The 288358-nt window shown below is 40.5% G+C and overlaps 4 protein-coding genes, 1 non-coding gene and 1 pseudogene across 6 annotated transcripts; 2 read left to right on the top strand and 4 right to left on the bottom strand.

Annotated features, from left to right (window-relative positions):
- Positions 1-21164: 21164 nt before the first annotated feature.
- Positions 21165-139973, bottom strand: VMP1 (vacuole membrane protein 1). Its single transcript, XM_004608614.3, has 12 exons — positions 139820-139973; positions 119314-119412; positions 115254-115389; positions 110362-110452; positions 107547-107657; positions 80672-80839; positions 72409-72540; positions 46960-47040; positions 42960-43076; positions 39524-39585; positions 24642-24744; positions 21165-22927 (listed from the first exon to the last, which is right to left on the bottom strand). The coding sequence occupies exons 2-12, from the start codon at positions 119384-119386 to the stop codon at positions 22784-22786; spliced, it is 1218 nt and encodes a 405-aa protein (XP_004608671.1). The 5' UTR covers positions 119387-119412; positions 139820-139973; the 3' UTR covers positions 21165-22783.
- Positions 139974-140089: 116 nt separating this feature from the next.
- PTRH2 (peptidyl-tRNA hydrolase 2) lies at positions 140090-151474 on the top strand. Its single transcript, XM_004608616.2, has 2 exons — positions 140090-140227; positions 145581-151474. Exon 2 carries the CDS (start codon positions 145581-145583, stop codon positions 146118-146120), a length of 540 nt encoding a protein of 179 aa, XP_004608673.1. The 5' UTR covers positions 140090-140227; the 3' UTR covers positions 146121-151474.
- Positions 150439-218636, bottom strand: CLTC (clathrin heavy chain). 2 transcript variants are annotated; one of them, XM_055131934.1, is made up of 33 exons: positions 218420-218636; positions 199001-199208; positions 196034-196302; positions 195371-195532; positions 192060-192173; positions 191522-191695; positions 188240-188437; positions 187082-187282; positions 185044-185196; positions 184793-184915; positions 182553-182690; positions 182200-182364; positions 181864-182044; positions 179353-179516; positions 171883-172008; positions 171147-171289; positions 168953-169187; positions 166512-166634; positions 164936-165081; positions 164030-164213; positions 163669-163861; positions 162518-162675; positions 162169-162333; positions 161940-162047; positions 161690-161857; positions 161407-161556; positions 161186-161317; positions 160969-161079; positions 159683-159853; positions 159108-159329; positions 157691-157711; positions 153575-153650; positions 150439-151473 (listed from the first exon to the last, which is right to left on the bottom strand). In XM_055131934.1, the coding sequence occupies exons 1-33, from the start codon at positions 218459-218461 to the stop codon at positions 151349-151351; spliced, it is 5049 nt and encodes a 1682-aa protein (XP_054987909.1). In that variant the 5' UTR covers positions 218462-218636; the 3' UTR covers positions 150439-151348. The 2 variants fall into 2 exon arrangements, with proteins under 2 accessions (XP_054987909.1, XP_004608674.1); XM_004608617.3 differs by lacking the exon at positions 157691-157711 and having other exon boundaries at positions 218420-218634.
- Positions 160614-160743, top strand: LOC129403931 (small nucleolar RNA SNORA72). The gene has a single exon (XR_008629567.1). It is a non-coding gene; the product is annotated as a small nucleolar RNA SNORA72 (small nucleolar RNA).
- Positions 218637-228730: 10094 nt separating the features above from the next.
- On the bottom strand, positions 228731-267916 carry DHX40 (DEAH-box helicase 40). Its single transcript, XM_004608618.2, has 18 exons — positions 267741-267916; positions 266757-266924; positions 263965-264110; positions 261497-261616; positions 260903-261130; positions 260450-260516; positions 258640-258771; positions 257240-257339; positions 255790-255876; positions 255461-255643; positions 251467-251547; positions 250072-250229; positions 238784-238898; positions 237850-237958; positions 236506-236600; positions 232617-232686; positions 231734-231962; positions 228731-229992 (listed from the first exon to the last, which is right to left on the bottom strand). Exons 1-18 carry the CDS (start codon positions 267850-267852, stop codon positions 229853-229855), a joined length of 2340 nt encoding a protein of 779 aa, XP_004608675.1. The 5' UTR covers positions 267853-267916; the 3' UTR covers positions 228731-229852.
- A 3216-nt stretch (positions 267917-271132) lies between these two features.
- LOC101552367 (zinc finger CCHC domain-containing protein 17-like) lies at positions 271133-271977 on the bottom strand (annotated as a pseudogene).
- Between the last annotated feature and the right edge of the window lie 16381 nt (positions 271978-288358).

A 288358-nucleotide genomic window follows, 5' to 3' on the forward strand; every position in this document is an offset into this window, starting at 1 on the left:
AAATCTTTCCCTTATCCCCAGAAAATTCTATAAATATGAGTTAAATAAAAGCACAAGTTTTGCTTTGTTTTGGGGCCACAGCCCACAGTGCTTGGGGCGGGATACTCCTGCCTCTACACTAGGAATTACTTCTGGTGATGTTGGAGGTATCATATGGGACACTGGGGATCAAACATGGGTTAGCTGTGTATAGGGTAAGTACCCTATCTCTCAAGCCCAACAGCACAAATCTTTAAACAGCACAATTTATTTATTTGGGAAGGAGCGGCAGGGGACATACCTGGCAGTGCTCAGGAACTATTCCTGGCTCTTTGCTTACAAGCTGCTGGTGTTTGGGAGACCATAATGGGAACTGATCCCAGGTTGACCACATGCAAAGCAAGAATCTTACCTTGTTCTCTCTCCAGTCCCCCAAGCTTTCATTTACAAAGGTCGAAGAAGCAAATACCTGTTGGATTAAAGTAAAGTATTTAAGGATAAAAGAAAGTAAAAAGACATTCTGGCAAGCTCAGTAAGTAGAGGTTCAAAGGGGAACAACACAATGTAATTTTGTTACAATTACTCATTGCCCTGTGTGTTTAAATGTATTCATATATGTGTGATGTATATGTTATATGTACACACATAAATATGAACTGGAGCGATAGGACAGCGGGTAGGGTGTTTGCCTTGCACGCCGCTGACCCGGGTTCGATACCTCCGTCCCTCTCGGAGAGCCCAGCAAGCTACCGAGAGTATCCTGCCTGCACGGCAGAGCCTGGCAAGCTACCCGTGGCATATTCGATGTGCTAAAAACAGTAATAAGTCTCACAATGGAGATGTTACTGGTGCCTGCTCAAGCAAATCAATGAACAACGGGAAGACAGTGCAGTGATACAGTGCTACATATGTGTGTGTATGTGTATTTGATTCCCAGGATGCTGGGAATCAAACCGGGTTAGCCATGTGCAAGGCCTCCTCACCCACTATAAGTCTCACTGCAGCCCGTCAATCCAACTATGAATACACAAAAATGTATTCATAGTTGAAGTGAATACTTTGAACCACTAGAGGGGGCTGTTGTAAAATGTTGGTGTGAACTTTTCTTCTCCCACTTTTATTCTGTAAATGGGTAAGATTTTCCATTTTAATCAGTTATTTAGAAATACATGTTAGGGAACCAAGGATGTTGCTCAGTGATGGTTTGACCAATGGCATCAAAAAACAAAGTCAAGATTTTGTTAATATATTTATATCATGTTTAAAAATGAGAAAATAAATGTTTGCTGGCTTCTCTTTAATTTTCTGGACATGAAAAAACTAGGGCCTTTTCTCTCTTTTTATTTTACATTTTGGAATGCCACAGCAGAAACTAATTTTATTCAACTAGAGCTTTAAAACTATCTATAGGAATTTGGCTGATTAGATGATTAGTTTTCCAATATTAGGGTTTAGAGCTTTTACCCAAATTACATTAGCACTGTAGCACTGTCGTCCCTGTAAAGTCTCTATTGTAAGACTTGTTGTTACTGTTTTTGGCATATCGAATATGCCACGGGTAACTTGCCAGGCTCTGCTGTGTGGGCGGGAAACTCTTGGTAGCTTGCCGGGCTCTCCGAGAGGGACAGAAGAATCGAACCCGGGTCAGCCACATGCAAGGCAAATGCCCTACTTTCTGTGCTATCGCTCCAGTCCAAATTATATTATATGGAGAAAATTATTGTACTTGCTAAAACTGACAAATATATGTGGGTTTCACTCCCATGCACAATACACAGTTGGAAAATGACAACTCAAGGGGTGTAGTATGTTTTAGTAAAATGCATACATGCAATGGATGAACAGATATAAAAGGGAAACAAACAGGAAAATTTACCCTTTCTGTCAAATCTACCAGTGGTGACTTCATTTTATAGGGAGAAATGACACTTCACAGTTTCATTGGTTTCTTTCTTTCTTTGCATATGGAAATAATTACCTTTTTGCTGTTTTTCTTATCAACTGTTGCTATGATTTAAAATACTGAAACAGATCTTACTTCTAAGGAATGTAAAAAGTGGTCTCTTCAGTTCCTATAAGACACACCCCATTGCTTCATTTTGTTAACCCAACCAAGTACATTTGAAAATTAATTAGATTATAATTTTTCAAAACAAAGTTAAAATGACTTAGCATTGGAAAGATTTAAAGACTAAAACAACTTCTCAAACTAAACCACATCAATTTGAAGATATTTAATTAAATTATCTCACTTGGGGTTAAGCTCATTCTGAGGAATTCTTAAAGCCTAGAGGGGCCGGAGCGATAGCACAGCGGATAGGGCGTTTGCCTTGCACGCGGCCGACCCGGGTTCGATCTCCGGCATCCCATATGGTCCCCCAAGCACCACCAGGAGTAATTCCTGAGTGCAGAGCCAGGAGTAACCCCTGAGCATCGCTGGGTGTGACCCAAAAAGCAAAAAAAAAAAAAAAAGCTTAGAAGTGAAGCTTTAAAAAAAACTCCTAAATGGCCGGAGCGATAGTACAGCTGGTAGGGCATGCCTTGCATGTGGCCAACCTGGGTTCGATCCTCGGCATCCCATATGGTCCCCAAAAACTTCCAGGAGTAATTCCTGAGTGCAGAGCCAGAAGTAACCCCTGAGCAACACTGAGTGTGACCCAGAAAGCCCCCAAAAATAAAAATAAAAAACTCTTAAGGGCTGGGTACATGTCTCCATGGGCTGGAGCCAAGCTCTGCATGCGGGAAGCCCAGTTGATCTTTGCAACCATATGATCCCCTGAGCAATGAGACTGGAGTAGCTCCTGAGCTCTGCCCATGTGTAACCCCCAAAGAAAAAGTTAATTCATTAAAAATTTATAAAAGTTTTAAGTGTGGGTCATGAATACAGCTCATTGATAAAGTACTTGCTTTGGATGTGTCAGTTCTAGATTTTATCCCAGCAACAGCAAAAACAAAAATCCCTAAGTCAAAACTTTCATATTGAGAAAAGAATCCATAGGGTACTAATGGAGGTAAATATATTTCTAATTTGGTGGGCCAGAAAGCAGGAGGTAAGATACTAGCTTAGTATGTAGTTCCAATGAGCACCACTAGGGGTCACTCCTGTGAGTGACCTGATCCAAGAATAGCCCCTAAACATGCTGGGTGTAACCCCCAAACCTTATCTGATTTTTGACAACTGTTGGGATTAGAGGCAGGTGCAAATTAGAAATAAACAATCAATAACTCAGGAATCTTTCACTTCTGCAAGTTATGATTCACAACTGTACTATCTGCATGTGTGAATACCTCAGTATTTGCAAACCCGTTTTAAACATTTACATGGAAAAGTATTTATTTGGAATGATATAAAATTTTTTATATTGGAATTGTGATTTGTGGGATGAGGAAATAGCTCAAAGGATTAAACAAATAATTTGCTTGCAGGAGGCCCGGATTCAATCTCTGGCACCACCAGGAATAACAACACCCCAGGCACCACCAGGTGCTGCCCAAGAGACCCCCCCCAAAAAAAAGTGATTTTAAGTTTAAAAATTCAGGGCCAAAGAGGTGGTACATAAGTTAAGGCTCTTACCTTGCACTTATCCAACCCTAGTTCGATCACCAGTTTGCAGCTGATGCCTCTGAACATGGCCAGGAGGGATCCCTGAGCACTGCTGGGTGTGGGTCCTTTCCTTTCCAAAAAAACTTAAGGATTAATTTAAATTTCAGAATAGGTGCTGCCATTGGGAAATGCTTTTTTGGATTTGTTCTTTGTTTGGGAGCCACACCCAGTGATGTTCAGAATTGACTCCTGGCTCTGTAGTCGGGAATCACTCCTGGAGGGCTTGGGGGGGACCATACAGATGCCAGGGATCAAACCCAGGTTGGCTGTGTGCAAGGCAAGTGCCTTCCCTTTGTGCTGTCACTCCAGCCCTGGAAATGTACTTTGATTCTTATGGAGAAAATGAACAACGTTAGAGCCATAACTTTCTGATAGAGAAGCTCTGGGCATTTATGCATTAGGTCATTGGCATATCTAGCATATATACAATGTGGTCCTTACACATTACCCAAGGAAGCAGGTTGCAAGCTTACAGCCAGTGAGGATGTATAAACTCAGAATGCTGCTTTTGTTTTGTTTTGGGGTCACACACAGTGGTGCTCAGGAGCTGCTCCTAGGCCAGTGCATTGGGGAGGAGGGGCTATTCCTGGCAGTGCTCGGCAAAGCCTCCGTTACCAGGGGTCAAACTCAGCCATCCTATAGGCAACGCATGCACTCTAGCACCACTAGATAGCACCACTGAGCTATTCTGCCAGCCCTCAGATGACTACTTTGTTTTGCTGGGGAGCCACACTTGATAGTGTGCAGGGCTTACTCCTGGCTCTGTGCTCAGGGATCACTACCAGTGGGCTTGGGGATGATACAGGGTGCTGGGAATCAAACCTGGGTCAGTCATATGCAAGCAAGCGCCTTAGCCACTGCATTATCTCTGACTCTACTACTTTTATTTATTTATTTATTTTTTGCTTTTTAGATCACACCCAGCGATGCTCAGGGGTTACTCCTGGCTTTGCACTCAGGAATTACTCCTGGCAGTGCTTGGGGGACCATATGGGATGCCGGGGATCGAACCCGGGTTGGCCGCGTGCAAGGCAAATGCCCTACCCGCTTTGCTATCGCTCCGGCCCCACTACTTTTAAATTATGCTTTTTAAATTCTCATTTTACTTTTTGCAAGAGCTCATTAAGCTGTAAAAACATATTTTTCCCTATTCATTTCCTCTTGCTTCTAGCTTTGCTGTTTTCCCCCACAAACACACCTTCACCCCACCCCAGTACTATCTAATCTGCAACATCTCTCTCCCCTACTTAATCCATCACTCAGAACTTGGTGTTGCCATGACACTCTTCACAGTCAACTCATTCATTCCGTGCCGAGTACTGGACTAGCTGTTAAAGATCCGTGATCAAGCCCACCTTGTCCAAAGGAAGAGGCTTACAATGAAGGTTTCTTTGAATGCCCAGTGCTACAGTTTTAGCTCTTTAATGAGCATTTTTTTTTCTTTTTACCTTGGTCATGCTCATCTTCAACATCTTTACAGGAAAGAGGTGATCCAAGAGAAAGAACAATGAAGTGGGGTGCTTTAGTCAAGGGCTGAAGTTGCCTGTAATGTCTCCTTGCTGCCTTTGGGCCTCTCCGCAGTTGTACATACCAGTGATTCCTCTCTTAACCACCATGTTTATCACACTTGAATTCTTGTCCAAAGTTTTGCTTCAAAACATGCTCCATATGTGCCTGTCTGTCCCCCTCTCCTTTCTCTGTGAGCTCAGGGTTTGGTGGTCAGCTTTTTCTTCTTCTTCCACCAACCTACCAATTCCGACTTTACCCCCTAACTTGTCATTTGGCAGATCATCAGTTACTTAAGAGAAATCTGCTCGGCATCAATCAGATTGTTTCATTTGGGTTTCAGGAATGTAAGCTAAAAAAAAAACCTGACATTAAATTTATAACTTAATGACTTGATACTCCTACACGCTAGCATGTCTAAGACGAGGCAATGTCAGCCTTGTTAATAAATGAAATCCCGTTTCCACAAGAGGAATGCTTGCACAAGAAGTTCAGATAAACAATGTAAATATTTCAAGTTTCTGGGGAACACAGTGTCAGGTTCGAGGTGGAGGAAATATGGCATTTGAGCATGGAGAAGAGAGAAAACTTCAGGCAGTTAGACTCCAGGGAGCCAAGGAAGCAGAGAGACATGGATGGCAGGCTGGGAATGCATGGTGCCTCCAGAGGACTAAGAACTAAAACCAATTCACAAGAAGACTCGATGGCTTTTAATTAAACTTTGGCTAACGATGAAAAAATTATCTAATAGCTTTATTATTTGGGGGGTGATGCTCAGGAATTACTCTGGATGCTGCTGCTCAGGGGACCATATAGGATGCTGGGGATCAAACCTAGGTCGGCTATGTACAAAGCAAACACCCTACACACCCTACTGTCACTCCAGGCCCTAAGATTTGTTTTAAAAAGAAAAAGCTGGGACCAGAGAGATAGCATAGCATTTGCCTTGGGAGCAGCTGACCCAGACTCAATCCCTGGCACTGCATACTGATCCCCTGAGTCCCACCAGGGGTGACCCCTGAGCACTTTGGGTATCCACCCACCCCAACACACGGGTTTGGGGTGGGTTTTCATACTGAAAAAAAAAACCCAGCTAAATTATGTGTCACTTTGCTTTGCTAATAATTCTTGCTTGCCTGAATTAATCTCTTTTGCCAATCACGGCAGTAGCAGAAATGTCTGCCTTGGGAGCACAAGGTCAAGTTCAATCCTGAGTGCCATCCTGTTTGCAGACTGCAATTCCAGCAGATCTGCACGCAGCTTCAGACCGCATCACTACTAAAAGGGTCTGGCCCTTGGGGAGCACCAGTGGAAGGGGTCTGAGCACCCTGGACAAGAAATGTGACCCCTGATGAACATGTGTGTGAACATCACAAAGACTCTCCCCTAGTAAGAAGCACCACTAGAATCACCACCAGAATGTGTGTGCACCACAAGTCAAGGAGTGCAACCCGTGGTGAGCACCACAGCTAGGCACGTGCGGCTCCTGGTCATTGAAACAATGACCACAGGCAGTAAAAAGGGAAATAAAATTAAACGGGGCATGGGATTGGGCTCAGCAAAAGAAAAAAACATAGGCCGTGACACCCATCAGTGCTCAGGGCTTACTCCTGGCTCTGTGATCAGGGGTCACTTCTGGAGGTGCTTGGGGGGACCATATGGGGTTGGCTGCATGCAAAGCAGGTGCCCTACCTGCTGTGCCATCACTCTGGCCCCTTCTGAAAATTGTACACCACAGCCTGGGGGAATGCTCAGAGTGTTGGAGCACATGTTTTGCATGTAGGGCCCCTGGTTCCATCCCTGGCATGGCATACTGCTGTGAGTAGCCCCCAAGCACTGCTGGGCATGCTCTCCTCCGTAGTACTCAAAAATAGAACACTAAAGGAAAAATTACTATTTGCAGAAGTTTTATTATTTGCGTTTGTGACCACTCCTGGGTGTGCTCAAAGGCGAGGCCTGGCTTGCTGCGGAGGGGCTGCTCCCAGCCGTGCTAGGGGACCGTGTCCAGTCAGAGACTGAGTCCCTGGTTCCCGCATGCAAGACACGCATACAGTCCATGGAGCTGTCTCTTTGGTGCCATGGACTGTATGCGTGGCAAAATTTAATTTTGTTTTATTTTTAGATGGTGCCCGGGGATTACTCCTAATTTATTCCTTGGGGGTCACCCCCAGCAGTGCTTGGGGGAGCATGTGGTGTCATGGTTCCACAGGGAAAGCCTGTGTTCCAGCCCCTTGAACTACCTCCCTGGCTCTAATCTTATGTTTATTTTGGTCTTGGGGCCACCCCCAACAGTGCTCAAGGTTTACTCCTGACCTGCACCCCTGGTGGGCTTGAGGGGACCATATGGTCCTGGGGATCAAATCCAAGTTGGCTGTGTGCAAGTTAAGTGTCCTAACTGCTGCGCTATCGCTCTGGTCCCACTAATTTTACTTTAAAATTGGGTCACTGGACATACCTCAGTAAATGACTATCATTTGTGTTTGTTTTTCACATAAAATGCCTGGTTGCACTGGGTGTCTACAGAGCTTAAATAGTTTCCCCATACTGCATGTGGCCCACCTAACACTGTGAGGTGGGGCCAGGAATAGCCTCAAGCACCCCTGGGTATGACCCCAGAACAAATAATTATGACACCAGGGGGACACTCAGAGGGCCAGAGCACAAACCTGGCAGGCACAGGACTCTAGGTTCCGGTCCCAGCATCATCTGGCTTCCTTAGAACTGCCACGTATAATCTTGGTGGCCCTCATGGAGAGATAGTACAGTGGGTAAGGCACTTGCCTTGCACACCTCTAACCCTGTTTCAAACCATGGCACTGTATATAGCCCCTGAGCACAGCCAGGAGTGAGCCCTGAGCACATCCAGGTGTGACTACCATGCCCTCCCACCTCCCAACTATGTATATTCTGAGTACATGAACATTCAGACTGATCCTACACCCATTCTGCCCAATAGCTCCATGTGGTTAAATGCTATAAGTATAAAGTATAAAATTCAAGAGAATTTCGAATAAGAGAATGCCACTGTCACTGTCATTGTCATCCCGTTGCTCATCGATTTGCTTGAGCAGGCACCAGTAACGTCTCCATTGTGAGACTTGTTGTTACTGTTTTTGGCATATCAAATATGCTTGCCAGGCTCTGCCGTGCAGGCAAGATACTCTCAGTAGCTTGCCGAGCTCTCCGAGTGGGGCGGAGGAAGAGAATGTACAAAATGAATTTCTCAAATTAAGTTTTATGGGGCTGGTAACGTGCCCCAGAGCTAGAGTACTTATTCTGCACATGTGAGACCATGGGCTCAATCCCTGGCACCATAGAAAGTAATAAACATAAAGAAACTCTGGTAGGTAGGAGAGATAGTAAGAAACTCTGGTAGGTGGGAGAGATAGTACAATGGGTAGGGTACTTGCTTTGCACATGCTGACTCTGGTTCAATCTCTGGTGTGCATATAATTCCCAGAGCCCCAGCTAGGAGTGACCCCGAGTATAGCTGGGAATGGCCCTTGCTCCACGAAAACTGACTGTTAAAATGACCAAATTGGGGCCTGAGCGGTAGTAGAGAAGCTAAGGTGCTTGTCTTGCACGCAGCTGGCTGATTTGATTTCCCGGGATCACACAAGGTCACCTAAGCCGCCAGAAGTGACCTGTGAGTGCAGAGCCAGGAGTAAGTCCTGAGCAACACTGGTTATGATGGGAATTTAAAAAAAAAAATGATTGAACTACCTCTATGGTTTACATAGTCTTCCTATTGACCAGGACATTTCAGGATCAAAACCCTGGGAAGTGTAGAAAGGAGCAGAACAAAGCTTCTCCTTAATAGGGAGAGTCATGGGAACATGATAGTAAGAAACATGACATAAGGTGAAAGATGGGTGTTCCCTCACTGAAAACAGCCTTTGCTTAAGCTCAGCTCCCGTGAACAGTGTGAAAGAGGCAGGATGTCAGCTGAATTCAACAAACATCCCTTGCAGGTGTGCAAGAGAAGATGCTGGGTAGATCAGGGGAGAAAAAAGTGAGTTCAAGGCCAGAAACATAGCACAGCAGGGCTGGAGAGATAGTACAGCAGGTAGGGTGCTTGCTTTGTGTATATCCAAGCTGGGTTGAATCCCAGCATCCCAGATGGTCCCCTGAGCCTGCCAGAAGTGATCCCTAAGCTCAGAACCAAGAGTAAGTCCTGCATACCTCCGGGTATGGCCCCTCCAAACAAAACAAAACAAACAACAACAAAAATAAATGAAAACATCGTCATTTCTGAAGCCATGTTATTTAATTAAAAGCCACTCTAAGACACTACCGATGCAGTCCATTAAGAGGATGAAGACAGGCCTCTGTTTGCAAGTCCTCGCTTGAAAGCTCAACACTTTGTCCTGGAATTTCAAGTCTTCTAAAGTGTGGCCACTCCCTAGCTCTTCAGTTTCTTTTTCCGTTCTTGTTGTGGCCCAGGACAGCAAGGGCTGTTCTGTTCTGCACAGCAGGTGGATTGTCTATGTGACTGATTGAGTTTCATTTCACATAGGACTGTGTGGAGCAGTAGCCCAGGGGCCCGAATATCCCTGACCTTGCCTGCCCTGCTCTGCCACCACTGGCAGGTCCCCAAGATCAAGAGTGGGAGGCTCATGGGGCTGGAGCAATAGTACAGCGGGTAGGGCATTTGCCTTGCATGCGACCGATCCGGGTTCAATCCCCAGCTTCCCCTATGGTCCCTGAGCACTGCCAGGAGTAATTCCTAAGTGCATGAACCAGGAGTAACCCATGTTCATTGCCGGGTGTGACCCAAAAAGCCAAAAAATTTAAAAAGTGGGATGCTCAGAGATTTGTGGGGTGTAATTTCTCTCTTTTTTTTTTCTTTTTGGGTCACACCCGGCGATGCACAGGGGTTACTCCTGGCTCATGCACTCAGGAATTCCTCCTAGCGGTGCTGGGGGACCATATGGGATGCTGGGAATTGAACCCAGGTCGGCCGCAGGCAAGGCAAACGCCCTACCTGCTGTACTATCGCTCCAGCCCCTTCAAAGTAATTTCTTTGGGAGAATGTAGTCTTTTGGGTTTTCTTCTTCTTCTTCATTTTTTCTTTTTGGGTTACACCTGGCAATGCTCAGGGCTACTCCTGGTTCTGGCCTCAGAGCCAGTTGCGGTGCTCTGAGGGAAAGCAGGGATCGAACCCGGGTCGGCCGCGTGCGAGGCAAATGCCCTACCTGCTGTACTACTGCTCTGGCCCCTCATTTTTTAATTTTTTTCAATAAAAGAAAGAGCCGAGCTAGAGAGATAGTAAAGGAAGCCCTTGCTTTGCTTGTGACCGACTTTAGCGAGATCCCTGGTACAGCATATTATCCCCTAAGGACCGCCAGGGGTCACTCCTGAGCAGAGTCAGGAATAACCCCTGACCACTGCAGGGTGTGGCCTCCAGAGCAATAAATAAAAAGTAAGTATATAAAAGCTAGAAAGAGAGCTCAGTGGATTTGTAGGAGTAGGAGTTCCAGGTTCCATACCTGGCACCATGTTTCCCTGAGGACTACCAGGAATGATCTCTGAGCACAGAGCTGGTAGCAGGCTCTGAACTTTTAGTGTGTGTGGTGGATTTGACCCCTCCCCCTGCCCCCACCACCACCACACACACACTAAAAGTAAATACACTAAAATCCAACAAATGCTTGTCTTGCAGATATGAAACCAAGAGTTTGGTTCTTGCATTTCACTCCACATTGTTGAAAGTGTACAACCTCCCCTCCCCAAGGAAAAAGAAAACACCCGTTAGGATTAAGTAATACAGATGACGATGGAATTCAGTGGTGAGAAACAAGTATGAAGACCTGAGTTTGATTCTGGGAACCAAAAATAAATGGGTAGTGGTAAGCAGAATCAATGTTCTGTAAACACGATTAGGATAATTAGGGGGTAGGAAGTACAAAATGTTCCAGATTGTTCAGGGACAAGAAGAGAGGGAGAAATGAAAGACGAACTCTGGGGTCTTACCATCTCTGCATATTCTTCTCAGCAGTAGCATGCCTGCCTTGCCAAGTCTGAGGCAGGGGAAGCCCAGTTTGGTCCCCAGCACCACCCACACACCCGAGCACCATCCCAGTGGCACTGCTTTTTGGCATGGTAATGCCACCAGCAAGTGCAGATATAGTGCCCCACAACACAATGTGCCAGTCTTCAGGGAAGTGGCTCAGTGGCAGAGCTCAGACCGGGCATGTAGGAGGGCCTGGATTTGATCCCAACACTTACAAAACACGGAACTCTCAAGTCGGCCCCTCGTGGCGGGCACTGCTGCTGAGTGTGCATGCACCATAGGCCAGAGTGCGGCCCCCTGGCAGAAATAATGAAGGGCAAAAGCAAAAATGAGTGGGAAAGCGCGTGTGTCTGAAAGGTCATTTTACTTTCGCTTTACAGAGGCTGGAATATCTTTTATGCTCAGTTGAATCATATATTTGAAGAAGAAAACGCAGGGCATCTGAAAAGTTTTTGAGCTCTCTATTCATTTAACAAACACTTTCCAGCCTCCTGTTTTTCTTCAGACATTGGGCAAAAGCACTCCCACACAAATGCTCTTATCCGATAAGCATCTAGATAGGTCTGATCCCATCAGGCAAGGAACAATGACAAATTGACTCTCCCAGGCTTTGCAAACTGCTCCCACCAGAGAGGAAATCCTCGAGTTTTGTCCTTCCCTTCTTCACCAAAGGTCTAACACAAGGAAATCTCCTTTGGTGAACTCTGGTGCGCCTGGAGAGTGGTATAATTGTGGCCAGATGTCATTTATTCAGAACTCCGACCAGCCAACATCAATAAGTAGATCTCATTTACTGAAACATGTAAACAACCCCAGCACCAACGCTGCCAAATGGGAAGGCGCCTTGACCGCATGTTCTCAAAGGTGTCCACGAGTCAGGATTTTGCCTTTTGGTTTGGCAAAGGCAGCGGGGAGGATGTCCTCGCACTTACTGGGGAATATTTATGACAGCTGGATTCTAGGTGGCGGCCAATGACGTCCAGGCTAGCACTGCGGAGATCTTGGACTCGGGTGGAAACATACAGGAAATCACACAGCCAGACTTTTCTCCTTATAAAGACACACAATCTATGCAGGAATTACCATCCTCCCAGTGCTCACAGGGAGGAGTTATCGGTTAAGCAAGCAGGATACAACTGGAGAGAGGAATTTTAATGCAGTTTCCTGTGTGCTCCCCCACTCCCACCCCAAGATGCAGTCATAGCGTCCTCTTCAGGAGTGCTGCAAAACAAGCGATCGTCAGAGGGTCACTTAGGGGAAAGGATATGTCACTATCTTTTGTCGTTGTTCTCTACTTTTTTGTCTTTGGGCCACCCACAGCAATGCTCAGGGGTTACTCCTGGCTCCTGGCTCTGACCATATAAGATGCCGGTGTTGGCCACACGCAAGGCAAGCTCCCTACCTGCTGTAATATTGCTCCAGCCCAGGCACGCCACTCTGACAAATTTCCTGAAGAAGCCTTTTGTTCTTTGACAGGTTACAGTTCCAGAGTACCCTGATTCCTAAAACTGGGCCATGACCCCATATGGACTTATGTCATGTTGAAAAAATGTGTTTTAAAATAAATGTTTTGGGGCCAGAGAGAGCACAACAGGCTGAGCTCATGTAAAGCATGGATGCCTTGATTTGGTCCAGGGTCTGGGTCAATGGTAGGGCACGTGCATTTGCAAGTAGGGGGCCCTGGCTCAATTCCTGTCATTGCAGGGTCCTCCAAGCACCAAAAGGAGCAACCTCTAAGCACAAAGTCAGGAGTAGTTGGAGATCATCACTGGGGAGTGTCTCCACAAGAAATTCCCTTGATAATTATTAGTAAATATCTGACTGGTATACCTACTTTATATTCCTATATACATGGGATTGCCTAAAAAATTTCTTAGGGACCAGAGAGTAGAGAGGTTGCATGTGGCCAACCTAATAGATCCTTGGCACCCTGGGTACTGTCAAGAGTGATCCCTGATTATCACTGGATGTGGCCTCCACACTCCCCACCTTCCCAAATTTCTTAGGCAGGACACTGGGGAGACAGTACAGGGGTTAAGATACACGCCCTTGGTTGGAGCGATAGTACAGTGGGTAGGGCGTTTACCTTGCACGTGGCCAACCCAGATTCGATTCCCAGCATCCCATATGGTCCCCTGAGCACTGCCAGGAGTAATTCCTGAGTGCAGAGCCAGTAGTAACCCCTGAGCATCGCCAAAAAAGCAAAAAAACAAAAAAATACGTGCCCTTGGGGCGGGAGCAATAGTACAGTGGGTAGGGCACTTGCCTTGCATGCAGCCAACTAGGGTTCAATTCCCAGCACTCCATATGGTCCCCTGAGCCTCCCAGGAGTGACCATTGAGCACAGAGCCAGGAGTAAGCCGTGAATACGACTGGTGTGGCCTAAAAGCCATAATAATAATAATAATAATAATAATAATAATAATAATAAATAATGGTACATGCCCTGAATGTGACTAACTCCACCTCAGTCTCTAGCATGCACATAGCACGCACCTCAGGGTGGTCTGGATAATCTGGGCCCTGCAGCCTTGGCCCCTCGCCTTGAAGCGCTGACACAGTTGGTTGAAAATCAATAAAGCAGCTGTCCCTCTAACAAATCCTCTAGCACAAGGGGAGAAAATTTACGGAGCCCTACACTAATGGGGTGCATTAGTAGGCCTGAGAGACCCTACTGTCCTATTGGTCAGCATCTTCTGCCATAAGATAAAGACAAAATAGTGGGGTTTTTTTTGGGGGGTGGGGGATGCCAGGGATTGAACCTGGGTCTGCTGTGTGCAAAGCAGGCACCTTACCTACTGTACTATCACCCCGACCCCCAGTACAACAGTTTCTGTCTCTTAAACTTGAGTCCCACTCTGTTTCGGTTTCTGGGCCACACTCAGGGATGCTCAGAAATCACTCCTGGCAGGCTAGGGGACCACATGGGATGTTGGGGCCTGAACCTGGCTTAGCTGTGTGCAATGCAAGCCTCTATCTGTTGTACTACCACTATGGTCCTGATCCCCACTCTTGAAGACATTCTTTGTGGGGTGTGTGGTTTGGGCCACACTCAGGTGAGCTGCTCAGGGGGATCCCTCCCAGTGGTGCTGGGGGATCAGGCAGTCCCAGGGCCTCCCACCTGCAACTTTGAGTTGTCTCCTCAGCCTAGTATTACAATCTTTCACGGTTCTTGGTTCTTTCTTCACCTATCCTTCACCTCCTCTCCTGAGCCTTCCTCAGCTCGCGGCTGTTGCCTCACAGGGCAGCTTTCACCCAACGAGCCTCATTAAGAGCTTGAAGCGCACAACAGCGCCTGCCCTCGTGGGAGGAAACAGCCAACACAAGAAACCTCGCTGTGAAGTATGTAGGCATGGGGCGGAAACAAAGGCTAAGCAAGGAGTAACAGAAGAGGCGGGGAGGGGCAGGGGGCATGGGTGCGGGGGGAGAGAGAACAGATGATTCTTGGAGCCAGGAGATGGCTAAAAGGACTGGGCACATGCTTAGCACATGGGAGCCCCGGAGTCGTTCCCTGTGAGGGAGTTAAGATGATCAAATAAAATTCATGATGTGAAAGTGCTTTGAAAAAGAAATAAGCATGTCCAGATAGAAATGGCCTTGTAGTCATAATTAGAGCGAACATCGGTTTGGAACCTGCACACACAGCAAGAACCAAGCTGGCTTTTCCAAGCCTGCGCTACAAGGACACACAAAGGCAGAAGCCAAACCTTTTTAGGCTGTGGCCTTCACTTTGTATTGTCTCCCTTTCTCTGTCACCTACCTACCTGTGTATCAGCAGATTTTTCAAAAAGTGTTCAGAAGTTTGGACTTTTACACTGTACTTTTCTGCAGAATGCGGTGGCTAAGAGCCAAAATGTTAGGGCTTGAAGCCTTTCTCGGCTATTTCCTTGTTTCCTCCAGCTAATTACTGAATCCCTTTGTCTTATTTCCTGGTGCGGCTGTTGTAAGGATTTAATGATTAAATACAATACAGGTGAAGCACATTGAGAAGAGTGCCTGGTGCAAAGCAAGCAATCGTTATCAAGACTGGCGTCATCCACTGTGCTTCCTGGAACAGGGCCCGTCAGTGTTCCAGGGAACTAATCTTGCTTGCTAGTATTGTGTGGCTATGTACATAGTGTACACCATTTAGTGTATACCTACACCATAGTGTTCTTACACCATGGCGAGGTAATGGACACGGGTGGAATTTGCCAGTGTGATGGACAGAATTAAGCAGAAATAGCATTTTTCTTTTTATTTTTTTTTTGGGGGGGTGGGCGTTTGGGCCATACCTAGTGCTGTACTCCTGGCATTCAGGGGTCACTCCTGGGGCACTCAGGGAACCATATGGGGTGCCAGGCAAGTATCATAAGCACCCTGCCCATTGTATAACCTCTCTGGCTCCAACAGCGGAAGTCTTTGTGTGTGTGTGTGTGTGTGTGTGTGTGTGTGTGTGTGTGTAGGGACACACCTAGCAATGCTCAGTGCTCACTCCTGGCAGTTCAGGAACCATATAGGGTGCAGACAGGCAGTCTGGCTGCTATGTGAGATTTAGGTCTGTCACATAGGTGACAGTGACTTTAAGGAGCCCGAGACATGCTGAAAAATGAAAGAAAAGAACCCTATTATTATTTTTGACCTTGATCTTGTCAATTAATATGAAGATACTGAGAAGAACATGGTACTCGGGTGCCATGGTGGCTGACCTCCAGCATCCTGCCAGGATGAGTGACACAAGCTATTATTTGCTCCCACCTGGGGAGGCCCAAAGGAAGACAGTAATCCCGGCAGTCACTCCGCACCTGCAGAGGACTGGGCGGCCCATCTGTTTTCAAATTCCAAACTGTCCCAACACCTGCAAAAAAGCAACCCCCCCAAAACAAACAAACAACCCTTCCATATGGGACAGAGACGGACCCACAATTAGACAATGCTGAAGTGGCCTGATGCAGGGTCTGCTCATTCACTGTCCCCCAAAAGGCTGAGAGGACAACAATTTTGGGATCAGATCAAGATGCATTTGGGTAGAAGAAGAAAAAAAGGTTTTTCCAGATCTTCTTTCAACAAACAAATCTTTTCTTCAAAAGACTGTGGGTTGACGGCCATCAGAGCAAATTGTTGAGTTGTAGCTATTCTCCCCTGGAGATTCTCAAGAGGTAGCTGCCACAGTCAGTTTAGAGAAATAGCTCAGAGTGTCTCTTAGTCTGAAGAGCCAGAGTAAGCCAGAACTTTCCCTTCAATAACTCAGGAATGTGGTTCCAGTGCAAATAAAGACCTATGCTGCAAGGCCAGAGCACGGAGGGTATTTGTCTTGATCGAGGCCAATCTGGACTTGATCTCCAGCACCCTATATGGCCCCTTGAACTTGCCAGGAGTGATCCCTGAGCACAGAGCCAGGAGTAAGTCCTGAGCACTGCTGGGTGTGGCCCGTGCCTCCCCTCCCCTCCCCCAAAAAAGTACACTGCAACTGTGGAGTGAGAGCTGGAGTGTGTCCAACTCTCCCTGTGTCCTTTGAGTCATTTGGAAGTGGCTAACGAATGAGCTGAACACCTGGGCTGATTACCCCGAGGGGGATTTCCAAATGCTGTACTGTAAAACCAGCACTTCCCTTCCCAAAGGAGCTCTATGCCACCCTTTCTGAAACGGCCCCGAAGATGCCAGATTTTGTTTCTAGGCCTCCTGAGTTAGAGCAGCAATTGCAGCTGACACAAAGAAACAAGGAGCCAAGCAACTTCGAGCTTTTTTTTTTTTTTTTTAAAGTTTATTTTAAATTAAGAGAAACAGATGTCCCATTTGTGGATTTGGCTGACAAGCCCTCGAAGCTGGATTCCATTTGTTCCCATGGAGTCAGCCAGCCACTAACGACTGACTCATTCTCTCTAGGCCATACTTTTGGGCCCATCTACCAACTGCAGTAGGATCCCAAATCTCCAATAAAGCCAGGGTGTTTGGGTCATCTGAAATTATGTTTTCCCCCTTTTATTTTTGTAGTATCAACACCCACACAGCAAACAGCAAGACTAGTGGGTCAAAGAGAATGAGCAAACAGTTGGCACCTGCCTATCCAAGAACCACAGAATTCTAAAGGCAATGAACAAGCAGCTTTCCAGAACAGGTTTCTGTTTTAAGTCCTCTTAGGAGGGCTGGTTAAATATGCAAATACATGGAGGTTAGATGCTGCAATTCAAGCCTCACCCCCAAGGCAAACACGTTACCTCCGGTGAACTGTTGGCCTTGCTGGGAAGGGAGGAAGACCGGAACCCAAAGCCCTGACTACCAGACACGGATGACTCAACTACTTCTAGAATTTTCAAGTACATTATGTGCTTTCTTGTCTCTGAGAATAAAAGAACAAAAATGCTTCACATGCAAAAGTCTTTGTGTTGCATTTTACTGACCATATTTTGTAAATACCACAGAAACTTTTTTTTTTTTTTGCTTTTTGAGTCACACCTGGCGATGCACAGGGGTTACTCCTGGCTCTGCACTCAGGAATTACTCCTGGCGGTGCTCAGGGGACCATATGGGATGCTGGGAATTGAACCTGGGTCGACCGAGTGCAAGGCAAACACCCTACCTGCTGTGCTATCGCTCCAGCCCCAATACCATAGAAACTTTGATCAATATGTTGAGAGGTAGGATGTGGCCGTAGCGACAGGATAGCAGTTAAGGTGTTTGCCTGCATGTGGCTGATCTGGGTTTGATCTCTGGCATCGCAAATGGTCCCCTGAGCACTGCCGGGAATAATTTCTTAGTGCAGAGCCAGGAGTAAACCCTGAGCATCACTGGGTGGGACCCAAAGAGCTGGGGGTAAAAAAAAAAAGAGATAGAATATGACTTGGTTCTCAAAAGTGGCTATGAAACTCCTGCTTAGGTGGTTTTAACTTCCTTTGGTGAATACATTAGCTATGTTTATGAGTAAAATAAGTCATTCTTTTTATGCTTTTATAAAATAGGAATGAGACAATCAAGTCTACTGAAGACTTTTCATACTACCTATTTAAAAAATGTGTAACACCCAGAAATTAAAATGTGTGTGTATACATAAAAATCCTATTTTGGGTGGCCCTTCCAGAGACTGAGTTCAGGACTGAGTTCAACACTATCCTGAGCCGCCACATCCCTAGTCCCTCATGGAATATTTTCTTTTGAGGGGGAGGAGGGGACTGGGCCACACTTGGTGAATTCAGGGGTGACTCCTGGCTCTGCACTCAGGAACTACTCCTGCAGGTGCTGGAGGACCATATGGGATGCCGAGGATCAAACCTAGGTTGTCTGCATGCAAGCCTAATGCCCTACCTGCTGTATTACTGCTCCAGCACCTCATGGAATGTTTTCTAACAGGTATTAAGAAGCTGTTATTTTTCCCCCCTACCCTTACTTTTTTTTTTTCTTTTAGGATTAGCCATATTGTCATGTAAATAAAAAAAAAATCACTATTTTAAGGAGGGAAGTACTTTTTAATTCACAGTGAACCTTGTGAGCATGTGCTCTGTACTTTCAGTAGGCTGGTGCGGGCCTATTTTTAGACTTATAGCTTTGGTTTTAGTCTTATTAAAGAAGGCAGTAAGAAATCCTAAGCTAATTAATTTCTATTTTTCTTCTGGATTCAGACAGCTTACACACTCCAAAACGAGAGAGTGTGTGTGCTGAAAACAAGTCTTAAAATTCTGTTTTTGGAATGTGAGTAAATGCAATGTTACCACAAGTTACCAGTATTTAAATAAAAAAAAAAAAGAATATGCTACTACACTTATTGCAGTAATTTTGTTTGCGTGTTTGGAGGCGACGAAGTGCTCAGGGCTTACTCCTGGCTTTATGCCTGGTGGTCACTCCTGGTGGCACTGGGGAACCAGACACAGTCCCAGGGTTGGCTGCATGCAAGTGAAGTGTTAGCCTCTGTATCATCTCTCCAGTCTCAACACAGCACTTTTTTGGGGGGAGGGGATCAGCGGTGGGCAGGTCAGGGTTTGGTCCACACCTGTCAGTACTGGGATGACTATGCAGTGTCGAGGAGTCTCAAACAAGGCAAGCACTCTTGTATGTACTCTTTTATTTATATATTTATTTATTTATTTATTTTGGTTTTGGGTCACACCTGGCAATGCACAGGGTTACTCCTGGTTCATGCACATAGGAATTACTCCTGGTGGTGTTCAGGGGACCATATGGGACATTGGGAGTTGAACCCGGGTTGGCTGAGTGCAAGGCAAACACCCTACCCTCTGTGCCATCACTCCAGCCGCACTATTTTTTTTTTAAAAATTGTGTCTGGGATTGAACCCTGGGCCTCAACCATGTAAGGCAAATGTTTCATTGCTGAACTACATCTTTGGCCCCACTTCAGCTGTTTTAATCTGACAATATTTATCACTTTTTAAAAATTGATTTTTTAGCCAAGCCTAGTGTTATGTGGGGGGGGGGGGATCATGCAGCACTGGAGGCTGAACCTGGGGTCTGCACATGCAAAGCACCCACTCCAGTACTTTGGGCTATCTCCATGGGCCCTCATAAATCTTTTTTGGCAGGGGAGGGTACACTTGGAGGTGGTTGGGGGCTAATTCCTGCCTGTGCTTGGGGGCGCTATGTAGTTTAGGGATTAAATCCAGGCCACCCACTCAGCCTTCTTAACTGGTCTCATATATTTTTATGTAAGAATCTGAGTTCAAAACCAGAAACTTTCTCATGATTGCCATGTTAGAGGCAGAAATCTAAACTGAGCACATGGGTTTCACAGTATTAGAAAAGCTTTTTTCAGTTGTTGTTGTGTTTAGGTACTCAAGGCATATTCCTGGTTCTGCACTCAGGGATCACTCCTGGCGGGGCTCAGGGACCATATGAGGTATCAGGGACTGAGCCCGGTTTGGCAGCGTGACCATTATACTATCTCTCTGGCCCCCACTTGAAAGATTTTTCACACTGAAAGATTGGAAACCTCTAGTAGTTTTTTTCCACATGGGTCAGTAAAAATATCATCCACCTCAGGCACAGGGGGGATATATACTGATTCATTTACTTAGTGTGTTATTTGCACTTAACGCACCAAAGTTTGAGTGATTAATGGGAACAGAGAAGTCTCATGTTTTTCTTGCAAAGCTACCGAAACGTCAACCCACACTGGGAGCACAGGCCCAGTGCTGTAGGAGCACTGGACACTGAACTAATGGCTTTCAGAAGCTTGATTCCAGTCTTGTCTTTTAGAATTTTAGAGATTAGGGATAGTGACCATTATCCAAATAAAAGGTAAAAATTCTTTTCTGCCAAACTTTAGAGCCCAGATTATGTAAACAGCGAGTATAGAAAATACTACAAGTTTCCACATTACATTAAGGGAGGTCCTCCTCCTATAACTTCATGTGTAAAGTTAATGTACTGTTCGTGTACTGTATAACACCGTTCTGTTGATGATTAGACATAAAACACTGCAGATACTTGAAGGCACAAAATGAGACTTAAAGCAGAAATGGAATCACAAGAATTCCCAGGCCTTCATTTTTTTTTTTTAATTTATAAGAACAAAAAAAAAATCCGTTTACAAATGTTTTGTTCTCCCATCAACTGCAATTCTACTAGATTATGTGCTTGGAATCATGAAGTTATCTGTGTTCACTACAGTGGGTACAAGAGAGCAAAAAATCAAGCACTGAATAGAAAGATTATAGATTGCTGCCGTTGGAATCCAGCACATCACCGGAGCATGCCTGCCACACCCGAGGGTCTAAGAGAAGAGAGGAGTCTTCACTTGTTGGTAAAGCATACTCATTTGAACGAGGGGGAAAAAAAATCAACATTATAAGTCAAATGAATTAATCTCTTAGCTCTTTATCCTTTTGTGAATACTCTATGCTGCATGAAATTTTACCAAAAGTTCAAGAGTCACTACAAATAGTACAATGTGCATTTTGCTTTCCTCTCTTCAAACACCAAATAAAATGCAAGTGAAGCAACTGAAACACAATTAGAAGCTGACTTCTACAGTAAACATTTGCTACTTTTAAGTAAGGCAACAGTCATGATGCTAGAAAGCTCCTGGGCAGATAAAAAAAATTATTAAGGAAGCAATAACCTTTTCAAAACTCATGACACAATTACTTGCCCTTTATTCAGTGGTGGTCATAGAGACTATCACATATTTTCACAAAATCTACTCAGTTCAATACTGCTGCAACATCATGGCATGAAAGAGTGGCACCAAGGAGTCACTGGACATAAGAACTAGAGTTTTAAAATTGTAAACCAGGATGCTGGGTAATGTTTAAATGGGAACATTGGAAATGGATGGTCAGATGAAAGATACCAAAATGTCAGACAGCCCATCGACTGCTGTTGCCATGAGATTCAACAGTCAACATCAATCTGATAAGCTACCTGACAAGATGGTACAGCCATGGAGATGTCACGATGAGAGGCAAAATAAGCAGACATTCAAGCAGGATTTGGTAAAACAAATCAGGCATTTCTGGTTGAGATTCAAACCCAATTCTATACTCAACATACGGTCAGGACCCATTTTCCTAAAGGAAAAACATGAACCTTTATTTTCACTGTAAGCTAAAGAAAAACTCAACCAGAAACATCCCAAAGGCAAAAAAATCACACAAGAACAAAAACACTAAATAAAAGTGAAAAATCAGGTTACACAAAAAAGTAAAATTGTCAGTTAAAACCAGAGTACATACTGAGTTAAAATGAACATATATGAGAAAGTATGATTAGAAAATAGTAAGTCTTTCTACAGTGTCATTGTGCACCACCCTCTTTTCTGTTTTCACAAATCAAGAAATACCCTTGTTATCTCAATACCAAATCTTCAATCCCAAATCTTCAGCAGTGTGTAGCTAGTTGCCCAACTCCAGAATTACAATCCCCTCACCCCAAAATTCTCCTTCATCCATGTAAAGGCTTCACAAGTTATGACTGTATGTAGACTTGGCAATGCTACAAATCAGTTACTAGAAGCTGAAAGGAAGTGAAAATCAAAACGCTCAAGAAAACGGACACAATTCTGGAATGATCAAAGATGTCTTTATAAAGTTTTTCCATGACTTCATTCTAAATATACAGAATAAAAAATGGTGTCAGCTCATTCGAGAGACACCAATTAGATTTTCTTTATACTGTTTTAAAATTTAAAGACCAGTTTCCCAGGAGGGTGTGCAATGCATCTTAAAATGGCCCTTTTTTGTTGTAGGTGGGAGAGGAAAGGTTGGGCAGGGTGATATATTAAATTTTACCATGATAGACATGCAAGACTGTTAACCCAATCTAGTATAATTTATATACAATTTACTGACTTAGAAAAACAAAGCAGTCATTTGTGACAAGCCTAAAAAGCTTGACATAGTTAATATACGTAGGAACTTTTTTTTTCAGCGGGAGTGTCTGGAATTCTTTAATTGTACCATGTGGATCTTTTCAAAGTGACAAATAGAAGGCCAGTTTCTGTTAAATTTGGTGCTGAACATCACAATCCACCCTAATAAAAATAGAATTCAGGTTGAATTAAGGGTGGATCTTACCTTACTTAACACAGAGAGGAAAAACATGTGAGTGCAAAATATGGACTAAATTGCTTTTGGAACATTAAAAGAACAATTTTTATACAGGTTGGAAAAGGAAATTTTCCGTCCTGGTGTGGGGTCTTCCCAATCTCAGGCAGAACCCATCCAATCTAATTCTGTTGTGAAAACCTTTCCTGCTTATTTGGTTTTCTCCTCAGAGTTCACCTGCTGTTGAATTCGTTTGGCATAACTTTGCGCCATGGAATTAATGATGGACAAGATGAAGTAACACACCATTACGACCACCAACTTCTCAAACATCCAGGACAACCAGTTTTCTCCCTGTGGAAATAAATGCAAAAAACAAAACAAAACAAAAAAACCAAAAAAACCCCATGAGAAACACTCCATTAGTTCAGTAAAAGCTAGAGGAGCCCCACGTTGCTCTAAGGAAAGTGAACCCATAACCTAAGAACTGAATAATGGAGTCTTTGGTGCTGGGGACATGACTCAAGGGCATGTGAAGCTCTGCCTAACATGTATAAGATCCCCAGCATGCAGCTCACATCCCACCCACGCCAGATATTTTTTAAGGCTTTTATCAGGCCAGAAAGGTAGTACAGCACTTGCTTTGCACGTAACTGACTCAAGTTTGATTCCTGGCATCCCATATAATTCCCCGGGCACCACTAGGAGTGAACCCTGGGCACTTTCTGTGTAACCGCCCAACAAAAAACCACACAAAAGTAAAACAAAGTCTTTATCTCTAGGTACCCTATGTCTGCAGTAATACCTTTGTCACCTTGTTCTGTTTTTGGGATATAAAATCAATATTAATTCCTATAGTTTGGGTGGTGTGAGTTCTTTTACTAGATAATAAAGTCTTTTATTTATTTATTTATTTAGCTTTTTGGGTCACACCTGGCAATGCAGAGGGCTCACTCCTGGCTCTGCACTCAGGAATTACCCCTGGCAGTGCTCAGGAGACCATATGGGATGCTGGAAATCGAATCCGGGTCGGCCGCGTGCAAGGCAAATGCCCTACCCGCTGTGCTATCGCTCCAGCCCCAATAATAAAGTCTTTTAAATTCTACTCTCAAGTTACCACACAGAGCAGTGTTAAGAGAACTACACATGTAAGTTTTAGCACTGGGAACAACTTTTGTAATATAAATTCTGTATCTGTCTGAAATCATTAGAGTAGCGAAGGGCCATAAAAAGAGGCCATGAGAATAAAATGACTACTTCCTTCTAGTTTCTCACTGCAGTTACTGCTTCCTCATCTTCTTCTAGTCATTTTCCTTAACCATGGAACTGTTTATAGAAAAGGCAGAATTTATCAGTTCAGCTTAAGAGTCCTGATTAAAAATATTTTTGTATTTATTTTCTCACCTCTGATAAGAAACAGTTAAAAAAAAAAGAGATATTCAAATAACCATAGAAAGTCTAATTCTATATTATAACAAAGTCTGAATGTTTTAAATTCATATATAGTTTTTTTGGGGGGGCCACACCCAGCTCTGGTCAGGGACTCCTAGTGGAGCGCTTGGGGACCAGATGGGGTGCGGGAATTGAGCCCAGTGCTGAACCCATTGTTCTATCTCAGCATCCCTGAAATATATTAATAAATCATTTATTATCAAGATAATAACTCATGTAACGAAACAATCAATTACTTTCAATTAGTCCTCTTCTTTCTGGGAGAGGATGCACAAAACAGAAGTGACTTTTTGTTGTTTTTGGGTCACACCCGGCGATGCACAGGGGATACTCCTGGCTCTGCACTCAGGAATTACCCCTGGCAATGCTCGGGGGACCATACAGGATGCTGGGAATCAAACCCAGGTCGGTTGCGTGCAAGGCAAACGCCCTACCCGCTATGCCATTGCTCCAGTCCCCAGAAGTGACTTTTGATTTAGATCCACTTCCCAGTAGAGACTAAAAAGAGCTTCAACTCCTGGGACGACAAATACGCCTCACTATTTCACTATTTGCCTAAAACTGCACTGGGAACGCCTGCAGGTGGGGTGGTGCGGGGAGGGACGGGGAGTCTCACCTGTGAGGTGCCCATTTCATTTCTGTGGTGAAGCTTCTGCCGCTGCGCCTCCAGGTACTCCTGGAATGGCTTCTGCAGAGATGGGCCAATGCCCGGGACAGCACTGGAGGCAGGAAGGAGCCCAAGGAAAAAGGCACATTTGGGGAAGAAAAGCAGGAGAAACGTTAAAGAAAATCCACTTACCGCCTGAAGGCAAAAAATGCAGAGCTGGTGAAAGCCTAGGAACTCTTTACAGAGGAGAAAGTTCAAACTTTCCAAGCCCTGCAAGGCAGAGCTCTCCCCTCCTGCCAACATAACCAGGAGAAAACAGGAGCCAAGCCCCCTCCTGCAGAAGAGTCCATTGGAGTGTTAGTGTGGCCAGCAGAGCAGTGGCCGCGCACCGGCGTGGCACAAAGAGTAAAATGAATGACTTCTGAGAAGTCCCACATTTATCACCACCAGTTCCTGTAAGAACTGGTTTGAACCGATTAATAAGGAAATGACTTATGCTTGTGTCATCCAGAGTTGAAAAAGAAACCTCCCGCCCTCTCCCGGACTAGTCCCATCTTCTCACAGGGGGCGGTCCTGTCTCAATCCAAGTCCTTATTAGGACAATCTGTGCGTCATCCTTATCCAAAAAGAATGCATTAGCAAATTTGGGAGGCACCTCCCACTAGTCAGAAGTCAGTGATTAACAAAGGAACAAAGAAGGAACTATGAACCCTGAATCACTTCGTGGTTTATGGTACATGGTTTGCACAGAAACTACAGTACGTTACTAAACAACTTGTTCTGAGATGACTGGGCGAATGACCTCTGATAATTTTCTGTACCAGGAGCTCCCTCTCACCCAGAATACGTGCAGGCAAAGCAACCGAAGCTGTTCTGAGCAACTCTGGCTGCCAGGCTCTCTTAGAAATGCTTTGTTGTCTGTTTTTTATTATTCCATTTTTCCTGTTCTGGGGCCACACCCAGCAGTGCTCAGGGCTTACTCCTGGCTCTGTGCTCAGAGAGCACTCCTGCTGGGCTCAGGGGACCTTATGGAGTGCTGGGATTGAAATATCACCCCAGCTCCTGCTTCGGTTTTTAAAATAACTTAGGACATCTTAGAAATATACATCATATTTATTTTCTCATCTGTCTTAGCAGGGTTAAAAGTCTTTATGAGTTGAGCTAAAGGTATTTCAAGTATGTTTGCAACACAGCCTAATGCTCTCCCTATAAAGTATTAAATTCACTTCCCTGTCTCTTCTAGAACAATTCAGTTGTTGCTTTCTGTAATAAAAAGCAGAGGAGCAGAGTAAAAGAATTTTTTTTTTGCTACATTTACTACAAGTTAACAGATATGTAACTTCTGTCTGACACTTTCCTTTATTCCTATTAATTAGTAATATTTAGCAAAAAATAATCCTTCCTTATTTTTTATGTCCAGCAATATAACGGGTGCAATAGGTGGGAGGGCTGAACTGGTGGCTGATCCGTTTGATCGAACTACTTGGTTCCCCAGCACCAAGCAGGAGTAGCCCTGGGGCACTGCCAGGTGTGGTGCCCCCATCCCACCCTCCACAAAGTGTAAAACAAGAAAGAAATCTATGACCATAGGGAACTTCAAGTCATTATGGAATTCATATACTGCTTGCAAAGTAACTTACAAAACAATATTAATTTTGTTGTTGCTGTTGTTCAAAAACACACACAAACTCTCAAAGGAAGAACTGAGAAACAAAGAAGGGAGCAGCGTGGGGTAACTTTAATGAGGAGTTAGGGGTGGAGCTCAGTTGTAGTGTACACGCTTTGCACATCCAAGGCCCTGAGCCTGATTTCCCAGCATTGAAAAGGACTCTGGAGATGAACTGGAGCACATGTGTACATGTGGGATTTGGGTTTGATCCCCAGCCCTGAATGGTTCCCCAAAGACCACCAGGAATGACCCCTGAGCAGTGAGCTGATGACCTCAAATCGAAAGCCAAAAACTAATGAAAGTTTTCTTAATGCAGGATATGTTAAAAGGGCCTGACATGCGTAGCCAGGCCTCTGCTGCACTGGCTAGACCTGGGGCCACAGTGCCAGTCTCTCACACTCTGAGATGCCCTCCCTCGAGTGGGGCAGATGAGAAAGCTCTGAATCATGCTGCCGGGACTGTTGCTCAGTAATGACTGACTACAAAAATGCACCAAAAGTACACATTTTCTCTTGAGAGAGGTTTCCCTTCATTGTATACTGTATATGGAAATGCAAATAGTTTATCCACTAACCAACTTACAATTTGGTTAAATTGTAAATACATAACATATAAATATACACACAAATATGTATGTATCTATATCTATATCTATATCACGGTCACTGTCATCCCATTGGTCATCGATTTGCTCAAGCAGGCGCCAGTAACATCTCCATCCGTCCCTGTCGCGTGCTCGTGTAGCCTGATGGTGTACTGGGGGCTCTTTCAGGGTCAGGGGAACGAGGACCATAGTTGTTACTGTTTTTGAGTATGCCACGGGTAGCTTGCCAGGCTTTATTTTGATATATATCCATATATATACACCCATATAGCAAAATAAAATACACAGCAAGATTGGCAGAAAGATTAGTTTTGAAGACTATAACTTAAAAAAAATTTTAAAAACTCTTCCTTTAGGGGCCAGTGTAGTGTAGTGGGTAGAGTGCAGGCCTTGCATGCGGGTAACTTGGGTCCAATCCCTGGCACTGAGCACTGCCAGAGGAGAGAACCAGGAATAAGCCCTGAGTAGCGCAGCATGGAGCCCCCAAAACAAAAGCAAACAAAAATTTCGTTCAGAAACCCATTTGCGTTTTTGTTTGGGGGCCACACCCTGAGGTGCTTGGGGCTTACTCCTGGCTCAGTGTGCTCTTACTCTTGCTGGGCTCAGGCTGGGACTTGAACCCAAGTCAGCAGGGCCAGGCAAGCGCCCAGCTGTCCTCTCTCTCTAGCCTGCTGCTGGCTTCTTATTTTTTAATGACTTTTAAGTTTTTGCCTTGCTGTTGAAGCTCGTGTTCTCTCTTGTCTCACTACTTCTTTTGCCTGCCTATTTCCGAAGGTGTACTTCTCCCCCCTCTCCCCTCATCTTTATAAGCAAGTTTCAATAAAAACTCTCTTGCTTCACCAAAACAAACAGACAAACAAAAACTTTAAAAAAAATTTGGGGCCACATCTGGCTATGATGAGGGCTTACTCCTGGCTCTGTGCTCAGGGATCACTCCTGGGGGTCAGTGATGGGGGTGCCATTTGTGGTGCCAGGGATGGAACTGGGGTTGGCAGTAAAGCAACTTACCTGCTATACTATCTCTCTGGCTCATCAGGGGCTGTATCTTGCTTGGTGCTAGAGGGTTAATTCTGGGGGTATTCCGGGGATTATGTCTGCCAGGGACTGAACCTGGGACTCCTACATGCTAAGCAAATACCCCACCCTTTGAACTATCCACTAATCTCCCAGATATTTTTGTAAAACTGTATCATCAAGGCTGGAGAAATAGTAAAGGGGTTACGGTGCTTGTCTTGCATACGGCCCATCCTAGTTTAGCCCCCAGCACTGCATGGTCCCCTCAGCACTACTGGAAACAACCCCTGGGCACAGAGCTGAGAGTAGCCCCAGAGCACTGCCAGGTGCCCCCCATATATAATTTTTATTTATAATTTAATTTCTCTATCTTTATAAATAATGATTTAATCAACACTAACCAATTTTGGTAATGGACTAAATTAAAATAGAAATTAAAAGGGCTGAGGAGATAGCTCAAAAGGCTAGAGTGATTGTGTAACATATGTAGGAGTCACGTTACCGACTAGATTCCATGGGAGGTCAAAAGACCACATGGCCACCCACCAACGAGATGGTCAGACTTCTTCACCAAAACCCTTAACGAATGGTTTGAGGCACTTCCTGTACCTGGAGTGAGCAGTTATCATTGGGCTACACTAACACGAGACAGGGACAAATGGAGACATTACTGCTCAACGCTCGAGCAAATCCAAGATCAACAGGAGGACAAGTGACGTAGGAGCCACAGCTGTGAGTGGACCTGAGCACTGTATCAGGAGTAGCTCCTGAATACTGCCAAGAGTAGCCATAAATATACCACTGTACTGCACTGTCGTCCCGCTATTCATCTATTTGCTCAAGTGGGCACCAGTAACCTCTTCGTTGTGAGACTTGTTGTTACTGTTTTTGGCATATCGAATATGCCACTGGTAGCTTGCCAGGCTCTGCTGTGTGGGTGGGATACGCTCGGTAGCTTGCCGGGCTCTCCGAGAGGGATGGAGGATTCGAACCCAGGTTGGCTGCGTGTAAGGCAAATGCCCTACCCACTGTGCTATCACTTCAGTCCAGCCATAAATATAAACAACGCCCCCTGAAATTAGTGTTGCCATTCTCAAACATTTATTTATGGTAAAGAAAGTATCTCCACAAAGTCATCCTCAAATTGTTTTCAAGCAGCACACAGAAGCAAAAGACCACTGACATTTTAGGTTAACTGAAGTCATATACATAGTTTTGTGTTGGGGGACGCACACAGGGGACTAACTTGGACTCTAGTTCTGTGGCTTTTTATAGTCAGCTAAGGAAATAGCTTAAATGCCATTCTTTGGAAGCCATTAATTTAGACCTGTGCAACTCATACTGAGTTGGTGAAGTTGTCCACCTGGCATAAAAGTTTGGGGCTTGAGAGATAGTACGGGAGTTAAGGCTCCTGCCTTGCACATAGCCAGTCTGGATTCGATTCCCAATGTCCCATATGGTCTCTCAACACAATGAGGAGTAATTCCTGAGTACAGACCTAGGAGTTACACTCTGAGCATCACCAAAACCACCCACCCAACCAACCAAACAAAAGCAAAGTATCAAAAATTTTGTGATACAGAACATAACAGAAGAGAGAAAAAACATGCATTCAGAGGCTGGGGAGATTATACAAAGGGCTGAAGGAACGTTTTGCATGAAGGCCAGGGTTTGATTCCTGGCACCATATGGACCACAGGCACCAAACAAGACGGGGTCGCTAAACACTGCTAGGTACAGCCCCCCTAACTAAAAAACCCCTCCAAACTACAAATTTCCACAAAAGTTATTTTAATAATGATTTTTGCATTTTTGTACTTGATAAGGAAAAAAGGGTGAACTATGTGGCATGCAGGAAATGGGTTTGATCCTTACTCATAGCTAATAATAACAATAATAATAATGATAATAATAATGGAAAAACTTCAGCAAGTGTAAACAATAGAAGGGGAAAAAGTTAAGAAAAAAAAACTCAAAAATTTTAACCTTCTGAGCTCAAAAGTGGTTGCATGCGAACAGTATTTTACATGTTTACATACCAAGCATGCATTAAAACAGAAACAAGACAAACTTCTTCCCAAAATTCTGTAAAGGGCTGGAGAAATCAAATTGATGACTGAATACATGCGTTACATGCAGGGGCCTGGGTTCATTCACTGGCACATCGCCTGGTTCCCCACATACCACCTGGATCGTCCTTGAGCTCAAAGCCAGGATCAGTCCCTGAGCACTATTAGATGTGGTTCAAAAACAAAACAAACAAAACAGCAAAACTCCATGAAAGGCTGTGACAAATGTGCAAATAAAATTTCTTCTTTTTTTTTTTTTTGCTTTTGGGTCACACCCATCGATGCACAGGAGTTACTCCTGGCTCTGCACTCAGAAATTACTCCTGGCGGTGCTCAGGTGACCATATGGGATGCTGGGATTCAAACCTGGGTCAGCTGTGTGCAAGGCAAACACCCTACACTTTGTGGTATTGATCCAGCCCCTAAAATTTATTCTTAAAAATAGCTTTTAACATACATGTCACTCTGTTTCTGGAAAGCACTAATCTGATAATAAAATACCAGTATTTTAAACTATCTCCACATCAACTCATTATAAACAAAGGTCTACATTATTCTCTGTACCCACACAGACAGAAAACCTTCCAGAGCAACCATCGCAACCAACGGAGGTTGCACAGAGGGAGTGGACTGATTACTCACTCCAGTTTCTCATAATAATTAAGATTTCCATTTGTTGGTTCATTAGTCCTAAGCACACTCGCAATCCAAAAATTCACTGGCAATTATCTATTATTCTGAGTTTTAGGGAACTCTTTTCAAATTGTGTAAGTTTCAAACAAATCAGTTCACCAGATATAAGAAATATATCACCTGATTTCCTTTAGTAAGTCTTTCCTCTATTATGGAGATAATTATCAAATTAGGCCACTCTTCTAGAAGATTTAAAATTTTTCTGGTTAGAAAATTTAAGTTTTTTCAGTCAGGTTTGTTTGTTACTAGTACAAAACTGGGGCCTAGTACTTAATACCGTAAAGGTGGGCCAGAGAGATAGTGCTGTGGGCAGGGTGGTTGTCTTTTTTTTTTTTTTTTGCTTTTTGGGTCACACCCAGCGATGCTCAGGGGTTACTCCTGGCTTTGCACTCAGGAATTACTCCTGGAGGTGTTTGGGGGACCATATGGGATGCCGGGGATCGAACCCGGGTCGGCCGCGTGCAAGGCAAACGCCCTACCCGCTGTGCTATCGCTCCGGCTCCAGGGTGCTTGTCTTGCATGCAACCAACCTGGGTTCGATCTCTGCCATCCTGTAAGGCCCCCCGAGCCCCACAGGAATGATTCAGAGCACTGTTGGGTGTGGCCCAAAACCAAAAACCGAAAAACAAAATAAAGGGAAAAAATAACAAAAAACTATTTTTAAAAAAAAATATAGCCTCTGCTCTAGCATTAACATCATTATGTAAAGTTACACGGAATTTCCTGAAAACACACCATCTGACAAGTTTCTAGTAAAGGAAAAGGGGTAAGAAGTCTCCATCTTTCTTAGAAAAAGTGCGGGCGCAGTTTATTTTTCTTTCTTACCTGTTACTGCTTATGCAATAGTTTGAGTCTGATTTATTTTAATATCCCTCTGGTGATTGATCATACATAAAGTCTAAGTAATAGTCAAACCTTGGTTTGTGATCAGTCACAAACTTTTGGGTTTTGTGTTTGTTTTTGGGCCACACCCAGCGAGATTATCAGAGGTTACTCCTGGCTCTGCACTCAGGAATCATTCCTGGCGGTGTTGGGTATGCCAAGGATTGAATCCAGGTAGGCTGCATGCAAAGGCAAACACCTACCTGCTGTACCTACCTGCTATCACCTGGCCCTGACAATCCTTTGAAACCTTATAAAACTTTGTAAGTTTATAGATGAGAGAAAATGTTTTTATACTAATCAGGTCTCAAGGGTTGTACTAAAAGAAAAAAAAAACCCCAAAAACCAAAAAACAACAAAAAACAAAATAGAATTGGTTCAACCAATCCTATTGCTGTTGTACTGCTGAGAGTATATTGACTAATGAACACTCTGAAATAGACTACTGATGACTACTTTTCTTTTTCCTTTGGCTTCTGGGCCATACCCAGAGATGCTCAGGAGTGACCTGTGGCGGTGCTTTCACTACCATATGCATGCCTGGGATTCAACGGAGCTGGATACACTCAAGGCTCTATCTCCTGTCCTATCTCTTTGGCCCCACTGGCACTTTTATTTTCCTTTCCCTTTTTGCGGGTGATGGGGGGGGGGGTTGGTGGAGGACCACACCCAGGTGTGCTCAGGGCTTACTCCTAGCACTCCACTCAGGAATCATTCCTGGCAGTGCTGGGGGACCATCTGAGATGCCTGGAGGTAGCCACGTGCAAGGCAAACACCCACTCACTGTATTATTTCCAGTCTCCAACTGGCACTTTTTGATGGCAGTTGATGGTAAAAGTCATTTTTGAATACTGTTGTCAGGTCATACTCAGTGGTGCTCTGGGAACCATGTGGTGTTGGGACCGAAACCCAGAGTTCCAACATGCAAAGCATGTACTCCAGCCCTCGGAGCTATTTCCACAGCCCCTACTTATACAAATATTAAAATGCAGAAAATGTGGGATGGAGGGTATACTGGGGTTTTTGGTGGTGGAAAATGTGCACTGGTGAAGGGATGGTTTTGATCATTGTATGAACGAGATTCAAACACAAAGGCTTTGTAGGTGTTCTCACAGTGATTCAATAAAATAAATAGATAAATAAATAAAATGCAGAAATAAAAATTAAAAAGAATTAAAGATAAAAGCCAAAGAACAAACTCACTTTAAAAACCTTACTATGACGGTTTTCATGCTATCCTTCACAAGGTCTTTGTTTGGGGGAGGCCACACCCAGCAGTGCACTGGGCTTACTCCTGGCTCTGTACTCAGGGATCATTCTTGAATGATCGGGTTTCGGGAGCCATATAGGGTGCTGGGGATTGAACCCATGTTGGCTGTGAGCAAAATACCCTACCCACTGTACTATCTCTCTAGTCATCTTGTTAGCAAGTATTTTAAGGCACATTATATACTTATCTTTTGTTAAGATTGGCAATCTCTAAAGTTTTGGGGTTGCCTTCTATAGATTACAATAGGAACAGGTAAATGTCAACGCTTTAATTTTTGGAGGTTCTTTCTGAATGCAATATTACAACTGCCTTCTTTTTGGTTTTTCTTTTCTTTTTTTTATTTTGGTTTTTCTTTTCTTTTCTTTTCTTTTCTTTTTTAGGGGGGTTGTAAGTTGAGGAGACACTCATCAATCCTCAGGGGTTACTCCTGGCTCTGAGTTTAAGGACTGATCACTCCTGGTGGGGCTTGGGGTACTGAACCTATGTTAGTCCGGTGCAAAGCAAATCCCTACTTGCTGTGCTGTATCTCTGACTCTGCTCTTTACTGATTATTTTTATAAAAAGAATTACTATTATTATTATTTTTTGCTTTTTGGGTCACACCTGGCAATGCACAGGGATTATTCCTGGCTCATGCACTCAGGAATTACTCCTAGTGGTGCTCGGGGGACCATATGGGATGCTGGGAATTGAACCCTGGTCGGCTGCGTGCAAGGCAAACGCCCTACCCGCTGTGCTATTGCGCCAGCCCCTAAAAAGAATTTTAAAAGTCACTCATCTGTCTTGTTAGAGTTTGTTTAGCTAAAACTAATTATTAAATGTTATAGTTTTCAAATAATTGTTCTCAGAAATGTCCACATTTTAGTCAAATAAAGTTAAATTTTCATACACACACTCACACAGAGAATGATCTCAAAAGGCTTAACGGTTAGAATTTCAACAAGTTGTCATTTCCTGTCTAATAAGGATTCTCACAGTACTAAACCACTAGTTTCCCTGGGGCCCAACCAATACCAGAACTTATTCACAGTGACTCAGGATGGCTCTCAGACTTGGCCTGACTCAATAATGACAAACTGCCCTCCAAACAAAACTGACTTTCCAACTACAGTAGATAGCTATGGGAAAGAGTGGAGGAGGGAGATAAATTTATCAGGCAATCTTTCATAAGTCAAAGGCCAGTGTGCTAACTGCTGGTGGTTTTTTGTTGTTGTTGTTGTTGTTACTGTTTTTGTAAATCACCTTCCAGCCCCCAGATATTATAGAAAGATGGGGTGGGGGGAGAGAATAAAACAGATTGACACACAATTAATCCAGAAATAGGACAAGTAAATGAACGAACGCTAACCACAGAAGAAATGATCTTTAGTCTTATAAAGATGGGATGCAGTGGGCTGGAGAGACAACACAGCAGATAGAGTACTTGCCTTGCAAAAATCTGACTGGGGTTTGATCCTCGCCACCCCATATGGTTCTCCCAACACTGCAGGAATGCAAAGCCAGAACTAAACCCTGGGCACTGTCAGGTACAGTCCCCAAACAAAAACGAAGAAAAAGACATATGGGGTATATGGGGCCAGAGAGATACTATAGTGGGAAGGGTGGGTAAGGTGCTTGCCTTTCATGTGGCCAAGGTGGGCACCCCAGATAACCCCCAGAACCCATCAGGAGTGATCCCTGAGTCAGAGCCAGAAGTAAGCTCTGATCACTTCTGGTGTGGACCCAAGACAAAACAACAACAACAACAACAACAACAACAACAACAACCAAAAAACAAACAAGCAAACAAAAACCAACAAAACCCTAAAACCTCAAAGGGTTACAGATAATGGTTGCTTTGAGGACATGAATCCTCTCTCCTCTGATCTCCCATTTTCTAATAAAGCTGTTGTTTTGGGGCTACAACCAGTAGGGGCTATTTCTATTTCTGGCTCTGCTCAGGAGTGAGCCTCAGCAGTGTCAGGAGACCATATGTGGTACAGTGGACTGAACCAGGATCTCGCTGAAGCAGTTGCGTGCAAGAATGGAAGGAGGCAAGTGCAGTTACTGCCTGTGTATATATATGTATATATACATATGCATATATATACATATATACAGTAATTATACAGTAGTAATTACACAAGGGGGATGTAGTGCTCCTATGTGACTCTAGTGAAAATATTGTTAATTACTAATGCTACTTAAATAAAAATTCTGACTCTTTGAAACTGGTATTGTAAAAAAAATAACTGGTTGGGCCACAGCGATAGTATAGCGGGTAAGGCAGGTAAGGCCTTGCACACAGCCAATCTGGGTTTGATCCCAGCATCCCATATGGTCCCCAAAACACCTCCAGGAGTGATTCCTGAGCACAGAGCCAGGATTAACCCCTGAGCACTGCCAGATGGGGAAGGGGGGAGAGAGAGAGGGAAGGAATGAGGGAGGGAGGGGAGGAGGGAGGGAAGAAAGGGAGAGAAGGAGGGAGGAAGGGAGAAAGGGAGGAAGGAAGGTAGGTTAGTTAACTGGTAACTGATGTGTTCTACTTGCTTTTAAAATAGAAATATAGTAACTCACTCAAACCAAGTTCCTTTACATCTGTGGATCACAGAAAAACAATATAAATAAATTCAGGATGAAACTAGGTGTTGCATTAAAAACCTAAGGCTTTCCCATACAGACCAGTATGGGTTGACAGTTTGGCACAATTTACATTTGTGAGGAGCTGGACTGACAGTACAGTGGATAGGGCATTTGCTTCGAAAGCAGCTGACCAGGTTCAATCCCTGGCATTCCATACAGTACCCTGAGTAGAAATTACTCCAGGAGTAATTCCTAAGTGCTGAGCCAGGAGTAATCCTTGAGCATTTTGCTGAGTGTGGACCAAACCCTGCCCCTAGTACCTCCCCTCCCCAAATCATTGTGATTCAACTCAGGATTTGGGATTAAAACATCTTGAATTTCAATCTCATTTGTGATTAAAACCTTTCAAATGATTAAAACCTCTTTTGTACTCAAGTTAGTCCGTTGTGAGTGGTATTATAACTACATATGATACCATCCATTTCTTAGTGGCTGTGTAGAAGGAAGACCATTGCTTTACCCAGAAATATCAGGTGTATTGTTGCCATTACCTCACTACATATTTCTATCACAGGGGTAAAGAAATAAAGAGAGGAGAAAGAAAGAAAAAGTGAGGGAAAGGGAAAAAAATGAAATAAAATAGAAAAAGAAAAAAAATGGAGGGAGGGGAAGAAGGAAAGAAAGGAAGGAAGGAAGGAAGGAAGGAAGGAAGGAAGGAAGGAAGGAAGGAAGGAAGGAAGGAAGGAAGGAGGGAAGGAAGGAAGGAGGGAGGGAGGGAGGGAGAACAGGAAGGAAGGAAGCACAACAGCCCTTGTTTTGAACATACAGAATTATTTTCTTTTTTTTTTTTTTCGCTTTTTGGGTCACACCCAGCGATGCTCAGGGGTTACTCCTGGCTTTGCACTCAGGAACTACTCCTGGCGGTGCTTGGGGGACCATATGGGATGCCGGGGATCGAACTCGGGTTGGCCGCGTGCAAGGCAAACGCCCTACCCGCTGTGCTATGGCTCCTGCCCCCAGAATTATTTTCTAGTAAGAACCAGAGTGGAGATAATACCTCCTTATAATTAGCAGCTACTCTTTGAAATATGTGATCATTATATGGCATCTTTTTTTTTAATTTAAAAAAAAGGTTTTTTTATTTTGTTTGTTTTTGGGTCACACCCAACAGTGCTCAGGGCTTACTCTGCTCTGTGCTCAGGGATCACTCCTGGTGGGGTTCAAGGGACCATATGGGTGTTGGGTCCTACCTGCTATACTATCTCTTCATCTCTCAGGCCCCAACCTTTTTTTTTTTTTGTGAGGACACAGCTGGTAATGCACAGGGATCACCTCTGGAGGGCTCAAGGGACCACAAAGGGTCCTGGGAATTGGAGACAAAACCTGGGTCAACAGTGTACAGGGCAAGTGCCTAACCTGTTGTACTATCTGTTGGCCCCAAGAGGCAACATTTTAAAAGTAAAATATGCAGACCCAAATAGTAGAAGTTAAACAGGCATTAATAGTACTGCAAGAAGAGGCCAATCTGGAATCAATGAAGAGTGACTGGCTATAAAACAACAGCAACAACACAAACAAAACACAAAACAAAAACCTAGGTTAAAAATCAACAGATCTCAGCTATAGAAAGTGAGAGTGGCAGTAGTTTTATATACTGATAGAGCTGTGACTGACTTAAAGACCGACTGAGTATTAATAAAATAAACAGGGACCCACAGACCCAAAAGGTTGAGAATAAAGAACAGTTTATAAAATTTTAAATTTAGGGTGAAATGGCATAAAAACTCATTGGCCTTTAGAGTATTCTAAGTGACATACTGATAGTGATGAAACTTTATCTAAGAATAATATAGTTACAACAACCATGAGATTGGCAGAAAATCACTGTATTTCACTGGAGAAGTGGCATTTGGAATGAAAAAGCAAATCCCTTATAATAATGTAGAAGCACTAAAAAATCTGGCTCCTGTCTTCATTCCACTGCACATCCTGTTTCTTGCTCCCATTTGCTCAGTTACCAATCCCACTGACCTTCGCATTCCAATCTAGTGCTCCTTTAGAATCCTGTTACTTGCTTTTACCACTGATGTTTGTTATTGTTTGGGGGGCATAAACCATTTTTTATTCTATTTATTCACTTATTTATTTTGTTTTGGAACACACCTGGCTGTGTGCAGAGCTCAGATTTCACTCTGAGCTGAGGGACAACTCCTGCAGGGCTTGGGGGTGGGGATATTTGGGATGCTGGGACTCAACCCAGGTGGGCCACATGTAAGGCAAGTGCCCCTACCTGCTGCATCACTCTGGCCCCATTATTTTACATTTGTAAAAGCCCACAAGACAGATTTTCTTTCTGTAGAAGAAAAGGACAGCTCATTCTGATTATTTTTCATAGAGTGAGGAACAAGAAACATTAACATTCAAGAACTTAATTACTCACTGGTCAAAATGATCTCTTTTGCCACAGCCAATTCCAGCTCGGAGGTTAAGTATCAAGTTAACTCAGAAATACGAGAGCACAAAGAAGAGCATGGAACATTCTGTATCTAGTTAAAAAAAACCCTGGTCTAGCCAATCCCTTCCCCCCATTCAGTGATTGAGTTATGGAAACTTTCTTGTGTGGCGAAACTGGGGACTTTGTCTTCCAATAAGGCCCTGGCATTCTGACAATGAGCCAGTGTTCTGCATATGGTTTGTGGCAGTCATATGCTTAACGTTATTTTCTGGGAATTCTCATCCTCTTTGGTGAGAAGACCAGAACATGTCATTTTAATCATGACTTTTAAGTTAGGCTTGGTCATGCATTGGAGAAAGTCTAAAATTAAATAACTATTACTTTTAAACTTCAAATAAAAGAAAGAAATGGAAGGAAGGAAGGTAGGAAAGAAGGAAGAAAGGAAGGGGGGAGGGAGAGAGGAAGAAAAGAAGGAGGGAGGGAGGGAAGGAGGGAAGGAGGGAGGGAGGGAGAGAGAAAGGAAGGAAGGAGGAACCAAGTGGAGGGAGGGAGGAAGGAAGGAAGGGAGGAAGGGAGGGAGGGAGGGAGAATTATTTTTGGGTTTTGGTCCACGCCTGACTGCATTCAGGCATCATTTCTCGGCCATGCTTGGGAGACCCTATGTAAAGCTGGGGATTGAAATGGGGTTGGCAGCATGCAAGTCTCCCTACTATACTGTCTTTTGTATTGCTTGTTATGAATAGCATAAGATGTTGTAAGGCCACAAGAGCAGCCATGTGCTCCTAGAATTCTAAAATTTTAGATAATTAGGAATAGGATTATTTATTTTAATGAAATAGGATTCAAGAAGATAGATAGTGAAAGAAGGGAAGTGGTGAGGAAGTGCACAGATAAAGATGTTTCAAAGATTGCTAAACTGCAGTATGGCAAGCAGGTTGGAAGACCTGGGCAGCAACTAACTCACTGTCACAGACACACCAAAGGCTGGGGAAATTCAAAGTGGTAGTGGAGAAGACAAAGAAGTTGATGAAAATTGTCACTGAGGGAAAGAGAAAGGAAGAAAACAGGGGGTTGTATGCATGGTAACTCCACAATGTGTGCTCTTTTTCTGGAGGTGGGGCACACTCGGAGTTTTCAGGGCTTACTCCCAGCTCTGTGCTCTAGGGAGCATTTGGAGTGCTGGGGATTAAGCTCTAGTCAGCCACATAGTCAAGCTGAGTCAAGCACTGAGCACTATTGCTTTCACCACTGTGTGTGTTTGTTTGTTTGTTTTTTTGCCTTTTTTGGGTCCCACCCAGTGATGCTCAGAGTTACTCCTGGCTCTGCACTCAGGCATGACTCCTGGCGGTACTCAGAGGACCATAGAGGATGCTGGGAATTGAACCTGGGTTGGCTGCATGCAAGGCAAGCACCTTACCCGCTGGACTATCGCTCTGGCCCATGTATGGGTTTTTGTGGTAGTCCTGCGGGACCCTTTCAAAGCAGAACAGCAACCTCTAAGAACAAATGAAGGGAAGAGAATGGAGCCCTAGTCCTCCCCAACTTAAATAGTAACAGGAAAAAAGATATTTATTTGCTCTTGTCAAAAGAGAAAACAAAGGAGCTACCATGAAAATTCTGTACCAATTTATACATGTCCTCCCACTAACATTAGCTATTAAAGAGTTACTTACCCAATGAACGCCACCATCTGCTCCACGATGTGTTTGCTGAATGTTATTATGACGAAGATTTTCTGTAAAGAAAATACTATTAAAGTGAACTGATCTCCACATCACAGACAGCAATGTAAAGTCACTATCATGGTAATGGTCTAGAAAGATGAGGTCACAGCCCCTGTCTGCAATTTAAAAAAACTGAGGTTTTCCCCCTTTTGTGGTGCCAAGTGCTAACTCCTAATCCCTGGCCCTTACAGCTTTTTAATAAAAAATACAAAAACAGGACAACCCATTGTTTGATAAATGCTACAACTTCGATTTGGAAGACATTTTATCTTAAGGACAGTTCTAGTCATACTCGAATACATGACTGTATCTGAGGGAAAAATGTGAGTCATGAAACCCAAGAGTGGGTGGACATTTCGCATGTCCTGTGGATTTTAGATGGTGCAGACAACCAAGGCCCTGGGTTCCCATACAGCCTCTACCACTAAAATTCAAGCATCAGGCTGATGGCATTGGAGCTAAATGTAATCCAGAATCTTGCAAAAATTATTGATCCTTCATGGGAAGCTTTTTGCTTTGTCTTGGAGCCATATCCAACAGGACTCCTACCAGGGGACCATAAAAGCTGCCAGGGATCAAACCTGGGTCAATAGCATACAAGGCAAGTCCCGTTCCTCATTGATTTGCTCAAGCGGGCACCAGTAATGTCTCCATTATGAGACTTATTGTTACTGTTTTTGGCATACTGAATACTCCATGGGCAGCTTGCCAGGCTCTGCCATGTGGGCAAGATACTCTTGGTAGCTTGCCAGGCTCTCCAAGAGGGGCGGAGGAATTGAACACAGGTCGGCTGCATGCAAGGCAAATGCCCTACCCGCTATACTATCGCTCCAGCCCAAAGATTTAGAATACCATGCCGAAAATGCACAGAGCCAGGAGTAGCCCACAAGCACTGCTGGGTGTGGTCCCCAAACCAAAAACCAAACCAAAAACTAGAGGTAGAAGAAAGTTGGGGAATAAATGTTCTTAATTATTAAGTAATAATAACAAGGCACAGTGTTACTCACAAGTCTTTTTTTGGGGGTTTTTATTTGGGTGGTGCCAGAAACTGAATGTAGGACCTTACACATACAAGCCAAGTGATTTATCACTGAGCTACATCACATGCCCTGTCTTTCTTTGGTAAATGTCTCTTGTTACAAACCTCATTGATTCTTAGAACTATTTCTAGGGGCTGGAGAGAGAGCACGTGGGAAAGTCATTTACTTTGTATGTGGCTGACCTGGGTTCCACCTCTGGCATCCCATATGGTGCCTCAAGCCCTGCCAGGCATATTCTCTAAGTTCAGTCAGGAGTAAGCCCTGACCATCACCAGATGTGGCCCCAAAACAAACAAGCAAACAAAACACAAAAATTTTGCAAAGAGAGGCTTTGAACACTAGCATCCTCAGGTGTTCTATGGGCTGTGGGTGGCAGAGGCTGGCACCACACTGCTAAGCCTGCCCCTACACGCTGCACTCACACCTCTTTAGTCACAATCTATGGCTCTTTGTCTCTTCAGCAACACTTTTCTTCCTCATTATTGCCCACATTAACATCTGGTTGATTTTTTTTTTTGGTAGAAGCTACTGGTATCTTGGGAGGAGGCCTTAAATAGCACGTGTGAAAGAAAGTTACAATCAACAAATGGCACTATGCTCTAAGTTCATGGTCAGTAAAGAAATGACTTACTAAAAAAAAAAAAAAAAAAAAAAGCAACTTTTGGGCCACACCAGGTGATGCTCTGGGATCACTCCTTGCTCTGTACTCAGGAGTTACTGCTGCCAGTTCTCAGGGGACCATATGGGGTGCTGGGAATCAAATTCAGGTCAGCTACGTATAAGGCAAGCGCTCTACTCATTGTACTATCATCCTGGCCCCCTTGAATAAACAGTTTTATGCTTCAAGAAGTAAATACAGATTTAAAAGAAAGAACCAGAGGAAGGAAAAGATGGCAAAATAAAGAGAAAAAGAGGAGCCATCTGATCTGTGTGCTTTGTATTCAGGAGGCCAGGTGGATTTGATTCCCAAGCTTCACCAGGAACAACCCTTAAGCACAGAGCTGTGATAAAGCTGTGATTAGTCCCTTAGCACTCTTGGGGGGGGGGGGGGCGGAGGAAAGCAGGAAAGGAAAGGCATAAAAGACAAAAAAAAAGACAAAAAAGAGGGCAAATGTGAGGGCTCAGAAAAAGCACACTGATGGGGCTGGAGTGATAGCACAACAGGTAGGGCATTTGCCTTGCATGCGGCCGACCCGGGTTCGAATCCCAGCATCCCATATGGTCCCCTGAGCACCAACAGGGAAAATTCCTGAGTGCAGAGTCAGGAGTAACCCCTGTGCATCGCCGGGTGTGACCCAAAAAGCAAAAAAAAAAAAAAAAAAAAAAAAAAAAAGAAAAGAAAAAGCACACTGGCCTAGAGCTCCTGCCTTGCAGGTGTAGTCATGTTCAAATCCATAGTTTCCAACAGAGCTGAATGTGATCCAGGCAGCCCACATGCAGTTTCATGGATGCAACATGCAAGTTCTGGATGCACCACAGCCAGGTGTATGTGTGATTACCACAAAAAGGAAACTTGGGGCCAGAGCAATAGTACAGTGGGGCTTGCCTTGTAACTGGCCAACCCTGGTTCAAACCCTGGTTTCCCATATGGTCTCCTGAACACTGCCAGGAGTGATTCCTGAGTGCAGACCCAGGAGTAACCCCTGAACATTTCTACGTGTCGTCTCAACTCTGGCACAAAAAGTATATGCGAGGGGCTGGAGCAATAGTATAGCGGGTAGGGTGTTTGCCTTGCATGCAGCCGACCCGGGTTCAAATCCCAGCATCCCATATGGTCCCCCGAGCACCGCCAGGAGTAATTCCTGAGTGCATGAGCCAGGAATAACCCCTGTGCATCACCGGGTCTGACCCCAAAACCAAAAAAAAAAAAGTATATGCGAGTGCCATGTCAGAGAGTGGGACCTCCAGCAAGCATGGGGGGTGGGGTGGGGGTGGTGTGTGTGTGTGTGTGTGTGTGTGTGTGTGCGCGTGCGTGCAGCCTGAGGTCAGCCCCCTGAAAGTATGAGCACAGTAGCCAGGCAGGCATGCAATCCCTGGTTATCAAGGACAGAGACAAAGGGAAAGAGGGGGAAAGACACATTTAAAAAACTATTCAAGAAACTATTTTTTAAAAAGCCTATAATGAGAAAAACAATAAAGGAGCACAAATTTCTAGCGGGAATGGGGGAAAATAATGCCTGAATTGATTTCACAATGATGTTTATGATTGAACATTTAAACAAGTTACTAATAACAAAAATAAAAGTAACAGTCTTAATCTGCTTTGGGATAAACAAGCAAACCTTATTTTAGTGCATGCTAGTGTACTCATCATCTTTAAATAGGGAATCAAAGAATATAAATACCTGTATGTGCATTTTAATTATTGCTTTTCCAATGAGCGTTGCACCAAAGAAGGTCCAAAACGGTACAAGAAAGTGTCCACATGTTATTCCAGCCAGATCAAAGAGAGGATTTGGAATCTATAAAAAAATAAATAAAATTAGAATTGCAGTTTCATATATAGTCCCCCAAAGTTTAATTTTTCCACCAATAAGTAAGAGGAATTCTGTTTTAAGCCTTACTTAAAATGAAGAGTGTGGTACGGGTTCCCTGATCAGTGCCAGGCTGTTCAGAAGGTGAGGGAAGTATACTAAAATATCTCATACTTGAGTCTCATACTCATTTCAGGCTGTTCAATCTGCTCAAAGCAAACCCAGCTGTCCTGTTGCTCATGTTACTATAGTTAATGCCCCATAAATACACTTTTTCCATCACATTAGAACTGGAGAGAGTGAATGGAACTGCAGGAATTTAATCCCATTCAGTATATACGCAGCCATTTAGTGGCTGTTTACTAGGGTGACAGATAATTGGGTGGCAAAAGTCTTAAGATTATTTGTTATATTATGATTGAAAATCTACACAATAAAAAAAGAATAGCATAATAAATGTATTTATGTCTATAGTAATCATATAGATTCACAAATACATTTATAGGTAAACGTGCTTTTATTTCTCAAGATAACCAAGTGTGGGAGATGACAGCACAGATTCAGATGTTTTGAATACTAAGTCCCAGACAAAGAGTGATTCACATCCAATATATTCTCCCAAACATTCCCACATTTCAAGAATGCTAAAAGAAAATTTCATGTAAAAAAGACAAAGAAACCGCAGCCATTTGTGAGCACTGTATCCTTTTTTCTCCCACAGAAGTACTCTGCCCTGTGATGCTGACTAAACCATATGTAAGGCAACCAATTTATATAATTTCATTTTTGAAATTTCAAAGAAAAGCCTAGTTTAAAAACATTTGTCAAAATTGTTCTTTTAAAAACAATGTCATGGCTAAATTAGAATTCAAGTGCCCTTCTTTTGTAACAACTGGAATCAATAACTTTATTTTTCTCATTTAAATACAAATGCTAAATGCAATTTCAAATTTCATCTGTCACATCCCTGCAGTAACAGTATTTGCACAGCCTGACATCTGTCATATCTTCTATTTTCTCATGGGATTCTCACATCCACATATATTATACTTTTAATAGTTTTCTTTTATTATCTGGCTCTTCTTCATGCTAAAATGGAAAACATGTACAAGATACTTACAAGAGTAAATAAAAACGAAAATTTCATAACATTTTGTGGACTTCAGTCTAGGTTAGATACTGTCAGTAGAACATAATCAATGAATCTAATCTTAACATGTGCATGTTACTCATCTGATTATTGGGCCATACCTGGTGGAGCTCTGGGGACCATGTGCTGCTGGGAATCTTATTTACCTTAGTTTAAATGTTAACAACTGGGCCAGAGAGACTGCTCAAAGGGCTGAGCAAATACACTGCATGTAGGAGGCGTGGGTTCATTCTTTGGAACCACAAGTTCCCCTAAGTACTGCTGGGAGAAGGACCAATCACTGCCAGGTGTGGCCTCAAATTGTCCCCTCCCCCCAAACCAATGAACAACAAATAACTAATAAACTTTCTTTGACTGTAAACTGGGTACACAGGAAAAAAAAATGCACTACAAGTTTTTAATTTACTTTTGTTTTGGCACCCCCACCTGACTTGGTACGTAAGGGCTGTTCTCGGCTCTATGCTCGGGGGTTTCTCCAGGCAGTGCACAGCATCCTGCGGTGCCATGGATCAAATCTGGGACTCTCACAAGCAAGCTTGCTTTCAGTCTACTTAGTTATTTCTCCAGCCCCAATATTAAAAAAATTTAATAAAGTCCCAAGGAGGACAAACTGATTTACTGACTTGTGTTAGACACTGATTATTTCTAGTAAAATACATAGAAAACAGGCTAGTATAAAAAGGAAGTTTTTATTCATAGTAGTTAGAACACAACCATTGATAAATGGGAAAAAACATTTTAAGCCAGAGTGACAGTCTAGTGGGGAGGCTACTTGGTTTGTACGTGGTCGACCTGGGTTTGATGCCTGGCACTCCATATGATACCCCAAGAACTACCAGGAGTGACCCCTGAGTGCAGAGTCAGAGCTCTGGGTAACACTGAGTGTGAATCCAAAATAAAAAAATTTCTTTTTTGCTTTTTGGGTTACACCCGGCAATGCACAGGGGTCACTCCTGGCTCTGCACTCAGGGATTAATTACCCTTGGCGGTGCTCAGGGGACCATATGGGATGCTGGGAATCAAACCCGGGTCGGCCGCGTGCAAGGCAAACACCCTACCCGCTATGCTATCGCTCCAGCCCCAAATATAAGTTTTTGTTTAATAAATATTTTTGGTTTCTAAATTGAAGGTACTTAGTTTTGTTTTCCAGGAATAATTAAAGTTAAATGTTATCTCCTTTCACTTCCCGTTCCCCTCTACCCTCCCACACCTGGTGTTCCTCTGCTAGGAATCAAACATAGGGGTCTTGTGTGAAAAAGACCAAACTACCTCCCTGGCCATGTTAAGGCCTTTACTAAGGTTTCTACATCGTCAACTCAATTCCTAAAACAATGTTGTATAGAATATCACTATACCCATTTTACAGATGAGAAAAGTGAGATAGGTGGTTAAGCATTATTTCAGCATAAAATGCAGAAAAGAATTTGTATCCAGGCAATGAGTGGCTCTCAAATTTGCTCTTAATATAAAAACATTGACTAATTATTATTTATTAAGCATTTCTGCTTAAATTTGTTCTTCAAGGCTTCCACAGTGCCTTTTATTTATCACTGTATTTCCAGTCTCCCTCACTAGACTTCAAGATGTTTGAGAAAAAGGAATATATCGTTCACGTCTTTATTCCAAGCATGGCATGACTGATACAAAGCTGATGAGTAACAATAAAAAGTGGTTTGAGTCTTTATGTTCTAGGCAGTGTTACTTCATATACATTAACTTAACTCCTCACATTAGCCTTTACTAAAGTGTCTTTTTGTTCCATTTTATTTTAATTTTTTTCTATTGTAGGGGAGAGTGGTGCATGTGGCCTCAGCACACACTCAGCACTGGTGATTAAGGTCATGGCCTCATTTTCGATGAGTGCCTTCCAAACCACTGACCTATCTTCTGGGTCCTTCTCTGGGATCAGCAGGAATGTACTGACCACCTCAGTGGCAGCTGCTTCTTTGTTTTTCAGTTGGAGGGTGGGAGACCATTATTTGGGCCACAGCTGGCAGTGCTCTGGGCTTACTCCTAGTACTGTGGTAAGTGATCACTCCCAGCAGTGCTCAGGGGACCATATATGAGGATGGGATCAACTGGTGTTGGCCACATGCAAGACAAGCACCTTGTCTCCTGTACTACCTCTCTGGCCCCATAGTGCCTTCATAGTTCACTCAATCTAGATGTCTCCATTGGCTTTCTAGGTATCAATGTCACTTAAGTCAGGTTTTATATTGATTCGTTCTTTGTACTTACTGTCACTGTCATCCCGCTGCTCATCGATTTGTTCGAGCGGGCACCAGTAACGTCTCTCATTGAGACGTTTTACTGTTTTTGGCATATCTTTGTACTTAATGCTTTGAAATTTTGGGAAAGGTTTCCTAAACTTCATTCTTTCTCTCTAGAAAGAATGAAGTCATTGTTACTGGGTTAAATTCACTTGATCGTAAAGTCTGTGGGAGAAGGATAAATTCTGTCTCTTTATTGCTACTGAATCAAGCCATTCAGATATGAAGTCATCATTGTATGATGAAATATCTAAAAGCCAATAAGCAAGATATGAATCTTTCCAAGAGAGAACAGCTCATCTGCTGAGTAAGATGACTGATTAATAAAATTACATTTCTACTAAAATGGACAATATAGTTTGTTCATTTTGAAGAGTATCCTTAAAAATAAGTTGGATCAAAATATGATGTCTACCACTTGCTGGAATTTCTATTAATGTAATTTACTTACTGATGCACAGGCCAAAATTCCAAAAAATCCAACCTTCTGTACAAGGTTTTGAACAGCCAGTTTAGCCCGGGTGGGAAAGTCCTATACAGAAAAAAAGCACAACATTTGTAAATGTACAAGGAATAGGGAAAGGTGGCTTATTGTAGAACGAAAATATCTCACATTCTAAAAGCATTGATTCATTTACTAAATAACTAAACAAAGATCACAGCAGGTTGCACTGGAGAGCATGCAAATAAAATCTCGTGGAACGTTCTATCTTAAAATGTATTACTTCAAGAATTAAAAACATTTATTTTGGGGGTTCCCTGAAAGTAGAAATAATACACATAATAAACCAAATAGGAACACCCCTTTCTCCTTCCTTTCTACTTTCTGTTTCTGGGAGATGTTCAGAGGTTACTCCTGAAAGTGCTCAAAAGACCATATGGGGCACAGGGATCGAACCCCAGTCAGTCAAAAGTAAGGCAAGCATCCTACCCTGCTGTACTATCGCTCCTGCTCTAACTCTTTTCTTTTGGAAACACTGAGATACCACATCTTTTTATCACAAATAACTCACCAGATTCATTTTATGACAAATATCAGGGAAAGAAACCCTAAAATTCTTTCAAGACTGTCAATGAAGGCATCTCTGCTGATCACTAGGCAGAAGGCAATAACTAACAGAAATAACTAAGCACCAAGCAACCATTATCTCACAAAACAAAATAACATCTTACATTTCCACAACACTTTATTTAAGCTGTCATCTACCTTGTGGTATAAGTATAAATATATGGTGTACATTCGATAATTATTTAGCATAGCGGTAAGGGTGTTCGCCTTTCACACGGCCGACCCGTGTTCGATTCCTCCGCCCCTCTTGGATAGCCCGGCAAGCTACCGAGAGTATCTTGCCCGCACGGCAGAGCCTGGGAAACTACCCATGGTGTATCGGATGTGCCAAAAAACAGTAACAAGAAGTCTCACAATGAGAGACGTTACTGGCGCCCACTTGAACAAATCCACGAGCAATGGGATGACAATGACAGTGACACTTAGCTTTATAATTTATGATAATAATATAAATTATGTTGTATAGTCATATATTTTTTCGAGTATATTTGACATGTATTATATGTATCTGTTTATTCTGCTTTTTTGGATATTTGTATATACATATGGGCTGGAGCAATAGCACAGCGGGTAGGGCGTTTGCCTTGCATGCGGCCGAAACTGGGTTTGATTCCTCCGTCCCTCTTGGAGAGCCTGGCAAGCTACCCGTGGCATATTCGATATGCAAAAAACAGTAACAAGTCTCACAATGGAGACGTTACTGGTGCCCACTCGAGCAATTCGGTGAATAACAGGATGACAGTGCTACAGTGACAGTGCTTGTATAAATATATGCTTAAAATCCTAACCCAGGGGCTGGAGAGATAGCACAGTGAGTAGGACAGTTGTCTTGGACATGGCTGACCTGGGTTGAATCCCTGGCACCCCACATCTCCCAAGCCCTGCCAGGAATGATGACTAAAGGCAGAACCAGGAGTAAACCCTGAGCAGAGATGGGTGTGGCCCCTCCCCCAAGAAAAAAACACCTAGCATTTCTGGTCTGAGGAATAGTATAGAAGCTAAGCTGCTTGCCTTGTGTGGCCAACCCAGGTTCAATGACACCCGGGTATCACATACATGGTCTTGGCATCACATATGGTCCCCCATCCCTCACCAGGAGTAATCTCTGAGCTCAGAATCAGGCACAGAACCTGAGCACCTTTGAGTGTAGCCAAAACAAACCAACAAACCCTGAATCCAGAGGATGCTCAGGAGATCAGAGGTTACTCCTGGATCTGGGCTCAGGGGATCATATCAGATACTGGGATCAAACCCGGGTTGGGTGCCTGCAAAGCAAATGTCCTACCCACTATACTATTGCTCTGGCACTGAGATACGTTGTTTTGTTGTTGTTTTTGCTTTTTGGATCATACCCGGCGATGCACAGGGGTCAGTCCTGGCTCTGCATTCAGGAATTACCCCTGGCAGTGCTCAGGAGACCATATGGGATGTTGGGAATCGAACCTGGGTCAGCCGTGTGCAAAGCAAATGCCCTACCCGCTGTGCTATCACTCCAGCACCTGAGACATGTTTTTGATCTTCAGTACCACAACAAAACTCAATCTAAAAATAAACTAGTTTAGTGCTAGAGCAATAGTACTGTGGGCAGGGTGCTTGCCTTGCACGCAGCTGACCTGGGCTTAATTCCCAGCACCTCATATGGTCTCCCAAATACCATTAAGAATGATCTCTGAATGCAGAGCCAGGAGTAAGCCCTGAGAACCATACGGTGTGGCCCAACGCCCCCCTCCAACAAATAAAACTCAACCAATTCCCTAGTTTTGAAATGATCTGTACACTAATCAAAATTTCAGTTAGAAGGAGGCTGAGGTGGTGATTATGCCTTGCATATTCCTTTTTGGTACTGCTTTCCCCCTTCCCCAACCATGGAGGACCCTGAGAGCTGTCAGGAAAATATGAAGTTGTATTACAAGATTATAAAGTTGTATTACAAGATTATAAAGATTATAAAGTAGTTAAAAGTTTTATTTCCCACTACTGTTGTGATGACTGAAGTCACACTTTTTCATTGTGGTATAATGTGTCAGTGTGTGGAGACTGCATGTTTGGCTATGGCACCAAAGATGACAAATGCCAGTGTTGCTGGGAAGGCACTGGGAGCACTGGGGGCTGAGTTGGTGACTTCATGCCTGCCAGGAAACCATCCTGAGGCTCCCAGTCAGGAGATTTTATTAATAAACACCACGCATTAAAAATTTCATATTGGGGCAGTGTGGCCTAAAACACAAATATTTTAAAAAAGATTTCAAGACTTCTCATAGCAGGGCAGGAGAGCTAGTACAGGAGCTAGGGCGAAATCAGGAGTTAATGCACTTGCTTGCCTTGTGTGCGGCTAATACTGGTTTGATCCCTCGCACCAAGTGGTCTCCAAGCACAGCTGGAAACAACCCCTAACCACTGAGCAAAGATGTGAACCAGGTGTGGGCCCCAAACTCATTAAGTTTAAAATAGTAATAACAAAAAGGCCCTTTAGAGCAAATCTACTTCAATCAGTGGCAAAATATTGAGGGTTTTTTTTTTTTTTTGGGGGGGGGGCTGTTGTTGTTGTTGTTGTTATTTTTTAAAAGTTTTAGGGGCTATATCTAGCTGTGCTCAGGATCTATTCCTGACTCTGGCTCTAGAGGACTGAGGGAATAAATGGGATTCTGGGGATGAATAAGGTTAGCTGTATGCACTGCAAACACCCTTACCCAAGCACTATCTCTCATCCTGAGTAACACCTGCACAGCACGGCCAGTGTAATTCCTGGGACAGAGCCAGGAACTGCTCTGCTGGGCAGGGCCTCCAAATAAAAACAAACAAACAAACAAAGGGGAGAAAAGGGAGCCATTTCCTGGCCTCTCCAGTTTGGGTAGAATTTCTCTCTTTTGTCCTTTTTGGGTCATACCTGACGATACTCAGGTGTTTCTCCTGGCACTGCACTCAGAAATTACTCTCAGTGGTGTTGGGGAACCATATGGGGTGCTGAGGATTAACCTGGGTGGGTTGTAATCGAAACAACATCTGCACATGTATGTTCATCGCAGCACTGTTTACAATAGCCAGAATCTGGAAAAAACCCGAATGCCCAGAACGGATGACTGGTTGAGGAAACTTTGGTACATCTATACAATGGAATACTATACAGCTGTTAGAAAAAAGGAGGTCAAGAATTTTGTAGTCAAGTGGATGGGCATGAAAAGTTTCATGCTGAGTGAAATGAGTCAGAAAGAGAGAGACAGACATAGAAAGATTGCACTCATCTATGGTATATAGAATAACAGAGTGGGAGACTAACACCCAAGAACTGTAGAAATAAATACCAGGAGGTTGACTCCATGGCTTCGAGGCTGGCCTCACGTTCCGGGGAAAGGTCAACTCAGAGAAGCGATCACCAACTACATTGTAGTCGAAGGCCATGTGGGGGAAGGGAGTTGCGGGCTGAATGAGGGCTAGAGACTGAGCACAGCGGCCACTCAACACCTTTATTGCAAACCACAACAGCTAATTAGAGAGAGAAAACAGAAGGGAATGCCTTGCCACAGTGGCAGGGTGGGGTGGGGGGGGAGATGGGATTGGGGAGGGTGGGAGGGACACTGGGTTTACGGGTGGTGGAGAATGGGCACTGGTGAAGGGATGGGTTCCCAAACTTTGTATGAGGGAAGTATAAGCACAAAAGTGTATAAATCTGTAACTGTACCCTCACGGTGATTCTCTAATTAAAAATAAATAAATTAAAAAAAAAAACAAAAAAACAACCTGGGTGGGTCGTGTGTAAGGCAAATACCTTACCCACTGTACTAATGCTCCGGCCCCTGGATAGACTCTCTTGAGTTAATAGAAATTAGGCAATAATAATAATAATAATAATAATAATAAAAACCAAAACACAAAAACCAGATTTCATGTTTTTTAAATTGGTTTTTGTTTGTTTGTGCATTTGTGGGCCACACCTGGCGGTGCTCAGGGGTTACTCCATATTCTGCACTCAGGAATTACTTCTGTGGGTGCTATGGGGACATAGGGGATGCCTGGGATGAAATGCTCCAGCTCCCAGACTGCATATTCTTTCAAATGCCTTACTGCCCATCATCCAATGATCTTTAAGATCTGAGTGAAATGAATCACAATATCAAAATTTAAAAAGTAGAAATCTCCTTTTACCTTTGTTTTAAAAAATATATTATTTCAGGCTACAGACATGGCTCAGCAATAGAATGGTTGCCTTGCTTGTGTGAGGCTCCAAATCTGAGTACTGGCATCGAATATTTTTACAGCCAAAATAATTTTATGGTCTAAAAATTAATTTTTAGCTGGAAAGTTTTACAAGGAAGTGTCTTTTAAGTGGGGGAGTTTTAATTTTTTTTCCCAAGTTGTTTTTATTTATAGCACCAACTTTTAACTAAAGTTAACTAGACAATAAACTAGACGGGTGTTTTGTTTTTTAAAAAGGCTCAAAGCTGGACTGAAAATCGATTCAGAAAGCTTATTATGTGTTTATTAACATATACAGTGAATATGCTACTTTCAGTTCCTGTATTTTCTATGTCTTTCACAATATTCTCAGAATGAAAGTTGTATTCACTCAGAATTAAGCAATTCATTAAATTTTACTTAAACCTCACTGATTTATCTACAAGAAACAAGTATTAGAGGCTGGAATTACAGTGGTTCGGTGTTTGCCTTGCACAAGACCGACCAACTCAGGCTTGATTTCTGACATCCTATATGGTCCCTTGAGCACCTCCAAGACCCTAAAACAAAACAAAACAAAACAAAACAAATAGAAGAGGGGCTGGAGTGATAGCACAGCGGGTAGGACGTTTGCCTTGCACGTGGCCAACCTGGGTTTGATTCCCAGCATCCTATATGGTCCCCTGAGCACCACCAGGAGTAATTCCTGAGTGCAGAGCCAGGAATAACCTCTGTGCGTCGCCAGGTGTGACCCAAAAAGAAAAAAAAAATCACCAGAAGAACATGCATCTTAAGGGAGTATTTTGTTGATGTTTTTCCTTTCCAGAATAATAAAAACTCAGGGAAGCACTGGATTATTATTTGTACAAATATGGACTATTTTACAAAGGCAAGATAACTTACTCAGATTTCGTAAACGTAACTATATTTGGTTGTTTTTATTTTATTTTCAAAGTCATGTTCAAACCTTACTGATAAGGCGACAGAGCACTCAAAGGGCTGAGTGAATGCTTTGCATGCAGGAGCCCTGGATTAGTCCTTACACAGCATGGTTCCCTGAGCACTGCTAGAGGTAACTCCTAGTCAGTAATAGCACCCACTCCCTTATTCCCCAGCACCACTGAGTGTGGACCAAAAACAGAAAAAAGAAACAACTTACTGAGACTGTTTCAATTTTATTAACATAGTATCACCTAAAATTTATTTATCTTTTGCTTTTATTGTATTTTATGCAAGGGGTAGGGGGAGCGAGACACACACCTGGTGATGCCCAGGGCTTACTCCTGGCTCTGCGCTCAGGGATCCCTCCTGGCAGGATCTAGCCCCTCTCCTTTGCTGGAGGTGTTCAGGAACTACTACCGGTGGTGTTTGGTAGACCATAAGGTACTAGGGTACCATATGGTGTGGAGGACTGAACTGGGGTCGACAGCATGGAAGGCAAGCACCTTATCCGTTACTATCTCTCCAGCTCAACAACTGTCTTATGTTATTATTATTATTATGGTTTGAAACAGTGTTCAGGCTACTTCTGGCTTGGTGCTTGGGGATAGTTCGTGGCAGTGCTCAGGGGATCCTGCAGTGCATGACATTCAGCACAGAAAACCTTGAGCTCCAACCTGATGAGTTGTCTCTATAGTCTTCTTATATTTATTTTAAAGTAAAATATACTCATTTTCCATTTGTTTCTAAAATAAAGAGAATCATAGTCTAAATATTTGACAACCTAAAAAAAATGCACATGTATAAACTCAACACCTGCCCCCAAAAGCTCTTTTACTAAAGTTTAAAAGAAACATTTAAACAAAACTTGCCATCAAATGAGCTGAGAAAATGTGCACTAATAATAAATATTTTAAAGAAAAAGCAACAAATCAGTACATTAGGTAGTTAATATTTAAGTTAAATTAGAAGGAAATTAGTATTTACTTAGTGGTTCTGATATATTTGTGGGAACAGAGTAGCAAGTAAAATATGATTACTTCCTCAATTGACTTCTTTATTAAAAAAAATCTGTACAACATCAAATTCCTCTTAATAGTTTCATTTCTCTGCATTCACATTTCACAGCATTTACCTATTTCACAATTTAAGAGCCCAAGTAAAAAGTTCATACACTAGCTCTACCTAAAAAAAAAAAAAAAAAAAAAGCAGCATGCAGGGCCAGAGTGATAGTACAGTGAGTAAGGTGCTTGCCTTGCACTCAGCTGACCTGGGTTCCATCCCGGCATCCCATATGGTCTCCAGAGCACCACCAACAGTGATTTCTGAGTGCAGAGCCAGGAATTGTTGGGTGTGCTTGCCTTCCCCCAGCTCACCAGAGTAGCATGCATTTATAATTAGTAATCACAAATTGCTATTTACACTTTGATATAAAAATAGTGTTACTGCTCCCATAAATAATAATTGCATATGGAAAGAATTTATGCCTCTGAAGGTAATAATGAGACTATTAACACTCTCCCTGACACTATAAAAACAAAGATGAAATAAAGTTACAGTAAGGTCTTATTTCTGAGATTTCATTAAAGATGGAGAAATTGGGGGCTGGAGCCGTAGTACAGCGGATAGCGCATTTGCCTTGCACGAGGCCAACCCAGGTTTGATTCCCAGCATCCCATATGGTCCCCCGAGCACCGTCAGGAGTGATTCCTGAGTGCAAAGCAAGGAGTCAGCCCTGAGCATTGCCGGGTGTGACCCAAAAAGCCAAAAAAAGGGGCTGGAGTGATAGCACAGCGGGTAGGGTGTTTGCCTTGCACACGGCCGACCCGGGTTCGAATCCCAGCATCCCATATGGTCCCCTGAGCACCGCCATGGGGTAATTCCTGAGTAAAGAGCCAGGAGTAACCCCTGTGCATTGCCAGGTGTGACCCAAAAAGCAAAAAAAAAAAAAAAAAAAGCCAAAAAAATAATAAAATAAAATAAAACAACAAAAAAATAAAGATGGAGAAATTCTTTAAGGCTTGACAAATATATGAAAAAACATTTTGTCTTTATATTTTTGGTGATACCTCTAACACTGATCTTTATTTATTTTTTAATTTTTGCTTTTTGGGTCACACCTGGCGATGCACAGGGGTTACTCCTGGCTCTGCACTCAGGAATCACTCCTGGCGGTGCTCAGGGGACCATATAGGATGCTGGGAATTGAACCCGGGTCGACCGCGTGCGAGACAAACGCCCTACATGTTGTGCTATCGCTCCAGCCCCTAACACTCATCTTTAAATGGTGAAAGTTTTATTTGCCTAAATAACTACATGAAAACACCTCCTTAAAAGCAACTGAGATACTAGGCGGGGGAATTGGCCACCTGGGGTATGATGTTTGAATGGATGAACGAATGAAATTATCATTAGCATACTGTAAATCATAATACCTCACTAAAAACACAAATAAAAGCAACATAAAATCCCTAAACATGCAAAATGAATGCCATATCAGGGTCAGAGAGATAGCTCCTGTGCACAAAGGAGGCCTGGGTTTGATTCCCAGCACAGCACAATCTCCAGAGCACCACAAAACAAACAGACAAAATAAAATAAATAATTTATTCGTAAACTGAAATGTATATTTGACTAACAACTTTGATTTGCTCAATCAATATGGTCAGCGGTTTTATAGACATAAAAAGAGAGTCTTTTAACCTGTTACTGCTACACTGGCTTTCTGTCACACCTGGCAGTGTACAGGGCTTATTCCTGGCTCCAGGGGCATGTGTGGGCGAGGGATCAAAATGGGTGTGACCACCGCAAGGAAAATGTTCTATCAGCTGTACTCTCTGACTGGCCCTCATGTTACAATTTTTGATGAGCTACAGTTCTTCTTGGTTTTGGTAACGATATGGTTGTACTGCAAATATTCAAACCACAGAGCCATTGTCTCAATAACAAATCACTGTATATACAGAGAACTTATGTTAAAATATCCTCGATCTGTGCAACTCTTGAATAATCTAAAGTGATTTGCTAATTTTCATGCCCTACTTAAATATGCTGTCTGGGGCAGGGGTGCAGCTCAGTGGTAGAGCTCTTGCTTGCATGTGTGAGGCCCTGGGTTTTGATTACCAAGAACTGAAAAAAAAAATCTGCTAATCTATACCTATATAGTTAACCAGAAATGGAATCAAAGAGTAATGATCACTGAATACTTGAATTTGTTTCAGCTTACCTGAAATATCAACTTGTTAGAAATACTCTATAACTGACACCCAAGGACAGTAGACACAAGGGCCAGGAAGATTGCTCCACAGATGGAAGCCTGCCTCATGAGCTGGGGGGGAAGGCAGTTGGACCAGAGAAGGGATCACTAAGTCAATGATGGAGGGATCGTTTGGGATGGGAGATGTGTGCTGAAAGTAGATAGAGGACCAAATGTGAAAGCCTCTCAGTTATCTATGTTGCAAACCTTAATGCCCAAAAGCAGATAGAGTGTATGGGGGAAACTGTCTGCCACAGAGGCAGGGGGAGGGTTAGAAAGGGATGGGTGTTTGATCATTGTATGACTGAAACTCAAACATCAAAGTTTTAGAACTGTATCTGACTCAAAAAAAAGAAAAGAAAAGAAATACTCTAGTATCTGTGTAGAAACTACAACATAACAAATTACTTCAGTGCAAAACAGTACTGATTCACTGACTACAAAGTAAACAAAGTTTTTTTTTTAAAAAATCTTATTCTGATTTATATATGCAGTTCTGGGAATCAAACCTGAGGTTCCTGAAAGCAAAGCATGTTGTCCGGCATTGTGGACTATCCCATGGCAAGGTAAGCACTTTACCATCTACTGTACTCTTCTCCAGCCTACAAATTATTCATTTATTTTTTGGATTTCAGGATACATCCAGCAGTACTCAGGGCTCACTCCTGGCAGAGCTAAGGCATCATATGGGGTATCAGGGTTGAACCTGGGTCAGCCGCATGCAAGACAAGAGCACTACCCACTGTTTTATCACTTAAGCCTGCAAATTACTTTTAATATTGACAACTCATAATATATCTCAACTAAAGGAACTGGAAAGGTTTTCCCTCTTCAACATCCTAATAAATGCATCTGGTAATTAGCAACTTTGACATTCAAATTTGAAGACTGAATTAAGTTCAAGGAAGAAAAAGTTTCAAATATTTTAAATGCTGTTTAAAAAAACTATAAGTGTTTTTTTCCATACATAAAATTTTATTTGTTTTTGGCTTTTCTGGGTCAAACCCGGGCAATGCTTAGGCACCATATGGGATGCTGGGGATTGAACCCGGGTCAGCTGTGTACAAGGCAACTACCCTACTGCCCCTGCCTGCTGTACTATCGTTTTGGTCCCTCATACATAAAATTCTAAAGACAAAATAACAATGTTTTCCAAAAATTAAGGTTTGTGCTTACAAGAAGTTAAACTCAAGGGGCCAGGAATGTGGCTCAGGGGCAGAGCACATGTCTCAAGTGCAGTTCAGTTTTAGATCCCTGGCGCATATGTAAACACACACAATTAAACTTGACCAAAAAAAGCTGGTGACTACTAAATGGAGGCAAAAACAAACAAACAAAACAAACATGAGGGCATTGTGGTTCTTTTTTTTTCTTTTTTATTTTTTAACTGGACATATGTGGTGGTGCTCCTGGGAGTGCTCAGGGGAGCTTAGGTGGTGCTGGGGATTGAACCCAGGTCAGCCATGTGCAAGGCAAGTGTCCAACCCTCTGAGCTATCTTCCCAGTCCTTCAAAAAAAAAAAAAAAAAACACCAAGCCAACAAACAAAGAGAGCATATGACAATCTGTGGATGGAAAAAAAAAAAAAAAACAAAACCTAAGGATACTAAGAAAGTGGCTGAGATGAAGCTAACTTAAATATCCCAAATTAAGAAAACTGTATCAGTGTGGAATCCACAATATGTCAGGCACAGGAAACTAGACTGAAAACAGAGGGGCCGGAGCGATAGCATAGCGGGTAGGGCGTTTGCCTTGCACGCGGCTGACCCGGGTTCGATCCCTGGCATCCCGTATGGTCCCTCAAGCACTGCCAGAAGTAATTCCTGAGTGCAAAGTCAGAAGTAACCCCTGAGCATCGCTGGATGTGGCCCAAAAAACAAAAAAAACAAAAAAACCAGAAACAGAAGTGTGCACTTCTCTATTGTGAGAAATATAAATAATAAGATTATTTTTCTAAGATAGAATCAATAATACTTAACAAACTTATAATAGGTCTTAGAAGAAGGGGCAGAGTTTAAATTCCACATCTATGTAGAAAAAAAGTTTAAAGTAAGAAATTTATGACAATAAATGGAAAAGTAATGCATTTTAGGAAAAATTAAATACAAAATGATGTTATGAAAGTTGCATGGTATGAACAAAGAAAAGAGAATTGACAGGTTGAAAATGTGGGACCTCCTTGGGAAGGGGCAAGGCAAATCCCCCTTTTCCATTGCCCTTTCTATCCCCCCCATTTGAAGCCCAGTAGCGACACCAAAACCCCAGAGCTTCTCTCTGGCATACAACACAGCCCAGATTCACAGCTTAGGATAATCTCAAGAACCCCAAGACAAAGAATCCTATCATTTCTACAGGTCCTGGATTGAGCAACTACATATGGAGCCATGTAACACGATAGCAAATTCCACAAAACTGACAGCCACATAAGAGCACAGAGCAATAAGCAAAACCAGCAATACAGAAGGCTCAACTAGCAACAAACAGCCTGCTTGGTAAATCCTCAGACAATGACTTTTAAAAAAACACCATTGTGAGATATAACAATTTTCACATTTTTTTTTTAACTGAAACGTCCCATTTACCATTTTGTTGTAGCAAGCAATAAGAAATAGCCTGCTAAGTGGGCAGACCTCAGGGGTAGGGGGGAAACTGGTGACAATGGTGAAGGAAAGGTCACTGTAGTGGTGGTAGGATTGGTGCTGAAATCCTGAATGTCCAAAATAACTGAATTATGAACAACTTTGTAAATAATGGAATTTAAAGTTAGGGGGAAAAAACAGAAGAAAAGGGAATTGAGAGTAATCTCCCAAGCAGTTTGTTAAACATTTTATTAAAAATGTCACCACGTGGGCCAGAGAAATGAACTAGGTGGGCTAGGTATAAGGAAGATGAGGGTAAGGTGATCACATTGGTGCCCTGAGTCACACAAGAGTGATACCTAATGGCAGAGCTTGGAGTAAGCCCTAAGCATGGCTGGATGTGAATCACATACCCCTTCCCCACAACACACACACACACACACACACACACACACACACACACACACACACACATGCCAGGAAAATGCATTTCTAAACAAAATCATAGTTTTAGAACATCATAAAGCAGGAGTATAGCAATGTAGCTGTCCCTGGAAAATCATGTGCAAATGACATGTTGTTAGGAAAGATATAAAAGAATTATATAAAGACCCATCAGGGAGAAAATGAATGAGGAGGTCCAAGAGTTTTTAGGGGGTATCAGACATAAAAAAGTAAATTAGATTCTCTGGGAAGGATGAAAAGGGAATTGGCTGAAACTAAAAATGTTAAGGAAAATGTTTAACAACATCTTACAGCAGTAGAGTGGGGCTGTCCCTTTTATAGCTTGAGAGAGGCAAATCAAAACAATGAACTGCAAAAGATAACAGGCTATGAGCTAACAGAAGTAAGTCTTTATCTCAAGAAACAGTAAAAATGTAAAGTTTTGATAAATCAATCCAGACCCCTATTAGGAAGAGGGACAAGAAGTCTATATCATATATACCATATCCCTACATCTATCTCTGTGGCTCCATATCTCTTTTAAGGTGATCACCAGAATAATCATATCCATTTTTTGTTCCATGTAGAACTTAAAAATATGTCAGGCTGAGGCCAGGAGTGTAGCTTAATGCTACATGCTTCACATGTATGCAGTGCTAGGGTCTATTCTTGACACACCCCTCCACCCGTGTATCTTCCTCTTGCCTCCCCAAATCATGGCAGTCACATTTTCATATTGTACAGCCCATGGCAGAAAAAAAGGAGGAAAATGACTCTCAAAAGACATTTCCTTATTACTCATCACGAGGGCAGCAGAAGGCTCCAAGGAACAGAGCACATGCTTTGCATGCTGGAGCCCCAGAGTCGATCCTCAGCACTGCATGGTCCCCTAGCACTGCTGGGTGTGGCCTCGGCCTCCTCCCACCACCCCTTCCCAGAAGATTCACCATGAGAAAACTACTGATTTATTATGACAAAAACCACTTGGCTATGCAGAAAAAAAACCAACACCCCTTGGAATAGTACAGCATTTAATACTTATTTTCGCACTCATGTCTTGTATTAAAATCTGATCTTGGACCCCCGGGAGCATTCAATAGCTGTAACACAGGGTGGGGCTGGATTCTGAGTGCTACAGATTTGCAAACCCATGAGCAAAACCACAGCATACAGAGCTTGTTGGGCTAGGTTTCAATAAAGGGGCCTTTCCAAAGACATTTTACAAAAGGTGTTTGAAATACAAACCTGAAAAAAAATCCTAAAATTAGATTAACAAAGGTAACCTAATGCCTACCAACTGTTTATTTTTTCCATATCTATAAGCAGGTGTGCAAATAAAAAGAACAAAGCAGACATAAAAACTATAGTCTACTTCAAAGTCTAAAGCAAACAGGAAAAACCTTGGATATTTATTACTGTGCTGTTAGTTAGTACCTGAACTGTTTTTCTTATTTTCAGTATAAAACCACCAGTTTCAAATACAGTAGATGCTTCACTGAAACTTAAAAAAAAAAACCAAAACTTTAATCATGTTTGGGGTCCCCCAGAAGTGCTGGGGAGCCCAGGGGTCACCACAGCCACACCCAAGGGGAAGGGGAGGGAGGTCACGCAGCAGCACTTGGGATTGCCAAGGGTCACTGTGCGCGCCAGGCCCACTCCCCTCTGGGCTACCTCCCAACCCCTTTCTATTTTAATTTGGACACTTAGGGTGAGAGAGCACAGGTAGAATAAAAATAAATTGAAACTTTCATAATGTTGTATTGTTTCCTGTGCTAAATAATTAGCCCCAAATTTTATAGCAGTCTTCTTTTCCCTAGATTTTATTACAAAATGGCTAAGCAGGATAACAATGATTTGGAGGATGCCAGACTTAAGAGTTTTCATTAAATACACATTTTCAGTCAAAATCTAGATGACATTTCATGGTCAAAGCTTAGGACAGATGGGGCTGGATGAGGAGGGTTTAGTCCAGCGGGTAGGGCACTAGACTGGCACACAGCAACCTGGGTTCAATCCCCAGCATCTCATATGGTCCCCCAAGCTCACCAGGGTGAGTGCAGTCAGAGTTACCCTAAGTAGCAGAGGATGTGGCACAAAACAGGGTTAGTGGCAGTGGGGGGCAGCAGGAGAAAGACAATCGGGACCAGAGAAAAGAACACACTGGGTAGGCGCTTGCCTTGCATGCAGCTCAACCAGGTTCTATCTCAGGCACCACATACAGTTGCCTTGAACACCAAGAGTGATCCCTGAGTGCAGAGCAAAGAATGAGCACAGCCAAATATGGCCCCCAAATATAAACAAAAAGTCAGAAATGCATATGGAAAAAAAGCATTATTAAAATATTCACTATGAAGGGCCAACGATGTAGCTCAGATGTATGTGATGTGTGATGCCCACTGGATTCAATCCCTCCCCTTCTGCAAAATAAGCCAACCAACAAGTAAACAAACCCCCCAAAATTAACTAAGGCAGCAAGTTTCCCAGTGGCCATTCACATCATCATCTTGGCATTAAGCAACCTGGCATCAAGTTGCAACGATGTTTCCTGTTTAGTCAGTTAATATAGGAGTGATATGAAGAAACAGAGCAGAGGGGCTGGAATGATAGTACAGTGGGTAGAGTTCGCCCTGCATGTGACTTATCTGTGGTGAGCTCTGGCACACCATATAATCCCTTGAGCACTATCACAAGCAATTCCTAAGTGCAGAGCCAGCCAGGAATAACCCCTGAGCATCAAAGGGTGTGGCCAAAAAAAAAACCCAAAAAAAAAAACCAAAAAAAAGAGAGGAAGAAAGGAAGGAAGGAAGGAAGGAAGGAAGGAAGGAAGGAAGGAAGGAAGGAAGGAAGGAAGGAAGGAAGGAAGGAAGGAAGGAAGGAAGGGTGGAAGAAAGGGAGGAAGAAAGGGAGGAAGGAAGGAAAGGAGGGAGGGAGGGAAGGGAAGGGGAAGGGAGGGGAAGGGAGGGGAAGGGAGGGAAGGGGGGAGGAAAGAAGGAAAGAATGAAAGAAAGAGAAAGAGAAAGAAAGGAGAGATAAGAGTTCAAAGAAAAAGTTTTCTGAGAAAGTAATGAAAAAGTGGCATTAAAAATTCTACTATAAATGTGCTTAGAAACTACAACTACAGAACTATTTTAAATGCTATCTTATCGTGTTGAACCAGAGACAAGTTAAGTGACCTTTGGTACCAATGAGGATTGTGCAAGCAGATGCAAAATCCTGCACTAGAGTCCTTCAAGAGAGACAGACCACTTAGAATTGCTTCATGGTGATGGCACTTTGTGGTAAAATCGTGAGCCGGCTCTGAAACAAGAGCTAGCAGGCCTGCCTTTTCAAAAAATAAATGTTGGTGTGGTTGGTTGGTTCTGAAAAGAGAGAACTATAGAGTGTCTTGGTAGTTTTGACCTGGCCTTTACAAGATAAGGGCACTTAACCGTGAAACTTCACTGATGCTAACATTCATCATGGCAGGGTTTGTCAGTTTAACCCTTAGCAAAAGAGCAAGAGCACCTGGGAGCAGGAAGCTTTTCTGTGGAAGTCCTGACGCAATACAAACCAACGCAGTTACTGCGAAGTTTAATGCAAACCCTCTAGAGTCCACGCTGACACATTCTTTAACAGGCCCTGTGGTTACAGGGAAGCTGGTTTCACTCTGACTCACTCCTGCTCAAACAGTTTACTGGAAATGAAGGGGAGGGGGAATTTTCAGAGAAGTCATGTGATGGGCAGACAAACCACAGCCAGTAAAGGTTCAACAGTCAAAAACAGGTCCCAGTAACCACTGACACCCAGAGAAACGTTCCACAGTGGCATAAGTTATATGGAAATGAGACCTGCTGGGTTTCGGATCATTCACACCAAGAACTTTCCCATAAATCTCTGTATGTGAAGAAATGGATACTTCACAGGGGGAAAAACCAGCAGGCATAGGCCTGGTGTGGGAAACAGCAAATACTTTATAGGAAAGTCTAAATAGCAGAATGTTGCAACACTTGCGTGCATGCTTAAATAGTCCTTACTGACACCTTCCCATAGCCTCTAAAATGTATGTACTCAATCATTATCAAAAGAAAGCCAAGGGAAAAAAAAAAAGAAAGCCAAGGGGCTAGGGAGATGGCTCAAAGGGCTGGAGAGCATGCTTTGCCAAGGGGAGCCCAGAGATGGATCGCTAGCACGGCATGATCACTTGAGTGCCTTGTGGAACAAACCTGAGCACTGAGCCAGGAGTAGACTCTGAGCACCCCTGGGAATGATCCAAATCCCCAAAACAAGATGTCAAATGAATCTTTTAGTTTCACCTTATCTTTTGGGGGAAGTTTTCACTGGTTAGACTTTTCTCTGACACGAAAAGAAAATGCACTAGCCCTAAGAGTAAGAACCAGGTCAGAGAGATAGTAAAGGATTAACGCAGTGGCTTTGTGGCCAACCCAGATTTCATCCCCACTCCTCTGCCAGTACCGCACCACTAGGAGTGATCCCAGAGCACAAGGAGAGAGTAATCTCTGAGCACTGCTGGTGTGGCCTCAAGAAACAAATAGGACTGGGTCAAAGAGATAGTACAGTGGGTAGGGTGCTTACTTTGCACATTCCATAAAGTTCTTGCACCCCATATGGTTCCCAGAGCACCACCAGGAATGATTCCTAAGTGCAGAGCCAGGAGTAACCTCTGAGCATTGCTGTGTGTGACTCAAAAACCAAAACCAACCAAATAAGAGACTAAGAATGTTAGAAAAGATGAACTTTTTTCTTTAGCAGTGTTATCTATCTTCATTAATAAAATAATGTAAATAACTGAGGTTTTCCAAATTGGATAGAATTCTACTAAGATAAAAATAAAAGGATTTTTTGCCTTAAGTAAATTTAACTCGTGAATTTAACTTCGATACTTAACTTTAATAAATCAGATTAAATGATTAAATGATTTTTAAATTAATTTAAATTAGTATGAATACTAAAGTCCTAACAGAAGCTATAAATGTTCCCTTAAAGATTAAATCCATAAACTATATAATAGCTTCTGAGTAAATACTTAATCTATGAAGGTTCATAGATTTACAACTTACACGCAACAGAAAGACAAGCTAATCAACACAAACATGGAAGGAAACGCACACTATTTTATTTTATTTTATTCTATTTATTTTATTTTGGGGGCGTTGGCATAGCCAGCAGTGCCCTGAGGCTATTCTTGGCTCTGTATTCAGAAATGACCCTTGATAGTACTTAGAGGACCATATGCAGTGCAGGGGACTGAAACCAGGGCAGCTGCATGCAAGGCAAGTGCGCTACCTGCTGTAGTAGCTCTGGGGCCCCACTGCCAGACATATGTATTTATTATATTTAAACTTTCAATTTCTTATAGGAGTGAGAGACAGTTAAGTTTTCACATGAGCTTACACGCATGGTTCTGTGACAAAAAAAAATCCTAGGAAAACAAAATTATTCAAATCATATTTCTCCAAGAAAACATGTACAACATTCCTACTCTATTGTGTAAGCATTAAAAACAACCCCCTCTTCCCCCCACTTTACTTCAATAATACTGGCTGCTTCCATTTTGGGGGAGAAAACTAGCAAATAAATTACTTTGTTTTCGAATTCTTTTATTTCTAAAGAGGCTTTCATGTTTCCTTTTTTATGCTTTTAATGGCCATAAAATAAACAAGTTACCATAAAAAAAACTTCATTTGTTTCTAAAGCATATAATTTTATAAACCATTGTTTCCATGTCAAAAAAAAAAACACACACCCAGTTCTTTAACTTAATGGTGTCTTCTACATTATCCTTATCCCTTGCTGACAGATGACTATTAAAGATGTGAAACAGCAGGGGTGATAGCGGGTAGAATTCTTGCCTTGCAGGTGGCCGACCTGGATTCCAAGAGCCTGAGCCCCTGAGCCTTGCCAAGAATGATCACTGAGTGCAGAGCCAGGAGTAAGCCCAAAAACCAACCAAACAAAAAGGTGTGAAACAATTAAATTTTTGCTGCACAACAATTTTTTTTTTTGCTCACTGTCATTTATGTTTTATATGGTGGTGCTGAAATATTAAGTTGAAAGTGCTCCTGTCTTTTCTCAGTTGATTCTTCCTCACGAGTGGTATATGAGAAGTACGAACAGGACCAGGTAGGCCCTGTGGAAAACAGATATTTTTGCTGCCACCTCTCAAGAATTTACACATTCCCAGGAGATAGAAGTAAAGTCCATGAACAATTTTGAAAGAAGGCTAAAAAATGTGAAAAGTGACACAAGAAAGATAGCGCAAGAGACAATTTCCAGGGACTGGAGAGATAGTTAAGATGCTCGAGTTGTACCAAACATGATGGCCTCTTAGTATCTGTATTGCAAACCATAATACCAAAAGAGGAGAGAGAGGAGAGAGAGGAGAGAGAGGAGAGAGAGGAGAGAGAGAGAGAGAGAGAGAGAGAGAGAGAGAGAGAGAGAGAGAGAGAGAGAGAGAGAGAGAGAGAGAAGAAAAGTGCTTTCCAAAGAGGTAGGATGGGGGCAGGTGGGTGGCAGGTGGCAGGAGGGATACAGGGGATACTAGTGGTGAAAAATGTACACGGGTAGAGGGATGGGTGTTGGAACATTGATGACTAAAATCCAATCATGAAAGTTTTGTGATTTAATTTAAAAAAAAAAAGATGCTTTCCTTGTATATGGCCGACTCAGGCTTGATCCCCAGCAGCTCATACGGTCCTGAGTACAGACAGGAGCGTGCACAGAGCCAGAAGTAAGGCCTAAGCACCCTGGGTATGTAGTGCCCCCAGGCCTCCTCCATCTCCAGGGATTAGGAGACTGCTGTTTTGTTTTGATTGGGGCCACACCTGACTATGCTCAGGTGAGGAATCACTCCTGGTGGTGTTCAGGGGGATCAGATGGGATGCTGGGGATCAAACCCAGGTCATAAAAGCTTCAAGTCAAGTGCCTTATGGATTAGGAGATTTTTGAGCAGCCAAGTTTTAATTTTCAAAAAATAATTTTGTGGCTTTGTGTGGGAGCAGACTGGGGTGGAGCAGGGGGAGACAAGTAAAGAATAAATAGGAGAGACTATTCAGTCTTTACTTAATTCTACTCCACCCCAGGAAAAATGTGGAAGGGGGTCTGAGCCACATGCTTTGCAAAGGGAGAGGGCCAAAAGGAAGGCAGAATTAATAAGCCTTTCTGACTAGAGAGAGGAGGCAAGGAGGAAATTAGATGATTTTAGGTTTTGCCTGAAAGTGATTGTGAGGATGATGATATCATTAACAGAAATCAGGAACAAAGGAAAAAAGGAAGATCACAAACCTTGCCTGAAATAGTTCACAAAGCACAAAAACAGCTATCGCAGCTTAACTTTTATAAATGATGCTAGAAGTGCTCAAGGTCAAAGGAAGCTACATTCATTCATGTCTACCTCCCACAGATATCTAGTGAAAACATGACAGAAAGCCAAGAGCAAAAGGAAATCATTTTAGTGGAAAAATACTGCCTAATTTCAACAGTGTAATCATAAAAATAAAGTAGGTACTCATAAGGAATCAGATTTTAAATATCTATAGCAAAAATAAATCCACCACAGTCAAACTATCTTTTAAGTAAAATATTTTGCTTTAAAAATGTTACCTAGCTAACAATTTCCTAATAAAAGCATATGTTCATACCCTTTAACCTAGTTGGAAAGCATCTAATAGCGAGAGCCAAGTTTTTTTTTCCCCACTTTTCCTGTTGATAAACTTATTCGACAAAAGGGCTTAACCTTCAAGATAAAAGCACATGTTCTACCTTAGTCTCAGCAATCCGAAAACTTTAATCCCCACTCTTTTTTTTCTTCTTTTTGGGTCACATCTGGCGATGCTCTGTTCAGGAGTTATTCCTGGCTCTGCACTCAGGAATTACTCCTGGCGGTGCTCGGGGAACCATATGGGATGCAGAGAATCGAACCCGAGTTGGCCGCATGCAAGGCAAATGCCCTATCCGCTGTGCTATCACTCCAGTCCCTCAAGCCCCACTCTTAATCAATCATTTTAACTTGCTATTTTAGCCACGGTTGCTTCAACTTTGTTATAATTAAAAAGCAGTCAGGTGTTATTAGTATATGAGAGAGAGAGAGAGAGAGAGAGAGAGAGAGAGAGAGAGAGAGAGAGAGAGAGAGAGAGAGAGAGAGAGAGAGAGAAAGGTGGAGGGTGATGGGAGGTAGGTGCTGGGAAATGTATACTGGTGGAGGGATGGGTGTTGTAACACTCTATGACTGAAATCTAATCATGAACAGCTTTATAAGGGTTTATCTCACAGTGATTCAATAAAAACGTATATATAAAAAAAAAGACTGAGCCAGGAAAACAAAACAAACAAAAAGCTGTCAGTAGAATTATATGCTTACCAAAATCCAAAACCTAGCCTACTGTCTCCCCCCACCCAACTGTGATGGTGTAGTGGTGGTGGTGGGAGAGGGGATGTTGAGGGGGCCACGTGGGGACAGGTCTCCACATGCAAAGCATGTGCTCCAGCTCCTTGAGTCACCAAGTACTACTTTTATTCACCTTCCTTTCCTTTGCTGTAGCTACTACTGTTCACAGTGTGACCAGTGTCTACGTCCAGCTGTGGTGCTGGCAAATTTAGTAGCAGTGCTGGTAGAAGCCACAACTGAGGTTGTGGCACTGCAGACTCGACCAGGGTGGCGGCTGAAGTTGTGCTCTTTAAGTGCCCAAGTGCAGGCACACATGCTTGCTGGGGGTAGCACTCTTTTCATCCAGGTGTTCACCAACTCACACGTCCTGGCCATGGTGCATGCACATCTTTTGTCTGGGGGCTTATACCCCATTTAGTTGTGGTTTCCACACACCTGGCTGTGAGTGGCAGGAAATCCCTAATGGCACTGGGGATCACAGTCAGCAGAGCTGCCACACTCTAATAGCTGAGCAACCGTGACGACATCTGTACATGTGGTAACGCTGGGGACTGAATCCATGTTTTTGTGCTTGCAATACAGGCACTCAGAACACTGGGCTATGCCCTGGGATCTCAGTACTCTTTTCTTTTGCTTTTGGACTATGCTCAGAGCTTACCCCAGGCCCTACACTCAGGGATCGCTCCTGGCAGGCTGGAGGGACCCTATGGATTCTTGGGGATTGAACTCAGATTGGCGGTGCAAGGCAAGTGCCCCACTGTAGGATAACATAGTCTCAGGTAGCTTAGGTTTATTTGGGTTACTCCCATCACAGTGCTCCAATCCCTCTGTGTTTATTTGTATCTTTGTGTTCTGTTGACTTGTCACTGTCACTGTCATCCCGTTGCTCATCATTTGCACAAGCGGGCACCAGTAATGTTCCCATTTTGAGACTTATTTGTTCCTGTTTTTGGTATATCGAATATGCCAAGGATAGCTTGCCAGGCATTGTTTTCTCTTCTCCTTGAATCCTTTGCATAGTTTATTAAGAGCCATGTCCTTTTGTCTGGACACAGGAAGATAGTAGTAAATGCTATGCTTTATTGTAACCTAGGTGTCATTTGACTTTACATGATATTTTCCTCCTGGGCATCTGTTCTCAGCCTCAGCTGCCCTTACTTCCTAGCACCCCCAAAGGCAGGGTCCCGACGAGGGCCGGGATGGACTCAGGGCAAGCGGTGAGCTATGTGCTACCCTGGCATCGAGATGGGCCTGGCCAAAGTGCCTAATGCTTAACTATAAGTTAAGAGCTTGGTCGTAGACAAATGCTGTCATGATCCAAACAGTAATAACTAGATTTGGACCCTGCTAGGGTTAGGAATGATTAATCTGACCTGAGTGCTGTAGTCTGAGTCTGTGGCAAGATGTTCCCAGGAGAGCTGCCCTGCAAGCCTCAATGTATCTCTTACTGTGCCCATACAAAAATAACTAGTATTAAGATGTTGATTGAGTTTTTGGACTGAGGAAAGGAGAAAAACACCTTCAGAGGTATTTTGCCTGCAGGCAGTCAGGAAGGGCTTTGGAATACTTCTAGGTGGTGTTTCTTTTGAACCTGGTGGCCCTCAGGAAGGGCTTTCTTATGTTGATTTTGCTGGGTACTCTTTGGGTGCAAGTGAGGGTGGAGAGACTAGTGAAGGAAGCAGAATCCAGGGACTGAGGATGAGGGGCAGTGTGAGACTAGAATGGGGAGCTCAGAGAGACTGGAACAGGTGCCTGGAGAGAATGGCAACTGATCAATCAACCGTCTTGGCCCTCATTTCCTCTTCCATCTGCCCCATGGCCTGGACCGCCCTGGCTGGGCGAGGAGCCCGGGACCGACTCCTGAACCGGGGCGCCGATGGGGAGAGCTGCTGGGGCTCTCCTCCGGCCACCCCTGGTTGATGTTTTTTACACCCCACCTGCTATACTATCACTCTGGCCCCATCTCCTTTAACAAACCACTAATAATTGTCTCAAAAGCACACCTTAATTCCCAGCACTGAACGACCTAATGAGCACCACCAGGTGTGGCCCTTTAGTACCCAGTACCACCGGGAAGGTCCCTGATATCACAGTCCACTGAGCCGGCTGTGAGTAAACCCTGAGCAGAGTCAAGTGTGCCCCTCTCCGCACCCCAAGCAAACAAAAAACATCCCATTTTTTTTTTAAAGGAAAATGAGGATAAAGTCACACTACAGTTTTTGTGTTTTATTTTAGGCCATACCCCCAAGAGCTCAGGGGCTATTCCTGGCTCAGTGCTTCCTTTGGGGGGTGCTGGAACTGAATTTGGGCTTGCTGCAAGCAACCGTGAGATCCAGACAATTAAGTCAACTCTCGGGTCACCCTAAGCTTGCTTCGAAGGAGAAACGGATACGACAGAAATAACCTCACAAGATCTTATAGGAGCTGGAATCTACATTTTACAAACATTTGCACATGCCATATTTAGAATTTCCTGTGAGGAGAATGACTACTTAAGATTTTAATTATGCTAGTCACTTGTTTAGAAAAATCTCTTATTCCCTCCTACCAATAAAGATTACAGTGAACTTAAATGTCCTTTCTTTTCCCTGTGAGATTTTTTTCCCTCCAGAGTTCACCTGGCAGAAGTCAGGGCTAACCCTGGCTTGTTCCTGGAGGGCTGCTCTGGGCAGTGTTCAGGGGCTGTAAGTGCAGCTGGGGACTGAAGGCAGGCATCCTGCATGCAAAGCATACCCTCCTGTACACTGACCTATTTCTCTGGTCCTGAATTTTAATTTTTATTGGCATATAGGAGATGGATCTGGAAATGTCACCATGGTATGTCCTATCAGTGATATGTCCATTTTAATTCTCCTGGGAGAGTTTTGGAAGTTTTTTTCTCGGAACTACAAGCTCTTGCTACCAGCATGATTTTAGGTGCACGCTGAGAGGTTCCTCTTGGGAAGAAAAGTTTCTTTTTCTTGGAGACAACCCTGTTTCCTGTCTCTTCCAGATCATCAACTAGTTCTTCTTCGGGGAAAGATTTTCTTCTCCTGGGAAGTCTTGCACTGCCAGCTGTCTCTTCAACACCATTACTAACCAGGCCCTCCTTGGAAAAAGCTTTCCTTTCCCCTGGATTTGAAATGGAAAAGTCTTCCATTCCATTCTCCTCAGGATCATCCTCAAGGGTTTGCTTTTCTTCTTTTTAGGTCTTTTACTTGTCTCCTCACTCCCCCGCCTTCTGGAGGGAGCCCTGCCATTTTCTGAAGATGAGAAAGCAATCGCAGCCAGACATTTTTTTTTTCTCCTCCAAGGGTTTCTGCTCTGATTTCTCTAGCTTCCTAGTAATTTCAGCAGCTGTTTCCTCTGTCTGAACCACTGCCTCCTTTATGACATCCAGATTCTTTGCCCGGCTCTCCCCTTCCCTTAGCTGTTTACTGTTGCAGTGACTTGAGGAAATCACACACTTACTTGTGCCTTTTAAGGTTGCACATGTTTAACTGTTGTGCAGGTACATAAAATTTGTTATGGAATGAGGGGATCTGAAACAGCAGTGCCCCAGGGTCACACACAGCATGTGGATGGTGTAATGGAGTGAACGAGTGTCGGCCTCATGCTGATAAGGCAGGGACTCTTCCACTGAGTCACTCCCTGGACATGCAGATTCCTCCATGAAATCTCCCCAGACTTCCAGATTGGACAGTTACTCTTCATCCTGTTCTCAAAGTTTCTTCCCAAATGCACTAGGGGGAACCTTAAGGAAGCAATTGATATGTGAAGCAATATTGCATTTATTTGCCAAGTAGCGAAGATGAGGCCTTTATTCATGGCAACAATTTGGTCAATGAAAGTGAAATGGAAAATCAGTTGACATTTCAATGTCTTTAGAGCTCTGAAAACTTAGGCCCCTGGCTGAGCTCTGGGAATCACTGAGACATGGGAACTGGCCAAATTGTCCTTAATTAGGAGTTCCCAAATAATTTCTTCTAGACATGGTAAATTTGGTACCATTAAGAAAATACTTGGGAAGTTCTGATAATTTATACTACAGTCCAGATCACCCGTATGGTCCTATATTCATCTAATGATCTTGCAAATTATTTGTTGGTTTGGTTTTGGGTGATACCCAGTAGAACTGAGAGCTTCTTTTTTTTTCTTTCTTTTATTTCTGTGCCACACCTGGCAATTCAGGGGTTATTCTGTGCTCTGTGCTAAGGATTCACTCCTGGCAGTGCTCAGGGAACCATACGAGATGCCAGGGATCAAACCTAGGTTGCTGCATGCAAAGCAAATGCCCTAACTGCTGTACTATCGTTCTGGCCTTTCAGAAGTTCCTTCTTACTCTTCGCTCAAAAGATGCTGGGGGAAGAAAATAATTATTATAAATACAAAACAGACAAAGGATGTTTGTCTCCTTTATCTCACCAACAAGGAGAATTGACCCTGGCTTCTAGCAGAGTGCTAAAGCTTTGTCTGCACTGTCACTTTTTTTTTTGGTTATTTCTCTATTATAACATTATTAATACTTTTAGGGGCCAAAGTGGCAGGGGTTAAGGAACTTGCCTTTCATGGGGCCAGATTTGATTTGGTCCCTGGCACTGCAGATGGTCCCCTGAGCAATGTCAGGAGTGATCTCTGAGCATAAAGTCAAGAGTAAACCCTAAGCAATGCCACTTGTGACCCCTCAGAACAAATAATATAATAAAAATAAAAGATTATGATCCCTTTTATATATATTCTACTACTCTGAATGTCCTACTGTAAGCCATTGTTTTTTTATTTTTTTTTTTGTTTTTGGGTCACACTCAGTGATGTTCAGGGGTTACTCCTGGCTCTGAACTCAGGAATTACTCCTGGTGGTGCTTGGGGGACCATATGAGATGCCAGGGATTGAACCATGGTTGGCCGCGTGCAAGGCAAATGCCCTTCCCACCTCTGTACTACTGCTCCGGCCCCAACATCACACTGTTCTTATGATGGCAGTTTTTGTCTTCAGAACAGTTATCAGCCACTTCATCTTAATCGTAAGCCATTTCATCTTAATCAGAGTTCTATTGATTTATTCCCCATTGTTCTTACTTGTGCAGTCTCTGCATTTTCCAGCATCTCTTCGAATTCCTGATACTCTTCATCATCGGGTTCTGCACCCGAGAGACGAGCTGCCCGAGCCATGAAATATGGAGGCAACTCTCCAATGGCTGTGCCGACACCCTAAGTGGGAAAACAAAATGCTCGGGTGAGATTCTGTCCCAACACAGTACCACTGAACAAGTCAGATCTGTATTTTCCTATAATACCAAAAGCATACTTGGATGCAATGTATTAATGAGTAAAGTAGAGACTACAGAATCAGAAGGCGAGTCTGAATCCGGACTTCTAACACTGAATATGCAATGCTAGGCAAAATAACAGACTTAAAATTCCTTGCCAACACCCAGGAATATGTGCCAGTGCAGAGGACCTGACTGGCACAAGTCACAGGTTTGATTCTGGCACAGCTGAGCCGCGCTGATTCCCAACGCACTGTGTGTGTGTGAGCACCAGAACCAAGTGTGTAGGCCCTACATATCACAAGGAAAGGAAGGAAACGGGGAAACAATCAACTCTTTTGGACAATCCCTGGTGTACTATAGACTTGAATTAATTCACTAGCATTTCTGCACTGTTTTCATTTTGTTTTGTTTTGTGCTGGAGTTCAAATCAAGGCATCATATATGTAACGCAGATGCTCTACCACTAAGCCAGACCCTTAGTCCCAAGACTGCTAGCTTGGTGTAGTCTTTTCCCCTTCCTAATATTATGACTTGATAACAGAATTTATGAGTACAGTAATTTTTAAGAGGAGCATTTTCTAAGAAACCTGGTACTGAGGAAGGTGCTTTGGCTGAGTAAAATGTTTGAGTGTAGAGTTGAAACTTTTAATAAATTGTGGTCGGGAAGCCCCTTGGAAAATCAATATTAGGATGGGTAACTTTTCACCACAGGAAAAATGTTTATTTCCTCAGGACATTCACTGAGTGACTCATGTTTCAGTCACTTGTGGATTCTTGTTTTTGAAGACAATTTCTCCCCCCTCCACCCCATCATCATAGGACATAAGGATGAAAACAAAGGAAAAGAAGTCAGAAAATTAGTTCATATTTAAATGGCTTAAACACAATATAAGTAATAGAGCAAGAAGCACTTTCTCTAGGAAAATTCTCAACTTTGAGCCACCTTATCTGCTCCAACTTATAGTGAATAAAAGAGCACTAGCAGTTCTCAGGAGCAACTTTAGGCCTTTAGATTTGCTCTTGCCTAACGCTCTGCCAGAAAAGAATCCCAAAGGAACAATAAGATAGGCAGACATCTGGTAATCACAGTTTTGTATTCCAATATGTAGAACCAATGATCTCCAAGTAAGACTGCATTAGCCACAATGTGAAATAAGAATTCTGGAGGAAAAAAAAACATAAATGCCAAAAGAACAAGTCACATTTAAAGAATATAGAGAGAAAAGGGAGGGAGGACAGGTTATACTCCTGGAAGTAGTATACAGGAATAACACAAAAATCAAGCTTTGCTGACAAAGAGCCAGAGAGACAGTACAGAGATCAAGGCACTTGCCTGCATGCAGCCAACCCTTGTTCAATCCACCAGTACTGCTTGTAGTACCCAAACAGTATCAGGAGTGATCCCTGAACACAGACCCAGGAATAACCCTTGAGCACCTCAGGGTATGGCATAATCCTCACTCCCCTTTCAAAAGACTCTCCATATCAAACCCAACTCTACTAACAGGAAAAGTTAATTTTTCTTTGGAAGAAGACAAAGAACCACTTTATTATTAAAAAAATACTGGCAAATAAAGAAAAAATCAAGTAATTATCATGCCATCTATATTTGATTTTTTTTTTTTGGCTTTTTTGGGTCACACCTGGCAATGCACAGGGGCCACTCCTGGTTCTGCACTCAGGAATTACCCCTGGCGGTGTTTAGGGGACCATATGGGATGTTGGGAATCGAACCGGGGTCGGCCGCGTGCAAGGCAAACGCACTACCCGCTGTGCTATCGCTCCAGCCCCGTCATCTATATTTGAAGTAAATAAAATGGTGAGAAGTTTCTCTTCATAAACATTGGGGGCCAGGGAGACAGCAGAGTGGGGTAAGTACATGTGTTGCTTGCAACTGACCTGGGTTCGACCAGCACTACATATGGTCTCCTGAAAACTACTAGGAGTAATCCCTGAGCACAAAGCCAGGAGTAAACTCTGAGCACCACCGATGCAGTCCCCAACCCAAAAACCAAATAAAAACAAATTAGTCAACAAATAATGAAAAAAGTGATATTATCAGATTATCACCAATTATTAATTCCTGATAGTGGACTTAATAATGGTGTTGAAAGATAGTCACTGTAATGTGATAGAAATATCAAAACTATGATATAAAATATTAATGTAAAATACACAAGACTATAAAATACATTTGTAAAAACACATAATTAAATCAACCTCTCAAACTATTAACTTACAGGAAACCCCTGAAACAAAAAGGTTTTAATAATTAAACTAGAGAAACCAATTCAAAAAATCAGTAAGATCCCAGATGGTAGGAAACAATACTTGACAGATAATCCAATTTTTCTGTTTTTTTTTTTTTTTCCCTTTTTTGGATCACACCCGGTGATGCACAGGGGTTACTCCTGGCTCTGCACTCAAGAATTACCCCTGGAGGTGCTCAGGGGACCATATGGGATGCTGGGAATCGAACCCGGTTCAGCCGTGTGCAAGGCAAACGTCTTACCCGCTGTGCTATTGCTCCACTACCCGCTGTGCTATTGCTCCAGACCCTCTGGTTTATTTTTGGGCCACACCAGTGATGATCACGGGTTACTCCCTGCTCTGTGCTCAGGAGTTACTACTGGTGTTGTTTGGGAGACAGTGTGGGAAGTCGGGGATTGAACCCAGATTGGCTGCATAGAAGGCAAGCACCCTACCTACTGCACTATAGTGCCGACCCCAATAATCCAATTTCTTTAACAAATTTTAAAAGAAAAGCAAATATATAAATAGACTAGAGGAATTTGAATACCAACTAGACAACTGAGTTGAAGAGACTACAACTACAATACTTGAACATTCCATGGTTTTAAGTCTAAGATTCAGATAGTGAAGAAAAATGAGATAGAATATGAAACCTAGGATGTGCCAAAGATAGCTGATACCGGAATGAGAAGGGATACAGATAAAACTGTATTAGCTAGGAGTCAGTAATAGCTCAAGCAAAGTGATAATGTATGCAATTCTTGGTATTTAAAATTTGGGGGTGATTCTGAGGGCCACATCCAGCTATGCTTACATCTTACTCCTGGATCTTTGTTCAGGAATTATTCATTATGACACTGTTTAGAGGCCCATATGCTCTGCTAGTGACTGAACCAGAGCCAGAAAAGAGCAAGAGAAGAAAGCGCCTCACCCCTGGACTATCTCCCTGATGTCTTAAACACTTTTTTCTCATAGCAAAAAGCAGGAAGAAAAGTTAAGAGCAACATTTTATTAAAAACACAAACTTCTCTAAAGCCTGTTAGGTCAAATGTTCAAAAGTTCTGAAAGCAGTCATATGGTTTAAACACATGACAAGTTTCCTTAAAGTTAAAAAGGAAGTAATGATTTAAAACCTAGAATTACATATTGTCATATTTAACTGATCATGTTTATTTCCAATTTTTAATTATAATCATTTTTCCCATATTAGCAAGGAACAAGAATGGTGAGCAAAAGTCAATACTATAGTATTATACAACATGAAAAAATAGCGATTCTAAGGTAAGTTCTCAAGAACACATTATATCCTAAACATAGATTTATTTAGTCAGTAATCTCCAGATAGTAAAACCCATGTTTTCAGAATTCTTAAAAAAGAGTTCTGGGGGCTGGAGTGATAGCACAGCGGGTAGGGAGTTTGCCTTGCATGCAGCCGACCCAGCTTCGAGTCCCAGCATCCCATATGGTCCCCCGAGCACCGCCAGGAGTGATTCCTGAGTGCAAAGCCAGAGCCAGGAGTAACCCCTGAGCATTGCCGGGTGTAACCCAAAAAGAAAAAAAAAAAAGAGTTCTGTAAATCTTGCAAAGTCAGAACAAAGCTGTGAACAACTGTTCAGTGCAGGTTAATTAAAGGGATGGAATGTTTGGCTTCCTAACTGCAAAAGAGAGACAAATGGCATTTGATGAAATTATTCACAAAGCTCATTTTAAAAACCATCTATACAAATCAACTAACTTATCACCCTGAACTCCTTGCCTCTTGAATTGGCAAAGAGATAAAATGCATACTAAAATGCACAAAATAAAAGGCAAGAGAAAGTACAGAAGGCAGGCGCTTGCCTTGGATACGTTCAAACCAGATTCAATCCCTAGCACTCCATAGAGTCGCCTGAGTGACTCCTGAGTGCAGAGCTAGTCAGGAATAAGCCCAGAGCACAGACAGGTATGACCCAAGACATAATCTCTCCTTAAGTGTCAATTTTTATAAAAAAAAAAACAAACCTGAGGCAGTAGCTGTGTGTGTGTGGGGGGGGAGCTAGGCATAATGAGATACAATAATTTCCATAAATTTTCTTTTATTGAAATACTTTGTGAAATTCTACTAGGCCATTTAGTGGTAACAAATAATATAAAATAAATTATTTTGGACCTGCTACAAGGGCAGGCTTGAGAGGTGGTTGGGAAAGTGGGGACATGGTGGAGGGAAGGTCACAGCGGTGGTGGGACAGGGGGTTGGAATATTGAATGCCTGTAACAAATCATCACGAACAACTTTGTACACCAAAAGTGTTTAAACAGAGTGGAGGAAAAGAAACACTGGGGATAGAGCACCCAGAGAGATAGTGTAAGTGTTAGGGCCCTGACCTGGCATGGATCGCCCCAGAGCACTGTGGAAGTGACCCCCAAGATGTAGTGGGGGGGCTGGGAGATGGTGCAGTGGCTAAAGCACTTGTTCTGCAAACATGAGACTCCCCACCTTTCAATCCCCAGTGCCACACACATATGCTGAGTACAGTCCTGACAGCTTGTCTGTGCTCCCTGGCACACTCATAGTGAGGTGTGAGAGAGCCTCATGTGCAGAGACCACAAGCAAGCATGTGTGGGGGTTGGCCTTCTCCTGTCATCACATCAGCATCATTAACAGAGACAAGACAGGGAATACAGTCATCCAGGCATGTTTAAATATATAGGGACCTAGTGAGTAGTGTGATTAGTGAAATACAGAGAAAGAAAAAAACTGATTTCACTCACATGATCGATAGACAAAACAAACTGACAAGCCAGATGAAACAAAAATAAACCACTGGATTATAAGATCAATTAATCAGGACAATGAAGGAAATATGTATGATGACATGCAAAACCAAATTTTTAGTGCAGTATATATACATCTGTTAATTTCCAATATATACCAGAAATTGACATAATGTTATATAATAAAATATTACTTCAACTGAAAATGCTTTTTTGGTTCTGTATTTAAATTATTTTTGTTTCTGGGTCACACTTGGCTGTGCTGAGGACTTACTCCTGACTTTCTGCTGAGGGGTCAACTTCTGGTGGGACTCTGGGGACCATATAAGGTAGGTGATAGGGATCTCCTGGGTCGAATGCCCGAAAGGCAAGTGCCTTACCAGCTATGCTATGTCTCTGGCCCTACTGAAAATGTTAAACAAAAATTCTAATTTGGGGAGAAGGAAAATCCCGAGTTTTTGTACTTGAAGTTAAGCGGGTTCTGAAACAAAGTTGGAGAGTAGAAAAAATAATTTTAATTTTTGTTTGTTTTTAGGCCATATTTGACAGTACTCAGGGCACCATAAGTGGTTCTGGGATTCAAACCAGTATATTGCAGCTGCTGCAGCCACATACAAGTGCCTTACCTCCTTTACTATAGTATACTTCCTGAGCCCCTGGAGAGAAGGAAAATTTTTTTTTTCTGTTTTTGTCTTGGGTCACACCTGGAGGTGCTCAGGGGTTACTCCTGGCTCTAAATTCAGGAGTAAATCCTGGAAGTACTTGGGGGATCATATGGAACACTAGCGATCAAACTCAGACTGATTGCAGGCAAAGTAAGCACCGTATCTGCTGTACTATCCCTTTTAATTTTAATTAAAACATTTTAATTATAACACTGTGATTTACATAGTGGTTCATAATACAGTTGTTTCAGGCATACAGTGTTCCAACACCAATCCACCACCTGTGTGATCTTCCTTCCACCAACCTCCCAGTTTCCCTCCTACCAATTCTTCCCCCTTAGCAGGCATCTGCCTGCCTTCATTCTGATAAGGCCTGAGCTCTCAGCTCAGGGGTTAATCTACTTGGACATTTTGACAACTTGGCTGTTTGGTGGCTTGTTAAGAATACAGGCTTTTATATAAACTGGCTACTCAAAAGTCAAGACAGCTTCATATAATTAGTGCTAATAATTTTTAAAAACAGATTTTCTGTTATATATTCTAACTGTAAACATGAATCACAGTTAAAAGCAAGAGTTTGTAAATTTGAAAGCATCAAGAAATTCAGCACTCTTCAGGAAAATTATTATTATTTTTTTGGTTTTTGGGTTACACCTGGCGATGCTCAGGGATTACTCCTGGTTCTGCACTCAGGAATTACTCCTAGCAGTGCTCGGGGGACTGTATGGATGACGGGGATCAAACCCAGGTCAGCCACATGCAAGGCAGACGCCCTACTTGCTGTACTAAACCTCTGGCCCACCTTTAGGAAAAAATTTAAGAAACAATTATCAAATTGTTTTCAGACTGTTTAACAAATTTAAAAAAGAGGAAATTTTCTTGCAGTTTCCCTTGAAGATATTTAAAAAATGGATTTAGAGAAGGATGAAATTCTGCTATATATAAAACAATGTAGATGAAACTTGAAAATATTATGCTAAGTGAAACAAATCAGTCACAGAAAGACACATACTGTATGGCTCCATTTTTACAAGGATCTAGAAAAGAGGAAGGAATGAGTTTTTGTGCAATGCATAGTATTGTAATCTCTATTTGAGATTACAAAAAAGTTCTGGTAGAAGATATTGGTGATGTGGACACAAGGTGAAGTGCTTAATTCTAATAAATTGTGCACTTATAAATATTAAAATAAGGGTTGGACTGATAGTACAGCAGGTGGGGTGCTAGTCTTGTATGCAGATGACCCAGGTTCGATCCCAGGTCCACCAAGCACCGCCAGGAGTAATTCCTGACTGCAGAGCAAGGAGTGGTTCCCAAGCCCTAAATAAATCAATTTAAAAAAAAAGATTAAAATGGAGGCCAGAAAGATTACTCAGCGGCTGGCCAGAAAGATTACTCAGCGGCTGGAAAGCATGCCTGACAAAGAGACCCCTAGTTCAATACCTGGCACTAAATGGTTCTCCACACCCTCTCTCATGCCCTCAATAAAGCCTCTCTAGAACAAAAACCGTGTGCCTGCGTTATTTGGGGGTGGGTGGCTGGGGACATATCTGGTGATCAGGGGTAAGTCACTCTTGTCTCTGTGCTTTGGGGACCAATGTGATGCTGAGGACCATAGCCAAGTCAGTCATATGCAAGATAAGCACCCTATCTACTGTACTGTCTCTTTGGCCCTAATACAATTATAATGAACACTGTATACAACCATTATTCTTTAATACCTCTACCACACTACAGCTTCACTGGTTAAGAGATGTCTAAATGCAACATTGATATTATATAGGTTTCTTTCTTTTTCTGTTTTGTTGGGCCACACCCGGCGATGCTCAGGCTTCCTCCCAGCTCTGCACTCAGGGATCAGTCCTGGTGGTGCCTGGAGGAGCATACAGGGTGCAGGGAATCAAATCTGAGTTGGCTGAGTACAATGCAAGCACCTTAACTCCTGTGCCATCTCTCCAGCCCAAATAATAATATTACAGTAACTTAGAAAATGAAATAAGTTTTCTAAGAATAAGAACTATGTAATATTTTCATCTGGAAGTGAGACATATAATATTTACCAATCTAGGGCTGATAATATGTCCACTTGGCATGAGTAGTCAGGTATATAAAACTATTTTTATATAAAAATTTTTAAGCAGTAATAGTAATACCATCTTTTGTCCTTTTCCCAGCTGTCAGGCCACCCTTCTTAATGTTAGTTGCAAACAGAAGATACCCTGTCATAAACTACTTCATGTCACCCTTCTTAATATTATTTGCAAGCTTTTCTAAAATGATCCTTTTACTTGGAAGTAAGTAAGTACTAGGTATGCATCTGAACTAAATTTCAAGGAGGTATAATAAGTTACAAGATAGTGAGGTTAATGTTCCACAAATGGAAAAGGGGTGTCTTACCCACATGCAGGCCTCAATTCTAACTTTTGAGATGATACTCCACAAAGAAACGGCTCCTTCAGTGCCCTCTTCATCTGGACAAATAATCTGATCAGGATAGGGTGGTTCAGGAAAATTAACTGAATTGCATTCATAAGCAGCTAACGTAACTGAAGCTATATGTGGACCCTATAAAACAAAAGAGAAACTTGATTAGAAATGTCAATGATGGAAGAACTATCAATGCACAGATTATTTAGACAACATCTTAATTACCACATATTAACAGAAAAACCTGAGCTTTTAAAGAACAAGAATTTAAAAAATATTTTAAGCTGCAGTTAGTAACATGAAAAATAGCACTTCCTAGAATGTTTACCTAACTGGTTTTTAAAAAATTACTGAGGCATTTTACATCTTATATACTAATTTATGACAAATACATAGCTGTACAGCCATAACCAAGTAAGATTTCCATGATTACAAAATTTTTCTGGTTCCCTTCTGTAGACACTTTCCTTCCGTCCACATTAATCTCTGAAAACTATAAAACAATATGATTTCTAACTGGAGTCTGGTTTTCTTTTCAGAGTATTTTTCCTTTGTAAGAATGTTATCTATTGTAAAAACTTCTTATTCTTTTAGGTATAATTTAACCTTTCGGCTTCTGGGTACCACCTGGCAGGGTTTAAGGCCTACTCCTGGTTTAGTGCTTAGAAGACCATACAGTGCTGGGCTAGAACCCGGGGCTCTGGCATACAAAGCTATTCACCCTAGCCCTTAGAGTCACCTCCCTGGCCTAAGAATACCATTTCATTCCTATTAAAAAGCAGTTGGCAAATTAAACACCTCTCTGATCTTTACCACTAAGAGCCTAAACCAAAAATAAAACTTGAAACGAGCATCCATGAGCTTAGCATCTTTTTACTTAGTCGGGGGAAGGAGGCACACTTAGCAGTGCTGGGGACTATTCCTGGCTCTGTGCTCAAGGGTCACTTCTGGTGGTGCTCAGGGGACTATGTGGTACTGGGGATCAAGCTAGGGTTGGCCGAAAGCAAGGCAAGTGCCTTAACCCCTGTACTCTCTCTCTGACCCACTTTATTTTTTCTTTGAAAGAAATTTTTTCTGTGGGGCATTTGTGCTGCCACATACCTTTGTTTGGAAGTATTAAAAATTAATCCAAGTTATGCAGGTGAAAATGCTAACTATGCAGGTTAATATTTGTCTTTGTTACATAGACTAAATACAATGGTTCCTAAATGCCAAGGTGAGGTATAGGCACAGAACCAACTGAGGAGCTGGTCAAAAATAGAACTCCTGGAAATCCTAAGCCTGGACTCATTCAAAGTTATAGAAGGTCACCTGCATGTTTTAAAATAATCAGTTTTGGAGCTGGACAGATAGTACAACAGGTTAAGGTGCTTGTCTCGCATGCAGCCAACCCAGATTCTACCCCAGGACTGCATATGTTCCTTAGTCCCTGTCAGAAGTAACCCCTGAGCAGAGGGCAGGAGTAAGCCCTGAGCACTGTTGCTGGGTGTGGAAGGAAAAAAAAATAATTGAAGAATTCTAAATATAATCATCTATGTCAATAAAATGTAAGGCTAATCTCCAAAGTTCTCATGAGGTATACGATCAATGGAGAGATAGCTCTAAGTGCTGAACATGCAAGAGGCCCAGGGCTCAGTTCCCGGCACCTCATGGTTTCTTGAGTTCTGCCAGAAGTGAATCCCAAGCACAGAGCCAGGATCAGCCCCTGAATATGGCTACTTCAGGTGAACCCCTAGAATCTAAAACAAAAAGGAATTTTTCATTCACACAACAAAACTGGCATATACTTTCCATAACAACAATAAAAAGTCATCATTACTCAGTCTTAGAAGCAGATGTGGTGATTCCCAGACAAAATTAATACTTAAAATAACTCAGTTTCTTCCCCTTTGCTCATTTTCAAAAGTTCATTTAGCTTATCCCTTGATATTTTAGTTTAACTTGTTAACCGACAGGAAACCACATTTTTTTCAATGTTACTAGGTTAATGGTAATCTAGATATGATTTAACCTAAATATAAAGTGCCTGATTTAAACAAATTAGTTGGTATAAAAATGAAAACACAAAAACTGAAAAAAAGATCATTTTGATGAAAAGAATTTAAAAAGTTCCACATTCAAACTATCTTCTCAACGTAACTCCTAAAATAACCAAGTCCCATGATAATGTATAAAATGTAGGTTACATTTCAACCATACTAAATTAACAGGGAATAAAAATAGCCATGAAAAGCCTTTCTCTTAAGACCAAGAGCAAAACAAAGTTTTTCACTTTCATCACTTCTATTCCACATCAATTTAACTTAATATTAGTAATCTTAAACAGAGCAATAAGATGAAAATAAAATAAAAGAAATTCAGATTGGAAAAATGAACCCATTAGTATCTGCTGATGATATAACAGATAAAACCCTCAAGACTATACTCAAAAACTATTAGAGCCAATTAATAAGACAATTAAGTAGCAGTTAAAAAAAGACACAAAAATCTGGGCCAGAGTGATAGTACAGTGGGTAGGGTACTTGCCATGCATGTGGCTAACCTGAGTTCGATCCCTGGCTTCGTATATGGTCCCCAAAGCCTGCCAGAAGAGATCCCTCATAACAGAGCCAGGAGTAAGTCCTGAGTATTGTCAGGTGTTGCCCCAAAACTAAACCAAAACAAAACTCTGATTCCAATATGCAAACAATGCAAAGAACAACAATAACAAAATCAATCCATTTAAAATTATACTCACAGGGTTTACAAGGGGATTAAAGACCACAGTATAAGATTTGATTTTTTGGTTTGGGGCCATACCCAGCAAGCTACCCGAGAGTATCCCACCCGCACGGCAGAGCCTGGCAAGCTACCTGTGGCATACCCAATATGCCAAAAGCAGTAACAAGAACGGTTCTCATTCCCCTGATCCTAAAAGAGGCACCAATATGCCATCGGGCTACACTAACACGAGACAGGGACAAATGGAGATGTTACTGGTGCCCACTCAAGCAAATCGATGAATAACAGGATGACAGTGATACAGTGATACCCAGCAATACTCATGGCTTATTCCTGGTTCTCACTCACTGGAGAGGCTCAGGGGACCAATCATATGTGGTCCTGGGGATTAAACCCAGTCAGCTATGTTGGAGGCAAATGCCCTACCCGCTCTATGCTCTCTAGCACCCTAGACATGAATATAAGATTTGAAACTATGAACTAAATAAATGATACAATTGATATAATCTGTTATATCAACATTATATTATTGAGAATATATCTATCCCAATACCAAGGGAAATAAGAACTAAAATTAATGGCACTACATCAAATAAAATAGCTCTGGAGAGTGAATAAAAAAGCATACTAAATGGGAGACCGTATTTGCACATCCTACATCTGCTAAAAGGTCATATTCATGGTATTTTGAGAATTCACATGTCTCAACAACAACAAAACACCCTTTAAAGCTAGGCAGAAGATCTAAATGGCTACTTCTCCAAAAAGAACATACAGAGGCCAAATAACAGAAAAAAAAAGTATATAAAAAAAGCTCACTATCATTTATTAGAGAAATTTAAGTTATTCACATTTGTGAGAATGGTCTGTATTAAACAGGTTAATAAAAAGCATTAGACTGGAGTGCTAACACAGCAGGTAGGGCATTTGCCTTGCACGTAGCCGACCCAGGTTCGATTCCTCCGTCCCTTTTGGAGAGCCTGGCAAGCTACTGAGAATATCCCGCCCGCACAGCAGAGCTTGGCAAGCTCCCCATGGCGTATTCAATATGTCAAAAACAGTAACAAGTCTCACAATGGAGATGTTACTAGTGCCCGCTCGAGCAAATCAATGATCAGCACGACAGTGCAACAGTGCTACAGTACTAATAAAAAGTTTTGGTGAGGGCATGGAGAAAAAGGAAACATGTATGCTGTTGGCAGAAATGTAAATTAGTATAACTATTTTTGAAAAACAGTGTGGAGTTCCCTCAAACTATCGAAAATAGAGCTACCATATGGATTTGGCCACACCACTTCTGGATATATATCTGAAAAATATGAAAATCAGTATGAATACAGTGTAAGATGAACATAGGAATATTCCACTCCCACAATAAATACATATAATTTTCAAGCACATATGGAAACAATCACCAAGCTGGACCATCTCAGCGCCCAGGGATGTGGCTGTGTGACAGGAGAGCACTTTCCTTGCAGGCATGAGGCTGCAAGTGCCACCCCAGTTTCATCTCTCACTACTGAGTACCATCCACTGCTCTGTGGGGTATGACGCTCTGCACACCCCAACTAGTGCATAGCCCTTGGCAACAAGTGAGCACCACTACTACAAAGTGTCAGCTTCTGGGAAAGTGATAGTCCTAGAAAGATTAAAAAGACAGACTGTAATCTGTGATATAAAATGAGTCTTAGAGCATTTGCATGCACAGCTTTTGGGAGTTCCTAATTATTATCAATAGAAACACCCTTTCATGATAAGGAAGTTGAACTTTATGGCTGTGATGAAATATCAGGTTCTTATCAGAATGACAGGGTTGAGGGTCACTGTTGCGTATGCTGTGCCAGGGGCTTTGTATGTGCAAGGCAGTGTTCTACCGATGACCCACATCTTTAGTCAGGGTCACTGCAACTTAAAATCACAATCGCTGTATAAAGTTAATGCAACAAGATCCTTAGCTATTTCCAACTTATCAGGCATCTGGTTTTACTCCTCTTCAAAGCCCCATATATTTAGTTTCATGATCTTGCATTATATTTTCCAATCTTGATAATGAAATAATTTTGCCTTGCCCAGGATAATAGATGTACTACATGGCCAGGTAGTATGTCTGGGTGGGAACAAAACCATAGTCAGACCATAGGGTAAGATTTCAAGTAAGAACAGATGGTAAGCTGTCTGTGGAAAAGTATTCTAACTTTTGAAACATTCTTTTAGGGCTTTTTTGTTTTGGGGACCTGCCTGGCAGTTCTTAGGGGTCATGACTGGCTCTGCACTCAGCAATTACTTCTGGCAGTGCTCAGAACCATATGGGCTGCTGGGATCAAACCCGGGTCAGCTGTGTGCAAAGCAAATGCCCTACTTTCTGTATTACCACTTCAGCCCCTAACTTTTAAAAGATTCTTGCAGATAAATTTTAAGAGTTACTTTCCTACAATTTATGTGCTTTCATTAGCAGTGTGGAAGAAAAAGTTTTATTGATTAGATGAGAAAAGTGAAGACAATTCTGTGAGGTCAATTTTCACTGTAGCTTTAGAAGTAATACTGCACTACTTGTGATCTAATGAAGAGAAATTTAAGGGCTGGGGAGAAGGCTCAGGGTTGGAGACCCAAAGTTTAGTCCTTGACACCACATGGTGCTCTATGCACTACCATGTGTGACAAAAATGGAAAATGTAGCGTTTTCTTAATTGTAAAAAATTTTCTTGAAAAAAACTTTGAGATTTTTTCCCCCCAAATTTTATTCCAAAAGCATTCCACTATCACAATGAAGTTCTAATACTGTTTGATTATAATGTAAAGCCATAAACTCTGAGAGAGACGTTCTGATGCCACAAATTAAAACCGTATTTGAGGAAGGTATGAGAAAGTCATACCTTGATCTGTGAAAAAATTTATTTAAATAAAATGATAAACTAGTTCATACACTATGACCTCCTTAAAATGTTTTCTATGGGAGAGACAGATACTCTAAGGAATAAGGCTCTTGTCTTATGGCTGGTTCCCAGCATCATACAGTTTCCTAAGCACCACCACAAGTGATCCCTGAGCACAGTTGGATATGGCACCAAAATCAAAATAAAAAAATACAAATAAAATATGAAAAATAAAAATATTTTCTAGATTTTGAAATTCACTGTTGGATTTTAGGGCTCTTTCTTACAGAGTTATTTTTCAATCTAAAACCCCTAAGATGGTCACATTAATTATGAACTTAGCTTAGCAACACTTTCACCAACTTTACATTGAGTATAGTATGTGTACATGAGTTCTTGTAAGAAAGATGTGTAGACAGGGGCTGGAGCAATAGCACAGCGGGTAGGGCATTTGCCTTGCACGAGGCTGACCCGGGTTTGATTCCCAGCGTCCCATATGGTCCCCTGAGCAGCGCCAGGAGTGATTCCTGAGTGCAGAGCCAGAAGTAACCTCTGTGCATCGCCAGGTGTGACCTAAAAAGCAAAAAAAAAAAAAACCCCCCCCCCAAAAAAAAAAAAAACCCACGGAAAGAAAGATGTGTAGACAGACATTTTCCCACCCCAGGAGGCTCTCTCAAAACTGATAAAAAAAAAAACATTCCTAAAGACTGGAGTTGTTTGCTCAACATCTGCAATGTCAATTCATAGCCTAATCCATCACCCATACACAGAAGTTAAGTGAGATCCCAAAGGCAAAACTTCCAATTAGTTTTGTCTGGAAACTTTAGGGCAAAGGTAATAAAATCGAGGATTCTACGCTGATTCACTGGGAAAATATTTGCTTGCCACACTCCTTCATTTAGGAACAAAAGGAGTCAGTGGTTAGTCAGGAATGTTATTCATTAAGAATTATCTGGGTGATAAATAAATTGAAGATGAGAAATGGCTGTCTTTATGACTTGAAATACCTTTGTTTTCTTTAAGGGTGACTTTTAAGTGACTTAAAAAATGTTTTGCAAACAAGGATTCTATTCCTCAGTTGTTGTTCTTTTATTTTTTGGGTAACAGCCAGCAATGATAAGGGTTTTAAGGATAACTTTTAGGGGATTATGAAATGTTTTGCAAACAAGAATCCTACTTCTCAGTTCTGTTTTGGGGGTTATTTTTTGGGGTAATCCCTAGTGATGATTAGGGGTTACTTCTGGTCAGCACTCAGAAATCACTCCTGGGGTACTCAGGGGATCCTAGGGGATGTCAGGGATTGAATCCAGGTAAGCTGCATGCAGGGCAAATGCCCTACCCACCCACTGTACTATCACTCCAGTCAATACTCCTCAGTTCTTTTAATAACTGTTTTTCACATCATAGAGAGCCACTTACATCACATTCTGGTGTACAGCAAATAATTCTGGATAGCTACAGCATAAAAAAATCAGTATAATTGAGTATTTATATTTGTTTTTGTGAAGAGGGTTCTACATTTACTAATTAAGCCTTTGTCTCTCCAAAATAAACTACAGGGGGCCAGGGAGATTAGTGCGAAAGGGCAGTGTGGCTGGCTGTAGGCACGAGGGCCCCTCTTCAATCCACAGACTGGTGACAGCGTCTCTTTGCCCCAGCAACAACGGCACTGCCAGGTACAGTAGCAAACCACCCGCCCGCACTGAAGGGCTGACCATCACTGAGAGTGATCGTAGGGCACAGTAGCGGTGCCTCAGAGCCCCAAGGAAAAAATATAGTATGTCAAAATGTATGGGCTGGAGCAATAGCACAGCGGGTAGGGTGTTTGCCTTGCATGCAGCTGACCCAGGTTTGATTCCTCTGTGCCTCTCGGAGAGCCTGGCAAGCTACCAGAGTATCCCGCCTGCATGGCAGAGCCTGGTAAGCTACCCTTGGTGTATTCGATACACCAAATCTCAGGGCTGAGGCGAATGGTGCCCGCTCGAGCAAATGGATGAACAATGGGACTACAGCAGTACAGTGCAGTGCAGTCGAAAAAGCAGAAGTGTGATGGGCTGGAGCGATAGCACAGCGGGTAGGGTGTTTGCCTTGCACGCGGCCGACCCGGGTTCGAATCCTAGCATCCCATATGGTCCCCTGAGCACCGCCAGGGGTGATTCCTGAGTGCATGAGCCAGGAGTGACCCCTGTGCATCGCCGGGTGTGACCCAAAAAGAAAAAAAAAAAAGAAAAAGCAGAAGTGTGAGCTTTAGTTAACACGAGCGTTAGTTTTGTACGTTATTAAGTTACCAGATGTAAATCCAGCTTACTTTCCTCATTTGATAAACTCCATGATGATGACACCGAAAAATGATAATGCTTATACAACCCTAGGCAACAGGGCAAGAATATGTACCAGTGTACATAATATGCAGGATCTGGGTGATAGATTAAAGGGCCAGTGAGGAGACAGAGGTCTCTGGTACTGCACTGTCCCTGGGGCACTGCCCAGAGCAGCCCTGAGCAATGTGCTGGAGTAGCACCCAAGCACCAACAGGTATGGCCCCAGGTAACAGTCTCCACAACATACTATATCACTGTATCACCGTCATCCCATTATTCGTTCGATTTGCTCGAGTGGATGCCAGTAACGTCTCCATTCACCCCAGCCCTGAGTTTATAGCAACCTCTCCTTACTCGTCCTTCCCAACAGTGCCATATTGGAGGGTCAGGGGAATGAGACCCATTATTGTTACTGTTTATGGCATATTGAACACGCCATGGGGAGCTTGCCAGGATCTGCCATGTGGGAACATATTACATAATAAGGAAAATTGAAACAGAATCTATAGCTCATCATCCCAGTTATAAGGACCTTTCTTTTTCTTCTTGTAACTTTGAAATTTCATGACATTTTTTGTTTTTCTTATTATTGAGATATCATGGCTCCCAATAGCAGGGTTTTGGTTTTGGTTTTGGGGGACTACACCCACCAGTGCTCAGGGCTACTCAGTGCTAGTAGTGTTCAGAACACATGGTGCCAGGGATCAAACTGGGGTTGGTAGTATGCAAGGCGACCTGCACCTTAACCCCTGGAACAATTTTTAACCCGTGAAGTAACTTTTGTTATACTGAGGTAATCCATAGTTAAAGAATGTTTCACTTTCCCTCTCTAAATCTAAGCATTTTTCAAATCATAAATTTGATAGAGTGCTCAGGAGACATGGGCCATATACCCAGATATTTTTTAAATGGTTAGTATAAATTATGTAAAATTTATACCCAACAGAAAAGATTTCAATTCAACTAAATCCTTTTTGTTTTTGTTTGTTTTGTTTCATTTTAGGGCCACACCGATGTGCTCAGGGTTTACTCCTGACCCTGTGCTCAGGGATGACTCCTGACGGGCTCGGGGGACCACATGGGATGATGGGGATCAAACCCAGGTAGGCTATGTACAAGGTAAGCGCCCTACCTGCTGCACTATGACTCTGGCCCATTGTTTAAGTTTAAATTTTAAGGGAAAGGTTGGTTGTACCCCGCTATGCTCAGGACAGACCACCGGTTCTGTGCTCAGACATCACTCCTATTGGTATGATCAGGAAAAAGCTTGGGCCTTAACGACTGTATTATAGCTCCCGTGCCGACGTTAATAAATAGTGACTTAAAGGCAGGAAGTTATCCAGTCTCTGCACACCCCTCATTTGGCAAAAATCCAGGCCTGTGTTCTGGAGACCTTGATTTTTTTCTTCAGAGAATATGGTGATGCTCTTAAGAGTTAATATATGAGTCATTCCATGGGTAAAGACAGGGAGAAAATCTTATCATGCCCTCATCAAAATAAAAGGGCAAACAGACCGTTTTGTAGAAGGTCCTGCTGACCCTTCCCGCAAGAGCCCTGAGTCACTCACTGTGTGCTGTTACAGCCAGGGTCATTATAAGTCAGCCCTATACAGAGCAGCAGTTTACCACTGCAGAATCTTGCTTTTTGCCGTTTCCTCACTTTCTTGCCTTGTGGAGGTATAGACAAGTGAGCAATGATGCAATAATCTGAAGTCAATCAGGGAAAAGCAAAATGACTGTCTTTAAAATAAAAAAAGCATTCTACCTCCTGATATTGAACAATGTCTCCATTTCACTTACCAAAATGACATCATTATTTTATTTCTATCCACAGTTTCCCAAATAACATGAAAGTCACTCCCAGTCATGCGTGGGTGGTCACTCCCAGTCATGCGTGGGTGACACAGTGCCAGAGATTCCTGCACACAAAACATGCACTCCAACCCGTTCAAGCTATCTGTCTGGTCTCTCAAGTGCTTTGTTTTGGGGTTTGTTTTTCTTTTTTTTTTTTTTTTGGTCACATTGGATGGTGTTCTGGGCTGATTCCTGGCTGTCTTCAGGGGTCATTCCTGGCTTCTCCTCATATAGATTACCAGGGACGGAACCTGAGTCAAGCCATGTGCAAAGCAAACTACATATTCCTGGTGGGCTTGGCAGCTGATATGGGTTGCTGTGGATCAGGCCTGGGTCAAAGCATGAAAGGGAAGTGCCTTACCTGCTGTACTATCTCTCCAGTCCCTCATTCAAGTTCTTTGTCTAGGAGCAGGGCTTCCTTTGAAAGGAATACAGGGCTTGTTAAGGCTTTCTCCAGGGAAGTATGCCACCTAGTGTTTATAATGATTCACATATAACACTGAGACTTAGAAATTTCTTTTGTGGAGGAGAGGGTGGAGTGTGGAGAGGGAATTGAAAATTCTTACTGAAAGACTCATCCCTTTTGTTATTGTTAAACAGAACAGACTTAATAAATCACTAATGGCACAAATAGCTTACAAATGGCTCTTTAATCATCTGCTTGTCTGGTATGTTGATGAATAATGTTGGGTGCATATATGGGGCATGTCTGAGATACATTTTTCATTATCAAGTACCAAAGTTCCTGTTTTTGTTAATGTAATTGTTTACAGAATTATGAATCATTATCTCTAGTAATGGGAAACAGTTCTAAGGTAGATACTGAAATAACCCACCACTTCTCCCAATTGTTTATAAAAATCTAAACTAAGTCCACAATTTCTCAAAGTGTTATAAATACGGTTTGCAGTATTTTTGTTGTTGTTTGAGTCACACCCAGCTGTACTTAGGACCGTTTTGTAGAAACGATCTTGGCAGGGCTCAGGCACTATATATGGTTGAGGAGACCAAACTTAACTTGAGTTTGCTGCAAGCAAGGCAAGTGCCCTATTTTCTGTACTATCTCTCAAGGCCCTGTAGGCAACATTTAATAACTGCATGCCTCAATAGTTAAAAAATAAAATAAAACCAAATCTGGCATGATTCTGATAAAGCAGTTTATTTGAAAGAAATTATTCAGCTTTTCTCTTCATTAAATGTTTCCCACCCACCCACCCCCCGGACTGTTTTCTAGACCACTCCTGCACCCCATTTCTAGACCATTCTTTTCTTCTAAAGAATGATGTTTAGCCTAATATCACTCAGAAGATAAGTGATAATGCTACTTGAGAGATTAATTAAATATATAATATATCATGCAAAAGTCCTTAGAAGGTAGCTGACTTACTCAGGCTTCCAGCTCAATAAGCTTCTTCAAGTATACTACTGACACATCCTGAATTAGAGCCAACATTAGAAAACTATAGCTCACAGATCAAATCCAGTTTGTTACCTGTCTCTTACATAAGTAGCAGCTGATTGGAAAATAGGTGCATTCATGCCTTGGGGACAGGGCGATAGTACAGCAGGTAGGGCATTTACCTTGCACATGGGTGACGTCGTTCGGTCCCTGGCATCCTCATATAGTACCCCAAGCACCGCCAGGAGTGATTTCTGAATGCAAAGCCAGGAGTAACCCCTAGGCATCTCTGGGTGTGACCCCAAAAGTAAAACAAAAACAAAATAAAAAACAACTCCTCTACATACTGTCCTGGGATATTTTCCTCATTATAACGTCAGATCTAAAGAGCTGCAGACAGACTAAAATATTTACTATCTGACCCTTAAGCAGAAAAAATAAGCTGGCCCTTTGGCTGTTCTTGACCCTCATTATTAAGACAGAAATTCTGATTTATCGGAACATAGCACTGTAGCACTATCGCACTGTCGTCCCGTTGTTCATTGATTTGCTCGAGCAGGCACCAGTAATGTCTCCATTGTGAGACTTCTTGTTACTGTTTTTGGCATATCGAATACGCCACGGGTAGCTTGCCAGGCTCTGCCATGCAGGCAGGATACTCTTGATAGCTTGCCGGGCTCTCTGAGAAGGACCGAGGAATCAAACCCGGGTCAGCCACGTGCAAGGCAAACGCCCTACCTGCTGTGCTATGCTCCTCCTCATCTAAACGTAGAAACCCATCAAATGCCTCATATTCCTTTAACTTAGTGTTTTTACTCAAGGCATAAATTCTACTAGTACCACTGTAGTCCAGTTGTTCATCAATTTGCTCCAGTGGGCACCAGTAATGTCTCCACTGTCAGACTCATTGTTACAGTTTTGCCCATATCAAATACTCCACGGACAGCTTGCCAGGCTCTGCCATGCGGGCGGAATACTCTTGGTAGCTTGCTGGGCTCTCCGAGAGGGACAGAGAAACCAAACCTGGCTCGGTTTGTTGTTGTTTGACAAGGCAAATGCCCTACTTGTTGTGCTCAAACATTTCAGAATCTTCTCAAAAGACCCATACTGCATTTTTGATAAGACTAAAATGAATTTATTAGTGGATTTCTGGAAAATCATTATTTAAGAACACTGCTCAAAACATGTTTTCTTAACAGAGAAGTTCTATGCACCTGATCACCATAGGGGGTGGCCCCAAAACCAAAACAGGAAACCCCAAATAAATAAATAGCCCATAAAATTTATGTGAAGCTGTGAATTCATTCCTAGTACTTCACCCACAGTGGGCTGAGAAAAATCCCAGTGGTTCTGCACTTTGGAATCCCCAGTGCAACAGCAAAAGTATGAGATCTCCAGTGAATCAAAATCAAGTATGGGCAAACACTGCAAGTATGTGGTCAGCTGAGCACAGTGACCAAGTGTGTAACCCCAGGGCACACATGTGCATGCCCTTGAGTAGGTACCAAAATCACACGTGAGAGTACCATGACCAAGCATGTGACCCTGGCGAGTACCACAACCAACTACACAGAGACCAACCAGTGGGATTTCCATTTACTGCAACAACAAAGGGGAAAGAAAAAAACTGAAAATTTCTCCACCCTCTCCACAACCGGACAGTTATATACTCTTAGTGTTTACCTTAGGAATTATAATATAAATCCTGTTTATTAAAATCTTATACAAGCTATCTTTATTCTAGGGCAAAGCAGAGTCCTTAGAATAATTCCATTTCCATTACTCCATAAATGATGCTGATCATGTGTTTTGGGGGGCAGGAGGACTGGGCACACACGGTGGTGTTCAGGGGCGACTCCCAGCTCTGGGCTCAGGAGTCTCTCATAGAAGTATAGGGGGCTATGCGGTACCGGGGATCAAACTTAGGCCTCCTGTGTGCAGAACATGTACTCAGCCCTTTAAGCTCTCTCTCCGGTCCTGATCACATATTTTAACTCTCTATATGTATTTTAAGTACCTCAGGATATTGTTATTATTTTCAATGTAAACATTTTTTAAATTCATTCATCATCATTAATATACGGCTTCCATGTGGAATCAGGTCCCCCTGCTTCAAAGGGAAGATTATTTAGTATTTCCTTTAAAACATGCTTGCTGGTGACAACTATTTATGTTTTAGGTTTATTCGAGGATTGGCTGGGTTTATACCATACCCAGTGGTCCTTAGGGGTCACTACTGAGAGTGCTTAGTGACCATATGCAGTGCTAGTGATCTAACAAATATCTGTTGCAGGCTTAGGAAAACCATATACGGTGCTGGGGATAGAACCCAGGTCGGCTGCATGTAAGGCAAGCACTCTATCCACCAGACTAGCTCTTCTGCCCAGTTTTCCTTTTGCTTTTTGGGTCCTACCTGGCAGTGCCAAAGGCTGGGACAAGGATGAGGGATGATGCAGGGCTAGGCTCAAACCCAGGCCTTCCATGCAAACCATGTGCCTAGGCATGAGCTATCTCTCCTGCCGTTTCGAAAGTTTTAACATTTTTTTTTTGATTTATTTTTATTATTATTTTTTTTAGCTTTTTGGGCACCCGGCAATGTAAAGGGGTTACTCTAGGCTCTGCACTCAGAAATGATTCCTGGAGGTGCTCAAGGGACTATATGGGATACTGGGAATTGAACCTGGGTCAGCTGCATGCAAGGCAAATGCCCTATCCCCTGTGCTATCGCTCCAGCCTGTTTTTAATTTAAAAATTTTTTTTTCTTTTAATTGAATAACTGTAAGATAATTACAGATTTACATTCATGATTACATTTCAGTCATACAATGATGAGTACCCATTCCTCCACCAGTGCCCATTCTCCACCACCAACATTACTAGTATCCCTCCTGCCACCCTCCCCATTTCTTCACCGCCTCTGTGGCAGGCATATGCCCTATGTTTTTCATTTTTGTTGTCATAGTCTTTTGTTTTGGGATCAAACCAGGCGGGGCTCAGGACTTATTCCTGGCTTTCTATTCAGAGATCATTCCTGGGGAATAATATGGGATGCCAGAGACAGAACCCAGGTGAGCTGTGTGCAAGGTCTTTCCCTTAAACTATCTCTCTGCCCCGACAGTGATTTTATTTTCCTGCAGACTTCAATTTGAAGTCTGAAAAACAGTTCTGATGGGGATTAATTTATATCTAGTTTGTCCCTATGTTTGAAGGGTGGACCTAGGAGTTTCAATTCAATGCCCACAGGAGTGCCAGTCTTACTTTTCTGGGTCTTTTCTTTAATTTTGATACTGTTCTTGCAATTCTTTGCTCTCATTTTTCCTTCTATGCTATCTTTAAGTAGATTTTATAACATTCTTTTTGAGCTGCATCTGGCTGTGCCAGAGCTTATTCCTTGCTGGGACTTGAAGGACCACATGGAGTGCTGGGGATTTAACCCAGGTCAGCAGTGAACAAGGCAAGTGCCTTACCTACTGTACTATCTCTCCAACCCTTAAAATCTATCAACCTTCTTGAGATCAGAATGGCTTCAGCAGGTGAGGTGTTTGCCTTGCACACAGCTAAACCCAAATTCAATCCCTGGCACTCCATGTGATATCCTGAGCCTGTCAGGGATAATCCCTGAGCACAGAGCCCTGAACATGACTGAGTGTGACTCAACCTCCCCAACCAAATTAAGAAAAAAAAATCATCTTTTTAAAGATACTTTCAATAAGAGTTATTCTGAATTGCTTAAGATGATATTTTTAGAACAGAAATAATAAACCATTGGTTTTCGGCCATGCTATGACATAATGCCACATTATAATCCAATTGTGTGAATGCTTATAATCTCTTTAAGAATAACAGTTTAAGCCTGTAAACTAAAAATGATTACTTTAGGGCCAGAGAGAGATAGTGTAGCGAGCAATCTCCTTGCCTTCCACATGGCTGACCCATGTTGATCCCTGGCATCCCATATGGCCCCCCAAGCTCTGACAGGATTAATTCCTGAGGGCAGAGCCAGGAGTAAGCCCTAAGCATTGTCCTGGGTGGTCCCAAAAAGCAAAAACAGAACAAACAAAAAAATTTACAAAATATCTAAAATATAAAACCAGGGTAAGAATGATAGAAATAATAGATGGTATCATTCATTGAGCATCTTCTATGCTCTAGAAGTCTCTGAGCTTTACAATGTACAAATGCTATGAATTTTTTCCTCAAAAGTGACAAAACGAAACTATTATCAGATTCCCTTTAAAGTCAAATAAACTGAGGTTTAAATTTAAAAACTGGGAAATAGTTCAAAGGACCAGAGTGCATGCCTGGGCCCAAGCAGCACCGACCAAGTAACACTGGGTTGGGTCTTCGGACGAGATCCTCAGGAGGTGCAAATTAAGTCAGTAAACCAACTAAGAATAAAGTAAAAGCATTTGCCAACAATTATATTTCACCAGTCAGACTCGGATGCTTGATTCTAATATATCTAACTGATGGTCTGAGTGAAAGTCACATAACAAAACCAGTTTCAACGATATTTCGATTATTAGTGAAAAAATAAAATTATGGCATTAAATGTGAATGTGGGCATTAAATGGGAGTATCACGGCTGGGGTATGACTCAAATGATAGAATCCATGTCCTGTACATTCTCGAACCACTGTGTGTGGTCTCTGCAGCAGTATAATGACAACAAAACAACAAACAACTGAATAGGTATACACAACAATGGAAAGAAAGCTGACTGTTGTTAAAACTAATCAATATGTGAGACCATTAAGAAAATGTATTTTTACTCATGTACTGGTATTATGTGAGCACAAAAATACAAAAATGAGATAATATCTCTAATTTAAGTAGGACTATCTTGAAGATTTCAGATTTCCCCAGATTAGAACCTGCAAATAGTATATTGGTTGTATTGCAACGCCACCCAGTGGTAGCCAAAGTACAGACCTATTTAGCATTTAGTTCTAAGGGAATGGTCATTTGTTTTTTGCTTTGTTTGGAGGCTACACCAGGTGATGCTCAAGGGTTACTCGTAGCTCTGAGCTCAGGGCTCACTCCTGGCATATGAGATACTAGGGATGAAACCCAGGCTGGCCACGTGCAAGGCAAGCACACAATTCACGGTGTTATCTCTCCGGCCCTCTAAAGGAATGGGTTAACTGCTTATAGTTAAGAGTGATAAATGATGGGCCCCTTTATTTTGGGCTTGTGGGGGAAAGGCCACACCCAGTGGTGTTCAAGGGCCACATCTGGTGATACTTAGGGGACCACACACTGTGCCAAGATTTGATTCACTTCATGGCTTCAGATGCATACAAGGCAAGTATCTTAACTTGCTATGTTCTCTCTCTCTGACAGGTCTTTCTGACAGAAAAATGTACATTTGCAAAGACACAAAACAACAGATGTTTCAGGGAATCAATAAACCTCCTGGAGTCCATATTTACTGATAATTAAATAAATAACTAACTCAGAGGTCTAACTAACTCCTTGAGCCTGCACAAAGCATCCACTCACTTTTACCATCATCTCCTCTCCTGAGCAAGCTCTAGTCCTGCATAAATAGTATCTAAACTCTCCTTTGGGGCTAGATATCCCTTTTTTGGAAAAAATTAGATTTCGGGTTTTTTTTTTCTTCTTGGGTCACACCCAGCATAGGGGTTACTCCTGACTTTGCACTCAGGAATTATTCCTGGTGGTACTTGGGGGACCACATGGAATGCTGGGAATAAAACCCAGGTCGGCCGCGTGCAAGGCAAATGCCCTACCCACTGTACTAACACTCCAGCCCCGAAAAAATTAGATTTCCACTGCTTTAATATTAATTTATAAACTTTGCTGGCTGACTAAACCAGTCATTTCCCCCACCCACCATCACTATTTATCGTGGATCAAACATATGTACCTTTTCTTTTTTGGGGGAATACAAAAGATGGTTGGGGATTTTTCCCAGCTCCGTGCTCAGAAGTGACCTCTGCTGGTGCTTGGGGGGAATGCATGCATTCTAGGCAATTTACCTCCAGCCCTCAGTACTGGCAAGAACCTAATTGGGAAATTCTGCCTATCTGGGTAAAATTTTTCTACTTCCCTTTAAGTCATGAGTCCCAATAAAGAGAATCGCAATGAAGAATGAAATAATCTATTATACTCTATTCTTTCTTTCTTTCTTTCTTTCTCTCTCTCTCTCTCTCTCTCTCTCTCTCTCTCTCTCTCTCTCTCTCTCTCTCTCTCTCTCTCTTTTGCTTTTTGGGTCACACCCAGTGATGCTCAGGGGTTACTCCTGGCTCTGCACTCAGGAGTTACTCCTGGCGGTGCTCGAGGGACCATATGGATGCTGGAAATTGAACCCAGGTCAGCCGCATGCAAGGCAAATGCCCTACCCACTGTACTAACACTCCAGCCCTTCCATTTCTTTTTTTAAGACCTATTTTGCTACAAGTAACTGTGGGTGAGAATTCTTTTTTTTTCTTTTTGGGTCACACCAGCGATTCACAGGGGTTACTCCTGGCTCTGAACTCAGGAATTACCCCTGGTGGTGCTCAGGGGACTATATGGGAATATGGGATGCTGGAAATCAAACCCAGGTCAGCTGCGTGCAAGGCAAATGCCCTACCCGCTATGCTATCACTCCAGCCCCTGTGGGTGAGAATTCTGACTACACTACTCTCCTGATAGTCACTTGTGCTCCCGAACTCTGTCCTCTGTCCCCTGTCCCTCTCCCTCTCTCTACCCTCCCAATCCCCCCCTCGTTGGGGGCCATAACCATACCTGGTGATATTCAGGGCTTACTCCTGGCTTTGTTCTCTGGAATCACTCCTGATAGGTTCAAAGAACTATACAGAGTGCTGGGAACTGAGCCAAGTTTGACCATATGCAAGGTAAGCGCCTAACCCACTTACTATCTCTCTCGTCCCTAGAATTCTTTCTGAGTTTGGAATACTGTTCCCCAAGTCTTCACATGCTGGATTTGCTCTATTGGCTCATTTCTGATCTGTTTTTAAAAAAAGGGTTGCTGTTTATTTATTTTGAAAAAGGGACACAGATTCATGATTAAAAAAATTCTCAATGCAGTAGGAACAGAGATTAGTGTCCTTAGCTTGATAAGGAATTTCTGCACTGTGGACTTCTCAGAATGAGGGGCCGGAGGCAGATTCCCCCTCCCTGCCAGATGGGCTCAGCAACCTCCACACCCAACATCCTGACATAGAAATGGCCAGTTCTCAGTATATATGTGGATACATGACACCTCCATTTCACAGTATTAATGCAGCCCCATTGGAACACAGCAGAATAGATGGGAAAGTTGCACAGAAGCCCATCATGCTTCATGAGCAAAAGCAATGACACAGAAGGCTCGACTAGCATGAAGCAGCACAGCAGATCCTCAGACACAGACCTTAATAACATCATTGTGAGATGATGTTTTTTTTTTTTACTCATCTATTTTCTGATAATCCCATTTTCCATTTTGTTGTAACGCTTAATATGAAGTCAATTAGTTTGTGTCTGCTATGGGGCAAGCTTGGGGGGGTGGTTGGGAATTGGTGGAAGAGAGGTCACACTGGCGGTGGGATTTGTGTTAGAACACTAAATGCCTGAAACAACTGTATTATGAACAACTTTTTGGTTTGGGGCCACACCCGTTGGTACTCAAGGTTACTCCTGACTTCACACTCAGAAATCACTTCTGGCAGGCTTGGAGGACTGTATAGGATGCCAGGGACCAAGCCTGGGTCAGCTGCATGCAAGGCAAGCACCCTACCCACTGTAATATCACTCCAGCCCCTATTATGAACAACTTTGTAAATCACAAGTGCTTAAAACAAACAAAAACAAACCTCTGAAAAAAGCTTGTAGCTAATATAGTTCCTAATGTAAAACTAGAAGTTTTCTCACTAAGATCGAGAAAAAGACAGAATGTCCCTCTTACCACTCCTGTTCTACATCAAACTAGAAAATTAATTCAATAAGGGAATATAAAGGAAATGGAAATTACTATGCAGAAAATCTCAAAGAGCAAAAAAACCAAACCAAACCAAATCAAACCAAACCAAAACAAAAAAGCCCTCAAACTATTAACTGATTTCACAAGGCTGCAGGAAACAGCACTAATACACAAAGGTCTACTGATTTCCCACAGACCAGCATTTAACATACCCAGTCTGGTCTTGTTTTTGTTTTCTGGGCCACACCCGGCTGTGCTCAGGGCTCATTCCTGGCTCTGTGCTCAGTGATCACTCCTGACAGGGCTTGAGGGAACAGATAAATCCCACCCGGGCTGGCAAGGCAAGCCTCTTAACAGCCATCATTCTGGCCTCCTATGAATCACACAGCTAGAAACTTACTAAAATGAGCTGCAAACATTTTCTACAAAAAGCCTTACACAGGAATTTTTATAGAAGCTTTATTCATCATTGCCATAATTTAGAAACAACCTTGTCTGTCAGTGAGTCAATAACAAAACAAACTGGTGACATCAAGGCATGAAGAGACATAGAGGAATTTTAAATGCATGTTTCTAGGTGAAAAAAGAAGTCAAGAAGAAAAAGATAGATGCTGTAAATACTAGTTTCCTAAAATTCTGGAAAAAAAAACCTGTAAAAATAAGACTGTTATGGATTTTTGGCATCCTTTCCTTTCCTCGCCTTTTATTTTCTTTCCACTTTTCCTTTCCCCTTCCACTTTGCTTTCCTTTCCTGACTCATCCAAGCCATACTCTGGACTTGCTCCTGACTCTGTGCTCAGGGATCCCTGCTATATGCTTGGGCATCAGATCATAGTGTTGAGGATTCAATTAGGATCCACCACCTGCCAGAAAAGGGCCAGAATAGTACAGGGGTATCTCTCCAGTCCAACATTTACTTATTTTTCTAACTATCTATTGTCACTGTATAGTTTAGTTAATTCTCATTGATTAAAAACATAACTCTTAAAAATTTGGAAACACAGTGTTCTAAGATATTAATCAAGAAGCTAATTGTGCAGGTGTTTGTCCTGCATCTCTCATATTCATTAATTCTTACTGTTTCTCATTAAACAAATGATTGTAAATTATTGGGCCTATGAAACAGAGTTCCCTGTTTGAGAATAGAAGTGCCTTTCATAACTCTTGCAAGGCATTTTCTCAGTCACTCTGTGTATGTGTGTCTGTGTGTGTGTGGGAGGAGGGAGGGGGCACACCTAGTGGTGCTCAGGACTTACTCCTATCTATGAGCTCCGAGATTATTCCTGGTGGGGGGTTGTTTCTGATATGAGATGCTGGGGATCTAACCTATGTGCAAATCAAGCTCCTACCTGCTATATTATCTCTCTGGCTCACTACCATTTACTTTTATAAGATGTATTTTACAGACTTTCTCTACCTTTTTATAAACATAGGTGGAGTCATATGTTTTAAAAAATATTGTTTCCATTTTGGGGTCACATTCAGTGATGCTCAGGGCTTACTCCTACCTCAAGAATTACCCCTGGCAGTGCTTAGGAGACCAGGGATAGAAATTGGGCTAGCCTCATGCAAGGCTAATACCCTACCCGCTGTACTATTTATTGCTCTGACTCAAGCTTTATAAAATTATTTTTGGTCTTTCTTAATCACAGTTCTTGTAATATCACTTACTATTAAACCCTTCATTTTTTTTTTTTTTTTTTTTGCTTTTTGGGTCACACCCGGGGATGCACAGGGGTTACTCCTGGTTCTACACTCAGGAATTACTCCTGGCGGTGCTCGGGGGACCATATAGGATGCTGGGATTCGAACCCGGGTCGGCCACGTGCAAGGCAAACGCCCTACCCGCTGTGCTATCGCTCCAGCCCCATCATGTTTGTATTTTTGTGGAATTGTTAAAAATATCTGGTGTCGGGGGCTGGAGCGATAGCACAGTGGGTAGGGCGTTTGCCTTGCACTCGGCCGACCCGGGTTCAAATCCCAGCATCCCATATGGTCCCCCGAGCACCGCCAGGAGTAATTCCTGAGTGCATGAGCCAGGAAAAACCCCTGTGCATTGCCGGGTGTGACCCAAAACAAAAACAAAACAAAACAAAAAATATCTGGTGTAGAAAGCTCATGATTTTAAATAGCTGAGGCACAAGAACGATTGGGTTGGAGCAATAGCACAGCGGTTCGGGCATTTGCCTTGCTCGCAGCTGACCCGGGTTCGATTCCTCTGCCCCTCTTGGAGAGCCCGGCAAGCTACCAAGAGTATCTCGTCTGCATGGCAGAGCCTGGCAAGCTACTCAGGGCGTATTCTATATGCCAAAAAACAAGGCTTACAATGGAGACATTACTGGTGCCCACTCGAGCAAATTGATGAGCAACAGGATGACAGTGATACAGGATATGGATGTTTAGCAAGAAGTTGGGAGAAGAGGGTAGGAACAAACAGCTAAAACAGGTTATTTTTAAAGCAGTGAAACTGTTCTGTGAAATATGTAATGCAATATATTTAACATTAACCATTTGTGAAAACCAACAGAACTCTAATACACAATGAACTATAAAAAATGGGTTTTAATTAATAATGCACTGGGGCTGGAGCAATAGCACAACCAGTAGGGCGTTTGCCTTGCACTGGGCTGACCCGGGTTCGATTCCCAGCATCCCATATGGTCCCCTGAGCACCGCCAGGGGGTAATTCCTGAGTGCAGAGCCAGGAGTAACCCCTGTACATTGCCGAGTATGGCCCAAAAAGCAAAAAAATAAAATAAAATAATGCATCAATATTGGTAGCTTAATTATAACAAAAGCAACACACTATGGGTTCAGAGAGACAGCTCAAGAGGCTGAATATATGCTCTGCATGCAGGAGGCTTGTGTTTGATCCACCACACCACATGATTCTTTAAAACACCTCTAGGAGCAACACCCAGCCCCTCTGGGTGTGTTACCCATGCAACACACACAGAAGTACCACACTGAAGGAAGATGTTAATGGGAGAAGAGTGAGAGAATATGTAGGAATTCTTAATCTTTTCTTTCATATTTAATCTTCATCGTTTTTTTCTGCTGAATTCTTAGACAGAGGAGAGAGAGGAGAGAGGAGAAAGGAGAGAGGAGAGGAAGTTGGGCGGGGAGTGAAGGGGGAGAGAAAGACAGAAAGAGAGAGAGAAAGATATATATATATATATATATATATATATATATAGAGAGAGAGAGAGAGAGAGAGAGAGAGAGAGAGAGAGAGAGAGAGACTTCAACCTTTTCTTTTTAATTTTTCTTTTTCTTTTTTGGGCCACTCCCAGCTGTGCTCCTGGCTGTGCTGGGGTGGGGTGTGCAGGGGATCCAACCTGAGTTGGCTGTGTGTAAGGCAAGTACCCTACCTGTTGTATATTAACCCTAACTGTTTTAGGCTTCATCAGTGAATTGATCCCTTCCCTCCCCCCAAGAGAAGCTTACAGTGCTCTTATGAACACCCCTAATCCCCCAATTTTACCTCTTTAACCTTTCCTTTGTGCCTTACAATTCCCCAAGTCAGGTTTGGTTACTTAGGTGACTGGACTTTGCATCTGAAGTGAATTACTTGCTTTTCTCTTTCCCCAATAACTTTTCATATTTTACTATAGAGCAATGTTCTTTGCTTAAACACAGAAGATTGTTAATGCTATGCTCCTAATATTTGGGAGTTGCCTGACTCAAATATATCTACTCTTGGGCATCTGTCATAATTACTTGACTCAGGCTTCAGTTGCTGTAGTTCCTAACACCCCAAAAGTGTGTCCTACTGTAGGACTTGGATGGACCTGGGGTGAATGGTAAAGCTACCCCAGCATCGAATGGGAAAATCTAGAAAGCATAAAAGCACGGTCTGTATGCAAGCTGTTATGACTTAAGAGACAGGACCCTCCATGGGGAAGGACAAGCTGAACCTGTCTGAGGACTTAGTCTGGCATTTACGGGAAGACTTGCTTGCCATCAGAGTCCAGAGAACTAAGTTTTGGTACGTATATTTCTTACTGTGTTTATCCAAATAACTAAGAGTATCAATAAAAAGTAAACTTAGTAGTTTTAGAAAGAGAAAAGCAATACAGATGTCCTTGAGAGACAGGACGTCTCGAGTTAATTCCAAGAGAATTTCCTCCACCAAATCACACCTACTTGCAGTCAGATGTGCTATACCAGCTCTGCGTTAAACAGGTCATTTTCACCATCAGTCTTTGGTCCCCTGTCTCTTTGTTCCTCTGTTGGAAGGGCGGTTCTCGGCCACCAAACGAGTCACACACTTGAATTCACACTACCTACTGTACAGTCTCTCTGGCCCTGCTTAATTTTTCTTAAACTGAACATTGCCCTAAAAGTTAAAGGCTATTAATTAAAAATAAGGAAAGAATACTTAGCCCTCTTCAGATATCCTTTTCTTTTCACCCAACCACTGTCACAAGCAATTCCCTGGGTTAGAAGATCTTACCCTCCTTGCAATATGATCATAATGCTCCTTTACATTTCTCTTTTAAGATATTTGTAATATGTAATGAATGGACAAAGGAATATTTAACTGCTTTAAATTCATTTAACTTTATCAACCTCTACTACTTCGCTTAAACCAAAACCCCCAAATTTATCTTTGGATCCTTATTCCTCCATACTAAACTACAAAATCTATTTCACTGGACCAAAAATATCTCTAAGATTTGTTCCATTTCATGCCAATTCCATTTTCCAATATGGGGGCCTGAGTGATAGTATAGCTGGTAGGGTGTTGCCTTGAACGTGGACAACCTGGGTTCAATTCCCAGCATCCCATATGGACCCCTGAGCACTACCAGGAATAATTCCTGAGTCCAGAGCCAGGAGTAACCTCTGAGCACTGCTGGGTATGGCCCAAAACCAAAACCAAAACCATTTGCCAATATGACTTCTGAAATATGAAATATTTATGTCATTTTGTCTTCATTCTGTAAGTCTTTTTTGGGGGGGAATGATCCCTTCTATCCTCACTCCCTGGAACCTCCACAAAAGCCTGTCTTTCATAAGAGATACTCTATTTTATTTATCTCCTTTTCTAGCTTTCACCATCTCTGACACTATAGATGAATCATATATTTATAAATGCATAACTGGTAATTATACTTGCTTAATTTTATAGCTTATGAGATTTTAAGTGCTCTTCAGAAGTTAAAAAATATCAAATTTAACTTGATTTTATCACCATACTTGATTAACTAATATTACAGACAGAGCTGAGTATGTTAAGAATAATTATCTTCTTCAAAACTCTTGAAGAATTCTAAATTTGTGAAAGCTAACCACAGTCCATTAATACTGTATTTTAATCAAGAGCAGAAAAAACTACTCAACTTATTAAAGCAAAAACTCGATTGTTCAAGAAAATGAATTATATAATGCCCATCTGTACACTTCTAAATTCTTTAACTAGAAACATGGAACTCAATGGAACTAAAACTAAAGTTTCACATCAGGACATTTTATAAAGGTTTCTGATTTTCTTTTTTGGGGGGAGGGTAAAGGTGGGAGCCACTCCTGGCTGGCAGTGCAAAGGGAGTCAGTGAATGCCAGGGATCTCAAGTCACACTGACCCTCAAATTTCTTTAACATTAGTATATAATTTAGAAGGTTCACTAGAATCCCTTTCTGTTGAGAAGAATGTGCTATCTGGAATCCAAGTTAATCAAATACTACATGTGAATTCCTCAGTCCAGTTCTTACAAGGAACCTCTGAAGGCAGGCCTATGAAACAACAGAAAGGCATCCTGTAATCTCTAATTCCTGTAGGAATTCTTGTAAATGCTACTATAGTAGGATACTTCTAAGAATACAGTTATTAAAGAAGCAATGATATAGGTTACTTCTGTAGGAATTATGCCTTTATTTGGGATAAAATCAGAAAGTAAATCATGAAAAGAAATTTAAATTCCCATAAACTCTAGAGTTTTAAATTCCCTTAAACTTGGAAAAGTTATATATCAGACTAATTCCCAAATTACGCTTTAGGCTATTTATTCAACAACTTCCTGAAAAGTTAATTGTTCCTTAATACTTATATATACTTCAGAAAAGAATTTATTGAAGCATTGAGTGAAATGGTTTGAAAGGCTGAATAATGACTTCAGCATTCAACACTATTATAACATCCTTCAGTGTTTTAATTTTTTCGCATGGGACACATCCTGCAGTACACAGGGGCCATGCGTGCCAAGGATCAAACCTAGGGCCACATCAACAGCTTTTAGTCAATCATCAAACTGTTTTCAATATATTATTCAGGGACAGGAACAGGAACAGAAAGAAATAAGGGAAGTGTTCCAGGGCAAAAACTTTAATAAAGCTCACTCAGCAACAGCAAGTTTATATGATCCCATTAGAAATGTCTACTTAAACACTGAGTCCTAGATGTCTTGCTTATCACCCCAGTCCTAGCTCTGATCTTACTTCAGTCTATCTGTGAATGTTCAAAAGGAACTGGGGGCAAAGGGATTACAGTCCGCAAGGTGACTGTCCTGCATGCGGTCAGGCTTGGTTTGATTCCTGGAACCATATAGGTTCCCCTGAGCACATAGTCAGAAGTAAGCTTTGAACACGGCCAGGGATGGTCCAAAAATAAAACATAAAGAAAGAGAAACAGAAAAGGAAACTATCTCTTCTCCAATTCTAACCTAGTTTAAAAAATAAAATGGAGAAACACATTTTACACTTTGGTTTTAGTGTACTAAAACCAAGAACTCATTTAGCTCATGCATGGAATATTTCATCAACTACATTCAATATAACAATACCGAAAGAATTTTCTGAGTATGTATATGGTATTTGAAAAAGTGAGGGAAAACATTGTTTCTCATTTGTTAATCAACAAAGTAGACTGTCTAAATTCATTCTAAATCTTAGTGAAATATATTTAAAGAACTGTTTCGGGCTAGTGGCTCAGAGGTAAAGCACATGTCTCATGAGCCTAAGGCCCTGCATTTTATCCCCAGCACCACAAACAAAACAAAACAAAAAGAGCACAAGAGAGTGAACTGCTATTCCAAAATATGTAGCACTGTAACACTGTCATCCCGTTGTTCATGGATTTGCTTGAGCGGGCACCAGTAACGTCTCCATTGTGAGACTTGTTACTGTTTTTGGCATATTGAATATGCCACTGGTTGCTGGCCAGGCTCTGCCATGTGGGCGGGATACTCTCGGTAGCGAGGTGGGCTCTCCGAGAGGGAAGGAGGAATCGAACCTGGGTCAGCCGCATGCAAGGCAAACGCCCTACCCACTGTGCTATCACTCCAGTCCATCCCAAAATATGGAAGAAAAATATTCCAAAATATGGAAGAAAAAAATTTCCTGAATGAACTGATTTAAGAAAACAATCTCATTTGCTTTAGAGTTTTTCCCCCTTCTTTTTTCCTTTTACACTTCTGAACCAAGAGGCTGGAAAAAAAGTACAGAAGGTAGGGTGCTTGCCTAGCATGCATGAGGCTAACCTGGGTTCCATCCCATATGGTCCACTGAGCTTGCCAGGAATGATTTCTGGGTAAGAGACAGAAGTAATCCCTGAGCACCATCAGCAATGGGTCCCTCTACGTCCCCCTCCCCCCAAAAAATTGAAGCAAAAAACATTAAAACACCAAAACCAAATAAATAAAATTTAAGGCACTGAACTGAGGATAAGCTTAAACAACTGAGCACTTTAACTACTGAAGGAAAAGCACCAATCTTTCAATAATGCTTATTAAAAGAAAGTAATTCTTACCAGATAAAGCAGAAAGGTGTGCAGTCCTGTTCCAAGCCCAACAGAAGACAAAATTCCTAAGCCTATCCAGTAGGCATATAAAAGAAACTGTTTCTCTATACGTTTCACATACTGAAAAACAAAAGACATGAGGTGAAAATAACACAACTAGAATTCTTAGGCAGAAATGAGGTATTTATAAATTACAAAAAAACTTAAAGCAACTAAAACAGGTTTCCAATAGGAAGCAAATATTAATATTAACCCTCCCTTTGAAGATGGCTAACTGTAACCTGTGATGAAAAGATGGCAAGAAATAATCTAATTGAAATAAAACTCTCATTTATAGACCTTTAAAGTCATATTCTTCTGATAACATTTATAAAAAAATGCCAATTGTTAATAAACTATGTATAAAAATCAGAATTTTAGGGGCCAGGGAGATAGCTCAAAGGGCCAGAATGTTCACTATTCTGCATTGCATGTGTCAGGTCAAGTTTGATCCCTAATACCAGATGGCTCCCCAAGAACTAGTGACTGAAGTACCAAGCCCAAGTAGTGCTATATACTGGGCCCGGCATCATATCAGGCCTGTACAGTCACACCAAACACTTCCCAGGAGTGGCTCCTGGCCCCAGGACCACTGGAAAAGGCCCCCAAAAGAGAAAAAAATTTAAAGATATTGGAAGTTATAATAGTTTTAAGAAAATGTAATATACAGTGGTAGATAAACAATTTTTTTTTGTTTTTAGGTCACATCCGGCGATGCACAGGGGTCACTTCTTACTCTGCACTCAGGAATTACCCCTGGCGGCGCTCAGGGGACCATATGGGATGCTGGGAATCGAACCCAGGTCGGCCGCGTGCAAGGCAAACACCTTACCCGCTGTGCTATCACTCTAGCCCCTAGAGAAGCAATTTTTAATAAAATATCTGTGAATGAAATATACTCCTGCTTATCCAAGTGAAAATTGGCAAAGAAATGACTTTAGTACATTTAAAAGTAAGAAACTTTTCAAACAAGAAATAGAAGGACTAACTCATTGAGTCTGAAAGAGAGGGACATAGAATGACTGCACTCATTTGTGGTACATAATATAACATAGTATGAGATTAACACCCAAGGACAGTAGAAACAAGGGCCAGGAGGATCACTCCGTGGTTGGAAGCCTGCCTCATGAGCTAGGGGAAAGGGCAGCTGGGATAAGAAGGAATCACTAAGTCAATGATGACTGGAGGGATTGCTCAGGAGGGAGATGTGTGCTGAAAGTAGACTAAGGACCAAACATGATGGCCTCGTAGTATCTGGATTACAAACCATATTCCCAAAAGAGAAAGAGTTTTTTAAAAAAGCCTGCCATAAAGGCAGTAGGTGGGGTTGGGGTGGAAGGAAGCATACTGGGGCCATTGGTGTTGGGAAATGTACACCAGTGGAGGGACGGGTGTTCGATAACTGTATGACTGAAACTCCATCATAAAAGCTTTGTAACTATCTCATGGTGATTTAAAAAAATTATATATATAAAAAAGAAATAGAAGGACTGGAGAAACAGCTCAAAAGGCTAAGTGTTTGCTTTTCAATGCAGAAAACCTGGATCTGGGTTTGACCCCTGGCACATGGTCCCTAAAGCACTGACAGGGCAACCTCTGAGCACCACAGGGGGATGACCCCAACGGCCTGAGAAAAAAGTGAACTAAAATCTACTGGAAGATGAATTTGTTTGAAGAATCTGATTTAAGTTCCCAGCAAACCTTTAATGCTCCAGAAATATAAATATATTTAAAAACAAATGCATTTGAAAAAATTAGAGATTAGAGTAAACTGGTTTAAAATATAAAATAAGGGCCAGACAGGATAGGGGTTAAAGTGGTCGCCTTGATCTGGGCTGACCCTGGTTTGATCCTTAGCACCACACATGGTCCCCCCAAGCCCTTCCAGGAGTGATCACTGAGCACAGAGCCCTGAGAACAGCCTGATGTGGCCCAAAATAAATAAAATATAAAATGATGCCACTTCAGAATCATATCTTAAATAACTTGATGTTTATAAAATGATACCACTTCGGAATCATATTTTAAATAACTTGATGTTTTTCCATTTTAACAATTTTTATAAAATACCTTACCTTCCCTTCAGTAATATACTTCTAAACCACATGAAATAAACTTTCCTTTTAATTTTATTTTTTTTAGTGAAGGAAAATATTTTTTATTGAAAGAAATCTACATAGAAAAGTGTAAGAGGAGAAAAAGAGAAACATACATTCAAGTGAGAACAGGGGCTTCTCCTGAGTGGAAGGAGCCTGAACTTTCCTATGGGTACATAACCTTCAATCTAGAAGGCATAGATGACAGTTTAAATGGATCACAGCAATGAACTGTAAAAAATATGAAGACTTTGGTAATAAAGGATTTCGTCCCACTCTAACTGAACATCATGAGGACATGCAATTAAAACCTTAAAGGTAAAAGCAGTGATACAGGGTTGAGACAACAATAGCTTGAGTCCCAGTGCACACACATGTCCCCCGCCCCACCCCAAGAATTACCATGCATGGCCTCTGAACCATTGGTGGAGCCCAATAAACAAAACACAACAAAAAAGGGTACTGACATATATCCAAAATAAATGCTTAAAGACCAAGGACTAGACAAGAATATTTTTAATATTTGGCCTGAAAAGCAAGACATTATGAAACTGATTGAGATAAATTTAAAAAACATAATCAAGCCTAAAAATGTTGAAGGTAGGTATTTTATGAAACCCAAAATAGCCGCATCTTGGAACTATATGAGATTAGACAAGTGACAGAGAAAATGTTGCTGAACTTCTTACCTGCTGATGAGCTCCTTCAACATAATACGTAGCTATAAGTGCAGCAAGCAGCAGTAAAAAAGACACCACAATGCTTTGACGATGCCATAATCTTAAAAACAAATTAAAAAAATAAATGATTATCTCGATCTCATTTTTAGAATTAATCACTCTTAATGGCATTTAACTCAGCTATAAAATGTATTCTTTTTTGGGAATTCCCTGCCATAGTGGCAGGGTGGGGTGGGGGGAGACGGGTCTGGGGAGGGGGGGAGGGATGTTGGGTTTACGGGTGGTGGAGAATGGGCACTGGTGAAGGGATGGGTTATTGAACTCTGTATGGGGGAAGCATGAGCACAAAAATGTATGGATCTGGGGCTGGAGCGATAGCATAGCGGGTAGGGCGTTTGCCTTGCACGCGGCCGACCCCGGTTCTAATCCCAGCATCCCATATGGTCCCCTGAGCACCGCCAGGGGTAATTCCTGAGTGAAGAGCCAGGAGTAACCCCTGTGCATCGCCGGGTGTGACCCAAAAACAAAAAAAAACAAACAAACAAAAAAAAATGTATGGATCTGTAACTGTACCCTCACGATGACTCTCTAATTAAAAATAAACTAATAAAAAAAACTTAAAAAGCAATAATAAAATAAAATTAAAAATAAAGTAAAATAATAAAAATAAATTAAAATGTAAAAAAAAAATGTATTCTTTTTTTTTTTTTTTTTTTTTTTTTTTGCTTTTTTGGGTCACACCTGGTGATGCACAGGGGTCACTCCTGGCTCTGTACTCATGCACTCAGGAATTACCCCTGGCGGTGCTCAGGGGACCATATGGGATGCTGGGAATTGAACCTGGGTCAGCCACGTGCAAGGCAAACGCCCTACCCGCTATGCTATCACTCCAGCCCCTAAAATCTATTCTTGAGCTGAACCTTTTTTGCTTCCCAGGTGAGGCCGGTCTCCGCTGACATCACTGGGACTACAGTGAATACGAGGCAGACCTCGCCCTACCTGGTGGGTCCCAGTAGCCTCCACACCGACCTGCGCCATATTAAGGGCTCACACCACAGCTCTTGAAGCACACATGGCCATTTATGCAGCGGTACGACAGATCTACCCAACAAACTACATGCTGTTCAGTCATTCTTCCTATCATTTTGTGAGGACCAGAGAGAAGATGGAGAGCAATCTTCAACTTAATCTCAGTGGTGGGGGGAAGAGGGGATGTAAACTAAAGACTCATCCCCAGCAAAGCAAGAACACCAGAAAAACGGTAAACACATAGAAGCCCAATAAACTCAATGAGTGAAAGCAGTATCACCAAAATGTAAGCAACACCAGTAAATCCTCAACAGTGTCTTTAGTGACACGAAGAAGATGTTCACTGGGTTCAAAGAAATGATAGCACAGGAAGTTAGTAAAGCACAAGAAAGTGTAAGGTAAAAATGAAAAAAGTACTATAGTCAGAAACGAAGAACATGGAAGGTGATATAAAAAAGTCAACCGAAACTCTGAAGAGCAAAATGAAGAAGTTGAGCAAAAGACTAAGGAGCTCAGAGATGAGGAGGAGGAAAGACGAGGAACCAGTAGAAGGTGAAAAAGTCTGAAAAGAAATGAACAGCATACTAGAACTATGGGACAAGTTCAAGAGGAACAATATAAGAATCACTGGGGTCCCTGAAGAACAGAAATGCAATTGTGATGAAGACAAAATAGTTAAATCATCGATAAGCATTTCCAGAGTCGAGGACTATGGGCACCAATATCCAAGAGGCCCAAATGATCCCAGTGAAAATAGCCCCAATTAGGAAAACTCCAAGACACATTATACTCAAAATGACAAAATCCAAAGAGATAGATTACTGAATGCAGCAAGATCAAAAAAGGAACTAATTTACAAAGGAAAGCCCATTAAGATGTGCAGAAGATCTAGCAAATGAGACTCGATGAGGCAGAATATGGAAGGATACAGTACAAAAACTCAACAAAATGACACTTCTCCAAGAATACTCTATACAGCTAGATTCTCATTCAGATTTGAACTCTTCAGAACTTCACAGAAAAGCAACAGCTTAGGAAATTTGTTGCCTTGAAACCAGTTTTACAAGAAACATTAAACGACCTTTAAAGGACAGGAGAAACTTTCAATCATGTGGCACTGAATATAGCACTCACTCATGGTGTACATGGCTGTCTACTAGATTAAGAAAAGTTAAAAACATACAGCATTAGGGGCTGGAGCAATAGCACAGTGAGTAGGGCATTTGCCGTGCACGCAGCCGACCCAGGTTTGATTCCCAGCATCCCATATGGTCCCCTGAGCACCGCCAGGAGTAATTCCTGAGTGCAGAGCCAGGAGTAACCCCTGTGCACAGCCAGGTGTGACCCAAACAGCAAAAAACAAAACAAAACAAAACAAAACATAGAGCATTATAAATCTACTTTTCTTGATTTATTTTCTGATAATTCTATTTGTCATTACTTTAAGTTTTATTGGTTCAGGACTGGAGCAATAGCACAGCGGGTAGGGCGTTTGCCTTGCAAGCGGCCGACCCGGGTTCGATTCCCAGCATCCCATATGGTCCCCCAAGCACCACCAGGAGTAATTCCTGAGTGCATGAGCCAGGAGTAACCCCTGTGCATCGCCGGGTGTGACCCAAAAACAAACAAAAAAAAAAGTTTTATTGGTTCAAGTAATATGAAATAAATGTCAAGGGAAAAGACTGGGTAGTAGGAAATCTGGGGATATATTGGTGGCTGGAACATTTTATGCCTGAAACAAATTTATTACGTACAACTTTGTAAATCATGATGTCTCAATAAATATTCCTTAAAAAAATAAAAATCTATTCTTGGGGGCCAGACGATTATACAGCAGGAACAACGTTTGCCTCGCACATGGTCAACACGGGTTCTATCCTCAAAACACCATATGGTCCTCTGAGCCCAACAGGAGTGATCCCTGGGCTGAGAGCCAGGAGTAAGCCATGTGCACAGCTAGGAATAGCACAAAACCAAACCAAATCACACCAATCCAAGCCAAAACAAACCAAGAAAAAGTCAATTCTCTCAGGGTTTAGCTCTTATTTACTATGGTTTTGTGGGACTATTAAACGGACTCGAAGATGCAAAGGCATAAACTGCAATTTCTTTTTCTCTTTTTGGGCCACACATAGTAAGTAGTGCTCAAAACTGATGCCTGGTGGTACTCAGGGAATCATAAGCAATGCAGGGGTAGAACTGGGGTTGGATGCAAGAAGGAAAGCACTTGTCCCCTGAACTATCTCTCTGGCCTAGAATCTGATTTCTTTTAATCCAATCCAATTACCATAAACCACATCACAGCCTCTCCTTACTAAACAGAACACTGAATGGGAGAGGCATATAATGGAAAAACCACTGGCCTTCATCCCATGCTCACAGCCAGACTCCACTGCTCAGACAAGTCTCATCCATGAATAAACCTGTTGATTTTGTGACCAAAATCTCCAGGCTCTCATGGAGTTGGGGATAGGCAACCTCCTCCTACCCCCCCAGTTCTCCCGGGAGCCTGGTAGTCACGCCCATGAACTGCCTCTGGTGCCATATAAGCTCATTAACCAGCCATGATCCAGAGACTCACAAATAAATCTCGGAAGAGATCAACAAGCTGCAGAGATGCCTCCAGACCCTAGTCACTATCCAAATTTAACTTCAGCTGTATCATCCTACTTAAAATTTTAGAATTCCTAGAGCGTCATCTCATACTCTATACCACTGAAGAGTAGCACAACACATTGGATAGGATGTAAAGTAGAAGGCAATCAAAAGGCTCAACCCGTAACATGTTAGTAATCTCTTATACAAGGGCTTAATGACTCCAGGGTGAGATACAACAATCTTCACACACTTTCTTCTAAGGAAACCTTTTTTGACAATTTTTAGCAGATTATTCATAACAAGCAATACAAAATAAGTTATTTAGGGCCTGCTATTGGCGCGGGCTTGGGTGGTGATTGGGAAAATTTGAAATAATGGTGGTGGGAAGGTGTAATGGTGGTGGCATTATTGTTGGAATATTGAGTGTAATAAATTATTGTAAACAACTTCATTAAAAAAAAATTAAAACAAAAAAAAGACTACTGGCTTTCAAGTTAGAGGACCTGGGTCAGAGTCCCTTAAGTATCACACCCTGAGCATGACACTTCACCAATTTAGTTGTTTTCTGTTGACAAAATTATGATAATTATATATTTTTTTACTTTCTTTATGGAGTTTCTTTAAAGATTAATGAGCTGAAAAAGTTTCATAAACTATAAGATAACAAGTCTGACAATGGAGACATTACTGGTGCCCGCTTGAGCAAATCGATGAACAACGGGATGACAGTGATACTGTGAAACTATAAGTACCATAAAGATGTAAGCTATGACTACAGCTAATAACTTGGAAAGGCAAAACAGGAAATGATAAGGCATGTAGAAGTCCAACTTGACTATTTATGATATCTGAAACAGATTTTACAATTACTAAATTTAAAGCCAAAACACACTTCCATGGCAGAGTCCATTTTCACTGGCTCAAAGTATTATTAAAGTGCCACATATCTTGAACCTTGTCCTATTAAAGAATTAGTGTATCTTATGTATACTAAGTCTGACTTCTCCTGAGGGTAAAGAAGAAGGAAAAAAAAGTCTTATTTATAGTGCTCTCCTCTACAAAAAGGAATTCAGTGCAAAACAATGGTCAATTGTAATCATCCAATGAACAAAAAGCAACTTGTTCCCTTAATCTATTTTTCTTCCAGCAATAGAAAATAAGCATGTTTCTATAACATATTAAATGCATTTTGATTGCACAAACAGCAAGTAAATGTTGAATATTTCCAAAATTAGTGATAGAGTTTATAAAAAAGATCATGGAAGACTCTTTACTTTGAGGTCCACTCCTTCAAGACTACTAGGGTTTCCAGAGAAAAATACTGCAAGGTAATGAGTGGCTGTTTCCACAGGACAATATTCTGTCTTTCTTCTCGATCCCTCCTCTTCTTTTCATTCATAGAAGAGGAATCTGAAAAATATTAGTGCAGAAGTTAAAGGAGAATTTCTAAAAATCTATACCCTCTCTTTCTATTCATTTCTAAATTTACCTACCTTTTCAGTCTTCATTTGAAAGATTGGCACATAAATCAAAAGGATGTGATTTGGTTCCCATTGTGAACAAGTCTGGACTAAGTGCTTTCACATTATTTTAAAAAATTAATTTATCTTCATGACAAGACTTCTATTCTTTTACATTACTGGAATACCAAATTAGCATACACTGTATAAGAAGTAATCTAGCATCATAGAACAGTGCAAAGTGATTAAAGGCTTAGTATATTAAGACAAACAATTTGGTTCTAAATCCTAGGTTTGCCACTTACTAATAATGTGACCTTGGGCAAATAAGTCATAATAAGTCTTAATCTTTTGTGCCTGTTTTCTCTTTCCTAAAATCAAGAATACTTTCATGTTCATTTTAACTTTAGGGCTACATACAGTGTTCAGGGGCTACTCCCAGTTGTGAACTATGTACAAGACCAATAAATCCTTTGGGGGTGGGGAGATGGGGATTTAGGAAAATGGCTCAAAAGTACTAGAGTATATGCTTTGCATGCCAGAGCCTTGGGTTCAATCCCCAAGACCATATGGTTGCCCCAAGCAACTGTGGGAATGATGACCTAAACAGTCATCCAGAAAGCAGATTCCAGAACTACCAGGTGTGGCCCCAAATCATAAAACAAACTAAAAAGATTTACGGTCATTGTAAAGATTGAGTGTAAAACTAAGAGATCTTTTTTTGTTTTGTTTTATTTTGGGGCCACACCTGGCGGTGCTTGGGCTTACTCCTGGCTGTGTTCAGGGAAGTACTCAAGGCTTACTCTCCTGGCGGTGCATGGGGAACTATACGGGGTGCCAGGGATTGAACCCACCCACCATACTATAGCTCCAGCCAACTTGTATAATTTTGTTCAATGCACACTATATTTCCCAGAAATGTTTATAAACAATTTAAACACTGTCAAGTTACTGAAATGTAGTACAATGAAATATAAAGTGGTTTTACTAAAGAATAAGTGCCTCATGGACCATTATGGCAAAATGTCTAGGAAACATGTTTTTAAAAAATACTAAAGAAAAGGGAGAGATAGTACAGTAGCTAAGGCACCTGCCTTGCACAAGGATGACCTGAGTTTACTCCCCAGCATCCCATATGGTCTCCCGAGCAATAACAAAAAATGATCCCTGAGTGCAGAGCCAGAAGTTCTGAGCACTGCAGGATGTGGTCCCCAAAGCAACAAAAAGTACTAAAGAAGGCCTTAGTGGGGCTGGAGCAATAGTACAGAGTGTAGGGCTCTTGCCTTGCAAGCAGCCGACCTGGATTCTGTCTCTGCCACCACAGGTGGTTCCCAGCCTGCCAGGAATGATCCCTGAGCATATAATTGGGATTGCACCCTGGCAAGACCCTCCCCCCGCCCAAGAAGACTACATTATACAAATATTAATTTCAAATTCCAAGGAAGGGTGGGCGGGGGAGGGGGGAAATTATAAATATGTGTGCTTGATGAAAGGAAGGAACATTAACATGCAAAAACTTCCACAAGGTAGTCTATGACACATGCCATACCTATTTTTAAATACTGAAACTTGGTGAAATTATGTGAATTTTCTTTCCATTCTTTCTTTCTTCTCTCTCTCATTCTCTCTCTCTCTCTCTCTCTCTCTCTCTCTCTCTCTCTCTCTCTCTTTTTGTTTTTTTTGGGTGGTGGTGCTGGGAACCACTTCCAGAAGTGCTCAGTGTTTACTCCTGGGTCTTCGCTCGGGGATCATTTTCTAATGGGCTCTGGGGACCATATATGGTGCAGGGATTAAACATGGGTTGGCTGTGTGCAGGCCAAGTGCCCTACCCACTGTTTATCACTGGGCCCACAATGGAGAATTATCTGACAGAGAAATCTAAGTTATGGGGAGAATGAAAAAGTAGAAACAGAGGTAAAGTGGGGTCAGTGATGGAGGGTCTTGAGCACTTGGATGGTGGTGGAGTGCAGTAACTTTGCACATCAGTACCATAAATGTTAACACGACTGTAATCAAGTTACCTAGATGATAATGAAAAAAATATTTTATAAGAAAATCAAGAAGCCTAAGAATTAGTACATTGCAGAAAAACATTTTCTGCAAGGCAATGCAGTGATTAGGACAAACAAAAACTACTTCAGGGAGTGCACACAAAAAAATAAGGGAGGATTTCTATGATGCATTATTACTATGCATAACTGCAATGCATTTGAGATAACAAAAAAAAATGGGAGAATAAGAAGGATATCATTGACTAGGGATATATAATTCTGGTTAGCACACATACTTTGCATATATAAAGTCTTGGATTGGGTCTCAGACACCAAAATACAACAACAAACAAAAGAAAACCATTGTAATTAACAGAAAAAAAACTTTCATTTTTTTTTTTTTTTTTTTTTTTGCTTTTTGGGTCACACCTGGCGATGCACAGGGGTTACTCTTGGCTCTGCACTCAGGAATTACCTCTGGCCGTGCTCAGGGGACCATATGGGATGCTGGGATTTGAACCTGGGTCGGCCGCGTGCAAGGCAAACGCCCTACCCGCTGTGCTATCTCTCCAGCCCCCTTTCATTTTCTTTTAAACACATAAAGGAACTTTTTACTTAAATTATTTGTATAAATAAAAGCTGTAACTTTTAGCCTAGATACATAAATAAGTGCCAAATATATTAAAATTTACTACAAATTTCAATCATGGTTAAAGCATACTTACTCATCTCAAACTAAAATTTTAAATAGGGATGGGGCTAGAGCAATAGGACAGAGGGTAGGGGGCACTTTCCCTGCATCTGGCCTACCTGGGTTCAGTCACTGGACCCATTATGGTCCCCCGTGTTCCACCAGGAGTGATTCCTGAACAGAGTCAGGAGTAAGACCTGATTATCACCAATGTGGTTCAAAAATAAAACAGAATAAACTAGGGTCCGAAGAGACAGTTTTAGAGTTGTGCTTCGATCTCTGGCAACACATATAGTCTCATGAGCACTGCTAAGGCGCATTCCTGAGCACAAAGCGAAGAACAGTCCCTGAATACCTCCAGGTGTGGTACACCACTATTGCCACTCCAAAAAATAAAATATGAAGCACTAAAATAAATCCACACTAAGGGCCAAAAGAGCAGTAGAGTGTTTGCCTTCACACGAAGACCCTGGGTTTAAATCTAGCATTGAAAAGGAAAAAAAAAAAAAAGGAAGACACAGAAAAGCGGGAAAGGCACTTGGGCAACTTGGGTTTGATCCCTGGCATCCCATATAATGCCCCAAGCACTGCCAGAAGTGACTCCTGAGTGCAGAGCCAGAGTAACCCCTAAGTATCAGTAGGTGTGGTTCAGTGGCCCCAAAATAGAAACAGAAACAAAACAAAAAGCATACCTCATAGTACATTATATAACTTTACTGAGCTGGAGAGATTATAAGGGGTTAAGGTGCTTGTTGACATGTGACTGGTCCCAGTTTGATGCTCAGTACCAAATGTCCCTAGGGCAAAGAGCTGGGAGCAACCCTGAGAAATGCCAGATATGGTCTTCCCCGGCTCTCACCAGCCACACAAAAATGTACAGTAACAACATTTGGAATTTTGTGATAATGATATATTTAGGATACTTAGGATTAGTGGCATAAGAGCAAAAAATAATCGTGTCCCTGGAATACTGATGTAACTGTATCCAGGCAGTGTTTGCTATAAGCATTAAAAAAAAAAATACCCAACACTCTGACCTCAAATTTATTTTAAGAGTAAACAAAAGATTATTAATTTTATGTAAAACATATTGCATAGTATTTTATTTAAAATCATGACACCTATTAGATATAACACTTATATTTTACATTTATATTTTATAAATATGTAGATGTTCAAACCAATACTTTACCTGTGAAATTTCCATTATATTGCTCCTTGTTCATTGCTACACGTTTCAGAGAAGTTTTTCCATTCTCTGCCATTTCATAAACCAATAATGCTTGAGGAGCTAATAAGAGAAAGTAAAAATTCAGTGATTTGCATTTAAGACAAAAACAATAGAAACAATACAGCAGTGATACTCAAAATGCTATTTAAATAAAATGTTCAGAAATCCCAACAGAAATGATCACTCTGGACAAGGACTTGGTGCTGAAATATTCAAAACCACATTGCCTAAAAGGAAAAAAAGGAAAGAGATAGAGAAAGAGAGAAAGAGAGAGACAGAGAGTGGCGGAGGGAGGGGAGAGAGAGAGAAAGAGAGGGAGGGAGAGAGGGAGAGAGGGAGAGGGAGGTAGAGAGAGAGAAAGAGAGAGTTGAGACTACCAGAGGCAAACTGGGGACACTGGTGGTGGGAAATGTACACTGGTGAAGGGACTGGTGATAAACACTGTATGACTGAAACTCAATAATGAAATCATAACAACTTTGTAACTGTGTATCTGTACAAAAGGCAGGGAATTTGTCTTGCGTGCAGCCAACCCAGGTTTGATCCTTGGTATTCCATATGGTCCCCTGAATCCTGCCAGGAATAATCCTTGAGCACAGAGCCACAAGCCTGAGCACAGAGCCAGAAGCCTGAGAACAGAGCCACAAGTAAACCCTGAGTACTATCAGGTATGGCCCAACACCACCCCCTGAGACACACACACACACACACACACACACACACACACACACACACACACACACACAACTAAAGGCTTGATTTTCTTTATTTTTTGTTTTTTTTGGGTCACACCCAGCGATGCTCAGGGCTGACTCCTGGCTCTGCACTCAGGAATCACTCCTGGCTGCTCGGGAGACCATCTGAGATGCTGGGAATCGAACCTGGGTCAGCCGCGTGCAAGGCAAACACCCTACCCGCTGTACTATTGCTCCAGACCTAAGGCTTGATTTTCTGAATCTACAAAAGGAGAACAAAAACTCTTCCACAGGATTGATGAGGATGAAAATACATGGAGAGGGCATGCACATGTGTAACTATAAACAGCCATACATTCAAAGGAAGGAGGCGTAGGAAGCAGTACATCTAGAAACTCCCTGTATTAGAGGATGACTTCGTAGCACATGCCGTATTGCTATGGTATCAGGGAGGTGCCTTTTATTCAACACTCATGAAAAGAAATTCTAGGGTCTGTAACAGGCACTAAAGTATAGCACTGCAGCACTGTTGTCCCTGTTCATCGATTTGTTCCAGCAGGTACTAGTAACTTCTCCATTGTTAGACTTGTTACTGTTTTTGGCATATCAAATACACCATAGGTAGTTTGCCAGGCTCTGCTGTGCAGGTGGGGTACTCTCGGTATCTTGTCGAGAGGGACAGAGGAATTGAACCCGGGTTGGCCTCGTGCAAGGCAAATGCCCTACCCGCTGTGCTATACTAAAGTATAAAATAAATAAGACAAGGTCCTTACCCTCCAGAGGGTCAGAGACTGGAGGCCAGATGAGTGTAAGACTTAAATTATAATGTGAAGAAACAGACATCGATATATAATTGAGTCGCAAGAAAACAGCTTTTAGAATTGGGTTCAAACCCAAATTTCAAAAATATTTACTCTATGAGCAGGGAAATATTTTTTTTTTTGCTTTTTGGGTCACATCTGGTGACGCACAGTGGTTATTCCTGGCTCTGGACTCAGGAATTACCGCTGGCGGTGCTCAGGGGACCATATGAGATGCTGGGAATCGAACCTGGGTCGGCCGCGTGCAAGGCAAACGCCCTACCCGCTGTGCTATCACTCCAGCCCCAAGCAGGGAAATATTTCTAAATCTCTAAAACTAATGGGTTGGAGAGACAGCAGCCAGGAAGCCTGTCTTGTACAAGGTCAGCCTGGATTTGATCCCTGACACCCCATATGGTCCTCTGTGCCCTGTCAGGAGTAACTCCTGAACAGAGTCAGGAGTAAACCCTGAGCATTGTTGAATATGGTGCCAAAAACAAATCAATAAATCTCTGACATTTAAAACTAAGGTAGTTTCTTTAATTTAAAAAATACAGATAGGGAGCTGGAGCAATAGCACAGCGGGTAGGGCGTTTGCCTTGCATGCGGCCGACCTGGGTTCGATCCCCGGCATCCCATATGGTCCCCTGGGCACCGCCAGGGGTGGTTCCTGAGTGCAGAGCCAGGAGTGGCCCCTGTGCATCACCAGGTGTGACCCAAAATGCAAAAAAAAAAATAAATAAATACAGATAATACTACACATAACAAAGATTCACCATAAAAATTAAATAAGGTAATGTACACAAAATACTAATATATCACCTCAGCTTTCCTGTAAATATTAGTGATAATGATAAGAAGATGTTCAGGAGGAAGTACGGGACCTCAGAGAACAATACACTGAAAAAGTTCATAGAAGCTAAAAGTAAAATATGTCATACTTCTGTGAAAATGTGCACAAAAGACAACATAGTTCATATATTTACATATGCTATTTGTTAAAAACCTAAAGAGCTGAGCATCACAATATTTAAATTTATGTCTATTCCAATAATCATACTTTGGTTTTTATTAATAAAATTTTAACTGGGAATTCTTGAAGTACTCCACATAAACGAGTTAAAGATTTTCCATCTTCCAGTTATTCCACTTGAATTCATACTTAAGTTCTGTAAATACTTAACAGTGTTGGTTCATATTTAGTCAAGTCCTGTAGGTGATTTGTTTAAAATTCAAGAAATCTGTGGTAATAAGATAAGCAAGTCACAGAATGGCTTATTTTATAAAGAAAACATTCTAAAACCTTTTCTCTTGCAGAATACTGTAATAACTGAATAACTGAACACACTTTTCCAACTTTAGTCTCTCCCATAGTATGTTCTTTAGGAGATAAAAGGTTTTTTTTTTTTTTGGCAGGAGGTGAAAAGCTGGGTCATACCTAGTGGTGCTTAGGGCTCTACTTCTGGCTCTGAGCTACCAGGATCACTACAGCGGGCTTGGGGGATCAATATAGGGTACTAGGGATCAAACCTGTTTTTGACATATGCAAGGCAAGCATCCTACCTGCTGTACTACCTAGCCCCAGAAGATATAGAAGGTTTGATCCAAAACAACTTGGGTTCATTTGAGTTCTTACCTATAAGAATGGCATTACACAATTATTTTAAGATGTTCTTAAAGATAATGCAACAGAGGGGCTGGAGCGATGGCAGAGCGGGGAGGGCATTTGCCTTGCACATAGCCAACCCTGGTTCGAATCCCAGCATCCCATATGGTTCCCTGAGCACCGCCAGGGGAGACTCCTGAGTACATGAGCCAGGAGTGACCCCTGTGCATCGCTGGGTGTGACCCAAAAAGCAAAAAAAAAAAAAGATAATGCAACAGAAATTTTCAGTGGAGCATAAATGTTTTCTTACACAATATACCAAAAAGAGGAAGCAGTTAACTACCACATCCCACTCAAATTTTTTTTCTAGAAAACAAAATAGTCTGGAAGTTTATAAAAAAAATAACCCAGGAATGGAGTCATTTTCATAAAGCTGTTGCCTACAAATTAAATTCACAATTTTAAAAACAACATTTGAAAAAACTTTTGCTTTTCCTTAAATAATATACTATATAATGCAAATATGCAAAATAAAGAACCAAAAGCATCAAGGGCAGGACATAATATAGTGGTTAGGGTGCTTATCTTGTATGTAGTCAACCATGGTTTGATCCCTGACACTGCGTATGGTTCCCCAAGCCCTACCAGAAGTCCTGAACAGCACTGTGGTCCAAGCGCCCCCCACTAACAAACAAAAAAACCCTGTGTATGTATGTGTCGGGGGGTGTGGGGGTGTGAGAGCAGCAGAGGGTGGGAGTTGTGTGTGCAGCTCTCAGCACAAGGGTAGAGACACACGCCTTGCATGGGGCTGACCCTGTTCTAATCTCTGGCATCATATGGCCCCCAGCAATGCCTAGTGTGGTCCTTAAGGCCCCAAGACCTGCTCCAATATCCCCCAGCTCCAAACAGCACCTGGTCCAGCTGATGAAGTTTCACCTGGAATGGCCACCAGCTCAGCACCCTTTGGAAGTCATCTCTCCATAAAAAAATTTCCTTGGGTGTAGGATAACATAGACTCTGATAGTTTAGGTTTATTGGGTTACTCCCACCACAGTACTCCCATTCCTCTGTGTTTATTTGTAGCTTCTTTCTTAATGTTCTGTTGACTTGTATATATTGTTTTTCTCTTGTCCTTGAGTCCTCTGCATAGTTTACTCAGAGCCATGTCCTTTTGTATGGACATAGGAAGAATTAGCAAATGCCATGCTTTTGTAACCTGGGAGTCATTTGACTCTATATGATATTTTCCTCCTGGGCATCTGTTCTCTTGACCTAAGCCTCAGCTGCCCTTACTTCCTAGCACCCCCAAAAGCAGGGTCCTGCCGAGGGACAAGACGGGCCCAGGGCAAGCGGTGAGTTGTGTGCTGCCCTGGCATCAAGATGGGCCTGGCCAAAGTGCCTAATGCTTAACTGTAAGTTAAGAGCTTGGTCATGGACAAATGCTGTCATGATCCAAATAGTGATACCTAGATTTGGACCCTGCTAGGGTTAGGAATGATTAATATGGCCTGAGTGCTGAGCCCTGAACACCCAACAATCATGTGACCTCTGCTAGCTGATATCTGACCCCTCCACAGGCAGCAAAGCCAAACATGTGCAAGCACCACAGCCACTTGGAACCCACAGTCATGACATAATCACCAACAACAAAGGGAAGGGGAGAGGAAGAAACTGAAGGTGTAACACAGAGGGTAGAATTCAGTTCCAGAGCAGTGCTTGACTGCAGGTGGAGGTCTGAATACCCAGCACCCACACTTCTATCCAACTTGGCTACATTAAGGAACTCCCTCAACTCTACACTCAGGTTCCGTAATTTGCTCGTGTACAGAGAATAACTGTCACTGTCACTGTCATCCCATTGCTCATTGATTTGCTAGAGCGGGAACCAGTAAGGTTTCCATCATGAGACTTGTTGTTACTGTTTTTGGCATATTGAATACGCCACGGGGAGCTTGCCAAGCTCTGCTGTGCGGGCGAGATACTCTGGGTAGCTTGCCGGGTTCTCCGAGAGGGGTGGAGGGATTGAACCCGGGTTGGCCACATGAAAAGTGAACCCCTACCTGCTGCACTATCACTGCAGCCCACAGGGAATAATTACATACTATTATAAATTATAAAGAACAACCCAGGAACAACCAAATGGAAGAGACGTACAGGGCAAGCCATGAGTATGCAAGTACAGAGCTCTCTCTCAGGTCCTCCCTAGGCTGTGTTTCCAGCACCTTCAATTGTCTAAGAACTCAGCAGCACAAGCTTTCTTTCTCTCTCTCTTTCCCCCTCCCTCTTCCCTCCACCCCTTCTCTCTTTCAGTGAAGGGGTGGGGGAACCCAGCAACACTGAGGGATAACTCCTGGCTCTGCAGTCAAGAATTACTCCTGGCAGTGCTGGAGAATCACAGGGATGCTGGGGATCAGACCCAGGTTGGCCGCGTGCAAGGCAAACACCCTACTAGCTCTATTCTCTCTAGCCCCTCAGTAGCTCTCTGAATTCCAGCATCTCCCAATGAAATAGGAAACCCTAAAGCAGGTGGGTGCCTGCTTTGTTCAGTTAAGGAATGTAGATTTCCAAGGGGCCCTAAATTTTTCCTTTCTTTCTTTCTTTTTTTCCTGCAAAAATGGCAGTAACCACATAAGTTTGGGAACTTCCTCTACTTTAGGCAGTTTTAACTATCATTAACAGGCACAGATAAGTAAATCTTTATTCACTGGTAAGTAGCTCAAACTTTAAAAGTTGGGGAATGGAGCTAAACATCCCCAACCTCTAATCATGCCTTGTCCCTTTGGCTTTCAAGTGACCAGCTCCAGACCCACCCATGTTTGATCCCCAGCATTCCACATCCACTCCCACCCCTGGTGCCTGCCAGGAGTGATCCAGGAGTAAGCCCTGAACACCACTGTGTGTGACCCCAAAAAAGCAAACAAAACAAAACAAACAAAACAAATGGTTAAATGAAAATGTAAGTGGATTGGGGAGAAGGCTCAAAGGGCTGGAGCACACACTTAGCCCTGGATTTGATCCCCCACTACAGCCGTGAGTGGCTCCAGAGCACCACAGGGTGGTCCCAAGCCCCAAATAAATGAATGAATAAACATGTAGCTGACGCATTTAACATCAAGGGTTGGTATTAAAACCTGAAACATGACAAACATTTTCCTTCTTTCAGGCAGAAGTGCTCAGAAAACACTATCAGCTTACAAAGGTTCTTTGTTGCAGGACATTCAGCCCTAAGACAATAATACTCCATTCATGTTAAACATAAGCTATACTTATAAGACTAAAACAATGTGAAACTAAGTCATGATGAGCACCCCAGGCAAAACAAAAAGACATTTAAAAAACACACTCAACTCCCAGAAAAATAAGTGTTACTGAAAAGTTAACAAATGAAAAGAAAAATAAAAGAATATAAAACAACTGACTCTGGAGGGACAGATAAATAGCTCAATGGGCTAGAACCCGTGCTTTGTTTTTGCTGTTTTTTGGGTCACATCCAGCTGTGTTCTGGACTTACTCCTTGCTCCTTGGTGGTGCTCAAGGGACTACATATGGCACTGGGTATTGAACCTGGGCTGGCCATCTGAAAGGCAAACATCTTACTCCCAGTTCTCTCTCTCCAGCACCAGGAGCACATGCATGAAAGGCAAACATCTTACTCCTAGTTCTCTCTCTCTCTAGCCCCTGGAGCACCATGGTTAGCATGCAAGAATCTTCCCTAGAACTCGTGGTTCTTTGAACACAGATCAGAGAGTAGCCCCTGAACACTGTAGGGTGTGATCCAAAAACCAAACCGAATAAAGTTACTGATTCTAATTTTGCTGACCACTGGATTTTAAAATAAACCTTCTTCTTATTAAGAAAATCATCTAGAGCTGGAAGAGGGCTAAGTGCCATATACTTTGCGTGCAGGAGGCCACCAGCAATGCACTGTTCCCTTAGCAGTGAATGTTGAGACAGAAGTAGCCCTAAGTAATGGCAGATGTGGAAATGAATTCTTTCTTACAAAAAACATATAGTTGGGCTCTTCAATAAAACATTGCTTATCAACAAAGCAAAATATCAAGACAGGTTGAATATGAAACTCTCAGCAATTTTATTTCAGAAGTGTGGATCCTAGGCTAGGGAGATTGCCCAATGGTCAGGGACACATTCCTTACAAACACAGGGACCTAGCATTGCACACCCTCCCCAGGATGGCTGGGTGGAGCCCTGGAGGCCCCTGAGGACCACAAGGGTAGCATTAGTGACCCCTAGCACAACCAGGACTGAGAACTGAAACTCCAGGCCAACTGGCTGAACATTGATGAGAGTGGTCCTTATCCCAAGAGCACTTCTTAGAGGGGTCTGGAAAACAAAACTGTAGGATCAGGAGATGGAATAGGGGTAGGGCACCTGCTTCTTTGCCTGTATTCACCTCGGTTCAGTCCCTGGCACAACATGGTCTCCCAAGTATCTCTAGGCAGGGTCCTGGAAGTCCCTGAACACTGCCAGGTTGGCCCTGAGGTCCCCAGCACTACAGGAGCTGAGCAGCACCTTGGGCCCTAGCACCGTATCACTGGTCTGGTTGGTCAAGTATACTGGAAGTGCCCCCCAACTCCCTGAACACTGCCTGAGGTCTCCCAACCCCCCACCCCCATGCCAAAAGATGTAGATTTCCTTAAACTTTTTTCTTTTCTTTTTGAAAGCAAGCAATGCTCAGGGGTTACTCCTGGCTCCGCAATCAGGAATTACTCCTGGAGGTGCTCTGGGGATAATATGGGATGCTGGGGATGGAACCTGGATCAGCCGCATGCAAGACAATCATTCCTGTCTGGCTGTTCTTTCACTCTGCCACCTCCTTAAAACTATTAAGATGAACAAGCTACAAGTCTGGCCGCACCACAGTCAGGGGGTATACAAGTACCACAACAGATGTACTTATACCACACAAGAGATATATAAGTACTGGGCTGAAGAAATAGCCCAATGAGCCATGCATCCACTGCATGCAGAGGGCCTGAGTTCGATTCCTGGCACCACACATGGTCCACTGAGCACTGCTGAGCAACACCTGAGCACAGAGCCAGGAACAGCTCTTGAGCACTACTGGATGTGGCTCAAAAACAAACACAAAATTCATACTTCTTGGGCCAGAGACATAGGACAGAGCTCAAGTGGAAGAGTACATGCATGGGTATAAAGTCCTGGGGCCAATCTGATACTGCAAAGTTCCGACAAGCACTGCCAGGGATGGTCCTCCTGGCCTCTACAACTGATTTTTAATAGCAACAACAACAACAAAAAATACTGAAATGAAATCCACACTCTTATAAGAATACAGAAAGGTTGAAGACAAAGATAGTTTAAAAAAATTATTGTGAGAAATAGAAATACACAAAAGGCTCAAATCACCAGGAAGAAAACAATAATTTATAATTTGAATACCTAATAGAATAAAGCAACAAAATGCGACAACATAAAAAGAGGATATGACCTCTCCCCGCCCGGATGAGGCCCTGAATTGTCGCCCACGAATGGCTCCTGGCTCCTGAACGGCCATGATCCCAGAGGCACTCAAACCAATCTCAGAATCCAGTGGCTTTTGGCATAAATGCATCTGGACTGAGCATTAATCTACGGCACCATGCGACTCCGGGTGGGGAAAGGTGTTTGTCCCTTCCGCCTTTTCTCCCCAGCAGCGCAGTGGCTGCCACCTTTTCAGAATCTATTGGACAGCCAGGTATGCAGTGACGTAACACTTGGGGCTTCATGGGATGGGGGTTGGAACTGGCCCCTCTCCCCGTCCCAACGAGGCCCCGAGTTGCCACCCATAAACGGCTCCTGGCTCCTGAATGGCCATGATCCCAGAGGCACACAAAACAATCTCGGAATCCAGCGCTTTTCGCAGAAATCCCTCCAGACTTATTACTAAAATATCAGAAATCCGAAATGATCTTCATATCAGCAATAGAAAACAAATTATCTAATGATGCCTTTTCAGCATATCTGAATGTTGGGAAAAATTCCAAATAATAAAGGTGGATCTTTTGTCGAAATATTGAATGTGATCAAAGTGGAGAGAGAGTAAGGTGGAAATCATCTGCCACATAGGCGGGGGAGGGGTCAAATAGGAGGGTATACTGGGGTTCTGGAGGGTATGCACTGGTGAGGGGATGGGTGTTTGATCATTGTATGACCGACACTTATATTGGAAAGCTTTGTAACTGTTCTCAGGTGACTCAATTAAAAAAAAAAAAAAAGAGGATATGAAGAGGGCCAGAGTATAGCAGGTAAGGCAGCTTGCCCAGGACTATATTTGATCCTGGAGCCAGGCATGATCCCAGAACCTAGAGCCAGGAGAAGCCCTGAGCCCACTGGGTGTGTCTCCCAAACAAAACCAAAAACAAAGAGATAACAGGAGCCTAAGAGATAGTACACAGGTTAAGGCCTGTGCCTGGATTGTGGCCAACCCTGTCCTGATCCCCAGTGCTGCATATGGAGTGACTCCTAAGCACAGAGCCAGGAGTAGCCCCTGAGCCCCTACAGGAATGGCCCACCACCATCCCGATTAAAAATTAATAGCAATCCAGGCTTCCAATAGGAAACAAGGAAAAACTCAACTATATAACCTAACATCACATATTGAGAAAACAGAAAAAGAATAACAAATAATCCCAAAGTAAGTAGAAAATAGTAAAAATGAGAGCAGAAACAAGTAACATAGAAATTAAAAAAAAAGATAAATAAAACTAGGAATTGGTTCTCTGAAAGAATAAACAAGACTGGAAAAATCCTTAGTTTGTCTCACTTGAGAAAAAAAGTTAGATCAGATACGAAGGGGAGGGGGGAAATAAAGTAAGTTGTATCAGATATGAAGGGGAGGGGGAATGAAACAGACATCTCAGAAATACAAAAGATCATAATGAATTAATCTCAAGAACTCTGGATTCACTGTTCACTGTCACTGTCATCCCATTGCTCATCGATTTGTTTGAGCAGGCACCAGAACATCTCTCATTGAAAGACTTATTGTTTCTGTTTTTGGCATATCCAATATCCAATACGCACGGGTAGCTTGCCAGGCTCTGCCGCGGGCTTGATAATCTTGGTAGCTTGCCAGGCTCTCTGAGAGGGGCGGAGGAATCGAACTCAGGTTGGCCGCGTGAAAGGCGAACACCCACCCGCTGTGCTCCAGCCCATGACTCTGGATTAAGTTGGAGAATTTAGAAGAAATGATTAAGTCTCAGAATCATATAACTTCCCAAGATTTAATCAGCAAGTAGAAGAACCTCAACAGACCAATCATAAATAAACTGAAACAGTAATTAAAAGTCTCATAAGAACAAAAGCATGGGTCAACAAAGTTCACTAGTGAATTCTACCAAACCTTCAAAGATGACTTACTGCCTATACTTCTCAATCTCTCCAAAACATATTTTGTTTTTGATTTTAGATCATACCCAGCTGTACTCAGGGCTTACTCCTGGCTCTGTACTCAGGGATCACTCTTGGCAGGTCTCTGGAAACCATACAGAGTGCCAGGTACTGAACCTTGGCTGGCTGTGTGCAATGGTAAGCGTCCTACCCACTGTACTACTCTCAAAATATCAAATAAATAGGAACCTTCCTAACAGTTTCTATAAAGTCAGTATTACCCTAATATAAAAAGTGAGTCGGGGAATTACTAAGAAATTACAGGTAAAGATTCTCAACAAAATCTTCGTTAAATTAATCAAAAGGACTAAACACCACAGTTGAGTAGGATTCATTCCAGGAATAAAAGGAAAGCTCAAAATATAATCAAATAATGTAAAATGCTTGTATCAGTAAAAGGGGAGATAAAATAAAAAGATCATATTAACTGATGTAGAGAATACTTCTAACAAGATTCGACATTCATTAATAATAGAATACCCACAATAAAACCAGGAAACCCTGCTTCGATCCCCCACACTGCATAAGGTCTCACCAGCACTGCCAGGAACAAGCCCTGAGCATCTGAGATCAAGTACAAGACCCTTCCCATATTATTCAAAATAGTTTTGGAAGTCCCTGATACAATAAACAGGCAAGATAAAGGAAATCAGGGAATTCAAACTGAGAAGGAACTTAGACAAAAATTAAAAAAACATAGGGATGCTGGAGAGATAGTATACAGAGAGATTAAGGCAAGTGCCTTGCATGCACTCAAGCTAGTTTGATCCCTGGCACGACGTATAAGCAGAGCACAGAGCCAGGAGAAGGCCCTGAGTAGTAGTGCATGGTATGGCCCCAAAGACCTCCACACTACCATAAAAATTCGTCACAGGGCAGGATGGGCAGATCATAGATTCACTCTGCATACAGGATGCTGGGGTGCATTCCCTTGTACATACAGAGCAACCCTGGAGCACGAGCTGAGATCAGTTCTTACAAATACCTTGATGCACTCCTCCCGCAAAACAAACAAACAAACAAACTACTACTCTAAAACTACAAACATCAGGAAGACAGGGTTGTGACAATAGTATAGGTCATACATAGGGTAAGTTAAATTTCTGACAAATGTGTAAGATTATTCAATAATGATACTAACTAAATTTTCTTAGGAAAAAATGAAAACTGATTCTTATCCTTCCTTATACACAGTAACTTATTTAAATGTAAATGTAAGAATCATAACTATCAAGTTCCTGTGGGGGAAAAAAGTATTGGGAATAGGAGAAAAATCTTTGCATTTTTGGAGAAACAAGTATTTCGCAGGATCCAAAAAGCAGAAACCATAAAAGAAAACATTTTTGATAAAGAATTAAAACTTTTGTCCCGGATCCTTATTTTTGAACTTTATACAACATTCAATTTAAATGCGTATGTGGGGGGAATTTAAGGAGGCTGGCTCTAGATCACAGGACAGCATTTGACATTCTCAAAAGATTTCTGGGTAAGTAAAAACTTTCAAATGCTTACAGAAAGAAAAAAAGTGAAAAAAACCCGCTCCCAACTGTCGTCATCTACCTAGTAATCTTCCTGTAAAATACAAGTCTTCTTTTAAATTAGGTTTGTGTATTTGATTTGGGGGGTCTAATGGACAGGGGTTTGGGGACCATCTGGAGGTTTTTCAAGGGCTACTCCCTGGCTCACTTGCTCAGGTTCCTCCCAGAGGTACTCAGGGATGATGCAGTGCCAAGAAATTGACCTGGTTGGGCTGGAACAATAGTGCAGCTGGTAAGGTGCTTGCCTTGCAAGCAGTTGCCCAGGATTCAATCCCCAGCATTCCTTAACACCTTCAGGAATGATTCCTGAGTGCAGAACCAGGAGTAAGCCCTGAGCAAAGATGGGTGGTCCCAAAACAACAAAAAAAAGACACTCCTTCCCACCAAGGAAAAAAAAAAAAGAGAAAGAATTGAACTGGGGTCTACAGCTTGCAAAGGACCAAAACATGCCCATCAGAACTCTGTGCTCTCTCCCCGCCCTGATCTTTTTTGACCCCTGCAAAAACTTTTAAGTTTCCTTTACCATTTTTTTTTTAAACTCAACATGGCTATTCCTCTATCCAGACTCCCCAAATGATGAATCTAGTTTCAAAGTTTAAAATACTAACCTAAATTTGTACTTCTGAACTTTACTTCTAGATGTCTAATAGAATCTTTTTTTTTTAAATTTATTTTATTGAATCACCAAGTGGAAAGTTACAAAGTTCTCAGGCTTATATCTCAGTTACACAATGTTCAAACACCCATCCCTTCACCAGTGCCCATATTCCACCACCAATAAAAACAAAAACAAAAGCAAAAACAAAACAAACAAACAAACAAAAAAGAAAACAGTATACATCCCACCCCTCACCCTCCAACCCACCCCGTACGTGAGTGATAATTTCACTTCCTTTTCTCTTTACCTTGATTACATTCCAGATTTCAACACATAACTCACTATTGTTGTTAGAGTTTCAAAACAGACTCACTATTTTTGTTGGAATTTATCCCCTAAGAATACAGCTCTATTAACAGGGAAATATTTGATAATAAGTTTTCCACTGATGAGAATGAAGAGATAAAATGTCGCGCGGCCGCTACCGTTTACAATTTCTGTATTATAGTAATTAAGTCCTCGAAGATTTAAGTTTGAAAATGAATCATTTCCCTTCCTGGAACAGCATGTAGCCAAAGTTAGTTCACAGTCTCCATACATGGGTGCAAGCACTTGCTGGAACCCCAATTCCTAAAGCTGTCTCTGGTTCCCGCTCGTTCCACATCCACCGGCTCTGCAGAGGCATGGGCACCCGGGCCGAAAACCCGGCCGGCCGGAGCCGAGCCTCTAATAGAATCTTGCATGATTCTCAAGCACGTCAAATTTAACATGTCCTTTCTGTCACTAACTATCCCCTTTCTAGTCACAAAGAAATCTAGACCTCCCGGTTTGTCCCTCTCCAGGTATGCGGCACAGCTGTCCACCCAGTGAACTAAATATAGAGGCCTAGTCATCCTTGACTCTTCTGATTTCCTTATTCCTCACATCTAATCCAGGGCCCACTCCTGATCCAAATACACTTAGTATTCACCTACTGCGCCATTTATTTTTATTTTTACCATTATGCTAGTCCATGATGCCTTTTTTCTCTCACTTGCACTAAAGCAATGGGCAACTAACCTCTCTCTTCATTTCTATTCCTTTTTCCTTGGTTCTTGGGCTCAGGGATCACTTTTGATGGGGCTCAGAAGACCATTTGGGACGTTGGGGATCCAACCCAGGTGAGTTGCAAACAAGGCAAGCACTCTACTTGCTCTACTATCTCTCCAGCCCCTTAGACTCTATTCTTGGTCCTTTCCTCTTTCACATGTAAGCAAGAGTGAACATCTTATCATACTACTCCTCCTACTTGAAATTGTATAATGACTGTAATGACTTCCTGCTACACTCAATTAAACCCAAATTTACCTAAATATCCTGCAAAGTCTGACATAACCTCGACCATCTGTATGTACCTGACCTGATTTCAGGTACACGTGTTCTAGTCTCAAACAGGCACACATCCACATTGATTCTGCTTCGGATTTTGATTATTTTTCACTTCTATATTAATTTCTTTCCTCTGCTATTATTATTATTTTTCTTTTGGCCTGGTAATAAAGCTTGGAATGTAAGATGTTTGCTTACTGACTAGATGAAGAGGTAACTGATGGCCTTGCAACATGATCTTTTTTTGGCTTTTGATTTTTCAGACACACCTAGAGGTGCTCAGGGGCTACTCTCAGCTCTGTGCTTGAGGGTCACTTTTGGCAGTGTTTGAAGGAACTGTCACTGTATCACTGTCATCCCGTTGCTCATCGATTTGCTCAAGCAGGCACCAGTAACATCTCCATTATGAGACTTGTTGTTACTGTTTTTGGAATATTGAATATGCCATGGATAGCTTGCCAGGCTCTGCTGTGCAGGCGAGATACTCTAGGTAGCTTGCTGGGTTCTCTGAGAGGGATGGAAGAATTGAACCTGGGTGAGCTGCGTGCAAGGCAAATGCCCTACCCACTGTGCTATCGTTCCAGCTCTTTGAAGGAACATCAGGGATAAAATCAGGGTCTCCCACAGGCAAAGTGCGTGCAGTCCACTGAGCCCTTCCTCTCAGTAAACGAGCTTTTTATGTAAAGAAAGAAAACTTTGAACTTTAAATACCAAAACCTTAAATTTCAATTCGGACAATTTATGTTATGCCTTACAGAGATAATGTAAACTGTTAACAATTCAACACATTGAGAGAATGACTACAAGAATACTTTGGTTAAATATTCCATGTACGCCGCAAAATTTTCATGAAATTAAATGTATGTATTCACAAACCTTTTTTTTTTTTTTTTTTTGCTTTTTGGGTCATACTGGGCAATGCTCAGGGGTTATTCCTGACTCTGCACTCAGGAATTACTCCTAGCAATGCTCAGGGGACCACATGGGATGCTGGGAATTGAACCCAGGTCAGTCAGCCGCTTGCAAGGCAAACGCCCTACCCACTGTGCTATCACTCCAGCCCCTCACAAACCTTTTCAACAATGACAAAATAATCAAACAAACAGTTACATAAAGACATGCTTTCAGGGTCAGGAAGATAGCACAATGGATAAGGCCCTTGGCTTGCATGCAGCCGACATGGATTCAATCCCTGAGACTATAGACTGCTCCCAGAGCACTACTAGGAGTGATCCCTAATGAACTAGTAGCAAGGGCTAAGTCTCTCCACCCAGCTCCCCGCAAAAGGCATGCTTTTAAAAGAAGACTGGGAAAGAGTTCTTAGCAAAGTTTATCAAACCACAAAATGATAATGATTATGGTAAACTGTGTGTCACGCACTTTTCTAAATGCTTCACTTATATTTATTAAATGAAACCTAATAATAAAGATCTGACCTCATTACCTAAGAGGAAACAGATAGCAAGAAGTTGAACAACTAGTCAAGGGTCACAGAATCGTAGATCTGGAATTTGGACTAAGATAATCTAGCTGCATGGTCCAAACTCTTAATGCTATCTAGTCCTTTCAGGAAAAAAAAATTCTATAAATATCAAAATTATTACATATTAAAGAACCTCAAAAGAAGAAGACATCATAATAAACTACTGAAGAATGCTGACAAACTCTTTAGCAATTATAGTTAGACCAGCAGGGATAGGATTACTTAGTGAGTAATGGGTACTTGCTTCATTTAAAAATGCCTTAAGCTTTAAGTATCACTTTTTATCTGACACAAAAAGAGATCTCCGGTTCAAATTTCCTTCAAGGAGGCCAGGAGGACTGGTCAACTGTCAGGAGCTTGCCACAAATAGAGGGGGCAGTTAGGATAGAGAAGGGACCACTATGTCAGTGATAGTTGGAAGTGCCACTCTTGACAAGAATTGAGTGCTGAAAGTAGGTAAAGAAATATACATTATAACCTGCTAGTACATGAATTGCAAACCATAATGCCCAAAAAGGACGGGTGGTGGAGGTAAGAGGGAGGTAAGAGGGAAAGGTGGGGGGAGGGAGGGAGGGAGGGAGGGAGGGAGGGAGGGAGAGAGAGAGAGAGAGAGAGAGAGAGAGAGAGAGAGAGAGAGAGAGAGAGAGAGAGAGAGAGTGAGAGAGAGAGAGAGAGAGAGAGAGAGAGAGAGAGAGAGAGAAAGGGAGAAAGGGAGAAAGGGAGAAAGAGAAGTGTCTGGGGCAGGAGGATAGGGGTGGTGGCAGGAAGGAATCTGGGGACACTGGTGGTGGGAAATGTACACTGATGAAGAGATGAATACTAAAACATCCTATGACCGAAACCCAATCATGAACAACTTTGTAACTGTGTATCTCACGATGATTAAATTTAAAAAATTTTTTAAAAACCAAAAGAAATTTCCTTCAAGGGGCATAATATTTTTAAAATGAGTTTTACATGAAGCTTTTACACAAAACTGCTTTCCTTTTCTGCACCCCCAATAAGTTTCTTGATGCAATAACTTTAAAATTCATCTCCCAAAATTTTGCAAGTCTTTATAAAAGCAGATTATCAACCAACAACAATCAAGCTATCACTATTATCTATCCGGTTTGTTTCCGGGGTTAGAATTCTCTAATCTGGAATCCATTTCCAGATAAGGAGAACACAAAAACTAAAAGAACTTTAAACAAAAACCAAAATGTAAAAAGTACCTAGCACTGTAACAGCCAAGAAAGAGGAGAAGATAATCACTCTTTTTTGGGGGTTTGGTGGGGTGGGGCTTTTAGGTCACACCCAGTGATGCACAGGGGTTACTCCTGGCTCTGCACTCAGGAATCACTCCTACTGGTGCTGGGGGACCATATAGGATGCCAAGGACTGAACCTGGGCCAGCCGCGAACAAGGCAAACGCCTTACCCGCTGTTCGGGCCTTACTCCAGGCCCGAACTAATCACTCAGAAATCAACAGAATCAAAGAGTGTTCCCAAAGACAAAGAACTCTTCTACTGTCATTATTTATCCAGAAATGAATAACTATAGATTAATGAATAATATAAAGATTATAAAATTATAAAGCTGGAAAAAATTTTAGCATGAGCTAAGAAATTAATGCAGCTTCCTCCTACTCACTAGCAACATTCACTCAGTAGAGACATGTGTTACAAAGATCCTCTGTCTTTTCCACTTGCCAGAAAGGTGACACCGCCATATCTGAGAGTAATGGAGCATGAATTCACTGTGCTGAAGAAGAGAACTAAATTTTTCCTCTTCTAATGCCATTCTTCTATAATTTTTGCCAACCACAATATTTCTGTTTTCCTAATTAGCGAGACTAAATCAGCTCAACGGGAAAACACATATACAACAGAGTGATCACTCTAATACATTTACACATTTAATATATTTTCATGCAAAGCAGAAAATATCAAATCATGAAAACATCTGAACACAGCCTTAGCATAAAACAGAAAGAACAGAGGCAGGCACTGGAGAGACAGTACGTTGGGTAGGGCATTTAATGCTCTGCATAGCTGACCCAGGTTCCATCCCTGGCCCCAAACGGTCCCCCAAGCATTGCCAAGTATGTCCTCTAAGCACAGAGCCAGGAGTAAACCCTAAGGATTATTGCCAAACAAATAAAAAAGAAACAACAGAGGCCAGGGATGTAGCTCAGCAGTAAGGAGCTTGCCTTGCCTGTTAATCCCTGGGTTTCACCCCCAGCACTGCAAAAAAACCAAAACAAAACCAGAAGGAATTACTGGGGACTTTAGTTGAAGTTAATTCTGATGATATCACCTAATCCATATGAGCTAGGGAGGTAACTAATATTTCTGGGCCCGAATTTCCTCTGTTAAAATAATTTATATCATCACAGAAGTTCCTTCTAATTCTAAATATTAGAAGTGAACCCATGAAGTTTCTTCTTAACATAAGCAAGTAAGATTACTTCTAACTTTAGTCTACTATATGTAAGTACCAAAACCTACAGCTCCTCTGTATTTGGAAATTTTAGTGAGGAAAAAATAAAGTATTGTAGTTTAGGTAACGAAGTACAATAGCATTAACATTAATGGTTTGATGTATGTTACTGCACCTTCACCACCACCAACGTGTTATATTTGGAACTTAAGTGACCAAGGGGGAAAAAAATCACATTTAAGTTCACAAATGCAAATTATACTCATCTTATTTACCTACTTATTAACCAGGTGACTAATTTAATGGATCACAGTATCATACTCTTCTTGGGCAAGCTTTTATTATGTTCAAAAGTAGGACAAAGATCATCTCTGGAAAGTTTGAAAATATTTTCAGATAAACAATATCCTTAATATAAATATCAAATTTTGAAATGATGTAAAATTTGCACTAATATAGTTCCAGATGTAATTTGCACTAATATAGTTCCAGATCGCAGAGTAGAATGACAATACCACAATGGTTTAGTGATTTCATGTTTACTATCTACCTATAATTGTGACAATTCTATGAGGCAATGTAAATGAATTTTTCTTTTTTGTAAGTGTATTTTTATCAATATAATCTATACCATTTCAGAAGGTTGGGAACCCTATAAGCTTCACTCAATATGTTTTGAAGCCTAGACTTCATTCAACCAGCTTTTATAATTTTAAAGTTTAATGTTCTTTATGATTCTGAAATTCAAGGCTGAGGATATCGGTCAGTGGTAGAGCACATGCCTTCATGTTCAAGGTTCAATTCAAGTCAAAGGCAGGAGTGAGATGAAAAATTGAGAAGAATTGGGTAACCAGTCCACGGGTAACTGAAATGAACAAGTAGCAACAACAAATACATATACACATACATACATAGATGATCACATTTGAAATTATGAATTCAATAAGGATATTTACTAGTTGAAACGATAAATCCAGAAATATCATTCCACATCTCAAAAATCTTGTGATTTGGGTTCAAAGACAAGTGTGAAACTTTCATCTAACTCAGAATGGAACAATGTGTAAATTAAACCAACTGATTAAACTATAGATAGGAAACTGCTAAAAGGCATTAACCATTTATTAAGTATTTTGGAAAATGGTTACTTCATTTTGGAATGTGAGTCACAGCAATTAAATGTACTGATTGGCTATATTCAATAGAATATATCCCTGAAGAAAATAGAAAAGTACCAGTTTTCAAGTAATACATGCAATGAAGTAAAAAAGATTTCTGCTGTAGTCATTTCACACCTACACAAATTACTTGCATTTAGGTAATACCATCCCTCTGCCAAGTTCCATAAAATCTAAACTGCCTAAAAACTTAGCCGTAAGTAAGCTTCCAAGGGATAAGAAATCATTCAGGGGTTAAGGTGCATGCCTTGCACACAGCTGGCCCCAGTAATGTCAGGAGAGATCCCTGAGCACAAAGCCAGGAGCAAGTCCTGTGCACAGCTCAGTGTTGCCCAACCCACCCCTGCTCTTCAAATAGTTTCTAGTTCTCATCGTCTACAATAGAAATACACAACTAAATTTAGAGCTAAATACAATAGGTAGCAGCAGGAACACTGAATTCTCATTAAAACACTAGAAATACTTGTGCAAGCTTCTCCAAAGCATTAGTGCAAATGATAAAATTTTGCACAAGCCCCAAAGGGAACTAACAGACACTAAATACAGAGAAAATAATGAACTGAAAAATTAGTCATTTATAGACATATGTGTGTCTGTGTGTATAAATGAATTTTTGCATGAAGTTATGAAGCACCAGAAAATGAAATACAACAGTGAAAAATCTACTAGAGGTCACTTGAGTAGTGGGAAAAAGTCATACCTGGCTTCGATAATTTTAGAGAGTAAGAAAACTTTTGATTTATTGCAAATAATCCCACTATAATGAAATAACAGGCTGAAGGGGTCAGGGATTTGGAAAAGGGATTTGGAAAATCCTATTCTCCACGAGAGAAGGGAGAGCAGCGACTGTGGTCTTCAGCAAGTGGAGCAAAGGCCCCACTCCCGTGGCTACCAACGCTTTGGATGGCACTGGCACGCCAGGGTTGTTTAGGGGAAGCATACGTTTAGCATCAAGCGCAGGTGGCTGGGAAAGGCAAGCACCGAAAACAGGTGCTGAGAAACAGCTTGGTCATGAGCAGGGAAGACCTTCCCGGTTTACCCCGAGGTCCGAGACACCGAGGGAGCATGGAATGGGTAAGCTACAAAAACCCACCACCCCCTTCCTCGTCCACGACAGTGACAGTGAATGGTCGGGCGCCCAACGTGACGGGTTCAGTGCACGATGGTCCAGCCCTGAGACGTGTCCCAAATAACCGGGCTCTTGCCAAGATACAGACACATCCCGCGTCAGCGGTGCCCTAACGCTCTACCTGAAGTCAAAACCACTCCGCCCTCGAGCGGCACGTCTCCGTGGGGAAAAGCTCAGGAAGTCAGGCTCCGAGGAAAATCTCGGGATCCCCATTCCCAGTCCCCCGAGGTCGTTTACCTACCCGCTCTGACTCCGGCTTCTCTGGATCTCCAGATCCTGGAAGCGTCTCCCGACCGACTCTCACACCAGCCACTGGGCTCCGGCTCACCGGAACTCGCGCGTCACTTCCGGTCCGCGTTTTCCCCCCGCCCCCTCGGGAGACTGCCACTTAAAGAGAAACGTTCCTGCTCTTTTTTTTTCTTTTTTTTTCCGGCTGGGCTTCGCGGGATTACCGTTCACGCTCGGTTCGGATGCCGAGGGCGGAGCCACCGGAACAATGATTGATTGACTGTGCGCTGGGCGGTGCTTGATCCGGAACTTGTTGTCCCGGAACCCCGGAAGAGGTAACTCGCGCGGTAGACGCGAGTTCGCAGCTCCATCGTGAGCAACGCTCCAAGCGCGCGCGAGCCTTCAGGGAGCGGTGGTTTAGGTAGGTGCGCGCCTGCCCGGCAAAGGCGAGGGATGGTCCCCTTCGCTCTGCAGTCGCGGTGTTTCTCCTGCCCTCATTCTCTGCCCCCCACCTGCCGCCTTTCATCTTCAGCTTCCTAAACTGCCTGCACCCGGGAGCCGCGGGAGCCACGGTTCCGGTTCTGCCGGTCTCCTTTGGAAGAAGGGACCAAGCTTCTGGGCTGGGAAGGACCCGATGTTTCGAGTTCTTGGGGGAAAATCCTCCAGCCCGGCTGTGCCAACGGCTCCCGCGCCTCCTGTTGAGGAGCGCTTTGGCGCCCGCTGAGCTCCCGGGAGGGGAAGAGAGGTTTCGGTGTGTTTGATCTCGGTGGGTGTTTTCCTCCAGAGCCGGCGGCTCGAGGGGTGTTTAGTCCTCCACCCCCGGCCCCGCCGGCGATGCACCGCCGCGCCGAGTCAGTAATTAAAGATGACGAGGGCCTGGGAAAGGCTTGCCGAGGCGGCTTCTTTGAAACCACGCCTGCTCGGGTGAAGGGCATTGTGTGGGTTTGTGTGGGTCGGTGGAGAAAAAAATCGAAAATAATTTCCGGCCCCTTTTGGTCGTTGGGAGGGGCTGGGCAAGGCAGCCCTTGGCAGGAGAGGAGGTGGCTGGGGGTCTCGCGAGAAGGTGGCGGTCAGCAGCTTGTATGGGGTCTTTCCCCTCCCCCACCTCCCCACCCCCGGAGCTTTTTTGTTTGTTTTTGTTTTTTTTTTTTTGGCCACATCCGGTGATGCTCTGGGGTTACTCCTGGCTCTGCATCAGGTATTGCTCCTGGCGGTGCTGGGGGGAACCATATGGGATGCCAGGGATTGAACCCCCGGTCGGCCATGTGCAAGGCAAACGCCCTCCCATCCGTCCTATCGCTCGGACTCGAGCTCCTAGCTCCGGCGCTTTGAGCCATCAGCCTGGCCTCTAGATGTTAGTCTCATGAAGTAGGGAACTTGATCTTTTTTTTTTTTTTTTTTTTTTAGTGCTTTATTTCCAGGTTCATTGATTGAATGGAAAGTATATATACACAGACACAGTTCGTAGAGCTTTCTGGCAGTGCAGGAAATGCTGTCTGTCTCCCTTATAGAGTGGCCCAGTTGATCACTTTAGTTTGTTTAGCTGTTGAGCACCTGAAATGTGGCAAAGTGCAGTGCAAGAATTGACCTGTCAGTTGGTTTCAATTAAAATTTAAATGATTCTTTTTTGGCCAATGACTATGGTACAATGTAGATAGAAATTGAAAAGAGGGCCAACTGTAAGCTGGAGAAATACATCAGAGAGCAATGAAAATAGACTGGGACAAAAACTACCAGAGAAGTAAAATGATTGAAAGTTGGGTTAATGAAAGCAATAAACATTAACACTATTGTGAACATGAGTTAAATTATCATTAAATAAAATATAAAATATTTGTTTATTTATTTGGTTTTGAGGCCAGAGCTGGCTGTGCTCAGATCTTTTTCTGGCTCTGCATTCAGGGATGACTCCTGGCAGGGCTCCCAGGACATATGGGATGGGGGGATTGAACCCAGTCAGGTGGTGTGTAAGGCAAGCACCCTACCCACTATACTTTCACTCAGGCCCCCTAACTAAAATTTTTAATAAAGAATTGCTGGGGGACAGGGAGGTATCAATGAGCCCGAGTATATTTCCCAGCCTGTGTATCTCTGGGCCTAAGTACAACAGCATCTTCAGGTTGTTGCAGGGAGGTCAGGGAAGAAAGTTTAAAGAAGAGTCTGTGGTGCAGAAAACTCTGGAGGTTTTGGCAATTAGCAAATGTCTAATTCCAATTCCATAGCAATTTCAATTGAGTGAATAAAGGAGGTAAATAATTGAAGACCTATAGAGGTAAAGAAAAGAAAAAGGGGTGGTGGAGTATATAGTAGGTAAGGTGCTTACTTGGTGTGGCTGATCGGGTTGCCCTCAGATGCCCCCTCAGCCCCTGTAGTTGTGATCCCTGAACACTGCCAGGTGTGGGCCCAAAATGAGAAAAGATGAAACAGTGATTTTTTTTTTCTTTTTGGGTTGCACCCAGAAATGCTCAGGGGTTACTCCTGGTGGTGCTGGGGGAACCATATGGGATACCAGGGATTGATACCACTTGGATCGGCCAAGGCTCTGGCCCTGAAACAGTGATTTAAGTGTCAAAAATTTCAGAAAGTTTATGCTCAAAAGATTGATGCAGTAAGACATGATTTAGGAGGTAAAGTGATCAAGAGCACTGGTGAAACAGGGTTTTGACAGAATTAAGATGATGATCTATTTGGGCTATTTGAGATAAAACCTTTTTTTGGCTTTGTTTTGTTGTTGGGTTGGGGGGGGTCGTGTTTCACAACCATCAGTGCTTAGGATTTACTCCTGGCTGTGTGCTCAGGGGATCATATGGGGCACCTGGGATTGAACCTGGGTCTGCTGCATGCTAGGTAACTGCCTTACCTGCATTATTATTGCTCTTGCCCTGAGATTAGAATGTCTTGAAGAATAAAAATATTATGTTAATTTTAACATTTGAAACTTAGAGACTTTATGAAATATGAGGCAGGAAAACAGACTTGGTAATTTTCTTTTTTAATATTCACAGCTTGATTTTTTTTCTCCCCTCCCCCCATTTATTTTCTTAAAGCAGAATGAATTATAACGTTATTTATCATTGGGGTTTTGATATACAATGTTTTCAGGCTTGGTCATTTCTGGAACTTCTGTTTCCTGTTCTGGTGACTTGGGTTTTTGATAATGTTGAGAGGTTTTCTGTGATGACCTTTTAGATGGGTATATCATTTTTTACTGTTTACTATCACTGTGGATAAGCAGCTTCCCTTACCTTCCCTCCATCTTTAAAATGAGGCTAGTAAGAACAGACTTTTAACTTCATGCCAACAATAATGGGAGTAAAGAGTTTCATATATTATTCAGCACATAGTAGGATCTCTGCATGCTTCTTTCTCCTGACAGGCCTAGATCTGGTAAAGGTATGGTTATGTTGCAATGGAGAAATCTGTGCAGAGAATCTTTCTAATTCTTAACATAGGGGTTGGCAGACTTTTTTTTTTAACATGAATGTTCCTTCTATTTGAAGTATTATTAGATTATTAGAAGTATTATTAGATTATTACTGGTATGTAAGCACTATATAGTAAAGAGATGTGTTGTGAGGTAGATAACATGGGTTTTAATAAGAATTTAAAGATATAGGGGATAAGCTTCCTACCTACCATGCATGTGGCTGACCCTGTTCCATCCTTGCATATGGTCCTTGAGTACAACCAGGGGCCACTTTGAGCATAGAACCAGGGATACCTTTTACTGTGGCTCAAACTGCTGTGCCATCCACAAAGAATTTAATGCTTTTTTTCTGGTGATAAGCGCTTCCAGGGCCATAAAATACTGTCAGTACACCTCTCCAAGTTAAGTACTGGTGGAAAAGGACTAGTACCAGGTGCTCTGATACTTTGCAGATATGATACTTTTATTTCTGGCTTTCCATTTCACTCTCCTTTGAATCCTAGTCACTTTAGGATTCTATTATATCCCTGCCCTTACATACTATTTCTAGTTTCCTCATCTGCTTTTTGCACTTCAATAGCCTCAATTATACGTTAAAGCTTCCTGTCTGTATTTCTAGCCCACACTGCCCAAAACCAAACAAAACAAAAACCATAGCTGATTTTTTTGGGGGGCCGGGGGGTGCACATCCACCAGTGCTCAGGGCTTACTCCTGGCTCTTTGCTCAGGGATTACTCCTGGCAGGGCTTGGGGAACCCCGTGGGGTGCCACGTGTTGAACCTAGTTCAGCTGTATTCAAGGGAACTTCCCTTGCCTGCTGTACTATCTCTCTGGCCCTTTAGCTGATTTTTTTAAAAAACCAAAAATAACTTCTCTGTAGCAGTTTCCTATTGTTCTTAAACTCCATCCATTTTATGCTGTGCAAGGCCTTCTGTGAACTAGATCCTGCCCTTTATTTTTGCTTATTCTTTGCTGTTTCCCTCCATCTATCAGCTGTTGTAGACTGCTCTAAGGTCATTTGACACATCTGGGGCTTTCCCAGTTGGCCCTGCTCGGCGACCACTCCTCTGGAGACCTTTTGAGGTGCCAGGCACCAAACCTGGGTCACAGCATGAAATGCAGGCATCCTACCTGCTGTGCTCTCTCTCCGGCCCTCCTCACCTATTTTATTAAATACACCTTTGATTCAGAGAAAATACCAATATTTGTGCCTATGCATGATAGCATTATGAATCCAATGTAAACTGATAGAGGTGTTTTCAGTAGTAATTCAAATACTGTAGACAACTTTGCTGATACAAGATTTCATAAATTAGATATTTATTGCTTTGGGGCTGGAGTGATAGCACAGCGGGTAGGGCATTTGCCTTGCACGCGGCTGACCCGGGTTCGATTCCCAGCTTCCCGTATGGTCTCCTGAGCACCGCATGGGGTGATTCCTGAGTGTAGAGCCAGGAGTGACCCCTGTGCATTGCCAGGTGTGACCCAAAAAAGCAAAAAGAAAATATTCATTGCTTTAAAATTATACTTAGGGTAAATTTAGTGTATCTTTAAACTGCAAAAAAATACTTGGTACTCATACGTAAAATAAAGTTGGGTTCTAAATTCAAGTTTCCCCTACGATAATGTCCCTTAGAACAGTCTTCACTTTTAAGACGTAGCTTTCTGTGTTTAGGTCTAGTGTCAGTATTGGACTTTACCCAGGCCCATTGTGGTGGCATTCAGGAACTTGAGTACTGTCCCAGTTGGGACCCACTGCTATGATCCAGAAAAGTACTGAATAATAGTCTGTTTCTTTATAACTTTAGTAAGATAGATGATTGCCTTCTCCACCAGGCTGACATGAAGGGCAGAGTAAGGAACTTAGTTTCAGTTTTATTCAATCTAGACTTATTTTTATTGACTGTGAACCAGAGATTCTTCATATTGAGATTCAAAATGACCTAAACAGTTAGTTTTACTTGTATTCTTGCTTTTTTCAGTGAGAAGAAAAAAATAGTGAATGTGTAAGTAGGTCCAAATACTGTTTTATTTCCACACATGGCTTCTTATAGTTTTAAAATAAGACTTCTGAATTGGAGAGAACTCAGTGGGATTGATGGTTTGCAAGCAGGAGGGCAGTTCAGTTCCTCTTACTGCATGGCCCCCAGCAATGCCAGGAGTGGCCCCAAACAGGGAATAGCTCCAGGGTGCTACTGTGTAACCCAAACTCCAACCCCCCCCTCAAAAAAAAGAAAAACAACAGGAAAATGACTCTTATATACTATTTCCAAGTGTTTTTTTTTTTTAATCTAATATGCTTGTATTTTCACTGCAAAATAGTGATAACTTTGTTTTTTCCTTTAAGATGCTCTCCAAATCCTTGGTCATGGAGTACTTGGCTCAACCAAGTGCACTCAGTCTGGCTGCTGGAGTTGCGTGTGGCATGTTCCTGGGTTGGGGCCTCCGTGTACGCTTTGGAATGATCCCTAAAACTCCTGTGAATGAGACAGAGAGACAGACTGGAACTGAAGCCAGCGTCTTAGGAGAGGGTGGAGAATATAAAATGATTCTTGTGGTTCGAAATGACTTAAAGATGGGAAAAGGGAAAGTGGCTGCACAGTGCTCTCATGCTGCTGTTTCTGCCTACAAGCAAATTCAAAGGAGAAACCCTGAATTGCTCAAACAGTGGGAATACTGTGGCCAACCCAAAGTGGTAGTCAAAGCTCCCGATGAAGAAACATTGGTAGAGTTGTTAACACATGCAAAAGTGCTGGGACTGACTGTAAGTTTAATCCAAGATGCTGGACGCACTCAAATTGCACCAGGCTCGCAAACTGTCCTGGGAATTGGCCCAGGACCAGCAGACCTAATTGACAAAGTCACAGGCCACCTGAAACTTTACTAGATGAAATTTTATGTTGATGGTTTTACCACCAAATGCTGTCAATTTCTAACAATAAAAGCAGTTTCTTCCAGTTTGTGTATTTTTGTGTTGAAAATCTGTAATTATACTTCCTTGTGTACTTGCACAGATATTTTGGGATTTTAAAAAATGTTGGCTACATGATTGAAGTGAAAGGTGCTGAGAAAATTGCTTTGTATGTTAATAGCTTATTCTTTCCAAGGTTATGTTGCTATCCCACTGAGGGTCCACAATTGAACCTTAATCCCATTGCATGCAGGTAATTTCCCTATTACTTCTTACATTCTCTTGGGTTGGGCTGGAGTGACAGCCCAGTGGGTTGGGCATTTACCTTGCATGTGGCTGACCCTGTCAGAGCCCAGCAAGCTACCGAGAGTATTTTGCCCCCACAGCAGAGCCCGGCAAGCTACCTGTGGCATATTCAATATGCCAAAAACAGTAACAAGTCTTACAATGGAGACATTACTGGTGTCTGCTCGAGAAAATCGATGAGCAACGGGATGACAGTGACAGTGACTTCTTAGATGAATGATAACCTACTTTATCAACAGATCATTATGTATCTATTCACAAATAGTGTAGTGACTAAGAATCTAACCTGACTTGTCTCAAAACTGAGATTTTATAACAATTTACTCATCTGTGTAGGGTCTCATGTTCAGTTTCCCTGACTCAAACTGGCCAAAGTTTCTCAGCAGTGTTAATTCTGCTATTTGTGTGGATCTTGAAGGTGGTAATGGAGCTTATTTAAGAATTTATTATAATTGTGAAGTGAATGTATTCATCATTCCAACATCCCATTGTTTCTTTACCTAGAACTTTAGGAACTAGAAAATTCAATTTATGTCTTCTCTTTTTCCTTTAGATTTGCATATGCTTAACATGATATTGTTACAGTGATCACTTAGTAATCATTACTGTGGATTCTTATTACTGTTGTATTTTTATTTTTAGTTTGGGGGCCATATATAGAGGTGCTCTAGTTCTGTACTGAGGCATCACTCCTAGCAGTATTTGGAAGACCCTATGGGGTAGAGTGGAGACTGAATCTGTATTGGCTGTGTGCGAGATAAGTGCTACAGTAATGCTCTGGCCCCTAGTGATATTAAAAATTTCTTTAAAAATTCAAACACTGTGATTTGCCAAGTTTTTTTATAGTACAGTTGTTTCAGGCATTGTTACATCAGTCCCACCACCACAGTGATCTTCACTCCACCAATGTGTCCCCAATTTCCTACCCACCATCCCAGCCCACCCCTTTAGCAGGCATAAATTTACTTCACATTGTTTTGATATAAGGCAAAAGAAATTATCAAAACAAAATCAAGTCAATTTATGATAATAATTGTATCACACAGTGGCTTTACTGGCCGCTGACAATTTCCTGGTAGAATTTTAAATTTTAGTATTTCTGGGCTAGAGCCATAGCAATCAAAAGCAACTTTCCTTGGGGGTAGAGAGATAGTTAAGTGGCAGGGCACTTGCCTTGCATGTGGCTGACCCAGTTTTGATCCTTGGCATCCCATATGGTCCCTTAAGCCCTCCAGGAGTGATTACTGAATGCAGGCAGAGCCAGGAGTATGCCCTGAGCACCATCAGGTGTGACCCAAAAATAAAAAACTAAGAAGTGCTTGCCTTGTACACAGCCGACATGTACCACATATGGTCCCCCAAGCACTGCCTGTACCCTGAGCAGAGCCAGGAATAAGCCTTGAGCATAGCAGGGTGTGGCCTTACAACCCCAACCCAAAATAAATGAATTTAAACCCACTATTTCTCTAATATTACGATACCAGGGAAAATCATCTTAACAAGTACATGTTAAGTGGCTACAATTTCTCTAGAGTTAACATCAACAGCATTAGTTGGCAATGGAATCAAGGCAGAATGCTAAGAAATACTTGAACAACACTTAAAAGCATTAATATTTGGTCAATATCACATTGACATGTGCCAGCAGAAGCTAACTGAATGAGGCCACAATAGCAAGTTTCTAAACAGAATGTTTATACTCAACTCAAATGTGATGCAATAGCAAGTAACGGGCTCAATCCTAAATGTACATTTCTTCCTCTGGTAAATTTGGAGGGTTACCTTAGAGACTGAAAGCTCCAAGTTCAAGTGCATTTCCAACAGGATGGTCTACTTGTGGGTGATACAAGTTACTGTAATGGCATAATTACTAGGATATGTAGCATACAAATTCTGAAAACATATCGATTTCTTTTTCTGAGGAGGGGAACACACTGGGCAGTGCTAGTCTATCACAGGGCACCAGGAATTGAACTGTGGGTTCCCCTTTGAGCAACTGCCCCGGCCCTCAGCCCTCAATTGTTTCTACTGCACCTCTACTTAACTATTACTCTATAGACATGGCTCTCTTAAGTACACTTACTCTACAGGTCTCTAAAAAGACACTTTCAGGTGGCCCAAACATTTATGTAAAACTTTTTTCATCACTTTCCCTGATGACACAAAAGTCACAGTGAAACTGCTCACCCTTGTCATAGGCACCTACCTGTGTAAATAGGCACTGAACTCTTCAATGAACTGTACTCAGATAACAGGAGTTATCTGAGCTAACTGGGAGCTAACTCAAAAGACACAAGCACATGCTGTGCATGCTAGAGACCAGAGTTTGATCCCTGGCACCATGTGGTTCCCTGAGCACTGCTGAGAGGGACCCCAGAGCTGTTTGGTGTAGCAACTTCTCCATTTTTTTTTCCACTTAATAATCTTTTTTAATCAAGGAAGCAGTAAAAAATTGATCATAAATGACCTCTAACTATAAATATTTTGTGAAATATTTAAAGACATCTGGTGCATTCCAAAGTATTTTGACTTTATTTGGGATGGGAAGAGAAGGCTTTCTTTTTATTGAATCACAGTGAGATATACTTATGAAACTTTCATGTTTGAGTTTCAGTCATATGATTGAACACCCATCCCTCCACCAGTGTACATTTTCCACCACCAGTGTCCCCCGCCTCTATCCTCTATGGCAGACATTTCCCTTTCTCAGGAAAAGAAGCCTTTCATTGTTAGAGAGTGAACTCTAGGGGACCAGTAATTCCTTTTCTCCTTCAATTTGTTTTGAAGTAAAATAGTTTTAGAGAAATATGGAAAGAGATGGGGGTTTGAGAGTTATGTGTCTAAGATAGTTCACAGGCTTCTGCGGGGGGGGGGGGGGGGGGGCGGGGGGGATCTGAGGACTCACCTTGGATTGAGATTTCAGGGTCCCTAAGATGGAGAACGCACAATGACCTATTTTCACAAAGTTGCGGTTATAGTAGGGCTTTTCCCAAACTACCCCTACCTGGGCCTTTGTTCTGTAGCATGTTTTCCCTCAATTTTGATAAAGTCGAAGAAGGGGGTCAGAGGTGCCACAGAAACAAAGTAAAAACATGGTTTTAACAGCAAAAATGTTCTATGGGAAACAAAAAGGAACTTTCCAAGAAATACTGAACTCTGTTTAAAGAAGATGGACAGAGAAACAAGAATTCTAAGTTTTAAAAATTCTTCGGTGGATGTTATAATCATTTGCCTGGACAGGATGACTCCCACTATTGAGTATATGTGACAGTCAAGTGAACTGAAGAAGTGATTCAGGGGCTAGGGAGTTAATGCAAAAGGCTAAAAATGCATGGCAGGCAGGCATGAGGCCCTGAATTCAATCACTGCACAATCTTGGGGCACTGCTGATTGTAGTCCTGGTGACCACCTCTGGTCCACATAACTGGTCTGAGTATTGCTGAAGTGACACCTAGACAAATAGCACTGCACGGGAACACAGCTCACTCTCCCACCCCTGTACTCCCCTAATAGTTGGATTCAAATACCTGTGTGGTTTTTTTTAAAATCACATTAACCTACCCATATTTTGGGGCTTCCACAATTCGTGTGGAGGAACATCATATTAACTACGTGCCTTTACACTTTTCAATTAAATCAATAGACCATGGGTGCTAAATTAAGTGAAATGCTTAGATAAAAACCTGATGTGCCACTTGGTTAAAATGATAGATGTAGTCAAAATTAGGATGTACCACACCAATCAGTTTTTTATAGACTAATGCTTCTACTTACAGGAAGGTACTACAGCTTATAAAACTGCCTTGTTTCCACATGTCCCAATCATCACTTCCATTTCTGTTCTTGTGCCATCTGCAACTCTACTACCAATTTGAAACTACTAAAAGCCTGGTTCCAAAGAGAATAAAAGAGGAGGGAAAAAAGAGGGAGAGCTGGTTTCTCTGGCTTAAGTTTGAGAGGTAGCTCATTAAAACTGCCATTCTACATATTATTTCCACAGTCCAGTAATTTATTTTAAATTTGAGTAATTTCAAATTCCACAAACAAAACTGAAGAACAGCCATATTTTGTTTGAATTCTCTTTTCTGTACACTCAGTGATCTAAAACACCACAATATCCAACATACACAAACCTCAGGGAAGGGTTAGTAAATACACACAGATTGGAATCATGGTGCTCTTTGTTCCTGAATGGAATGGTCCCACAGAAAAAGCACAGGATACAGCACAACATAAGGGCACCTGTTACAGATGAAGTGAGCAAAAACACACTAGCATTTTCTATATGCGTAATGAGAAAACCTGCATAGGTTAGAGGGCCTTTATGCTCGTTTATAAGTCAGGCAAGTTGTCTGTAATGCATTCTTCAAATAATTTGGAGAGCACTGCAATCCAGTGTAGGAGATGCTGATTAGTGTTGTCTTTGCTGGCATTGACAGTCTTGCATGGTCACATTCCAATATTTTCACTTTAGCTTTTCTTTGAATAAAAGATTTAAATGCATTTAGACAATACATACTGTAAGCTGTTTACATACACTAAATTTAAGAGATTCAATAGTAGAGAGTTTTTCTTTAAACACTACAGAGTGCAAATCAGGTTCTTCACGACAGATTGAATATTAAGCAGTTCTTCAAAGAATGAAGGGGGAAAGAAACAAAGCCTGTGAATAAAACATTGAAACTAATTCCCCTTTGAAAATAAATTCTAAAATGACGCGGAATGTGAAATAAGCTTTTAACATATAGGTGATCCAAGTTTATAGTGAGAAACAAAAAGAAGTCCTTCATGAAATAAAGGTTACAAGAACATGTGCCTGGTTTCCCCCGTTATAAACTGAGAAGCAGGTAGAGACGATATTTCAGTACGAAAATAGGACACTCAGGATCGCTTCCATCTCACATGCTGTACCCAAAGCCAGGCTGTGGCTGCCCATAGGGCGGTGCAGTATAACCATAGCCAAAAGGTGCCTGGGGAGGGACTGCAACACTGGGTCCTGCTGTCAGCATCAATTGGGGCTGACCTAAAGAAGACAATGAAAAGGAGGTGGAATAAACTGTTAATATTGTAAGACTACAATTCTTAATATCTCTAGCAACATAATCACATCTTAAAATGAGTTTGGGAGGAGAGTACTTAACAATTTTGACATGAAAGTCAACATACGCACTTCCCTACCTTAGACATTCAAAAATATTAAATCTTCCCATGCCAAGTGCATGTGAAAAAGAAGGTCCCTATCTAAAATATCCAATAAACAGTATAGGGCCAAATGATCACATTAACTATGTTGCTTCACAGTATTTAAAACAATAAGCAGGGGCAGGAGCAACAGTACAATGGGTTGGGCATTGCGTTGCACATGGATGACCCAAATTCAATCACTGGTATCCCATTATGGTTCCCTGAGCACCATCAGAAGAAATTTTCTGAGTGCACTGAAATAAGAATAACCCTGAACATCACTAGATATACCCCCAGCCTCCCAAAGAATAATAAGCTGATGCATGCTTAACACAATTGGGCAAGGCACCTGATATCAAGCCTGTCACCACATCATTGCACATTTTTATGACATTATTATTAGAACAGGGAAACAACTTTAATAAACAGCTTTAAACCCAACAGCTTTAAATGTTAAGATTTCAAGAAAGCAATAAAAAAAAATAGAAATACACAAATATACATTAGGAATGAAATACATTAGGACATACTTCTTCCAAAGTATGTTCACAATCTTTTGAAGTTTAAATAGTCACTGACCATCCACAGAGACTATGAGTTTAAAATAGAAATACCCTGAGCTTGCTTTTCAAGCCCATGTTCTCCCTCAAACATTATCTTCCTTGATGTTTCTTTGCTTCCTTGTTTCCACACTGAAGAAGCCTGTGTTCTTTCTCTAACATGAACTTCTCTTTCCCCTTACACATCTCTAATAAGTGTCAATTAAAAAAAAAAATACCATGAAGATTGAGACCAGTGACAGTATGGCGGGTAGGGTGTTTGCTTTGCACATAACTGGCCCAGGTTTGATCCCTAGCACCACATATGGTGCCCCAAGCCCAGCCAGGAATAAGCTTCCTGAGCACTGCTGGGTGAAGCCCAAAAGTTACACAGATACATAAAAGATACTCTGAAGGTATCCTAAAATATGCAGATGCTTTAAAATTATTGTATCTACCTTATTTTTCTTCCCACTGTTTCCTATTATACATGTCAAACATCTTACCTTCATCTTTAAGAGTATACATATCTTCTCCAGCATTGCCTACCTACCCTGTCACCTAAATTCCTAAAATCCATTTTATCTAAAAGGATTATCTAACGGATTTGTACGTTATTTAGGCTGAGCTACAAAGGTCATAATCTTATTTATACCCACCATCAAAGAATACATGGTTACAGTGGTATAATCTATACCCTTCAAATGGTTTAAATGAAGCTGTTTATCAAGAGTGAAAATAATTCAGCAAAAATAATTCAGACATGGGGCCGGAGCGATAGCACAGCGGGTAGGGCGTTTGCCTTGCACGCAGCCAACCCGGGTTCGATCCCCGGCATCCCATATGGTCCCCTGAGCACCGCCAAGAGTAATTCCTGAGTGCAAAGCCAGGAGTAACCCCTGAGCATTGCTGGGTGTGACCCAAAAAAGCAAAAAAAAAAAAAAAAAAAAAAAATCAGACATGTATGTGTAAGAAAAATTTAATTGTCTTAAGTATTTGCATAAGCCTCTAGCTCTGGAAAGTTTTCAAATGGAAACTAACCAGTTCTCTATCCCAGAGGAAAATTTTAAAGATACATTTTTAATGAGCCTTAAGGCAATCTTGCCAAAGTTTCTGATCCTCTGTACTTCTAAAAATTAAATTCATTAATAGTTTTGTCACAGTATTTTATGAATAAGTACTCAGTGACCAGTCTATAAAAAAAAAAAATCAGATTATACTTTCCAGTAACATTCAAATTGTTTTTATATTAAGGTTAGCTTAGTGAATTACATTTATGTCTCCTCTAAAACTTAAAGTAGTTAAGAAATATTTCTTAAATAAGCAAGTACTTTATATTTTTATTCTGGAGTAGTCTATAAAAATGAAACATATTTCTGAGAGATCGGAAAGAGACATTACCATAAACAATAGGTTGCGTCTCTGTAGCCTGTTCTTCTTCTTTTCTCAGTGATTCTGAAGCATCTAATTTATCCACCTAGAGAAAAATAAGTAATGTTAATTAGCACCTCAAAAATATTAAAAACCTAGGTTTATGGCAGAAAGTGGAAAAGCCTTAGTATGTTAAATTTTGTTGAAATAAAACAGACTAGAAAGAACATTCTCAGGCCCCTTCAAATGGCAATGTCCATACTTCAGTCAGGTGGCTTTCAGCATTGTCATTATAAACCCTCAGGAAGGAGGGATTTATAAATGCCATAGAAGCTCACGCCAGGCTAAAACTGGGCATGCTAGGATGCAGTCAGCCTGAGGGAGGGGGTTACAAGAAAGAAACCACTTATTTAAAATGAAATTTAAACTCTAAGATAATAATGAACTCATGACCTGGCAAGACTTCCCTCCCAAAAGTATTCAAAAAAGTGAAATGAGTCTAATGACCAGACAAGCATTCTAAATAAGCCATGTTTTGCCAACTGATAGCAAGTGCACAGCTTCTATAGAGACTGGTTCCATGCGTGGACTTGAAATTAATTCAAGACTCAAATGTCTCAATAGTTGGTATTTTTAAGCACTGTTTCCCTGAATGGGTAGTACCACTATTAAGAAGGGGAAGGGGCTACTTTGTTCACTAGAAGAAAGATTTCCAAGGCGGTGCTGAATGGTTTTTCCCCTTTGAAAAGAGGGCAAATAAGTTTGGGATCCTCTATTTTAAAGTAACGATAGGATGCATGTTCTAATGTCTCATTTTCTTAGAAGTTCTAATTTTAATTTTTTTAGGAATTTGTTATCTCCAATTTCTTTGAAGAATTTTTTTGTTGTATTTAGATAAATCACAGAAGTGGCTACTATATGTTAGCTATTCTAAGTAAAAGTTGATAGCATCAGACAGAAATAATACTATAAACGTATTTGTGGAAAATATTTATATACATATCCATATCTTCCCTTCCACTCATTAGTTTATGACCCTAGCATCCCATTTTACTTGCCCTTAAAGTTCCTTGACTTTAATATGACTGAGATATTCATCAAGAATATTTTTCAACATCACTTCTAGGACTTAGGATTTGATTCTGAGAGGTATTTCTGTGTAGTGTTGGGAAGAAGTAACCCTAGGATAATCAAGTTAGGGAATCTCCACAATATAGTTCCCACTTGCCTTTTTAACTGTGTCTTTCCATAACTATATTAAAAAGCCCATCTTTCAAGGAAAGCTGTAAGTAGAAGTAAAACTAAAACTTCAAATCTCAAAGTTATCCACAACTGGTAGTTTTCATACTGTGCTGAGTGAAATGCTGGTGGGGCAAAAAGAAACTTTATAAATGTTTACCACAGCTTTAAGAGGACAAAAATGCTAGGGGGTGGGGAGGAACCCTACAAAAAAAAAGGATATGGTGATTTCAGTGAAAAATATATAAAGATCTGCACTACACATCCAGCCCCATAAAGATTTTTCTAAAAAGATTTTTAATAGCCCCTTGTCAAAGCTACTTATGATACTGTGATCTTCACACTGACCATTAAGGTTAGGACAACACTTAATACTTATCTTATTTCATATTAAATATAATAAATCTGGATCTGATCCATCCAAATTTGTCAGGGAACAAAATTGGAGAGAATTAAGCTGAGGTAAACAATAGACACCTTCAGAAAAAAGTTGCTAGTTTGGGGCCAGAGGGATAGTACAACGAATAGGGCATTTTTGCCTTGCAAGTGGCCAACTCGGGTCGATCCTGGCATCCCATATGGTCTCCGAGCACCATCAGGAATAATTCCTGAGTGCACAGCCAGGAGTAACCCCTGAATAACCCCGATCCGAAAAAGAAAAAAGTGGTTAGTCTGCTTTATAATTTTTTTCTTTTCACTCTGTTTTTTTTAGGCCACACTGGCCGAGCTTAGCGGCTCTTTGCTGGGGGACCATGCAGTGGCAGGAACAGAATAAGACCTCCTTACTCAATCCACTGAACTATTTTAATCCAGCCCTATTTTCTAATTTTACAGCTTCAATTTGTGTTTACAAATTTACCTCATTATCAAATTAAAAACTACTATGGAATAAAAAGCACCATGAGAAATAGCCATAATTCAGCACCCAAACTGAAAGCAAAAGTTATAGCTATAGACCTTAGATGACACAAACTATGCCATCGAAGATCAGGTGGGATTTCCTACCCTACAACAGTCTCCAGAGAGTAAGCTTAAAGGAGGTAATTAAAAACAAAAATTCATGGAAGGGTGTATATTTAGAACTTGGAGGGAACTTAAAAAAAAAAAACCCATTATACATTTACTGACTTTCAAGGAAAATAAAGTGGACACTTATTTTAAAGTTAATGTCTGAGTCAGGTGTTAAACATATAAGTCCTATTAGAGAGCACAATGAAGACTTAAAGAACAGTATCACAATGCCTCGGCATAGATAAAGGTAGCTCTGGGAATGGGGACGGGGAAAGCACAAAAACATAAGGAACTCTGAATAAGTGGCATCAAGCTAAGCAAAAATGTTAAAAAAATTTTTCTATATAATGGGACAGCCTCTGGCACAGCAACATCCAATTTTTATTTCCACAGACCCAAATTTGATTGCAAAAAAAGGCAGAGAAGGCTTTTATGAACACAAGCTTTTGTTAAGAGCTGTAACAAAAGTTTCTGATCCTTGGATTTAAAAAGAAAAACAAGTAATCATGTCACTGAGTTCAGTTCCATCTATACTACTGAAAGTCACTAAAATGTAAAAGGCTTTTCCACAAAGACTGCAATATGCTGCAGAGGAAAAGTTAACATGCAGTCAGTTATTTTGGTGTATGTGTGCATGAAAAAAAGGCAAAAGTACTGAAGCAAGAAGTGAGATCTGAAGATGACTGTTGCTATACAGGCTCTCAAGAAACACACACAGCCCACAGCAATGCTTTCAGAGTTTCAAAAGTAGTATGATGTAATTGCAATGACTGTTGTACATGCTTGATTTAAAACAACGCATAACACTGCAGTTCAATTACCTGTTTTTCACACACACGCTAACTGCCTAGCTTACTAGCTGCTGAAGGGCCTCACACACAATGCATTTTACTCAGGTTTGCCTTAAGTTCCAATGGTGACTCCAATTTGGTTCAACATAATTCCAAGGCACTGTCCCCCATACAAATTCTTTTAAATTTGTTTCAACTATTCTTTACTTTCCCACTCTTTTTCCTTACAGCAATTCAATACCAGGCATATTTGTTTCATTTACATTAAGATGGAGACAAGCCAATGGAGGAAGTAGCAACCAAAAGGTGCCTAAATTCGACCTTGGACAAGTCAACAAATGACTAAGAGGGCGAATTTTCAGTAGCTTCAAAGATGTGTCTTATTACAGAAAGAGGTTAATAGCGGGTTGTATACGGAAATAATCCATGTTGCATAGCAACAGCTGTAACAAGCTACTATCACGATTGAAAAAGTTTTGATTCCTCTTGCAAATGGACTAGCACCATAAGAACTGGACACCTGGAGAAACATGAGGAAAGTCTCTTCGGAAGCAGCTAGTATCTCTTGTATCTACTTTCAGCAAAAAATTAGTAAGAATCAAGAGATCAGAAACTGGATCACAGTCCTTCAATACCAAAAATCCCCCCAACGCCTTTTAAGGTATAATTTATATATATATTATACATATTACAACTGTTAGGCAAGCTCACAAAACAAGACCAGAGGCTGTTTTAGTTTACTCAGAGTATTAAGAAAATCCTATGATGGTCTAGATACTCTGACAGGGAAGAGAAATTTCCTGAAACTTTGGAATTAATATGAAACTCACCATGCTCAGTTTATAATATATTTAAGAGACTGTGAACCAACTACTGATTAGCCTCCTGCCCTTCCTAAAGCCTATTAGCCGATTAGTAGCAAACATCTACTAATGTCCTACAGCTCTAATATAGTTATGTTTCAAGGGACTTGCAGAGGCTTTAGTGAAAATTTATTTGGGGAAAAAGCAGCAGCAGCAGTGTAGAAAAGGAAGGGGAAAAAAATCATGCAAATTCCTTAGACTTAGTCCTCCAGACTTAAAGATGGAAAAGAATCAACTTTCACCTTTTCCTTTATTGCATCAACCTGCAAAGGAATTCAGAAGGTGCAGCTTAGAAAAAAAATCAAATTCCATATTGAGCATAAAAAGGTAGAATCAGCAACAAAGGTTTAGGGAAGAAACATCTAACCACTAAAAAAGGTATGAGAAAAGTGAAAATAAAGGGCATACTGAAAGCAAAATTTAGAATTTTGTTTTTTATTTCAGAGCTTATTGCAGAAGAATTTATGCTAGTCAGTGTGAAAGAAAGCAGTTTTATCGCTAGTAAAATTTACAGCACTTTGGTTAACAGAAGCTTAGAGCCAGGTTTTACAAATTGGCATTATGCATTAAGAAAAGCTATTCTCTTTTCTCACTTATGGCTAAAATCAAGCAATCTTTTTTTCTCTTACACTGTGCTTTAAAGCTGTTGGTATACACAAAATGCTAATTCCTAAAAAAAAAATTATCAAACGCAATGTAGATATCTAATTAGATGTAAACTATGGAAACATTTAATATGCTGGGGGTTGTTAGTAAAGTCCCCCCCTTTATTTAGGCATGCTAGAGATCAGATATGAAACTCTGATTTTTATAAGCATGTTTTGCTTCGATACAATAAATTTTCATTCAAAAATGTTCCACAGCAAAAAAAGCTAGTAACTGTTAGGAATAGGGTGAGTAAATAAATAATCTAGTATCAAAAAGGGACAGACACTGAGATGAATAGGTAATTTTATAAGATGATTATAACCTAGTTTATATGCTTTTAAGAAATGTGGTTATTAATCATACATACACACACATATACATATATATGTATATATATAAATTTTTAAAGGGATCATGCCTGGCAATGCTGAGGGCCTGGGTGCCAGGGATCAAATCTGGGCCAACACTCAAGGTTGAACCCAGGGTGCCTCACTTATGAGGCATGTGCTCTACCACACTGAGCCACATCTCTGTCCCCTCTGCTATTTTTGAATTAGGGGTTAACCTATCAAAATACTATAAAGACTTAAAAGGATGTTAAGAACAAAGATTAGCTTCCCCAAGGGAAACATACTAGGAACTAATCAAATTAAAGGGTATCGATTATTACCTATGGATTTTGAGTTATACAACCTAATTTTATCAAGATGCTATTTTGAAATTTTATTATTAAATATTTTTTTAAATTTTTTTTAAAAAACAACACTATAGAATACCATTCGCCCTCAGAAATACACTGAGGTTAGTCACTCTGATAAGTTACATCTAAGTTACCTTTCTATTTAGTGTTATCTGTTAAATATTAAAATTCCTGAAGAACATGAATTTTTATGATCAACTAAATTTACGATCTACTTAAGAAAAAAAACATTTGCAAAAGATAAGTCTGCACCTGGAATTTTACATATCCTCAAGAAAATTAACATTGAATATACACAGAGATCCCATTACCTTTGTCAAATATTCCTTCATGACCTGGATGAAATAGGGCATTGCAAAATCCATGATATTGTGCCTCCAGGCAGTTTCCAAGACGACATCTGGCCTTAAAAGATCGTAACAGGTAAAGAGACAAGCTCCGAAGCATTCTCTTTTTTCTTCCTGCAAAAACCACTGTAGTAGTTCTTCAGCCAATTCAGTGTCTTTCGATTCAGAGGCATACTGCATTGCATCCTATTCAAGGGAAAGGAATGTCAAAACATTAACTCAAATGTACTGAGAATTGATAAGCCAAGTAAAAAAATAGGGGAAAATGTTAAATCTCCCTGCTCTAAAATTTAATTAAAAATTTGAAAAGCAAAGACAGGATAAAGCACTATTTTGTAAACAGAAATTTCATGTAAGCATACAATATCCCTAGAATCAAGAAACTGACTCAACTGGAACTTAAAGGCAATTATCACAGTTAAAAAAGTAATGCATTAGGGACCACAATCCCTTCTAGTATGCCTATGTAATATATGTTTAGGGTTAACAAACATGCAAGTACTGGGTTTAATGACCCCGTCCCAACCAATTTTATCCACCTTATACAGGCTATCTTTCTTGCACAGTTCTACACTCTGTTTCCAGCGATTGTTGCCTTTGAAGAGATAAGCAGCAATTCTTCTGAATTCAATGAGCTCATGTTTTTCCAAACGCTGAGCAAGCGAGATGTTGTCAAAGTTGTCGTAAGCATCTATTGATGTTCGCAGAGCCTTTAAAAGTCATCAAAACACCAAATCAATGTTTTATTTAAAATTTACATTCCACCTTCTTGACCAATGAGCCATTATTGTAGGATCTGACAACCTAAATTGAAGCATAAATCCAGAAAGTAATTTCCTGAACAAGCATCAAAGTTCTTCTATCTAGCTGTGTACAATAATAAAATCCTCAAGATACCTATGAAAAAGTTTCTAAAGGTGTAATTTTCTTCAAAGTTCTCAGTACAAAGGATTAGCATGAATAATTTTAATTTTGGAAGAATTTAGTATTTGGAAGTTAGATTTTATGCCCTGGGAATCCCCTGATACAAATCAACATAATACTCAGTTATATTTGTTAGCAAGACTCAAGACTGAAAGAAAATATTTACAATAAGAGAAAGGAAAAAAGGCAACTAGTTTAACCTTAACTCTTAGACTGCTTTGGGGAAATCCTTCACTAGAGAAAAGTAATATTGTATTAGGCAAGAAAAGCAAGGAGTAGTTAATACCAACTAATTAAGTTTTGTAAATAAAGAGATCAAAGGCTTTCTAAGATAATCTAATGTTTATGGATGAAGGACTGTTTTTAGTAAAGAATTTTTCAAAAGACAAATTCTAAGCAAAATTTTGCAATTTGGTACTTAATCTGGGAGGTACTATCAATCCTGAAATCCTCACTAAATCAAATGCAAAGCATATAGGTACCAGTTTATAATCCTAAAGGATAATGCACCTTTTATTGTTTTTTGCTGCAAAAACATCAATTTCACTGATAATCTTCTCAGTGTTCTGATTCTGTAATAACCAGGACAGGCTAAACATTAGCCATATTGAGCATGTGTTCCCAAACCAAGTTCTTAATCTACCTAGGTCTGATCTTATAAACACTGGTGATAAAATTTTTAAAAATCAACTTTATGAGCATCAGAGTGATAGTACATTGGGGGGGCATCCGCCTTGCACGCAGCCGACCGGGGTTTGATCCCCGGCATCCCATATGTTCCCCCTAGCACCGCCAGGAGTAATTACACTCCTGGTTGCTCAGTGTGACCCCCCCAAAAAAAGAACACAATTAACTTTACAACTCAGTCACAAGCAAAGTTTTTGGAATAAGCCAGTGTTACCTGATAGTCTTCTTCTGTAATAAAGAGGTTGTTCAGTGATTCATTCACAGATTTGTTGTTGTGATTCTGAACTGAACGCAAGTATGGTTTCACCAATGGTAGCTGTTTAACCTTTAACACAGAGAGTTTGTTAATACATCCTTGAAGTTCCACGGATAAAAATTATCCAAGAAATGTCTTAGCTCCTTGGTATGAACTTTTGACTTAAAATGATTACCTTGCTGAAATAATTGACTGCACGAGTATGGTCCAACCGTGGAGACAGCACCATCAGCAAATCATTTAACAAAAGAGGCTTGAATTCTAAGTAGAACTGTATTGCCCTGTAGTATAGTTCCACATTGGCAACCTAAAACGGGAAACATCCTTGTATAAACCAGTTATTTCCTAAAGAATTTTCTCCTCTTAAGGCCTTTCCCTTCTGAAGAAGACACACACCTTGGTAATGATATCTTTGAACTGTCCTTCTTTCCATGCATCAGTTGGATGATTCATCATAGTAATGATGGCATTATCATACTCTTCATATTTGTCATACAAAAACACCAATTCTGCCCAGAGATGAGCTTGTTCTGCAGCTCTTAGCACCTGCATAAGAAAGATTTAAGAAACTGCTTTATACCCTGATCTCTAATTTTATCTGATAGCATTACAAATTTGTTTTTTTAAAAAAACATTACCTCAAGCTAGAGTTGCCTTACTAATGTTACAAATTGATTACCTTAGGAATATTCACTCTTGACCAGAACAGTTCCAGATGCTCTCTCATTTTCTGTGGCTTGAATTTAGAATATAAAATAGCTAATTCGGTAAACATTCCCATGTGTGCACGCTCAAGTCCCAATGCTGCTTCCAACATGGTAATAAGTTCTTCAAAATATCCACGATCCTAAATGAGAGAAATATGCAATTAAACAGAAGAATGTCTGGGGCAAAAGAAAACAGTTAATAAAAAAGACTCTTCATTTTACCTGATAGTAGTTGATGAGTTCTTCCAATTCATCTGCATGTACTACAATATGAAGTCCACACATCTGAGCAAGACGAAACTCTTTTCCATCTACACAAGCAAAGCAGACCTACAATATAAAACATTTCAATATGTGAACTGAAATGTAAACATGGCTAGCTAATTCTATTAACTGGATCAGAAAGCATTTTTAAGTAACACATAATTTTTCAACTTGGTATATAGATTACCTCTTTCCATGTTCGTGTACTATTAGCTTTCCTAGCTCCATCAACAGCTGCCTGATATTCACCCAGGTGAACCAGGGTAGATGCCAAGCGTCCAAAATTGGAAACATTATTGTATAATAACTTAGCAGCATCATACATTTTTTCATCATAACAACGGTCTCCAACCTGGAAAAAAGACATTCTATATTTAGTAAGGTATTAAGCTAAACTCAGTCCTCTTTCCAAACTCAGCTCAATTTAATACTAAGAAATAGTGTTTATTCTCAAAGGTTTTTCCTTGGAAATGCTCAGTTGTAAAATGCTGAATCTATTAAACCAAAGAAATTGCTCAACTAATTTTTACACTCACTTGCTGGATATGAGCATTATTTGGCCCATTGATGAATTCTTCTAACTCTGCAAGGCGGTTTGTTTTGGCCAGTGCAAATATCAATTCTGTCTCCACATAGGATTCTCGAGCCTTCTTACGGGCCATCTGCAAGTACTTCACCAGTTCTTCCCAGTTTCCTAGGTGTAGAGAAAGAAAGAAAAACTGAATCCAAATTCAAACATCCTTTTTCTTCCAAGTAATTAAGAACTACTTCCTTTCCAAGGTAACCAGAGAATAACAAATATAGATAGTAAAATGATTTAAGTATCCAAACCTCCATTATGCTTTAGTATTCTCAGACCAAATGAAAAAAATGGAGTATTTTTTGGGGGGAGTCACACCTGGTGTTGCTTAAGGCCAACTCCCCGCTTCTGTGCACGAAGGTGGTAGTAGGAAGACCATATGGTGCTAGGGGTCAGCCACATGAAAGCAACACCTTACTTAAAACCCCTGTACTATCTCTTTGCTCCTTGCTTTCATTTTTAAAATAAGCAATGCTATTGTCCTCAGAGACCATTCCTGTTGACACTTGGCAGGGCAACCAGGACTACACACAGAGGTGGGATTGAACTCAGGGTCTCATACACTCGAGGCATGTGCTCAATCTCTTTGATGTCCCTGGTCTCTCCCCCTTTTCATATAAAAAACCTTACAGGGGCCAGAGCAATAGTACAGCTGGTAGGGCGTTTGCCTTGCACGCAGCTGAACTAGGTTTGTGGCTTATCATCCTGTATGGTCTCCCTAGCCATTAACCAGGATTAATTCCTAAATGCAGAGCAAGAGTAGCCCCTGAGTACTGCTGGGTGAGAACCCCCCTGCCCCCCAAAAAGTCATAAAACTAAAGTACTATCAAAATTTTGGGAAACTTCAAACCAAAATTCATTTTCCTCCCAGAGCTTTTAAGTTCACAAAAAGTGACCTGTATCTAAACTAAGATGGAGAGTTATTCTCACAAGTAATCATGTAGTATTAAATCCTTACATAATTTAGAAAATGTCACTCTCTTTTTTCTAGCTGATGAGGATCACACTCATGAACTTAAAGTCCTTGGTCACAGACTATCTTAATGGTTAGCTTAATTTTAAGTATATATTTTGAATTTCAAACACTTGAAAATTTATAAGTCATACCACTTGTATTGGCAGCCTGAACAACTTCCATGTAGGATGAAGGATCATCTGCTTTGATATAAGAATCAATGGCTTCTTTCACCATGCCTTTCTGGAGCTGGGCTTTTGCAAGCTGACTCCAGACTGCAGGTTCATTGCATCGTTCAGCAAATTCATATGCCCGATCCAAATTCCCAATATGTTCAATCAAGACCTGGAAAACAAATTTTTCAATCAGAAAAATTGAAAAAATTATAGAAAAAAAATTACATTGAAATGATTAGAGTATTACATTCTCCTAGTGCCATAACAATCAATTATGACCACCCTCACAGGAGTATACATGTGTTCAATGCATCATTTGTGTAATCTGCAGATTTACCTGCACTGCTGAAGTATTGACATCAAATTTCCGGAAAATAGCAAATGCTTCTTCAAAGAGCTCATTGCTGATGGCAATATTAGCAATATCTGGGGCATCATAATTATCTAGGCGGTTAATATATTCCATAACGCGTGTACGGTCAGCCTTAATTGCCGTGAGGATGAGGAGGTTTTGAAGATTCCTTTAAGAAAATAATGTACGTCAATGCAGTATTTTAAAAGATGGCTAATCATTAAAATGTAAATGTCATGTACAGGGGTTAAAGCACTTGTCTTGCATGCAGCCAACCCCTGCCTGTTTAATTCCCGAAACCACATATTTTCTCCCAAGAACTGGCAGGAGTGACCCTTCAGCACAGATCTAGGAGCAATCTTGATCCCTGCCACCACCCCGTCCTCCAATTAGAAGTTGGGGGTCTGATAGCACAGCGAGTAGGGTGTTTGCCTTGCACTCGGCCAACCCGGGTTCGATTCCCAGCATCCCATATGGTCCCCTGAGCACCGTCAAGGGTGATTCCTGAGTGCAGAGCCAGAAGTAACCCCTGTGCACCACCAGATGTGACCCAAAAAGGAAAATTAAAAAAGCTGGGGGTCTGGAGAGAGCTCAGTGTACTGAAGTGAACTGCAGTGAACTGAGTGCAGAGTACTCAGTGTACTGCTTCCATGCAGGCAGCACCAAGGTCTAATCCCCGGCACTGCATAGTCTGAGATTCGGTAGCAGAGTGGGGAGTCTTCAAAAACAAAAGAATGTTCCAATTACAAAGCGATTTTTTTTTTTTTTTACTTCAGGAGGTAGTATGAGAAGTTATTTGTACAGCAAAAATCCAGACAGTATTCCCTAATGTCTCTTCATTTCATTCTAGAAAGGATAGACCATATCCTAAAGACTCTTGCCAGAACATACCTGTGTTCACTAAAAACAGAGTTATCAAGGACAATTTTCTCTAGCAGTTCAATGAGTTCATTAGGCAGATCTGCAGTCATAAAAGCTTTGACAGTCACTGATACTTCTTCAGGGTCTTGTGTCTCAGACAAGGCTGTCTGTACAACCTACAGAAAATATAAAGGAACGTTAAGTATCGAGACATAAGGTATTTGAAGATAATGGTTTCTCAGCAGAAAACTTGAAATACACAGAAAATGAAGGAAGAAAACACAACCTTAAATTTATCACCCAAAAGTGATTCTACATAACTTCACATATACCCGCATCATATATACTTCCATTGTTAAAAAAAAGTTACCTAATGATAATTTCTCTTTTCCCTGACTAAAATATTATCTACTCTGCATTATTATTTTTACAGATTCAACTTCATACATGGGTACAGAGCTCAACTACACAAATGTGGCATTATAGAGTCCTCAGTATGTTCTTAATTCTTAGCTATTTTCATGGTTCCCTGATGCTACACAGGTTTTTTTTTTTTTTTTCAGGAAGCTTTTTAAGTTCTAGGAGGGAATTTGCCATAAAAATGCTCACTATAGAAGAATAAACAATTAGTGGCCATTATCTATTCTCTTCCATATTTATACTTCTACTAGGAAAATTTAAAAGCCTTCAATTTTTAGAGTTAATTTTTTTTCTATTTTATATGGTTTAAAATACGAATCTTATTTGCAGTTCTATGCTATGGATAGTAAACATTTACCCTACTTTGGTCTTTTGTATTCTGTTATCAATTCTGACTAGATGAAACATTATCTTGCATATTACAGAATACTTTAGTCACTTCTCAGCTATTAATAAGAGCAATGCTTTCTCATTAAGTGTTTAATGTTCTATTGGTTTTTCCTTTAAACTATGATGAACTAAGAGTTTTATTATCAATGAATCATTTCTTTGGGAATGAATTTTCATGGAGGGATATGTGTTATTTTCATCATTTATATGTTGTATATTTTTAACTTTCTTCTACTTTTCTTCTTTTAGTTAAATGAGTGATTTTTTTAAAGATACATGTAATTAAACAATGATTTTATTGCTTGAATACATGAATTTATACAACCAAGGGGCAGAGGCTGTTGATTCATATTTTCAGTTGGGGGGAGGACTTGTTTGGTGTTATAACAGTGGGCCAAATGACAAATACCACTCTCAATTAAAATCAGATGTAATTTAGCATCCTTATTCCTTTTGCTTCTCTCAAGATGCTTCTAAGCAACAAGAGCTTTCCTAATTAAATGGTAGATATCGAAGATCAAGACCAAATCCTTCAGATTTAAGGATTCTATTTCCAATCACAAAGTACACTTGTGCGACACCATTGGAGTCTCTCAGGATGACACTTGGAAAAGCCAGTGTGTTATAAAGTCCTACACCAATCACATAAACTGGAACATTGGCATGGGAGAGCCCAAGGTCAAGTTACTTTCCAAGTGCCCCATTAGTAAAAAAAAAATATGAGTCATTCAGTTTATGTCAAGGATAAGGTTTTGTACTTTGAAAGATGAGCCTCAAACACATTACCCCATCTTACCTGGTCAATAAGGGGCCTCCTGTAGGGATTGCTTTCCAGTAGCACACTACCCCACAATTCTGGATCCTTTCGGCGGACCAGATAGCGAGAAAGACTTTTGAAGAGGGAATTCTCATTGCAAACCTAAATAAGACAATTAAGATTGATTTCAGCAAAAAGTAAATTTGCATTAATAGACTGGCATTAGTTTTTTTTTTTTTTTTGCTTTTTTTTTGGGTCACACACAGCGATGCACAGGAATTACTCCTGGCAGTGCTCAGGGAACCATATGGGATGCTGAGAATCAAACCTGGTGATCCGGCTGCATGAAAGGCAAATGCCCTACTCACTGTGCTATTACTCCAGCCCCAGTTTTAAGAGGTCATTTCATCATTTATACCCTGTTTAATATTTTCAAGGGGAAAAAAATCTTTTACATATAATCTGAAATAGGTAACAACCAAGTTTTTCTTCTTTAAATTCAACCAAAAGGAAAAAAGATTATTAACTGCTAGAGAAGTGCCTTTTAAGAAACTTTATATTTTGGGGGGCTGGAGAGAGAGTACAGTGGGTAGGGGGCTTGCTTTCCATATGATCGCCCCAGATTCAATCCCCACCATCTCATATAGTGCCCTGAGCACTGCCAGGAGTAATCCCTGTGCACAAAGCCAGGTATTGCCCCCAAACAAACAAAAAACCCCAAACTACCTGGTAAATAACTAATTTCCAAATTTCCATAAATTTATTTGACTTTTTGGGTCACACCCAGCGATGCTCAGGGGGTGTGCTCCTGGCTCTGCATTCAGGGACCACTCCTGGCAATGCTCGGGGACCATGTGGGATGCCAGGGATTGAACCTGGGCTGACTGCACGTAAGGCAAACACCCTCCCCGCTGAACTATCACTTGAGAATAAAGAAGTTCTCAAAAAACAATGAAGCCATGATATAGGCAGAGTAAGGTCTTTCTATCAGTCAAAACTCAACAATGTGAACATTAAATAAAAATAGAGAATTCCCCAGAGTGCAGGAATATGTGAATAATGACTGAAAAGCATGGAATAATGTGGAATAAATTTTAGAGTCAGAAAATCTTCAAATTGCAACAATACATAATGATTTAAGAAGAACCATTAGATACTGAATTTGTAATCAGAATAGGAATGTCTTCTCACATACTAAATATCTGCAAAGGGAAATTTATAATAAAAGGAAATATCTAACTTGATAAAAACTGGCTCCAAAAAGGTGGTGCATGAAATAGTATGAGAAATACAAATCATCATTTGTATTTGTTGAATTCCAATATTGAATTCCAATATTCTAAATGGAAATGCATCAATCTAAATCAAATCAGGATAAAGCATCAAAGAATCTCAAAGTGACAGTCTACTTAAAAAAAAAAAGAGAGAGAGACTGTGAGTCAAGGAGATGGCTCATAGGACCAAGTAGGAACTGCAGGGCTAGGATGGAGGTTAATGTGACACTTGCACTTATATGTGGCAGATCCCAGCACTGTATATGGTCCTCACATCACCAGGAATGACCACTGAGGAGCTGGAGCACTATCATTGTGGTCCAAAACTCCACAATGAGATTACAAGCACACAAAAGGGGAACTTTTTCTGCTCTGAAGAAGACTGTGTTAAACACATATCACCTCTCTTTCTTTTTCCTTCTCTTCCCTCACATTCCTTTAAGTACATTTCTTTAAATTTAACTATTCTATTTCACTAAAAAAGAGTATTCTTAAACACTGAAATATAAATAAATTCAGGACTTATGCAACATATTTTCATAAAGCTAAAATTCTGGTGGGGCTAAGAGATAGTTCTGTAGATTTAGTGTATGCTCAGCAGGAAGGAGGCCAGAGGTTCCATCAGTACTTCTGGGAAGAACCCTAAGCATAAAGCTGAGATAAATCCCTGAGGACAACCATGTCTGACCCAACACTCCAAACAAGACTGAAAGAGTACAGCGGGAACGGCATTTGCTTTGCATGCACCAGACCTAGTTTCAATTCCCGGCACGGTCTCATGGTATACAGTTCCGCTGAGCACCATTCAGAGTGCTCTCTGAATGCAGAGTGAGAAATAAGCTCTGAGCACTGGCAGGTGGTCACCCCAAAGTTATGTGTGTATATACAGAAACATACAGAGATATGTGTGTGTGGTATATCTATGTATGCATTTATAAAAGTGATATAATTAACAAAATTATTGAGTTTAAAATATTAATAGCAGAATAGAGACCTTATCATTCCAGCTACATTCAGTTTGTAATTAATTATTGGCAAATGGCCTTAAAAAAAATGCTACTTCTTCCAAAATTGTTCCATCTTATCAAAATCACTCTGAAACTCTCAAAAATAATCTAACATTACACAACAGATTTTATTTCTAAATGCACAATCTCTACATATCTAAAATGTTTTCTACACTTCCAACTAGTACATAGTACTCACATTGATAAGTTCCAGATCACACTGGCCACGTTCATAAGCAACACAGGCCAGATGTGGATCTCTTTTTTCACAATACTTTCCAACAACACGGCTGTCATAATAAGGATTTTCTCGAAGAAATCTCTCTGGGTTGTTATTACTATCTATGTAAATTTTGGCTAATGCATTGTGAGTAGCAGGTTCCTCACAGCCCTCATGAATTCTGGCCTCTAGCCAAGGCAGAAGCAGTTTCAGTCTAGTAGAAAAACAGAAACAAAATCACAGTATATGAATTATACACTCTTGATATACTATGTAAACACCATATGGTCTATAATGTGCGTCTTCATGCTGTAAAAAATAATTACATAAAAAATTTCCAAGATATAGATGGTTAAGTAAGTTTAGGGGCAGAGGTAGGATGAAATGTAGTATAACAAATCAGATGACCTGATCATCAACTTTAACATACAACTTTACTTATGGCCAAAGGGCCATAAATTTAGTTTTAGAACCTTGGGTTTAATAATTCTAGCACTCCTGTAAACACTACAACCAAATGTCTTGATTTCACTAAGGTATAGTTTGTTCTTTCCTGAAACACATGGACTGCAGCACTTTTGCCTTAGTTTAAATACTGAAAGCAGCCAGAGGGCAGGGGAGAAAGCTCAAAGGGCTAGTGTGCATATTTTGCATGCCTAAACCCAGTTTTAAACCTTGGCACTGTACAGTCTCCTACATGACTAGAAGCGACCCTCAGGCAGAGTTGGGGGGAGTTCCTGAGCACTGTCCAGAATGGCCCAAAACCAAAAAAGCAGCCAGAGAAACATTAATAGGGCATTATTTTAGCTACTGTATTCATGCAGTTTATGAATGCTCAAAAATATTAAAGACACTTAAAGACATTAAAGAAAAATTCTAGCTCATTATTCAAGTGCAACCTAAGGAGATGTCTGTATGCTATGTAACTGAAACACTAAAGGTAAATTAAAGCACTACTAACTTAACTGTGAACTTAATTCATCAAAATGTAATTTTTCACTTAAAGACCAAATTATCTCGCATCTGGCTATTTGGAATATATGAGGTTATTTTCAGGCACAGACTCAACTGAAACCTCTTTCTGAATTTAAAATTATTATGACATAATTACTTAAAATTCTGCTCACAGTTGAATATCAGAATAAAGCTTGTTTGTTTTTGGTCTTGGGCCATACCCAGTAATGTCCAGAGATCACTCGTGGCCAGCTTGGGGGACCATATACCCAGGAAGTTGGGGATAAAACCTGAGTTGGCTATGAGCAAGGCAAATACCTGCTGGACTGTCTCTCTAGCCTTACTCCATTTTTTTCTAAAAATGCATTTCCCCATTTTTTTGTTCAAATATAGTTCTATGAATACCATCAGTAAGATACTTATGCCAATTCAAACTGTTTTTCTTGATAATTTTTCATAACTAGAGTATCCCAATTATACCATCCATCAGCCTCATTTACTTTAGCACCTACTGAATACTACCACATCCCAGTCTCACAAGTAAAAACCAAAATAAGATTTTTCAAAAAGTTGTTATTTTTTGGGAAAATGTTTATAGATTTTATTGTTTAGTATTATAAAATATGTATTCCGCATACTCCTTCGTTGGAATTCAGTAATTCATAATAATCATATTGTTTCAAATAAACAATGAGTTTAACTCAAAACTACACAGGGAACTCAGTTTTCAGGGGCACATGTCAAGCATGTGGTGAGGGACTTAAGTTTGAACCCGTCACCACATGATCACATGATCTCCAACCAATGCTGAGTCTACTCCTGCAGGTCTCCCAGAACAGCTTGGAAAGCCCAACCCCCTGAAATAAGAGAAACACCATACATGAAAGCAGACTTAGTTACTAAATATACTGGTACCAAACCTAACTAAAAGTTGTTGACACTTTATATTGAAAATATAAGCATGTCACAAAGATATAAATATGTGACAATGTGATCAACCAGGTTAACAGACTTTCTAAATGATAGTTGTAATGCTTCAGGAAACAGATTTTCAGTGGTAAAAGTAGCTTCTCAGTTCAAAAGTAGGTGTCTCTCTAGGGAATTGTGGTCTTTATGTTATGCTAAGAAGCTGTTATGCAACTGAGAAGTTATTCATTATGATGCTAAGGAAGATTACTAATTTATCCTAGTTATGAAAACTTAAAAAGTACAAGAATACCTGTTTCTCTTTTCAACTTCTGCAACAAGCTCATCAGTAGAGAATTGACCTCTTACAACAAGAATCAAATTTTTGATGACATCTTCAGAACAATCAACATCAAGTAATCCACCAATAACCACAGGAAGTCGACTGGGATTCACCTGTGGTTTCAAATGTGACTATGTTAGTAATAAGTTAAGCAGAATAGAATAAAAAATAAAACATTTCCTTCCTTTAAACACTTTTTCAAATTCAGTAATAAAATGACAGTCTAAATTTACAATTAGATGTAACTTAATAGGAAGTCTGGCTTGGTTAGTCACCTCAGTAGATAAGTCTAATGAAACTATAGTCACAGAATGACTATGAATATTGTCTTAAGTCCCTCAGAGTAAAACTTGATTTCTGGAATAAAAAGGTAAATTTCTATATGGAAGATGGTTTTACACATGGTTTTCTAATTATCTCTATTAAAGGTGAGTTTAAAACTGCTTTAGATCCTTCAATTTCTATACAGATTGCAAAGGCTATGTCAAGTAGAATATAGGTGACAGAAATATTTTCATTAGTTATGTTGTTTATACATAACATTGCATTTTAATTTTCAATCAGAAAAAGGTTTCTGTGGGGGGAAAAACATTGGAAATAATTGTAGCTGAGCAGAATTTCAAATAGGTAAGATTTTTACCATTATACGAAGCAAAAATCTACACTGCGATTACATTTTACACTTTGTTATCTAAGTATGACTTACCTTCTGTACATATATCTCTATATACTTCTGGAGATTATTTCTATATAAATAGAGCACCAAATCATGAACGAAGTCAAATCGGTCACACACAATGATAAGTGGCAGTTGATCTGTTAGCTTTGCTTCCTAAAAAAAAAAAAAGCAAAAAAAAAGCAAACAGAAGCCTTAATTTTCTGCTTGTGTGTTAAATTTTATGTGGTATTAAATCCATATAAAATGAGAATCTATTCTACATTTACATTGTTTGGAAAGGCTCATATAAGGTTTATGTTTCACTTAAAGAAATGTCCCAATAGCTAGGTTACTCATTCCAATCTTAATTAAGTTTTATTAAGCAACACTTGAGATTTATAGTAAAATTATTAGATCCTTTCCTTGCATACTCTTTATCCAAAAAGTTAAAAATACTATTTGTAAACCAGAGGCACTTGTGGTATGGAATCATTACAAAGGAACTTTCTTAATAATAACTTTAATTGACTTTGAAGATGATCAAAAACTAAAATCACCAATGTCAAAATTTGGCAAAAACGGCTAGAATTTTAAACTAATGAATTATTTAACCCCTCCCCAATTCCCATCCATTTCAACAGCCTCTAACACACTCTACTAAATAAAGCTTTAAAAAAAAAGCATGATGGTTGTGGAGATGAATTAAATTTACCACATATTGCTCTAAGGAAAAGGCTTTAAAAAAAAAAAAAAAAAGAAAAAGCTCTTAAAGAAAGACATCTTCAAATTGCTAACTGCTTTTATCATCACAAATACCAAGCAATAATAGTCCTATTAAAACAGTGACATAGATGTTATAGACAGAGAAGACCTGTACTGGACATTACCTGATACATGTCCTGTTATATTCCACAGACACACGGTACAGCACAAAAAATAATAGTTTCCATCAGGAATCCATTTATATACAATGAAACATTCAACAAACGATTCCTCTATAAGAGTCCTTATAAGCAGACTAAGCCAAATCGACCTTTCCCTTCCAATGATAGCTACTTAGAACTATTAATTGCAAGGTTAGAATAAAATTATTCCAAGTCTAGCACATATGAAACAGCAATTATAAATAATTTTAAGCATTAATCTATTAAGTTTTTAGAGAAATTCTGAATTAAACAAAAATTAAATAAAAATTTAGCATTAACTAGATCCCAAATCTAAGTCCAGCAGATTTCTTTTTCCATGGAGGAATCATTTTAAAGTAACACTACATGGTATGGAGGCCTCCTGAATGCCAAGGACAGAGTAATGCCAAGACAGAGAATAGGACATCACAAAGACAACACCCTGCACTGTATAATGTGTGGGGCTGGCCATGCTCCATGGCGATGCTCTTCTAATGCTCTGGCAGCCTGTGATATGGGTTAAAGTGTTGTTTACCCGAATGCCCCAGAAAGGGAGCCAGTGTACACACCAAAGCAATATAAAATAATACCACAAGATCCCTATCCCCCACTTGCCACTCCCCCGTCCCCCAACCGTGGTTCCGGTTCATGGTCTGGCATCATTACCAGGGTCACACGCCTCATGGGGGGCTGCAGTGTGAGTCAATACAAACTCCAAGGCCTCCCGAAGAACCTCAAATCACTGAAAGTAGAGTCTCTTCAGCAAGAAAGATTGCTGTAATTTGAGTTCCTGCTGTGGACATGCCTCAGTTTCTTTCTTTGAAAAGTGAGGACACTAGAGGTACAACCCCACTGTCCTGCACTAGCAGGTGTGCACGACCAAACATTGCTGGAAGTGGCTCTATGGGATGCTAACAAATGTCTTGATTTCCAGAAGTCTTCTCACAAGAGAACTCATAATTTTTACTAGTCCATTTAAGGAAAGACTACTGCTAAAGCCACAACTGTATTTAATGGAAGAGTCTTTCTCTCAAGCCTTCCTTAATGTGGGGTCAAGGAGAGAATTCAATGGGCAGGAGTGGGCAGGCAGTTTCAGCCAATGATTTCAAGAGCCTGAAGGGCACTGGTTAAGTTGAACACATTGCCAGTACCTGCAGGTGAAAGCTGGGTCTTCAGGGATAAAAAAGGGAGCTACATCCCTGACTTAAAATGGGGGTTTGGGAGAAGGCAACTGGAACAGAGAAGGAATACCAAGTCAATGATGGTTGGAGGGGTTGTTCAGGATGGGAGATGTATGCTGAAAATAAAGGACCAAATGTAATATCCTCTTAGTATCTATATTGCAAACCATAATGCCCAAAAGTAAAGAGAGAGTATGGAGAAAATTGTCTGCCATAGAGGCAGGGGGAGGGTTGAGATAGAGGGGGATACTGGGGACACTGATGGTAGAAAATGTGCACTGGTGGAGGGATGGGTGTTTCGTATAACTGAAACTCAAACATGAAAGCTTTGTAACTTATCTCACGGTGATTCAAAAAATAAATAAATAAATAAATAAATAAATAAAATGGGGGCTTGGGTCTTGGAGCGGTTGAGAGTCCAACTCAGCAGGCCAAGCAACTGCATTATATGCAGGAGGTTAAGTTTGATACCTGGTACCTTATGGTCCCACAAGCACCACTAGGAGTGAGCCCCAGTAAGAGTCAGTAGGAGCCCCAGATGCAATTTTTCTCAGTAAGAAAACTTAAGCAGTCTTTTTTATTATGATGAAAATTCTGATCTAAGAAATGCTATTATAATCATTTCTAGAATTTCAGGAGGTTCTTTTGCCTACTAAACAAATATCAAAATATATATAGCACACAAATGTTATTTATTATAAACAAAATATTCTAATTTGGAACTAGAGATGTAACTCAGTGTAGCGTGCATGCCGCAATGTGAAACCCTAATAAACTACTGAATATTTATATAAATTTAACCATTAATTTTGTTTTTATCACTTATGGTAAAAAAATCACTGGCAGGTAATCTAAAAATAGGTAAACTATTCTCAAGCACCAGTGATTTAGGATTTCCACTGGAAAAGACAATTATATTGTATACCAAAGGAAAATGTAAGACTGAAAAAGCAGCCTAAAGTCATAATAGCTTCTTAACTATCTTAATTTGCACGTGATTCCATACATCAAATTATTAATACTAATATTTTAACGGTTTACTAAAAAGCTATCCATCAGTTACTACAGCAAAAGATTTTGTAATCAAAGTTGAAATTAACAGCCAGGAGATGGCTCAAAAGGCTGGAACAAGCACCCTGGGTCTGATCCCTGCTCAGTCTAATCTCTCGAGCACTGCCAAAAGTGGTTCCCTCCCACCTCACACACAAAGATGAAAATAACTAACAACAGAAAGCTAGATAAAAATGTGGTACATTTGTACAAATTAAATATTATCCTGTTTTTAAAAAGAAATTTTCCAGTCATAAAACATTGGACATTTGAGGGAAATATGGTCAGGAGGAGAAAGAAAAGTATTAAATTGTCTCACCAATGTGTACAATGTAATAATATAAAATCAGTGAACAGTAAACAGACAAAATTAAAAAAATAAAGCTGCAGGGAAAGGCCAAAGGTCTAGCACACATGCATGGCAAGCAAGAGTACTGTATGCCCATCCTGCACCCCCCACTGCAGGCAGCAATACTGTATGTAGTCCTAGCGGTGCCCTGAGAACCACAGTACTTCTGGCTCAAGCACTGAATCAACTGGTTGCATAGTTGAATGGAGTAAGATTGGGAATGGCCTCAGAGCGTGCTGAATCCCCACCTCTCCCCTCTTCCCTGACCCCCCAGCAAAAAAATTTACACATTAGTAGACAAAACAGAATTAAGGTCACCAAAAGAAAATGGTAAGAGCCAAGATGACAGAAGAGGGAATTAAAGAAAACTGAAATTAGGGGCTGGAGAGATGGTACAAGGGATAAGGCACCAACAGGAGTGATCCCTGAGAACAGAGCACTGAATAAGACCTGCATATTGCTGTGGGTGTGGCCCCAAAACAGAACAAAAAAAGAAGACAAAGTGTCTGGGGCTAGAGAGGAAAACAAGGTTCTTGAGTGCATATAGCCAAACAGGGATCAATCCCAGCACCACATACGTCCACCACCAGGAACAGACACTTTGTGTTGCTGGCCCCAAAACCAACAGGAATAAAACAGAAATTAAAGATATTCAGAGACTTAATTAAATATAAAATTATTTAACTTATATTTACTGCAGGCTAGGGCCATAGCACAGCAGTTGCACGTGGCCAACCCGGGTTCGATTCCTCCGCCCCTCTGGAGAGCCCCAGAGTGAAGACAGAATGAACTGGCAAGCTACCGAGAGTATTTCGCCTGCACAGCAGAGCCTGGCAAGCTACCCGTGGCGTATTGGATATGCCAAAAACAGTAACAATAAATCTCACAATGAGAAACGTTACTGGTGCCCACTCAAGCAAATCGATGAGCAACGGGAAGACAGTGACAGTGACGATATTTACTGGGACCCTCTTACACACTGAAATATAGCAGACAATAAAGTACAATTTCCTTAAGGAACTTACAGTCTACTGGGAAGAGCAATGTGTTATAGTATAAAAAAAATTATGTAAGAAAAGTAAAACATGGAGAGCGCACAGCACAAGCAGCCAACCCCACTTCAACTCCTACCACCGCATATGGCATCTGATAATGCTAGAATTAAAATTCTTTCAAGAATTATTAAGTAATTTTAAAAAGCAAACAAAAAATCCCAAACAAGCCTTGTCAGAAAGAAAGAAATAACATGTATGCCAACTGTCTTATTTCCAAGGTCTATTAATGTAACTTATGAAGAACTAAGCACAGCTTGTGGATGACGGATGACAATACTCAGACCAAAGCACATTATTTAACTTGCCTGGGCAACAGCTAACTATAGACAGAACGAACAAGCAATTTCCAATAACATAAGAAATGAATTTGAACCAGGTCTGACTGGCTCAGAAGCCCATAATTTCTATCTACAGCCCTAAATACTCTTCATCAGGCTTCTTCCTAATTCACAAGAAGGGAAGAGAATTCTCAATTAGATTTCATGGACTAAGCATCCAAAGACTATACTAACCTAGTATTCAAACATCTTAAGTTGTAAGATAGAGAAGAGACCAAATGACAATAACAGCTGAGATGATCATGCTGGACAAGATCTTAGGGTTAAAAGTAGGTAAAAGGACTTTATTGATAAGCTTTCAGTATCAATATTGCAAGCCATAATGCCCAAAAAGGAGTGGGAGGGAGGGAGGGAGTAGGAGAGAGAGGGGTGGAGGAGAAAGGGAGAGAGAGGCAGAGAGAGGCAGAGAGAAAGAGAGAAGTAAAGCACCTGCCATAGATGCAAGCAGGGGGTGGAGAGTGGGGGGTGATGGGAGTGAACCTGGGGACACTGGTGCTGGGAAATGTACAATGGTAGAAGGATGGGTGTTGGAACACTGTATGACTGACATTCAATCATGAACAGCTTTGTAAGGGTCTATCTCACAGTGATTCAACTAAAAAGTTAACAAAACACCCAACTTCTTAAGCTTTTGCCTCTTCCCCCTCCTGGTTGGGGCTGGTTGGGGCCACACCCAGCAGTGTTCAAGGATGATTCCTGGTAGTGTTCAGGGAATGCTAGGAATTGAACTAGGTTTGGCCATATACAATGACAGTGCCTTATCCCCTGTACTATATTTCTCCAGCTCCCAAGTATTCTTTTGAAACATAAGAACATAGTAAAGTGAAATTCAGTATTGATTTACATAGCATTTTAAAAATGAAAACTCAATGCTAAATTACAAGTGAATAAATACAAAACCAAAAATTCATCAACATGAATTTTCGTACTTTTTTTAAAAAAAGGAAATGGTAGTAATACTAAAAGGAACTAAACTAGTACTATGTGTACACTGGCCAAGCATAGAGCATCAAATCTTTCTCATTTGTAGGATATTTTTGACAGAAGAAAGACTTGGGTTCAAATGCATCACATAGCTAGAGACAAAGCTCAAGTTCAACCCCAAGCACTATCCAAACAGAACTGAAGTAGCCCCTGGGCATCTTATGGGTATAAACCCCAGCAAACAATAAGCACATCATAATATTCTGACTACTTGAAATATTCGATGGCTAAGATATTATAAAAGCTATTCTTAGGGATATCTTTTTCGGGGGGGTTGTGGGGCGGCGCCACACCTGGTGATGCCCTGGGGTTACTCCTGGCCCTGCACTCAGGAATGACCATATGGGATGTCAGGGATTGAACCTGGGTTGGCCATAAGCAAGGCAAGCACTCTACCCACAGTACAATCACCCCAGCCCCTCCTAGGGATATCTTTTAACTTCAGTAACTGATTACCTCATTACACTACACAAAAATCACTAATGGTTTAGTTGTTTAATCCAAAGTCCAGGTAAGTTTCTCAAAAGAATACTCTGCTACTTATACATTTATACATTTTAAATGTTTAAGTATGAATAATGTATAAGATTATCTAAAAATAATGACAGCACAGGAAAAAGTTTTCTACTATATTATACAGTAATAATTTTATCTTAATTTCTTTCTCCTAGAAGAAAATGTACTCAACTTTATACAGTTTCTAAAATTATTACATGTATAAATATAGAATATAAGGAGCAAAGAATCTGGAGCATTTCTTGATTTTTACAATCTAACAATTTTAAAGTTTTATTTTCCTTGCAAACTAGTAAGTAGAAGAAGAACATTTAAGTTTAGTTACATATTAAATAAAATTAAGGTAAGTTTATAGAGCTAGGAATCATTAAACCACTTCTCTTCCCTCATTTATATACAGCCAGTTATTATTTCTCTACAAATAAATTCATGTCACAAAGTTGAGTTTTTTTTTTACTTCAAACCTTTAATTTGTTAATTTAAAAAGAATTACTGTTTAGTTTCTTTAACCAACCTAGTTTAATAGTGTAGTAAATCTGAACTTTAGACAATAGAAATCATGGCACACAATAAAGATTCCTCCAAACGACACAAAGGGTAATGTTGATCGTAATAAAGAAAAAGAACATAGGGGCTGGAGCAATAGTACAGCGGGTAGGGCGTTTGCCTTGCACGAGGCCGACCTGGGTTTGATTCCCAGCATCCCTATGGTCCTCTGAGCACCGCCAGGGGTGATTCCTGAGTGCAGAGCCAGGAGTAACCCCTGTGCATTGCCAGGTGTGACCCAAAAAGAAAAAAAAAAAAGAAAAAGAACATAAACAATACTACAAAATGTATTTAGTATGTAACTGCTTTTCAAAAAATTTTCTTCCAGGATTAAAAAAATAAAATTCCTTTGAAAAAGTGCTTTTTTTTTTCGTTCAAACAGATGGCAATTCTTAGTATTACAAATTTCCTTCCTTATTTCAAAGGAAACCACACAGTATTAAGTTTCATAGAAAAAAAAAGGCAGCACATAATTTGAGAATGCTAAGAATTTCATATTTAGGGAAAAAATAATTTTGACTATGATCAAATCCTTACAGAGTAGTTGATCTTTTAGTAGTCAATGAGAAAAATGAATTATTCAAAACCACTTACCTTGAGAAAATTCTTGACTCGCTCAGGATCATAGCAGTTGCTTTCTCTACAGATTCTTTCTACTTCTTTGATCTGCCCAGTCTTGCAAGCTGCCTGAATATATTTAAAGTGCACATCTGGGTCCTGACTAAAGTTAACAATGGATCCCAGAAAATAAAAGAGACCTTAAAGAAACAAACAATTCAAATTAATTATAAGTAAACCTTTGAAGATGACCAAATAATATTTAATTAAAATTCTAAATAAAAATAATTGTTCAAAAAGCTCAGTAAGGGGCTGGAGTGATAGCACAGTGGGTAGGCACTCGGTTGACCCGGGTTCGATTCCCAGCATCCCATATGGTCCCCTGAGCACCGCCAGGAGTGGTTCCTTAGTGCAGAGCCAGGAGTAACCCCTGTGCATCATCCTGTGACCCAAAAAAGCAAAAAAAAAAAAGAGAAAAAAGAAAAAGCAACTCAGTAAGAAGGTCAGAGAGCAGGCTGAGCACATGCTCTGTATGCAAGAGAGGCGCAAGTTTGATGTCCAGCACTACATGGTCCCTGGAACACTGCCTGGAGCACTCTCTGAGACCAGAGCTAGGAATAACCCCTGCGCACAGATGGGTGTGGTCCCAAGATAAACAAAAGCACAGTAAGAATACTAATCCAGTAATAAGTTAAAAAAAAAAAAACAGACTTTTACTTTAATCCTTCAGTAGTTGAAAAACAGGAAGCATCTACTTAATAAGAAGGCTAATTATAAAACCATATTATATTAGGAATTTTAAATGAAGTCCCTTGTAGCAAGTGTTTTACCAGAATTAAGAAATTTAGAAACAAGAGAAGACCATGATGAAATAGTGTTCAATGTACTTTTATGCAATGAAAAAATTCCTTATCTTCAATAGCCAGTATAATAGCTACTAATCATTTATGGCAATTAAAAACTTACATGTGACTAGTGGGACTGAAATTTACAGTATTCAAATTTTTATGACTCTAAAAAGAGGGGTTTTGTTTGGTTTGGGATTATACCCCACTGTACTCAGAAAATATTCCTTGGGGCTGGAGCAATAGCACAGCGGGTAGGGCGTTTGCCTTGCACGAGGCCGACCCGGGTTCGATTCCCAGCATCCCATATGGTCCCCTGAGCACCACCAGGAGTAATTCCTGAGTGCAGAGCCAGGAGTAGCCCCTGTGCATCGCCAGGTGAGACCCACAAAAAAAAAAAAAAAAAGGAAAAAAAAATGAAAATATTCCTAGCTGTGTTTGGGAATTCCTAGTGGTGTTTAAATAAGTAGTGCTTAAAATATATGTGGTACAAGGGATCCATGCTTCCTATATGTAAAGAATACACTCAGTCCCACTAAACTATCTCTCTGGCCCCACTTTAAATTTTTAGAATACATGTAACATTTGGGTATTATGAAGAGTATAAATTTAGTGCATTATTTAAAACACAGAAACTGGGGGGAAAACTATTAAGAGTAATACTACTAAAAAAGGGGGAAAGGTAATTAAAAACCCATTATGTTAAGTATCACACAACAATAACTAATAAATAGTATAGCAATATTCTCAACTAAAGGTGATTCTTCCTAGGAGACAATAGCTATGCATTTTCGGTTGTTTTAACAGGTGGAGCTAATGCTAAGGGCATATACAAGGTACGAATGAGAAATGCTGCTAAATATCCTGTATATATATGACACTCAACCTTCTTGTCCACTCCCAAGAAATTATAGAATTCAAAACGTCTACAGTGCTACAACTGAGTAAATCCACTAGAAAGTCTCAAAATGTCCTTGGCTAGAAACATTTGCTATTATAAGACCAAGATATTATGAAAAAGAAATCTTTTGATACCAGACCATTAGTATTTAACTCTTTATACAATTATAACAAAAGTACTATATACAATTTTATCATAAAAATCTGTCTTTAGGGCAGAGAAGTAAGACAAATCGGGTAAGCCACTTGCTTTGCATGAAGCAGTCTCTTGTTCAATCTCTGGCACCACATATGCTCTCCTGAGCGCCACCATGAGTGATCCCAAACACAAAGTTAGGAATAAGCCCTGAGCAATGTTGGGTATGGCCCCAAAAACAGAAACAACAAGAACTTCTGTCTTTAACTAATTTATAAAACATCCAAGGGCCAGAGAGATAGTTAACAGGCAAGGTGCTTTACTTGCATGGCCCACCAAAGCTTGATTTCTGGCATCCCATATGGTCCCCCAAGAATTGCCAGGAGTAATTCCCGAGGGCAGAACCAAAAGTAACATCTGAACATAGCTGGATATGGCCCTCAAAACAAACAAACAAACAAAAAATACCCCCAAAAATTCAAGCAATCTTGTTTACTGCACACTCCTACAATTTAGTATAAAAGATGCTTAACATGATATTGAATAGAACTTTAATAAACCTATAACACTGAAGTTGTAGAAAAATAGTATCTCAAAGAGGCAGTGACGAGAACAGTATCATTTTTGGCAATTCTTATTAAAAACAATGCAGGAAGACCTAGATACCTTCAAAACTCTTGAAAGATTCAAAAAGTTCAATCAGAGACTGAGTTGACAGTTGTTCATGATATTTAGAAGCCACTTGAACACAAATCTGTAGATTCTGACGAATATTGGCAGAAAGCATGGCCCTGAGGCATTCCAGGGAGTCTTCTACTGATAAGGACCCAAAGTAATTCACAAGCCACTAGAGGATAGAACAAATAAGTTCCTAAGTTAATAAATGAAATAATGTTGAACTTAACGGTGGTAGGAAATCACAACAATTCGGTGCCCCAAGCAATTTTCAGTACAAGAATCCTAACTAACACCTTTGATTAGGTAAGAAAGAGACTTAAGTACCTCTGGGTTAAGAAGATGGGTATGAACAACTGCACGCTTTATATCATATAGATCAGTGAAGTGTTCCAATGCACGCTGCAGAAGACCAGCCTTCTCACACAGCTGAGCAATATGAGCTCGGTCATAATGGGTGAACATCTGGTTCCCTAGAATAGCATCTGCAACCTATAAAACCACAAACAGAAGGGTTTTTTAACCACCATATTTTTGTCAATAATTTTATATCCAGATTGAGAGAAAGTCAAATGAATGGTAACTTAATTTTCCTAAACAGGCATTACAACAGCTTCAGAAAACTCAATCTCATTATTAAAGTAGCACTAGAAAATGACAAGAATCATGAAAACACATACTTGAGGTGCATGCATAAGATTCATCTCAAGCAACCGTGTCTGTAAAGGACCTTCAGATGGGCGATTGTTCTTCAAAGCATCAAGCAAGAATGCAGTACACTGCTGAATTAGATTGTATTCCATGAAGACATCCACAATCTACAAAGATCAAAAGAAAGATGCTTTAAGATGCTAAACAATACTTTAATGATACTGTTGACAATATATAAAATGAAGTATTATCTCCTATACATAAGAAAATTGCCAAACCAATTCCAAATATAAAGAATATTATTTTGGAAACATAATTTTATAATTTAAGAGTAATTTTTTATCTGTGGAGTTAACTTTAGTTCTTGAAAAAAGAAACTGAAAAATATTCCACATTATATAACAGAACTGGGGAGACAGGGACTGGAGAGATAGTACATTAGATAGTCCTTGCCTTGCAACATGGCTGACCCAGGTTTGATAACCAGCACCCAGCATCCCAAACGATCTGCTAAGCAATGCCAGGAATGATTCCTGAGCACAAAGCCAGAGCCAGTGGTAATTGAGCATCACCAGGTGTGGTCCAAAAACAAACAAACAAACAAAAAAAAACCCTGGGAGACAGGGAGACAGCTCAAAGGGCTGAGGCACATGCATGTGGGAGCCTTGTATTTGAACCTTGACACCACAAGATCCCTTAAGCATCACCAGTTAACAAAAAAGCACACAGGAATTAGGGCCCAAGCACAAAGACTATGGCCCTCAAAAAAAGTGGTTTCCCACCCCTAGGGTCGCAGCCATAGTACATAGAACATCATCTGCTTCACACACAGTGAAAACAGGTTCAATCCCAGCATCCCATATGGTCCCCTGTGCCTGTGAGGAGTAATTCCTGAACGCAAAGGCAGGAGTAACTCCTGAGCACTACGGGATATGGCCCCAAAAGAACAACAAAAATCAAAAAAAGTCCCTGAATTAATTAAATCAAAATATGCTAAATAACAGTAGAAAATTAAGCCAACTGATTTAAAATTTTCCTATTCAAAACACACAAAGCAGAAACAATTGCAAAGGCTCTGACTACTACCATGTCCAGAAACAAATCTTCCTCTCTTGCTTGACTTACAGCAGCAATACTTTCTTTCACCTTTTTTCTGCAATTTATTACTGTTATTTTATGCAAACACACATCTCTAAATAAGGTATTTGGGCCGCCAAGATGTGATCCTGGAGGCCACACGTATGTGCGGCCTCTCCGCAGCTGCACAAGTGTGACTACAGAAGCCAGCTAAATTTTTCGGCATGGGCAGCTCCTCGTAGAATGTCTCCAGACTGAGAACTAAGCCGCGGCCCCATGCCCGCCCAGAAGGGGAAAGGTATTTCTCTCTCTCGCCTCTTCCTTGCAGGGGGTGAAGGGCGTGGTGACCGCCATATTATGACGACCACAGATGGGGTTTACAAGCTTGCAATAATCCAATATCCGGAAGAAATCTCCCTGGACTTAGTTGCTAAAGTACAGAAATCCAAAACCGACCTCATATCTCTTCACAACCAGTCTGACTCTAGTGGGGTACTCCTAACAATAATAGTGAGGTTTATGTTGAAATATTGAATGTAACCAAAGTAAATAGAAAGTAAAGTGAAACTTATCAGTTACAAGGCGGGGGGAGGGGTTGCGGGATGGGAGGGGTACTGTTCTTTTTCTTTTTTTTTTTGGTGGTGGGATATGGGCACTGGTGAAGGGATGGTTGTTTCAGCATTGTATAACTGAGACTTAAGCCTGAAAACATTGTAATTTTCCACATGGTGATTCAATAAAATAAAATTCTTAAAAAATAAATAAATAATAAGGTATTTGTTTTGCACATTCCAAACTCATACAGATGGCATCTATCTCCATTCTACATCTTGTTTTTTGGCTTTTTTGGGGGCGAGGGGGTGAGAGCGAGGGAGTATCACATGAGAGCAATGCTCAGGGATTACTCCTGATGCTGCACTCAGGAATTACTCTTGGAAATGCTTGGGACCATACCTATGGGAAGCCCAGGATTGAATGAGCCAGCCACATGCAAGGCAAATGCCCTACCCACAGTATTGCTCTGGCCCTCCTCTTGTTTTTGAAAACACCTTTTGAAGTTTATCCAGAGACAGATACCACTTTAATTTCTACAAACTGAAAGGCTAACCTGTTCTCCAAAGTTACTTCAGCTAGAATCTCACCATTCTCCATTTTCTATCAGCTTCTCTAGAACACATTTTAATGCCTTTACCTGAGTGATATCAGCAAGAGGTTCTTCATCCTGAACTAACATTTGAGCAAACTGCTGTCCTTGATCTGGGCTGATCCGCATGACATTTCTCAGCAGAAAGATCCAGTCTGGAGTATATCCAACCTACAAATAGGCAAAGAACTTAAATCCTGATGCAAAGTTTCATTTTTATGTCAGCTAAAGGCTTCTTATACAATAGACACTTGGTAATTTAGAGCCATTGGTAGAAATATAAATTTCACTGAACTCACTTTTTTAGCATATAAAACAATCTTCTGGACTTGACCTGTTTCTGCAAAACACTGAATGACTTTATTTGGGACATTAGCCCGTAGGTATACACTAAGTGCCAGTGTAGGGTCCACAGATTTCACAAGGTCACCGAGTTCTTCAGAACACTCCAGCTGTTCAAAGGAAAAGGAAATTATTTAGTAATCCATTAACTTTTAAATAAATGAGAAGCAGACATTACTTCCACTTATAATACACACTTTATGTTATTACAGTCCTAGAACATATTATAAATCTGCAGGAGTTGTAGTTAGACTCCTGATCTTATATTCACAACAACGTCTCAGTAGAATTCTAAATAAAAAGCCCACCAAGATGTCAGGATATAGACATTATCAACTCTCTTGTTAGAAACATTAAGTACTTAAAAAGCAGGTTCTTATATTACTAAAAATATCCAGAATTGGGATTTTATGGACTCAAAGTTTCACAAAAAAATGTAAGGCTATCAATTGAGACTTAAGAAGCCATAGGAGGCTTACCTAAGGACCATAACAAAAGCTGGGGTAAAATCTCTATGTCTAAAATATCTCAGCTCCATTATCTCCTTGCCACATGAATTTAAGATAAAGTGGATACTTCAATTTCACAAAGTCAAACATAAAAAAATTTAGAAGGTGGTTTATAAGCAGATACCCTCTTCTGTATTATTTAACCTGCCTACCTTAGTTAGTCCCTCAATCTGGAAAGGAGTTTCTCTAAAAAAGTTTCACTTCACATATTAAGAGCTGACTAATTAGTTCTAGTGGTTAAGAGAATGGTTCTCATCACTAACACTCAAAACTGAGAAGGAACAAGTTCTATCAGAGTCTATACCTCTTAACTCAGTATGTTAACTAATGAGGACTTGACCAGGGTCCCTTCTACTACAGAAAGACCCCTTATGACAATTTGCCGGAAAAAAAAGTAGTAATACCCAAAATGCCTTGACACTACTAGGTAGGTCAACTCAGTTATCTTGGCTATTCCCATCCTCCCTTATCTTAAACAATTAGGACAGACCTCAAATACTCGCTACTGTGGCTAGCAACTATTCTTCAGCAGACTCCTGTCCAAGCATCCCAACTCTGAAGTACTATCCTCCAGTATCATATAAGATTGCCAGAAGCTGAGTCAAGAAACAAGGACTTAGAATTAGTAATGTAAAATTATGTCCAATTTATACTAAAGCTGAAAGGTACAATGACAATCAAAGTTATTCACTACTCAGAGTACTTTTAAACAGTACCACCTCAAGTTTTGACAGTGCTATAAGACATGGCAATTCAATAATGCCACTCTGAGTGAAATGCTTTTTTATGATGGCATGAAAAGAGTAGCACAAATGGATTATTATCTAACAAGTATTACTTTTCTCTAATGTGCTTAGGTAACAAAGTACTATTCAGATGCTCAATGAAAAAAGAAATTATTCCTGAATGAATTGAATATAAGAGATATAAAGCGGGGTTGATGAGATAGTACAATGGGAAGGATGTTTGCCTTGCACGCATCATCCAACCTGGGTTCAATCCCTGGCAACCCATGTCGTTCCCGAGTACCATCAGAAGAGATCCCTGAGTGCAAAGCCAGAAATAAGTCCTGAGCATAGTATAGCCCTTCCCTCCCCCACAAAAAAACCCAAAACATTCCAAATAATTACTATAGAAAAAAGGTTAACAACATTTTAAAAGGTTCTTATTTAAATAAATTCAACAAAATGACAAGTATTTTCCCAAATAATGACAATTAACATTTGGTGAAATCATACTGGGAAAAATAGATCATCACTAATTAGACAGGCTGCTATCTTATTAACATACATATGAGCCAACAATCTTATGTTTTTATCACACACCTCCAAGTATGGTTTTGCTACTAGCAGCAAATACCATGATCTCATAATCTTATACTTAAGTTTTGGTGTATTACTTGAAAAAGATGTTTTCACATAAAAATTTTTTTCAACTTAGAATTTAATACAATAATCATAAAATATGTTAACATAAGAAAATATACCTTGTCTTCTTTTAGCCATTTTTCCAAAAGTTGTTTCCGCCCTTGCTGAAGTACAGGCCTACACAGTTCCAAAGATTCATATTTGTTTAATTGGCCCTGGTCCAAAAGGATTCCAAAGTACTGAAGTAAAGGAGAAGTTTGACCTGGCTGGGCTGGGACACTCTGGAACCGACGGATGGTATCTGGGGTACGAAGGATTCCCTTTAGGAAAAATAAATATTAGAACAATGGAATGATGATCCAATAAATCCATGGGTCTCTTAAGTCTAACTTTAAAAGTATGACTCCATCTAGTGACACCAAATTCCTTATCTGCAATAAGTCTAACAGTAGATTAGCAAACACCTATCACACACCCAGTTCAAAAGCTATGTGATTCAGAACTAGAAATGTATCAAACTATCCACAGCATTAATGTATAAAAGAATAGCATATCGGAAGGTAGTTACAGCAAGCTATTATTGAAGTTTCACATTAATGAAGTGCACATTTCCTAATTCTGGTCAGAATCTGAGGAGTAATTCAGTCCAACATAATAATAAAAAATGAGGAGCTGGGATAAAAGCTTAGAATGTAGTCATGTAAGGCTCCACATTACTGAGGCCCTAATTCAACCCCTGCATTAAAAAAGAAAAGTGGTAAGAATAAATTAAGCTCAAATTCATATGACTTCCTGCCACAAACCAAATAGGTCTGAGGTTTTAAGGATTTTTTCGCTGAGAACAAACAGTATTACAACTAATTAAAAACATTTGTATACCGGGGCTGGAGCAGTAGTACAGCGGCTGGATCGTTTGCCCTGTGTGTGGCTGACCCAGGTTTGATCCCCAGCATCAGGGACCCCATGTGGTCCCCTGAACACTTCCAGAAATAACTCCCGAGTAACACTGGGTGTAACCCAAAAGCCAAAAATAAATAAATAACAATAAGAACATTTGTCTACGTAAAAATCATAATGTGCTACATAAAAATTTTCTACTAATATTGTTTTAAAAAGCTAAAAAATTAGAACAGAGAAAAGTAACCAAATCTATGGCACTGATAACTGATTCATATCCTATTACTGGTAAGTACAAACAAGAAAATAATCAGCTTCTCTGGAAATTGACCATATTAACCTTAATCTGATCATGGAAAATTCATTTTATAATGCTTTACCTTCGGGGCATTAGCAGCCACCTTTGCTGCCTCTGAGTAATTTCCCTGGGCAAAGAGAGCATTAAATTTCCGGGCAAAGAGTTCTTCAGCTCCAGCTAAGTTGTTACGTACAGCCATTCTCAGAGCCAAATCAGGATTTTGTAAGACATTAGTGATATAAGGAATTATGTTTTCTTCTTCCACACACACAGACAGAACCTGTAATTTAAAGATTAGTGAATAAAATAGATTAGTGAATAGCTTTAATATGTTTATTTTTATATCAAAAAGTTAACAGATTTTTGTTTTAGATTTGGATACTACTGAATTACAAAGGTAATAAAATCATAGCATTTTTCCTGTTGCCATAAAAAAAATAAATTAAATAAGGGCAGTACAACTGGTAAGGTGCTTGCTTTACACATAGCCAATCCAGGTTTGATCCCTGGCACCATTTTTGGTCCCAGGAGAACCTCCATGGATGACCCTAAGGTGAGAATCAAGAATAAGCCTGAACACAACTGGGTGTGGCCCCAAAATACCAAAACATAAAAAGGTAAAGGGGTAGTAGGGGCCCACTGGAAAGATGGCTCAATCAATTGGCTGAGCATGTGAACACTCAGGTCTGATCCCCAGTACCACAGGAATAGCCCCTGAGCATCGCTATGTGTGGTCAAAAATCAAATAAAATAAATACCAGGAGAGATGTTTCCATTCTATTCTATTCCCTTTTCAGGAAGAAAATAAATAGCATTTTTAAGAGACAACTGTATTGCCTACCCCCATCCTTAACTTTCACCTCCTAGGTAAAATAAGCAGGAGGAACAATTCCAGTTCCAACTGTACTTTCTGAAATTTCTTACTGTACTACATTAGTCTTCCCAAACACCAAATCCAATTTTATCTTTTCCAACTTTAATACTGTTCTAGCAGATCGTTAGCAACTGGTATGGAAGTTCTACAGGGACAGAAGAGGTTCCTTTATCCTCTAAAGTACTCAGTACCACCATGTTCAGAATTTAAACTAGGTATTAACGATAATGTCATCTTGTTTATGTTTGATTTTTCAACCAACAGAATTATACACTTATTCCCGCAGCTCATATGTTGGCTTTGATTAAAATAATCAAATCCTAATATTACTATAAACACCCACTGCTTTACTCAAAGTGACTAGTACATAATATGTGTGACAGTAGGGTAGGGGAACTGAGGGGAACAGCCAACAGTTTCCAGGATCAGTGTTATAAATATTCAATTTATCTGTCACTGTCATCTCACTGCTCAACTGAGGGGAACAGTCAACAGTTTCCAGGATCAGTGTTATAAATATTCAATTTATCTGTCACTGTCATCCCATTGCTCATAGGTTTGTTCGAGCGGGCACCAGTAATGTCTCTCATTGAGAGACTTTATTATTACTGTTTTTGGCATATCCAATAAGCATGGTTAGCTTGCCAGGCTCAGCCGCTCAGGCTCGATACTCTCGGTAGCTTGCCAGGCTCTCCGAGAGGGGCGGAGGAATCGAACTCGGGTCGGCCACGTATATGGTGAAATTATTTAAGAAACTTTAATTTAAATATTACTTTAAAAACATTATCAAAAATGCAGAAATTAAAAAGGTCTTTGGCTAACAGTTCCCTGATTATTACAATTATCAATAACCTAGTTCATCAAAAGACCAATTGATACTTGATTTATTTTTTCTTTTTGGGTCACATCCAGCAATGCTCATGGGTTACTCCTCGCTCTGCACTCATGAATTATTCCTGGGGGTGCTTGGGGGACCGTATGGGATGCCACGGATTAGAACTCAGGTCGGTCCTGTGCAAGGCGAACGCCCTACCCGCTGTACTATTGCTCTGGCCCCGATACTTCATTTTTTAATTATACACACATAATTGGTTAGTAAATAGTAACTAGTACATTTTTAAAATTACTTGTATTGGACACTGATTATGTAGAAATACAAATGAAGAAAGAACAGTCCATTTCCTAAGGAGAAAAAAATTACTGATGAAGTTAAGAAAATTCTAATTAACTTTAGTTTTAAGGACTAGGGGCATAAGTAGAAGCACCTAGTCAGGCGTGGAGCTGAGAGCAATGAATAGGTAAAGAAAACATCTCTTCCTTTCGAGTATTTGACCTTTCATGTATAAACCAACTGGACTGGAGCAATAGCATAGCGGGTAAGGCGTTTGTCTTGCATGTGGCTGACCTGGGTTGGATTCCTCCATCCCTCTCGGAGAGCCTGGAAAGCTACCTAGGGTATCCCGCCCGCATGGCACAGCCTGGCAAGCTACCTGTGGCCTATTGGATATGCCAAAAACAGTAACAAGTCTCACAATGGAAACATTACTGGTGCCCACTTGAGCAAACTGATGAACAACGGGATGACAGTGCATGTATACACCATTTTCTAGAAATTAATAGAAGAAAAAAATCGAATCTACTTCCTTTCCAATCAGGGAAAATGATTAATTTGTAGGAAAAGTACTAAAAGGAAGATCAGTATCAGTATTGTTTTTGAACTTTTAACCAAAATTTTTGAATATAATGTTCTGCCAGGAAGCAGCCTCAGAAAAAAAAAAAACCCACTTGTTAGATTATGTGAAAAGAGTTCTGTCAAATGAGACAAATTTGAACAGCTAATATTTTTCCTATTTATTTCCTAACTTTCTAGGTACACAACAAGAGTCACTGTAACATTTCCTTTCAGCATTAAATATTCAGCGACAATTAAAGTTAGGAAAAGAGAAGTTAAAGGAATTATTTTCCTTGTAATTGATAATCCATCTTAGAAATTATTCAAAAATCACCATAGGAAATACAGCATGAAAACATGGGGCCCCTGGGCTGGAGAGGTAGTACAGCAGGTAGGGCACTTGCCTTGCAAGCAGCCAACCTGAGTTCAATCCCCGATATCCCATGTGGTCCCCCAAGCACCACCAGGAGTAATTCTTGAATGCAGAGCCAGAAGTAACCCCCGAGCATCAATGGGTGTGGCCCTCAAAAGTGAAAAAAATAAATAAATAAAGGGGGGGGAATGTAGCTAGAGAGATAGTACAGTGGGTAAGGTGTTTGTCTTGCATGTGTCTGACTGGAATTTGATACCTGGCATCCTATATGATACCCTGAGCACTGCAAGGAGTAATCCTTAGTGTAGAGCCAGAAATGGCCCCTGAGCATTGCTGGGTATGACCCCAAAACAAAACAAAACAAAACAATCAAACAAACAAGAGAAGAAAAGACAGAGCCTTCATGGAGAGTCACTTTTCTGACAACAGAAAAAGGTTTCCTTACTTGTCCCTTCCTGTTTACTCCAATTATTCCAGCTGTGGCTTCATGAGGTGCAGTAACAAAGATTGTTTCTCCACTGATTCTATTCATGTAGATGCAGGTTCCAGTCTCAAGATCATAGAGGTGGATGTAACCATACTTAGTAATCAAGAATACTACATCATGCTTTTCACTTATCTGTAGAGAAAAATGAAAACATTAGTAAAATAAAATTGAGACATTTAGTTCAATTCCACACTAAAGATGAAAAAATTTTTGAACATCGACAGGTGTATGACAAATTAGAAGCAAATTTATGATATCTCATTTTTTATCACCTTTAGATCGATATAGGATATCCCATCTCTAATGAAACACAAGAATATGACAAAATCTATAAACAATGGCAATTTTGAACATTACAAAGATTCCTAATAAACTTTTTTAGAATTAGAGGTATTCCCTTAAGTGCCACTTCAGTGACAGTGATTCTGGAAAGTGGTTTTGGAATTAGTTTTCTTAAGAGAAAAATATTGAAAGCCTTTTATTTTGCTTAAAATACCTGCATTGCAACGGGAAAGTCATTTTGTGCTTCTGGAGGAAAGAAAACATCCACTGCCTTCTTTGGAAAAGGCTGGTTCCCTGTAGGTGGTGTGCCAACTTCAATAATATGTAACTGTTAAACAACAACAACAACAACTTATATAAACCTGTATTTTTCAGCAGTTGAGCACAGCAACTTTAATTATAGCCTCAAACAGGAAATAACCGAAATGTCATAATTACTGAAATATCAAGCTACTGTACAACTGTACGGTGGAACATACTTCAGTATAAAGAGAACTCTCAGAGAAAAATATGCTGAGGTAAAAAGAAAAACAATCTCTAAGAGTCATATACCAAATAGTCTAATTACACAGCAATCGAGTTTAAAAAATATTACAGAAAAGCAGAATAAATTACTTGTTTTCAGGCATTAGAAACATTTAGGGGGAAAGGAGTGCACATGATTAGATGGGTAGCATGAGGGAAGAAATACTTGTATTGGAATAGTATCTATTTTAAATCTACTTGTGATAAAGTGACAGAATTATACAATTGTTTTGAAAAATGTAACTACTGGGACAAACTAGGTAAAGGATATTGAGATCTCTCTGGAATGCTTTTGCAGTTTCCTATGAATTTCTACTATATAAAAATAAAACCTTCAAAAAGCATTTTGAACAGCTAAAATCATCATACCTTAAGTAATCTATCTTAACAAAGGTGTGTTCTCCTGACTTTCGATATTAACACTTTAAGATTATAAATTGTTTTTCTCTGCCTATAATACAAGATGGAAAATATATAAACTAAGCTGAGTTGTCTCTCAAATCAACTCAAAGTGATTGAGAACATTTTAACTTAAAATGTGTAAAGCTTCAATTATTTACAAGAAACAAAAAGTAAATTGTGAACAAAGTAATATTTATTTTGCTTAGTCAACAATGGATTCAAGACACAAACACTTTTATTTCTAAGGTAGATATAGAATAATAAAGTTATTAAGGGTCTCATCCATTTCTTTTCCTTTTGGTTTGTTTTTGGGGCCTCACCCGCAGTACGCATGATTTACTCCTGGCAGTGCTTGAGGGACATATGGGTGCCAGGGATTGAACCCAGGTTGGCAGCACACAAAGCAAACAAACGCCCTTTGAGCCACCTCCCTGGCCCCTATAAATTATATTTTAAGCAGTCTTTTTTGGGGGGTGGTGGTGGTGGGTTTTGGGTGATACCCAGCAATGCTAAGGGGCTACTCCTGGCTCTATTCTCAAGAATTGCTCCTGGCGGTGCACTAGGAACCATAAGGGATGCCAGAGATCAAACTCAAGTCAGCCAATTGCGAGGCCAATGCCCTACCTGCTTTACTACCTGGCCCCTACTTTAAGCAGTCTTGATCTAATTTGTTTTTTTAACTACTTAGTATGGGGAGGATATTAAGACATCAGGGGCTAGAGAGATAAGTAAAGCAGGCAGGGCACAAGACATGCATAAGGCTGACCCAGGTTCTATCGCCAGAAACCCATATGGTCTCCTGAGTACCACCAGGAATGATTCTTGAGCACAGAGCCAGGAGTAAACCCTGAGGAGAGCTGGTTGTGGCCCAAAAACTATGCAAAAAAAAGCAAAACCAAGAACAAACAAAGACTTCAGATACCCTGGCAATGAGAACAGCAATCAAACCAAGTTCCCAGTGTTAATTGTGATATATAGTAGTACAGTTACAGTAACAGAATTCTCAAAACACAATGCCAGAGAGATAACTCTAAGGGCTGAGAGAATTCATATGAGTATTCATATTCATATGCTCTGTATTCAGCACTGGGTTCAATCCCTGGTACCAAGAAAGGAATAGCCCCAGAGCAACATTAGGAGTGGCACAAGAACAAAAGAATTCCATGGTTTCATGGTAGGTTTTGGCTGAGGACAAGGATACTACTGCACATTCTCCTTTATTCCTCCTCATTTCTAAGCCCAGTTTCTAAGCATTCCTACTACTATGAGCAATCTTTTAATGCTCTAGTCAGCCAGATTTGTCTGTTGCCTGCAACTAAGAACTCTATCACACAAAAATACTTAAATCTATATGACTGTTTCAAAAAACAGCTAGAGCTGAGAAGTGCTGACTTATGGCAATGTTTTTCACACTGCACATTCTACCAAGATCAAGTTATCTAGGGTATTTAAAGGATATATTATAGATTATACTGTTTCAAATTCTAGATATAGACTCCAAATTTATATTTATCAAGTCTACTAATTCTTACTCACAGTGAAGCTGAAAATACCAATGTGAGGTCTGTGGTAAAGGTCATCAATAGCTTTAAAAAACTGCTGACACCCACATCCTGCCAGCACTGCATGTAAGCTACTCAACCAGCCCTTTTACAGAGATTCATAAATAAATCTCAAAAGAGATCAACTAGCTGCAAAAATTTCTCAAATACCCATTTGAGACCGAGACCTCTGGGGCACCACAACAAACGCCGGGCAGCCACACACACACACACCCCAAAGGCACCATCATACCTTCAGCTAGACTGCCTGCTAAATATTCTGGATTTTCAGGAGCAACAGCCACATTCGCAGCTGGGCAACATCTCCACACTCTACAATACTAACATCCCAGTAGGAGCACACCAGACTGTATGGGAATGTAACATAGAAGCCAACCAATCTCAACTAACAAAAACATTAACACAGAAAGCTTAACTTGCAACAACAGATTAGTAAACACTCAGATAAGGACTAAAATGTCCCCATGATGAGATACAATTTTCAGAAACTTTCTTCTACAGAAATATATTCTGATCATTCCATTAGCCATTTAGTGGTAACAAGCAACATAAAATAAATTAATATGGGTCTGCTACAGGGGCAGGCTTAAGAAGTGGTTGAGAAAATGGAAACAACGGTGGAAGGAAGGTGACAGTGGTGGTGGGATTGGTGTTGGAATAGTGAATGCCTGTAAAAAGTCATCATGAACAACTTTGTAAACCATGGTGTTTAAATAAAGTGGAAGGAAAAAAATCCTGCTGATACAGGGCTGGGAGATGGTCTGGAACCCAAGTGTTTGATCCCCAAAACTACCTATTCACCTAGTACCACCAGGGGTAGTCAGTTACCACTACCAGGTGTGACCTTAAAGCCAAAAAGGTTAGCTGTTAAGAGACATTATTCATTAATGATTGTCACAGTTGAAAGAGCATTTAAACAAAATTATACATTGAATGCTAAGGCAAATTTACAAGGAAGGAAAAAAATTTTTTTTAATTAATTAGCATCAGAAAGACAAAACCAAGTTCTAAACAATTTTCAAACCAAATTTTTTACCTTTCCTCCAGCTTGACCCCGGACTGCAAAACAAAACAATGTTGATTCTTCTGCATTTCCTTCCATCTTAAATTGTGCAAAACTGGCTGCGTGTCCTTCAATGGGCTGAGACACTTTCCTATCCACTGAATATAATTGCATCGCTCCCACCACACGATTTTGCTACAAATTTAAGTGTGCAACAGTTAAGTGTGAGGAATAAAAAACTCTGAGATTCAAACAGTAGAATAATTAGATTTTTACTAGATCACACTAGCATTTTTAGCAGAACTTACTATTCTTTGTTATTTAATTTTTTAAAGTAAATTTGACAGTTCACAATTTAAAATTTAACTCCAAAGCTTAACATGACTGTTGAAATGTGCCTCACATATACTAATAAATTTTAAACAGTTCATATAGGTATTCAATTTCCATTCAATCTGCAGTAAAGACCTACAAACACTTGGTACTCTGAAACTGTGAGTTAGTATAAAGAGCTTAAACCTTTATTTGTCTAAAAAGAAATTTTTAAAAAATAGCAGAATTTGGGGGACAGGGAGTGGTAAGACAAATCAACAGGGATGATTATAGGTATAATTTCAAAATAAACTGCATCATGGGCACATTAGCTTAGTTCTCTGAATTTCCTCCTTTAAAAAGAGCTGAAAAAAAAAATGTTACCTGTGCAGATATACCAGTTAGAAGTAACCACTTTTGTTTTGCATCTGTACGATAATTGATAATCTGGCATCCCGCAAGGCTGGAATGGCGGTCAAACATTTTCACTGGCTGAGACTCTCCTTCCATACTCCAATGATAAACTGCATTATCCGTCACAAGAGCAACTGTATTCAATGAGATCCACTTCCAAAAGGTGACGTCATCAGTCATGGTATGTGCCTTCATTTTACTTTTCATTTCAATGTTAAATATCTGAAGAGTTTTCCCAGCTGAAAACGAAATTAAGAATTACTAATCACTGAGAACAAAAATCAAGATAAAGGAAGATCTGTCTAAATTAGCCCTATAACAAATTCTGTACCTTCTAGATAAAATGGTTGATAGAGCAGCAACCATGGAAGAGACAGCAGAGACTGAGCAAATAATTTACATCTACTTTTGAGCTTAGTGTTATTATTGCCTCTAATAAAGACATTTTAAACAAATAAAATGACTTCCAACTAAAAGTGAGTCGAAAGAATGGCTCACTTGATGGAAAGAGTTGCAATCTTCATACTTATACTATGTCTACTTTATATATAAATTAAGTTAGTTGTAGATACACAGGACAAAGCAAATCTAACACATACACAGGGAAATGTCTACTTTTTAAAAAAAATCAGCCATCCACTATCCACCTAATTTTGTGGAAAATGCCCTTGGAAGGAGTATATTTCAACTCTGCCTTAAATCACCAGAAGATAAGAGAAGTGCATGCTACATTTAATTGGTTTAAGATACAAAGGGAAAGGTAGAGGTGCTGGAGGAAAGGAGACAGAGACAAAGGAAGACAAGTTCAGATGCTGTTAATATATGTGAAGTTCAAGCTTCATCCAATTAAGACAGCAAACATTTAGTAAAAAGAAGGATGAAATTTGCCTTGAATGTTAAAAGAGTTCACTGAGTCAGATGCAAAGGCTTGTACTTGTGATTTGAAATCCATCACAATCTGAAATGTGATATGGCTTAAATTAAGCCACAACTATCACTAGGCTATCAAAATTAGTTCTTTAAGAAATAAGGAAAAAGCCATTCCTGAGCCAAGAGAATCTGGCTCCAGAATACAAAAATTGTAAGACAGAACTGGGGAGGGAGGTAGGTGGATGAAGGGATGGGACACAAAACATAATTCTGTATCACAACCCTTCTCACCACATGTAAAAACTTCTTCCATAAAACAAAGAATGTTAGCCCCGTCCCACACAATATGTAAACCACAACCAGACTTGAACAATTGTGAGAGTTATAGTCCTGTTTATAAAAAGAAGTTAAGGAGTTTTAAACTGGCTTCAGAGAGAAGCAGTATTTGAGAATGACTTTTCCTTTACAGCCTCCCCCAACTCATGGATAATTTTATTGAAATATGTTGGAATAAATGTATATGGGTGGTTTGGGGAGGAGGGCAAAGGATAACAGTTTAACTCTACAGTGTAGATATACAGGCACAGATTCATGGTATTTACGTACAATGCTCTGACAATCTTTTCAATTTATTCTTTTTATAGAACAGGACAATAACTAATACAATCTAATTTAAGATAACTCACCATCTGCACACATAAGAAAGCATTAAGAAATGTGATAAGATAACAATAACATTAAAAATAGAAAAGAATTTTGAGAAAATTAAAAACGATGGCCTTTTACTAGAGAGGTGTGAGACCTGCTAAGCAATTGAATTTTATTCTTTAAGGAGGCTGAAAGGAAACTTAATGACTAAGTATCCTGTTAAATTTTTAAAGACGCAGCTCAGTGTCATAATATGCGACCCTAGGTGAAAGCTAGAACTACCATCTTGGATATGTAACACTGATTTGTTAGAATATGCTTGCATCCCAACTCCTATTTAATCTTCAACTAGTATTAGCATGAAATTCAAAGTATTAGCACAAAATTCAAAGCTTAACTTATGTAAAGAATTGCACCTCTAACAACTCACACACTAATCAAAAAGATTATAGCTGTAACTCCTTATCCTAGTATCAAGAAAAGAAGAAGGAAAAAAAGGCAACTGAATACCTTTTGAGTCAGTCACTTTGTCACTTAGCATTCATTCAAATTTCTGCTTTAAAGAGTTAATTACATTTCACTCTAAAGTTCTAAGGAAAAAATTCAATGCAGACTTCCACACAGTATAATGAATGGTTTGAACTGCTTAGATCAGAGGTTACCAAATTTATCTGTTCCACCAACCCTTTCCAGAGAGAGAAATAAAATCACTCAGGGCCCCTAGAAATCCACCTTAAGCAAATGAAGAATGCACAATCCCAATTGCACCCAAGGCTTCCCTTGATTCTCCCAGTCTCTTGGGGGGGGGAAAGTACCACTCATTTGGGGAAAAACTGGTTACAAAGTTCCCTGTCATAACAATTAAAAGTTAATCTAAGTAAATTCTAAAATCCTTAAATCCAAAGCTTTAAAATTCACTTACATATATGCCATGTTTTTATCAGTATAAACCAAAGCCATTGTTAGAATTTGATATTATCTAAACAAAACATAAGCTAATGTCTGAAATATTTATGATTATCTAATACAAAGACAAAGCATGAATGGCAAGATTATCATAACAAAATTCTATCTAAGTTTATGTGTTACTAAAGAGTATTTTGTCCCAGACCATGAATCATTAATTTCTTATTGCTCCAACATATGGAGCTGTTTTTAATGACCCTATATCATACTGTGGATACAAAATTTAAATTCATGTAATCTAAAAGTTTAAATTTTTCCAAGGAGATCTATATTGAGAAGAAGATATCTCACAGAAACATTTCAAGGCACTGAATTCATTAAAATCAAACTCAGTACTACCTTTAATTTTGTAGATTTATTAAACCAAATTTAATCAAATACTAAAAATACATATTACCATATTTAAACAAATTATATGGAAAAGTTTTACGCAAAACCCCCATCATCTCATACCTTTTAGCGCAATTACTTTGCTTGCTGGATTCATGATGGCACTGTCTGCTGAAATTGGTCTTCGAATTGGATTACTTGGGTCATTCATATCAATGATTACCACCTGGGCCTGCTCTCCTACTTTCTCTCTAATGCAGATGAATTTGTCTGACTCCATAGTCAGGGTACTGAAGCCAATGTTTGCTGGATTTATACCCAGGTTCTGGAGCTGAGGAGAGATTTAAAATATACACACATTAATTATCCATGCTAAAAGTGAATGGTATCTTTTTATTGTCATTATAAAAAATTTCATTTGACTATTGATGCTTTAAGATTAACAGTGAAAACTAACAAAATGATTCAAGCAAGGCAATGATGACCTAGGACCATACAAAGGGCTCAAATTCAGGTCTACTGCCTGCAAAGCAACCACTTGCCCATTGTACTATTTTTCTAGCCCTCAGTCAGTCCTCCCTTATCTCCTTAATGTTTAGTTGTTACTAGGCTCTGGAGAGATAGAATATATATAAAGGCAGTTGCCTTGCAGGTAGCCAACTCCAATTAAGATTCCCACCACTGAATGATTTTCAGAGCACAATCAGAGAGTCAGACCCTTATCCCCAACCCCTCCACCAAAGCACCAGCACTGCTAGGTGTAGTGTAAAAAATACAAACCTTCCCTACACCACAAATTTAGTAACTACTTGATTTTATGCACTAATTTCAGGAAGGAGAGAAATTTAAATTTTAGGGTTCTTATTCTAGAGCAACTTAGACTAGCAAGAACAGACAAGTGAACAAACTATTATATTCTGAAAAAAAAAAAGGCCCCCCACAAAAACATCGACGCCCACAGCTAAAAGATTATGTTCAAAGTAGGAGGAAGACTAGAGATTTCTTAACAGAAGAACAGATGCAAAGGTCCAAAGATGAGATGGTGTGGTTTGCTAAAAGAAAACAAGTACTTTTGAAATACTGAGAATATAGACTATTTAAAAACTTGAGCAGTGGAGAACTATGGTATCAAGCAGTAGGTACAGATTAATGACTAAAATGTGCCCAAATACAAATTCTGAATTTATCCTATAGACAAAAGAAGATACTCTGAGGACTTTAATAAGGAGTACATGGAAATTATTTTGCTTTGTGTATCCAGAAGATATTAAAATACTCTCTAGGGGGCTGGAGAGATAGCACAGCGGGTAGGGCGTTTGCCTTGCACGCAGCCGACCCGGGTTCAAATCCCAGCATCCCATATGGTCCCCTGAGCACGGCCAGGGGTAATTCCTGAGTGCAAAGCCAGGAGGAACCCCTGTGCATCGCCAGGTGTGACCCAAAATAAAAGGAAAAAAATAAAATACTCTCTACACAAATATGGATATTAGGTATTTGAAAAACAGCTGACTGATAGAACAAAAGTCACCTGCTGGAAGAGTCTTCAGCTATTACAGTGGGTCACTAGTACTCTGAGTAACTGAAAGTAATGCACTAGTTTAAACTCCAGTAAAAATATCTCTGTGAAAGCTTTATGAGCCTTGGCTAGAATATTTTTTTCATAGCTCCAAATGGACAATTCACATACAAGAAAACATAATTTAAAAAAAAAGCACACACACACACACACACACACACACACAAACACAAAATCAGGGCTTCCTCCAGCACTTGTTTCTCAGATATCCAATTTCTCTCTCCAAATACCACCGTCAGTACTTTTTATGAACTGGCTGAGTCCTAAATTCTAGCTGAATTCTTCCACTAGTATTATTTCACTGTAACTAGACTAGGATCTGAGTAAGATATAACCAAAGATTAAGAAAGTACATTTTACTTTCACTTCCTCCTTATTCCTACAGTATAAAGAGTAGTTACAGTAGCTTAATCATTGAATACCAGAACAAGAAGTCAAGCAATTGTCTAACCATTAATGCAAACATGGTAATAAAGTAGAAGATTTACCAGCTTTACTGGCTCAAGTATATGCTGTAATGCAAAGCAAGCATTCAAGCTATGAAATTATGCAACTTATAATGAATCTGGATATTAAAGAGCTTTATAGAATGGGCCAGGGAGGTGTTACAAAGGTTAAGGCACACACCTGGCATGAGGCCCACCCTATTCAACCCCCCCATAAATGGTTCCCCTCATCCCATGCATTAAAGGGTGCAGCACCACATCACATCCTCAGGTTTTTGTACTGAAGCACCTGCCACACTGGCCACGAATCACCTTCACTGGTAGTGAAGGCCCCTGGGGGTCTCCTGAGAGCTAATTGGGAGTGTTCCCCTGCCAAATAAAAACAAAGAAAGTTTATGAATTTTTCATTCCCCCCCTCCCCATGTTAACTTTTAGTTTTTTGGTTTGGGGGCCATACCTGGCAATGCTCTGTGTTCAATGCTCACACCTGGCAGAGCTCAGGGGGTGCTGGGAATTGAACCGGGGCCTGACTTTAATTTTATAGATGCTTTCATTTCAGAATGAATGTAATAAAGTATTAGTGCTTCTCAAAACTACAAGAAGGAACTGTGGATTATTCCCAGCAATCACAACCAAGTGTATGTGTAACCATAGTCACTGAAACATTATCACCAGTAGAGGGAAAGGGAAGCATTTTTGGGGAGAGGGGCTTAGGCCATACTGGGTTATGTTCAGAGGTTACTTCTAGCTATGCATTCAGGAATCACTACTGGGGGTGCTCAGAGGACTATATGGGAGTGGCAACAAGCAAGGCAAACATCCTACCCTCTGTATACACTGCCCTGGCCCCAAGGAAACATTTTATAAATGTAAAAAGAGAAAACTCAACTCTACCTCCCTCCCTCTTTCTCTCTCACTCATACACAAAGTATCAACTGCTCCCTTTTTAAAGAAAACTACCCAAACACTGTAATTTGCTAGGCTTCCATAAAAACTTTGGAGATAAAAAATTTTTAACACTGGCCTATAGGTGGCACCTTTAAAGACTCCACACTTTGACCTATTGTAGATTCCAAAGGTTAAGCAAACTGGTTTACTATTGATCAGCCAATCCAAAACTGATATACTGGATTTACATACCACAAATGATATAAAAATGCTTCCTTTTCCTTCTCCTCCACCCCTCACCTCAATTTGGCTTATCATGTTTGGGACAAAAAGACCCATTACTACTTTTTGAAACGAGAAATAGCTTTTTATATTCAAGCATGAAAAATTTTCATTCAAATAATTACTGTAAATATATAATTTTGCTCACCAAAGAAAACAGTATTAGTTATTTCTGTAAATTACTTATCAGAATCAAAATATCTTAATTGAAAAAGTATGTCTAAGTTTAGTCCCATTTTACCACTTTAAATTTTTTGACTGTGAGCAAATCAGTCACCTCTGGGCCTCTAGTTTCCTCACCTGAAACATAGCAGGATCATGGTACCTATCTCAGAACTGTAAGGTGGGTTTTGGTTTTAGTTTGTTTGGGGGGCCACACCTGGCGGTGCTTAGGACTTATTCTTGACTCTGGGCTCAGGGACCACTTCTGGTGGGCTCTGTGGCCATATGAGATAAGGAGACGGAATCTGGGATGGCCGTTTACAATGCCAACACCCTTTATCCACTGTATTATAGCCCTGCTCCAGAATTGTGAGGGTTTAATGTGAAGTGCTTAGCTCAATGTACTAATAGTTATATACAATGCTTCAGCCAGCTAATGGTAGTCTTTAAAAAAAAATTTGTATCGTTATCTGCTTAATTCAGATGTTCTGAAAGTTGGTTGAAACTCTGGGTGTAAATTTCTTTTGACTTCTGATAACAGATAGTCTTTGGGTGTCTAACTTACTCTGATACTATGAAATGCTCCTCTAACATGACTTTTTTTTTTTAAGAACAGGAAACCGTGCTTAAGAACTTCCAATTTTAACCTAAATACCAGAATGTTCATGCTACATACAACTATCTTAGTTCCTATTTGAGGAAGCACTTTAAAACAATATTGCTAAGGTTGTCCAATAAAGTGTGTGTGTGTGTATTGCCAATACCTTAGCTGAAGAGGCAAACTAGAAAAGCTAATGCAAGAAAAACCATAGTCAACAAAACAACTTTATCCCAAAACAGAAAGGCAAGATACCTCTCTTCCACTATTTGCACCATTCCAAAGCCCACACTCCAAAATTCCAGATCAATTAAAACTTTCTTGGGGTCTGGGAGATAGCTTAAAGAATTAGAAGACATGCTTCCATGCATTTCTATGCTCTAAATTCATTCTCCCCCAGCACTACACTGCCAGAAGCAATCCCCAAGTACACAGCCATAGGGAGATGCCAGGTCTGGACTAAAAATACAGAACAAAACAAAAAAAACTTTCAGAAAAATAAAGGCATATTTCATGTTTACTTTCACTATGTCTAACTGAAGTTAAAGAGACCGACAATCTTATTACACAAAAAAGACATTCCTCTTTTCAGCAGTGTTAGGAAAATTATAGACCAAAACGTGACTTATACAGCCCAAATTCCACACTAACACAAATCAAATACATAATTAATATGCAAAAGCTGTTTTTATGGAAGAAAACTAACTTGAAATACGGAATTTCCACATCACTAATCAAATCACTAAAATTGAGTCAGGCAAAAATTATTAGTGGATGCTAAAATTAAGAAATTAAAGTTTATATAGTAACACTAAAATAATCAAACATTTTCCCACAAAAATGAGATTTAAAAGGCAGAAAATGTTACCATCATGTAACAAGAAAAAAAATAAAAACCCAAAGAATATTTTCATCAGCCCAATTCCTTGACTAGCTTTAAGACCGTGACAAAAATCACTACTTCAGCAATCAAAATTATGCTACACCCAAAATTGCCACATAATTAAAGGAGCAATAAGTGTGGTATGACCCTGCTACTTTCAACAAGTTCTTTCTTCTGGGGTCAGACAATAGTACAGCAGATAAGATGCTTGCCTTGCATGTGGTCAACCTGGGTTCAATCCCTGTTATGATGGGATCCCCAAAGCCCCACCAAGAGTGATCCCTGAGCACAGACAGGTGTGACCCAAAAACCAGGGGCAAAAACAAACAAACAAAAAAAAAAAGACAAAGTTCTTTCTTCGTATAGATAAACAGGTACATTGGAATGATACTACTTTCTAAGCATAACTAGGGTGCCTGCTTCTTTATTAATAATGAGTATACTAGGGACAGAATTTATTTCCCATCTTATTCAGCGGAAAATCAAGAGACATTACAACTTGCGTTATTAAAACTTGCATTTCTAAAGACTGAGCTTTACAATCAGTGCTGACTTTACACTTTCCAGATCCTTCCTCCTTGTTTTATCTAGAGCTAGAATATAAAGCAAGTATATACAAGCCAGATGGAACTTTTATACCAGTATAATCTTATTAAAATATTTTCTGTTAATTAACCTTAACCAAATAAACATAGGCATTATGCTAGAGTTAGGAGGCCAGCAAGTGTAGAGGCCTGATGATGCTTGGATGTCATTGTGATTCCATTCTTTAAATGCCCAGGACAAATATATTAGGAGGCAGGGAGTTTCACCCAGTGCTCGGGGCTATTCCAGTCAGGGACCATGCAGTATCAGAGACTGAACCCAGGGACACAGGATATTAAGCATGTGTTTTAGTGCTTTGAACCATCTCCCTGGCCCAATACAGACATTTTCAAGTATGTGTCTAAAGAGTTTGTTAACTTCCTATTCCAAGTATTTCACTCAGCATAATTTCCTTTAACAGTTCTAAAACATCCTCTACCTTCACTAATATCACAGTGCAAAAAAACGCTGACAGAGGTCACTTAATGGAGCCCTTCCAGGAAACTAGCAGAATGTCAAAACGGCAGTTGCTATCTTCTACAGGAACTGAAGAAAAATGCTGAGAATGCAGCATTCCTTTAGTTCTTCCATCAACAGGATACCGGCCATTGTTTTCTGTGTGCTACACACATTTCAGGCAACAAATATAAGCTTTTAACCCTTGCTTATCCACACTTCCACACTTTCTTTGTGTCAATCTTTTACAAATTTTTACTCTTGTCATTTACTCCACTGCTAAGTAGTATATTCAGAACCTACTGTCATACTTTCCACCATACTTAGTTCTGGGATTTCCCTCTAAATTAAAAACAAAAAAGAAAACTTCAAAGTAATCTTCCAAGTTGCTGATTTTAAAAAGTTCTGCTCCTAATTCCCTTAGGATCAAATGCCATTTTCTGTTCATTTTATTTATTTGGAGTAAAGAGGATTTGGGCCACACCCGGCTGTGCTCAGGGGACCACAAATGGGAAGCCATGGTAAAACAAACTCATCATTCATTCCTGTAGTATCTCCTCAGTATCTTCTTTTTTTCTTTTCAGTTCTTTTACCACTATCACCCTTTTCAAAAAACAAAAAAAGAGAAAGAAAAAATATTTCAGCAACCCTCTGTAAATCTACCTTCTTTAAGCACATAAACAGAAAGTACCCCTCAATTACACCAAAGGTTATACAACCCCCTCAACAGACCTTGGTGGGGGCAGTATTGTCCAATTTAGGAAACACTGTTTTGTTTTGCTTTGTTTTTTTTGCTTTTTGGCGATGCATAGGGGTTACTCCTGGCTCTTGCACCCAGGAATTACTCCCAGTGGTGCTCAGGGAACCATATGGGATGCTGGGGATCGAACCCGGGTTGGCTGTACGCAAGGCAAACATCCTACCCGATGTACTATCACTCCAGCCCCTAGGAAACACCGTTTTAACCCATTATTATTTTCATGGGTCTTTCTACTCCTACACATCAAGTTTATCTGCATGTTTACCTTGCAGGCAGCAACAGCCACAAACCTAGTTTGAATCCCTGGCACAATATATAGTCCTTGATCATTGACAGATATGGCCAGAGAGCAGAGATTCAGTATTGTGCCCCCCCCCCCCCGACCACCAAAAAAATTATCTGGGGTCCAAAGAGCTAGTACAGGTGTTAAGGCACTGAACTCTGCAGACCTGTTTTTATCTCTGGAACTGTGTATGGTCCCCTGAGCACAGAGCCAGGAAGGGTAAATCGTGAGAACAGCTAGGTGTGGTCAAAAAATTTTTCAGTTCAAGTTTAAAAATTTTATATCTTTAGGTATTTATTCCTAGTTGCTCTTTCCAATCATATTTAAACAACTACCTAGAAGCTACAATGTGCTACACACTATGCTAATACAGATAATTTTGTGTCTTTTTTCTACTTGACAAGCACATAGTAATTAAAAGTGTCTTGATTATAAGATTATACCTAGTTATTACACAGATTCATACCTAGGCCAGACATAAGTGGACACATATATGGTATCTCAGAAGAAAGGAAAATAAGAAATGTAATCTAAAACAGAAAAAATAGGTCTGGAAAAACAATACCAGGAATAAATAATGTCTTGCATGCCCCTGATCACCACCAGGGGTCACTTCTGAGCACAGAGTCAGGAAAGGTTCCTTAACACTTCCGGGAATGGTCCCAAGCTCCCACCAAACCCCACCACTGCAAACAAACAAAACAAATAAAGGAAAAACACACCGAACTGAAAGCATCCTAAAAGCTAAATAGGATACTTATCCCAATTCAGTTAATAAAGTTTTGAAAAATTGGACAAAATACAAATTATTGTATAAGGATGAAGGCAATGCAGTTGCAAACAGTTGGACAATATCCCCAAAAGTTGATACGTGATAATTTTCTCTATGCTACCTACCAAATATAAGTATATATGCAAAAGAACTGAAAATACTTTAAGACAAAAACTTGTACATGAAGGGCCGGAGGGATAGTGCAGCAGGGAGGGCATTTGCCTTGCATGCGGCAGACCCGGGTTCGATCCCCAGCATGCCACATGGTACTCCCAAGCACCACCAGGAGTAATTCCTGAGTGCAGAGCCAGGAGTAACTCCTGAGCATTGCCTGGTGTGACCCAAAAAAGCAAAAATAAATAAATTAAAAAAAAAAAACTTGTACATGAATTTTGATAACAATATACATTATGGTTCAAGATGGAAACACTCCAAAATGCTCATAAACTAATGAGGAGATCAAATGTGGCAAGTACATTCAAAGGAAAATTGCTTAGCCACATGGAAAAACAGATAGGTAATCTACGGATAAGCCTCAAACATTACTTAAACAAGTTAAAACTTACAGGTCTTAATTTAATTACATAATATTTAGTAGTTTTATCATTCTATTAATATGAAATATGCAAAGTAAAGTAAATCCAGAGACATAGTGGTTTCTAGAAGATGGAAGGAAGGGAAAAGGAGAAACAGCTGACATGGTATGAGTTTTCCCTTTGGAGTGATGAAAATTTTTGCAATTAAGGATGGTGAACACTCTAAATACCAGTAAGCTGTTCACTTTACAATGGTTTAAGTCATAAGAATTTTACCTCAGGTCAGAGAGACAGTATAAGTGAGTAGGGACCTTGTCTTGCATATGGGAAACCTGTATGCAATCCTGGGAACCACATATGAGTGTGGCCCCCAAAACCAAACAAGAAAATTTGTTTCATCTCAGTTTCAAAAAAGGCATTTGGTCCTATTAAAATATAAAGTGTGTGTGTGGGGGCGGGGGTGGAGTGTGTATATATTTTTATGTATATGTATATATACATACATACATATATACACACATACCTATATATACACACACATATATATACTTAAAGTGATCTCCTGACAGTTTACATGAGTATTTAAAATTATTACCCTGGAAAATATTTTTCTACTTATCTCTTAGAAACCATTTCACTTAAACTATTCATTTGCATTTTCCACTTGTGTCTTCATTAGCAGAAAGTCATCTTTGTTTTCTTAAAGTGCTTTTTTCCAATCCACTATGATATAATCATGGCAATTTTATATGTCTCAAATTTTCATTTGCATATATGGAGTCATTTTTTTCATGTTTTTGAATTGGGATATCTAGAAATATACCTTAATGAATTTGTTTCATTCATTTGGTTATATCATTAGTAAATAAAAACAACCCTCACCAACTTTCAATGAAATAACCTAATGTGAGGACCAAATTTCATTATAGTCTTTCACTGAAAGTGAGTTTCCAAGAACCTATCAACAACATAAAAAGTTCTTGAAAGGTATTATTAAAAAAAAAAAAAGAAAAATACCTTAGATTTGCATTATTCAATAGAGATAAATTCTGAGTATGCAGAAAGTGAAAGGTTTTGTAAACCATGCTCTCACTATACATTTTCCCCCTAATTATTTACCAGCAAATAATGAGATATATCCACAGTGAACAGTGACATATTTATATGATATATGATAATCTCTGGTTTTACTCTGTCCAGTTTGGTGGGTTTTTTAAGCCCTCATTGTGAGATAAGCAATAGGTCTACAAATAGATGAGAGCAACTCTTAATCCAAATCCCTTTTCTGACATGAAGGATCAAACTAAAAATTCCTATTGTTTCCACCTACTATGACTCTCAGTTTCAATCGATGGGGATGATCAAAAAGTGCAATCCAGGGGCTGGAGAGAGTCCAAGGGTTAAGGCACACATCCAGCACCCCTAGTACCACATGGTCTTCCTGAGCATCAGCAGATGTAGCATGCGATCTCCTTAGTACTGCTTGGGAGGGAAACAAAATTTGGGAATGGGGCTGTGTGTGTGTGTGTGTGTGTGTGTGTGTGTCTGTGTGTGCGTGTCTGTGTGTGTGTGTGTGGTGTCCTGAAGAGATAACTCAAAGGGCTGAACAAATGTTTTGCACCCAAGAGGACCAACCAGGTTCAACCCCTGAGGCTACATGGTACCACAAAGCAGAGACAGTGTATTCCCTCAGCACTGTCAGGCACGGTCTTAAAACCAAAACAAAAATTCCAACCCGCTATCCGGGAGATAAGCAAAGCACACCAATGTGAGAAAATGATATAGGAAATAAAGAAGATGGAAAAACCCGATCAAACCCCAAGATGCTGGCTTTACTATCTTCGTGAGTGATAGTTTTTTTTGTAGTTGTTTCCTTTAGTATGACATATAAATGTTCAACTCAACTGGGTTAAAAAAAAAAATTCTCCCTGGGCCAGAGAGATAGTACAGCAGGTAGGACACTTTCCCTCACAGGGCCAACCTGGGTTCAATCAGGTTCAATCACTGGATGTGGGATTAATTAACCCACTCACCTGCTTCCCCAAAAAAATTCCTCCAGTACAGGGGTACTAAAACTAGTATTTGAGTACCTATATGAGTTAAATATTACAATATAAACCTAAATGCATAGTATGGTCTATTTGTGCAAATACCAGAACACATAAATGTTCTGGTTCAGACAAGCTAAAATCCTAAATTAAATAGAGCTATTACATTAGCCATTTGAGACACTTTTCACAGTAGCACATTGTAAGATTACATTCTTAAAATGTGACTAGTTGTAAGAGACTTGGTACCCATTCCTTCAGAATTGAACTTCAAAATAAATTTCTTCAGAACTTAATCAATGATTCAGAACAGGAAGTATTAATACTACTGGCAGTTCTGCCTTTAAGTAAAACCCTCTTTCCCTTCTATGGTTATGCTATTCAAACTACCCAAGTTAACCAAATTGAGCAAGCATGTTTTACTTCCACAATCCCCCCCTTAAACACAATGGTACACTTGAATTCTATTCAAGTGTTACATTAGTATTAACACAAAAAAACATGAATACAGAGTACAAGAGAAAGCAGAAGTGACCTATTTCACAAGTGGCTTCAGACTGAAACACATACACTCTCTCTTGTCATTAAGGAAAGCATTTAGAGAGAAGTTTAAGTCAGTCTAGTGAAAGGGCTAGAGGTAATACTGGTTACAAGTTAACCTGATTTCTATTATACTGTGTAATTTTCCAGAACTTGGGTCAGTTCGTTCAAAAACTATCCCTTAAATTGTTGAAAATCAAATGCTGATTTGCCCCTTATACTTAGTAAAAACTATTTCCCTTAAAAAAAAAAAAAACTGATAGAATGTGAGCAGACACCACAGCATATTCACAAACTGTGGTCTATGTTGGAGTTCAAATTATACAGATCATGCATGGACCAAGTAAACAGTTCAAAATGTTGTAGTAAATACCCTACATGAGGAACCTGAGTTTAATCCGAAGCACTGCATGAACCACCAAGGAAGTTCAAGTCTGGTCCCAATGACCCAAACATCATGGATCCCAAGAAGTACTGCATTGTTTGGCTCAAACATTAAACTTTCAGGTGCGCACAGCTGGGCAGTTTCACTGGGAATGGCACCACGGACCACTGAGCACTATGTAATGTTCCAATACCACATCTTCCACCATCTCTAATTTTATTACAATATGACCATAAAATATTTAGCAGTTCCTGGTACATAGTAGACACTCAAATAATAACCGCTATAATGGTCATGAAGATTTTAGGACAATTAAGATTTAATATGTTCTTAGTTTTCCCCTCTAAACTAAGACAAAATACCTTAAATTCTTTCAGGAACCAGGGATGTGGCTCAGTGGCTGAGTGCCTGCCTTGTCTGTTTGAGGTCCGCTGAGTTCAATCCTCCCCCAGAGCCCCATATCAAGCTGCTGATGTGATCCCTGGCACATAATCATGTGTGTGAGCACCGGCGCCACAACAACAAAGGGAGGAAATTTTGTTTTTCCTAACGTAAGACACAAAATTCAAGTCTGACAGATGTCTTCTGCATTCAAATTAAGAGCACTGGCCATAGGCTCTTGGTCAAGAGAAGCAGGGAGAAGAAAAGATAGTTGGAAATGACATAATAAATTTTGAGAAACAGTCTCTCTCTATTATAATGGATGGAAATAAAGTACTCATAAAATTATTTCCCATCTAGTTAAGAAGTTTCACTTCAGGGAACTGTAGTGATAGTACAGAGAATAGGGTGTTTGCCTTGCACGAAGCCGACCTGGGTTTGATCCTCGGCATCCCATTGCATCACCAGGAGTGGTTTGTGAGTGCAGAGCCAGGAGTAAATCCTGAACACCACCAGGCGTAACCCAAAAAAAAAGAAAAAAAAAAAAAGGAAGGAAGGAAGGAAGGAAGGAAGGAAGGAAGGAAGGAAGGAAGGAAGGAAGGAAGAGAGAGAGAAAGAAAGAAAGAAAGAAAGAAAGAAAGAAAGAAAGAAAGAAAGAAAGAAAGAAAGAAAGAAAGAAAGAAAGAAAGAAAGAAAGTTTCAACATTACTATCTTCTAAAAAGATATAGAAAACAAACGAAAGCCTAATCAGCATTCTACTGGAGTATTTAATCAAATATGATCAGAATTTTCAGCTACAACTAAAAAAATTAAAATTATAAGTGCCAACTTGGAAGCTGAAGAGCAGTACAACGGTTAATGTATTTGTCTTGCATTTTAGCCAACGAAAGTTAGATGCCCAGTACTTCACGTTTCCCTAAGCAGCTCTAGGAGTGATCCCTGAGCACAGAGCCAGGATTAAGTCCTCTGTATCACTGGGTGTGGCCCAAACCCCCACCCCATCCCCACTCCCCAAAAGACAAAAAATGTACCAGGCTAGTGATGTGGTTTATACGCACAGAACACACATGTTTCACATATGGTAGGTCCTGGCATCAGGAATATTCCAAAGCAGCCCTGATCCCCTCAACCCCCAACACGCACACAATGTACCAATGACATAAAATGAGTGCTGGTTGGGACATAAAAGCAGATTAAGTTTTATTCTGCAACAATTCAGTGAGTTAAGGTGCTTGCCTTGCACGCTGTTGACTCAGGTTCAATCCCCAGCATCCTATAAGGTTTCCCAAGCCCACCAGGAGTGATTCCTGAGTGCAGTACCAGGAGTAACCCTGAGCATCACCAAATGTGCCCCCCCAAAAAAATTTATTCTAAACAGTTCAGAAGATTAATTTATACCATACGAATTTGTATTAAATCCTGCACAATAACAAACACTCAAAAACTTACATGGTTGTAATTATGTATGGACAGTCTTTGCAAACTAATCAACACATGCAAGAACATTAATCTGTAGTCAGTCTTGTTTACCAGTTTGTCCCTTGTCAAACACAGTTCCTACTATGTGATAAAGTACTCAACTTTCAGGCAAGTACCAAATATTTATAAACGATAAAAATCTAAATTGCAAATAAAATATTGTGCCAGTGGTTAAGATATTTGAATTAAATGCACTGGACAGAAATTAATAATTTTCGCAAGATGCTACAATTTGTACTTTCATGTACCTGATTTATTGGTATTATTTTTGTTTGGGGGCCTCATCTGGCAATGCTCAGGTTACGCTTGGCTCTGCACTCAGGAATTACTTCTGGTGGTGCTCAGGGGACCGCAGCTGGGGATCAAACCTAGGTACATAGCATGCAGGGCAAGTGCCCTACCTACTATACTCTCCAGCCCCTCATAGACATGACTTGAGGTCTTCACAGTAAGGGATTAGCTTCAACAGTGTTCAATTCTGCAGCGATATATGGTAATGAACACTTGAGATGTATCTGCTGTAAATTCAAAATTAAATTTATGGGTTCAGGATATAGCTCAAAAAGGTTAAGTGCAAGACTTATTATAAATTCAATTCCAGCAACTGAACCCCCAGCACTGCTGGATCTGAGCTCCAAATGATGAGGTGGAAAGAGTAAACATCATGAGTAGTAGTCCCCAAATTCCTGGGCAACGCTGGGGAGGTTCCCCCCTGCAAATAAACTTAAACGGGTGATTAAATGATGGAAAACTTAAGAACATTTGGAGTAATGTAGGTATGCTAGACTACTATTTTTTTTCCCGTTTTTTGGTGATTCTTCGGGCATATTTCTGGTTCTTCACTCAGGGATCACTCCCGGCCTACATTCAGGGGACCACACGAGATAGTGAGGATAAAACCCGGGTAGGCGAAATGCAAGACAAATGCCCTACCCACTGTACCACTATACTCTTGCTCCAGTCAAGACTATTTTTCCAACTGTAAATTTTATAAAAGCTAAATTCAGAGCAAACTGTTTCCAATGAAAACAGTAACTCTCCCAACTCCAAGTATATATTCCATTTGTAAATTTTATAGTAACTGCAAGTTGAAATCCTGTACTTTGGATATACTTCAGAATAAAGCAAGAAAAAAACCCCACATTTTTAGTTTTAATATGGCTACAGATCAAGTAGACTCAGATCACCTAGACTCACAAACAGGCTCATGTTTTATATTAAACAGCACTAACCTTAACCACTGGCAAGCCCCTAATTAAATTTTTCTGTTTTGGGTGAGGACAACACCCAGTAGTACTCTGGGGTTAGGAGTCACTACTAGAAGTGGTCAGGAGACAATGTGACGCCAGGTTTGAACCTCCTACATGTAAGGCATGCATTCCAGTTCTTGAACTCTTTCACCCCACTAATCATAACTTAAGCCAGTAAAAAAATCAGAGAAATCAGAAAAAAAAAAAAAGAACCCACCAACAGCACTAGGATACCATTTATTGGATACCATTTAACATCTCTTAAAACCAGTCATTTTATTCCTTTGAAATAGTTTGTATCAGACAACACAAGCTTAAATCCCATTCTAATAAACTGTTCTTGCAGACATGACATTGAGTGTCAATTTCCACAACTGTTTAAATATATAAGTGGGTTTAGTGAAGACCTGAAACGCACAGAGCATGAAGATTGTATATATTGTCTCCCTCTGATTACTAGTCAGTGTTTGTCATTGTCACTTCCAAAAAGACTATTCACAGAACATTTTCAAACAATGAGTACTTTAGGGCAGAAATAGCTGAATAGGCTAGAGTGCCTGCTTTGTATGCAGGAGTCCTGAGTATGATCCCCAACACTGAGCTGAGAATTGTCCCAGCAGGTATAGCAAAAAAAGCAAATAAGGGGCTGGAGTGATAGCACAGCGGGTAGGGCGTTTGCCTTGCACGCGGCCGACCCGGGTTCGAATCCCAGCATCCCATGTGGTCCCCTGAGCACCGCCAGGGGTGATTCCTGAGTGCATGAGCCAGGAGTGACCCCTGTGCATTGCCGGGTGTGACCCAAAAAGCAAAAAAAAAAAAAAAAAAAGCAAATAAAAAAATCACAAAGATGAATAATTTTAGCCAACAAAAAGTTCTGACATATAAATATGGGGGATCAGACAAATCTTCACTCTTAAAAAGCACATCAGATTGTGTGGGGATCAGACAAATCTTCACTCTTAAAAAGCACATCAGATTGTGTGGTCCCTTATGGTAGTGAATGACTTCACATGACTACTTACATTTCAACTTTAAAAATAAATAAGGAGCCAGAGATAATACCGAGAGTAAGGCACAAGCTGTGACTATGACAATAGTTCAAATCTTGGCATCACGTGTGGATCCCTGAGCACCATCAGGTGTGGTACATCTTGTAGATGAAAGGGAAAAGGTGGTAGCTTGGGGGTCAAAGGCGCAATCCCTGACATCACATGCCTAAACACAGAACCATTTGGTGAAGCTCTGGAGTCAGTTCTAGCACTGCCAGGGTGACCCTGGTGGCCACCAGCATATCACTGAGTCCAAGCAATGAGCCATCAAGATCCGTTAGTCAAGTATCACAAAGAATGGCCCAAGCCCCCTGAGCCCTGCTTGGAAGGCCTTAAATAAATAAAAGTGAAAACTCAGAAAATAAGGTGCTTGCCTTGTGCATGGCCTCCCTGGGGTTCGATTCCCACAACCTGTCTGGCCCCCTGATCCCTAAAGGAGTGAACCCTTAGCACAGAGTTGGGAGTAGGCTCTGAGCACCACCAGGTAGACCCCCCCCCCCAAAAAAAAAAAAAAACAGTAATAGTAAAAGTAAAAACTCAATTCCTTAGTCAACTAGTACACTAGTCACATTTCAAGTCGCATTTATCTTTTATGTAGATATTTTCATCATGGAAGGAAATTCTACTTTGCAATAACTAAAACGCAAAAGCCACATCAGTAGTACTGACACAAAACATTCTTTTTGTTTGCATGTTTTTATGCCATACCCAGCAGTGCTAAGGGATCACTCCCAGCAACTTGAGGACCATATGGGATGCCACGAATCAAATCCGGGTCAGCTGCATGCTGCAAGGCAAATGCTGTACCCCCTATACCACTGCTCTGGCATGATAGAAAAAAAAAAATCATATTAAAGACAATTCAAGTATTATTAAGGTTAATGAAAGCATGTTTTTCACTGTAAACTAAAAGGAGAATGACTGCAGTTACACACATACTCTTCCCTGTCTTCGACAGACACAAACATACACCCTGCCCTATCTTAAATCTTTTCCTAGATAATAAAAGAACGTCCACTAGATTTAGGCATACCATTTAAGCTACGTAAACTCACCATTAAGACACTTCTAGCAAATATGGTACATCATAAGCTTGAGAGCTATTCCCAGAGTACACTGCAGCCTAATTCCAGGCAATATGCACAGGCAATATCCCCCCTCCCCCCACCGCTTTCCAGACAGCCCAGTTAAGCAGAGATAGCATATTCCAGTAGTAGCTAGCATTCCTTACCTTTGTAACCCAAAATGGTGGCAAGAACCACTACCATTCAACTCACAATCTATTACATCCCCACAACAATCTATTATATACCTGCACTTATGTATCAAAGGGGGAAATAGGGTGGGGAAGATTTTTAACTACAGATCCAAAGAACCTGGGAATACAGTGGAAAGTCATTTGGTATAGATATTTAATGTGATGAGAAGAACAACAGGCATTTTAGCTGAAGGCTAGAATTTTTTTCCTTTCATAATCTACCAAGCTCAAGTAGACAACTACTGACTCCAATCAGCATAAACAATTGCCTTTAAAAATCTTTCACTACTTAAAGTTGTAATAAAGAGTCTCATGACAGATCCTTTGATTTACCAACGAAGTTAGGCGATATAAAAAATATCAATTCATATATAGTTCATCTTTTGAAGCTCTCCAGAGCTAACCCTTACAGTCAAGTTCCTCAATTCATGTTCCTAGTTTTTAATCCTGTGTTTTAGAAATTATTACGCCACTTAGAAAACTGGCAGAGACCTAGTGGTCAAAAACCTAACATATCAATTAAATAATCCCTATTAATTTTTAACAAGAAAAGGGATGAAAATAATTCAGGACTGGACAGACAGTAGGGAAATAAGGTTCTTGCCTTGCATATGACTGACCCTAGTCCCAGTTCAGTCCCCAGGATGGCATATGATCCCCTGAGCACAATCAGGAGTGATACATGAGCAAATCCCAAACCAGTCCCTTCCTCAAAATGTACAGAAGTCATGAGATTTTCCTGGAAAAAATAGGAGATTGGGGACCTTAAGCATAATTATCAATTGGAGCATCAAGCCAGCTAAGGAACAGGTTTAAACTTAGAGAAGGCAGGTTACTCCAAAAACTGAATCACTGAATCTGAGTATATTTGAAAGGCTACTTTATGCATTAATCTCTAATTGAAATGGAAATGACTACTACTCAAGTAATTGCAGAAATCTCAGAACCTCTGATAAAACTGTTATTAAATATTTTCATCTATTGACAAGGTTGCATTTCAATCTCTGCAATTTAACAACTGCTTCCTCTTTAAAAGAAATAAAAACAATTGTCAAACCACTAGACAAGAAGATTAGCTCTTGGGCCATATAACTATAACTATGCCTACTTCTCCTGTGTAGAACTTTACAAATATTTGCATCCATAAATATTACATTTCAGATGTACTTTAGTGTGCAGATGAATCTGTGTGTTCCCCTCCCAGCAAAGAGCATTATTTTCCTAATCCATATTCACTTACAGGCCACTTTAACAGATTTGATTGCTATGAAGCAACTAAATCACTGATTAGTTAAACAATATGGGTGTCAATTTTGTCATTACGACTTAACTATTTGTAAAACAGCATTTTTTAATCGGTAAAGTATATTTTGTTTCTTCGGATGAGTTATCAAAAAACATGAACAAGTGAAGTGCACTTTAAAACTCATTTTTAGTAAATGTTTATTATTCATTATATTTCAAGATTTAAGAGAAAATTTCTTGCTGATGCAAGCAAATGTGATTAAACCTGTAAAGAAATTGGAAATTACATTACCCTTACCCGTAATCTAAAAATTAAACCTTTTTATAACAAGAATCCTTTGTATTTGTTATGCCATTATTAGAAAGTAAATAAACTTAAATGGGAAGGGGGAAGACAGAAGTGTCATGTCAAAGGAAGACATCTTTTTATTATGAAATTAGCCAGCACCTCAGAAAACTGATCTGAAACTGGGCCCTTTAAGGGGTTATTTGGGAAGAAAGCAGGATATTTGGAAAGAAAGCAAATTAATAAAAAAGATTTTAGAACAAGCAAAACCTGGACTGGAGAACCAGGGAATTCAGAAGCTCAGAAGAGGCTTAATTCGGTCCAGCCCTGCTGAGATCACCTGCCTGGGTCAGTCATGGGCATGTTGCCAGATAAGAGTGTGTTGCCTACAGGATAATGCACCAAGGGAAAGAACTCTAGAATCCACCAAAGGAAGCCAGTGGCAGGCCAAATAACCTTGCATATTTCAGAGCAGGTGTGCTCTATCCCCAGGGCTCTGCTCAATTCCAGGAAATCCTGAGTGAGGTGTACTCAGGCCAAGCCCACAATTACCTGCTAGACTCCAGAAGACCCCAAGATAACCTCCAGATAACCCCTTCTAGAAGACCCACGGAGGGGACCACAGGCACCGATGAAGCAACTAAATCACTGACTGAGGGGCTAAGAACCAGCATCTCCCGAGAAATCCTGAGAAGGGGGGAGGAGGGGAAAAGGAGCCTTTTCCCCGGGGACCTTGACCCCACGCACACTGAGACTGCCACCGCCCTGACATGAAGTTCCCCCATTCTCCCCTTCTGTTCCTTCAGTGACCTTCTCTTCCGACCACTCGGGGAAGGCAAAAGCCGAGTCTCCGCTGCTGCCCCCACCCCCGGGAAAGGTGCCTTTCCCGGCAGCCGACGGAGGAGGAGACTGCTCCTCCCAGCCCACCCGCCCGACTCCGGGGCGCAGACCCTACGGGGGAAGGAAGGAGTCATGGGAGATGACAGCCCTCTGCCTGTCTCGCGCGTGAGAATGCCGCCTGCCCAAGAAACGCGGGCGAGCCCCTACCCCCAAAATGAATGAACTGAATTAAACGGGGAGGGGGTGGGGAGTTCGTATGCCATTCAGGAAGCGATGAGAGAGGCCTTCGCACCCAGGCCTGCTCTCGCTGCCCTCTGCACCCCCGAGTCTCGTCCTTTTCCTCCAAGGCCCGCATCCTTGAAGCCTTTAAGCTTTCCAAGCGATCACCCCATCCTCCATCGACCCCAGGCACAAGTCACCCCACCCACCCCCAGGGCCCCCCCAACCCCCCACACCACATTCCAATCTTGCTCTCTTGCTTAGGCCTTAAGACTCCAGCTTCTCCCTTCCTACCACCCTCTCCACAGCCCTCACCAGCAGGGCCCCGTCGCACCTGGAGATGCTCCTGAAAACGAATTGGCAGAATCTGGGCCATGGCGCTGTCGGGGGGGTATGGTCTCCTCCTGTCACTGGGGCTGCGGGGCAATGGCTGCCCGGGCTCTCCTAAGGAGAGGAGGAGAAGGGGGAGGGGGAGAGGCGAGGCGCAGCAGGATACTCTCCGGGGACGCAGGAAACTGGCAGGCAGACGAAAGAGCTCGGGTCGGGGGCGGAGGCTCCAGGGGCCGGGAGAGCCGCAATGGCGGAACCGGGCGCAGCGCAGACTCCGGAAACGGCTGAGCCCTGCGGAGGGATCCCGGCGACAGAACTCCGCCCCGTCGCCTCACCCCCTCCGCCTTATGTACCCTTCCACGGGGCGCCGCGGCGCTGCGGAGCGCAAGAATCCGGGGCGCAGTGCGTGAGGGGCTCGCTCGCTTAGTGCTGCCACACGAGTGTCTAGAGAGGTATCGGAGGGACTACTTTTTTGGACTCATCACTTTCTTCCAGCTTGCAGCTTTTCTAAACCTCCCCCCTCCTTTTTTTTTTTTTTTTTTTTGCATTTTGCCACATCATGCGACTAGGGGCGACCGACGTCATTTCCGTGGGCGCTTTAGGTCCCACCCACGTACTTCCGGGCGCACGTGATACTGGCCGGGAAGGCTCGGCTGATTACAGCCGGAATGCAGCGCGAATTCTAGGGGAAGGCGACGGCTCCGGGGCAAGAGGTGGCTGTCGGGTGGCCTTGAGGAATGGCCGTGCTGCCGCCTTCCTGGGTGGGCCGTGTCTTAACCTAAGTCGCTAACGAAGACGACGTGGCGTGCGCAGCGGGGCCCAGCCTCCCGCCCTCCCGGTGACTCAGGGAAACGGCCGCCCTGCAGAGCGCTCTCTTGGCAGCCGGCTGCTGCACTCCTCCCCCGCCTAGTTTCGTGGAGTGGGTGGTTTTTCTGACATCCTCGGGAGAGAGGCATGAAATGGGGTTTTAGATCATCCCTGCCCTTCCGCACGCCCTTCTGACAGTTGGAGAACCTGACGCTTGATTCTAATTAGAACGTGCATTCTCCTAGGTTGTCACTTAAATAATGGGCTCGGAGGCCCGCGGAGGCCATGTGTGCGCTATCTCGGGCTGACCTTGGCGACATCGTTCCTGCGGACATTTTGGCGGACATAGGTGTATGGCCCTAGCTTACTAATCAAATTCGGTGTTAGGTACAAAAACTAGGTAAAGGAAAAGGAACGAAGTTATAACCGACTTGGTTGAGTCTGTTGTGTTTTTTTTTTTAAGTGGTTGTTAAGACAGACTTAAGAGCTCTTGGTATAGTTAGTGTATCCTCTTGGAGAAAGGGATTTCGCCAGGGTTCAGTGGGGCCACTTCAACGATGCCAGTAAACATTGTTTGGGAACGTAAGAGCTTCAAAGCTGGAGCTTCCTGTCTTCTGACCGCATTAAGGTATTCGTTACCGACCAGTAACCTTCCCAGTACCATACAGCTAAAGTATAAATTATTATTCCATAGTAAAGGAGGATAATTTTGTGCCTTTCATCTTTATAACTCTTTCCAGAAAGACCTTCAGGAAAAAGTACATAATTGTTTTTCGTGCTCTTCTCAGCTAAACATAAAACCGGTTAAAGATATACATAGTAATTTTGTTTAGGAGCAGATAGCTTTGCAAAGAAATGCCTCGCCATCCCATTATAAGTATTTTAATGGGTGATAAATATTTTTTAAGCCAAATATGTAAACATCTATGACGATCTTTGATAGTTTAATAGCTGCCTCCAATCCTTTTTTGGAGCAAATTCTAAATGTAAAATCTAAAGGAATTACTGTTTTATTAGTGTAACTGCAATATAATAATCAAGTTAGATTTTCAGTCTTAGAGTATGTATCATGAATGGTCCACCCAAATGTTCTTGCAATTTCAATTTCAATTTCATACGACCTGTTTAAAGTACAGTTAGGATCCCACAGCAATTAAATTTGGTTTGGCTGCTTAGTATGCAATATTAAAAAGTTACTATGTTAAAAATCACTGCTGCGTCATCACACATAGGAATCTGTGGATTATTTCCACAAACCATCTAGGAAGATTATGGATACTAGCTCCTTTTGAACACTGTCAGGTCAACAAATCCAAAATGTTCAAGAGCACAACAGTAGTTCAGATAATATGCTTTTTTAAATCTGTGCCTTTTAAAGATCAGTAATTTTGCCTGAGGGAATGAGGACATTTTATAATAATGGTATTAATGGTGTAGAGGGAGGTAAATCTTACCAATCCTAGGCTTAGAAACCCTAAAGGCTGAGTCTCTTTTTTAAGCTTCCCGAGCAATAAACTGAATGGCTTTGTTTTGAAGTATTACATTAAATTAGGAGAACAGGTAATCTAATAAACCAGAAAACAATTACTAGATGCTTTCTTCTTCTCCTGGCTATAAGTTGTTTTTTTAAAAAGAGTGCTATTAATACATCATCGTGGCTGTAGGTTTCAAAAAATAATTTTAGTATGGTAGCTATGTTAATAAAACAGGATCTTGCTGTTTGAAGCTATTTTTATCAGAATGTTCAATGTAGGTCCTTGATCTGAGTCACAGCAGTGCCATTAGCCAAAACTGCATTGCTTCTCTGCTATTTTAAAGAGTAACAGTTTCTTAAAACCTTTTCTAGAAACCATTATTATACTCCTTATCTTTTTTTCCTTTTTTGGTCAGGGAATATGCTATATTTTATATAACCCCTAATGACAGTGATGCCACACAAACACCTTTTTCTTGTAGGATCCTTGTAGTAATTCATCTTCAAGCAGCCCTCGAATCAAGGCATATATCTTAGCTTGATTTCTATAAAAACAGCTTGAGCTAAATGTGTTGCAAAGGCCACAGAGTAAGGGCATTTTTGAAATACTGAGATTAATTTTATAGCACAGCTTTAAACCTAAACCACTATACCAAATAATTAAAATTTAACTTTAATGAAACCATGAGGGTTATACTGTAGCATTACCAAAGTAAGTGGCTTAAATAACAACTTTTAAACATCTAAGCCCCCTGCAGCCATCAATATGAATCCCCATAGGATTAGATTAATAGTAGTTTATGAAATATCAGTAAGTGGCAAGATATCTATCAGTGTATAGTGCTCACTTTATTTTAATGCTATACAAGGAAAGCACTGCATAGGCAAAGCTAACTCAAAAACATGTGCAAAGCAAGAAAAAATGTTTTTATGACTTTCTATTTTAGTATGAAAACATTTTTTTTCTCAAACAGCTCACGCTTGTTCTAAGCATAATTTACACAGTATAATTTACATAGACACATTTATAATGTGTCATGGATAGCAGTTATAATGTATGGCGACGCTTGAATTTTATCAGAATTCAGCATGTTTCAAATGAAAAGCCAAGAATCTAATTACATTATAAAGATCACTTTTTCTAAGCTTTATGTTTTCTAAAGGTTAAATCACCCTAGCAGAGAAATGACTGGCCTTAAAAATCACCTTCAAAAGTTACCTTAGGGGGCCAGAGTGATACTACATAAGACAGAGCTATTGCCTTGTGCTGGTTACCCAGCACACACGTAATTGGGTCCCAGCATCACATAATTCCCTGAGCACTACAGGGCTTGACCTCCACGCACAGAGACAGGAGTAGCCCCACAGCACACCAGGCATGCGACCTCCCCTCAAAAAGTCATCTAGCAAAGCTGGTTTAAATATAGCGATACAAAGAGCAAAGCTGACAGGAAAACCCACAAGAGCTATAATAAATAATTAGTAGATAACTGCCATATCAAAACATCCCTTTCATATCTACAAACAAAAGTCACTGGCTAAAGATGTGCGTTAATGGTAGAGTACATGCCTGGCATTTGTAAAATGCCTACGATCAACCCTGAAAAAAAAAAGATAAAAATTGTGAAATTTTTTATCTTGAAAAATTTTTTAAAGATAAAAACGAACAGGACTCAGATTTAGCAAACAAAATTGTAGTTAACTCTAAAAATTATAATGAATTCTAGAAAATTTTTTCAATATATACAATGAAAAAAAATTTTTCCCATTTTTTTGGGCCATACCCATGTGTATTCAGGGCTTATTCCTGGCTCTGTGCTCAGGGATCACTCATGGTGGGCTCAGGGGACCACATGGGGTGCCCAGGAGTGAATCTGGGTCAGCCACACGCAAGGAAAGCATCTTACCCACTGAACTACTTCCTCAGCTCCTAAAATGAAAAAAAATTAATTCATTGTCAAAGTCTTTTGAAAGGCTTTTTACACATGAGAAATACATTTCTTAATTTGTTTCTTGTATTTGATAAAAACAGTTCTAAATCTTAAAATTCTCAGGTTTATAAAGTTTTTGTAGAGTACTTCAAATATAATCCAGCCTAAAACTTTACCAAACTTAAGACAACATTAGCAATCATTTTTTCCTTGCTTTCAGGGGCTAGAAAACTAACTGAAAGGTTTCAGTGCATGCTTTGAACTACATGGTCCCCCAAGAAACAACCACCAGAAACAACCACCAGCATCATTGGGTATATCCCCCACAAAAACATAAAAAGGTTTACCTTGGGTCAGGAAAATAGTTCAAGTGGTAGAACACTCGTCTATCATTACCAAACTCATGCCTACCTCTGAGTTTGTGTTTCTAGGAGGATTCTGAGCACACTGGATGTGCTCAGGGGCTATTCCTGGCTCTGTTCAGGAACTCTTTCCAGGAGAGGCCACATGGTGCCGAGGACTGAACCAAGTGCTGCCATATGCAAGGAAATTACCTTAACCTGTGTACTCTCTGGCACCCTAAGCTCTGAGTTTGATGTCCGATATCACTAATATGGCCCCAAAGCATCACCAAAAACTGCCAAGTTTAAATAATAAAGCATTGCTTTGCTGTGTTTGAACTGAAAAATGCTGATTATGTAAAACAAAAAACTTGATTATTTCCTTTGCCTGGTTTATTATATTCCAAATAACTTTTAAGTTTAGTTCTATATAGGATATAATACACATCTGCTCATTCCATAACTCTCTAGTAATGAATATGCAGACTTTAGTGTTGGGGAGATAGTGCCAGCGGGAAGGCTCTTGCATGCAGCTGACCCCAATAAAAATTCCTGGAACCACATATGATTGCCTACACACAGTGCTGTGTGGCCCAAACACCAAAAGGCAAAAAACATTGCTCTTCCATATGATTCAGCAATTCCACTTCTTGATATCTACCCTAAGGTCCAAAACCTATTCAGAAAAAATATTTTCATTGAAGCACTATTCACAGTAGTCAAAACATAGACACATCCACATGTCCAAGAATAGATGGCTAGGGAAACTGTGGTTCATATATACTTAATGGAATACTACTTGGCTTTATATTATATAAAAAAAAAACACAACAAAATAATGCAAATTGCTGCTATGTGAATGGATCTAGAGAGTATAATGAATGAAGTCGGAAAGAGAGGGACAGGCTGGAGCAATAGCACAGCAGGTAGGGCATTTGCCTTGCATGTGGCCGACCGGGTTTGATTCCCAGCATTCCATATGGTCCCCTGAGCACCGCCAGGGATAATTCCTGAGTGCAGAGCCAGGAGTGACCCAAAAAGCAAAAAAAAAAAAAAAAGGGGGGGGGGGGACAGGTGCAGAATAACTCTCATGTGGAATATAAAGAAACATTGGTTTTAAAAAAGGAAAAGAGGGGCTGGAGCGACAACACAGCGGGTAGGGCGTTTGCCTTGCACGCGGCCGACCCGGGTTCGAATCCCAGCATCCCATATGGTCCCCTGAGCACTGCCAGTAGTAATTTCTGAGTGAAGAGCCAGGAGTAACCCCTGTGCATCGTTGGGTGTGACCCAAAAAGCAAAAAAAAAAAAAAAAAAATGGAAAAGAAAAAAGAAACACAGGGAGGGAGGGAATTAACAAATGGCCAAGGACAGAGAAGTCTAAGAACTGAGCTCACCATGGTGGATGCTGAGAATAAAGAAGGGGCTTGAGAGGGGGACATTTTGGTGAATTGTTGGAACATTTTAAGTATGACAGCATCATTAACACTGTTGTAAATCATGGAACCCAAAATATAAAAATATGTTCAGCTTCAATCTATTTACCCTGCTTCCTTATACTATTTAATTGGAAGCGTAGAGTAACCTATGCAATTACTAATCACACCTGTAGCCAAATCCCTTGCAAATAAATACCTACCATATACAAATCACCAAACTGAGTTCTTTATTTTTAATTAATTCATCTCTTTCTCTGTAGTTAGCTGGCCTTCAAGTAGTATTTGAGAAACATGAGGGGTGGAGTCAGAGACAGTACAATGGATAGGGCATTTGCTTTGCATGCAGTCAACCTGGTTTCAATCCCTGGTACTCCATATGGTCTCACAAGTCCACCAGGGGTAATTCCTGAACAGAGTCAGGAGTAAGCCTTGGGCACCAGTGGATGTGGTACAAAACAAAAACTAAAAGAAGAACAAGCGTGGGCTGGAACGATAGTACAGAGGGTAGAGCATTTGCCTTGCACACAATCAACCTGGGTTTGATTCCCAGCATCCCATATGGTCCCCTGAGCACCAGGAGGAGTAATTTCTGAGTACAAAGCCAGGTGTGACCCAAAAAGCCAAAAAAAGAAGAACAATTATATGGGGTGGGGGGTAAATATAGTCATATTATTTGCTTTGAAAGAATCAAATAGCATCAAGATTTTTTTTTACTGTTTTTAACTTCAAGGAATAGCTAACAATAAAAATCACTGCAAACTGTTGGGAAATAAAATTTATTGATTCTTCACAATAAGCTCCCTCCCTATTAGCTGTTAGCAAAAAGAAGAAACAAAAATATCAGCTACGTCATGAAATTAAGACAAACCCCAATCCCCCCCACCCCTCCCTCCTGTAAAATCAATGAAATTAGAATGGGTTTGTGAAAAATAGCCTTTTTGGTTCTAGTGCAAGTGACAATCAGAATGAAATCAAAGTATTTGCTGATGTGAGAATTACATAAAACCCAAATTTTTGGGCTAGAGGAATAGTGCAGGGCTTAGAGCATCTGCCTTGTAAGATGCTTTATAGAAAATGGGCCCCCAAAAGAAGATGAACTTCAAATTTCATTGTCGATATGTTTTATTGGAACACAACCATAACCATTTATTTATGTGTTGTCTAGAACTGCTTTTACATTAAACAGAGTAGGGTGCAACAGACTATATGTCCTGAAAGCCTAAAATATTTACTATCTAAGCTTATCAAATTGAAATCAGATTATTTCATTTCCTGTAGACAATTTGAACATGAGGGAAAGGTTGAATACCTAAATATATATAAATATTACCATAATGAGACTCCCCCCCCATAATCAAAAGAACATTTCTAAAGGACTACAGAGCTGCAGTAAAACAGGCACTTTACTACATTAGACTGACAGGAATAGAAACTGGCTCATCAATTCTGCGAAGCAGCTTAGAAGTAGACATCAGGAGCCTCAAAAATTATTTTTACTCCTTCAACCAGAAAAATATTTACAACTTATCCATTTTCCTATTGATCTATCCATAGTTTTATAAATAAGTTTCCAACTTTTTGCTATTAGAAACAGTGGATTATATGCTATTTTTATGAATAACATTCTTATGGCTTTTAAAAAATTTTTTGAGAGGTTGGAATGGGTTTGGACTACTCTCAGCAGTGTTCAGGGGCTAACCCTGGCTCTCTGACCAAAGGTCACTTCTGGCAGTGTACAGGGGGACCATATTCGGGTGCTGGAGATTCAAATATGGTCAGCTGCATTCTAGGCAAGCACCTTAACCCCTGTACTATCCCACTACCCCACTTTTTTGTGCTTAACATCAATCATTAATTGATCTTAAATTTACAGGACTCAGATTTCATGAGGAACAGAACATGCTATATACTCTAAGGAAGTTCCATGGGCAAATCTAGAGACAGGCTTGCTAGCTCACATCTTCAGCTTAACTAGCTATTAGCAAAATTTTCTCTCCTAGGCCAGCACTTTATATGCAATTGTTGCCAATTTAGTGGAAAAGTACTCCACTGTTACTTGTATTTCCTTAATTACTAGTATGTTTCATATCTGCTTATTATGCTTCCATTTATACAAATTACTGAACATGTCCTTTGCCCAATTTTCTATGACATTTCCCTTTACTGATTTTTTTGGTTTTGTTTCATTTAGTACTTTGAAGGTGAATCCATGTGCTTTTAAGAATAAACATCTGGAGTTGGAGATAGGACTGGGGGTAAAGCGCTTGCCTTGCAAATAGTCAACAGTCAATACAGGTTTGATTCCTAGCACCACATATGGTCCCCAAGCACTGCCAGAAGTGATCCATGAACACAGAATCAGGAGTAATCTCTAAGTACTGCCTGGTATGGCCCTGTTTCCAAAATCATAAACAACCCTTCTCTATTACCACCTTTCCTACAAAGCTCCTTCCACTTAACTAAATCCAGTATTCCTCTCACACAACTACTCAAAGCACTCTCAATGGAAAACTCTCCTACTGACACCAATTTCACAATTACCTCAAAAGTTTAGTATCTTTCTCCTTTAAAATATAAATATATAATACAAATTATTCCAAATTTCATAATGTTTTCTCACCCAACGTTTTCAGCCTACCGATCACTTATGTATATAATCTATACACCAAATAAACTGGTCTTTTTGTCCTTCCTCTCAATTGCCCCCTGGGCTTTCTATTATCTTTCTTGAACTATGCATACTATTCTCGGCACCTATCTGTTTATCAGAAATGCTTCAAGGAAAGCCCATATTACAGTGACAAATGTATGCGAATCATTTTTAAAATCCCTTTTTTGAAACATGGGAAAAAAACTGATGGGACAGTTCAACAGGCTGATAGGACAGGCTGGATGTATACTTTGCATGTGAAAGGCTTGGGTGCAATTCCTAGTACCATAAGATCTCCTGAGCATATCTGAGAACGATCCCAAGCAAGTGTGGCCCAAATCCCCAACTCCAAAAAAATAAAACTTACTCAGGCAAGAATTACCAATTCTGATAAATTCAGAGGGTGATGACTTAAAACTATTCACATAATCTCAAAATATTCCTCCCCCAAATAACTCATTAGTTGTGAACTAGATTAAAGAAAACTAAAATACTAACATGAGCAAACACCATTTGCCCTGAAGGGGAACACTATCACATATGCATTTTCCAGTAGAAAATGTACAAGGATGAGGAAATACAAGAAACCCAAACTGAAGAATTCTATAACATAACCACCCTATAAAGAAAATAATTAATGGGAACTAGAGAGTACAGAGGTTAAGGTACTTGCCTTGCATGTAGCTGACCATAGTTCAATCCCTGGCACTATATATGCTCCTCTAGCACCACCAGGAGTTATTTTGGCACAGAGCCAGAATAAGTGTGAGCACTGCTGGGTGTGGTCCAATTCCCTTTCCCCCCAAAGTTAATGAGGGCCAGAGAGTATTGGGCAGGGCATGGGGTCAGCAGGTAAGGTACTTGCCTTCCATGCAGTCAACCTCTGTTCATCCTTACCACATGGTCCTCCGTACACCAAGCCAGGAGTAGCCACTGAGCACCACCAGATGTGACCTAAATGGCCCCGCCTTCATTAGTATGGAAAATCAAAACTGAAGATACTTTCTAAATTAAAAGAAACCAAATACATGACTGGATCCTTAACTGGGGGAGCAGCTGCTAAAAAGGACAATATTGGTCAGATAATGAAATCTGAGGGTGAACTATAGACTTTGGGGCTGGGAGGGAGAGGGTTGTTTTGGGGTCACACCTGATGGTGCTGAGGGCTACTCCTGGCTCTGTGGTCACAGACCATGCAATACCAGGGATCCTAGGGCCGGCTGCATGAAAGGCAAACATCTTAATCCCTAAGCTATCTCTCTAACCCTGAACTACAGATTTATAATGTATGCTCCATAAATATTTTACTTAATAGAGCTTTAATTCCAGGAATTCAAAGTCATCCCACCAAGAGATTCAAAATCTGATTATAAGGAAATGTCTGAGAACTGATTTAGATCAAATGACTAATGTGCCGCAACAGTATACAGAACAATGAAAATTCAAATGAACAATAATACCAAAAAACGTTCAGAAAAATCATCACTCACCTTCTTTCAAGAGTAAGACATGGATTTGAGTCCGCATGAGAATTCTCAATAAAGGTTTCCAGTTTCTAATACTGAATAGAAAACTATTTAGATGCGCTAAAGGAAATAATTATCAAAGAATCACTTGCCTATAGAAATTTAGATTCTTACTTATTACCCAAAAATATCTAAAAACACACATTATACTTTCTTTTGAATTTTAATAACACTAATAGCTTTATTTAACAAACACTGAGTGACTACTATGTGCAAAGCACTGTGCTAGATTGCCATGGAAGATACAAAGATGAAAAAGACATAGTCCCTGCCCACAAGGAGCGTATAATCTAGTGGGGGAGACATACAAATACACACATAACTAGAATACAAGGCAGTAAACAACAGAGTGGGCAAGTGCTGAGTGTGGCCTGAGTGCAATACTAACTGGCCTCAAGGTTCAATCCAAAACACTGCTGAAGTAGTGTTGGCTGCTTTTGAAAATCCCTAGACTGGTATATTAGATGTTTAAATGATGCTACCTAAGCAGCTGGAGGCAAGAGAGTAGGTGGAGGGGTGTTTGAAACACTGTCACACCTACACACATGGTGATGATACAAGTATGTAGGGACAGCTTAAAAAAGAACATATATATAATCATCTGTCCTTTGGTTAATGGCTATAGCTACTGTTTTAAACAATATACTTTTATATAAAAAGGAATTTATATAATCCCAGAAAAATCAATTAAGGATTAATATTAATTCAATGAAGAATCCTGCCATAGGCAATTTTCTTATTTACTAATTCTTTTCTCTAAATATCTATAAAGCTCTGTAGCATTTAAACGGTTAGACATCTAAGTATTGCTGAGTAAAAACCTCTTATATTTAGCCTTCGGAAGGAAAAGGTCACATACCTGATAACCTGATAGAACACTATTCTAAATAGCAACAAGAAGGCCTTGAAGAGATTTAAGGAAAATAAGTTTTAACGCTTCAATGCAAATGAAACACACGCTGACTAAATACAATTAAATGTCTTTAAAACTATCTTAATGACAGCATTTGATACCAGTAAGGCCAGCAAAACTGAAGTGAGAAAAATATCACATGTATTGTCTTTCATTGGTTTTAATGCCTATGACAATGGCAACCCAATCTTTTCTTTGAAAATTCTATTTATTGGTATTGATGAGCTTTGATTTGCTTTTAGCTTAAATGCAAGAAACAGTTGCTGACCACTTCCTCTTTGTAGTGCTGACATAAATGGCAAAGTAGAAGCACATTTCCTGGCTGCTTTTCCTACTTCCTGATTTGGAGGGCTGGCTGTTTAGCCTGTTTCCTTCCGCGTGTCACTGTGGTCCTGGGACCTCTGCTGCTTTCTTTCAAGGAAACGAGCACGTGCATCTGATATGGATTTGTCATCATTTCTTCTTTGCATTTTCTTTAGAACTTCTTTTGATATTCCATCTGAAAACAATTGCATTAATCTAGTAAAACTTTAGTTTTAATATAAAGTACAAGAAATGTTGAGAGAAAAAGATGGTCTGATTTTTCAATGATAGGAAAAAGAAAATTTGCCACTTCTAAGGAAATGACATAGTGTTATGGTTAAAAAAATAAGAGCACTGGTTAGAGAGAGAGAGAGAGCACAAGTGGCAGAGGAATGCCTAGCAGGCCCAAGGCCCTGAAAACAATCCCCAGCACAGTAAGGTCCCCAGCACAGGACAGCCAGGTATAGCGCTTGTGGCCCCAAGTACCAGCGAGTGAACTCTATAAAAAAGATAATAAAGAGCAAGGAAGCCTGAGGACTTGAGAAAATTGACCCTACTTTGAAAGCATATACTACAGTAACACACTGCAATACAATGCCTAGTTTTAGGCTGATAAGAGTAGAGGAGTTAAGGCACTGGCCTTTACAGCAGCTGATCCTGGTTCTATTCACATCCCCAAAAGGTGCCCTGAGCACAGCACTGGGACTAGCCCCGGAGCACTTCTGAGTGCAGCAAACAAGCCCCACCCCCAAAATCCAAAAAATAAAATACCTAGTTGATAACAATAAAAGTCTGAAGACTTTTCTATGATCTTCAAAAAAATTATTCACCAATATCTTCTCCATTGACATAATATAATTTTCTCCATCAACCTTAAAAAGCTTTTCTGAGAACTTTATTCTAAGTTGAAAAGCTTTCCATCCTACTTCATTAGCATAACTATATAAATCTTCCAATCAGAGACCTAACGCTTCATGAGATAATCTCCCTGAATGAAAGAAAAAGATGTTCTGGGCAGCTAGAGAGATAGTACAGAGCTAAAGGCATTTGCCTACCATGTAGCCAACCACAGTTTGGTGAACAGTTGATCCCCAGCACTACATGTGCTCCCAAGAGCACTGCCAGGAGAGGCATCTATAGCACATAGTCCCTGAGTACCCTCAGGTGTGGTCTAATCCCCACCAGGCAAAAGAGGAAAAAATAAAAGATGCTTTGAAATAATAATTTACAAGATTTTTTTATACAAAATGAAAATACTAAAACACCACTGGGAAAAACTGTGCCATTAATGGTTAAGGATATATACACCAAGCACCTTGGATTTAAAATTCAGCTTCCAGGGCTGGAGTGATAGCATAGCAAGTAGGGTGTTTGCCTTGCACTCGGCTCAACCCGGGTTCGATTCCCAGCATCCCATATGGTTCCCCGAGCACCACCAGGAGTGATTCCTGAGTGCAGAGCCAGGAGTAACTCCTGAGCATTGCTGGGTGTGACCCAAAAAGAAAATAAATAAATACCCAGCTCTGGGTCACAGCCTTTAAAAATAAATTAAAAAATAATAATAATAAATAAATAAAATAACATAAAATTCAGCTTCCCCAACTATTGGCTATGGAATTTTAAGCAGATTATACTACGATTAAGCATCTCCTCATTTATAAAGTGGGAATACACATTTACCTCACAGGGTTGTAAAATTTCAATAGGATAATGTAAGTGGCTAGCACACGGAGAAAGCTCAAAGATGTCAGGGAAGTTAAGGAAACAAGACTAGCTGGAAATATAAAAGGAAGTCAAATCTAACACTGATGACAACCCTGCTTCCTGAAGACCCAGAGTCATAATCTAAGCCTTGTAAAAATATTTATGTAGTAATGTGAGAATGTGGATATTAAAACTCCCAGGATTTATACCACTAGGACAAGTGACTCACTCACCCTTCAGATTCTTTACATTTTCTTTATTTGTCCATCGCCTTCTTGCATCATCTCTCATTTCACGACGAGCCACACTGCTCAGATCATGTGCATTAAATTCATGCAACTTAGGTAACAAGTCTCTCACCCATTCATAACGAATTGGACATACAATTCTTGCGTAGACTTTGGTGGTAACTAATACCTCATGAAAAATGATCCATTCAAGTTTGGTTTCCTGTTCATGAAGCTATATAAAAGAAATCATTTAAGAGTAACTCATTAATGTGCTTTATTCCAAATTATGCAAACAAAAAATTAAGCCAAATTCTTCAGAGTTCCTATGTTTTTTTCTTTTTGGGTCATGCTCAGCAATGCTCAGGAGTTACTCCTGGTGGTGCTTGGGGGACCATATGTGTTACCAGGAGTCGGTCAAGTGTCAGCAACATAAAAGGCAAGTGCCTTACTTCCTATATTATCTCTCTGGCAGCATATATTTTAATTAAACAGAGGCATGAAACAAGCAAGATCTTGAGACACAATAAACCTAACCTCAAAGAAAAAAATGTTAAGGCATTTCCTACATTTTTACAAATTACTTCTTTTTTCTTTTAAGACATGTCATGTCCAGCTGTGCTCAGGAGTTACTTCTGGCTCTGCATTAAGGGATCACTGCTGGCGGGGCTCAAGGGACCATATGGAGTGCCAGGGATTGAATCTAGGTTGGTCAGGTGCAAGGCAAGCACCCTACCCACTGTACTAACTCCCCAGCCCCTACAAATTTATTTCTTATTAAAAATAAGGTACTTACTGGACAAAGAGATAGTACAGCGAGTAGGCTGCTTGCCTTGCCTTGAGCACTGCCTGCTATGGCCCAAAAACAAACAAAAAATAAGGTACTTACTGCTGAGGAAGGATGAATGTGGACTGGGCTTCCACGCCCATCCATGGTACAAAATGTTCTTCCAACAGATCTTGGAAAAGGAAAAAAAAAGAAAAGTGTACCATTAACAATGATTTGTCTTTTTGCCTTGCTGCAGGGAGCTTAGGTTTATTTGGGTTACTCCCATCACAGTGCTCCTATTCCTGTGTTTATTTGTGACTTCTTTCTTTGTGCTCTGTTAAATTGTAAATATTGTTTTTCTCTTCTTAAGTCCTTTGCATAGTTAATTCAGAGTAATGTCCTTTTTGTATAGGCACAAGAAGACAGTAAATGCTATACTTTTGTAACATGACAGTTAATTGAAAAGGAAAACAAATCAGTAGTGTTAAATCTAATAATGAAGCATTATAATATAGTATACTACAAATAACATAAGCAGGCTTACATTTATTTGATTTTCACCACAAGTTTTCTACCAATTTACCTTAAACTAATAGTAATAGTCAGGGGGCCAAGAAGATGGCTCAAAAGTGTGTGCCACATGCTTTACATAAAGGAGCCCCAGGTTTGATCCCCAGCACCTAATGGTCCCCAGGCATCCCAAGGACTGACCCCCAGCTCCAACAGGCTCCTGACACCCCTCATGTCATTTCAGTTAAATATAAACATTTCCTATAAGTAATAATATTAATAGTAACTGTTACTGGTGTGTTAAGAGGTTCCAAAATAAAAACTCGAAACCGCCTATGACTTTGAAATTAGCCAGTCTTCTCAAGGTCACAGAGTTAATGCATGATGAAACCAAGTCTGATTTTTTTTTTTTTGCGGGGGGGATGGGGGGAAGGGGAAGAGGGTAGTGGGAGAGTAGGGGCAGAGTGGATAGGGTTTAGGACACAACCAGCTGTGCTCAGGGAGGTCATTCCAGGCAGTGTTCAGGGACCTTATGTAATGTCAGAGATTGAAACTGGGGCAGCCACATGCAAGGCAAGCACCATAATCCCTGTACTATCCCCCAGGCCCCAAAAACCAAATCTTCTGCTTTCAGTGGTATTTTTTATATTTTGCTTTATCTCTTTTTAAAGGTAGAAATTATTTTCCAAAAGAAATTCTAGAATCTGACAGAACACTTGTCTATCATATTCCTAATTCACGTTTTTAGTTTGGGTTTGGGACCTCATCTGGCGGTGCTTTGGATACTCCCAGCTCTTTGATGCAGGATTGCTCCTACGGTGCTCAGGGGCATCATGTGACGCTGGGAATAGATACTGGACCTCCTACATATGAAATATGCAACTCAGCTTTCACTCCAGTCCTCTAACCCATGTTCTTAGCTTCACATTCTTATTCTTGTCTACACTTATCTATATAAATTTTGTTTAAACACCAGTCAAAATAATAGCTCTAGCTCAGTGTACATAATTTATTTCCTATAGTATTGTGTTTATGTATACATCTATTACAGTTCTGATCAAATTACACTGTAATCACTTGTTCATAAATCTGTATCTCTATACCTAAATATCAAGAGTGATTCTGGGAATCAAGGGCACAGCTCAAAGGACTGAAGTGCATGCCTGCATACATAGGCCCCAAGTTCAATCCCAAGCACCACAGGCTTAGCCTGTGATAGATGCTGCCTCAGTAGGCCCCCATACCACTGGAGAGGCCCAAAAACAAAAATACTGTGACACAGGATTCACATGTTATCCTTTTTTTTAAATCTCCACCCTTGCTCAGTATTTGGTTATATAACAAGAAAATGGTCATATTTATATCTCAATGTTCCGAACCAACCTCAAATATCTAGAAAAGTTCTACAGTACAATCTTTTTACTTAAATCATGAAAGTTGCCAGTCTTATGCCTAATCATCCAGATATGTTTGAGTGTACATTCCATTCAAGTATGGACATTCTATTATAGAAGCATAATCCACCCTCTGTTACACTACTAACATTTAATCCTCAGATCCCACTGAAGTTTTACAATGTCCCAACTATCCTTTGTAACAAAAGTATCCAATAAAGAAGCATTTGTCTTGATTCTGGAATTCTTACCAGTTTGTTTTTGATCAATCTTTCATGATCTTGTCATACTTAAAGATCATAAACTAATTACTTAACAGAATTTTCATTTGTATTAGGATGATCAAATTCAGATTATGTATTTTAAGTGGTATCACAGAAGTGATGCTGCATTCTCTTTCTACTGTATCAAGAACATCATTTCAATTTACTTTATTACTAATGATGTTCACTCTGCGTAATTCAGGAAGCTTCTACCAAGCTTCGCACTATACAGCTGTTTGTTATTTTTTTTTAGTATTTTTTGCTTTCCCCTTTTATTAAGAATTTTCTACAGACAATCAACTTTGTAAATAATTCCATTCATCACTGAACTTTTAACATATTCACTCATTAAGTTTAAATGATTAACATTTCATATTTTATATAATAGGCTATCTGCTATTATTTATTACTACAGTGATGCTCAAAAAGCCCATATTTAATCAGTTAGGGCCTATTCAAACTGGCTCCTCCATGCTTCTGACATGTCCTCAACTTTTACTTCCTTGCTTGCTGGCAAAATAAAATTTTCTGTACTCATCTTCATGTTCCAACCTATTTCTCCAAAGAGCTCTTTTTTTTTTTCTTTTTGGGTCACACCCAGCGATGAACAGGGATTACTCCTGGCTCTGCACTCAGGAATTACCCTGGCGGTGCTCAGGGGACCATATAGGATGCTGGGATTCGAACCTGGGTTGGCCGAGTGCAAGGCAAACGCCCTACCCACTGTGCTACACTCCAGCCCTGAGCTCTTAATTCTTTAAGGATATTCCAAAACCAAGATCTGGGTACTAAGTATATTGGTTGCTGTCACAGTGCCCTTGTTCCCTGTCCCTCTGAGAGCTAGGGTATATATGTATACTAATATTTACAAACATACAAATAGATAATGTACATATTTAGTGTATACATCTTACACATCTAGTTATAAGAATCATAATGCATACTGATACTCTAAAGTTGCAATTCAGCCCCACATCATTCTCATTTTCTCCCTTTCAGGTTTTTTTTTTTTTTTTGGTTTTCAGGCCTTACCCAGCAGTGCCCAGAGGACTATGTGTAGTTCTGGGGATTGAACCCAGGCCAGCTGCATGCAAGGCAAACACCCTACTCTCTGTACTATTTCTCCAGCCCTTCCCCTTCAATATCTCCAGCTCCCTTCACTATTATCTTTCAAAAACTATTATCTTTAATGTAGTTAATTGTGTGGAGAACTCTTCTGTATCTAACAAATCTCCCATCATCATCATTTCCCCATTCCCCTAACAAAGATGCCCTTTCTCACTACATTCAGACTCTTAACCCCAGACAACTGTGACAGGAGTGCCTTCCCATTCTGCTACAACTGACACTCCACACCAAGCTGTCCCTGTCCAGGATGCCGCATCAACCTACTGGGTTTTCACAATCCAGTCACCTCTCTCACTTAACCTAGGTGCTGAAACTCCATCTTGCGCAGTCATCCTTCATGGGTTCACCCTCTCTTACCCAACTTGAGTTCCAACAGCCCAACTCTAATAACTGCAGTTCCTTCTACAGAAATGACAATTATGAAAAGGGTCACTAATTATTTTCATTTGGTTTGGGGGCAACATCCAATGATGTTCAAGGCTTGCTTCTGGCTCTACAACTCAGGGATCACTCCAGAAGGGATGCAGGGATCATATGGGGTGCCGAGGATCGAACCCAGGTTGGCTGTGTGCAAAGCAAACGTCCTACCCACTGTACTATCTCTCCAGCCCCCGTCACTGCAATTAATGTCATCATAATCAAACCCTGAATCCTAATACTTAAGAGTTCAATACTCTGACCAAATTATCTACATCTCAAGCTTGTATTTCTTACCGTCTTGCGACATTTTTGAAATAGCCTGCACAAAGACATCTTCGTAGTACTTCATGTTTAGGGCCTTCGAAAGTCTCTCGTGGGAAATCACTTTGCTGTAGAACACAAATACAGTGGTAAATATCACAGAAAATATCAGATTATCCTTTTATTTTGAAAAAGGATCTAGCCTAGCAAAAGTGTGTGATCTCCAGTGCACCACACAACCACCTCCATATGAGCACCACAATCCAGTGCAAACCCCAGTGAGCGCCATAACTAAGCATCCCAACACAGCAACCAAGATCATCATCACCAGAACAGAAACAAACGGGAAAGAGAGAAAAACAAAATTTAAAAAATTTTAAATATAAAAATGAAATTTAGGGTAGTGTTAACAAAAGTCAAAGGGAAGAGGGAATGGAGAGTTGGTTGCAACATGGAAAGATAAAATAATCCAGGAGATAGATAATGGTGAAAAACACATTAACTATGTGAATATATCTAATGCTACTGAGCTAGGTAATGGTTAAAGTGGCAGACGTTATCCATACATAGTTTACCACAATAAAAAGGTACAGCTAACAAATATCTATGTTGAATAAGGAAAAACAACCAAAAAAAGTATGTAACATGAATGCAAACTTATACCATGACACAGAAAGTGGACCAGTGGTTATTAGTGGTGTAGGCTCCAGAGATGGGATGAATGGATGTATCAATCGATTACAAAAGATCAAGTGGAAACTTGGAAAGTAAAAGAAGTTATCTTGATTGTGCTGATGGTCATGGGTATATACAAATGTTAAAACTTGCCAAATTGTCTACTTCATTTTTGGAGGGTACTGGGGGTTGAATGTAGAAAGCACACTCTACTACTTATTAACCCTAAATTGTATACTTTAAATATGTAATGTTTATTGTATGTCAGTTATAATTCAATAAAGCTATTTTTTTAATCTCTATTTCTGCAGGAAACAAATCCTTTGTTATTAATGAGGTCACGGGCAGAGCCTGGCAAGCTACCCGTGGTGTACTCGATATGCCAAAAAACAGTAACGATAGGTCTCATTCCCCTAACCCTGAAAGAGCCTCCAATCACTGGGAAAGATGAGTAAGGAGAGGCTGCTAAAATCTCAGAGCTGGGAGGAATAGAGACGTTACTGATGCCCGCTCGAGTAAATCCACAAACAACTGGATGACAGTGACACAGTGATTAATGAGGAAATTTCCATGACGTGAGGGAGACAGCAATACATAGTAGCAAGTAGGAAGGTGATAAGAAGTAAGATTACATTAATGAAAATTAAGTATGAAATATATAGGTCCAAAATTATACTCATGGGGAAAAAAATGTTTAATTACCTGCTTAAGTTTCCTGATTAGTTCTCGAAGTTGAGCTTCTACACGAAATGCTGAAAACAAGCACCTCCAATGAATCCAGTGTTTTTGGCACCATGAAGCTGGCGCTCCACTGCAAAACAAAAATGCCCGAATTTCTCACATTCTAGCTTTTTTTTTTTTCTTTTTGGATCACACCCGGCGATGCACAGGGGTTACTCCTGGCTCTGCACTCAGGAATTACCCCTGGCGGTGCTCAGGGGACCATACGGGATACTGGGAATCGAACCCAGGTCGGCCACGTGCAAGGCAAACGCCCTACCCGCTGTGCTATCACTCCAGCTCCCTGACATTCTAGTTTTTAACACAAAACTAAAACCCTCTAAGTGACTATCAGCTCTTTTACGTGACCTGTCCAAGTACTGAAAAAGCACTTTAAGATATTTGCAAAACCAGATAGATTAACATAGGTATCTGAGTGAATTAAAAACAAAATTTTAAATGGATTTCTTTTCCAATTATACTGTAACAAATATTCAATTACAGAACCAGAGAGATAGTACAAGGGTTTAGATACTTGCCTTGCATGCAGCCGACCTCAGTTTGATCCCTAGTTCTGCTGTGGTCTCCCCACATTGCCAACAGTAATCCCTAAGCACGGAGCCAGCCAAGTGAAATCCCTACCCCCCAAATCCAATCATTTTTCTCATCCCAACTAGCTATATAAAACTGAAATTCTATATACAAGGTGCTTTTTGGGAATGATATGGGAGATAAGAGGAGAATTTCATATTAAACAAATGTTTACCAAATAAAAATCACCTGACAGAGATAACCATCATTAATGTCCACAAAAAATACCTACTCACTACCATACCCACTGAAGTCATAAAGTAAGTACATACTGGAGCTGTATTTCAAACTGACACTCTCTAATACAAAAAATTCTCTCACATACCTTGATTTGCACTGTTCAAAGATGACTGCTAAAGTTGCAAAGTCATTAAATCCTCCAGCTTTAGTTGCCAATTCTCGATGTCTCTGTTCTGCTTCCTTCTGGTATTCTGGATCAACTGAAATAACAATTGCCAAAGCATTTCAATTCTACTTTACATCAAGTGCCCACATTCACTACTTATTCAAGGAAAACATCTGCCTTACACTTTCTTTGGTTTAGAATAAGATGGAACTGTATCACTTTCACAACTCTTTTTTTTCTCCTTTAAACCACACTTCAGATTTTACCAGAACAGCAACATTACTTGTCTCAATTTTTATGCTTTTAAAATAGTGTTTGGCTACCAGAGACATGGCTCAATAGTAGAGTTCATGCATTCTAAATGCAAGTCCTTGAGTTTGATCGCCAGCAAGTAGAAAAAATAATAATTTTGTATGTATATGCATATATTAATAAAAGTTTGATATTCCCAGTATATTACCCATAAATCAACTGTTAAGGCTAACCACTGTTACTATTTTCTACATGTATAAGCATATATAATGTTTTATTTTAATATAAATAGGATGTGACATAATGTAAGACTAACACCCAAGGACAGTAGAGACAAGGGCCAGGAAGATTGCTCCACTGTTCAAAGCCTGCCTCATGAGCTGAGGAAGAAGGCAGCTGGGACAGAGAAGGGACTCACTAAGTCAATGATGGTTGGAGGGACCGTTCAAGAAGGGAGATGTGTGCTGAAAGAAGATAAAGGACCAAACATGATGGCCTCCTAGTATCTATATTGCAAACCATGAAGGCCAAAAGTAGAGACAGAGTAAGAAGGAAACTGTCTGCCATAGAGGCAGAAGGTGAAGTTGGATGGGGGTGACGGGAGGAATACTGAGGACATTGGTGATGGAAATGTACACTGGTGGAGGAATGGGTGTCCTATCATTTTATGACTGAAACACAATCATGAAAGCTTTGTATTCAACTTTTTAAAAATTATAGAACAATCAGATATGTTATGAAAACTTTATGCTCTTGTTTTGGGGCCACACTCAAAATGCTCAGGGGTAATCCTGGCTCTGCACCCAGGAATTACTCCTGATGAGTGCTTGGGGGACCAGATGAGATGCTGGGGATTGAACTCAAGTTGGCTTTATGCAAGGCAAAAGCCCTACCCACTATACTATCTCTCCAGTCCTAAAACTTTATTAGTTAACAGTTCCCAGCTAGCACTCTGCCAGCTGTACTATCTCTCCAGCCTCCTATGCCTGGTTTCTTTTGCTCAATATTTTAAAGATAAAGTTTTTACTGACATGAACATAATCTCATTCTGAAACAGAGGTGCTCTCTGATTCTCTGATTACCCATATAAAACTCTCCCCCAGGGAAATCTTTCAGAGTTCCACTTTTTCAAAACATCCTAATTGTTACAAAACTTCCTTTTAAGACAAGCCCTATTCCTTCAGTAAACACATGATAGCTAGATTTAGCATAGGCAGCACGTTTCCTGAATTCTAGGGAACTGTGCTGCTATGGACTATGATATGACTCAGCAAAGTAACAGTTCCTGGTTTGGAAAGAAAGCAATCAGATTTAAAGAAGACACTCAGGAAGGTATAAAGGGTTCCTCCAAACTGTAAATTGTTTCCATCTGTGTTACTTAAGGAACAAGGTAAGGACAGAGACAAAAGAAGAAAGAATATGATTTATCACAGGCACTACAAAGGATGCTGATAAAGTGAAGAGATAATGAACCACTCAGGGACAGTGATTTTTAAGACAAAACATGTCATTTCAAGCCCCAAATCACTACTGCCAAGAGATATTAAGCCAAAATCAAACTGTACAAGTCTAGTACTGTTGGATAACATTGGGTTGTCCTTGATCCTCCTGCAGGTAGCTTATGTTTATTGAGCAACTCCCATAAACAGTGCTCCTGAGACACACCCAATTCCATCAGGCAGTAATAATCTAATACTGCTTTTCTTTTTCCTTTATGTCATTTGTATGGTTTATTTAGCAATGTCCTTTTTATATAGAAAGACAGTTGATGCTATGCTTTTGTAACATGAGAGTTAACTGACTCCAAAAAAATATTTATACCTTGGCATCCATCATATTTACCTGACTTAAACCTCAGTTACCCTTACTTCCTAACATTCCCAAAAGGAGGATTCCGACGAAGGGACTGGATGGACCCAGGGCAAGCTGTAAGCTACCCTGGCATCGGAAAGGGACAAGCTAAGAACCAAAAGCGTAAGTAAAGAGCACAGTCATGGAACAAATTCTGTCATGACCCAAAGAAAAGTAACTGAATAAGGACCCTGCTGGGGTTAGGAAAGACTAACCTGGCCTGAGGATAGTAGTCTGGGATATATAGCGAGATGTCCCCAGGAAGAGCCCATCTTCAAGCTTAATATGTCTTTTACCGTTCATACAAAATGACTAGAAATATCATAAGAAGTAAATTTACTATGATTGTTTAAAAGAATCACTAGCTGAGGAAAGGATAAAGCAATATACACCAGATTGAATACTGCCCTTGAGCGGATCTCCTAGTAACCTGGAGTACTGAGATGAGATTCTGTCTTTGAGTTATTTTCCTAGAACTTTCTCTGAAGGAGTAGCTTTATCTCTGTTATGACAATGTTCAGCCCCACCTATGCGTACCCCCGCCCTTCACGATTTCCATATAACTATGCTGTAAGGGGAGAGTAGGGACTATGATAAATATAAGGACTAGAAAGACGAGAACTGAGAGGACTTTAAGGTCTTTGAGACTAGGATGATGGAACCAGGATGACTGGGACTAAGACCAAAACTATGACTAAGATTGTTCTGTAAGGGATAGATCAGATTACACTGGGGAGGAGAGAGAAATAAACTGATACTGACCAGCCCAGTTCCCCTGTTTCTCCATTCCCCCCAGTCCTTGGTCTGGCCTGGGGAGGCGGTGCCTTTCTGGAAACTCATAGCTGGGGTCCCTGTGCCTGGGCCTGAACCACCAACTGGTGGGCATCTAAAGGTAAGGACTGCATTGGTGGACCCCCACTTACTAAGGTGAGTGGGAGAACAAATTCTCGGGTTACTGGGGACTTAAAAGTTCTAGCTATATCCCCCCCACTCAGAGGAGAGTAGGATAGTAGATCTTTTAGGGTGCTGGGAGTTAGAATCTTAGTCATCCTCTCCCACTAAGATGGGATAGAATCTGGGCCTCCCCAGGCTCTTCCAGTGTTTTTCAAGCCAGACTGAACAGGCCAAGCCATTTATGGATTTGATTCAGTATCTCCTGAAGAACAGGGGACCCAGAAAACTGCATTTCCAGTAGAAACACGTACTCAAAGTAAAAATATTTCTGACGCTAGCAAATTATTGTTCCCTACCGCTGTCAAACCGGAGAGACCCCCATCTCTTCCACATAACTCCACTTCCAGTGCATCAGATGAAAGTGATGCAGATGATAAGCCTGCTGTCACTTCCTCGGATTCTGAGAGTACCAACCCTGCCGTGGCTCTGAACACTAGAAGACAAATCTCCCCAAGGTCAGAAACTCCAAGATCCCTGAACTGCTCCTTACTATAAAGAACTGTACAGTTCCAGTGGCCTTGGTCCCTCTCCAACATTGAAATTTTAGAGACAGTTTCCTAAATTTAATTCTTCCCTTCTAGGACTCCAAGTGACCTTACAAATCTTCAGTTTGGTTGACTATCAACTAGTATAGTAATGTACACAGTTGGCTTACCATTTATTAAAATACAAAAATACCTCCCCGACCCCAGGGACCCAGCCCTGGCAGCTGCTCCACAACTCTCCACACACTCAGGCCGAGCCTCAATCATGAGTGAATCTTTTCCTGGACCGTTAGGACACAACCTACCCATATTCCAAGGGTACCACACCACTTTTGATGAGATCCAAACTAGAGCAACCAACCTTAGAGGGAAATACTATATTATTTTGATTCTGCTGTGGGGCAGGGATTGAGGTACGGGATGGAAACACCTGAAATATGGTGGTGGGATTGGTGTTTGAATATTAAATGTGATCAAATATTGTGAATTACTTTATAAAATAAAAAATAAAATAAAATACAAAAATAACTGCAATGAATTTTAGTAGTTTACAAATTTTTTTTGGATTTCAATTTTAGCCTCAGTTTCTTATTTTGTGAATGTTAACGCTGCATGAATAGTGAGGGATCTGTTGTTTTAGAGTGATTGCCTACTCACAATTTTTTAAATGTAGGCAGCACACTGCTTTCCTTGCTATCCTTTCCACACTGCTACCTTTCCTCTGTTCTCTGATTCTCCCTAACTATTTTCAAAGTCAAGGAAAATGACAGAACATATTTCTTCTCCTTCTCTTGACCTTTCCCCTTAAATATAATCTACTTAAGAGCCAGAGAAATAGCATGATGAGCTAGAAGACATGTTTTACATGCAGGAGTTATGAGCACAGGCAGGAATCAACTAAAGCACCAAGCCATGTGTGGACCCAAAACAAGACACTTTTTAAAAATTAAAATTAATTAAAATTGAAACTGGCAGAAATCTTATAAGATGTGGAGTAAAGTCTAAACCCGTAACACACAGTTCTACAATCTCAGAAAATTTATCCTTTAATCAGTAGTTGGATTACCCATCTTTAACTACTTTTATAGACTTGTTATTTTCTTTAGTTTAAGATCTTTCCCCAATGAGATTTTATTATCAGTTTTATCTCATGCAAATAGGTACATGCTATTAAAGCAAAAGCATAAATGAGCTGAAGCAGCAAAGATTCAAGGCTCTTATCGGCTGAAGTTCTTCCTTTGGGATGAGAATTCAACTCTTTTCTTTACAGCAATCAATTAGAAAACAAAACTTATGGAGAAAAGATTTCAATAACAATTCTGAAAGCTGAAATGGGGATATGGGTCATAAACACATAAAAACAAAGAACCCTTCATTAAAAAAATACCAGATGAAATATCTGAAATAACAATTTCTGAACCCAATGCTATTTCAAACTTGGATCTGTTTTAAGGCATAGCTGCTTAGCTCCTAAGCCCTCACTTCAAAACTTCTAAAGAAATTCCTATGCCAGCAAACATTGTATACACAGTACAAAAAAGGAAAAAATATTAAATGTGCTGACAGAATTATCATTTTGCTAATTAAAAATCTTTATTCAATGTAATATCTGAGACTATTGGCCAGTTTCAGCAATAAGTTAAATTGAGCTGTTCTACATTTAAGACCCAAGTCAGGAAAGACTGCTCAACATATTCAGTCAAGTGCCCTCAGAAGGAGCACCCCACTCACCTCCATACTTCCAGAAGCCCCAGCAGCTACATTCCACAACAGACATCAAGTAAGCTCATTTATCAGTGCAGAGCTACAGACTCAAAATTAAATCTCAGGGCGCTCCCCACCCAGACAAGAACCGGAGTGGCTACACACACAAAACGGCTCCTCTGCTCCTTAAAGACTATGATCCTGGAGGGCTACTAATCACTTTTGGCACCCAGTGGCTTCTTACAGAAATGCATCTAGACTGTGAACTGAGCTACAAAACCAGGCCACCCGGGGAGGGGAAAGGTTTTTCTCTCTCAGTCTTGTCTTTCGGTGACTTCTGGCAGAAATCTCCCTGGACTTAATTTCTAAAATATCAGAAATCAAAAACCGCAGGGTTGCGAGCTCATATATTCTTCACTCTCAGCAATGGAAAACAAATTATCAAATGATGCCTTTTCAGCAGGTTTGATTGTTGGGGGGAAATTCTAAATAATAATAGTGAGTTCTCTGTTGACACACTGAATGTACTCAAAATATAGAGAGTAAAGTGAAGATCATTAGCCACTCAGGTGGGAGGGTGTGAGAGGGGGGGATATATTGGGGTTCTTGGTGGTAGAACATGTGCACTGGTAAAGGAATGGGGGTTTGATCATTATATGACTAAGACTTAAAAAAAATTAAATCTCAGAGGATATCAATTAGCACAAAGATTCACAGATATACCAGTCTTCTGGTGAAACTCTGGGGTGCCTTCAGAAAAAAAGGCATCCCTTGGGACTGGTGTGACAGCACAGCAGGTAAGGCTGTGGCCAACCTGGGTTTAATTCCCAGCATCCCATATGGCCCACTGAGCACCACCAGGGGTAATTTCTGAGTGCAGAGCCTAGAGTGACCCTTGTGCATCACCAGGTATGACCCCCCCCCAAAAAAAAGAAAGAGGGCATCCCCACCCTGCTAAGTCCTGGATGCCACACAAACTACCACAGCTGCCACCATGCCAATGGCCAGTCAATGGCCTGGCTCCACTGTCTCATAACTATGTTCTACTGAAAATTTCAGGTACACAAGTTTTCAGGCTGATAACTCTGGGGTTTTCTCAGAATGGGCACAGGCAGCCTCCCCCTGTGTCCATTCACCTCCACATACTTCTGGCAGCCCTGGCAGCCACGCCCACATCCTACAATTGCTGCCATGTAAACTCATGCCTAGTTAAATGTTATGGAGTTTCTGGAGCATGCAGCCACAAATGCAGCCACAGGCTCAATAAACAACATTAACCCAGAAAGCTCAACCAGCAATAGCAGCTTAGTATACCACCAGACAAGGACTTAAAGTCCCAAAAGTAAGATACAACTTTCACAACCCCAACAGCTGGATGGGACTTCTATTTTAAAAAACTGTCATAACTAAGGTACGAGACATGGCTCAATGATAAAGCACAGGCTTTGCATATGTGGGGCACTAGGTTCAATCCCCAGCACTATAAAAACTTTTCTTTTTCTAAAACTAATTAGATGCATATAGGAGTTTTTACTATTCTTTCAACATTTCTAGGAATTTGAAATTGTATTACAATAAAATGCTACCAAAAAAGAAAGGCTATTATCAGACTGATTTTTATCTATCTATTCAGATGTTTCAAAAAGAAAATAATTTGTTTTCTGGCCTTACAAGTACATCAGGGTTGGATCAGCTCTAGTCAACTCCCTCACTTAAAAGTTGAAAAGTGAGGGGCGGGAGCGATAGTACAGTGGGTAGGGCATTTGCCTTGCACGTGGCCAATCTGGGTTCGATCCCCAGTGTCCCACATGGTCCCCCAAGCACTACGAGGAGTAATTCCTGAGTGCAGGCCAGGAGTAGCCTCTAAGCATCGCTGGGTGTGACCCAAAAAGCAAAAATAAAAAATAAAATAAATAACACAAAAAAATTGAAAAGTGATCAAGACAAGTTAGGCCAACAGCTAACAACTGGGTAACAGGACAGTCAACAACCCTGTCCCTTGATTCCCACTGAAGTACTCTGTAGTAATTTTAAGTATTTTAAAATACATTTAAGAAGACAATTTTTTTTCTTTTTTTTTTTTGCAGATCTGGTGAGGCTTAGGGATCTCTCCTGGCTGTGCTCGGGGAACTATATGGGATGCCAGATATCAAATCCAGGTCAGCTGCACGTCAAGCAAGAGCCCTACCCATTGTACTATAACTACAGCCCTATTTATTATTATTTTTATTATTATTATTATTATTATTATTTATTATTGGGGAGTTGAACCCCATACCTTGGCAGTACTTGGAGACTACTCTTGGTTGTGTTTGGTTTTTTTTTTTTTTTTTTTGCTTTTTTTTTTTTTTTTTTTTTTGCTTTTTGGGTCACACCCAGCGATGCACAGGGTTCACTTCTGGCTCTGCACTCAGGAATTACCCCTGGTGGTGCTCAGGGGACCATATGGGATGCTGGGAATGGAACCCGGGTCGGCCGCGTGGAAGGCAAACGCCCTACCCGCTGTGCTATCACTCCAGCCCCTACTCTTGGTTCTGTGATAGGGACAGTCATTCCTGGGATTGCCTAAAGGACTATATGGTACTGGGAACTAAACACTGGTCTCCTGCATGCAAAGCATATACTCAGCTCAGTGATCACTCTCCAGCCCCCCATATGATTATTTTAAAGATAAAGATCCAAAGGAATGTATCTAGAAGATGGCTCATAGACTCACCTGTTTCTCTCTGGCCCTGGTTTTAAACTATCTTTTGTTTTGATAATAATAAAAAAGCCAGCCTTATTTATCAACCTTATACATAATACTATATTGTATATATTTGAACCTAGGTTGGCCACATGCAAGGCAAGTACCCCACTACTGTACTATCTCTGCCACAAATGAGTAATTTCATAGAAGAAAGTACCTTTCAATATAGTTACCAAAATAATGAAACAATCCAGATTCAGCACTTAACAGCATACAAAAGAATACAGCCAGCAAGTGGCCATATGCTCTACTGTTAATCTTGGCTCCTAGCCAAGATATACTATCTTCTCAGAAATCTCTTAGAAAAATATTCTGACCCCACTTGAAGAAATAAAAACTGATTATGTGACAAACTAAGTTATGTCCATTATGACATACTAAAAGATGAAGTAGAAGTTTAGCAACATGGAAGCTTCAATTCTTTAAGTATACATGGAGTAAAATGCATCTTCTTTTGAGTTAAAAAAAATATATATATATATATTACTAATGTACTAAAACAGGACAAAAGTTCAATATACAATCCTATTTGCCTGTGAAAAGAAATTAACTCTCAGCCAGAAATATTACAAACTCATCATTTCAAACAATTAAGTTAAAGGATAACAAATATAAAAATTATTTATAATAGAACTTAAATATTTTTCCACTTGAAATCCCTTTTCATCCAAGACATTTTCATATAATCCCACTTACATAAAATAGATATTCAGGGCCAGAGAGGTAATACAGGAATGGCATGTAGCTGTGGCATATACCCTGGTTTAAACCATTGGCATCACATAGAGATCCCTGATCAATGCCAGAGATCACTCCTGAGCAGAACTAAAACAGTCCCTGTACACTGCCAGTATGGTCCAAACCTCCCAACAAACACACAGACACAGACACACACAGACACAAACACACACACACACACACACACACACACACATACAAACACACCAGTAAAATAGGTATATAAACTAAATGTGATTAATCAGAAATGTGTAATTTTTTAAATTTTCACAACCCACATGTTCAATTACATGACCCATATTTAAAGAACTTAGGTCCTATTACATGTCCCTGACGGTTAAGTAAACCTTCAAAACTCAGAGAATTACCAGAGATTTAATGAGCTGGTGAGGTATTTTATGTACAGGGATAGAGGATTCAATAAGGTCAAGATGTAAGTTCTTCCCAACTGATCTATAATTCAAGATAACCTAAATTAAAATCCTAGCAGGTTATCCTGTGAATACACACAAAATGTTTCTGAGGTTAATACAGAGAGGGAAAAGAAGCAAAATAACAAGGCAATGTTTAAAGGAACAAAGTCAGAGGAATTACCCCATCCAACATCAGGAATTACCATAAGGCTCCAATAATTAAGACAATAAGGTTCTAACAGAAATCTAGAAAATTGAATAGTGTGGAAGATAAAGGACCTAGATGACTAAAATCAAACAATTAGTGTCAAATAAAATGACTCTTTGGCAAAGAAGAAAAGGCTTACCAATGGAAAAAGGACAGTCTTTTGAACAAATGGACATAGAATTACTAAAAAGATAATAGGAGAATTACTAAAAAAATAACATGATATTGGGGCTGGACTGAGAGCACAGTGGGTAGGGCATTTGCCTTGCACTCGGTCGATCCAGGTTCGATTCCCAGCATCCCATATGGTCCCCCAGCACCGCCAGGAGTAATTCCTGAGTGCAGAGCCAGGAGTAACCCCTGTGTATTACTGGGTGTGACCCGAAAAGCAAAAAAAAAAAAAAAGAGGTAACATAATATTGAGTATGAGCTGGATTTTTTCTTTTTTCTCTTTCTTTTTTGTTTTTTGGGTCATATCCAGTGGTACTTAGGGCTTACTTTTGGCTCTGAGCTCAGGAATCACTCCTGGAGGTGCTCAGGGGACCAGGACTGCCCTGTTCAGGCAAGCACAATACCCATGGTACTATCATTCTGGTTTATAAGTCAGACTTTTCATATATAACAACAAAAGCAAACATTGGCATCACATACAAACCCCTGAAAGAGTAAGAGTTAAATTTATTTATTCATTTTAAATCCTTAAAATGAAACTTTCATTATACGAAAAACAATGTGGGCTGGAGCAAGTAAAGTGTTTGCCTTGCATGCGGCTGACCCGGGTTCAATTCCCAGCATCCTATATAGTCCCCTGAGCACCGCCAGGAATAATTCCTGAGTGCAAACCCAGAAGTAACCCCTGAGCATTGGTGGGTGTGACCCAAAAAGCAAAAAAAAAAAAAGAAGAAAAAGAAAAACGATGTCAAGAGAACAAGAAGACAATCCAGAGACAGAAGAAAATATCTGCAAAAGAACTAGTTAGTAAGGCATCAGGGGAACAGTACAAGATAAAGGTGCTTGCCTTGTACCTGGCACTGAATATGGTCTTCCAAACACTGTCAAGAGTGTTCCCTACATAGCCAGGAGTAAGCCTTGAAACTATTGGGCCTAGCCCAAATCTCTAACACCCCAAAAAGGAAATAGTTAATTAAAGACTATTATTCCAAATATACAATCAAAATTTTGTGTATAATACTGTAATTTTAGATAATCTGACTACAGATTGTACAAAACCCATGAAATATGCAAAACTGATCGCTTTCACTAATAATATTATTATTGGCTCATTAATTCTAAATATGAACCATCCTAATGACAGATGTTCATAATAGGGGAAACTAAATGTGTCTAGAAGCTTAAAGAGACAAACGTGACTATTTTTTGCTTAATTTTCCTAGAAAACTTAACTCTTAGAGTTGGGAAGTAGAACCTAAGCACCATCAGTCATGACCAAAACAAAAAAAAAGTAAATGAATAAAAATAAGTCTAGTAATTATTGGGACTTGAGAGAGAGTGCAGCACGTAGTGTACTTACCTTGCATGTGGCCAACCCAGGTTTGACCCTCAACATCCCATATATTCCCCAAGTACCACCAGGAGATTCCGGATGACAGAGGAAAGAGTAAACCTTGAGCACCACTGACAAGGCAAACAAACTAAAGAAAGTCGAGTAATTAAAAATAAATTTTCTGGGGGCTGGAGCGATAGCACAGCGGGGAGGGCGTTTGCCTTGCACGCGGCCGACCCGGGTTCTATTCCCAGCATCCCATATGGTCCCCTGAGCACCGCCAGGGGTAATTCCTGAGTTCAGAGCCAGGAGTGACCCCTGTGCATCGCCAGGTGTGACCCAAAAAGCCAAAAAATAATAATAATAATAAAATAAAATAAATAAATAAATTTTCTGATAAACTTCTTACCAGGTCTAATGAAGACATTTTCCACAGACAACATTGCTGCTATTGGAAGGAGTAGATCTTCACAATCCAGGGAAGCAGCCTTTATTACTGCACATGTAAGATGTGGAGGGAGAGGAAATTCTACCATAGACAAACCCAATCTGGTTACATGGCCACTCCTTAACAGAAAGGAAAAGGTTTTAAGTTTTGCTACTTTGAGAGAGTATAAATAATACGTCCAGTATTGAAAATAGACCAAATATTATCTATTACCTAAATCATCTTCAGAAATCCAATTCAACAGAAAAAAATATGATACACTATGCTCACTGATAACAAAGATGAAAAATTAACAGTTGTCAAGGGCCAACAAACTAAACAGGAGGGAAAACAACAAAAAAAAATAATAAAAGATACAAAATGCTTCAAAAGCATAAAGGGTATCCCTTGAAGAATCAGAAAATTATGAAATTACAAAATCTTTCCCATTATAGATTTAAAAAGTCTATGATAAAAATCAAAAACTCAGTCTTATCAATATTGACTCATCAATATTATGGATCCAACATGTCTAGCAAAAAAAATGGTACTTAGAAATTATTTATTAATATTAGGGGTGAGAGAGCCTCCGCCCCTCTTGGAGAGCCCAGCAAGCTACCGAGAGTATGGAGCCCACGCGGCAGAGCCTGGCAAGCTACCCGTGCGTACTGGATATGCCAAAAACAGTAACGATAAGTCTCTCAATGAGAGATGTTACTGGTGCCCGCTCGAACAAATCGATGAGCAACGGGAGGACAGTGACAGTGACAGTGACAGGAGTGAGAGAGGGGCCAGAAAAATAGTACACTGGGTAGAGTATTTGCCTTGCAAACAGCCAACCTGGGTTCAGTCCCAGTATCCCATACGGTCCTTGAGCCCTGCCAGGAGTGATCCCTGAGGAGTAAGCCCTGAGCACCGTCAGATGTGACCCCAAAACAAAATAAAACGTGGTTAAAATATTAAAATTAGGGGCCAGAGGGCTGGTACAGAAGGTTTAGGTACTTGCCTCGCATGTGGCTGACCTTGCTTTGAACCCTAGCACCACATAATTCCCCAAATACCACCAGGTCTGGCACAAAAAACAAATAAATAGAATAATAAATAAAATAGCTTATGAATATTTTTAAGTTAAAATTATGAAGAAGAAACTGAGGACAAATTCTAAATTCAGATAAAGTAATTTATTCAAGTCATCTGCTGTGACTGGGTTTTTCTCTATTTATCTTAATTTATTTGGGGGAAGGGAAGGTTGAACCATACCAGTAGTATCCAAAAGACCACATGCAGTGCTAAAGATTTGACCCAAGGTAAGCAGGATGAAAGGCAAGCATCTTAACCCTTGTGCTGTTTCGCTAACCCTCTACTTATTCTTTTTACCTGTCAATAGCATCACACTGGTAAAGTTGTTTAAGAGCTTCCAAAATGAGCCTCTCATTTGGTGGATCCAAATAGGGAAACCTGTAGTTTAAATGAGGCATGAAATGAGATTTAAACTTTTAATATTTTATACAGGTTTGAAATTTTCTTTAAAAGATGTTACTTCTCAAAAAGAAAAGTGTTACTTCTCCATTTTTCATCCTTTTTGGGGGGTTGGGGGAATGTTAACATTCTATAACATTGAACTAAATAATAATTTTTTTCTGAAATGCATATTTAATTCAAAAAACACTTTTCCCCCTCTTCTTCCTTAGCTAGGATACTCTTACTATATTCTTCAAAACTAATGCCAAGTTTATTCTCTTCTGTAATATACAACATTTTATCATATTTTTAGAAACCAGTGAAGAAAAATATGGTCTAAAAAATGTGAATTATTTAATAGCACCTCAAAACGGTTTTAGATGAAAATAAAAGTAAATATTCAAATAATTTTGCCGGGGCTGGAGTGATAGCACAACGAGTAGGGCCTTTGCCTTCCACATGGCGACCCGGGTTTGATTCCCAGCATCCCATATGGTTCCCCGAGCACCACCAGGAGTAATTCCTGAGTGCAGAGCCAGGAGTAAGCCCTGTGCATCGCCAGGTGTAAAAAAAAAAAAAAAAAAAAAAGCCATGTTTGCTTAAGTATATATGTGTATTTTTTCCTAAAATAAATTACAGACACAATGCAAATTCATTCATCCCCTGAATATGAGTCTCTAATACAGCATTAATAACATTTATAAACATGTCAATTAACAATATTCACAAAGAATAGCTGAGTGACAAATAAGCATATGAAAATATATGGTTCTGCTCTATAAAAAAAACAATCACTACAGTTTAGATGACATGTTTAAAATTGCATAAACATACAGGAGAGAGAACAAAAGCGAATACCTTGCCGGAGAGGCAGAGTGGGGTGGTGGGGGTTGGGGTGGAGGTGGTGGGAGGGATACTTGGAACATTGGTGGAGGAGAATGGGCACTGGTGGAGGGATGTAAACCAAATGCAAACATGAAAGTTCATAAGTTTGTAACTGTACCTCACAGTGATTCACTAATAAAAATTAAAAATAAAATTACATAAACATAAACACATGGATTTATTTTGTTTTGTTTTGTGGGTTTTTTGTTTGTTTGTTTCTGGGCCTGTATCAGGTGATGCTCAGAAGTTACTCCTGGCTCTGCACTCAGAAATCACTCCTGGCAGTGCTCAGGGGACCATATGGGATGCCAGGGATCAAACCTAGGTTGGCCCTATACAAGTGCCCTACCCACTGTACTATCTCACTGGCGCCAACACTTACGTTTTTGATATAGTTACTACACCTTACCACTAAGTACCCGATGCATTCCAATAATCTCCTCATTGTTGAGTCCACCTCTTCATTCTCCTCACTTTTCTATTTTTAAAACTTGGAATAGCTACTTAATATTTCTGCACTGCATTATTTTTCTCTCCTATAAGCTTGAGATGATAAGCAATCTAATTTCTCACCTAGACAAAGATTCAACAAAGGGCATAAGATCAATACCTTATACAAAAATACATTCCTAGACAGCTTTATTTAAAAAGAAACCAACAAAAATTTCAGACTGGGGGTGAGGGAGGCTGGGGCGGGGGGAGGGGAATGCTGCTACTCTACCATTTTTTTTTTTCAAATAGTATTATCATCCACTTCTACCATCTGTCTTCCTACAATTTGTAACCATAAGTTTTGGTATCTTCTAGAGCAAGAATTAGAAAACACTTCTAGTAAAATGCAACATAATAAATACCTTAGGTTTTGCAATCTGTATAATCTCTGACACAATTTCTAAACTCTATTGTTGTACCAAAAGCAGGTATAAATAAATGAGTGGGAATTGATGAATTCCAATAAAATTTTATTCCCAGAAGCACTCAGTAAACCAAGACCATAGTTTATGAGCCCTATTCTACAGCAATAACAACTAGTCAGCTTCCTCTTCTTCGAAAAAGTCCTTTCAAATCTGTAAAAAACTACAATAATGTCTTTACCTTGATACAAATACATTCCTTTTTCTTCTCTAAGAGACCCACCACACCAAATAGAGCATGACCAACACAAGAGTACTATGATTCCTGTTATGTGACAGAGCAATCAATTATCATTATTATAATTATTATCATTTTGGTTTTGGGCTACACTCTCAAATAAGTAATCAGTGACTGATCCTTGGGGGTACACGTGGGACCGAAACCTGGGGCTTCCACATACAAAGCATGAATGTCAATGCTTTGAGCTACTTCCATGCATGGTAAAATGGTTTTATTTAGGAAGTCTGAGAATAAGAGAGAGAGAGAGAGAGAGAAATGCATGAAGTAAAAAAATTACACATCTAAATTACACATTCAAAGCTGGGATGCAGGTAGCTGCAGAGTGAAATGCACCAAAACTCTCTCTCTTTTTTAAAAATCTTTAATATCTTTAAGTATTCAAAGTCTAATACTCAAGACAGAGGGCCAGATAAGGCACTTGCCTTGCATGCACTCATCTGATTTGATCCCCTGCACCACCTATGGTCTTGACCCAGCACTGCCAGGAGTGATTTCTGAACAGAGCCAGCACTAATCTTTGAGCACTGCCAGGTGTAGCCCCAGAATCCCAAATAAATAAAACTTAGGATAAAAAAGTAACTCAGTACAGATGCTAATAAGTAATTATTGTTTCTATTTTTCTAATATATTCATTCTTGGTTATATCTACTGGGCTATTTTCAAGTATTATGCCACCTGAAAGCTTTCTGTTTGGTAATTAGATTTGTCTCACAAGTTCTTCTCCCTTATCGACATCATTTGTGCCTACCATTAGAATGTCATATATTATATGCTTTCCTCTTTCTACAATCTATATTCTCATTTGGAAAATTTCTAGTCTTAAGGTAACTATGCTCCAAGTTTGAAATATTTTCTAAGAAACCCAATTATGTACTTGGAAGCACCTGCATTATTTAAACCAAAAAAATTCTTTCATTATTTCTCATACCGTGTATGATACAAAATTTCAGCTCCTTGCAACAATATTGTCCTATGCCAATGATACAGATATACATCTGAATAATTTAATTGCTGTTCTTTGCTTCATGTGTCTGAATCTTGGTTACCTAATAAAGTGCAAGCTTAGTGAAAGCCAAAAGTAAAAGTACTTCTCTCTTTCACAGGAGTTAGTATAAAGCTTGTCATAAAAAATATGCTGTTAGGGGCTAGAGGAATAGTATAGCAAGTAGGCTGATTTGTACGTGGCTGACACGAATTTGATCCCTGACACCTCATATCATTTTGTGTCCCACCAGGAATGATTTACTAAGTGCAGAGCCAGGAGTAAGCCCTGAGCACCACCAGGTGTGGCCCCAAAACAGATAATAATCAAAACCAAAACAAAACAAAAACACACAGAAAATCAAACCCCAATCATGCTATTAAAACACACACACACATACACACATTATGAATACTTAAAATCTAGTATTTGGATCATTATATACCAACAGTTACAGAAAAACAGCAATAATTTAAGTGATCCAAATAAACATCAGCACGAGGCAGCCACCTCACACCAAAGTTAAAAGTGAGAAAGGGGTCCAGAGAGGTAGTACACATAAGGTAATTGCCTTACAAGCAGCCGACCCAGTTTCAATCCCTGGCATCCCATATGATCCCCAGAGTACTGCCAGGAGTGATTTCTGAGTGTAGAGCTACATGAAGGCCCTATGCACTGTTGGTGTGCCCGAAAATCAAAAACAAAAAAAAAAAAGCAAGGGAACAACAACCAGTAAAACAATACAAATAAGGCTTTTATTCGGGTTTAGCTCAACCCTGAAATAGACTTAGGCTCAATTCCCCAGTGATGCAGTGAATCAAATGTTTCAAAATAATTTCTGAGAAATAGCCCTAATAAATTTTCCTTATTTATAAGTTGTCTACATACCTTATGACATCATGTATGGCAAGGCACTTTAAGGTCAGAACTACAGATGTCAAACTCGTTCTCTTAATCTCAGGGATCACGTGGTCAGGCATACACTGGTTCCAAAAATCTTTACTATAGATTCGGAAGCACTTTCCTGAAGAAGTCCTGCCAGCTCGGCCACTTCGCTGTAATGCCTCACTCCTTTTTGATGGGAAAAAAACAAAATGGATTATGTTTCCTAAGTAACTAACATTCTACCCCCCAAACCAATAAGAAATAATCTAATCAACTTTTCTTAGAAAAGAGGGAGAGGAAAAAAAAAAAAAGGGCATGCCATAGAAACTTACTTCGAAATTGGAACCACCTCCAGAATGTCCAACCCTAATCTGGGGTTGTGATTTAACTGCTTCACAAAGCCACCATCTACCACATACCTGAGAAGAATAAAAATGAGCTGATACTAGAAAATAACGAAAGACTTTCTTTTTTAAAGTACGTTAGGTTCTTTCTACCAAACTATAACTGAACAGTAATTTTTAGGTGTAGAACATTAGAGAAACTGGAACCCTCATATATTTTTCCAGAAAAACATAAAATGGTTCATCCAGTGTGAAAAAGTTTAGCAGTTCCTAAAAAATTAGATAAACACAATTAGATGACTCAAATTCTACTGCTACATTAACATCCCAAAAAACTAGACAAGTAATCAAATAATTAGAGATGCTTATGAAAGTACTATCTACAGTATCGAAAAATCTAGTGACCATTAAAGGATGAATGGATTTAGTATATACATGTAATGAATATAATTCAGCTATAAAAATAATACACGCTATATAACTACTTCAATGAAATTTAAAATGCTCTAAACCAAAAAGAAAGGTGGTACTGTGATTTCATTCACAAATGAGATAAACAATAAGATATGCATAGAAAAGAAAAGTAGCCTGGCTACCAGTAATAAGGAGAGTAACTACTTTAAGGGTATTGGGTTATCTTAGGATAAACAAAACATCTGAGAACTAAACAGAAGTGGTGGATTTGTGAATATATTAAATACCACTTAAGTCTGCTCATTTTTAAATGTTCTTTTTTGTGAGTGAAAATTGCTCCTAGGAAAAAAAAAGAATTGAAAGTCAGCTCTATACCAATATAAGAAGTTCAGAATAGGGACTGTAGAGATAATATAGTGGGTAGGGTGCTTGCCTAGCATACGGCCAACCTAGGTTCAATCCGTTGCATCTCTTATAGACCCCCAACCCCACCAGGAGTGCCTGGAGTGAGCCCTGAACACCACCAAGTGTGGCCCAAAAACAAAACAAAAAAATCAAAGAAGGGTACATCTGATCACCTTAGGGATAGTCTGGTAACAGGAATACAGAAAAGCAGAATTGGCTTCCTATTTAATGAAAGCCAGAAGCAGTTTACATACTGTTAAATATGGAAATAGAAGCTATACACTGCCAAGTACAAAGAGTTAAGAACTGTAAACAGGAGGAATACTATGTACCCTAATCCATTTCTGATTCACAGCAATTGTTAATTACAAAAAAAAAAAAGGAAGAAAAAAAGGGTGCTTATAAGAAGAAAATTACTGGAGGACACAGGAAAACAAACTCAGTAATGTACTATTAAATTAGATTCATTTCATTTTATTTTGCAATGGTAGGGATTGAACCTAGGGTTTTACAAATGCAAGACAAGTGCTCTACCAATGAGTTATAACCCCAGCCTTTCAATCTTTTATAATTAGCCAAGTTAACTTCCTTGGATTTATAAAAAATTTTAAAGCTGTACCTGATTCCATCTATAGTCAAAGATGTTGCAGAAATATTGGTGGATATGACACACTTCCGAATTCCAGGTGGAGGTGGCAAAAATATTCGCCTCTGTTGATCTAAAATTATCAGGTAAAAGGAAAAATGACCATTTACAAATCCATTAGTCAAACTCGTTTTAAAAAACTAATTTCTTTGTTAAAAATTATGTTTTCCTTATTAAGCAGTAAACATTAACACATTAAAATGCAATCTAAACAAACTTAAAGTTGCAATTTTAATGTATTCAAAATTTGTACTATAATTGAACATTGCACTTTAATTTACATTTGAATGTAATTAATTTTAATATAATTTAATTTTTAATTAAAATTAACATTAAAATGTTAAATATAAAAAGCAATGGTTTTTTACCACTTAAAATCTTAAAATTCAAAATATAATCACAAGAAGATCTATGGAATTACCAGTTATTACTACTATAATATTAATGATATTACTGCTATAATAAACTCTTTTAAAGATCAGAGAGATAGTACAGGGGTTAAGGTGCTTGTCTTCATGAGGTTCGATCCCGGGTGCTGCTTATGGTCTGCAAAGTACTGCCAGGAGTGATCCCTGAGCACAGAGCCAGAACATCACCTGGGATATGGCCCGCTGGGCACTCTACCTCTATCCCCCACAAAACAACAACAAAAACCTAAGTCAGAGTTCCTTTTAAGGATGCTAAAAAGCTGTGGACCTAGTTCACACCCCAAAGAACCTATGTGTGTACACACACATCCAAACAATTTTAGGGTATTCAGAAACTCTGAAACCCACTGAAGGGTTCCAGATTAAAGACTTCTTTCTGCCTTAAGGACTGATCAGCTAAGTGCTGTTTACTTTTCAGGACATCTGCCCAACTCATGACTACCTCTCTAAATAAGTAACACACTTATTCCCACTACCCCACACATTCTAAAAGGACCCCAGCAGTAATGCTGTAGTAGTGTGATGCCTTGTTCCTCCTATCATATTTTATGGCTCCAAGGATAAACATCTCACCCAAACTAGAAAATCTGATTCTCCAATTAATTTGGAATAACATCACATGTGGTCCCTAATCACCAGCAGGAGTGATCCTGGTACAAAACCAGGAATAAGCCTTGAGCACTGCAGGGTGAAGTCTAGTCATTAACACCCCTCGCCCCCCCGCCCCCCCGCAAAGTGAACATCAAAGATGTCAAGAAAAAAATCACTGCACTCAAGAAATGCTGAAAATCTTCATGTTTCATGATCTTGGTGTTGCTCACAAAGCTGAGTTCACTCTCTGAAATTCACTGACATAAAACACATGACCTATGCATCTTTCTGTACATTAAATAGTAAAAAGTTTTTTAAAAGTCAGTCCAATATTCTATTCTAGTGAAGAATTACCTGTTGTCATCGACCCATAACACGGCAATATTAGTAAGCCATCAAGAGTGGTATCTTGAACATCATAATCATAATCAACAGATTCTGCCATCTGAAAAAGTAACTCACAGCTTTTTTCTATTTCAAACTGACCTGAAATGGGTAAGAGGTCAGAAAGTGAAGAGCAAATCAAAGAATTAAGAAAAAAATTAAGATTTTTATTAATTATTATTTTATTAATCCAATATTAAGATTTTTTTCATTAATGTTATTTCAAATGTTTTTATAAAAAAGAGTTAAACAATTAAGTTGCATGAAATCTCAAGAAAAACTTCCAGGGCTGAAGAGCTAGTTAAGGCACTTGCTTTGCATGCAGTTAACCCTGTTCAATCCACAGCAACATATACTCCCCTGCACACCTCTGTATAATCTCCAGGCGGCTAGGGAAGCCCTGGCAGCTCTCCCCCTCGCCACCCGGGTTCGGTGGTCTCGGGTTGCTTCCCCAGCCAGGATGGCCCATACCATGGGGCGGACAAAGGAGGAAACAAGGGCCAAGCAGGTTGGTTGGTCAGTTGCCCTTTACTCCATTCTCCCCATGCCCCTGTTCCAGTCTCTCTAAGCCCCCAATACCAGTCTCACTCTTGTGCCTCAGCCTTTCCTTCTGGCAGCAGTGGCATGGCAACCGCCATCATTCAGAACCCACTGGACAGAGGTACACGTTTGCAGTGATGGGGCACACCGGAAATCTCGGGATGATGGGGACAGTACCGGTGCTGCTCCCCACCCAGACAAGACCCCGAGCAGCCGCCCACAAACAGCTCCTCCGCTCCTGAACAGCCATGATCCCAGAGGCACACAAACCAATTTCAGAACCCAGCAGCTTCTGGCAGAAATCACTCTGGACTTAATTAATTACTAAAATACCAGAAATCCAAAATCATATATTCTTCATTACCAGCAATAGAAAACAAATTATCAAATGATGCCTTTCCAGCAGCTCTGATTGTTGAGGGAAATTTTCAAATAATAATAGTGGGTTTTCTGTCCAAACATTGAATGTAATCGGGGCTGGAGCGATAGCACAGCGGGTAGGGAGTTTGCTTTGCATGGGGCCGACCCGGGTTCGATTCCCAGCATCCCATATGGTCCCCTGAGCACCACCAGGAGTAATTCCTGAGTGCAGAGCCAGGAGTAACCCCTGTGCAACGCCGGGTGTGACCCCCCAAAAAATTAAAAAAGCAAACATTGAATGTAATCAAAGAGAGTGAAAGTCATCTGCCACACAGGCAGGGTGGGAGGTGGAAGGGGGGGCATACTGGGGTTCTTGGTGGTGGGACATGAGCACTGGTGAAGGAATGGGTGTTTGATCATTGTATGACTGAGATTTAAACCTGAAAGTTTTGTAACTGTTCTCACGGTGATTCAATTAAAAAAAATTTTTTTTAAAGTAGGGAGGATTAGAGAGAGTTTAAAGGGCTAGAGTACATGCTTTGCAAGTAGGGGTCCTGGGCTTGATCCCCACCATATGAGCCCCTCAGCACTAAGCCAGGAATAGCCCCTAAACACTGCCAAGAGCGGCCAAAAAAAAAAAAACCAAACAAAAGAAAACTAGGGGAGCCCAAGGGTGTGGCTGAGCAGAGAACATATGCCTCAATTGTGTGAGACATACATAAAACCCTGGGTTCAATCCCTGGGACAATACTGAAATAAAAATGAATGAGGCAAGGAACACATAAAGCCCAGATTTCCCAAGAGAAGTAACACTAACCTAATTCCAACACATCCTTCTTATAAATAGTAAATATTTTTAAACCTGATACTGAATGCTCACCAGTCAGAAAAACCAAAATATCTCCAGCCATTTCATTCAAATGGATATCCATGGTCACTTTCACAATCTATAGGGAGAAACACAAGCACAATATAGCTAAGAGGAAATACAATCTCCCCTCCACCACCATAAACCTGTTCCCCAGAAAATTTAACTTCATCCTTAAGAATACTAGGACAGGGGCTGGAGTGATAGCATAGCGGCCGACCCGGGTTCGATTCCCAGCATCCCATATGGTCCCCTGAGCACCACCAGGAGTGATTCCTGAGTGTAGAGCCAGGAGTAACCCCTGTGCATCGCCGGGTGTGACCCAAAAAGCAAAAAACAACAACAACAAAAAAGAATACTAGGACATAAAAGAGCTTTTAAATAATGGAACAATTATCAAACTACAAAATCAACAAGAATCACAGAATTTCTTTAAAAAGACATAAAAGGATGTCAAGTTAATACCGCTTGAATATATGCAGTGTTTTCTCTGTCTCGTGGACCAATCAAATTGCAGAATTTTTCTCTGACTGGATAAAGCCTTCCAGGTATATCAAATATTGGGCAATTTCCGAAGAATGCAGAAAGCTTGGCTAATTCCATAGTCGCTGACATCACTACAACCTTTAAGTGCTCCTTCCTGTTAGGAGATTTCTCTTGAAATAGTTTCTTCAATAAACCAAATAAGATATCCTAAAATAAAAGTACATTTCTAATAAGTCACAAGTGTATGTAAAAATTACATTAAATATTTTGCCCAAGAATTCCTACTTCCACAAATTGATATATTAACAAAAGAAGTCAATTCTCTATATAGTAAAAAACTATCACAAAGAAAACTAATAAAAACCCAGTATCTTGGGGGCTGGAGCGATAGCACAGAGGGCAGGGCATTTGCCTTGCATTCAGCCTACCTGGGTTTGATTCCCAGCATCCCACATGGTCCCCTGAGCACCGCCAGGAGTAATTCCTGAGTGCATGAGCCAGGAGTAACCCCTGTGCATCACTGGGTGTGACACAAAAAAAAAAAAAAAAAACCTAGTATCTTAAAATACTCACTGTTGTCAGAGTTCTCTCATGTGCTTCATCCAAAATTATGACACTAAACTTGGTAAGATTTGGATCTCCCAGAATATGCTTCAGTAAACATCCATCAGTCATGTATTTGATTGCTGTTTCCTAATGTTCAGACAGTACAAAGTAGCGACTTATAGTAGAAAGTTCATTACTCTATCACAAAATTCGCCTCTATTTTGCAAATTTTATTTCCTCCCAAGTGTACAAAGGATTAAGTGATCAAATGAAAGAATACATAAAATAGCCTGATATGATGGCAAATGATTAAACATGTGATTAATAAACATGTGATTTATAAACAGAGAAGGACAAGAGAATATTCCTCCTTAGAATCTCACTCTGCACTTACAGAAATCTTTGCTACTTTCTTTTCTTCAAACATTTCACTTCCAAAGTTTCCTTTACCTTCTTAAATAAACACATGCTTTAAACATTAAAAAAGACAGAAAGAGGGAAGCATGTAAGATACTAACATATCTACGTTAGTTTTTAAGACAAAGCAACAGAAGTCACCTAGCATGGAGACCAAATCAAGTCATGGCACAGGGTAAACACAACGTTTCGGTTATGGGATAAGATAATGGGATTCCAAGGACAGTAGAGACAAGGGACAGGAATATTGCTCCACAGTTGGAAGCCTGCTTCATGAGCTAGGGGGAAGGCAGCTGGAATAGAGAAGGTATCACTAAATCAATGATAGTTGGAGGGATCGTTAGGGATGGGAGGTGTGCGCTGAAAGTAGATAAATGGTCAAACGCGATAGATTCTCAGTATCTGTATTGCAAACCATATTGCCCAAAAGTAGAGAAAGTGTATGGGGGAAACTGTCTACTATAGAGGCAGGGGAAGGTTGGGATGGGTGTGGGGGGAGAATACTGGGGATATTGTAATGTGGTGGAAGATGTGCACTGGTGGAGAGATGGATGTTGGATCATTGTATGACTGAAACTCAAACATGAGAGCTTTGTAACTGTATCTCACAGTGACAAAAAAAAAAAAAGAATGGGATTCTTTTGTCTCAGCTACTATTTTATAGTGGGGCTTCTTTAATCTCTACTCACAATCCCTTTTGATTGAACAATTTTTATAATACTCAAGGAATATAGGTATACAAATAAAACGTTTACGACAGTAAACTACAAATTTATTTTAAAGCAAATTTTTCATCACCCCCCGACATTGTTACAAAACCCTGTATGTAATTGAGACCGACAGTTTAATAAGCCAGTTTACGGTAGAGGACTCAATAGGAAAAAGAAATCATTTTAGTGCATCATTTCCTCTCACTTTTCATCCCTAGCCATCATCCTATTGGAAAATAGTGTCAGTAGATAAGCTTTAAGACAAGGTGAAAATGGGACCACCGGAGGTGGCTCAAATGGTAGAGCACCTACTTTACATGTACAAGGCCTTGGGTTTGATCCCCAGCACTGCATGGGTATAGTTCCGGTGCCCCCAAGACAGGTCCAAGTCCAAGCATTGCTGAGAATGCACTCTCACGCCCCCCCCAAAATAAAACAAAGTGAAAATAAGATTCAAAGACTAACAGTTAACAGCACTTATAATCTTAAAACTAAGGATGAAAAAATAATACACAGTAGTGACCACTAAGAAGGTAAAGACAATATCTTGAGAGTTATTTTGTGCCACAACTGATGGCCATCCCCACTAGGAAACATACGTAAATTTGGCAGTGCCTAGTTTCTGGTATAAAATTAAGCAATCCAGAGGGAATATAAATTATAACTACTTACTTAAAAAAAAACACCTTGTTAAGTGTCACATATACAGAAAAAATTAACTTATTTACTGACTACCAGTAATCAATTATTCTACTGATTTCAAAAATTCAAACAAAGCACATGGATAAAGCTCAGAAATATTATGTTCAGTGAAATAAGATAAACACAAAAGACAAGATATTGCATGACCCCACATATAGGAGGTATTTAAATAGGCAAATACAGACAGAGAGAAATAGAGTATGTTACATAGGACTACAGAGAGATGGGGATGGGGAGTTACTGTTTAATAGTTTGTTGGGGATGATGAAAAGCTTTTAGAGAGTAGCAAAAGTTATAAAACATTTGGCCAATGTACACCAAAACATAGTTAAAATAGTTATCTTTATGTTACATATATTTTACTAAAATTTTTTAATACCAGTATGTTCCATACCAAGAATTCTGACAACTAAAATCATAAAATTGGAAAATCCTAAGAAAACTAAACATAATTGTCATGTATAAAGTAACTGAGGAGGGAAATGGAATAAACACTAGATACTTCAAAACTAAAGTACTGTCAAAACGCTATAAAAATTAATTCTAATCTGAGCTTTGTATCTTTAAAATGTAAGTGCAAAACTATACATAAATACAATTTTGAAGCTTAGATCTTTGAAAACTTTCCTCCCTCTTTCTCTAACAAATGCCAACAAACTTCTGTACCTTAGAGCTGCAATCATCAAAACGAACTTGGTATCCTACTTTAGATCCCAAAGCACATTTCATTTCTTCAGCCACCCTCTGAGCAACCGATATGGCAGCTACTTTTCGTGGTTGAGTCACACCAATCATACCATGTTGTGAAAACCCTATCAAAATCAGAAGTAAAAATACAAAAATATTGACCATTTCCCATTAAGGTTAAATATTTTCTGATTAATCAGTACAAATTGTTCAAAGGTTTCAAAAAAAATTCCACAAATGATAATAATGTATAACTTTTGTACCATGGAAATTTAATTTAAAATAAAACATATTGGGGCTGGAGTAATAGCACAGCAGGTAGGGTGTTTGCCTTGCACGCGGCTGACCTGGGTTCGATTCCCAGCATCCTATATGTTTGTTCCCCTGAGCACTGCCAGGGGTGATTCCTGAGTGCAGAGCCAGGTGTGACCAAATTAATTAATTAATTAATTAATTTAAACATATTAACAACCTTTTTTAAATTTTATATTTATATTTATATAAATACTTGGTGGACTCCCAAACAGTGCTCACGGGACCCAGAAGCCGTTCCCGGTGATACTTTGCCAACTGAGCCAAAGTTCAATGGTTGGGCCCCAGGGTGTGGTAATACTCAGGCCCTGCAGTGCTGGGAACCATCAGGGCTACACCTGAGATGCTCAGGAGAACATGTGATGCCAGAGAACACACCTGATCATATATCATCACCGTTCTATCTCCTGGTCACTAAAACACATGTTTTATTTAATTTTGCTTTAGTTTAGTTTGGTTTTGGTTTTGGGGCCACACCTAGTGGTCTTACTCCTAGCAGAACTTACTCTCAGCTCTGCACTCGAGAATCACTCCCAGTGGTGGTCAGGGGATCATACAGACGCCAAGGATCCAACCCAGGTTGGCAGCATGCAAAGCAAATGCCCTATCACACTGGCCCGAAATGGCATGTATTTTAATTAGATTTTTTTCAATCTAAAGACTTTCTCAACTTCTCTAAGAATTTTTAATTCCTAGAAAATTATACAATTCTCAAAAAATGTTTCCCTTTAACTAGATATAAAAATGTATGCAGGTTCAAGGAAATAGTTCAGAGTGCTGGAGCACATTTTACATGCTGAAGTTCTGGGCTTGATCCTCAAAACAGCGTGGACCCCCCCCCCCCCAAAGCAACAGGAAGAGTGACCCCTGAGCAAAGAACTAAGAATAGCACCTGACCACTAACAGGTGTGGCCCCAAACCAAAACAAACACTAGATTTAAACACTCATTAAGGGGTTGGAGCAATAGTACAGTGGCAGGTTTGACTGCCATCACTTGATATGGTCCCCTGGACACTGCTAGGAGTAATTCCTGAGCACAGAGCTGAGAGTAACCCCTGAGCATCATCATTTTTGGCTTTTCAGTGTGATCTGAAAAGCCAAAGATGAAACACAAAAAAATACCCCTCACTCATTAAATCTGTATTTTATTATCATTTTAATATCTCTGAAAGATGTATCTTACAATGGGTCTTAGTAGTATATATAACCTGTAGTATTAGACAACAGATTAAAATCATCAGAATATATAAAGCCAAGATACTTTTGGTTTTATATAAATAATACCTAATATAATTTTGCTCTACAAACCAGAGAAAATATCATTTGTATTAATATGAAAGACACTTTCCCCCCATTTGGTTACTGGACCACACTCAGGCATGCTAGATGGCTACTCCCCACAGTGCTCAAAGGATCATGTGGTCCAGGAATCTAACCCAAAGCTCCTACATGCAAAAGCAGGTACTCTGGCCCTTTGAGCTATCTCCTTAGACAAAAGGAAAGGCACCTTAAGTGTAATTTATTAACTGGCTTGGAGTTAGAAGAATCAGGGAACATCTTTCTAAGAATGTTCTGAAGAAAGACCCAAGAAATACTCTTATCAATAATAAACATTAATGTATCTGCTGATATATATTAATATCCCTTCACCCTGAAAACTATTCCAATACTCAACAGTTAACCGTCTACAGCAAGAAATTCTTGTTCAGGAGTTCCCAAATGTAAATCATACATTTGAAATCTCCCCAGCCTCCAGACAATCTTCATCTGTAACAAGAATTAATATTCAGATCTACTGTTATATTTGGGCTTATCATGGTAACTATAAATAGAAAAACTCTGGAGCAATAGCTAGATAGGGCACTTTGCTTGCACCTTGACTGGGTTCAATCTCGGCATCCTACATGATCCCTCTGGCACCACCAGGATCAATTCCTGGGTGCAAAGCTAGGTGTAATCTCTAGCACTGCTGCGTAAGGCCACCCAAAACTTTTTAAAAAAATTTTTAGAAAACAAAAACTGCCCATCTCAACTAATTCCTGAATCTGAAGACTATAAAAAGATGCAGGGGCTTGGAGCGATAGCACAGTGGGTAGGGTATTTGCCTTGCACGCGGCCAACCCGGGTTCGATTCTCAGCATCCCATATGGTCCCCGGAGCACCGCCAGGAGTAATCCCTGAATGCATGAGCTAGGAGTAACCGCTGTGCATCGCTAAGTGTGACCCAAAAAGCAAAAAAATTTAAAAAAATTAAAAAATGTGGGGAGGCTGTGCCAAAAGAATTATGACCATAAACAACAATGGGGTCATTTGTGCAATGCAGATATCCTATCATCATTTTCGAAGATTATTTTTTAAAATTGTTTCAGGGCACTGACTCCAGGCAAGGCATGCACTCTACCATTGAGCAATAGAGAATATTTTCTTAAGGCTCATAAACTATCCCATATAAAATTACCTGCTTCATATAGATATTTTGGAAGTTGAGTTGTTTTACCACTTCCTGTATTTCCAGTAACAATAAGGAATGAATTATCCCTCACAGCCTGAATAAGCTTTTTTCTTTGCTTTTGAATAGGAAAAGTTGGAGTAGTTCCTCCCTCCTGTGATGTGCATCCTTTCTCTTCTGTAATAACAGAAAAACAATTATGCAAAAGACCTGTAAAGATAACATAGTAAATTTTCCAGAACTAAAAAGAAAAAAAACAATAGCATTTGGGGGCTGGAAGGGACCAATCCACATCTTCTCAGTTACCTCACCTATATCCAGTAAGTTAGGGTTCATTAGCCCAGAACAACTTTTCGGCAAAACCTTAAAACAACTTGCAACAGATAATGAATGCATGACTCAAAAGTACTTGACAAAGGCAATGTATATGCAAGCGTGACCTACACAGAAACACAAAACTCAAATGTATTAAACAATAGACCGAAATCTGGAATACAGCAGAAAACTCTCAGCTGTATTAATAGCCACCTGTGTTTGCTTCTGATTCATGGTTCAAGTTAGGTCCCTGTTCAGAGTGACTGATATCCCAGAAGGCCAAGTGGTGGGTAACCATGGAAACTAGCTCCTGGAAACTGGCTCCCTTCATACCATACCCAAAGGCAGGCTGGCGGCCCGACGAGGGGGGCGGGGGGAGGATGGTTGGGTAGAGAACAAAGGCTTTAAGGAGCCAGTTTACGTGCACAACGCGTCTTGGCCTTGGGGTTCACTTTTTGTCCCCCATCAGGGTTTTCACCCAACTTGGGTATGGGACCGCCCCCTACACCAAAGTGCTCACAGGACGCAAAGTTCGCCTCCGGCTGGGAGGAAAAGAACAATGACGCGACCCCCTTCCCCACTCTTCTCTGTCAGCCGGAAGGCTGACTTTAGCAATCCCCCCACCCCTTCGGACCCCCACGCCTCCCGCTGGCCTCCGTAGCGTCCCGCGGACCGCACCTCTATCAGCGATGGACACAGCCGAGGGCCGCTCTTCCTGGAGGTCTCTCGACCGCTCCCCCTCCTCCTGCCGCCTTGGCGCCCTGCCCGCGACGGCGGGAAACCGGGACATAGACCTGGCCCGGAGCGGAGGTGAGCACGTCCACAGATCGGGGAGATGGGCGGGGAAAGGCGAGGACGCGCCCTGATGACGTCGAAGTGTTTACTTCCGCGCGTGCGACTCGGAGCGAGGGGAGGGGGAGCCGGTCGGTGACGTAGCGCGCGGCGGCGGGAACGCGGAGCCGCAGGCGACGGCTTCCCACGAGTCGCGGAGGTGCGAAGCGCCTCGGCGGCCGTTGCCCCCCTGCTGCCCGGGATGCGGAAGGGCTTTCTCCCGTTTTCCTTTTGTGTGCAGACGAGCCTGGAGACACCCCCTTTTCTCAGCCTCCACGCCAGCGTGGTGTGACTCTTGGCCAGGTGCCCGGACCGTCCAAAAAATGCGATGCCCCACCGAAGTTCATCCTTAAACGACCTGCTCCAGACACTCATATAGGGAATTGCGCGACCCAACGTCTAGTTTTGTCGTGTCCGAACCTTTAAGTTGTTCCACACGGTTCGTTTCTATCATGGGACCACGTATTTTATTTTCGTGTTTGTCCCCCCTCGCTTCATTCAAAAGCTATGAAAGTAAATGAAAATGGGCCGTCAATAATTGGCTGACTTTGCTAGAACAGAATGAACGGATGTGAATTTCTCGGAAACCATAATTGCTGAAAAGTTGGAAAACGGAGTGACTTTTCCAGTAAAGGTTCTTGGCGGGGCAGATGGCGTCAATAGAAACCTAAAGACGATTTACAGGGCTGGGGTGATAGCTGGTACAGCTGTTAGGGAGCTTGCCTTGCATGCGTTAGACCCAGGTTCGATTCCTGTCACTCCATATGGTCCCCTGTACCCTACCAGGAGTGATACCTGAGCTCAGAGCCAGGAGTACGCCCTGAGCATCTATAGGTGTGGCACCCAAACAAACAACAACGAAACAAAATGGTACAGCCAGGGATGGTGCTTCACAGTAGAATTTGGCTTTGTATATCTGAGCTGCGGGTTTGATCCCCAGAAGTTCACAAAAAAATTACATATATATACATATATATATCCAATAGAAAAATATGTGGTACATGTGTGCAATTCAACTATAAAAAAAGATGGAAGTTTTCAGTACACAACAAAATGAAAAGAATACACAAAGCAAAAATAAGAAGGAAAAAAAACAAGTATGTTTTCACCCAAGTGTGCAACAAGGACATAAAATAAATAGACAAAAGGACTAAAAGACTAAAATAGGGCCAGAAGATGACTCAAAGGATAGCTGCTTTGTATGTGGAAGCCCCAGGTTAATGAACCCTAGCACCAGATGGTCCCCTGAACATGGAAGTAGCAACTTCTCAAGTACAGGCTGGGAGTGTGCTCTAAGTACCCCCTGGGTGTGGCCAAACAAAACAACCTAAACCAGTAAGCACAGACAACAAAACTGATTTTATCTGAAAGGAAGAGGCGTGGAATACAACGGTGGGGAATGTAAAAATGTTCTGGGGGACTGAAAACATACCGTCATTAAGTAACTTGCATGTGACTGGACTCCATAAACCATGGCAACACATGGTCCCCACCCCCTCCCCCAGCACTGTGCAGAGTGACCCCAAACACTGCTAGGAGTGAACAGAGCATCCCCAGGCGTGGCTCTAATTTTTTTTTTTTAGTAGTGATTTTCAGTTGTTTAAAAAAAATCAATTCAGATGGCCAGGGAGATAGTACAGAGATTAAGGTACTTGCCTTAAATGTGGCCAGCCCTAATTGATCTCCAGCTCATGTGATCCCCTAGAACACTACAAGGAGTGACCTCTGAACATAGAGCCAATGATAGCCCTGAGCACCATTGGCGTGGTCCTCATAAAAAATTCATTAGAAAAAAAAATAAATAGGGGGAAAAAGCCGATGACTAGGTGTGTTGGTTAGCAGTCTCAGATATATTGTTGGCATGGAAACAGCAAAAGGAAAACTTGTACTTTCTGGAGAGAATGGAAGCATAAACTATCTCACCCACTAAGCCAGTTAGAAATAGAAACAATTGGGATTTTATTTTATGAATGTAATAATGCAGCCCATGCCATTAACATGCCTAGATCATGTTAACAATTTGGAGAGTTAAAGAAAAATAAATGTGGGACCAGAGAGATAGTATAGCAGGTAAGATGCTTGCCTTGCATACTGATGAATTGCATTCAATCTCCAACACCCAGTATGGTTTCCTGAGCCCTGCCAAGAGTGATGCTTGAGCACAGAGCCAGGAGTAATCCCTGAGCACCCTTAGGTATGACCCCCAAAGGTTTTTAAAGAGGGGGAATGGTGGTGTTTTCAAACTTTGGGTCCAAAAGTAAAAGATAGCATCAGTATTTTATTTATTTTTAATCTTATATTTTGGGTGTGTATTAGAATTTGAGTATCGCAGAACCAGCCAAGCAGCAGTATTTGTTTATTTGTTTACTTACTTTTTTTTGCCTTTTGGGTCACACCCAGTGATGCTCAGGGGTTACTCCTGGCTTTGCACTCAGGAATTACTCCTGGAAGTGCTTGGGGGACCAAATGGGATGCCAGGTATCGAACCCAGGTCGGCCACGTGCAAGGCAAACGCCCTACCCGCTGTGCTATCGCTCCAGCCCCTGTTTACTTACTTTAAAAACCAAACACATTTCCATTTAGTACCAGGAATTTAATCAAAAATCTGAACCAACTGTCACTCACACAAAAAAAGTCCAGAGTAGAGCAAAGATTTTGGCTTGAGCTATTTGGTGAAATGTCACAAAAGTCCAGTCACTGCAAACAACAGTTAGCAACATAGATCTCATTTCTAGCATAGAATCATCTTAAGGAGAGTGAAAAAAGTAAGTATATCTCATCAAGCTCACCCTCATACTGCCACTCTACTTCTGCCACATATTGGATGCAGCAGAGATTACCCACTAATCAGCAAGATCAACAGGGAAGGTAAATCTGTAACTCAGCAGGAAAGATCAACAGAGAAGGGTAAATCTGTACCCCAGCCACAAATAGATTCAGCTCTAGATCATATTTCTATAATGGACGAATCTGGCTATGATAATCACAGCTGTGTAGGATAATATGACTTTCTTCTGAATGAATTTGAATGAATGAATGAGTGTGTGAGGCAGAAGATTCTCAAATCTGACAGCTGTTTGAGGGGAAGACATCTAGGAGATAAATCAATAAGGAGGGAGGTCCTAGGCTCACTATTATGGTTTTAAAGCACGGGTTCTTCATACCGGCCACCCTTTCATTCTTTCTACTCTTATTCTGTATGCTGCTTTTTGTTCTTCTTTGTTGCCTGGCTGCCTTTTTTATTCATGCCTTGCCCTTTTGCCTATGCCATTCTCAGAATCTCAGCTGTCAAAGTCTGATGACACCATTTCTCTGATTTTATGTTTGATTTTTGTTTTGTTTTATTTTGTTTAGGAGTCACTCCCAATAATGCTCAGGGGTTACTCCTGGATCTGAGCTCAGAGATTATTTCTGGTGGTGTTCAGAGGATCATATGAGGTTTCAGGGAATCAAGTCAGGTCATCTGCATGCAAGGCAAACACCTTGCCCACTGTACTATCTCTCTGGCTGCTCTGTTTCTTCTTTTTTTAATCCTTCTTTTCCTAGAAGAATTCCTCCCTATAGGTCAGGCTTCTCAGAGTCTGTTGACTTTTCCTCTTTCCTCTGCTCCTCCTTATCAGATATCAGAATAGTTGGTCTCTCTGGTTGCATGAAACAATCCTTTGCAAAGGCCTTTATAGCCATACTTCTTGTAGGTAGTGTTCTAGACAGCCTCGAGAGTGATTTTCTGTCCAGCATAATACTAGAAGGACTGCCTCCACCTCTCTTCTTGCTCAATAATAACATTGTTAAATTCAAGGTCTTTTCCTGGCCTCAGTTGACAACTTTCACGTAGAGAGATACTCTTATCATATCATTTTCATAGCTTGGCCAATAAGCTTCATCCACGCTTTGTCTTCGGTGTCTGCAATCCCAGAGGGTTTATCTACGTGACATGATGATATGTGAGTTTAATGGAACAGACCTTGCTTCCGACAGAATTTTGAGAATGGTGCCATGATCTGTTACCATAGCAACCTCTCCTTAGAAAATAGGATAAAGAGCAGGCAAGTTTTCCCATGGTCTCAGGTCTTCCTGAATTCATCCTTAGTGTTCTATGAGTCTTCCATTTCTCTTCTGCTAAACTTAATTCAAATGTCTCCATGTCAGCTCCCAGCCTCTGTGAGCTGCGTTGCACAAAAAAAAAATCCACCAAGCAGTTTCTAAACAAGTCATTAGTGATATTACTTGAATGAGAGGTAATACACATCACTGGGGCTTTTCCTGGCGCAGCTCCCTGACCACCTATACCACCATTCTTATGGGCAGGCTCCCAGCACTGGCCTTGATGGGGTTGAGCTGTTGCCTGGGGAACTGGTATTCCCCAATGATTAGCAAGGCTCCCAACAGCCTTGCAATTGCTGTGTCTGGGGGGTTGAGATAGGAGGAGTCAATACCTATAGTGTCTGAAAAGCTTATTGTTCCATCTCTGCATTAGCTCATAGAAATCACAGGACACCTCATGACACTCTGTCCCATCTAGCCCCTGTAACCAAAGAATTCATCTTCATCTTCCAATCTCATGATCCTCACATAATTCATCCCTTTCTGCCCCTATATAAAACCATTATCCTCCTGAATAAACTGCCATATGACCATCAGTCTGTGACCTGCATGGATGGTATTCTCCCAGCTTATCCATTACGTGAGTATCTAGCTAGCCATCAGCCCTAGCTCGTGTGATAGTCTTTGTGTTTCCAGATTTTGTAGCTGGACTGACACTGGGCTGGAGTGATAGCACAGCGGTAGGGCGTTCGCTGTTCGATTTCTCCGCCACTCTCGGAGAGCCTGGCAAGCTACCAAGAGTATCGCGCCCGCACAGCAGTGCCTGGCAAGCTACCCATGGCGGATTCGATATGCCAAAAACAGTAACAATAAGTCTCTCAATGAGAGACGTTATTGGTGCCCGCTCGAGCAAATCGATGAGCAATGGGATGACAGTGACAGTGACTGACAGCTACAATACACCAAGATAGTTTTAGCCATTTCCAAAGAATGTCAATGATACACATGCTTATGTGTAGGATTCCCATTCCACTTCCAAAGTAGAGCCTTTCAAAAAAGATAGAGCCTTTCAAATGAAGACTCTTATTTGTTAATCCAACTTCCTATTCATATACTGGTGTTCATTCAATAAATATTAGAATATATAATTATTATAAGCATCCTTCTACTCTTTATTAATTTTTTTTACCCATCAAGAAAGAGTTTTTTGGGCAGCCAGCTCTCAGGTTAAAAGATAGCACACACACATGTTCTCAAAACAACCATCTTGTTTGTATGATCACTACATTTTTTTTTTTTTGCTTTTTGGGTCACACCTAGCAATGCACAGGGGTTACTCCTGGCTTTGCACTCAGGAATTACTCCTGGCGGTGCTCAGGGGACCATATGGGATGCTGGGAACCAAACCAGGATCGGCCGCATGCAAGGCAAATGCCCTACCCACTGTGCTATCACTCCAGCCCCCTGTATGATCACTTAAAGATTTTTGTTGTCTTTTTTGGGGGGCCACACCTGGCTGTGCTCAGGAGTTACTCCTGGCTCTCTGCTAGGGATCACTCCTGGTGGTGCCTTAGCAGTGCCACAAATCTAACCTGGGTCATCGGCTTCGTGTATTATCTTTTCAGAACATGTGTGTTGTTTTTGGGTTTTGTTTGTTTATTTTTGATTTGGAGCCTCACATCCAACGCTGCTTGGGGCTTCCTCATGGATGTGTACTCAGAGATCATTCCTGGAAGGACTCAGAGGACTGCCTGTGGTGCCAGGGATGGAACTCAGATTAGTAATGTGCAAGGCAAGCGTCCTACCCACTATATTATCTCTCTAGTTTATGAAAGGGGAAAGAACAGGGAGGTTAAGGTGACCTTTAGACCCTGGGCACCAGAACAATGAATTTCCTTGTGGACTGGTGTCCTGAGGAACAACTCTTCTTATCTATAATGTTTCCCTTTTCAGAAACATAAAAAAATGTGTAAGACCTATTCATTCAATTAGTTTACTTGTATTCAAGATAAAGTATTTAGAAGATGGAGGACCAGCTCAAAGAGCTGAGTTCATGCTTCATGTGCAGGAGGCCCAGGTTTAATCCCAACACCACATGGTCCCCCAGCATTGCAATGAGAAACTGTCCAGCACCAAGCCTGAAGAAGGCCCTGAGTACTTCTGGGTGTGACCCCAAAGAAGCAAAACTAAAACTTTTAGTAGAGGAAACACTTCTAAAGAAATTCCTAGTGATATCAAGGAAGGCTTCGTAGAGTAGTGACATTTGAACTGAACTTTGACAGCTGGTAAGATTAAAAAATAATGCCAGAGAATAGTTCTGGAAAGAGGAAATATCACAGAGGAATCATAGTGTGATCACAATATTATTAATTATGAATTATGGAGAACTCTTCCAAATTAGCATTCTATCATCATCAGTGCTAAAGTAGCATCGTATCTCTAATGACTGTCTCTGTAAATCTTTCACTTGCCTGAAGGTGGCAAGCTGAGTTTGAGAAAATTCAGCATCAACATTATATGAAAGAAAAATATAACAGCACTATTTCTCTGGAAAAAATAACTTTCATCAAAATTAAAAGGTAAGAAGGACTTTAAAATGACTAATATAAGTTTTCATTTAAATATTGACCGTAGCTTCATTGAGGACACAAAAATTATATCAGGATTATTTTTTCATATTTTAATTTTTATTATCATTGATCAACCTGTTTTGATATAATTTTTTCCTAAGAGAGAAATATTGGGGAGAAAGGGAGTTTGTGGCTTTAAGATTTGGCATTAATATCTATGACAGGCATTATTTATAAGTCTTTTGAGGGTGGGATCAGGTTTATTAAGGCATAATTTCCATAAGGTGAAACTCATCCTTTGTAAGGTATACATATGTATATTTTAAATCTTGACCAGTACATATGATGTATAACTACCCCTATATTAATATATAAAAGTTCCATCTCTAACAAATTCTCTTTTGCCCCTCTGTGATCTAGTCCCTTTAAATCTAGTCTTGACAAGTACTAATTTGATTTTTTCTAAATTGTGCATTAAAGAGTTATTCCCCCATTCCCTTCATTGTTATTGCTATTATTGTTTCTGTTGCAGTGTCTGGTGCTGCACACACACCTATCTGGAGTGTTTGTACATTTTGGTCTGTGGTGCTCACTGGAGTCATACATCAGGTTGCCGAGCTCACATACCTGTCCACAGTGTTCTCCAAGATTTGTGCTCCTTTTTGTTTGTCTGTGTTTTTGCTTTGCTTTGCTTTTTTGGGTCACACCAGGCAGTGCACAGGGGTTACTCCTGGCTCATGCACTCAGGAATTACTCCTGGTGGTGCTCAGGAGACCATATGTGATGCTGGGAATCAAACCTGGGCTAGTCGCATGCAAGGCAAACTCCCTACCCGCTGTGCTATTGCTCCAGCCCCTTGTGCTCTTTTTTAAGAGCAGTGTTATTGAGGCTCACACTCTTAATGGAGACATACAAATAATGCTGTGGGTATTGGCGCATACTGAGTATGGGGCAGCTGGAAATTGCTTTTCGTACCAGGGAATACAGACAGCAGAGCTAACCAGGATTAGACTGGTACTTGGAGGGCACTGGGGATTTGAATTCATGACCATGTACTTGTACAGCAGGACCCTTTGTCGTTCCTCTGGGCCTTGATTTAATTTATGTATCTTTTTTTTTCACCCAACATCCTCAAATATAAAACTAGAGCAGTACTTGGGGGAAGAAGTACCTTACAAGCCTCAGTTCCCACTTGTCTTGTAGCTTTCTTTGAAGAATTTATCCCTACTTGTCTTTTCATATCACAAAAAACGATGGCCTTTCTGCCACAAGATATGGCCATACAGAGCCCACCTCCTACTAGTGAAGTGAGAGAAGACAGAAAAAACCTGTTAAGAGAAAAAGAGAGAGTGATGGAAAAGGGCAATAGGATTGAGAGAGAGAGCTGTCTTTTTTTTTTAGGCACCATGGTTTACAGAACTCTTAATAGTAGAGTTCTGTGCACAAAATATTCCCACGTTACATCTTCCACCAGACAAAATATTCCCGCATCACATCCTCCACCAAACAAAATATTCCCGCATCACATCCTTCACCAACATGTCCACTCCCCTTCACCATTGTTCCAGTGCCTCACCCCAAAATCCACAGTCCCTCCTCCACTGAGTCCAGAGAGAGGGCAAGGGTGGCTGTACACCATGCATGCAGAGGCCACAAGTTAAATTCCAGGTTCCGCATGTCTGCCAACACTGAGTATTGCCCTGTCCAGCCCTGATGTTGGGTCACGTATTTATTGCCAGCAGTGACTTCTGGGCCCCCAAAGTACTGCTTGAAAGCTCCCCCAAAATAAATAAAAATAAAGTTATAAAAAAGAAAAGAAAAGATACCGCAGTGTATAGACTATGTGTCAGTGTATAGACTATGTGTTAGTTAAATGAACACTCTTCGTCCTATTTACAACTGTGGATCAGCACCAGTCAATGACCTGTGGTTGAAGGCCACAGACCTAAACAACAGACAAAATGATGATGCCAACACATGACCCTAAGGTCAGTTAGGTTCTGTCACCTTCCAAATGGGGCTTCGGTGACCCTCAGTCCTTAGAGATACAGCTACAAAATTCCCATATTGTATTCCACAAGGATTTAACACCCCCCTTTTCCCTGACACCATAAGGTCCCAAATCCTCCTATAAAGCCACTTTTGAAAAGAAACAGGAGAAAAGAGGTAGAAATGTGAAAGATTTTACACGCCCCCCCAAAGGAAATTTATTATGCAAAATCACCTGTTTATTTAAACTGAAAAGATTGTCACCTTGAATTGACAAGCTAAAGCTGTGGGTGGTTTTCCTCCACAGTGGAAACTTGCAAGGAAAATTAGACCCATTACAGAAAATAAAGACCAACATTCTTTGCCTATTGGACTAGAGTAAGGGTAAATTTTAGACCCTACTATATAAATTTTTGTAGGATTATTGTTCCAGATTTTTCTCCCCCTGATATTCATACTCTTCCTCAATATGCATGTATTACACCTTTTGAAACTAACTCTAGTGTCCATTGTATTGACTGAGAAGGCTTCAAGTGTAAATACCAGCTTTGTCTACCCTGGAATTGGCAGGTAGAAAGCGTGAAGCCAGGGACAGTAAGGTTAAAAATAGAGTTAGTTCTTTGTAATCACAAGAAAATTCTCCCATAGATGTTCTGCCCTTCAATTTGTTCCTTCCCTCTGGTCTAAATGCACTTACAATTAGGACCATAGAAAGCCACGTGACCACCATTATTCACCACTATGACCATTCCCCTGGGTAAGGCGGAACATTTAATAGGCCAGTCCAGCATCTAATAACAAAGGGAAAACACATGGCAGATCATGATAATGATTTTGTGTCTTTCTGTAAAGATGAAAGAAAAACCTGATCCTGCATAATAATCGTTTTGTTATTCATGGAACCTAAATGGCATTTCCTCATGAATTTTAATGTGCCATCCATTTTCTCACTACTTCCCTGCACAATTCTCCAAGCTTTTGCAGAACATTATTGTCTTATCTCTGTCTGTCTTTCAGTGATCTGATTATTCTATCTAAACAAAAAGACTCCCTTAAGTTGGTGTTTTTACTATATTGGTCGCAGAGCTGGTCTTTCAGTTGATATTAAATAACTTGGAAAGATCAAGTTATGCACTTAAGATCTTGGCATTTTCCCCCCTGTATGTTGTTTGGTTTTAAAAAGAGTTTACTTTTTAATAATTTCTGGAATATCATGCAATCATAAATTTGTGCCCTTTTAGATAAATCATGCTTTATAGCATTCAAGGAGGTACATGATTTTGTTCAGTGTTCTAAAGTTAGGAAAGCATCGACAGTACTTTTTCCTCCTATTCTTCTTTAATGAGTATAATTTTCTTCCTATTCTTCTTTAGTGAGCATAATTCATATTGACGTTCATTCCTATATTATTTGTAGACATAATAATTTAACAACTGTACAGAACTAGACTAGACTTTAAGCTATTTAAAGACACAAATAGTATCTTACTTATTTTTTGTTCTATGAACTATCTTGCTTGAGCACTTTCAAACAGATAATCCTCACAAATTTAGGGGAGAAGGGGGCTTGGGTCACACCCATTAGTGCTGAGGGCTTACTCGTGGCTCTGTGTTCAGGAATCACTCCTGGTGGTACTCAGGAAAACAGGGATAGAATTGGAGTTAGCATAGGCAAGGCAAGCACTTTACCCCCTGTACTATCTCTCTGGTCCATAAAAATTTTCTTCATAAAAGATATCTTTTGCAGACACAGTACTGATATCAGGTCTTGAATTTGTAAGGAAGTTCATTATATATATTTATATATATTTTTTACTTTTGGGCCATACCTGGCAGTGCTCGGGGGCTAATTACAGCTTAGTGCTCAGTAATTGCTCCCTGTCATTCTCAAGGGACCACTTATTACTGGGGATCAAAAACCAGGTCTTCCACTTGCAAAGCATGTACCTCAGCTCCTCATCAGGAAACTTTTTTTACGAGGATGTTAATATTCTATATATTTGTTGTGGTAATAATTATATGACTGAATTTTATATGACTATGAAATTTTCATATTCACTGAAACATTTTATTACGTGAAAATTATGCCTCAAAATTAATTAGGAGATGGAGAGATAGTATAGTGGGTATGGTGCTTGCCTTGCATGTGGCAGACTTGGGTTTGATTCTCAGCATCCCATATCCCATGCCAACAACCCCTCCAGGAATAATCCCTGAGCACACAGCCAGAAGTAAGCCTTGAGCACTGCCAGGTGTGACCCAAAAATAAAAAAACTAAATAATAATAATAACAACTTAGTATAATATATTATATAATATATTATTTAATAAAATAATTATTATTGAGGTTATTACGGTGATAACAGCACAGTTCTCTTAATAGGAATTAGCTAATAACAAATGCTTTGGCGAAGAACTGAGGAAGCTTGAAGATTCCAACTTATTCTCCACATATGCTTTTCTTATAACCTCTCTCCCTTGGTCTTTATGTTGTTTCTTAATATTCAGGACTCTTTTGTACATTGTGTGTTTTAGTCATGGAAATGGTTGAGAGCAATCAGTGGGTACTTGGAAAAGAAATCTCTGGAGGTTGTGCTACAGTCTCCAGGAAGATTTTGAAACTCTTCCGAGAAGTAGCCACTATTATTCAACCTCTTCTCCCCGCCAAAAACCATGTTGCTGGATTCTTTCTCCCAATCAATTTCTCACTATCCCTTAAAAAAAATAAATCCCAAACGTTAGTTTGAGAGTAATGTTTTGGGAATGATTGTGTTGCAAGTGACTTATGGAATTGGAGAAAAGTGAGGTGGCAGCCTTAAGAGGGGAGTTTCCTGCCCTCCTCTGTATCCACCTGAGTCACCCAGGAAGTGCCTGGAGATTCAGGACTGATAATGTCAGTTATGGTCGCCTGTGTGGCATTGATCCCACATCTCACCAGCTCCATGCAGCACTCATCAAACTGTGCCTGAGTCCCCTTTGATCTTCACTGTTCTGAAATTTACCCCCACCACACAAGGTTCCAATTAGAGCAAGGATTTTTTTCTTTTCAGGAAAAAGAAAATCAGTCCTATCCTCTGCCTAGGTTCTTTTCCTCCTCCAGTCCACTGCCTACCCTCTGAGAAAAGAATTTCCAGGAAGGAGTTGAATAGTGAAGTACGATGCATCTGTCTTGTTTATAAGCCTGTCTACCTGAAACATCTCATGCTGCTAGCACCTGAATAAATCTGCTTTTCTCTAAACCAACATTTGTCTTTCTTTAGTTTGGAGGCCATGCCTGGCAGTTTTCAAAAGTTCCTCTTGAAGAACTTTGCGAACCATGTGGTTCCAGGTATCAAACCTAGGGCATCCACATGAAAAGCATGCACTCCAGAGTTTTGAACTATATTGCTAGCTCCAACGTGACCATTTTTAACATAATCAAATAACCTGGTTTGAGATTGTTGCAAGAAGATAGGGGGCCCTGGTAGGTAAATGTGAATTGATGAAGGACACTGTCTTGAACCCATGTCAGCCAAAAGGATGAAAGCCTTTGAAATACAGGACACATCCGAGGATCCTGGAAAGTCTTTGAAATAAAAATTACAAGAACAAGAGTTTTGGCTGAAGACTTCCCTCAGTCCCTTAGAGAAGAGGCTGCAAGAATACTATAAAAGAAGATTATTATTCCAGGCTCTCACCCTTAACAACAAAATCACTGTGTGTGGGGGCGGGAGCTTGGGGGAAACTGTAAAATCTTACTTGGCATACCTCCAAAATCACCACCAGACCCCCAGCCGGTCTTCATCCTCTCAGGGTGAACTTCATGGAGAAATTAATCTGCTGAAAATTTAGGTTTTGTGACTGAAATCTCCAGGCTTTCTCAAAGTCAAGATAGGCTACCTCCCACCAGCTCCCTGTACTTCTGGAAGCCCTGGCAGTCGGTCACATCCACACCACAAAGCCTGAACTCAGTTAAAAATTTAACTCCAGCTTTATCACCCCATTAAAAATTCTGGACTTTCGGGGCCAGAATGATAGCACAGCGGGTAGGGCGTTTGCCTTGCAAACGACCTGGGTTCGATCACTGGCATCCATATGGTCTCCCCAACACCGCCAGGAGTAATTCCTGAGTGTATGAGCCAGGAGTAACCCCTGTGCATCACCGGGTGTGACCCAAAAAGAAAAAAAAATTCTGGACTTTCTGGAATGTGCAACTGTGCAATATCTCAGACTCTTCAACACTCATAAACCAGTAGTAGCATACCAGATTGGACGGGTTATAACATAGAAGGTAGCCAGTCTCAATTAACAAAACATAAACACAGAATGTTTAACCTGTAGCAACATTTTAGTAATCTCTCACACAAGGGCTCAATGTCTCCACAGTGAGATACAACAATTTACACTAATTTTCTTCTAAGGAAACATTTTTAATCATTCTATTAGCAAATTATTTATAAGCAATATCAAATAAATTATTGAGGGTCTGCTGTGGGGGTAGGCTTAAGGGGAGGTTGGGAAAATTGAAGACAATGGTGGTGGGATTGGGGTTGGAATATTGTCTATAACAAATGATCATGAGCAACTTTGTAAACCAGTGTTTATATAAAGTGTAGGGAGAAATTTACATACGTAGGCCTTACCTATTTCATGTAACTCCACAATATATTAACAGAATTTCTTTAAAAGTTTAACTAATTATAGGTGAGACATGATTAGTACCATTAGATCCAACTATAAAATGAAACTTAATGTAATATACTTCTTACTCCAGAGTTGAAAACTTATGTATGTAAATGAGAATAAGCATTTTATTATTATTTACATAGGTCAAAATCAGATAGTAATCACAAATTGGCTCCTACTGATTTATTTTCTGATATTTCTACTTATTAAATATTATTTGTTAAGTTTTATTGGAATAAGCAATATGAAGTAAATTTGTTAGGTGCCTATGAGGGCAGGTTGTGACTGGGAGGGAAATTGGGGATATTGTTGGAAGGAAAGTCACACTGGTTATGTTGGAATAATAAATGCTTGAAACAGCTGTATAATGAACAACTTTGTAAATCACAATGTTTTTAATAAAAAGCTATTTTAAAAAATAACAATTTTTTAAAACCAACTTGGCATAAATAACTGTATGTAATTTACATCTCTAAGATGTATACTGTCAGCACATTTTCCCATCCTGGGTGGGGGAAGGGGGCCACTGCAGGTCTACTTGGGAGAATGCTTGGTTCTCCCTACCCTGGAGAAGTTTGCATTCTTTCTTAGTTTGGAACTTTCTTTCCCCTCATATTTCCCAAATAAATGTTTTTTTCCTATGGATCTCCTTCCTAAAATTCTTTCCTGGGAGAGTAGGTGATGAACTGGAAAAGGAAAATCTTGGGCAGAGAAGTAGGACTAATTTATTCTTCTTGCAAAGAGCAATTGCTCCAGTCAGAGCCTACTGCTTCCCACAAAAATATTGGGTGTAAATTCCTGCTCTCTGAAGAGGAAGTGTGATCCAGGGGTAGTTTGACAACTGTTGGGGAGGGAAAGGTAAAAAGAAAGAGGCCTAGCTTTTCTGAAACACACATTTGGTGGTGCCTAGATCAGATGGTACCTGACTGGAGAGGTGTTTCGGGTTTCTGGAGAATCTTGTGGGAGGGCCAGGAAGAACTGCCCATGATTTTCTGGTGGTGTTACCTGGTTTCTCCATGGAGCACTTGGGAAGCAGAACCTGCCTGGATCTTTCCATGGAAACAGGTTCCTCAAACTGCTGCTCTAGCTTAGTCCTCCCCTGCCAGAAGGCATCCTCACTCCAGTCTCCAGTTCTAAAGCCTTGAATTGTAATAACGTCTTCTAGAACCCTCTCAGTGGGCAGCAAGCCAAGTGGCAAAGCCCAGGGGCATAGAGATGGCAAAACTCCCAGAATTTATTCCAGGCAAGGGCCTCTAGCAGTCAAGGGACCCACTGCCTGTGTGATCTGTGGCTTCAGCTATGTGACGTGTCTCCAGATCCTCCTGAGTGAGGCTTGTGGTTTAAATTCCTTTATTCTGCATCTTAGTTCTTTTCATTCTCTTCTGGAGTAGGATTATTTTTCTTCAATCTAAGAGTTTTGTTGAACAATTTGAAATGAAGAAAACACTATGCATACTGTGTTTATCTTGAATATTCTATGTTCTATCGGTTGGGCATCCTTAATTCTTCCAGCAGATATTTCTTTTGATCCTACTATATATTATTAGGCATTATTTCAAATGCTAAGATTCCATCAGTGAATAAAAGAGATAAAACTTTTATTGTGTTATAGAACATAAATTTTAGTGGAGAGAAACAAAAAATTATGAAAACAAAGATTTTGTTGTATTGAAGGAAGATGGGTGGCATGAGAAGAATTAAGTAGGGAGGTTTTATTTTAAACTTAATTAAACTTAGTTTTGAGCTGATAAACTATAACAGCCTTCAAGACAGAAGAAAATGTAGGTCAGGGATGGGGAGATGACTCATTGAGAGATCACATGCCCCTTACGTGTGAGACCCTAGGTCTGAACCCTGACACCAACAAAAATATGAAAGGAAAGATAGAGCAGAGCGGTTAAGGTGCTTTCCCTACATGCAGACAACCCTAGTTCAACCCATGGTGCTACATATTGGTCCCCCAACGACCACCACCAGGCCATTTCTAAGTACAGAGCTAACCCCACCCGAAAGAAAGAAAGAAAGAAAGAAAGAAAGAAAGAAAGAAAGAAAGAAAGAAAGAAAGAAAGAAAGAAAGAAAGAAAGAAAGAAAGAAAGAAAGAGAGAGAGAGAGAGAGAGAGAGAGAGGAAGGAAGGAAGGAAGGAAGGAAGGAAGGAAGGAAGAAAGAAAGAAAGAAAGAAAGAAAGAAAGAAAGAAAGAAAGAAAGAAAGAAAGAAAGAAAGAAAGAAAGAAAGAAAGAAAGAAAGAAAGAAAGAAAGAAAGAAAGAAAGAACAATGGAGGATGTTTGAGTGCAGAATTCTGCAGGATGTTCTGTCTCCCAGAATGAGGAGGTAGCCTGGGGGATATGGACCATCTTGGTTTCTCTATACCAGACACAACTGCTTGGGTGACTTTCTGTAAGCAAGATATAGCAGGGACGCATTGCACTGAGCATTGTATATCCAAGAAAGAAACTATTGTATTAACTCAGTTTTACAGATATGTGCAGTGTACACACTTGAGACTCTGGGCAATTCCTCCCATTTAACAGTTTCCTAAAAATTCTGAAGTATTCTTCATGCCTACAAGTGGTATTCAAGTGACAAAACTCGTGAGATACAGAGAAGTGACTCTTTATTCTCCAAAAATATATCAAGTGCACGATGATCAGAGTTTTATATTTCTCCTCTCAGATACAGGTACTGAAAAGTGAGTCCTTATTTCCAAGTAGGACACCTGAATTTGGGAAGTCTAAATATAGACTTTGGCTAAGAGCAATCGGGGGAGAATTTTCAGGTGGTAAACGTTAGGGTGGAATTAAATGGAAATGAAAGACTTCTCAGACATTCATACAGCAGATGTCAGTTACTGATCACTAGCTTGATCCAGACATCTAAAATGAGTATCTTCAAATCTGACTTCTCTTATACTGGAAAGGCATTTGATCCCAAAATTGTAAAGTTAATGATTTCAACCAGGTTAGATACCAATTTCCATGATGTCAGGGGCAAAGTAAAATTTGGGTGACTAAAAATATATAAATATTAAGGATAGGGGGTGTCACTCCATGGCAAAGCACATGTTTGCATGTGTGGGGCTCAGGGTTTGATGCCAAGATTTAAAAAAATAAAATAATCTCAGATTGAGAAATAGCTCGATAGGCTGAGCAAGTGCTTTGACTGCCTGAGACCCAAGTGCAGTTCTTAGAACAGCATAACAGGGTCTCACCAAGTACATTTAGAAGTGACCTCCCAAGCACAGAGCTGTGAATGGCCTCAAGAACGGGCAGGCATGGCCCCCAAATAAGAAACAAAACCCCTAAATATTAAAGGTTATCCTATTGAATTACTCTGAACATCATTCTTGTTAAAGAGTTCATTCATGCATTCATTTAAAACTAACTATAAGGAGGTATAATGCCGCCATCAGGTCAACCTGTACCTGTGTGGGGAGTGCATCAGCAGCTTGATGGTGTCTTCAGACTTCCTGATACCCCAAAATTGCTGCTGTGCCTTTGGCCAGACCCCAACAACTTGGAGCCAAGTTTATCAAGAAAGTAAATGGCCAAAAGTTAGGTATGTGGGAGCCACACCCACAAACCACCTCCGGCTCAGCTATACAAGCTCATTTATTTGCCTTATTTCAGGGCCCATAAATATCAAAAGAGATCAAAAGTCACAGTTAGGGCCAGTGCAACACGCTGCAGGAGCACCCTGCAGGGAATATGCCAATAGTTTATTTCTCTGGAAAAGATGGAAACAAGGGCCATTATCCAGACACACACAAAAGAATCTCTGAACCAAGCAGCTCGCTGCAGAGATGGACTTTAAGCCAAGCTGACCTCACTGAGGTACCTCAGACAGGGGCAGGCGTTGTCCCTCCACCTGTCCCTAAAAACCCTTTCAGCAGCCAACTTCCAGAATCCAATGAGAAGTGCAGGTATGTGGGTTCAGTGATGAGAAACTCTAGGCCTCAATGGATAGGGGATGGGCCAGTCCTTTTCATCCCCCTATCCAAATGTGGTCCTGGAGGTCATGCACACATTGCCTCTGGCTGCTACTTAAGCTCCTTAACAGCTGTGATCCAAAGACACACAAAAGAATCTCTGAACTTAGTAACTCTCTGCAGAGATTTCTCCAGACCCCAATTACCTAAAATTTTAGAATTTCAGGCTGCTTTCACGGTAACAAGCAATACAAAAGTGAGTATAGGGGAGATTGTCTGCCATAGAGGCAGAGGGAGAGGTGGGATGGGAAGGGGGATACTGGGGACCTTGGTGGTGGAAGATGTGCACTGGTGGAGGGTTGGATGATCAATCATTGTATGACTGAAACTCAAACAAGAAAGTTTGCAACTGTATTTCATAGTGATTAAAATAGTAATAAAAATAAATGAAATAAAATTAACATTCTGAATTTTAAAAAAGTAATGTGGAGTTCATGCCCAATTAAATCAGATTAATCAATGGCTGAATAAATTGCAGTACTCCTACATAAAAAAATAAAACTAACTATAACTGCTTACAAATGACTCTGCTTCGTACTTGCTAGATATAGGAGATCAAATAGTGGACAAAAATTGATCCAGATTGTATCTTCCTAGAGCTTGTAGTTTTGACTCCATTTCTAACAAAGGCTATTAAAATCTCAGTTGAATGCTGAGAACATATAACTAGAGAACAGGGGTGGTCACTTCAGAGGAAGTGACTGTTGGCCGAGACCTACAGGCTGAAAGTGGAAAAGTAGGCAAGAGAGTGAGTCCTTAAGTCTTTTCATTAAAATTTTTCATTGTTTCTATGAGGATCACTGGAAGTCTATTGTAGGGTTTTAGTAGGAGATTTTAATTTTGTTTTTCCTTTCTTTTTATTTGGAGGGCCACATCTGGAGATGATCGGGGCTTACTCTTGGCACTACATACAAGGATCACTCCCGGAATGCTCCAGGAAGCATCTAGGGTGCTGGGTTTCAAACTCAGGTCAGCCAGGTGCAAGGCAAGCTCCCTACCTGCTGTATCTTCAGCTCTGAAGATTTGGATTTTGAAATGTGAATTCTGGAGGAAAAGCACAAAGGCTTAGAATCCTTATCTTGTAATATTTGGTCATGCGTTAAAATAGCTGGTGTCATTCATGCACCAAGCATGATCTTGGGAACTCTGCTGTCTGCATTGTTTCATCCTTCGAGAAATTTCCGGTTAAACCACAGCCACAGTGGGTGTGAATGCCACAAAAAAATGAGTGCAACCCCCCCCAGTGAGCACCATAGTTGAAATAATGTGCCAGCAGCAGGGATAGGAAGTGTGACCTTCAGCAAGCATGTGTGTGAGCACTGTGGTAATCCTGTCGAGCACCATGACTATAACTGAGCTTCACTAAGAGACCCCCCCGGAGTAATGGCGTGCACAAGCAGCAAAACAGAAGGAGTGAGGTACTCCATGAGCACTGCCACTGGGCGAGCAAGCACCACACCTGATGTGAGACCATGTCAGACTCCACAGCTAAATGTGTGAACACCACAATCTGGGAGTATGCAGTGCCCAGTGATTGCAAAACATCAGCAGCAACAGCAATGAGAGAAAAGGGGAGAGGGGAGTGGATAAACACAAAGAAAAGATCATTCTAGAGGCCCATATTCAGTCCCCAACACTGCATAGTCCCCTAAGTACCACCAGAAGTGACCACCCCAAACACAAAACTGAGAGTAAGACATGAACATTCCCTGGGGAAACCCCCAAACAAATAAAAAATGAAAAGAAAAAGAAAAGGTAATCCTGGGAGGCCAGAGCAATAGTACAGTGGGTAGAGCATTTGTCTTGCACAAGGCCAACCTGGGTTTGATCCCTGGCATTCTATATGGTCCCCTGAGCATCACAGGAAGGAAGGAAGGAAGGAAGGAAGGAAGGAAGGAAGGAAGGAAGGAAGGAAGGAAGGAAGGAAGGAAGGAAGGAAGGAAGGAAGGAAGGAAGGAAGGAAGGAAGGAAGGAAGGAAGGAAGGAAGGAGGGAAGGAGGGAGGAAGGAAGGAAGGGAGGAAGGAAGGAAGGGAGGAAGGAAGGAAGGAAGGAAGGAAGGAAGGAAGGAGGGAGGGAGGGAGGGAGGAAGAAAAGAAAAGAAAAGAAAAGAAAAGAAAAGAAAAGAAAAGAAAAGAAAAGAAAAGAAAAGAAAAGAAAAGAAAAGAAAAGAAAATTTTGAATGATGCAGAGAGTAGAACAGCATATAAAAGGACAAAAGAGTGTTCCAATATTACCCGCTCTACTTCTGCTTCTACTTCCAACCAGAATAGTTTCATTGTTTTATTATTTTTTTTCAGGGATGTGGGAGTGGTGGTTACAGGCTATTCCTAACCTCCATGCTTGGGCATTACTCCCAAAGGTGCCTGCAGAATCATGAGCTGCCAGGGGGTGGAATCTGATATGAAAAGCATGTACTCTGCCTGTCAAACAATCTCTCTTGCCTTTCATTGCTTTTTATCTTTTTAAACTATATATTTATAGTTTATATGTGTATGTGTGTGTGATATAAATATGCATATGTGTTTATTTATTTTGTTTTTAGGTCAGGCCTGGCAGAGCCCAAAATCTGCTCAGGGGTCGGTGCTGGCTGTGCTCAGAAGACCGTATGTGTTGATGAGGGTTGAAATCAGACCTCCTTCATGCAAAGCTATTGAGCTATTCAAACTCAGTTATTGAGCTATCTTCCCAGCCCCCTTCATTGATTTCTTTATTACTTTCTTTTTCCTACATTGCTTTTTAAAGGATACTACCTAACAAATCTGTGGCCTTTAATCTCCATCTCCTTTTCACTGAACCTTTAATATCCTTTTAAAATTCTTGTTTATAGGGACACCTAATCATTACCATTGTTAGGACACAACTCAAAAATGCAGGAAAACATGCTGTATGTATGCTCGTGCTCTAGTTTTGACAAAGATACTGCAGCTGTGTAATATGTTAACATTGGGGAAAGTTAACATTTGGAAAAAGTTAACAGTATGAATTCTCTTCATAACTCTTCTGTACATCTAAAATTATTGCAAAGTACAATACTTTTTAAAAGACGGGACTGGGGAGGTAGCTTAAAGGGCTTGAGAATATGCCTATCATGTGGGAGGCATGAGTCATGTACCACCAGGAGCTATCCCTAAGCATTCCTGGATGCCCACCATCCCAGAGAAGGAAAAGAAGAAGTGCCGGGTGATTGGGAACCCCTAGCAGGGCCATACAA

The sequence above is a fragment of the Sorex araneus genome, chromosome 3, assembly GCF_027595985.1.
Source record: "Sorex araneus isolate mSorAra2 chromosome 3, mSorAra2.pri, whole genome shotgun sequence".
Lineage (NCBI taxonomy): Eukaryota > Metazoa > Chordata > Mammalia > Eulipotyphla > Soricidae > Sorex > Sorex araneus.

What these genes read in the sequence shown, in the direction of transcription:
- CLTC (XM_055131934.1), bottom strand. Translation starts at nt 218,461, where the DNA reads ATGGCCCAGATTCTGCCAATTCGTTTTCAGGAGCATCTCCAG. An exon ending in GAGTAAACAGGAAGGGACAA is followed by an intron (nt 188,438 to 191,521) that starts GTAAGGAAACCT and finishes TTTAAATTACAG; the next exon opens with GTTCTGTCTGTGTGTGTGGA. An exon ending in TTGATGCAATAAAGGAAAAG is followed by an intron (nt 153,651 to 157,690) that starts GTGAAAGTTGAT and finishes ATTTTTCTCTAG; the next exon opens with GTGGATAAATTAGATGCTTC.
- VMP1 (XM_004608614.3), bottom strand. Translation starts at nt 119,386, where the DNA reads ATGGCAGAGAATGGAAAAACTTCTCTGAAACGTGTAGCAATGAACAAG. An exon ending in TTGAAGGAGTGGACCTCAAA is followed by an intron (nt 110,453 to 115,253) that starts GTAAAGAGTCTT and finishes TTTGTTTTTAAG; the next exon opens with ATTATGGCATCGTCAAAGCA. An exon ending in TTGAAGGAGCTCATCAGCAG is followed by an intron (nt 107,658 to 110,361) that starts GTAAGAAGTTCA and finishes TTTGTTTTTCAG; the next exon opens with TATGTGAAACGTATAGAGAA.
- DHX40 (XM_004608618.2), bottom strand. Translation starts at nt 267,852, where the DNA reads ATGTCCCGGTTTCCCGCCGTCGCGGGCAGGGCGCCAAGGCGGCAGGAG. An exon ending in TTCAAAAATGTCGCAAGACG is followed by an intron (nt 232,687 to 236,505) that starts GTAAGAAATACA and finishes TCCTTTTCCAAG; the next exon opens with ATCTGTTGGAAGAACATTTT. An exon ending in AAATGTAAAGAATCTGAAGG is followed by an intron (nt 229,993 to 231,733) that starts GTGAGTGAGTCA and finishes AATTGTTTTCAG; the next exon opens with ATGGAATATCAAAAGAAGTT.
- PTRH2 (XM_004608616.2), top strand. Translation starts at nt 145,581, where the DNA reads ATGCTCTCCAAATCCTTGGTCATGGAGTACTTGGCTCAACCAAGTGCA.